Genomic DNA, 264925 nt, shown 5'->3' on the forward strand with positions numbered 1-264925 from the left:
AATGAAAACGTGTCAGTTTGTCACTTTCACGAGGTTGGAATGATAACATGTTCAACTACTTAAGACATTGGCTCGAATATAGGTTGTGCGTTTAGATTTCGAGAAAACTAACAACTAAGGAAGACATTTTCACTTCTCATTGATCCCAGATCGCATGGACCTATTGTTCTTGTTCGAGAGCATCAAATACATGATGCATTGTGGGTAAAATGGTGACTGACTGGCTGATCTACAAATAATAATGAGTAGTTATTTCTAATGCAAAGTGATTTGTAGATCAGTCAGTCGGCAGTCGCCTGCAATGTTGAACAAGCTCATTGACTTCTCCAAACCCAAACCCCGGCCTGAGTATGCTTGGTCTGTTTCGCAAGCGTTCCCGGAAGTCTCGCGATGTTGCGACTCTGGGTTTAGAAACTCTGTCCTACTGTTGTCTGTCAGCTAGACGAGAACTGGCATAGCTAGCTGGCTATCTGAAAGGAAATAAAACAATTCTCAACATTTATGGTTTCTATAGAGGACTATTTTAAATATTGGCAACCCCACTGTTAAAATGAAAAAAGAAGGAACGCGGTGAGTAATTTGTTCATTTTTTCTATCGTCTCGGTCGGCTAGCTAGCTACAGTTCTAGCTACAGTACTAGCTAGCGGGCGAACAAATAGCTAGCTAGCTAAAATAAAGTTAGCTGGCTCACTAGACCGTTTTCCTAGCAGAAGGCATTAGCTTAATAAATGAACGATACTGCTGTGAACACAATTAAACCATAATCAGTTGTCATTGTCATGTAGCAATCAGTATGGTTTCTAGTCTTTCCTGAACTAGCTACGGTAGCTAGAACTAAACACAGTTGGCTGGCCAGCTGACCAAATTATCCAGCTGTGTCCTTCTTCGGTCGGGGTTTTGTGTCTGTATTTGAGTTTGTGTGTGTGTTCTCGTCGTCGGGATTCGACACTACAAGCATGATGTAGCTAGCTAGCGTTCTAACTATGTTTGTTTGTAGTAACCACTGATTAATCACCATCAAATCAATATGTTTTTTTTCCTGATATCTAACGTTACAACACATAATGATTGGTAGACTTGATGATACTCTGTTAGTGTCTACAGTTTATCCTCATTTTGGAGAGACCAGGGAATGTCTAGCCACCCCTGATATCTTGATATGCTGCTATGTGGAAAGATAATGGTGTCTGTATTGTATTTTGAGGGTCAAATAAGAATGAAATGGTCTTCAAGCTGTGGCTTTGATCAAAGATGTGATATCAAAAGTATACATTTAAATGGTTATTTTTCAAAAGCTTTCATTTGGTCATGTCAGTACATTTCCTAGAAGCTATAAGACCCTGACATCCCATACAGACAGACATATGAACTCTGTCTGAGTAGCCAATTATCTGGGTGAGGATATCTAGGAGACAGCTGTTTATCACTCCCTTGTGCCCTGCTGCTCATACAGAGGTTGAACTTTAGAAGTAGCTGTGTTGTGTTTTGGCAAATTGTCTCAACTGCACTCTGGATTTTGGGGCAAATAGGCCTACAGTTCAGACAAGAAGATCATTATTTTCTTTCCTAATATTTAATACAATACACATTTTCAATGTTGTGAAAACATTTTAAGAGCCTATTTCATGTTGTCATAATTTAGGCCTCATACAGCTCAGTTCTAATGTTGGTCAAAGAAAATGATAGAATATTTTAAACCTCACTATTTGTCTCATAATAAGCTCTGTGAAGTAACTAGTAGTGTATTGTACAAAGTGAATGAGGTCCTAACTCCATCTCATCTCTCTCCAGCTGTTGGGCCTAACTGCTCTGAGCTGAGTCTGTTCCCCATCATTCCCTTGACCCCTGACCCTTGACCCCCTGGACGGCATAACCATGACGACGGGGGAGTGTTGCCACCTCCCGGGCTCTCTGTGTGACTGCACTGGCAATGCTGCCCTGTCCAAAAGCGTGGAGGAGTCGGATAACTGCAGAGCGCAGTATGTCACCCAGGTCACAGCCAAAGATGGACGGCTGCTCTCCACCGTCATCAAACCCGTGAGCACACTGAGGTACTGTGGCTGAAAACTCACTTTCAGAGCTAAGCATTTATGAGATGTTTAGGGCTTTCCAACAGGCTGTTATAGTAGTAATCCTAGTCGTATCTGGAACTCGTGAGAGCGTTTGCGAGTATGTGTCCGGAAAGTTAATGTCTCACTCTCACAGTTAGCCTCAGAATTTACGAGAATTAGCTTAGCTGTTTAGACTGAAATGTTAGGTTAGCCCAAGTGATATCCGGCAAGCTGTAGTAAGTAAACCCAGTCTAAGGACCCTGTTCAGGACCTTTCTCTTTCTGTTTCCTCCAGCGATGGGCCAATCTGCCGGATCTGCCACGAGGGGGCCAACGGCGAGGGGCTCCTGTCCCCCTGCGACTGCACAGGGACTCTGGGCACGGTGCACAAGAGCTGCCTGGAGAAGTGGCTCTCCTCCTCCAACACCAGCTACTGTGAGCTATGCCACACAGAGTTCACCATTGAGCGCAAGCCCAGGTCCCTCACAGAGGTAACAAAGGTCAATGCCTTTAGCTTGTCTGCACTCCTATGCCTGCCTCTGTGTGTGTGTGTGTGTGTGTGTGTGTGCGCGGTTATGTGCATGTGTGTGACTGCTGCTGCTTGCTTTTGCCTTTGTCGGCATTCCTCTGCCTGCAGTGTGTGCGTGCATGTGTGTGTGGTTCTGCTTATGCTGTATCAAAACACATGACCATGATTCACTCTTCTTCTTCTCTTTCTGCTTGCATAGATTACTCAATGCAAACATTGTCTTGAAGCTGCAATACTTCTGTGTTGATATAGAATTTCTGGCCTTGCTCATGGGTCAACAACATGAAGCTATGTTGACTTAGTTGTGTATTACTCATGCGTATTAAATCCTGGATATGTTAACAGAAATGTAGTTAGGGAGGGATTAGGGATTTTTTTGTTATTTATTGGAATGTACCATCATGTGTTCATGTAATGAATGATGTATGAACCCAGGAAGTTTATCCCTTCATCTACTAATGCGTATCTCAATAAACCAAACCAAACCCTGAAGAAGAAGAAAAGCAGCACGAGTCCTCCAGTGACCCCTGTTTGGCCTATAGTGCATGCTCAGTGCTCATATAGACTCAGAGGCTCAGTACATTTTCTTTCTTTCTCTTTCTTCTCTCCCCTCTCTTCTGTCTCCACAGTGGATGCGGGACCCGGGCCCTCGGAACGAGAAGCGCACGTTGTTCTGTGACATGCTGTGCTTCCTGTTCATCACGCCCCTGGCAGCCATCTCTGGCTGGCTGTGTCTGAGGGGAGCCCAGGACCACCTGCACTTCAACAGCAGACTGGAGGCCGTGGGCCTCATCGCCCTCACCATCGCCCTCTTCACCATTTACGTCCTCTGGACTCTGGTAAGTAGCCACAGATCTAGGACCGGCTAGAACTGACCTTAGATCAGCGTCTCAGCAACTTCATCCTATTTCATGCTATAACATGGTTGGGGAACTAGTAGCCTGTCTTTGACAAATCACACTTTAAATACTTAGTGAGACAACAAGACAGTCCAAGACAGTCCCACTTAAATTTGATGTGTAATGATTTGTTTTTATGAGTCTTTCGTCATGCCTGTTGGTTCTAAAAAGACTTTGCTTTAAAAGACAGTAATGGACTTTGATCGTGTCTATTTTGTATTAACCAGTTGTAATGTGTTTCAACTCATGAATGTGCTTGGGCAGCAGTTTTCAAACCTTACGTGTGCCAGTTTGTTTGTTTTTAGCTTTGGATGAACATCAATATTCTCTCCTCCCCAACCCCCTTCTCTCTTGCAGGTATCCTTCCGCTACCACTGTCAGCTCTACTCTGAATGGAGACGAACCAATCAGAAAGTACGCCTGCTCCTTCCAGACGCGAAGGGTGGGCATTCTAGCCAGCATTCCTTGCTCTCCACGAAGCTGCTGAAAAAGACAGCTGATGAGACCATAGTATGAGGTTAAAGGTGGGAAGATTGAAGTTGGTGTTCTTCTTCGTGTGCTGGAGGTTTGCGGCAAAAAAACAAGTCTCCAACCAGAGCCCAAGTACTTGTGGATGAATATTATTTTCTTTTTCTGTTTAAATCCTTTTCACCTACGTGTATCATCATCATCAGCACTTCATTTTCCACCTCTCTTTTTTATTAAGTCGTGTTAGCCTCTAATGGTGTTATATTGATCTGGTAAAGAAACCAGTATGTTAGAGGTCATTGAGTACCGTGCGGTATGGTGCTTGTGAAGGTTTGGAAAAGGGCAGTTGATTGGATGGTACTCCACTGGGCCCTGCAAAGAGACGACAAAGGATTGGACAGATCCTCAGTGGAGATGGCTGCTGAAGCTTTAAAAACAAACCCTAGCGTTTAAGTGAACATTTACTCTTTTTTATTTTCAGTTCTCCACAACCGACTATAAAAGTGTAGCATGGATCGTTGATGCTGATCTAAGGCGATTCATCCAGCGGTTGATTCCCTAATCACTGAGCGCAGAAGTGAGAAGCTTTGACTCCTGTTCACCAGCCACAGGCTATTCCACTAGGGGATTATAGATGCTCATGATATTTTATACGCAATTCAGTTGACTCCCTTCAATTTAACTCCATCTGTTTTCACCTTGGTCTGAGCAGGAATGTTGTTCGTGAAGATCGAGATTGTGCAATAAAACACAGTGGATGCGGGTGCTCTCACAGTATGTGACGAGACTGCTCCCAACACGCACAGTTATGCATGCGATGCACTGTTTCTTTTTTCTTTTTGGGGGGAAAAATATTGTTTCGTTTATTACTTTGGGGGATTGTAAGAGAGGTTGGTTGAGCTTCCATTGATCTAGTGTTGCTAGTTTGTATGTTGATCAGGGTTTCCTCCCTAGGAGTATAGAGAGGTCTCCTACTATCAGCACTTAATGAAAACTGTCCAAATAGAGTGAGCTGACCTATGTAGGTCTAGATGCCACTGATGAAAAAAAACTTTATGGAAAAGTATATTCCACAAACATGAAGTTCAAACTTTTTGTGGTTGATGGAAAGTAAGGCTGACTTTTCCAGTATCGGAAGGTCAAGTACAGACTTACAGGAAATCAATAGTACATTACTCTACTATGACGAGAGTCCAATGAAAAGCTTTTAGTTAGTGTGTTTTTTGTATTGGTGTGTTTCTTTTTGTGTAGTCACGTAACAATAGCTAGTAGTCACATGCAGCAAGAGCATAGATTGGTTGGTTGATGTTACTGCAGGTTTTGTAGCAGTTGTATTCCCTCTGATATGCAGTCGACCAGACTCTGACGTCTACACTCAGACGTATCTATAGACTTAGACTGTACCTTGACAGTAGAAGCCAGTGTCTGGTTCTAGACCGTTATGGGTTTTGTTGTTATCCATCTACCACAGCTTTAAAACATATGAGGTGACCTCTGGATGAGAGAGCGATGCAAAAACAACATAGCTCTTTGTGTGGGTTTTGTGCATTTGTTTTCTTCCATGTACACTGTATGGTCCTTTCAGATGTCCCACTGTCTTAGCAAAGCTTCATTTCTACATATTTGTATATGTATTGTTAATCATAGTGTCCTTGGTTGAACGTAAAAGTATTGACCCTGAATCTTAAAAGCTATTAACAGGCCTAAAGAGAAGAGGATTAATGCAAATATCCTCCTCAGTAGGGAAAACTCACGTTATGGTGCACAGAAGCCAAAAACCTAGGCCTAGATTTGTTGCTCATTTGTGTCTATGATAGTAGAATTTGTTTTAATCCCTTCATAGCAATCATGCTCCTGTGTATTGTTCATCTGTAGGTGCAGGTTAAACTCTTCCGGTACCTGAGGGTTGATAACCTGAAGGGCTTTGCAGTGGAACAGCTATGCACTATAAAGGTTTATTTATGCAGCTGTGAGAACCCTGGTTGTGGGAGTGGCATTCTGAAATCAGCTTAAACTTGAAGAAAATGGTGATCTCCAGTAAACAAAATAGGAAGTCATCCTCAGCATAGATGGACAATAGTCAGCCCAGTTCAGTGTAGTGTCCTGTTGGGAGACCCATTCTGAAAATGGATAGACATTTTTTTTATTTGTAAAGTGGCGATTGTCACTCTAAAGGAATCCTCGCCTGGAAAGAATTGTTGATGTTGTTAAAGGGTAGATAATGTTGTGTAATAGTAATACTAGAGCTTAGTATGAGGTTATTTTCCTGTATGTGTGGAGTGGAACAGTGTTGAGGATCTTTCAGCATGGAAAGAGTTCTTATCTGCGTTGTCAGCGATGGGCCACTGCCCGTGTCACATGCGGTCTCTGATTGGTGAGTTCACCTCCAGCTGACGTGTTGGGAGCTATGGAGACTTTGCAATGTAGGGTGTAGTTACAGCACGTGTGCAATTTGATAACTTTACAATGCAATTCTTACCTATAACCTTAACAATACGTAATGAAATCAGAAAGATAATGTAGAAGGAAGTGCATATGAAGGATCATAGCAGTTCGCTCACTTGTGCGGGCTGAGAGGGCTACGATAGGATGTTTGATTTTGCTATGCGAGTCTGTGAGTTGCCTACAATATGCATCACTGCTCCCAGTGAAGGCAGCTCAGAGACTTGCCTTATTATACTCCAGTGTTATAACCGCTAACTCAAACAGTTCCTTCTCTCCAAAGAAGCATTGTTTCTTGTGTTTTATACCGGTATATCAAATGGCACTTTCACAAAACTATAATGGAAATGAATTCAGTGTGGTTGTTTATATGATCTCCTAATACAGACTTTGAAAGGGATTTAAAAGTGTTACTGATATTTTCCCAGTTTCTGGTGTTCGGATATTGCTCCTCTGATTTTGTTTTTGATTTGAAGATGAAACAAAGGGTCCAGGGCATTGTCATGCTCATGTGTAAAAGGAACAACAGACTTGTTTTTGTTTGTTAATGTTTGAATCTCATATTAATTTTACCACCGTTTTTAATATATTCATGTGTATCATTTGTAATTTGTTTCAATTATTGATTAGGCACAGGATTTTTATCAATCTTAAACATGTTTTGAAATACTATAGTGTTTATGTTGTGCAGTGTGAAAAGAAAGATGTCTTCACCAAAATATGTTGGTGCTTGCAATCAGCCAAGAAAAGTGTGCAAAGCAAATAAAAAATGAAGCTACAGAATGGATAAACATCAATGACTCCTTTTGTCTTCTTAATGATGCGGACACTTGCATATACTACACAGGCCTCTTATTTGATGTTATTTCAGACTTTATGGTTATCTGCATCAGTTAACACATTCAGTCCAAAATAAAATTGTTTACAAAATGTTGGTTGAACTGTCATCTTTCTGGATCACATGAACTTTTCTAAAGGTCACATTATTTGGTTTTAGTCCAGAGGTTTCTCCAGGGGTTTTGCACTTTTTGTTTGGTATCCGTGCTCTGGTTTCCAGTCACTCACAGTTCAACAAGAGGGTCAACATATCAACAAAATGTCCCATGTCACGTCTTAAAATATCATGTTCACTTACTGGTCACATTCTCAACTTATACTGAACAAATATATAAATGCAACATGTAAAGTGTTGGTCCCATGTTTCATGAACTGAAATAAAAGATCCCTGACATTATCCATACGCACAAAAGTTTATTTCTCTCAAATGTACACATTTGTTTACATCCCTGTTAGTGAGCATTTCTCCTTTGCCAAGATAATCAATCCATCTGACAGGTGTGGCATAGCAAGAAGCTGATTAAACAGCATGATCATTACACAGGTGCACCTTGTGCTGGGGACAATAAAAGGCCACTCTAAAATGTGCAGTTCTGTCACACAACACAATGCCACAGATGTCTCCTGTTTTGAGGGAGCGTGCAATTGGCATGCTGACTGCAGGAATGTCCACCAGAGCTGTTGCCAGAGAATCTAATGTTAATTTCTCTACCATAAGCCGCCTCCAATGTCGTTTTAGAGAATTTTGCAGTACGTCCAACCGGCCTCACAACCGCAGACCACGTGTAACCACGCCAGCCCAGGACCTCCACATTCGGCTTCTTCACCTGCGGGATCATCTGAGACCAGCCACCCGGACAGCTGATGAAACTGAGGAGTATTTCTGTCTGTAATTGGCTTGGCTTGGCTCCCCAGTGGGTGGGCCTATGCCCTCACGGCCAACCCATGGCTGCGCTTCTGCCCAGTCATGTGAAATCCATAGATTAGGGCCTAATGAATTTATTTCAATTGACTGATTTCCTTATATGAACTGTAACTCAGTAAAATCGTAGAAATTGTTGCATGTTGCATTTATATTTTTGTTCAGTATATAAAACTCATCTCCATTTAAGATAAGGCTCGTTTAAAAAAAAAAAAAATCCATCCTCCAAAAATAGGCCACCAAAGATGAGCGGGTCATGTCATTCGATAATTCAATTCTGTTTTCCACCACTGGCTTACTCAAAGGTCAACAACTGATGGGAAATTCTGAATTGAATCCCTGTGAACAGTTAGTTCCTGGACCTAAAGAATGTCCCAATCCCACCCAATGCCTGGTAAATAGGCCTATAAGAGGCTTAGAATAAATACGGGTCTAATATTTTTCATATGCTGCTGTAGCACCATGTTTGACACCACTCGGCTAGCTCTAATGGGGTGTGGCACTGTCAGAGGAACAGGACTGGGCCTGGAGGAAACGTAAACAACCTCCTGTAGACCCCTGCCTCTACAACAGCAAGCCTCCATAAAGACAGACAGACACACAGGACAAGATAGCTCACATATTCTACCCACATACATCTAAAGTTGAGCATTTTGAATTCCAATACTGTACAGCGCACTGATAAGGGTTGATATGTTAAAGATAAATGAATGACTTACGTATTACTTTGTCAATTAGTTTATTGTAAAGTCTTACAGTGCTTATTGAAAATAAAACAATGAAAAGGTGAGCCAAATACATTTGAACAGGTCATTTCTGGCATGATAACTAACGAAATGCATATACCAATGTATTAATACTGCCTTATTCAAGAGAAACTGTGAGTGGCTATATACACAGCACCGTCTAGTGGTCATTGTTCAAATCTCAGAGTCCAACATAATACAGCACTTCAAGTACAGCTCATCTCATTTCACAGACAACTGCCCTGTTGCTACACTGCAGGAACCTCAACGTTGAATCCATGAATGACTGACAAAGTGACAGAAAGGCTTTTTTATGTTTCACTTCATGGCAGAAGAGCACGTGAGTTCACAAGTAATAAAAAGTAAGTTTTGTATACAGGGAGGGAGGGGAGAGCAGGGCGTCGCCATATATGGTAACAAAGACAGAATGGGCCGTACAGGATAAGACAGTGTGACGGTGGAAGTGGAGGGGGGGTTGGGGAAAGGGGGTCAGAGGAGTGGTGAGGGTCACAGGCTTTGGCAGCACTGCAGTTTGTTTTTCTGCCCATCGGTGGTGGGGGGGACACTGATGTCAACTACATTGTTGCCTGGAGACTCGTCATGTGCTGATCTGTCAGCTATCTGCTTCTGTGATACGATTCGGTGGATTTCTGGAGGAAAAGGACGAGACAGTAACTGAAAATTAAATGTGCCAATAATACATACCTTATAGACTAGTTAGTTTCCAGTAATGTGAGGTGTGTCGTGGCTCCCTCTTCTTACCTGTGAGGATGTTCTTGAACGCCTCTTCTACATTAGTGGAGTCCAAAGCCGATGTCTCAATAAATGATAGCGTATTCTTTTCTGAGGGAGAAAAAGAGAAAAGATTGAGTTGAGACAAACAGGGATGTCTTCTTAACCATCTTTGTCCCCGGAGTGAGCTGTCATCTACTCCTGTGTTTTTGTTGTTTACCTGCGAAGGCGCGAGCCTCGTCTGTGGGCACTGCCCTGAGGTGGCGCAGGTCACTCTTGTTGCCCACCAGCATGATGACGATGTTGTTATCAGCATGATCCCTCAGCTCCTTCAGCCAGCGCTCCACGTTTTCATAGGTCAGATGCTTGGCAATGTCGTACACTAGGAGAGCCCCCACCGCTCCCCGGTAGTACCTGATTGGGACAGAGCAGGGAGGATAGGAGGTCAAAGGTTGTGAGACTAAGATAGAGAAAGATTTCACAGAATGGTTTCAGTACTATAAAAATATGCTAGTTCCATAAAGGGCAGGTTACAGGAAGATGAGTATCCTTAACATTATTGAGCAGTGAGCACCCTCCTCCACTCACGCTGAAGTGATGGCTCTGTAGCGCTCCTGTCCAGCTGTATCCCAGATCTGGGCCTTTATCGTCTTGCCGTCCACCTGGATGCTGCGGGTGGCGAATTCCACACCGATGGTGCTTTTGCTCTCCAGGTTGAACTCATTCCGTGTGAAACGGGACAGCAGGTTACTCTTCCCTACACCAGAGTCTCCGATCAGCACCACTGGCAACAAAACACACAGACAACATTAGCACTGCAATGACAGGCTGCTGCTGTATGTTCAGTTCAGTACAGTGGAAAATGTTAGACCACATAACAGATCATATACAATAAACCAATTACAGGTAGATCAAGTGGATTGCTTATGAAAATGTTCATAATCTAATGGATCTGTGCATGTCTGACTTTGAAGGTCCTCTGTAGCTCAATTGGTAGAGCATTGTTGCTTGTAACGCCAGGGTAGTGGGTTCGATCCCCGGGACCACCCATACGTAAAAATGTATGCACACATGACTGTAAGTCGCTTTGGATAAAAGCGTCTGCTAAATGGCATATTATTTGAATGCTTTGGAAAGACAATATTTTCATTGATTGAATACTGCTGTTTGCATGGCATTGCCAAGATGACTGAAACAACAGAAAAGCATTCTTAACCGAAATAAAGTGGTTATATGAGTACAAAGTGCTGTTCTGCCTCTTCAGCGGAGGAAAATGATCTGAACTTTGTCCTTCTGAAGTCATGCTGCAGGAAGCTGAGAACCTGCTCCTAATGGGAAACCTGAGTTGACACTTTTCAGAGGGCCTCTTTTCCTTTCCTGTCTTCTCCCGTGATTCACCCTCTGAATCACTTGGAAATCCTCTGTTCTCACCCTGTCCCTTTTATCACATTTTCTATCATCATGTTTTAAGTGTCATTTGGAATGTATCATTTGGAAGATTGCTGTATACTACACTAGATTGGTAACGGGTGTGGTGTGGTGTGCTTCTGTGGGATTGATTTTGAAACATCTAACAGAAGCTCATCAGTAGGGTAATAAATGGGTATCTGTAAGATTTTGACAAATGTGCTTTTTTGTGCTATATCACTGGGGACTTCCTTCCTGCTCATTATCCCATTCTTATCTGATACAATTAAATGGGCAGTCTATTATCAGGGATGGTCATGTTAAGCTTAATCTCATACTGTCAGTCACATTATAATGTAAGCAAACTGTTTATGGGATGAATAAACAGAACACATTCGAGTATTTCTACTAGGTATATTCTTTATGGGTATTACCTATAAGTAACATATACAACAAATACAAAATTACTGAATGAATCACCCATTTCAGGTTTGACCTTTGGTACACTTGTGAAAAGAATCCTAGCTATGATTTGTATTTTTTTTAATCTGCATGTTGCTGGCCAGCACCTTTGAGGATGATGGTGTTATAAAGGAATGAGACCTGAGAAAACCTCTGTCGTTAGCCAAGTTAGAGCTGTGCATTTCTCAACACAATGCGACAAACAAATAATAATATTTAGCAAGCCACCAGATCAGATGGAGGCTTGCTAAATCTATCTGGACATTCTAAAACAATCTGTTATAATAAAATACATTGTGTGAGCTTCCTCTAACGGTACCCTCATAATTGACCAAATCAGACAAATCATATATGTTGTAGCTACCACAAGAGGCAGCTAGCTACAGCTAGGTGGGTAAAACAAGATGACAGTTAGTTTACCTTTGAACAAGAAATCGTATTCATCATCTCTGTTACCCATGTCTTTAAAATCGTCTGATTCCAATTTAATTGCGATATATTCCTGGTCTAGCGTTTCAGCTGTTGGTTGTAGTGTTTGCTCCGTCCCGTTTTTTCTGTAACCCAATGCGCGAGACAATGCCTTGGCTGTCACAGTCTCCAACCGACCGCAGGAAGAGGGGATCTTCCTGGCTCTGCAGAAGGGGAGGAGTTCACTGGCGCCAATGTAAACTGTACTACAATATTCCTGGCATGGCATTACAGTAGTAGTAGGCCTACATAGCTAGGCTATATCAGTGATGCATAATATCTACAGCTGGTGGTTAAAGAATGCAGGCTTCTTTTTTCATCTGATGACCACTCCTGTCAAATTATACTTTATCAAGGGTCTACTCAAATCCTCAAGAAGTTCTACAGCTACACCATTGAGAGCATCTTGACTGGCTGCATCACTGCTTGTTATGGCAACTGCACCGGTCTCGATCGCATGGCGCTACAGAGGGTGGTGCGGACAGCCTAGTACGTCACTGGGGCCGAGCTCCCTGCCATCCAGGACCTCTATATCAGGCGGTGTGAAAGAAAGGCCCAGAAAATTGTTAAAGATTTCAGCCACTCAAGCCATAGACTGTTCTCTCTGCTTCCGAACGGCAAGCTGTACCGGAGCATCAAGTCTGACACCAACAGGCTCCTGAACAGCTTCTATCCCCAAGCCATAAGACTGCTAAATAGCTAACAAAACGGCTACAAGGACTATCTGCATTGACCCTTGAATGCACACTCACACACTCACTCTATGCACACTCACTCACACACACTCACACTGACACACCAACACACACACACACACACACACACACACACAAACACTCTTGTATAACTAACCTTGTGGGGACACACAATTCACCCTAACCCTAACCCTAACCCAATTCAAAATCCTATTTTCCCTAACCCCTAACCCTAAACCTAACCCTAACCCAAAACTTAACCCTAGCTCCTAACCCTAACACTAAACTTAATTCTAACCCTAACACTAATTCTAATCTTAACCCTAACCCCACTAGAAATAGCATTTGACCTTGTGGGGACTGACAAAAAGTACCCGTGGTCAAATGTTTGTTTGTTTACTATTCTTCCCTAAAGTATTGGTAAACCTGTCCACTTCATAACACGCACACACATTCATACTGACTCTACACACATGCACACACACTCACATACAATCATCATATATGCTGCTGCTACTCTGTTTATCATATATCCCGATGCCTAATCACCTTACCCCTACACATATCTAACCCTGCCACTCCAGTATCCCTGCACATTGTAAATATGGTAATGAAACTAACCCTGGAACTGACCCTGTATATAGATTACTTACTTTCTCGTGTTCTTTGTATTTCTATTTCTTGTGTGTTTATGTTCTACTTGACTTATTTTATAGTACTACTGATCAAAGGTGTAAAGTACTTAAGTCAAAATACTTTAAAGTACTACTTAAGTAGTTTTTTGGAGTATCTGTACTTTGCTTTACTATTTATATTTTTGACTACTTTTATTTTTACTTCACTACATTCCTAAAGAAAATAATGTACTTTTTACGCCATACATTTTCCCTGACACCCAAAAGTACATTTTGAATACTTAGCAGGACAGGAAAATGGTCAAATTCACGCACTTATCAAGAGACCATCCCTGGTCATCCCTACTGCCTCTGATCTGGCAGACTCACGAAACACAAATGCTTCATTTGTAAATTATATCTGAGTGTTAGAGTGTGCCCCTGGCTATCCGTAAATTTAAAAAAAATTAAAAAAATAATGCCGTCTGGTTTGCTTAATATAAGGGATTTGAAAATATTTATATTTTTACTTTTGATACTTAAGTATATTTTAGCAATTACATTCACTTTTGATACTTAAGTATATTTAAAACCAAATACTTTTAGACTTTTCCTCAAGTAGTATTTTACTGGGTGACTTTTACTTTTACTTGAGTCATTTTCTATTTAGGTATCTTTACTTTTAATCAAGTATGACAATTGGGTACTTTTTCCACCACTGCTACTGATATTGATTACTGCATTGTTGGGAAAGAGCAAGAAAGGCATTTCACTGTACTTGTGCACGTGACAAAAAAAATAATAATATGATGATTCTATTTAGGTGGTGGGCCAAAGCCGAAAAAAGTGAAGTTGATCGATACCTGTCGAGGGACGATATCACAGTAAAACATTCTTATGATGACTATAACATTTGTTGGCAACTTAAATTCTTCACATTTTCTCATAAAAAGTATATTTCAACACTCTGACCATGATCAATTGCATCAAATCCATGATGCATTGTGTGTAAATGGTGACTGACTGACTGATCTACAAATAATAATGAGCAGTTATTTATGATGCAAGGTGATTTGTAGATCAAACAGTCGGCAGTCACCTGCGCTGTCGGCTGCAATGTTGAACAAGCACTCTGTCTGCTCAGGCAAATTTGCCGACCTGCTAAACTTGGAACCAATCAGAACTCCCGTACATACCCCTCGTTATGAAGGCAGCCAATGGCCTGCTTCTATCTAAGACGGGGGTCTCCAACCTTTTCTAGCATGAGTGCTACTTTTAAAAAATGTAACATGTCGCAAGCAACAACAAAAAATTATAGCTTTCAAATTGGCACATTCCAGTGGCGTGTATTCATGGATGCCAAGAGACGCCAGGCTTCCCCAAATATTTGACCAATAAAACAATTAAAATGATAAAATAATGTATCTTTCATCTCTCTGTGTTTTCATAATTTTCTGCCAATTCGCAAGTGGCTGAATCACACCGGAAAAATCCTACGAGTGAGGGAAACAGCGACCTTCTGTCTCAGTATGTGTAGCCCATGTATATGATGCTGTCTGGAACAAAAGAGTATGACATGTTGCCGGAGTAGCATTTGATTGATTGATGCTAGCAAGCATTTGGCCTCCCTTGATAAAAAAATTATAAAATAATTAGCCAGTCAGCATTGAGCTGAGCTCAACTGTGGTTTGTCCTGGCCCAGCAAAACCCCCCCAAGGGAGGCCAGTTTGGATTTGGCTTCACACCAATCAAATCACATCCTAAGCTAAATGTCATCGTGGTCAGACAAACTTGTCTGTTTCTGATCTGCTTGTGTTGATGTCCTGCAGTAGCTAGCTTACTAAATCGTCCCTTTCCTAAGCCATGGATGGAGATGTGGATTTGTGGTTTTGACTGAATTCTCTGTACAGGCCAATGATTATGACAGCGATTCTGATCTAACCATAAATTCCTATATTGTGCCACTGGCCTGAGACGATTGAAGTTCAATATGTAGCCTAGATATAGCCTAGTAGGCTCACGTTAACTAGCTAGCTAACTTAGCTGATTCGTTTTTGCCCATGCGAGGAAGTTAGGCTAGCAAGCATTTTAGCTAGGTAGCCTATGAAAACTAAAACAAAAAACATACTGTATGACAGAGCCATAGACCGTTTTGCCAACATGAAAGAGAGGAGGATGGCATTGGCGTTCAACTAGTCTACAAGTAGGTTGAGTCACCGTATTTGTTTTTACTTGCGCGTGCACGCACGCAAGCACGCACGGACACATACACACACACAGACAGAAATCAGTACCATGGTCAGCCACTTGAGATTTAGCAACATTGATTGGACTAAATTGTTTTTGGTATCTTTAAGTTTGTTTTCAGTGTATTAAACTAAGCATACAGTGCATTCGGAAAGTGTTCAGACCCCTTGACTTCTTCCACATTAAGTTACAGCCTTATTCTAAAACTGATTAAATGTTGTTGTTTTTTAATTAATCTACACACAATACCCCATAATGACAAAGCAAAAACTGTTTTTTTGCAAATGTATTACAAATAAAAACAGAAATATCACATTTACATAAGTATTCAGAACCTTTACTCAGTACTTTGTTGAAGCACCTTTGGCAGCGATTACAGCCTTGAGTCTTCTTGGGTATGACGCTACAAGCTTGGCACACCTGTATTTGGAGAGTTTCTCCCATTCTTCTATGCAGATCCTCTCAAGCTCTGTCAGGCCGAATGGGGTGCGTCGATGCGCAGCTATTTTCAGGTCTCTCCAGAGATGTTGGATCGGGTTCAAGTTCGGGCTCTGGCTGGGCCACTCAAGGACATTCAGAGACTTGTCCCGAAGCCACTCCTGCATTGTCTTGGGTGTGTGCTTAGGTTTGTTGTCCTGTTGGAAGGTGAACCTTCGCCCCAGTCTCAGGTCCTGAGCGCTCCGAAGCAGGTTTTCATCAAGGATCTCTCTGTACTTTGCTCCGTTCATCTTTCCCTCGATCCTAGTGTTCTAGTCCCTGCCGCTGAAAAACATCCCCACAGCATGATGCTGCCACCACCATGCTTCACCGTAGGGATGGTGCCTGGTTTCCTCCAGACGTGATGCTTGGCATTCAGGCCAAAGAGTTCCATTTTGGTTTCATCAGACCAGAGAATCTTGTTTCTCATGGTCTGAGAGTCCTTTAGGTGCCTTTTGGCAAACTCCAAGCGGGCTGTTATGCGCCTTTTACTGAGAAGTTGCTTCTGTCTGGCCACTCTACCATAAAGGCCTGATTGGTGGAGTGCTGCAGAGATGGTTGTCCTTCTGGAAGGTTGTCTCATCGCCACAGAGGAACTCTGAAGCTCTGTCAGAGTGACCATTGGGTTCTTGGTCACCTCCCTGATGAATGCCCTTCTCCCCCGATTGCTCAGTTTGGCCCGGGCGGCCAGCTCTAGGAAGAGTCTTGGTGGTTCCAAACTTCTTCCATTTAAGAATGATGAGGCCACTGTGTTCCTGGGGACCTTCAATGCTGCAGAAATGTTTTGGTACCCTTCCCCAGATCTGTGTCTCGACACAATCCTGTCTCAGAGCTCTACGGACAACTCCTTCGACCTCATGGCTTGGTTTCTGCTCTGACATGCACTGTGGAACCTTATATTGGCAGGTGTGTGCCTTTTCAAATCATGTCCAATCAATTTAATTTACCACAGGTGGACTCCAATCAAGTTGTAGAAATATCTCAAGGATGATCAATGGAAACAGGATGCACCTGAGCTCAATTTCGAGTCTCATCGCAAAGGGTCTGAATACTTATTTAAATAAGGTTTTTCTGTTTTTTCTGTTTTATAAATTTGCAAAAATTTCTAAAAACCTGTTTTCACTTCGTCATTATGGGGTATTGTGTGTAGACTGATGAGGAAAAAAATGTATTTAATACATTTTTGAATAATGCTGTAACGTAACAAAATGTGGAAAAAGTCAAGGGGTCTGAATACTTTCCGAATGCACTGTAATTTAGCTAATGAAGTTAGATAATGTTATTGCTGGTTATGTAGATAGCTATCTTTTGATAAAGAGAGGTAGGCTCTCTAACGTTAGCCTCCTCATTACAACATAGTTAGGTCATAGCTCATACAAGTTTATTGTGTATTGTCTAGATACTGCTGGTTATGTAACGTTATCATTTGATAATGCTAGCGAGGTAGGCTAGCTAGCGCAAAGCACAGCAACACTGCCTGAATGGGGAGCTGTGCGCACTGTGATCACTGAGGTACTCTACATGACTTAAAGTATGTGGACACCTGCTCGTCGAACATCTCATTCCATAATCATGGACATTAATATGGAGTTGGACCCCCCTTATAACAGCCTCTACTCTTCTGGGAAGGCTTTCCATTAGATGTTGGAACATTGCTGCGGGGAGTTACTTCCATTCAGCCACAAGAGCATCAGTGAGGTCGGGCACTGATGTTGGGCAATTAGGCCTGGCTCGCAGTCGGCGTTCCAATTCATCCCAAAGGTGTTCGATGGGGTTGAGGTCAGTGCTCTGTTCCACACCAATCTCGACAAACTATTTCTGTATGGACCTCGCTTTGTGCACGGGAGCATTATCATGCTGAAATAGGAAAGGGCCTTCCCCAAACTGTTGCCACAAAGTTGGAAGCACAGAATCGTCTAGAATGTCATTGTATGCTGTTGTGTTACGATTTCCCTTCACTGGAACTAAGGGGCCTAGCCCGAACCATGAAAAACAGCCCCAGACCATTATTCCTCTTCCACCAAACTTTACAGTTGGCACTATGCATTGGGGCAGGTAGCATTCTCCTGGCATCCGCCAAAACCAGATTTGTCCGATGGACTGCCAGATGGTGAAGCGTGATTCATCACTCCAGAGAACTTGTTTCCACTGCTCCAGAGTCCAATGGCGGCGAGCTGACTTGTTGGAAAGGTGGCATCCTATGACGGTGCCACGTTGAAAGTCACTGAGCTTTTCAGTAAGGACATTCTACTGCCAATGGTTTCCTATGGAGATTGCATGGCTGTGTGCTCGATTTTATACACCTGTCAGCAACGGGTGTGGCTAAAATAGCCGAATCCACTAATTTGTCCACATATAAAGGGATTAATACTTATTGACTCATTTCAGCTTTACATTTTTTATTCATTTGCAAACATTTCTAAAAACAAACTTCCACTTTGACATTGTGAGGTATTGTGTGTAGATCAGTGTCGCAAAATCTCAATTTAATACATTTTAAATTCAGGCTTGTAACACAACAAAATGTGGAAAAGTCAAGGGGGGTGTGAATACTTTTTGAAGGACCTGTAGGCTTTCATTAGTTCAAGAGACAATTCTTCTTATGAATAGCTTTAGAATGCAATTTATTTGCTACATATCCTGAATGTGCAAGTGTGTGTTCTAAAGTTGAACATTTGTTCATTGATGTATGCAGAAAATAAGTAGAACTGTCTCTGTTTATGTTTGCCATGATTTAGAAACATTGTAACAATGTTCTAACTGGTAACTGATTTACATGTTTGCAATATTAGAAACATTGCAACAATGTTTCAAAATGGTACTCTTATCCTGAGTGGTCAATTGCAGCACAGATTATACATTATATTCGATCTTTATACTCTAGTGGCCGCTCTAACAATGAAAATACATTTCTTCAAAAATGGAAGGCAGTCGGGAGGAGGCAAGATCAGGTGGGACCATTCTAGCCAATGAGAGGGCAGATACGCATGTAAAAAGAGGCACAATGTTTTCCACTAGTTACCACAGCCATTTAATAGGATCTCTGTGGGCCTAGTCGTAAAGACTTGTCATAACACACCCAGTCATTATGTTTACATCGGACTGTCAAACAGTCACTTCAAAAGGTTTCCTTTACTAGGCCACCCGTGCACTTTCATCCACTGGCATCCAATTTCCAGCCTCCAAACAGTGGTGAATGGAAAGAGACATCTGCTACACAAAACACCAGAAAGTGTAATGACGTTTGGCGATTGTAAACCGACCAGAATTTATGTGTCCGCCACTCACCACCGAGAGCATTTCAACCCTAGCAACTAGCAAGCAGGCAGCTCAGTGTTGCCAACTCCTCAGTAAGGAAAGTAGCTATTGGCTGTCCTAAAAGTCGCTAAATGACGTCATCGCCTAATTTGCATAATTGCCCATGTGCATGTAATTGTGATGGATGCTGTAGGAGAGAGGAATAATGTCGTGGGAGTGACAAAAAGTGGGTAAAAAACACCCTAAATATGTTTACAACTACAAATGAACTTTCTTCTGTTTTTTTATTTCACAATTCCCACCCTCCTCCTTTATTCGGGCTTGGGACCGGCAAAAATGACCCAAAATAGACACTTTTTGTTTCGTTTTCTTAAGTTTGGTTTGGTTTGGTTTTTAACCTTATGGTCCACTTAGGAGCCTACAACAAGTCACAGTAAAATATGAACATTTTTAACCACAACATCTAAATGGACCAAAAAGAGACAATAGAAAAAACTGTCAATGGCAATGTGAGAAAATGATAGTAACTAGTCTGGCCCTAATTCAGGCTGTGCTGGCTCACAGAAAGAGTGGGTCATCGTCATTTTGGTCAAGGCTCTCTATGGCAGGTTCAGCAACTGAGGGAGCTGACTTAAATGAGTAAACAGCTGATGTGCCAAAAAGCTGCAAAACATTATCAGGCAGCTGGTGCTCATAGCAAGCCTCACCAGACAGCTTCAGTCCATATCGAATGTACAGGATGGAGTTAAGGACAAGGACATCTGATTTCTAAGTTTGCTTTTTACCACACTCATCTGGCTGAATACTCTCTCGACTTCAGCATTCGAGTGAATGCGGGATGTAGCTCAGTTGATAGAGCATGGTGTTTGCAATGCCAGGGTTGTGGGTTCGATTCCCACGGGGGGCCAGTATAAAAAAATATGTATTCACTAACTGTAAGTCGCTCTGGATAAGAGCGTCTGCTAAATGACTAAAATGTAAAAAATGAGTGTCGCAAGGACAACACAGACACAGCAGCCATGGCAAGTTCTTGAAACGGGTTGATATCAGCTGCATCCCTGAACTTCCAAATCTCACTCCAGAAGCCCAGTGTGTTTTTTGTCTCATTCCATTTACTAAGATGGATGGTACGCCATTGCTGGACAGTCTTGTCTATCTCTGCAGGGGAGTAGCCAAGGAGCTTGGCTATTTTTTCTATTTCTCCAGGGCTCTTATTGTGCTTTAGAGTTTCCTCCACATTGAAAACTGACATGTACTGCAATGCTTCGATGTTGTCCGGCAACTCATTAGTGAGGGAGATGGTGAAGGATACACACCGCTTTCGGACATTGTTTTCATCCTCAGGCGCAAGGTGGAGCTCAGCTGCCTTTGAATCAAAAAAGGTAACCAAGGTACGGTTTGGGACTGATGTATCCATCTATTGGCCCTTTGAGTACATCAACATTTGCCAGTGGATTCAGCACCCTGCTGCTCACAGACTTGATCAGGCTAACCAAGCTGTCAAGTAGCTTAAGAGGATCTACTTGCTCTCCCTCAAAAGCCTATGTTTTGAGGATCACTGTACATGGAGTATAAAACCTCAGCCATGTAGCAGTGTTCACTGGACTTGGTGACTGCGAAATGCAGCCTAAGCTCCTCCCACTGGTCCAGAATGCGTGAAACCGCGGGTTCAATGGAGAGCCAACGTGTGGCACACACCTTGGTTATCTGTAAAGGTTTCTCCCCACAGTTGATGGTCTCATATATGGCCTTGTAGGCCTTCCTGCGCTTTGGAGACACTGAAAACCAGTTATAAGTCTCTCGTACCAAGTACTCCACATTACGGGGGATGGTGTCATTGGAAGCATGACTTACAGCAAGCTGCAGAGAGTGGCACACACAGCAAATAAGAACCAGATATTTGAGGCCAAACTCCTCCTTCAGCACGTTATGGACCCCATTGTTAATCCCCGTCATAACAGAGGCATTGTCAGTCCATATCCCCAGGAGTTTCTCTTTTTTAAGACAACACTTCTCGAGGAAACCCACATCAGCACAGGCTATAGATTTGGCATCTCCTCCCTCCAACTCAACAAGCCCCAAAAACGTTGATACAATTGTCTGCTTGGTGTCACTAAAGTACCTTATCACAACCCCCAGGAACTTAGAAACACTTACATCCGTGGACTCATTGAGGAGGAGGCTGAAACGCTGGTCACCCACATCTGCGACCAACTTTTTCAGAATGTATGGTGCTAGAACACCATTAATCATTTCTGTGCACTTTGTCCTGTGCATTTTGAAGTGGGTAGCAGCAGTGGAGTCTGAGAAAGCAGCTCTACATGCTTCTCCAATGTGATCACATGCCAGCATGGAACAGTGTTCAGCGATAGCTAATGCCATGGTGGCCTCTTTTTTGCAGAGTCAATTTTTTTAACCATAAATGGCAGCTTGTTTTGGGTGGAACTGTTATAAGGCTTTGCCTTTTGAGTATGTTTTTGAGTTGTCATGTGTTTTTTTACATCACTAAGTTTGGCGTAGAAATCAGCCTTACAATACAGGCAGTATGCCCGTGTATCATCTCCAATAAACGGCTTCAACCAGTCTTTGAATTCAGGGTTTGATTCCCACTCCTTTCTGTATTTTTGAGTGTACAGTTTAGACGGACATGATGAGCTAGCCAGCTAGATGTTTAGCTTATGTCACAGAGAGGCACACACACAGTGGATGAGGTGAGTAAGTGACTGAGGCTGTGTGAGTCAAATGCAGTGATTTCTTTTTGTGCAGTGATTTATTTTAGACGAAGAACATTTAACATTTACATCCCGCCCTGAATGTAAGCCAAGAGGTTTATTTATTTGATGGAATAGATGTTTTGTAATGCTTAAGTTGTTACGAGTGTACTTTATTTTGGAGTTGTCTGGAGATGGCAATGCATATTCATGGCATGAGGCTAGTAGCATAGCCTCTCTCTCCATTGAATACAGGCGGTTGACATCAACAACCCTCATCAAATATTCAAAAAAGGATTACAATAATGAGATGTATCCATCAATCGAAAGTAAGGATAGGCGGGAGCTAGACAGGCTGCCGTGCCGCTTTGTGGACAACACCTCTCATTGTTAGCACGGAGACACGTCTCTTGTCAGTATATCCATAATCTTTGGCTTTTCTCAACTTTGGTCCCACCCTGTTCACGCTCCCCTCGCACATGCTTATGTCCCTCAACAGTCCCCCCCTTACAAAAAAAAGATTGCAGTTTAGAAACTGCAGTAAAAGTGCAGTAACTGCAGTCGACTGGTATTTTGGACACAGTATTTGCAGCTTACTGCAGTTATGCTGCAGTGTACTGTAGTTATACTGCACTCCACAGGAGGTTGGTGGCACCTTAATTGGGGAGAACGGGCTCGTGGTAATGACTGGACCAGAATCAGTGGAATGGTATCAGCTACATCAAACAGTTGGTTTACATGTGTTTGATGCCATTCCATTTGTGCAGTTCCGGCCTTTAATATGAGCTGTTCTCCCATCAGCAGCCTCCACTGCTGCCCTGTGCAATCTTTTTTTCGTAAGGGCTGCCCACTTCACTTCATTGAAAATGAATGGGGCTCTGTTGTGACGGCATAGAAGTGAATAGGATGTCGGACGGAAAAAAGATGACGGAAGAGGATGATGAAGTGGATTCTGAATCTAATGGCGGTAGAATCAAGGAGAATTGGATATTGTCCAAAAGAAAGGAAAACAGAGCAAAGTAGAGTATAGTGATGAGAATGTCACTTCGTATCTTGTAGGAGTACGGTTTGTACAGTGAGGGAAAAAAGTATTTGATCCCCTGCTGATTTTGTACGTTTGCCCACTGACAAAGACATGATCAGTCTATAATTTTAATGGTAGGTTTATTTTAACAGTGATAGACAGAATAACAACAAAAAAATCCTGAAAAACGCATGTCAAAAATGTTATAAATTGATTTTCATTTTAATGAGGGAAATAAGTATTTGACCCCTCTGCAAAACATGACTTAGTACTTGGTGGCAAAACCCTTGTTGGCAATCACAGAGGTCAGACGTTTCTTGTAGTTGGCCACCAGGTTTGCACACATCTCAGGAGGGATTTTGTCCCACTCCTCTTTGCAGATCTTCTCCAAGTCATTAAGGTTTCGAGGCTGACGTTTGGCAACTCGAACCTTCAGCTCCCTTCACAGATTTTCTATGGGATTAAGGTCTGGAGACTGGCTAGGCCACTCCAGGACCTTAATGTGCTTCTTCCTTTGTTGCCTTGGCCGTGTGTTTTGGGTCATTGTCATGCTGGAATACCCATCCACGACCCATTTTCAATGCCCTGGCTGAGGGAAGGAGGTTCTCACCCAAGATTTGACGGTACATGGCCCCGTCCATCGTCCCTTTGATGCGGTGAAGTTGTCCTGTCCCCTCTGCAGAAAAACACCCCCAAAGCATAATGTTTCCACCTCCATGTTTGACGGTGGGGATGGTGTTCTTGGGGTCATAGGCAGCATTCCTCCACCTCCAAACACGGCGAGTTGAGTTGATGCCAAAGAGCTCGATTTTGGTCTCATCTGACCACAACACTTTCACCCAGTTCTCCTCTGAATCATTCAGATGTTAATTGGCAAACTTCAGACGGGCCTGTACAGTGAGGGAAAAAAGTATTTGATCCCCTGCTGATTTTGTACGTTTGCCCACTGACAAAGAAATGATCCGTTTATAATTTTAATCGTAGGTTTATTTGAACAGTGAGAGACAGAATAACAACAACAAAATCCAGAAAAACGCATGTCAAAAATGTTATAAATCGATTTGCATTTTAATAAGGGAAATAAGTATTTGACCCCCTCTCAATCAGAAAGATTTCTGGCTCCCAGGTGTCTTTTATACAGGTAACGAGCTGAGATTAGGAGCACAAACTTCAGACGGGCCTGTATATGTGCTTTCTTGAGCAGGGGGACCTTGCGGGCGCTGCAGGATTTCAGTCCTTCGCGGTGTAGTGTGTTACCAATTGTTTTCTTGGTGACTATGGTCCCAGCTGCCTTGAGATCATTGACAAGATCCTCCCGTGTAGTTCTGGGCTGATTCCTCACCGTTCTCATGATCATTGCAACTCCACGAGGTGAGATTGACAGTTATTTTGTGTTTCTTCCATTTGCGAATAATCGCACCAACTTGTCACCTTCTCACCAAGCTGCTTGGCGATGGTCTTGTAGCCCATTCCAGCCTTGTGTAGGTCTACAATCTTGTCCCTGACATCCTTGGAGAGCTCTTTGGTCTTGGCCATAGTGGAGAGTTTGGAATCTGATTGATTGATTGCTTCTGTGGACAGGTGTCTTTTATACAGGTAACAAGCTGAGATTAGGAGCACTCCCTTTAAGAGTGTGCTCCTAACTCAGCTCGTTACCTGTATAAAAGACACCTGGGAGCCAGAAATCTTTCTGATTGAGAGGGGGTCAAATACTTATTTCCCTCATTAAATGCAAATCAATTTATAACATTTTTGACATGCGTTTTTCTGGATTTTTTTGTTGTTATTTTGTCTCTCACTGTTCAAATAAACCTACCATTAAAATTATAGACTGATCATTTCTTTGTCAGTGGGCAAACATACAAAATCAGCAGGGGATCAAATACTTTTTTCCCTCACTGTAAATGAGGAGCAGCTGATTGAATTACCTATCTTGAGGAATCCATTTGAGATATCCAAACTGGTGGAGAGAGTGCTGGGTAGAGTGAAGGCTGTGAGGATCACGAGAGGCGGGCTGGTTTAGATTTTTTAGTGCTTCTGAGGATCAGAAGAAATGTGTTCTGATTTGATACGTTTGAAGTGTCGTGTGTGTCTCTTAGGAACAGGGCACCCCTCAAGGGGGTTATATTTGGAGTCTTGTGGGAAGTAGATGTTGAAGAGATGAAAAATATTATTGGAGTGATTGATGCACGTCGGATGAATCTTGTGGTGAATGAAGAAAAAGTGAAGAGTCTATCTGTTCTTTAGTTTTTTGATATGGAGTCTCTCTCTACTCAAGTGCAGTTAGGGTATATTAACTATAGATTCAGAGCATTTGGTCATGTTTCAAGTGTTTGCAGAAGGGAGAAGCCGAGATGTCCAAGTTGTGGAAAATATCATATTATGTGTTATAAAAGTGATGAAAATGTGACATGTTGCAATTGTGGTGGGAACCATGAAGCCACGTCTTTCGAATGCCCCACAAAGGTGAAAGAGAATGAGGTGGCCAAAGTCAGGGCCATCCAGAGCATATCATATGCAGCAGCTGTTAAAAGGGTTGAGGAAAGTGGAAGGGGGAAAAAGTAAAGAACTTGTCTGTCGGCCTTGTATTAAAGAATATAACTGGTTAAAGAAAATTGTGATAAATAAAAAAGTATACCAGTTTCATTTAAGGACCAAAGGATTGACAGCCGTCCCATATAGATTGCAAAATAGTTGGGAAGAGATTTTTGACGTACCGATTCCATGGCATAGTATTTATGAATTGATACGCAAAACGACGCCGGATTCAAAACATAGAATTTTTCAATTTAAATTATTATATAAAATTCTTGCTACCAATAGAATGTTATTTATATGGGGGATACAATCTTCCCAGCTCTGCAGATTTTGCTGTGAAGAGACAGAATCATTAGATAATTTGTTTTGGTACTGCCCATTTGTAGCTTGTTTTTGGACACAGGTCCAGGAATGGCTAAAGGATTGCAATATTTACCTGGAGCTAACCCTGCAGATAGCACTACTGGGTGATCTGAAAAGTCATAGTCAATTGATCAATAATATAATAATACTTTTAGCAAAAATGTTTATTTTCAATTTACGATCTGTAGAAACAATGAGAATAGAAAGGTTCAGAACTTTGGTAAAACATCACAGTACAGTTGAAAAATATATGGCAAATAGAAATCCAATATGGATGGTGTTAAGAGATAGATGGGAGGTGTTGAATGGAGCTGAAGGATGGGAGTAATAACAACAACTGATAACAACAAGATAACTAATGTAAAGCATACTGTGTCCATAATAAATATATAGGTTATAGGTTGAGAGCTTTTGTGAAAGCACAGTTAGAAAAATATGGCATATAGACATCATGAAAATGATTGGAGGAAGTTCAGGAGTAAAAACAAACAAAATATAATTATTGTGGAATTTGACTGTGTCCGTAAGGTGTATGTGGTATGTGTGGGCTGGAAGTGGAGGCCTGGGCGTTGTTGTTCACTGGTTTGCTCCAATTGGGGAAGGGGAATGACAGACCTCTACATGCTTTGTAAGTAGGAAAACCTGCAAAATCGGCAGTGTATCAAATACTTGTTCTCCCCACTGTATGTATATATGTATGTACAGTAGGGAGATCAAGTATTTGATACACTGCCGATTTTGCAGGTTTTCCTACTTAGAAAGCATGTAGAGGTCTGTAATTTTTATCATATGTACACTTCAACTGTGAGAGACGAAATCTAAAACAAAAATCCAGAAAATCACATTGTATGATTTTTAAGTAATTAATTTGCATTTTATTGCATGAAATAAGTATTTGATCACCTACATTTACATTACATTTTAGTCATTTAGCAGACGCTCTTATCCAGAGCGACTTACAGTTAGCGAATACATATTTTTTTTTCATACTGGCCCCCCGTGGGAATCGAACCCACAACAGTGTCTCCAAAGCGCAGGGAGGCCTACAAGGCCATATATGAGACCATCAACTGTGGGGAGAAACCTTTACAGATAACCAAGGTGTGTGCCACACGTTGGCTCTCCATTGAACCCGCGGTTTCACGCATTCTGGACCAGTGGGAGGAGCTTAGGCTGCATTTCGCAGTCACCAAGTCCAGTGAACACTGCTACATGGCTGAGGTTTTATACTCCATGTACAGTGATCCTCAAAACATAGGCTTTTGAGGGAGAGCAAGTAGATCCTCTTAAGCTACTTGACAGCTTGGTTAGCCTGATCAAGTCTGTGAGCAGCAGGGTGCTGAATCCACTGGCAAATGTTGATGTACTCAAAGGGCCAATAGATGGATACATCAGTCCCAAACCGTACCTTGGTTACCTTTTTGATTCAAAGGCAGCTGAGCTCCACCTTGCGCCTGAGGATGAAAACAATGTCCGAAAGCGGTGTGTATCCTTCACCATCTCCCTCACTAATTAGTTGAGGGTGAGACTGCCGGACAACATCGAAGCATTGCAGTACATGTCAGTTTTCAATGTGGAGGAAACTCTAAAGCACAATAAGAGCCCTGGAGAAATAGAAAAAATAGCCAAGCTCCTTGGCTACTCCCCTGCAGAGATAGACAAGACTGTCCAGCAATGGCGTACCATCCATCTTAGTAAATGGAATGAGACAAAAAACACACTGGGCTTCTGGAGTGAGATTTGGAAGTTCAGGGATGCAGCTGATATCAACCCGTTTCAAGAACTTGCCATGGCTGCTGTGTCTGTGTTGTCCTTGCGACACTCATTTTTTACATTTTAGTCATTTAGCAGACGCTCTTATCCAGAGCGACTTACAGTTAGCGAATACATATTTTTTTTTCATACTGGCCCCCCGTGGGAATCGAACCCACAACCCTGGCGTTGCAAACGCCATGCTCTATCAACTGAGCTACATCCCTGCCGGCCATTCCCTCCCCTACCCTGGACGACGCTGGGCCAATTGTGCGCCGCCCATGAGTCTCCCGGTCGCGGCCGGCTGCGACAGAGCCTGGATTCGAACCAGGATCTAGTGGCACAGTTAGCACTGCGATGCAGTGCCTTAGACCACTGCGCCACTCAGGAGTTCATACCAACCAGTAAGAATTCTGGCTCTCACAGACCTGTTCGTTTTTCTTTAAGAAGCCCTCCTGTTCTCCACTCATTACCTGTATTAACTGCACCTGTTTGAACTCGTTACCTGTATAAAAGACACCGGTCCACACACTCAATCAAACAGACTCCAACCTCTCCACAATGGCCAAGACCAGAGAGCTGTGTAAGGACATCAGGGATAAAATTGTAGACCTGCACAAGGCTGGGATGGGCTACAGGACAATAGGCAAGCAGCTTGGTGAGAAGGCAACAACTGTTGGCGCAATTATTAGAAAATGGAAGAAGTTCAAGATGACGGTCAATCACCCTCGGTCTGGGGCTCCATGCAAGATCTCACCTCGTGGGGCATCAATGATCATGAGGAAGGTGAGGGATCAGCCCAGAACTACATGGCAGGACCTGGTCAATGACCTGAAGAGAGCTGGGACCACAGTCTCAAAGAAAACCATTAGTAACACACTACGCCGTCATGGATTAAAATCCTGCAGCGCACGCAAGGTCCCCCTGCTCAAGCCAGCGCATGTCCAGGCCCGTCTGAAGTTTGCCAATGACCATCTGGATGATCCAGAGGAGGAATGGGAGAAGGTCATGTGGTCTGATGAGACAAAAATAGAGCTTTTTGGTCTAAACTCCACTCGCTGTGTTTGGAGGAAGAAGAAGGATGAGTACAACCCCAAGAACACCATGCCAACCGTGAAGCATGGAGGTGGAAACATAATTATTTGGGGATGCTTTTCTGCAAAGGGGACAGGATGACTGCACCGTATTGAGGGGAGGATGGATGGGGCCATGTATCGCGAGATCTTGGCCAACAACCTCCTTCCCTCAGTAAGAGCATTGAAGATGGGTCGTGGCTGGGTCTTCCAGCATGACAACGACCCGATACACACAGCCAGGGCAACTAAGGAGTGACTCCGTAAGAAGCATTCAAGGTCCTGGAGTGGCCTAGCCAGTCTCCAGACCTGAACCCAATAGAAAATCTTTGGAGGGAGCTGAAAGTCTGTATTGCCCAGCGACAGCCCCGAAACCTGAAGGATCTGGAGAAGGTCTGTATGGAGGAGTGGGCCAAAATCCCTACTGCAGTGTGTGCAAACCTGGTCAAGACATACAGGAAACATATGATCTCTGTAATTGCAAACAAAGGTTTCTGTACCAAATATTAAGTTCTGCTTTTCTGATGTATCAAATACTTATGTCATGCAATAAAATGCAAATTCATTACTTAAAAATCATACAATGTGATTTTCTGGATTTTTGTTTTAGATTCCGTCTCTCACAGTTGAAGTGTACGTATGATAAAAATGACAGACCTCTACATGCTTTGTAAGTAGGAAAACCTGCAAAATCGGCAGTGTATCAAATACTTGTTCTCCCCACTGTATATATATGTGTGTGTATGTATGTATGTATGTGTATATGTGTATGTGTATATATGTATGTATATATATATATATATATATATATATATATATGTGTGTATATTTGCGAGAAAAAAAAACACATATGGGGGATTGGAAGTGATGCAGACAATTACATTGATGGAAGTTACAATCTATCTGAAATATTAAAGCTGATCTACCCCCTAAAAAAAAAAAAAAAAAAAAGGGTTGAGGGTTTGAATGGTGCACTTGGAAGAGTCCATGGTGGTGGATAGGCCTTCACTGCAGGCTGCAGGGGTTGCCTTTCACCAGCAGGATCCTGACATTTTAAAGGTTAAGAAGGTGAACTTTGTGGCCTTTATAGCTATGGTGATAAATGGCACTGCCAAGGTGGAGAGAAGGTCCAGGAAGATAGAAATCATTGTGGAAGCGGTGGAGTGGTTTCTGGGGCTGAAAGATTTCTCAGCAAAGGAATTACATGGAATATTGTCACAAGCCGTACCACCCTCTCAGGCCCTAGAGCCCAAGAAGAGAGATATGGAGAACTGAAAGAAGGAAGAAGTGGGAGTTTTGTTTTGTCAATGTACAATTTTATTTGGGTGGATTATGTTAGTTTCCCTATCATGTATAGATTTTATTTTTTACCTTGTTTTGGTTTCAACCCGTCCAGTTGGTAGCGGCAATACACCTTTTTGGGTTGTAGTCCGCCATAAAACCCACAGAAGAAGAAGGGGCTCCGTTATGTCATAGCCCAAAACATGTTAGATGGATTTCCGGTGTCATCTGCCTTAGCAAAATGTCTGTTTTCTCATCGAACCACATCGCATTTTGGCGCAGTAGGCTATACTACATGTTTTCAAATCAAATCGCAAATGTTCCATGCCTCTGACATGCGGTAATGATAAAAAGTGGTGTAATAGCCTACTAAAATGTTGTTTCAATTATTGTGATAGGCTCATAATTTACGCCGTACCCCCACTATGGAATTCTGAAATTCGAGCTGGGTCGACGGAAACCCGGGCCAGCACAGCCCAGTTTCATAACTGGTGCCAGCTCGATTAGAATTCGGGCTGGTGACGCCGTTACTATGCAACCACCAAGCTGATCACTGCTGAATGCTGACACAACGTTTAGCTAGCTCGTCTGGGGTTGTTGCTGTTAGCTAGCACATGGATAAGTAGTACTGCAGTAGTAAGACATTACACGAATTACCACCATAGCATGATCCTTCATTCATTTTTGCACTACACAAACTTTTATGAGAAAGGTCAGCCCTCAAATGCTAGCTACCTATCATTAGCTAGCAAATCAGAGTTGAAACAAGCTAGGTAGCTAACGTGAGCTAGCATAGATTTTAGCTGGCCAGGTCGTATTGAACGCTAGCTAGCTACATCATATCAATGATTGAATTGTGTTATCAGCTAGTAATTTTGCCCTCGTAGAACTTAGAGGACAGCGTCTAGAGGTCCGTTTATGGAGGTTCTGAGTACTGCTGTTTTTCTGTGCTACTTGATAATTATTGCACCCACCTGGTGTCCCAGCTTTACCAGTCCGTGATGAGAAGACTACATAAACTATAGCAATGGAACTGAAGTAATGGAATAGCAAAACTATAACGTTAGCATTGGGAATATGGCATGAGAGATAGAAAAGAAAAGAAAAAGAAAAAACGAAGTCATTGGCTGCTTAGATTTCTTTTTTATAATTTGTTCCTTTAAAAACAACAAAAACAACTAAGTGGAACTCTTAAAGAGTGGAACCCTCGCTCTCCTAATATAAAGTTGAACCCAGTCCACCCCATCCTCTCCTTTTTTTGTCTTCTCTCTCTTTTGTCTCCTCACTGATCCTCTCCTTCCTTTCCCAAAACATTCTCTCCTTTCTCTTTACCTGAAAAGTAAAAAATAGTGTCTGTGGATGGATATGTTAGACCTACCCCTTTGCACTTGTGGAGATGTTTGGATAGGTGTAAGTATTATGATAATGGATGATACAACCCTAACCCTTGTTTAATTGGTTAGTGTGGTGTTTTGTATGTTAGGATATGTTAATGATATTTACGTGTGTGTCTGGGATGTAGCTCAGTTGGTAGAGCATGGCGTTTGCAACGCCAGGGTTGTGGGTTCAATTCCCACGGGGGGCCAGTATGAAAAAAAATTAAAATAAATAAATACACAAAAACCAAAAAATTTAATAATAATAATGTATGCACTCACTATCTGTAAGTCGCTCTGGATAAGAGCGTCTGCTAAATGACTAAAATGTTAACTCCTGATGTTCTTTTTACCTTGTTCCCAGCATCTGGGTTTTTGTACTTTTCTCCTCAGCCTCCTGTTCTGTCAGAGACACACCACAAATACAATAGGATTTGGAAAAAGTTTTATTTGTCAGAGGCCATATTGTAGAATGGAAATGTACCGTAGATAATCATAGAAAACAATCTTTATTTTGACAATATTCTGGAATAAACTCATTGTCCACAGTATGGGCTGGTTTCCCGGACTCAGATTACACCTTGTCCTCCTGGACAAAAAAAGCATGCTCAATATAGATTCAATATAAAATATTGTATTTGTCCAGGACTAGGCTTAAGACAGGAGAGGAGAAGAAGAGGGTGAGCTGGAATATACTTAGCTTAGGTACAAGCATGCTAGGGGGTGCGGGGAGTGGCTAGGGGTAGGCATGCCCAGGGGTCCTCAACCGCAGTCCAGGATCAGCAGCACGTCGAGGTAGGCTTGGGCCAGGCACGCCCGGGAGTTATCAGATGTAGAAAAGGACAAAAGAAGGGGGTTAGTGGGAGCATGCTTAGGTACATCAGATAAGACACAGTACAGTACACCAGATGAGACAAACTGACCATGGGCCCTAGGCAAAAAAAAACTTGCAGCATAAACACTGGAGACTGGGACAGGGGGATCGAGAGACAATGTGGCCCCGTCCAACACCACCCGAGTGCAACAAGCCAGGGACTCAGACCCCGTAATAGAGTCAATGGTATGGAATCCTAGTTGAGAGTGGGGAGCCGACCAAGCAGAGACAGGAAGGATGGTTCATCAGTCCATACCTTGGAACCTGATGTCTCTCAGCATTAAGGAATTAGGAAACTAGCGCCCTGTCCAGGGGGTATAGGCTACTTGTACATCAAGCTGCCTTACGTGACAGAAACAGGAGTTAGGCTTCTGCCCATGTAGGCCGTTCATGCTCAGACAAGGATTATTTGTCCAAGGTTTAGCTACGTAACGTTACTTACTTGAATTTACAAGACTGAAACCAAGTCTGATTCTCTTACATAAAAGAGGAGCTCTGTAGGAGAAAGACCTGTATCCATCTGTTTTCTTAGATATTGGGGGAACAAGGAGTCCTGCATCTTGTGGTTCAATTCTGTTGTCCCTTTCTAACACATACCCTTCTCAACTTCTCACCTTCTCTCATCTCTCCCTTCCTGACACACACCCCCTCCTCCCAATAGCAGTCAATCATAATGACCTTTATTGTGCATCGTACCATTAGCTAATTTACCATTTGTGTTTCCCCTCTTATCACTCATATGTTTATCCTTGCCTTGGTGGCAGGCGTAGGTTCTCCTACCGACCACCAGGAAGGGGGTTCCATCATAGGGAACATATTTGAGTTCCCAATGCAAGTTTTTTCACGATGCGAAATCTGAGAAGTTAAACAACTGACACAAGTTAGAATAGCAATCTAAAATTGAAGTTAGAATGGACAATCTAAAATCGATTAATAACACACACGTCTGTCTACTTAACGACCTAGATTAATATCACTCCTTGATTAAATTCGAACTCACCCTTCTGTCCAGACGCTTTATAATTTTTGTTTACAACAAAGTTGGTCCTTGTCTCCTGTTTATAATGGTTCAGATGGTCTTCAAAAGCTTGCAGGCTAGTAAAATACTATTACTGAGACAACTCTAGCTACGTCGGCGCGAGTGGTGCAGACCGGACTATGACGTCACTTTTACAAATTCGGTATCCCGTCTAGCCATGACCGTGCACCCGATTAGACAACGATGGGGTGATTGTTGTCTAATCCGGTGCATCATCGCAGAGCGCCGAAGAGAGAAATCCCAGCATGCAGCACTCTCCACCCAGCGAATAACGTTACATGGAAACAGATTGTATTCATCCGACATTTCACTAACTTGCAACCGTTCCGTCTCTCCTAAATCATAAATTAAAAACGGTGTTATTTATTCAATATTGATAAATTGAAGGACTACTACCAAGCTTGGCCAATATATTAGTAGGTTTTTTAAGGTACTCTTTTGACCGCAAATTCATTAAACCACAAAACAGGATAAACTGTGTTATAAATTGCGTAATTCAAATCTGGTATTGGAATAAGAATCAAGAGATCTTCAATCCAAGCTTAATTTATTATATGCAAAATGTATGTATGATAAGTATGAAGGTTCGTATACGGGCTCACTGACAAACCACGCAGGGCCGACAGAGAACTAGAATTATTGTTTACAGAAATTTCTCAAGTACTCTGACAGAAAGCCTCCACCTCTTCTGTTGGCCAACCAGAGCAAAGGACTGAGTGTGGTTCAGCCAATCCGTTGGCGCAGGGGTGGGCCCAACTCCTCGGCACTCCATTTGTTACTAGACATGGTTGCTATGATAACCTGCGAAAGTCAGCACCCAGAAATACATCATCCCACTGTACTCAATGTTCAAGGACAGTTTCACAGAATACAAAGAGAGAGTGTTCGCAACACAAGTCTTATCTGTCCTACCCCCAATGTTCCCCACCCTGTTATGTGAAACAATCCATATCAGTATATTGCTCCTCATTAGTGCATTCCTTCCAAGCTATCCATCACATACAGATCCAATTATGAGAAAAATAAAACCCAACAATTCCCTCTTTTGACGCCCTCTAGGGTGTCACTCATTAAAATACAATACAAACAAAAATAAACACTTTTATTAATAGACAATTTGATAATAAAAATCCTTCAATCTACACCCAACTTGCAAACTGTTACCAGTCATCAAAGAAGTTCAAACCTTCACATAAGGAAAGACACACATTCACATGGTTAACTTGATTAATAAAGCATAAAACACAGGATTTTCCCTAGAGTGAACACAAAACACTAGATTATTAAAACTCTAGGGTGTGATTAAAGATTTTTAAAGGGAAATTTTAGAATTCCCTCTTTTGACACCATTTATGGTGTCACTCTAAACAGAGTATAATCACCCTTAAGAATAACAGGATATGGAATTTAAATCACAACATTTAATGTTAATAAAAAATAAAAAAGAATAATTGTAACCCTCTATTCCTCCACTACACCTAACATGTACTGAGTTGGCTACCAGCCACCCAGGAATCCTTTACCTTCACATTAGGAAGAATAAACAATCACAGTGGTTAGTAAAAACATAAGGTAATAAATGAGCAAGAACTGAAAATAAATGCGTGTATGTATTTTACTAGGCAAACCATGGATCATCCAGCTTGGTCTCAGAGTCAGTAGCAGAGTCACCCGCATCATCCTGGGCCGGTAACAACAGCATCATACCTGACGCCTGCACCGCTCCTACCACTGACCTCCTGAGACAGGGGACGATGCAAGCAGCACAACACATTAACAGCAAAAACACAATTACTAGGGTCAGAAATCCAGTAACCACCATAGAAGAGTACTCACCAAACCAATCACTCAGCCAGGAAATAAGACAACATCCACAAAGAACAAGTATACCCATAGAAGCTATAACTTCACCCAGAATAGTCACAGCAATAGTTTTCCATTTACCAAATATGTTATCAAACCAACCGTTTATGGAGCTATCAATACCAGAGTTCTCAACCAGTTCGTTCCGCCAGCGTGGTGATGGTCACTCAAAGCGCTTTGGTCACGGGCCCGTCCGGTGCTATATTGTTGGAGATGAAAGTACAACACATATATCCAAACAGAACACAAACCCCGTCCTGCTCAGCCAAAAGCATATCTAAAGCTATTCTATTCTGCCATGTCATTAAGCTAGTTGCCGCTGTCTGCTCAGCTAATCCCTTTATTGCATCACGAGTGTGGTTTATAAATCTTTGCTGGTTATATTAAATATAATTTATCCAATCTACATTTTTATTAATTGTTGACCACCAGAAAATACTTGATTCAAACCCAGCTGCGATCTGATTGTGGATCCCATCAATATATATATATCCTTTCATCAAAGGCTCCCGGGAGGAGGTCCTACTTTCTATGTGACAACTCACCAGTCTCTGACACGTTTGATTGTTTGCGTATGTAGGTGAGTTCACAATCAGTTATCACCACACATCCATCAGATGTCAGCACGGGCCTGGTTTTGGCTCCTATAATCCTCTTGCTGCAACAAAGAGGAGAGATTAGACTCGAAAAACAATTTAGAATCCCCTGTGACTTCAAATTGAGGCAACCCAGGTCGGGACGACCCCGTTATCGGGCTTGCATGGAGGATAAACCTGACAGAGAGTCAAAGCCTGTCAAGGGGAACGGAGTAGTTGTCAACCCTGGTTTGGCTGTCCCACAGGCAAAACAGTCCTCTTTAGACATAGTTTTTTGCCGTATACTGAATCCATTCCAACCACAGGTTAAGATTTCTATACCCCGTTCCCACCTGTACTACTTCCTCCAGGTCTATAGTTTTGCACTATCTTTACCACAGCCCCGGTCTCACTACCTCCCTCAGAGAGGTTTACTCTAGAATTTCCCCTTTCCCTACGTCTAGCTGTCTCCTATGCCTTTTCAACTTGTGTTAGGTTAACTACTACTTCTGGCTGAAACAGGAGGGTCCGTGTGTGTTAGGAATATGGCCCCCACAATCAGACAGCTACCTACCGTCGGGAGACCTGTGAATCCCCACCCTTGCCCTGAGAACATGTCAGATGCCAGAGGCCAACCCATTGCTTCACCTTCTACCGAACTCACACAGGGATGATCAGACAGGGTAAGGGAATCTTCGTTAAGGAGCCAACCCCCGGACCCTTGTGGTTATCGGATCTTTCTCCTAACTCTGTGTTTGTTCGTCAGGTGTAGCTGGTTTTGCCTTTTTACAGTGTGTGACATGCACCCAGATGGATCTCTCAGCTGTTCTGCTGGCAAAGGCAGTACTTGGTAGGGCCCTTCCCGCCAGGCCTGCTTCAGTCTCCTGGTTAGATAGAGTGGGTCACCTTCTCCTTTAGTTCACCTGTGGGGCACAAAACCTCTGACATACAGGTGTGGTTAATAAACTATCATACATGTTTTTTTTTTAAGTATTTTGTCCTCTCCTTTGTATATATTTAATATTTAATCCAACCATCCCCCTTTTGACACATGATTTGGCCATGTGTCAATATTACCACCTATCTAAACAATCACTTTAGTTAATATTGTTAATTCATTATCCAATTGCCATTCCTCCACTCTCTCTTCTGTTATTTTATGGTTCAAATCAAATATATTATTACCAAATTATAATCTTCTTCACAATTTTCACTGTACTATAAATTACCCTCAACTTAGTAAAATAAACTATCTTAAAGTCCTCCTCTCATGCCTTCAGAATTTACTAGTGTGGATGATTAAAATAACACCAGAATGTTAAAACAGAGTTCAGAGGCCATTGAAGTCATTTAACGAACTGTTTAATCCCATAGTATACTAAACATTACCATTATTCTAAATATTTCATAAATGTTAGCTATCCCAAGTGTTCATTAAATCCTCATGACATTCATTCTCATAAGAAATCATATATACCCCAAACTCAGCCAAAAAGCTAAAAAACTCCATAAAATTCACTGTGTGCTCCTCTAAGACCTATCACCCTTGACCTGCTGAAACCCCCCAAAATTGAAACAACAAGGCTTTATAAACATCATACTAGGTGTGTTGTTTTTTATTTGAAAACCCAATTTGAAAAACAACCACAAATAGCCAGGCCTTAATTTGGTAGTTCACTTTTATGACCTAAATACGGCCTAACTTCACTACTGCTCCCCTAGCCCTTGGCAACATTCCAACGAGATGAGCTAATCTCTTTCTCCTGGTTATCCCCAGTCTTAACCCATCAATAATTGTTTGTATCAATCTAATTCCTCATTACTAATCTATAAAACCACTAAAAATTCCTCGAGTATACAATGATTATTTAATTGATTACCCTAACTCTGCTACATGTGATCTCGTCTCAAATGATCCATTATCAATTATCTGTTCAACCCCCTAGGAAAATCTTTCTCCCCTTCTATTGTTCCTGTCCCCCCTGTAAATGTCATATTTGAGTTTTTAGCCAATACAATCACGGTTACATCAAATGTTCCCTCAGCTAATGGCGCTATTCCCCCATCACAACAGCCAATGTCACTTGCATCCACTTAACCAAAATACATTATCGTTCTAAAATGTACCAAAAAAAATATTTCCCAGCTAAACCATTTCAGTTCGCTATTCAATTTATTTAACTGTTCTCTCTGATTATGCCCTAATTAATAAAACAAATACTTGCTATCGTTGATTAGCATACATTTAATTATGTTCCTACCATCTGAACTGTACTGTCTCTCACCCTCCCCTTGCTCCTTCGGGGAGAGCGCATGGTAACCTTATAACATATTTACATAGACTTTTCTAGAATACTTCTATTTAAGCTATCTAATTCAACCTTTCAGGTATATAGCCCCATTGCGAAAGCTTTGTCTACTGTCCCTACCTGTGTTCGAACCAGGGACATCGCCAGTCACTCCACACCTTCTACGATTCTCTCAAAGTAAATATTTTCACGTCGCACATCCAGCCACGTCATCACCCCCGTCTAGCCAGCCCTTCCGTCTCAAACACACTAGTAGCAAAAATAAAACACTCTCTAACAGCGTTCTGCATTTACCTCTATCATCAGGTTTAAGAACTAACGTAACATTAACTATTCTCTATTGCTGTAGTAACGTCTTGTTTGGTTCAGTTTATTTATTACGGAGTGTCTATAATACTATAATAATACATAATCGAAATCCCCTCATGCATACAGATTTCACCTTATGCCATTGAAATGCCAAATAAACCATAATAGTTCAATGGAGCCCCCTATTGGCTCTCCCCTACCTATACATTACTTCTACAACCACTTTAGTTATGGTCCGATTACAAATGAAACCTTATCACATGATCAAACAACGCCACAACCTTAAACTCATATGGGGCGGCAGGCAGCTTAGTGATCAGTAGCGCCGCGCCAACAACCGAGAGGTCGCCGGTTCCAATCCCCGAGCCGACCAGGCGAAAAATCTGCCGATGTGCCCTCGAGCAAGGCACTCAACCCCAATCGCTCCTGTAAGTCGCTCTGGATAAGAGCGTCTGCTAAATGACTCAAATGTAATGTAAAAGAACAACACCTCATAAGGAGTGCCCAGCAGGAGTCCAATTCCTATCAGAAAACATACATACAAACATTCAGACACTCCCAATCTCTCCCAGGGGGAAAAAGTTCTTCTTCACCCTGAGTGAGATTGTTGTTCCCATAAGGGTTTCTTCATTGTGTTGTCAGGATTGGTTCTCGCTGCTCAAATCAGCCCTGACTTCTGTCAGTGATCTAGAAGGAGTGGGGGCTGGTGTGCAATGAGTTAGATGGTGTCAGTGTGCGCCTAATTTACCTCTGACCTGGACTGAGTGTGAAGTAACCTCCTTCACTTCGTACGATCCAGTCCACCTGGGTTCCAGCCACTTTCTCTTGTGGACTTTAACCCTCACCCAGCCTCCACGTTTACCTTCAGTGTCAGCGTACTTCCCGACAGCTCCCCCTCTTGGGCCTTCTGCGCCTGAGAAGAGAGTGCTGCAGAAAATTCCGTCAATTTCTTCACATAATCAGTCATTTCTATCTGTTGTACATCAAGGGCGGGCATATGACCTCCCTCCCATGGTGGACCTGGCATTACTCTCCCTGTCATTCGTTGTTCTATGTATTCATTGAATTTGGGTATGTTTATGTTTGGTCCTGCCATCTTGCTTTCTCTATCTTGGATGTATTATCGGTATCAAATACAGACTTATCTCATGTATGACACCCTCGCATATAAAAGAGGCTAATTTATATAATTTGTAATGCAATTATTATCATAAGAATCAGAATTCCAGTCACATATACCAATGCAGTAATCTCTACACACAGCACACACCACGCTTTAGTTATCTCACGCTTGTTCTAGAATCATGCACAACTTCAATATCAGTCTCCCCAGTCCCCGGTTCCTGAAACCCTAGGTCAAATTCACTCAATTCCACAGATTGGTGTTCGGTCTCATAAGTCTCACTATAACTTCCCATCATCCATTACACGTTATAATACATAAAAACACAGACACGTTAAAATATAAACACAGCAAAACAAAACTGCCAATTAGAATACAATACCTTAAAAAATTTAGGTTACCAGAGCGTCCTAAAACATAGTCTCAGTTCAACTGCCACCCTTCACACAACCTTATACTTATGTGAAGTCACAGAAGCAACTGGATCCCTATCAAAGGATTTTCTTTAGACAACTCAATCACTAGGAAAGACTTAATCTCAGCTTAATTGTACCTTTCACACAACCATTTATATGGAACGTTTTAAGTGTGAAATCACAGAGATAACTGGCATCCCCGGGAATTTAATACCTCTGGTCAATTTTCGGTGATTCTCCCCCACCTAATTAGTTAAAGTTGGTGCATGTTTATATTTAAACGATAAACCGAATTATTTCAGTCTAATTGTTTAACCAGTATTTTGCAGGGTCAAACATCAAACGTTAAATCAAATAATAAACCGAATTTCTTCAACACAACTATTCAAAACCAGTATTATGCTATGTCAAACATAAATAACAGGTTGTACGGTTTTAAGCAACCACAAACCCAACAGTTATCCCCAAATTTATACAGTTTGGACAGGCACAGACGTCTTTGATTCCCAATTAGTTTTCTATCAAGGTATACAGGTTTATTATTCACACTCTCATGCATACGACAACACCCGCACTGTCTAACTTTTAAAGTACCAACAATAGGTACGTTGCCACGCCCTTACCCCTTTCGTTTAACCTACTCTATTTCTTATGTTCCCATTTACACCCTATTGGTGCAAAGACAATAAGTTTATACTCTCTCCTAATTTGCAGTATCTCACTTATGTTCCCATTTGCACCCTATTGGTGCAAAGACAATAAGTTAATACTCTCTCCTAATTTGCAGTATCTCACTTATGTTCCCATTTGCACCCTATTGGTGCAAAGACAATAAGTTAATACTCTCTACTAATTTGCAGTATCTCACTTATGTTCCCATTTGCACCCTATTGGTGCAAAGACAATAAGTTAATACTCTCTCCTAATTTGCAGTATCTCACTTATGTTCCCATTTGCACCCTATTGGTGCAAAGACAATAAGTTAATACTCTCTACTAATTTGCAGTATCTACCCATGTTCCCAGTTGTCCCGGACAACGACAAATGGCGATTTATACTGTCTTCTAAGTTTTTAGGAGTGCTGTCCTATGATCCCAACTATATTCAAACTATGTTCCCAATTATATCCATCCCAGACCGATACAATGACAATAGATTTTTATAGAATATAGTGACAAATAGCGTACACACTCGAGTGCTGTCCTATGATCCTAACTATATCCAGACTATGTTCCCAATTATATCCAGCCCAGACTGATACAATGACAATAGATTCATTAGTCTATGTTCCCAATTATATTCAGCCTAGACTGATACAATGACAATAGCTTTTTATGGAATATAGTGACAAATAGCGTACACACTTTTATCCAATAATTCCCTATATCCCCAGCCCACCCCTGGTGGTACCTAGTCTGGGGATTTCAGTATTTTCCCAGAACCGCTCTTCTGTGGAACAATACTCAATATACCATGGCTTTTAACCCTCACATTTATCAAACATTTGCATAGTATATTATGAAATCGAAATAGTATACTGTAATCTTTATTTATAGTACAATAGGGTTCACTTACATCAAACAGGTGCTTCACAAAATTAATTTGGATAAAGCCAATGTGCAAAACTTCAGTTATATTACAATAGGTGTTTTGCTTACCTTTTTAAAAGCCCGGGCAATTTGTGAAACACAGTTCGATGACAGTGATGTCCAATAGGCTGGGTGAATTCCAGCGAAGTTCCGCCACCAGATCACAGTCGGAGGTCACCAATTGTTATAAATTGCGTAATTCAAATCTGGTATTGGAATAAGAATCAAGAGATCTTCAATCCAAGCTTAATTTATTATATGCAAAATGTATGTATGATAAGTATGAAGGTTCGTATACGGGCTCACTGACAAACCACGCAGGGCCGACAGAGAACTAGAATTATTGTTTACAGAAATTTCTCAAGTACTCTGACAGAAAGCCTCCACCTCTTCTGTTGGCCAACCAGAGCAAAGGACTGAGTGTGGTTCAGCCAATCCGTTGGCGCAGGGGGTGGGCCCAACTCCTCGGCACTCCATTTGTTACTAGACATGGTTGCTATGATAACCTGCGAAAGTCAGCACCCAGAAATACATCATCCCACTGTACTCAATGTTCAAGGACAGTTTCACAGAATACAAAGAGAGAGTGTTCGCAACACAAGTCTTATCTGTCCTACCCCCAATGTTCCCCACCCTGTTATGTGAAACAATCCATATCAGTATATTGCTCCTCATTAGTGCATTCCTTCCAAGCTATCCATCACATACAGATCCAATTATGAGAAAAATAAAACCCAACAACTGCGCAAAAAGATGTCGACCGAGGCAGCTACTCCTGAGAAACCAGGCCAGGGGTAACGTTTCGTTTCATTCATTTATTATTATGTTAACTGGCCGGCTAACTGGCTAGCTGGTAACATTTATTTTCATTATCCTGCTCGCTAAGGTTTTGTTAATTTGAATCCGTATTGTTTTGAGAAATGACCAACTAAATGGTTATCTAGCGAACTACCTGACTAGCTGGGACTACCTAGTTAATCACTAACTTTACCAACGCGTTAACTAGGTACAGTAGCTAGCTACTGTAGCTAGTTACAGTGGAACTGACAGCATTTTAGCAACATTAAACATTCTATAAATGTGTTCATATACACCCCCATGAAGATTTTTTTGTTGTACATTTTCTGACAAGCGAGCACTTAGATATGGTAATCAATTCTTAGAATGTTTGGGAATTACGTATACTAAGGCATTTGTGAAAATGTATATAGTAATATAGAGTTGGAAATCAGCTGTGTGTTTGGACAATAAATAGACACTGCAGTAAATAAATCCTCATAAAAACATCTCTCTGGTCCAGGAGTCTATGCAGACCCGTGCGCCACAGCCAATCAGAGCTACAGTAGGCCTTTATGCAAACAAGCCATTTGCCCCACAGGCCTGCCATCATTCACTTTGATCTGGACTGTGTGTTTACAGGCAGTTGCAACGGTGTGACTTTAGATCATTAGAACGCATTAGCCAAAAGCCACAAAATACCACAGGAGACCTCTTACATTTTGGAACTTTACAGTCCTATCGATCAAACCATGAAAAGGTAGGCTCTCTCTCCCTCAGTTATGCACATCAACAACAAGATCAACAACTAATGCTAGCCAGAGGAAGATGTGCTAAAACGAAGGAACATTAGATAAACACTCTTAAACTTTTTCAGCTAGTTGGCCATCAAAATTGCACTGATAAACAATGGGGAATTGTAACCTACTCGTCCTTCTGCAGCTTGCATGCCCTTGTCCCAACCAAGCACCCAAGCTAGCTGGCTAAAGTTGGCTGGCTTGCTAGCTAGCTACTTCCAGACACAAATGAGAGAACACCTCACTCTGACTATTTTACTCGCCCTAGCAGAGTTGGTTATCTAGAAAGTTTGTGACTAACTATTACTTTTTTTGCCTACATTTACTGACACTGGTCACATTCAGCGGGTGTTGCGCGTTCGTAAATTCATCCGTTATTCTGCGCTCTGGCACACTCAGACGAGTGCTCTGAAATCAGAGTAGCTAGCTAGATAGGCAGGGGAAATTTGCGAATGCAAGAGATATGCTAGCTAACTGGAAAACAGTCGTTGAAGTTCTTGCTAGCTACCCAAATGACACCTGCATCTCTAGCTGTGTATATCCACCAAAAAACGATGAGGGGAAAAAGTCAGTCACTCACCCACTACTCCCAATGACATCCTCCTAGCAGCTAGCTAGCTATCTAGCTAACGTAAGGCTCCATGTTTTTAGTTTGCTACATAAATAGATACGCTAGCCTATTAGCCACTTTATGACTGACTTGTGATCATTGCCCTTGCTAGTCTGATTGTATTGACATTCCCAGCCTTAGTTACATTTGTCAGTTTTTGTCCAAAATATTGAGTCATTGAAACTAAAACCGTGCATCCCGAATGGAGGCAGCAAACAATGTACCAGGCCCGCTGTGATTACAACCTCAGAAAAAACAGTAATGTAGGTAACTTTATTTAGGCCTTGGAGAGCTGTGGTGTCATTTAAAAACAAGGAACTGATTTAATAAATATCAGTCGCGGGGAGAGGACCGAGAGGCTAGAGCGGATGTAGCGAGGCGAGGAAGGGGGGAGCAGAGAGATGCGGGGAACGGGCGTAAGTGACGTACACACACTCAGCAGCAGCCGGCGGAGGGGGAGCCGTGGAGAGGGAGAAGACTGCACAGCTGAGCTCAGGCGAGCTGGCACACACACAAACAGGGATGTTGCTAAATCAACCAAAAGTCGCTGGGGCAGCCTTAAAAAGTAGCTACATTTGTCGCTATACAATTTTACCAATAGAAGGCGCTGGAGGGGTCTGAAATCTCACTAAATCTAGTGACAAAGTTACTAAGCTGGCAATACTGGACGTATGTTGAGTGGGAACAAACCAAACAGATTCGGTTCAGTCAGTCGTCCATAGCGCGGTGTTAAAACATGTAAAATAAAGTTTTAATTTCGATGGGCAAGGGAGAAATAACTTGTAGTATTGGTCACCATCTCGATGTCACCATGACATGCTATTTAGCTAACGTAACGACAATCCGGTATGAATGACCAGTGCAACCAAAGATGGACCACAGCCTGTTGTTTCCAATGGGCAGTGGCGGCTGGCCGATAGAGGGCGCTAGGGCGCCGCCCCCTTAAATAAAATTATTTAAAAAAATAAAATAAAAAATAAATAAAAATAATAATAATAATAATAAAAACATCAGTATGTCAATATTTGTGTGTTTGAAATATGGAATGCACACAGTAATATGTGTAAGATATGATAGAAAATCATATTCGCAACCTTTCCTCTGCCTGTCAAACGCCTCGTCAGCTCTGGGCGATACAGAAAGTGCCCCGAGGAGGCGGGTCTACGTAGCAGTTAAGCCAATTGCTAATTTAAGATATGAATGTATGACATAAAATGTAGCTAATCAGCGATTTTAATTCGAATCCAAGGAGGGCGATTATTTTATCGCCCCAAGCTCGCCCCTGATAAAATAAGGACCGGGCTCCAGTGGCGCCATTTTTACTAGACGACAATGGCGAGCGCAAAGCGTTACTCCTCCAAGACCCAACCCTAACTCGGTGAAATCTCTCCTCCAAGATCCGTTTGAGAGGAGAACTTTGTCAGAGAAAGTTCGGGTGAAAGAGCTGGGCCCAGATCAACCTGACCTCTCAATCAGACAGCAGGCTAGCGAGAAAGGGAAGCAGTATATGCGCGGCTTCTCCCGTAGCTGGTACACCAGGAAGGCTTGGCTAGCTGGGTGCACTGATGCTAATGCTTTATTTTGCTTTCCGTGCTTGCTTTTTAAAAGCACGAGGGTCAGATTCAGCATGGACAGGTACCGGAGTGAGGGATATGAAGCACCTGTCAGAGAAGGTAAAGAAACATGAGAACACCAGGGCACACATGGACAACTCTGTAAAGCTAGCTGTATTAGGAAGGGTGAACATTGCTACGCAGCTGGATGACGGCCACAGGATTGCGGTGAGGAAACACAATGAGGAGGTGGATAAAAACAGGCACATTCTATCCAAAATTATCGATTGTGAAGTTCTGTGGGGCTTTTGAGTTGGCCTTGCGTGGGCACGAGGAGACTGACTCTCGGACAACCCCCGGCATTTTCCGGGGCTTAGTGGATTTTGTTGCCTCCCTCGACAGTGTGCTGGAGGAGCACCTGAAGACAGCTACCGTTTTTAAGGGCACGTCAAAGACGATACAGAACGAGCTGTTGGACTGTATGCTGTTAGTGCTTAAGGATTACATCCTGGAGGAAGTAAAGAGTGCTGATTTTATCGCCATTCAAGCTGACGAGACGACTGACGTTTCCACCCACTGCCAGTTGGTGCTTGTGATACGCTACATCGATGCTAAAAGTAACGTCCAAGAGCGTTTTTCGAGTTCATTTTGATCGAGAACGCAACCGCCGACACCATCGCTACAGCGCTGCTGGAGAGGCTCAGCACCATACTCTCACATGGACAAAAGGCCAAACTTATTGCCCAGGCTTACGACGGAGCAAGTGTGATGAGGGGAGCCACCGGCGGAGTGCAGCGTAAAATAGTGGATGTGTACGAAAATGCGCACTACGTCCACTGCTATGCACATCAGCTGAACCTCATCATGCAGCAGGCTACTTCACGCATCCCCAGGATCGGCACTTTCTTTTCCGACCTTGCAGGATTTTCTGCTTTCTTCTCCAGGTCTCCCAAGCGAACCACCGTGCTTGACGAAGTGGTTGCGCATAGACTCCCCAGAGCCTCTGCAACACGGTGGAACTTCCACAGTCGCGCTGTAAACACTGTGTACGAGTACAGGGATGACCTCCTAACGTGTTTCCAGACCATCAGAGACTCTGGGAACTTTGATGCCCCGACTGTCAGAGAGGCGGGGGGCTTTGTGAGGATGCTCGAAGACGAGGCTTTCTGTTTTTTCCTGGCACTGTTCCACAAGATCATGCCAAATGTGGACATGCTTTTCAGCCAGCTGCAGAAGAGGAACATCGACCCTGTCTTCATTAAAGCACTTGTCCAGAGGTTCACAGACAGCATGCTAACAATCAGGTAAATAACTATATTTACTATTGGCTGATAAAGATGTTGTTAGAAAGATGAATAGTTCACTTACAACAGTTTAAAAGCCTAAATGTGTCTGGTCATCAAAGTGAGTGATTATCATAGAGCCGTCACAATTATATTTGTTTTAGTATTTTAAAAGGAAAGAGAAGACACAATCAGACGTTGATAATAATGCAGGAAAGTACTACACAGTTTGTAATAATTATTCAGGTGTCCACCAGGTCAATTTCTAGAAGAGGCCTAGTTGTTATTAAAGATTAACTTTATTGCTAAGTGCACAGCAGAACAAAATGATGTTGCATCCCTCTCACGAATGTAATAGAAAAAGGCTTTAAAACGTAATAACATCAGTTAATTATGTACATCACAGGTTAAAAGCAGTTACTAGACATAGTTTGTGTGTATATACACACTATCTGTCTGTCTGTCTGTCTGTCTGTCTATTATATATATATATATATATATATATAAAAGTCACTGGTTGTGTGTTGAGGGGGAATTACAGTGAGTTAAGAAGTCTGATTGCAAGTTATCAAATTAAACTTTATTTTTTTGGACCCAGGGCCTCAATTCCCTCTTTGTGTGGGGACAGCGCATCTGACGAGCAGCAACAGCCCATCAAGCGACGGAGGATGCTGGGACCAGGAGAACAACAGAGGTTGGCTATAGAGGTAAGTTGTGATGTAATTGTCAGTGTTTCCCCCCTAGAACTTTTTTCAGGCCTGGTAGTATGTAGCCAAAACCCTGAACAATCAGCACCTTGGTAATCATATACTTGAGTTGGACATAGGCATGTGTCAGTCAGGATCACTTGCATCAAAATAGCTTAATTGCAAATTAAAGCTGATGATGTATCTTTTACAGGTATGTGATACCATCCTGAGTCATGCCAAAGAGAGGTTCTCCTTCACCCAGCACCTCATCAGCGCAACACTATTGCACGGAGAGTTGTTCCCACAACACAGTGTGAAGTTCCCGATACAGCGCTTGAAACAACCGTGGAGGCGTACCCCATGTTGAACAAGGCCAAGCTCAAAACCGAACTGTCCCTCATCTATGAGAACAGTGAGTTCAAGGCTTGTAGTGGTGCAGTGCCCCTGTACCAGTTCTTCATGGAGAACAACCTTCAGAGCACTTTCACAGAGACTGCCAGCCTCCTCAAGATCCTCATCACCACACCCATGACAACTGCTGAGTCAGAAAGGTGCTTCTCTACACTGAAAAGGATCAAGACCTTCCTGAGAAACAGCATGACACAGGATCGCCTGAACGCTCTGGCCATGCTCTCCATGGAGAAGAAACTTGTCAGGGACATTCCTGACTTTAATCAAAGGGTCATTGAGAGGTTTGCCACTCAGAAGGACAGACGGGCAAAATTCCTGTACAAATAAGATGACAGACACACACACACAGAGCAGCTCTGGCCGCATGTTTCTTTGTATATAGTTGACCTTAGCATAAAAAATCCAGTTATATATGGTACTCTAGAAAGTCTTAATAGTGTCTTTGCTAATATTACTGTATATATGTTGTTTTGTATCAATTAATTGTTGCAGTTCTGGAGCACATTAACAATTAGTCACATTTAGTATGATCATAAAATACTGTATGCTATTCTTCCAGTCAAAGGTTTGAGTTCATCCACTTGATATCCATTTCTATATTATACATCCTTTTATACAGTGTAAGATTTCCTATAAACTTTATAATAATTTCATGTTATTGTCCACTTTCCACTCTGTTCTGACAGCATGCCTGTTGCGTTGCCTGTTTACTACCAATGGTGAAAAGTTCACTTTAAATGCAAATGAAAGGCTTGGGTTTGTGTAATATGTTTTTGTGTAAGAATGCCTCAACTTTTTAATATTGGCATTAAATAATTACTGAATGTTTCACTGAGCACTGCTGTCCTGCAGTTTGTGTTAAAATATATCGCGATGGTTACAGGGGAAAAAAAGTATGGCACAGCCCCACCGAGAATATTTTTCACCAGCCGCCACTGCCAATGGGAGCAAATTAATCATAGTGGGTAGAACAAGCAAGGAGGTGGGCAGAGCCACAATCATGAGCTTGCGAGATCCTATTAGCGCGTTCTAGCATGTATTTACATATTTCCGGTAGGGAATGCCTACTCTGAAGTGTGCGTGGGCAATAAACCAATTCACCCTTGCACTCCTAAACAACGCAATTTTTTGAAACTTTGGCAAAGGGTAAAGTCTACACAATTTATTCCACTCTGTTCGTAACAGATTATAGTTTTGGGAACAGAACTCTATTGAAATCAAATCATCGATGAGAAAATTTGCGGAATGTAGGCCAAAATCCAACTCGCTCCATCTTCTCCCAATACCGGCCACTTGGCTTCCTCTCATCACAATATTTGGTGGTGAGTGGAAATGCCAACTGGACGCTTCAGATTTATACATCTGGTGAAACATCTGGCTGATTGTTCTATCTGTGGTACAACGGTGTTGTATCGTGGTGCTTCCCAGTTCCCACTGTTGCTTTCCACTGGGCAGAAGTTGCTTCACCTGGCAGGTGTTTCACATGTTGCTGGCGGTAGCTATGTGGCCAATCTCACTTAACTAGAAATAACTTGTAATATTGGTAGTATAGTAACTATCTGGATGTCACTGTGATACAGTCTAATGCTCAATGGGGAGAGTCTTGTGTCATGTGTGGCTCAGTTGGTAGAGCATGGCACTTGCAACGCCAGGGATGTGGGGACCAGTACAAAAAAACAAAAAAAGGTAATAAAATGTATGCTCTCACTACTGTAAGTCGCTCTGCATAAGCGCGTCTGCTAAATTACTTAAATGTAAATGCGAGAGTTTGTGCTGCAAGCCGGCAACACAACACGGGGCACAGTGTGTCCTTCGCTTCTGCTTGCTGAGCATTTCTGTCCTGCAGTAAGGAGAGGGAAGTAGCTAGATATACTGAACAAGTGTTGGTCCCATGTTTCATGAGCTGAAATAAAAGATCCCAGGAATTTTCCATATGCACAAAAAGCATATTTCTCTCATTTTGTTCACATCCCTGTTAAGGAGCATTTCTCTTTTGCCAAGATAATCCATCCACCTGACAGGTGTGGCATATCAAGAAGCTGATTAAACAGCATGATCATTACACAGGTGCACCTTGTGCTGGGGACAATAAAAGGCCACTAAAATGTGCTGTTTTGTCACACAACGCCACATTTATATTTTTGTTCAGGTGTAGTTTAGCCAATATCAGGCCAGGTTGACATCTAAAGCACATTTATTGTAGTGATTTTCAACTGCATTGTCAACAAACAAAAAAACTATTATTCAGAAAATTATTATTCAGATAAAGCACAATTATTCCGATGTTATTCTGAACACTGTCCAAAGTCCCAAATTTGGCATACAAGTTTCCAATTCTCGCTGAAGTTTCTAGCCACAAGCATAAACTAGCTAGCTGGTGAAGGCTCATTAGGACAACTGACTGAACTGAATCTGTTCGTCCCCCACTCAGCTCTCGCTGCGCAACATGCGTCATACATTTTCGGCACCAGGCAAGTTTTTAAACCCAGAGACGCAACATTGTGAGACTTCCGGAAACACTTGCGAAACAGACCAAGCAGGCCGGGGTTTGGGGTAAAGGTCTTCACTGGTCCAAAAAAGTTGGACCCGTTCCAAAATGGATCCGTGGCTTTCCCACCCTACCCGATATATGCATACATTTATTTTATTTTTAACGGAGACCCGTTCCGAATGGACCCGAGGACAGTCAGACCCGTTCCGACAAGGCCTGTGGAAAAACACATCTGTGCTGTTCGAATCCGAGAGACTCGTTCAGATCCGAGAGAGAGAAAGAAACCTGTGACTGGGCGCTGCCAGCGGCATCAATAATAGAGCGAAATTGGCCAAATGCTTGTTACAAATTCTAGCTAGGGGTTACGTTTAGGAGTTAGGTTAAAGTGTTAGGGGAAGGGTTAGCTAACATGCTAAGTAGTTGCAAAGTAGCTGAAAAGTAGTAAGTAGCTAAAGTTGCTAAAATGCTAACGTTGTCCATGATGAGATTCGAACTCGCAACCTTTGGGTTGCTAGACATTCACGTTATATGCAGTAACCATCTGTCTTGTGTAACCATACCAAATGTAACATATCATACTAATTTGAGTGTCCCGGATTTACATTTACAATGTTACGTCTAGTCTGAGACCAGGCTGAGTATTGAAACATGCTCCAACATGCACTTAGTGAATGTTCTTTCTGTGTGGTGTTTTGGGAAACAAATGTTACATCTTCGGCCATTCTAGGAAAGATGCATCGTTAAAACACTTGTAAGCCTAAATTCCAGGTAGCTAGCAAAGCGGTCTGATTTGTTGCAGCTACTCTTAATGAGTATATAATCTATTGTCATATGTTTTGGTAACTATAGATAGCTAATGTGTTCTTTCTTTCCAAAGGGAAATGATTGGCAAGGCCAAGCATGAACCTAATAATACCAGGAAGGAGAGGCCCCAGAAGCGTGGAGGTGGTCGCTTTGAGCCCTATGGAAACCCATCAAAGAGATACCGTGTGTTTGTCAGCAACATCCCATACGATGTGAAATGGCAGGCACTCAAAGATCTAATGAAAGAAAAAGGTAAGGTGTTAAGAGTAGTGTTGGATCCGCTATAGATATGAAGTCCAGCAAGGCTAATAAAGCCTCCCATAACGGGTCATTTGGGTTGAACCACTTCACCACGTTGACTGGAAGGCCTCTGGCCTGTAAAGGACCCAAGTTGCAATTAGTAGCTATGAGGTTCTTGGTATGCGGACTAGGCGGCAAAACTTGAAATGGCAGTGGCATTTCCATGGATTGGCCTGTTCTGCTTACTCCCTGGGATGATTCAGATTTCAGAACAGTTCTCTGTGATTTCTGCCTTCAGCTAGTAATTTTTATAGTGCTACGAATAGCATTATACATTTGTACTTTGGAGTGATGGATTTCTTCAGCTACACTTGATTAGACAATGGGAATCTACAAAATAAAGGGAGCTCTTCAAATGAAATACAGTGCTTATAGTATATGGGCCATCAATTGCACTGTTGTGTTGGGTTTTGCGTGGTATATAGCAAATTGCATTTCTCACAGAAAAACATCCTAATTGCCTTGAGACAATGAATTGCTCTCAAGTGCTTACACTACGATTGTTAAAGCAGGTCTTGCTTATGTTTTCTGTGTGATCATTTTCTTAGAGATATGTTAGAACTAATATAATAAATAAATCATGATAAAGCATAGGTGTTCTGAGAGGTTACCAATGCTTTTCAGAAACATAATTTAGTGTTTGGATATGATTGAATGTGGTGTTAAATTGCATTCTCTTTTTTAGGTTTGTTGTTTCCGCAGATGTTGTACCAATCACGGATGTGTGTTTTGGGATTTCTTGGGGTACAGGTCTACAAAATGAAGCAGCTTCTTACGCCTGTTCTTGTTTCAGCTGAGGATTGGTTCATGTCCATTTATGGTGTCGACTCATTTGCTGGAATTAGCTATGGTGGTCCCTCTGTTAGTTAAAAATGTGGACACTTGTGCCTCTCCGGGTCCAATGGATGTACATCTTTCCAAAAATGTTTTTCAGACATTGGAGTTAGCGGAGTTGGTACAATTTTAGTTTGTGTGTGTATTCATTCAAAGGTGCGGCAGAACAGTTGTATCAGTCAGTGGTTCTAAATACATTTAACAAGGAACGTGGATTTTGGAAGGGTAGACTCGTGGTTTCAAAAGCCTTTGCAAACTTTCATTCTGTAAAGTAAGTTTATCTTTACTTAGAAAAGGGTTCCTTCATGATGGCAATTCATCCGATTACAGGGCTGGTAGCTGTTTGACAATTGTTCTCTTCAATATATTGGTCTTGGTGTTTTTAGGGCCTTGGCAAGGACAGAACCAGAAGTCATTTTAAGATCCAATAACAGCTTGCCTTTTGTAGACCTGTACCAGAATTGGCTACTGAGGTGCTTGGGGGGAGGCTCTGGAGTAGCAGGCCGAGCTCACAGTCACCAACCGCTTGTGTGTCTGCTCTAAACCCCCATTGTTCTCTCGGCTTCTCTCCCTTGGTGTGTGTCGTCTGGAATCTGATTTGTAGTGGGTGAGGTAACGTACGTGGAACACTTAATGGATGGAGAAGGCAAATCAAGGGTAAGTGCAATAGTCAGCTTGAGTTTCCTTTTCTTTCATTGTGGGGATTTTCAAACATGGAGTTTTGATGAAAGTGTGTCAAGTGGGTGACACTGAACAGAAAACATGGTGCAGTCTGTGGCACTGATGCTGCTTTTCGACTGTAACATCAGTGTTACACTAGTGTATACACCCTGATGTCATACTAGGGAAATTGTTTCCATGACTAGGGCTGACGGTGAGGAATTGTGAAGAGCAGAATCAACAACCTCTACATAATCAAAACAGTTGCTTTGTGAGAAGGTGTTAACCGTCGAAGGTGTAAACCCATGTTCACACTTAGCCATTATGAAAAGCTCCAGCAGCCTTGCCTTGGCCCCAAGTCAGAGCAGGTCCAATGAGGCCATGGCCCAGTGAGTCCCAGGAGCCGGGCTGTGGAGGTGGAAACACAAAAGTCTGAGACTTTTTGGTGAAATACCCGGGGTAAATCCTCAGTGGAAATGCACCATGAATGAAGTCATCTCCTGGGTTGGTGTCTTATTGGGAATTCAGGTTTCAGTAGCTGAGAAAGTACAGTTTGCTGCGGATTTGTTCATCTGGGACTTAATCTAAAATGGGGCCCAGCCCCCAACAGGTTGTTACATTGTTGTTACATGTAATAGATTTGAGTCTATTTAATTGTTTTTGTGGAACATATATTTCCAATTTCCATCAAGGGAGTCCATTTTGTCAATGGGACTTCTGCTTTTGATGTGGACAATGTTTTAAGGGTTTAGATTCACCAGACCTCTGCATTTGTTGACCAGCTTTTAAACAGTCTAATCATTTTTAAAGAGTAAATGACTGTTCAAGGCTAAGGCCATACAAGTGAGTAGAATGTGTGTTTAACCTTGTTATTGAATATGGAATAAGGTCATTAGATGGCTTTCATAACATGAGCTATTCTGCCCCCTGAATAGCATTGTTCTCTACATTGCGAAGACTGATTACTAACTTGAACATTGTTTTTCTACTTCAATGATGCTGTTGTGCGGTCTTCAATCAACAAAGGGTTGCGCGTAAGTATTTTCTTCATTCAATCTTTATTCTAATAGATGTCTCAAAGTTCTTCTAAGTTCCATATATTCATCATGATGTTTGTCTCAACAGGGTTGTTGAGTTCAGGACTGAGGAGCTGATGAAGAAGGCTGTGGAGAAGGTCAACAAGTACAACCTGAATGGTCGGCCCCTGATGGTTAAAGAGGTAAGTAGTATTTTTTAAATCTAACAATAGGCTTTTATTTCCTGTTTAGTAATGTTGGCAATGTCTCTCTCTTCCTCTTTCCCCAGGACCCAGATGGTGTGATTGCCCAGAGGGATTCCCACAGGGCCCAGGGTGGTGGAGGTGGTGGCGGCCCCCCCGGCGGCCATGGTGGAATGAACATGGGGATGGATCGCATGAATATGGAGAGGATGAACATGGGCCCAGGACCGGGAGCCCCACCCATGGTCAACATCCCCCCCAGTCTCATGAACAACTCTAACATCCCCAATGAGATCATCCACGGGCTGCAGGCCGGCAAGATCGGAAGCACTGTCTTCGTAGCTAGCGTAAGTCGGAGATTGTAGTCCAGAATGCCAATATGCATAGTTTTATTTTGTATAATTTGAAATAATATATTGCAGTACACGTTATTGCAATAATTTTAACCATGTCAATGCCATGTTTTGTGTTTCCAGCTGGACTACAAGGTTGGCTGGCAGAAGCTGAAGGAGGTGTTTGGCATGGCAGGAGTGGTGGTGCGTACTGACATCCTGGAGGACAAGGATGGGAATAGCAGGGGCATGGGCACTGTCACCTTTGACATGCCTATTGAAGCTGTCCAAGCCGTCAGTATGTTCAACGGTCAACTGCTGTACAACCGGGTCATGCATGTCAAGCTGGTAAGCAATATACTCTAGAGATTGTACACTCACTAAAATGAACAAATGTTACAATCTGTGTAAACATTTTGAATGTATTTTAAGCTGTGCTCTTGTTGGGTATTTCAGGATGAGAAGTCCTTGCCAAAAAGAGACTTTGCACCACCTGAGAGACCCCCAGCACTACCCCGTAAGTACACGAGAGCCCCCCCCCCTGTAAACAGAAGCCAATGAAAAGCTGAAAGAAAACTGCCATCTCTGTCCAACACAAAAATATTGAGTATGTTCAAGCCTCGCTTCCACAGGCTCTTCAATAGAAGGGCCGGTAGTATTTCTTCTTTCTTTCAATCATCCATTGCTTTTCCCTCAGGTGGACTGAGTGGCATTGGGCTGGGACTGGGGCCTGGTGGCCAACCCATCGACGCCACCGCACTGAACAGAGGAGTTGGAGGAAGAATGGGCAGCATTGGACCTGGAGGTAAGGGGCTGTCTTTGTGATCCTCCTTCACATCAAACTTTAATTTGGCTTGGTTCAGTCACTCACTAATGTTTGTTTTGGTTTGTAGGCATGGATGGCATGGGCTTCGGTGATGGCATGGGTAGAATGGGAGGTATGTACGTTTTTGTACTGCATCCATTGATTGGGTAGAGTTAATCAAAAAACATTTGCATGGTGTTTTTTCTTATACATTAAAATTTTAATTTCCTCATCATAATTTCCCCCCCAGGTGCGGATGACTTCGGTGGAGGAATGAACAACATGGAGTGCTTCGGACCATCTGGAATGGGCAGGATGAATGGTAAGGAAATTAATTTCACACATTACAAATTCACGCTGATGTGAAACATTCACGTTTGGCTGGTCTTCTAATAGTTTCATCTCGTGTTGTCAGAGATGGACCGTGGGATTGGTGGTGCTTTTGACCGGGAGTTTGGTCGAAATGAAATGGGCATGTCTCGCAATAATTTTGGAGAGTCCTTTGATAGAGGAATGGGTTAGTACTTTAAGGATTTGCCAAATGTCTTGCTAACACGTTGAACATGACTGATGCTGATTTCTCACAGGACCTAAACTCTCTCACTAGTCGTGTTGTGTTTTCCCTCGACTTACAGGTAGCTCACTGGGCATGGACCGCATGAGCTCTGGCATGGATCGCCTGGGTGGTGGAATGGACCGTCTGGGGGGGATGGAGCGCATGGGAATGGAGAGGATGGACCGCGTGTCTGATCTGGACAGGCTGGGGGGGTCTGGCTTTGACAGGATGGGCTCTGGGCTGGACCGGCTGGGGCCCAGTATGGATAGGCTTGGTTCTGGCCTGGATCGTATGAGCTCCAGCGTGGACCGCCAGGGCCCAGCTGGGTTTGACCGCCTAGGCCCTTCCAGTTTAGACCGCATGTCTGCCGGCCTGGACTTCGTCTCCCCCATGGGCATGGCGGACCGCATGAACACCGGCATGGAAAGGATGGGAACCAACTTTGACCGAATGGGGTCTGCCGGCATCGACCGCTTTTCCACCACTGGACTTGACCGCATGGGCTCCACGATGGTCCGCATGGGCGCTGCCGGTGTTGGAGGCCAGTTTGACCGGCAAGCTGAGATGGAGCGTGGAGGCTTCGGAGGAAACAGCTTTGGAGGAGCCGGGGCTGGAGCCAACGCCAGGAAGGGTGGTCAGATCTTCGTCAGAAATGTAAGTGTCTCTTTAGAAATAATTATCTTACGTGTCCCCATTGGTGTGGTTGGAGCATATTGATTTTAAAGGAACGTTCCACAGCTTGTCTCCACGACTCCACAGCAAGTTGTTAGTGGCCCTAGTTATCTAAATTGCCCGGAAATGTAAAAATAAATGCGCAAATAAGCGGTAAAATAGGCATTTGTCGAACCAGGAAGTAATATGTTAGAATGAGAATACTACAGCTTCCATGGTGCTTTGCGTCTGGAAGGCAAGTACGGAGAGGTGCGTCTAACCTCGATATATTAACTAACGATACACAACTGCAATGCACACATCAGCACTGTGAAATTATGCCGATATAAAAACATTAGCTAGCAGGCGCAAAACACTTACTCCATTGTCATCTGTCCTCTTGGCCCCCGGGTTTAGGCTGTTTATCTTCTGGATACTGAAGGATGTCTCCAACACAGGGTTGAAACTCGGATGATTAATCAGTCTGTCACCTTCTTGGCTGGAAGTGGCAATGGTAGACAACAAAAACTGCGCCCGGTCCCACTCATTACAACAAACACAATCTGTCTCTGTAGCCATTAATGGGCTTTTTCCACATGGACACACTACCAGTCAGTGTTCGCGCTAGCCTCCCCGGCTTCACCAGCGGATTCATCTTCGGCAGCAGACGCCGCTGCATGATTAGCCAGATATTCCTCTCCTCGTCTTATTTACTCCTCGCTGTATTCTGGCTCAAAAGTTGTAATCGTCCAACTCTGTGGGGGGTCATCGCTTGCAGCACCCATTCTACACACGATCTGTGCTATAGGTTCTCTAACTGTAGTAATGAGAGCTCTGACTGACACAGAACTACAGTCTCAGGGCTGTTTAACTAGGAACGGCCACTTTTTCAAATTCCCTGTGTTCGGGGTGGGACACGTGGAGATCAGGAAATCAACCTCACTCCTCCCTTAAGCTTGTTGTAGTTTTCATAAAACACGTGATTACCCCCAAATACATAATTGAGGGTAAAATATGGGAAATAACCATAGCTAGCTATTGATCTACAGAATGCATTTAGAAGCTGTTTTCACAGACCTACATGTTCGTAACGTGATCTGGACAACGATTTTGAGGTCAATGGCCGGAACGTTCCTTTAAGACTAATCTTGAAGCTAGTATTCGACAGGCACCATTGTAAACTTCAACTGTTCAATTTGACTCTTCTCTTGTAGCTGCCCTTTGACTTTACCTGGAAGATGCTGAAGGATACCTTCAATACATGCGGTAAGAACATAATCTACTCATCTCTCTCTCTCTGTGTATGTGTGGAGGCTGCTGACGGGGAGGACGGCTAATAATTATTGCCGGAGCGAATGGAATGGCATCAAACATGGAAACCATGTATTTGATACCATTCCACTCCAGCCATTATCATGAGCCCGTCTTCTCAAATTAAGGTGCCACAAACCTCATGTGATATATATATATATATATATATATATATATATATACTACCAGTCAAAAGTTTGGACACACCTACTCATTCAAGGGTTTTTCTTTATTTGTACTATTTTTTACATTGTAGAATAATAGTGAAGACATAAACTATGAAATAACACATTTGGAATCATGTAGTAACCAAAAAAGTGTTAAACAAATCAAAATATATTTTGTATTTGAGATTCTTCAAATAGCCACCCTTTTCCTTGATGACAGCTTTGCACACTCTTGGCATTCTCTCAACCAGTTTCATGAGGTAGTCACATGGAATACATTTCAATTAACAGGTGTGCCTTCTTAAAAGTTAATTTGTGGAATTTCTTTCCTTAATGCGTTTGAGCCAATCAGTTGTGTTGTGACAAGGTAGGGGGGGTATACGGTAGGGGGGGTATACAGAAGAAAGACCTATTTGGTAAAAGACCAAGTCCATATTATGGCAAGAACAGCTCAAATATGCAAAGAGAAACGACAGTCCGTCATTACTTTAAGACATGAAGGTCAGTCAATACGGAACATTTCAAGTTTCTTCAAGTGCAGTCGCAAAAACCATCAAGCGCTATGATGAAACTGCCTCTCATGAGGACCGCCACAGGAATGGAAGACCCAGAGTTACCTCTGCTGCAGAGGATAAGTTCATTAGTTACCAGCCTCAGAAATTGCAGCCCAAATAAATGCTTCAGAGTTCAAGTCACAGACACATCTCAACGTCAACTGTTCAGAGGGGACTGTGTGAATCAGGCCTTCATGGTCGAATTGCTGCAAAGAATCACTACTAAAGGACACCAATAATAAGAAGAGATCTGCTTGGGCCAAGAAACACGAGCCATGGACATTAGACCGGTGGAAATGTGTCCTTTGGTCTGGAGTCCAAATTTGAGATTTTTGGTTCCAACCGCCGTGTCTTCGTGAGACGCGGTGTGGGTGAACGGATGATCTCAGCATGTGTAGTTCCCACTGTAAAGCATGGAGGAGAAGGTGTTATGGTGTGGGGGTGCTTTGCTGGTGACACTGTCTGTGATTCGTTTAGAATTCAAGGCACACTTAACCAGCATGGCTACGACAGCATTCTGCAGCGATACGCCATCCCATCTGGTTTGGGCTTAGTGGGACTGTCATTTGTTTTTCAACAGGACAATGACCCAACATACCTACAGGCTGTGTAAGGGCTATTTGACCAAGAAGGAGAGTGATGGAGTGCTGCATCAGATGACCTGGCCTCCACAGTCCCCCGACCTCAACCCAATTGGGATGGTTTGGGATGAGTCGGACCGCAGAGTGAAGGAAAAGCAGCCAACAAGTGCTCAGCATATGTGGGAACTCCTTCAAGACTGTTAGACAAGCATTCCAGGTGAAGCTGGTTGAGAGAATCTCAAATATAAAATGTTTTGATTTGTTTAACACTTTTTAACCTCGAGGTAGAGTCCCTAGTGTCCGAGTTCTTTATACTGAAGTCACGATTCGCGTCTCAATTCCCTAAAAGCTGTGGTCCAACCATTTTTAAAATCTGAGTTATGTTACATTGTTGCACATTGTAAGGATAACACGATAATACAGCTCTCTTAACATTTGCTGTTGTAGCTAGTATGTTAAATATGCAACCAAGAGATTTGACAGTCACTACTGGTTGACTTGGAGTCATGAAATTAATCTTAGACTCGAATACTACAACAATGCAAGAGACTATTATGTGAAATGTAATTCAACAGAATTGAGAAGCATGCTAATTGGATTGTTTTGAAGTTAGACCACAACATTTTCCCATTTGGCAATGACACCATGGTGAAGTCTTTTTGACCCAAGATTCAATTGGAACTTTAATCAAAATATTTCTAACCCCACCAATGTGCTTTCTTTTGCAGGTCTCGTCCAGTATGCTGACATCAAGACGGAGAATGGCAAGTCCAAGGGCTGTGGCGTGGTTCGCTTCGACAACCCGGAGACTGCAGAGAAAGCCTGTCGCATCATGAATGGCTACAGGCTGAATGGAAGAGAGATCGACGTCAGAATTGACAGAAACGCATAATCGTCAACAGATCCACTGTCATTTTGACCCTGATATTTACATATTTATTGGTTTGTTGGGGAGTTGTAACAGTGCAAATGTGTACTTTTAGTTACGCTCGTCCCTGCATTTTTTTGTGACAATTTTTTTATTTTTTATTTTACTTATACTGAACAAAAATATTAACACAAAACGTAGTGTTGGTCCCATGTTTAATTTGCTGAAATAAAATATCCCAGAAATATTCCATACGCACAAAAAGCATATTTCTCTCAATTGATGCACAAATGTATTTCAATTGACTGATTTCCTTAAATGAACTTTAACTCAGTAAAACCTTTGAAATTGTTGCATTCATATTTTTGTTCGGTGTATAATGCTTCACTTTTTGCCTTGGTTCTAAGGTTTTTTTATATCAAAATTGGAATTTTGTCCACCCTTCCTTTTCATTGTGCCGACAACATCATAGGGGCATCCCCAGATACTGAACCTAGCAATATAAAATGATTGTCTGTTCACACTGGAAAGTCTGGCAATTTCTCCAAGCTTCTCTTCTGGACGAACTGCGGCAGGTGCAGATGGCTGTTGTGCCGTGATGTTGAAAGTGTTGCTAATCTCACATTTGAAAGACCGTAGCCTCACAGATATATCGGTCGCATTGTTCTTTCACCGGATTTTGAAATGTGAAGCATCCGGTTTGCGTTTCCACTCACTACCAAATATGGTGGTGAAAGAAAGCACAGTGTCCGGCAGTGGGAGATGGATTTCGGCCAACGTTCTACTAATATTCTTATCGATGAAACGTTTGAGCTCAATACAGTTTTCTGTTTCCAGAACTATCATCTGTTACGAACAGAGTTGACTAAGTTTTGTAGACTTAACCTTTTCCCAAAGTTGTATAAAATTGCGTTTAGAAGAAGTGCAAGGGCGAATTGAGTTATTGTACAAATATGCGCAAGTTTTTATGTAGTAGCACAAACTCATGGGCAGGGTTGCCAGGTGTAAGCTAAAATGTATATCCCAATGACACTCAAAACCCGGCCAAAAGGCCTGTAAACTAGCCCTGAAAACTAGGCCAAACATATTTTTGCACGGCAGGAGAGGAGTCTTTACCGTTCGGCCATCAGATTTGCCACCAATGCTCCATATAGGACACATCACTGCACTCTATGCTCCTCTGTATACCTGTCGCAAGACCCTCTGGTTGATGCTTATTTATAAAACCCTCTTAGGCCTCACTCCCCCCTATCTGAGATACCTACTGCAGCCCTCATCCTCCACATACAACACCCGTTCTGCCAGTCACATTCTGTTAAAGGTCCCCAAGGCACACATCCCTGGGTCACTCCTCTTTTCAGTTCGCTGCAGCTAGCGACTGGAACGAGCTGCAAAAAACACTAAAACTGGACAGTTATCTCCATCTCTTCATTCAAAGATTCAATCATGGACAGTCTTACTGACAGTTGTGGCTGCTTCGCATGATGTGTGGTCTACCTTCTTGCCTTTGTGCTGTTGTCTGCCCAATAATGTTTGTACCATGTTTTGTGCTGCCACCATGTTGTTGTCATGTGGTGTTGCTTCCATGGTGTGTTGTCTTAGGTCTCTCTTTTTGTAGTGTTGTGGTGTCTCTTGTCGTGATGTGTGTTTTGTCTTATATTTTTTATTCCAGCCCCCGTCCCTGCAGGAGGCCTTTTGGTAAGCCATCATTGTAAATAAGAATTTGCTCTTAACTGACTTGCCTAGTTAAATAAAGGTGCCAGATTTATACAATAAACAATTTTTTCCAGAACGTTATCGAGCCAATTAAGAAAGACGTAATTTGTAACTATGTTAGAAGCAAAATACGATTTTCATCAAAACAATAATTGCGACTTGGTCTATTTTCTGGCAATTGTGCCTTTATTATGTGCCAGATGTTAAGACTACAAACAGTTATAAATGGCCCATTTGCGAGATTACCATAGGCTACAGGTTCCCTTGGAGAGTGCATCAATGAGCTTGACGCCTTGATAAGTTCCTTTCCTGAGGATGGCTCACCCCTCACAGTTCCGGGGGACTTCAACCTCCCTACGTCTACCTTTGACTCATTTCTCTCTGCCTCCTTCTTTCCACTCCTCTCTTTTGACCTCACCCTCTCACCGTCCCCCCCTACTCACAAGGCAGGCAATACGCTCGACCTCATCTTTACTAGATGCTGTTCTTCTACTAATCTCACTGCAACTCCCCTCACTGCAACTCCGACCACTACTTTGTATCCTTTTCTCTCTCGCTCTCCTCCAACACTACTCACTCTGCCCCTACTCAGATGGTAATGCGCCGTCGCAACCTTCGCTCTCTCTCTCCCGCTACTCTCTCCTCTTCCATCCTATCATTTCTTCCCTCTGCTCAATCCTTCTCCCTCCAATCTCCTGATTCTGCCTCCTCAACCCTCCTCTCCTCCCTTTCTGCATCCTTTGACTCTCTATGTCCCCTATCCTCCCGGCCGGTTCGGTCCTCCCCTCCAGCTCCTTGGCTTGATGACTCATTGCGAGCTCACAGAACAGGGCTCCGGGCAGCCGAGCGGAAATGGAGGAAAACTAGACTCCCTGCGGACCTGGCATCTTTTCACTCCCTCCTCTCTACATTTTCTTCATCTGTTTCTGCTGCTAAGGCCACTTTCTACCACTCTAAATTCCAAGCATCTGCCTCTAACCCTAGGAAGCTCTTTGCCACCTTCTCCTCCCTGCTGAATCCAAACCAGTCAGGTTTCAAGACTGGTCATTCAACTGAGACTGCTCTTCTCTGTGTCACGGAGGCTCTCCGCACTGCTAAAGCTAACTCTCTCTCCTCTGCTCTTGTCCTTCTAGACCTGTCTGCTGCCTTTGATACTGTGAACCATCAGATCCTCCTCTCCACCCTCTCCGAGCTGGGCATCTCCGGCGCGGCTCACTCTTGGATTGCGTCCTACCTGACCGGTCGCTCCTACCAAGTGGCGTGGCGAGAAGCTGTCTCCGCACCACGTGCTCTCACCACTGGTGTCCCCCAGGGCTCAGTTCTAGGCCCTCTCCTATTCTCGCTATACACCAAGTCACTTGGCTCTGTCATATCCTCACATGGCCTCTCCTATCATTGCTACGCAGACGACACACAACTAATCTTCTCCTTTCCCCCTTCTGATAACCAGGTGGCGAATCGCATCTCTGCATGTCTGGCAGACATATCAGTAGGGATGACGGATCACCACCTCAAGCTGAACCTTGGCAAGACGGAGCTGCTCTTCCTCCCGGGGAAGGACTGCCCGTTCCATGATCTCGCCATCACGGTTGACAACTCCGTTGTGTCCTCCTCCCAGAGTGCGAAGAGCCTTGGCGTGACCCTGGACAACACCCTGTCGTTCTCCGCTAACATCAAGGCGGTGACCCGATCCTGTAGGTTCATGCTCTACAACATTCGGAGAGTACGACCCTGCCTTACACAGGAAGCGGCACAGGTCCTAATCCAGGCACTTGTCATCTCCCGTCTGGATTACTGCAACTAGCTGTTGGCTGGGCTCCCTGCCTGTGCCATTAAACCCCTACAACTCATCCAGAATGCCGCAGCCGGTCTGGTGTTCAACCTTCCCAAGTTCTCTCACGTCACCCCGCTCCTCCGCACACTCCACTGGCTTCCAGTTGAAGCTTGCATCTGCTACAAGGAGCTGTGAGGGGAACGGCACCTCCGTACCTTCAAGCTCTGATCAGTCCCTACACCCAAACGAGGGCATTGCGTTCATCCACCTCTGGCCTGCTGGCTCCCCTACCTCTGCGGAAGCACAGTTCCCGCTCAGCCCAGTCAAAACTGTTCGCTGCTCTGGCACCCCAATGGTGGAACAAGCTCCCTCATGACGCCAGGACAGCGGAGTCACTCACCACCTTCTGGAGACATTTGAAACCCCACCTCTTTAAGGAATATCTGGGATAGGATAAAGTAATCCTTCTACCCCACACCCAAAAAAAAACATTGTAAGGGTCAATATCACCATAAGGTGCCTTTGAGACTTCCCCATTTCCCCCCAAAAAAGCTGAGATTTTCCATTGAACTTCATATTCATTGTATTAAGTATATGTTATGCTGTTAGAAATGCATATTGGTCAAGCTCCCACACTTTTTATAAATTAACTGCAAGCAGACAATTTACATGCCAACAGCAAAATATGTCCACCCTGTCACGGACAATTTCAAAGCAGAATAAATACATTGTAATTACATAGTGATTATAAAACGTACATTTTCAGAAAACTATTTAGTCACTTTCTCAACAATATATTTTAGTTTATGGGAAAAGTATTTGGATAATAATGAAATTATGGCAAACTATTTGTTTCTCTATAAAATCTGCGAGAGTTGCACTTTCTTTTCTAAATAAAATCTAACAAAAAGATATCTGGTCAAACTTTCAAACAATACTATTTGGCCCTCATTTGTTTATAAAGGAATCACACAAAAGATTTTGCTAACTTGTGAAAATAATTTGTTTATTTTCATAGAACATGAAAATAACAGGGTGGACAGTGACATGACAGGGTGGACCCTGGGCATGACAGAGTGGACACGTTGTGAAATGTCATTGAATGGCCTCATAAATGCAAGGAACAATGCAAGAAAATGATGTAAAAATGCCTTTTCCCATGTAGGGGGAAATTACAAGTTGAACAGACTGTTTTTGATCCACTCTACCTGCATGCAGCCACTGAATAAAGATGCCCAAAATGAGACATTTAATGTGGCCTTCTAGCGTTAAACTCTGTACATCATTCTGCACAGTGAAAGTCAAACATTCAACTGTAGAACAAGAAGAAAAATGTTTTTTTAAGTGGAGAACAGTTGATTTGAAAAAACAGAATATTACAGAAAGATCACTTGGACGCATCTCCAAACAGTCTCTCCCTTTCTGCAGAGACATGGCTCAGTTCTGCAGTTGCTGTTCCACATACTTCCATGCAGACACTTCAATCTGTACAGAGCGCTTGTTCAGAGCCTGTGGTTCTGGTATTAGGCAAAGTACCTGCCAGTCATGGTACCAACAGATGTCGTCCCGAAGACTTGGCCATTTGAACTTGTTTATGCCATGGCGTTGCATACACTTAACTTTCACACTGTGCCCTTCTGCATCCATGATGATACCTGGGTATGCTTCATTGTCATAATTAACGACGCACCACTCTCCAATGTGCTTTACCTCAATCATTTCTGGTCTCCTAGGATTATCTGGGGTCTTTCCACATGCTGGGGACTTGTCAGATGAAACAGGAACATTAGCTAGAGTGACCTCTTGAAGGTTAAAGCAGGGGCAGTCCAAAACACCTTCCTCCCTTTTACACAGACATGAAATGTCTCTGTATTTCATTTGGCCGGGTGTCAGACTGATAGCTTGGTGGATTCTCATAGTGCCTTTTATGGCACTGGCCCTGTTTCTGGCTCTGGCTTGACTTTTTGCCTCTCTCCATTTCTTTCTTTTTGCCCTCTTCTCTCTCTCACTGAGCTCATTCTTCTTTCCAGTCTCTCTGTCTTTTTTCCATTTGACCCTTTCTTTCTCAAGGTACTTTCTTCTTCTGTCTGGGTCAGCATCACGACGTTCCCGATATCTCCTTGCTATCTCAGCTCCTTTTGATCTCATTCCTTGAAAAAGACGATTCAAAATGTTCCCTTACACACTTTAATTGGCAGTCCCGGTAAACTAGGCTTGCATTATCAAACTAGGTTTGCTGATACCGATATCGCCAAAAAAATTGTCCATATTGTCCATTCTTACTATGTATAGCATGTACTGTTATAAAATGTGTGTAATAGCTGTTGTAATATGTGTAACATTATCAGTATGTGGCCTAAACTATGCACATGTCCTTCCTGTCATGAACCATGTCCACCCTGTCATGGAAGGCTTGCTGACAGGGTGGACAATGACAGGGTGGACATTTTTGGCTAATGTTAGCATTTAATGAGCACATGGTGGACCTTCACTTAGCAACATACTACAGTTAGCAAGCTGACTGTGTACTGTTTTACAAATATATTTCAAAGTTCTGATAGGTTTTTCTATCAATTGATATTTCACTATGACAGAGTGGACATGTTAAGCTTGACAACATCCAACTACACATAATATGATGAAAATGATGAAACATAAGTGTAAATACTTACTCTGCAACTAGACACTGCTTCAGCCTTCATTGAAGAAAGACAAAATGCTCAGAGTGATATCACTGAAAACATCAGTGGGTTTCTTAAAGGGGCAGTTACCCCATAATGACAGGGTGGACAGCAATTTCAGGGACACATGCAAAATGTTCAATATGATTATGAAAATACAATATACATGATCAAAATTACTTGTTTTATCAAATAACTTATTGTGGACAGTAAAACCATGTAAAAAAATATTGGATTTAGTATCATTTAACCACTTATTACACACACTGTAGTTAGCAGAGCAGTGTGTGGGACATGCCAAAATCACGTACATCCAATGAAAAAAAATTAATAAAATGAAGGAAACACTTTTTTAGAGACTTATCATTCTACTGATATGTGTGCAAATGTTTGGCCACTTATAATAAGACCTCAGACTTTCATTATTCTGCTACATTTTCATGATGACTGAGTGAGTCTGATGAGGACACCAAAGGCACCTCATAGTGATATTGACTCGTAAAGTGGTTATCCCACTGGCTATAAGGTGAATGCACCAATTTGTAAGTCGCTCTGGATAAGAGCGTCTGCTAAATGACGTAAATGTAAATGTACAGACTAAAATCTGGATTTATGATTGTAATTAAATTTTGCCATGGTTTGCTTAGATAGCCTATAGCCCCTATAGCAGGTAGCTTAGTGGTTAAGAGCGTAGTGCCAGTAACTGAAAGGTTGCTGGTTCTAATCCCCGAGCCGACTAGGTGAAAAATCTGTCGATGTGCCCTTGAGCAAGGCACTTAACCCTAATTGCTCCTGTAAGTCACTCTGGATAAGAGCATCTGCTAAATTACTAAAATGTAATAGGCCTACATCTTATTCGATTCCCACGGGGGCCAAAAATGTGTGCACGCACTAACTGTAAGTTGCTCTGGATAAGAGCGTCTGCTAAATGACTAATACAAAAATACAAAAAATATATAATACAAACAAAATAAATTATTCAACATGAATAGTTTATTATTATTATTATTATTAGTTTGGCGATTTCGAGTTAAGTGCTTGTGTTTCCTAATAGCCTGCTGGAATAGGCTACTGAGGATGGGATCGTAATTTCAATCACTGAATTAAATATTAATAATATGTATATGAACTGAATATGCTTGTCAACAACTGCCAGTCTTCTAATTTTTTTTACCTGTAGCCTATTTTGACTGATTGTTGACGTCAATCTAATGCGTTCTAACAATTGATCGGCAATTTCAATGAGGACTTTACCCCAAAAACAGAAACACGTGAGGGAGTTCCATAACTTATATTTAAAACATTCCACTCGCGCATAATGACAAGTTAAATAGCCTACCTACAACTGGTAAAAAAAGGTTGTCACGACTTCTCCTCACTCACGTGACTCAACCAATAGTGGACTAAGAGACAATTTATGCTTGATTTGGAAGCCAAATTGAGGTCTGTACCGCATCGCCATGCGCCTCCAAAATTATATATTTTTAACAATGTGGAGGCCTTCATATAGCTCCGCATTGACATGATTGGTATAAACACAAGCTCACTTCCTTGCAGGGGTGAAAGCAGATTTAATTTCTTACCGATATGGGACACCCAAGTGCGCACATGCATTTTTTAAAATACTACAAACATTTCAGGGTAGCCTACTCTGCTGACACTGACAAACAGATCAATAAACACGATGTTGTCTGATCCATATAATTGGCCTACGAAAAGGGGGGACACAAATTCAATATGATGTCCATCTAACCTGGAGGAGGAAATTATTGTCCAAAAACAAACAAAAGTGGCATTGACCCAATGACAAAGACCGTGAATATGCACACTCACTGGGGATATGGCCGAGGTTCTCCGCTAGTGCCAATATAATAGGCTACTGTTCGCTCAATTAAGTTAAGAATTTTGATAACTAAAAGACAGATTGTTAACTTTTCATTGTCATCTCTTTAGAACAATAGCCATTTGCTTCCCAAACAGTTTTTCCGCTATTGTATTTTTAAATATTGCGATATGCCAGCGCACACTGCCTAAATTGCGGGCCCTTCTGATAGACTATGCGATTTAAAACAATCCACTTATTGTTTGGAAGCTAATGATCCTCTGTTGCCAAATCATGCTTTCTGGTGTAGTAGACTATTTTGAATGATTTTATGTACTTCTGGCTAGACAGTAGTTAGCTAATTAGGCTATATAATTTTGGCAAATCAATTTGCTCTAGGGAAAGTTTAGCTTCCCTTAACATTATGGACACGCAGCCTATGCCTTTTAATGTGGCATAAAAACTTCACGCTGACCCTGAGTACTTCACCACACCTTCCACCTCCGACACTTCACCCTCATTCACTTCCATTTCTCCTCCTGTCTTCCCCCCCCCCAAAAAAAAATAAATTGTAAAGTGATTATCACACTGGCTATAGGGTGAACGCACCAATTGGTGAGTCGCTCTGGATAAGAGCGTCTGCTAAATGACGTAAATGTGCCCTTGAGCAAGGCACTTAACCCTAATTGCTCCTGTAAGTCGCTCTGGATAAGAGCGTCTGCTAAATGACTAAAATGTAAATGTATGTAAAAATGTTTACATTTCCTACCTTTAACAAACCTTCTCCCTTTTCCCCGCCATTTTTAAACAGACTCAAGCTCACAGTCTTCCTCCCTCTCAGACCGCCTCTGCCTCTCTTTTTCCCCTCCATTCATCCAGGTATACGTTTCCTTATCATTTTACATTTTAGTCATTTAGCAGACGCTCTTATCCAGAGCTACTTACAGTTAGTGAGTGCATACATTTTTCATACTGCCCCCCCCGTGGGAAACGAACCCACAACCCTGGCGTTGCAAACGCCATGCTCTACCAACTGAGCTACATCTCTGCCGGCCATTCCCTCCCCTACCCTGGACGACGCTGGGCCAATTGTGCGCCGCCCCATGGGTTTCCCGGTCGCGGCCAGCTACGACAGTGGCACAGCTAGTACTGCCTTAGACCACTGCGCCACTCGGGAGATATGATATGCTAATACTGCACTTCTCCTGACATACATCTGTTTCTTGCTTTCTCAAGGGACTCCATTTACCTTCCTACTCTCCCTTTCTACACTTATTCATAGCGCTTAAATTTGAGCAATAAACTTCGGTCCTTCTTCGCTACCTGGGCGTCCTTTCCTCGAGCTCTCCGCACCAAACTCCCACCTCCCACACGTCACCTGCCATGGGGTAATAATAATACTAATAATATGCCATTTAGCAGACGCTTTTATCCAAAGCGACTTACAGTCATGCGTGCATACATTTTTGTGTATGGGTGGTCCCGAGGATCGAACCCACTACCTTGGCGTTACAAGCGCCGTGCTGTACCAGCTGAGCTACAGAGGACCACGTTTGTGCTCAGCTGCTCCTTATAAACAAACCGTACTCCTACTAGATACGAAGGGTCATTCTCATCACTGTACCCTACTTTGCTCAGTTTTCCATTCTTTTGAACAATACTCAAATTCTCCTTAATTCTACCGCCATTGTATTCAGATTCCACTTCATCATCCGCTTCCGCCATCTTCCCCACATCGAACTCTATCAATGCCACGCCTTCTTAAACCCTTAACTCCATGCTCTCGGAGTTTGTGCTATTAGTACAAATAAACATAACTGCTTATTTGGACGTAGCTAGCTATTTTACAGTGAAAAAGCGAGGTAAGTTTATCGGATAAATTATCAATAATCTAGTATTTTCTGTATTTCGGCCCGCATAATTCTAAACAATTGTATTGTAATCAGTTACGTGTATTGCTTTATCATCTTGTAGACGGGAAGTGATCTTTATTCGCTCTGGCCAACAGTGTTGTTGTATGCTAAAGTTAACGTTAGCTGGCCTTTTAGCTAGATGTTTAAAAATCTACTAACTTATAATTTATGTAAAAATACAATTATATAAATCGTGTAAGCACATGGAAATACTTTTTAGCGAATTATTTATTTATTTCAGACTCATATGACTTAAAAGTGGCGGGCTGTGGGTGACGGACTGTGAAACTCAATCTCCCATTATTCTGTAGTCCCGAAACTGACCCTGTTGTTATAATTTGCTAACATTTTATTTATTTATTTTGTTTGTATTTTTAGTAATTTATTTTTTACAACATTTTGTGTTTTTCTCCGTGTTGTCATTTGTGCATCGTTTTCGTGACGTTCTCAGCTTACTCATCTATGGCCTCTCCAAACGGATGCATTTCTCCGGCCAGCTGGTGGCGACAACATTATACCATTTGAGGGTAGTTCGCCATAAAACCCAAAGAAGAAGAATTCATCCGCCATTTCACTAGCTAGCAGCCGGGCAGTCTCTCCGAAGTCATAAATTAAAACCGATATTTATTCAATACTGGTTAAGTGAAGGCCCACTGTCAAACTTCGGCAATATTTTAATAACGTTGTTGAGGTACTCTACTGACCGCAAATTCATTCAGCAACAAAACAGCGGAAATCGGATAAGCTGCGAAGATGTCGACCGAGGCCGCTGCTCCGGAGAAACCAGGCCAGGGGTAACGTTTCGTTTTATTAATTTATTCTTTTGTTAGCTAGTTGGCTAACTTAACTAGCTAACTCACGTTCCTGCTCGCTAAGGTTGTGCAACCTGTACGTTATGTCCCCAATTAGCTAGTAGCAACTAGCTAAATTGTTATCTAACTGGCTAATCACCACTAACTAGCTAAACAGTTGATTCTACTAGCCACAAATGGGCGCTGCGTGCGTGCACCGGCATGAGGTTAGCTACAGTAACTAGTTAGCCCCCCCAAAAAATTATTAACTAGATAACTTACCAACCTGTCCTCTCCCTCCATTTTTTTGTGTGAAGTACGTCATCACGTGCAACACTGAACAAAAATATAAACGCAACATGTAGTGTTGGTTTCATGAGTTGAACTAAAAGATCCCAAAAATTGTCCATGTGCACAAAAAGCTTTTCTCTCAAATTTTGTACACAAATTTGTTTACAACCCTGTTAGTGAGCATTTCACCTTTGCCAAGATAATCCATCCACCTGACTGGTGTGGCATATCAAGAAGCTGATTAAACAGCATGTTCATTACATAGGTGCACCTTGTGCTGGGGACAATAAAAGGCCATTATAAAATGTGCAGTTTTGTCACACAACATAATGCCACAGATGTCTCAAGTTTTGAGGGAGCGTGCAATTGGCAAGTTTACTGCAGGAATGTCCACCAGAGCTGTTGGCAGATAATTTAATGTTAATTTAGCTACCATAAGCCTCCAATGTCGTTTTAGAGAATTTGGCAGTACGTCCAACCGGCCCAGGACTTCCACATCCGGCGGCTTCACCTGTGGGATCGTCTGAGACCAGCCACCCAGACAGCTGATGAAACAGTGGGTTTGCTCAACCGAATAATTTCTGTACAAACTGTCGGAAACCTTCTCAGGGAAGCTCATCTGCGTGCTTGTCGTCCTCACCAGGGTCTTGACCTGACTGCAGTTCGGCCACGCTGGAGAAGTGTGCTCTTCACGGGTGAATCCCGGTTTCAACTGTACTGGGCAGATTGCAGACAGCGCGTATTGTGTTGTGTGGGACAGCAGTTTGCTGATGTCAAAGTTGTGAACAGTGCCCCATGGTGGCGTTATGGTATGGGCAGGCATAAGCTACAGACAACGAACACAATTGCATTTTATCGATGGCAATTTGAATGCACAGAGATACCGTGACGAGATCCTGAGGCCCATTGTCGTGCTGTTCATCTACCGCCATCACCTCATGTTTCAGCATAATAATGCATGGTCCTATGTCGCAAGGATCTGTACACAATTCCTGGAAGCTGAAAATGTCCCAGTTCTTCCATGGCCTGCATACTCACCAGACATGTCACCCATTGAGCATGTTTGGGATGCTCTGGATCAACGTGTACGGCAGCATGTTCCGATTACCACAACCATTTAAAGAAGAGGGGGACAACATTCCACAGGCCACAATCAACAGCCTGATCAATTCTGTGAAGATGTCGCACTGCATGAGGCAAATGGTGGTCACACCAGATACTGACTGGTTTTCTGATCCACGCCCCTACATTTTTTTAAAGGTATCTGTGATCACCGTATGCATATCTGTATCTACAGTTATGTGAAATCCATAGATTAGGGCCTAATGAACTTATTTCAATTGACCGATTTCCTTATATAATGTGTAACTTTGTAAAATCTTTGAAATTGTTGCATGTTGCATTTTATATTTTTGTTCAGTGTATTTGGACTCGCATAATAGCCAACTAGCTAGTTATTCAAACACACTAGATGGGTTGGTTGTTTAGCAACAAAACTGAGGCATGCGCAACCACGGGGCAAAACAGACTGGGTTGGCTTAGGTTGTTGACATGTAAGCGATATTTCGTCTTCAATATTTATTGAAAAAATAAATACATTTGCACAATGAGCACTAGTCTCTCAAATACATTGTTACAGGTGGTTAGCTAGCAGATTTTTGCCATATTGACATGAAATCAGTCAACACCTCAAAACAAGACATGGTATCAATAAGATGAAACGAGACAGTTTCATGGCAGTTTCTTGTCATTCTTGCTAGTGATCTGGCCATTCAGAATCACAAACAACACGCTGACTTCTGCTCCATGGAAGTGCGCACATCGTTTTTGTGACGTTGTCCGCTAACCCATCTTTGGAATATATCGCATATCAGGAAAAGGGGCGACAGTAGCAGACTAAACTCCTCCACAATTTACGATTGAGTTGAGCGGGGACTAGTGTGGGCGGACTGGAGCGCAGACATCACAAAATTGCAGTTTTTATCAATCTTCTGATTAGCACCCAAAGACTAGCCCACAATTACAGAGAACAATGTGTGTAATTTTAGGGCTATTATTTGGGTGCTGAAATCAGTTTTGTGACATCGGAGCTCCAGTACGCCCACACTAGTCCCCGCTCAACTCCATCGTAAATCTTGGAGTTGAGTTTAATCAGCTAGGGCGAAAGGGAAGTTGAGCTCTTTTCAGACTGCCAGTGGAATATTGCAGAGTTCCCCGCCGAGTACGCGACTTGTCCCTCTAGTCAAAGCGGCTAGTGCCTTCAAACACGAGGGCGATGGGCGCCAGTGACCATAGCAACGAAATAAACATTATTGATGCGCAAAAAAATTAGCACTTTAACACCATAAACATGCATTAAATGCATTTACATGCAACATAAATTATTAATAAAAATAATTGCTAGCTAGTGTGGGCAAGTTAGCTGGTACTGCTGTTGGACATATAGGCTGACGTTTTTACTGTGATTGGTCAACGACTGCACCGCTTGAAAAATAGAGCAGAATCCTATTTCTCCGCCTCTGCTGAGCGGCTTCCACGGGCACGAGCACCGCCGACCACTCCACCTGGATAGAATTACCAGGCCAGAAATACTCGGACATGCTCTTGATGAAGTTGCCCTAAGAATAACCAGTACAACACTAATGAGGAGTTTGCATTTAGCTAGCTAATAAATTACAGCTACATTTCTAGACAGCAATACCAAGGGTGGCTAGCTATTTTTTTGTTAAGTGGACGTTTCAACTCTTGTTCACCATCAGACTGACTCCATCAATCACTAGCTACAGATTGTAACACCAGATAATGTGATTTAAACCAAACATATTTGGACCATTATACTAGTAGTTACAGGTGTGGCTATACAAAACGTCACCAGAGATTTTTCAACTAACCTGGTATTGGCGATACCATCTTCATCCTTGATTCGTGGAGACGGGTGTCATAAAATGTCTGTGTCCCGTTGCAGGGGGTATGTTAAGAAAATGCTGCGTTATTAAAATAAAATGTTTGGTCAATTTAAGTAATCCAACAATGTGTACTCCGCCATCTTGTCTTTGAAGTATTCTCTCATTGATCAAGAGAAGATTTGAAAATACTGGAGATATTTTTACATCACTGGTTAGAGAACAGTCAGCTACATTTTGGAATTTTGCATTTTGATTCGGGATCACCAAAAGAGAAACGCAACACTTGTCAGCAATGTTCCCTCAGATTTTTTGGGCCATTGAGCAAATTGTAGGTTTTGTGAGCGGAAACTATAGAACGTTGTGAGAATATTGTGCTACTTCCGGCGCACGTTTACATTGAACACTGAGGCTGTACCCTTACAGTTGTAGGCTACCCCTCTGCCTGTTGGCTTATTTGCATATTCAAGCCTGTCTCAAAATACAACACTGCCCCTTTAATTAAGACAAGCTTTTTACTTGACTGACTTTTCAAAGAAAATAGCCTACATGTTTTGTGCTCTTGTAGGAAGCAGTAACTCCCCATTGCTAACCTAGACTTATCTATAACTCGCAAAGAATATCAACAAATGTGCACACTCAAGGCTCTGTGCTCTGATCTAAAAAGCGCATTCACGTGGGGTAATTGCAAGATATCCCCACCAATAGAATTCTACTCCGTTGCGCTCTGGCTCTGCCTACAACAAAATCAGACTCAATCTTGCAAAGTTTGGTTTGGTTTGTTGCATTGGAAAGGGGCTAATATAATGTTGATTCGATCACAGAGAATTTTGATCTACAGTGCCTTGCGAAAGTATTCATCCCCCTAGGCGTTTTTCCTATTTTGTTGCATCCCCCTTGGCGTTTACCTATTTTGTTGCATCCCCCTTGGCGTTTTCCTATTTTGTTGCATTACAACCTGTCATTTAAATTGACTTTTATTTGTATTTCATGTAATGGACATACACAAAATAGTCCAAATTGGTGAAGTGAAATTAAAAAAATAACTTGTAATTAAAAAAAATAAAAATAACGGAAAAGTGGTGCGTGCATATGTATTTTGCTATGAAGCCCCTAAATAAGATCTGGTGCAACCAATTACCTTCAGAAGTCACACAATTAGTTAAATAAAGTCCACCTGTGTGCAATCTAAGTGTCACATGATCTGTCACATGATCTCAGTATATATACACCTGTTCTGAAAGGCCCCAGAGTCTGCAGCACCACTAAGCAAGGGGCACCATCAAGCAAGTGGCACCATGAAGACCAAGGAGCTCTCCAAACAGGTCAGGGACAAAGTTGTGGAGAAGTACAGATCAGGGTTGGGTTATAAAAACATACCAAACTTTTAACATCCCACGGAGCACCATTTTAAATCCATTATTAAAAAATTTAACGAATATGGCACCACAACAAACCTGACGAGAGGGCCGCCCACCAAAACTCACGGACCAGGCAAGAAGGGCATTAATCAGAGAGGCAACAAAGATAACCCTGAAGGAGCTGCAAAGCTCCACAGCGGAGATTGGAGTATCTGTCCATAGGACCACTAAGCCGTACACGCCACAGAGCTGGGTTTTACGGAAGAGTGGCCAGAAAAAAGCCATTGCTTAAAGAAAAAAATAAGCAAACACGTTTTTTTTGGCCATCAAGGAAAACACTATGTATGGCGCAACCCAACACCTCTCATCACCCCGAGAACACCATCCCCAAAGTGAAGCATGGTGGTGGCAGAATCATGCTGTGGGGATGTTTTTAAACGGCACGGACTGGGAAACTGGTCAGAATTGAAGGAATGATGGATGGCGCTAAATACAGGGAAATTCTTGAGGGAAACCTGTTTCAGTCTTCCAGAGATTTGAGACTGGGATGGAGGTTCACCTTCCAGCAGGACAATGACCCTAAGCATACTGCTAAAGCAACACTCGAGTGGTTTAAGGGGAAACATTTAAATGTCTTGGAATGGCCTAGTCAAAGCCCAGACCTCAATCCAATTGAGAATCTGTGGTATGACTTTAAAGATTGCTGTACACCAGCGGAACCCATCCAACTTGAAGGCGCTGGAGCAGTTTTGCCTTGAAGAATGGGCAAAAATCCCAGTGGCTAGATGTGCCAAGCTTATAATTGCTGCAAAGTGTGGCTCTACAAAGTATTGACTTTGGGGGGGGTGAATAGTTATGCATGCTGAAGTTCTGTTTTTTTTTGTCTTATTTCTTGTTTTGCAATAAATATTTTGCATCTTCAAAGTGGTAGGCATGTTGTGTAAATCAGATAATACAACCCCCCCCCAAAATCTATTTTAATTCCAGGTTGTAAGGCAACAAAATAGGAAAAATGCCAAGTGGGTGAATACTTTCTCAAGCCACTGTATATAGTGCGAACTCAGTGAAGTTCAATCTCTGCGCATCCTGGCATTTGTTTTGCGCAGCAGTCCTGCAGGAGGTGCGCGGCCACGCACAGCTTAGAGGGAACATTGCTTGTCAGTTACTCATTTGATTTCAGCGTGATAATCATTGCACAAGAGGGGGGAGATGAGGTTGCGTGTCCTGTTAACTAACACAGCTCAAAAACCACACGGAATATGGGAATAATGTGTACATCACTGGTTAGAGGACAATTTGTAGAAGACATCTAGCTACATTTTCAAGTGTTGCATATTGAGTCAAATGGGTCGCCAACGCAGTAAGTGTAACTTTTTTTTTGTTAATCACTTCCATCGATATCACGCTAAAATCAATAGAATGCGGGGCAAACATTTGGAGTGTAGCGCTATTTAAAACAAACTATTCAAAGTAGGGCTGGGCGATATCGAATTAATGTTTTAGTGCGATATTCCAAATGCCTATATCGCAAGAATCAAGTTCTTGTTTTATTTGTTTATGAGCTTTTATGTCCCCTTGTTCTCATGTTGTCTTTTTGGTCTTGTCTCCTGTGCCATGTGTACCTTCCCATTTACTCACACACACACCAAGCCCCTCCCCCCTGCCACTCGCAACAACAAAGATGAGAGATCACTTCATCTCTGACAAGAGGTTTTAACTTGCTATTTGAGGTTTGGTCCAACAGAATCGGTAATTTGTATTTATTTTAAGGCAGCAGCTTCTCTTCCTGGGGTCCATTAAAATTGAGGCAGTTATATACCATTTAAAAAACATTACAATACATTTCACAACACATTAAGCGTGTCCCTCAGGCCACTACTCAACTACCACATATCTACAACACAAAATCATATGGACACCGAAATACATTTAGACTTTATTTTACTGTAATAGCGGAGTAGTTAACCTTTCTAGCGATACCTTTTTTTTTTTCATGTCTCAACTTCTACATGGTTAGTTAGATGAGAACTTGTAGAAGGCTTATCTATATTCAGGAATGTTGGTTTTGGGAGGCAGCCATCATGGAAAAGGGAACAAACACCTTTTCTGTTAACTTCAACGAATCACGACCCGCCATAGGATATCAACAGTGACAATGGTTGGCTGCTATTTAAGTGATAGTTTGGCTGTCAAATCCGTGTATTGGTGTGTGGCCAGCTACTTTTATAGAGAGGCTTGGGCGGTATACCGTATACCGGGGTATTTGGAAATGGCCACAGGATGGTTTTTCAATACTGTTAACTTTCTTTGAAGTTGAATACATTTGAATCTTTGTAGCTACATTTTAAGTAAATATCTGCAGTCAACTTGTGCAATATTAGAAGATAAAGAAGATTACGTTCTTAATTTCATCGGTCACAATCTTTCATTATGAAGCTTACCGGTCACGTGGTGTTTGTTTTACAAGCGCAAAACGATGAGAGCGTAGCCTTGTGAGTCACTCACTGTTGTGCAGCATGCACTTGGTGATCTAGTTACGGTATGGAATTCACAATTTAAATGTTTGCCAGCTAGATATCTTATAACTTAACTGTCTAAAATGTGTTAAGTGCACTGCAGTTGTTCATTTGGTTTGCTAATTTAGTAGCTACGTAGATATCTAGATAAATGGTTTCTTCCAAAATCATGCTTGGCTTCGTAACAGCAAAACATCCTCTCCTGGTTCAAGAGCCTTGCCGTCTAATACTTGTTTTGTGCGTGCAGCAAACTGTAAGTAGCATTTTTGAGTTAATTTGTTAAATGGGATGTCTTTCCTGCAAATAGTTTAGGTTAGAGACTATAAAATGTTTTCAATGCACTCGTTAGCATTCTCTATGGGATTTCACATATACTTGTTAGCATTGCTAATCTTCGAATTAGAGGCTCAGTGGGGTTTGAAAATAGCTCCCCTTGTGTTAAGTGCCGGTAATATTACCAAATATCCCGTGATGGCACATGGTCGGTATGACGATCTGGATACCGCCCCAAGCCTAAGAGAGACCTCCCCGAAAAATCTGTGCCATTTGAGTGGGGAAAAAATGGTAGTGTTCTAAGTCTTGCGACCCCCAGTGCATATGTACAAAACCAAAGACATTGATCTGTTTTAAGCAATTGATCTTGTCATTGTGTTTACTATAAAGGATGTGTAATTCCCCCCAATTCATTGTGGTCAAAACGTCAGCTTGTGTAATGTCGTAACGCATACTGTCCGCATCATGGAAAGTAGCGTAATATACATTAATTAGATATGGTAAAATTATATCTTAATTTGGTCTGATAGTAAATGAAGCAAACTCTCAGATTTTATAAATACTTACATTTCCCATTAGTTTAGCCATTTTAGAGATTTAAAAAATGCTCTTACGCACAATTTAACCGGGCGCTCTACAAAGAGCGCCCCATAATGACTGTGCAGCAGCCCATTCATTCGACTTCCCTACCATTATTGTGGGTGCGATATCAGGCTCCACTCCAGGTAGCTAGGTTTATCGGTTGGGTAGCTAGCAAAGCGATCTGATTTTGTTGCAGCTAATGAGTTCATCTATTCTTATGTATTAGGTAACTGTCTAACTAATGTGGGGGTTTTTTCTTTACAAAGGGAAATGAACGGCAAGGCCAAGCATGAACCCAATACCAGGAAGGAGAGGCCCCAGAAGCGTGGAGGTGGTCGCTTTGAGCCCTATGGAAACCCATCAAAGAGATATCGTGTGTTTGTCAGCAACATCCCATACGATGTGAAATGGCAGGCACTCAAAGATCTAATGAAAGAAAAAGGTAAGGTGTTAAGAGTAGTGTTGGATCCGCTATAGATATGAAGTCCAGCAAGGCTAATAAAGCCTCCCATAACAGGTCATTTGGGTTGAACCACTTCACCACGTTGACTGGAAGGCCTCTGGCCTGTAAAGGACCCAAGTTGCAATTAGTAGCTATGAGGTTCTTGGTATGCGGACTAGGCGGCAAAACTTGAAATGGGAGTCGCCTTTCCATGGATTGGCCTGTTCTGCTAACTCTCCGGGATGTTTCAGATTTCAGAACAGTTCTCTGTGATTTCTGCCTTCGGCTAGTCATTTTTATAGTGCTGCGAATAGCATTATACATTTGTACTTAACTTTGGAGTGCTTTAGCTCTTCAGCTACACTTGATTGAACAAAGGGAATCTACCAAGTAAAGGGGGCTCTTCAAATGAAGTACAGAGCTTATAGTATATGGGCAATCAATTGCACTGTTGTGTTGGGTCTTGAATGGTGTGTGTATATAGCAAATTGCGTCTCACAAATGCAGAAAAATAGAAAAACGTACTTATTACCTTGAGACCTAATGAATTTCTCTCAGGCGCTTACACTACAATTGTTAAAGCGGTTCTTGCTGCTTATGTTTTTCTGCGTGATCCCTTTCTTGGAGATAGTCAAATTAAGAATTGTATAATGTTTAACGGGTTCTCTGTAATTGTATCTTAATTTGCAGCATGGACCAGTTGTCCTCAACTTCTTATCTTCAATTTGAATCCTGCAACAAAAGGAACGGTGTACTGTTCATCTAACAGTTTCAACAGTTGTTTACATGGCTTTGGCAAAGCTATGGCTATGTTAGAACTAATGTAGTAAATAGCACCTGCTTTTAATCATGATAAAGCATAGGTGTTCTGAGAGGTTACCAATGCTTTTCAGAAACATAATTTAGTGTTTGGATATGATTGAATGTGGCCTTAAATTGCATTCTCTTTTTTTAGGTTTGTTGTTTCCGCAGATCTCCATGTTGTACCGATCACGGATGTGTGTTTGGGATTTCTTGGGGTACAGGTCTACAAAATGAAGCATCTTCTTACGCCTGTTCTTGTTTCAGCTGAGGATTGGTTCATGTCCATTTATGGTGCTGACTCATTTGCTGGAATTGGCAATGGTTGTCCCTCTGTTAGTTACAAACAAATTTGGACACTGTTGTGCCTCCAGGTCCAATGTATGTACAGCTTTCCAAAAATGTCATTCCATGTTCTTCAGACATTGGAGATAGCTGAGTTGGTACAATTTTAGTTTTTGTGTGTATTCATTCAAAGGTGCGGCAGAACCGTTGTATCAGTCAGTGGTTCTAAATACATTTAACAAGGAACATGGATTTTGGAAGGGTAGACTCGTGGTTTCAAAAGGCTTCGCAAACTTTCATACTGTCATTCTGTCAAGTTTGTCTTTAGAAAAGGGTTCCTCCATGATGACAACTCATCCGGTCGCTATTTGACTATTGTTCTCGTCAATATATTGGTCTTGGTGTTTCGGGACTCGGCAAGGACAGGCTAAGAAGTCATTTTAAGATCCAGAAAGAGCTTTTTGTAGACCTGTACCAGAATTGGCTACTGAGGTGCTTGGGGGGAGGCTCTGGAGTAGCAGGCCGAGCTCACGGTCACCAACCGCTTGTGTGTCTGCTCTAAACCCCCATTGTTCTCTCGGCTTCTCTCCCTTGGTGTGTGTCGTCTGGAATCTGATTTGTAGTGGGTGAGGTAACGTACGTGGAACACTTAATGGACGGAGAAGGCAAATCAAGGGTAAGTGCAATAGTCAGCTTGAGTTTCCTTTTCTTTCATTGTGGGGATTTTCAAACATGGAGTTTTGATGAAAGCGTGTCAAGTGGGTGACGCTGAACAGAACATGTTGCAGTATGTGGCACTGAATGAGGTCATCATGGGTTGGTGTCTTATTGGGAATTCAGGTTTTAGTAGTTTGGAAAGTCCCTTTTGCTGCAGATTTGTTCATCTGGGACTAAAATGGGGCCCAGCCACCAAGAGGTTGTAACATGCAATAGATTTGAGTCCATTGAATTGTTTTTGTGGAACAAATATTTCCAATTTCCTTCAAGAGTCCATTTTGTCTGTGGGACTTCTGCTTTTGATGTGGACAATGTTATTAAGGGTTTAGATTCACCAGACCTCTGCATTTGTTATATTGTCTGGTGACCAGCTTTTAACGTGTCTACTCATTTTGAAAGAGTAGCTGACTGTTCTAGGCTAAGGCCATACAAGTGAGTAGAATGTATGTTTAACCTTGTTATTGAATATGCATGAAGTCATTGTTCTCTACATTGCGAAGACTGATTACTAACTTGAATGTTTTTCTACTTCAATGATGCTGTTGTGCGGTCTTCAATCAACAAAGGGTTGTGCGTAAGTGTTTTCTTAATTCAGGCTTTATTCTAATAGATGTCTCAAAGTTCTAAGTTCCTGATATTCATCATGGTTTTTGTCTCAACAGGGTTGTTGAGTTCAGGACTGAGGAGCTGATGAAGAAGGCTGTGGAGAAGGTCAACAAGCACAACCTGAATGGTCGGCCCCTGAAGGTTAAAGAGGTAAGCAGTCATTTTTTTTATGCTACTGACTTAACACCAGAAGGAGAAAAAAACAAATCAATAGGCTTGTATTTCCTGTTTGGTAATGTTGCCAATGTCTGTCTTTCCCCAGGACCCAGATGGTGTGATTGCCCAGAGGGATTCCCACAGGGCCCAGGGTGGTGGAGGTGGTGGCGGTGGCCATGGTGGTATGAACATGGGGATGGGGATGGGGATGGGGATGGATCGCATGAATATGGAGCGGATGAACATGGACTGCATGGGCCCAGGACCGGGCGACCCACCCATGGTCAACATCCCCCCCAGCCTCATGAACAACTCCAACATCCCCAATGAGATCATCCACGGGCTGCAAGCCGGCAAGATCGGAAGCACCGTCTTCGTAGCTAACGTAAGTCGTGGATTGTAGTCAGTGTGCCAATATACATCATTTTAACCATGTCAATGCCATGTTGTGTTTCCAGCTGGACTACAAGGTTGGCTGGAAGAAGCTGAAGGAGGTGTTTGGCATGGCAGGAGTGGTGGTGCGTACTGACATCCTGGAGGACAAGGATGGGAATAGCAGGGGCATGGGCACTGTAACCTTTGACATGCCTATTGAAGCTGTCCAAGCCGTCAGCATGTTCAACGGTCAACTGCTGTTCAACCGAGTCATGCATGTCAAGCTGGTAAGCAACATATTCATTTTAGAGAGTGTACAAACTACACATTTTGAATGTATTTTAAGCAATGCTTGTTGGATATTTCAGGATGAGAAGTCCTTGCCAAAAGGAGACTTTGCATCACCTGAGAGACCCCCAGCACTACCCCGTAAGTACAATGTCGTCGTCGTCCCCAAAGTAAACCGAAATCAATGAAAAACAGGCCGGTAGTATTTGTTCTTTCTCTCATTCATCCATTGCTTTTCCCTCAGGTGGCCTGAGTGGCATTGGGCAGGGACTGGGGCCTGGTGGCCAACCCATCGACGCCACTGCACTGAACAGAGGAGGAGGTGGTGGAGGAATGGGCAACATGGGACCTGGAGGTAAGAGGCTGTCTTTGTGATCCTCTTTCACATCAAACTTTTTAATTTGACTTGGTTCAGTCAATCACTAATGTTTGTTTGGTTTGTAGGCATGGATGGCATGGGCTTTGGTGGTGGCATGGGTAGAATGGGAGGTATATACTTTTTGTACTGCGTCAATTGAATGGGTAGAGTTCATCAAATCGTTGGCATTATTTTTATTTATTTTTATACATTTGAGTATTGAAGATTACATTTTATGATTTTTTCCCCCCTAGGCATGGATAACTTTGGTGGAGGAATGAACAACATGGAGCGCTTTGGACCATCAGGAATGGGACGTATGAATGGTAAGGAAATTAATTTCACGCTTGATGTGAAACATTCACGTTTGGCTGGTCTACTAATAGTTTCATCTCTTGTGTTGTCAGAGATGGACCGTGGGATTGGTGGTGCTTTTGACCGGGAGTGTGGTCGAAATGAAATGGGCATGTCTCGCAATACTTTTGTAGAGTCCTTCGATAGAGGAATGGGTTAGTACTTTAAGTACTTGCACAATTTTTATCAATCAAATGTATTTTTACATCAGTAATTTCTTGCTAACGTGCTGAACACGCCTGATACTAATTTCTCACAGGTCTACTACTTTCTCTCACTAGTTGATGTCTTTTCTGTGTTTTCCCTCGACTTACAGGTAGCTCACTGGGCATGGACCGCATGAGCTCTGGCATGGATCGCCTGGGTGGTGGAATGGACCGTCTGGGCGGGATGGAGCGCATGGGAATGGAGAGGATGGACCGCGTGTCTGATCTGGACAGGCTGGGGGGGTCTGGCTTTGACAGGATGGGCTCTGGGCTGGACCGGCTGGGGCCCAGTATGGACAGACTTGGTTCTGGCATGGATCGTATGAGCTCCAGCGTGGACCGCCTGGGCCCAGCTGGGTTTGACTGCCTAGGCCCGTCCAGTTTAGACCGCATGTCTGCCGGCCTGGACTTCGTCTCCCCCATGGGCATGGCGGACCGCATGAACACCGGCATGGAGAGGATGGGAACCAACTTTGACCGCATGGGGTCTGCCGGCATCGACCGCTTCCCAAACAGCGGGCTTGACCGCATGGGCTCCACCATGGACCACATGGGCGCTGCCGGTGTTGGAGGCCAGTTTGACCGGTCAACTGAGATGGAGCGTGGGGGCTTTGGAGGAAATGGCTTTGGAGGTCCTGGGGCTGGAGCCAACGCTAGGAAGGGCTGTCAAATCTTCGTCAGAAATGTAAGTGTCTAGAGAAATTACGATCTTAAAGTTCCCCATTGTTGTCGATAGAGCAGATTCAGCATATTGAACTAGTATTCGACAGTCACCATTGTAAACTTCAACTGATCGATTTGACTCTTGTCTTGTAGCTGCCCTATGACTTCACTTGGAAGGTGCTGAAGGATACCTTCAGTACATGCGGTAAGAACATAATCCACTAATTTGTATATATGTAGGACTTTTTAAGGATAAGTAGAATTGTTGTTGTAGCTAGTAAATTCAAATATGCAACAGATTTTCAGACGAAGTCCCCACTGGTCGAGTTCTAGTGACTCGAGTTGGTTAAGTCTGATTCCTGGACTCAAGTCCCTTGCAATGTTGAAGTACTCATCTTAAATGTAATTGAACAGAATTGGAAAACATGAAATGGGATGTTTTGAAGTTACGCCACATTTTCCCATTTCGCAATGACACCATGGTAAAGTCTTTCTGCCCCAAGATTCAATTGGAACTTTAGCCAAATTAATTAACCCCAATGTGCTTTCTTCTGCAGGTCTCGTCCAGTATGCTGACATCAAGACGGAGAATGGCAAGTCCAAGGGCTGTGGTGTGGTTCGCTTCGACAACCCGGAGACTGCAGAGAGAGCCTGTCGCACCATGAATGGCTACAGGCTGAATGGAAGAGAGATCGATGTTAGAATTGACAGAAACGCATAATTGTCCACAGATCCAGTGTAATTGTGGCCCTGATATTTGCATATTTCTTGGATTGTTGGGCTTTTGTAACAGTGCAAATGTGTACTTTTAGTTATTGCTCGTCCCTGCATTTTTTTTAGTGACCAAATTTGAATTTCTTTAATTTTACTTAATTCTTCACTTCATTGCCTTTGTACTGAGGTGTTTTGATAATAAATAACATTGGAATTTTGTTTTCTGTCCATTTTCCTTGCCACTCAAATGTACTACCGTAGCTTGTATGAAATGAAACACTGGTATCTAAACCTATTTCATAAGTACTATGCCCCCTTTGGGGGCTGTGTTTGAGTAAGAGATGGGAGAACCAACCAGTATAAAGGCACGGCACAGCCCCCCCCCTTGTGTCAACATATGGGCCTCACAAGTCAGGAGTTCACGACCCTTCCCTTCCACAAGCTTCTCTGCCACCCACTACCAACACAAGTGCTAGCAGAGCAGCAAAGAGGCCCTGCAGTTACTTCAGCATCAGTCTTGTGACCATGTTATACTTCTAGCGTCTAAATCTCAGAAGTTCCCTTAACGGGTAATACTCTACAGTCGTGTTCATAAGTTTTGAGAATGACACAAATACTAATTTTCACAGTCTGCCTCAGTTTGGATGATGGCAATTTGCATATACTCCAGAATGTCATGAAGAGTGATCAGATGAAAATGAACTTAATCCCCCAAAAAACATTTCCACTGCATTTCAGCCCTGCCACAAAAGGACCAGCTGCCATCATGTCAGTGATTCTCTCGTTAACACAGGTTAGAGTGTTAACAAGGACAAGGCTGGAGATCACTCTGTCATGCTGATTGAGTTACAATAACAGACTGGAAGCTTTAAAAGGAGGGTGGTGCTTCATTGTTAACTATGGTTACCTGCAGGGAAACACGTGCCGTCATCATAGCTTTGCACAAAAAGGGCTTCACAGGCAAGGATATTGCTGCACCTAAATCAACCATTTATCGGATCATCAAGAACTTCAAGGAGAGAGGTTCAATTGTTGTGAAGAAGGCGTCAGGGCGCCCAAGAAAGTCCAGCAAGCGCCAGGACGGTCTCCTAAAGTTGATTCAGCTGCGGGATCGGGGCACCACCAGTGCAGAGCTTGCTCAGGAATGGCAGCAGGCAGGTGTGAGTGCATCTGCACATACAGTGAGGCGAAGACTTTTGGAGGATGGCCTGGTGTCAATAAGGGCAGCAAAGAAGCCACTTCTCTCCAGGAAAAACATCAGGGACTGACTGATATTCTGCAAAAGGTACAGGGATTGGAGTGCTGAGGACTGGGGTAAAGTCATTTTCTCTGATGAATCCCCTTTCCGATTGTTTGGGGCATCCGGAAAACACGTTGTCCGGAGAAGACAAGGTGAGGGCTACCATCAGTCCTGTGTCATGCCAACAGTAAAGCATCCTGAGACCATTCATGTGTGGGGTTGCTTCTCAGCCAAGGGAGTGGGCTCACTCACAATTTTGCCTAAGAACACACCATGAATAAAGAATGGTACCAACACATCCTCCGAGAGCAACTTCTCCCAACCATCCAAGAACAGTTTGGTGACGAACAATGCCTTTTCCAGCATGATGGAGCACCTTGCCATAAGGCAAAAGTGATAACTAAGTGGCTCGGGGAACAAAACATCGACATTTTGGGTCCATGGCCAGGAAACTCCCCAGACCTTAATCCCATTGAGAACTTGTGGTCGATCCTCAAGAGGCGGGTGGACAAACAAAACCCCACAAATTCGGACAAACTCCAAGCATTGATTATGCAAGAATGGGCTGCCATCAGTCAGGATGTGGCCCAGAAGTTAATTGACAGCATGCCAGGGCGGATTGAAGGGTTCTTGAAAAAGAAGGGTCAACACTTCAAATATTGACTCTTTGCATAAACTAAATGTAATTGTCAATAAAAGCCTTTGACACTTATGGAATGCTTGTAATTATACTTCAGTATACCATAGTAACATCTGACAGAAATATCTAATAACACTGAAGCAGCGAACTTTGAAGACCAATACTTGTGTCATGCTCAACTTTTGACCACGACTGTACGACAACCGGGCTCTTTGGCACTTCACTACAAATGAGTGCCACTGGGTGATAATCAAGCATGTCACCATATAGGTCTTTGGCAGTGGCATTAGTAAGGTAGTTGAAACATTTGGGGACATCTGACGGGTAACTGAAATAAAATAAAAACGGGTTGCCAGCTGATCAGCGCAGGCACCTTCCGTTTATTTGTGCAAAACAAATATGCAAACGCAACTTGTCACTCCGTGCAAAAATAAAAAAACCAAGTACTATAGAATATATAAATTAGAAGCCCAGTAATTTAAAACAATTGTCTGTTCACAGTGGAAGGTCTGGCTATTTCTCCAAGATTCTCTTCTGGGCGAAATAAAGCCAGGAACTGCGGAAAGTGTTTCTAATCTCACTTTTGCTCCTGCACATCAGGCTCATTACTGTTGTCCTCGCTGTTACTCACACGGGGGCTGAGGTGGGTCTCTTCAATATGTGAGGTGATGTCATCTGATGCATCCAGCATAATCAGAAGCAACAGTATCCTTCAACACAGAAACAACAATTAATAACTGGCTAGCTACGATCTGAAGAACGTTAATCTGGCTAAGCAATAAATTACTGAGCTTGTGTGAGTAAATCATTATGGAATAGAGTGGAGAAGCCATTTGGTTATAATAGCAACATGTGATAGCAGCTAAATCTACTTTGCTCAATGAAATTCAGTTCAAATACCTTGGGGGTCAGGAGGTTAGAAATGGTCTCCCTCGTGTGAGGCTCTAAAGTGTAGTCTGACAGTTATTTTTGTACCACAGCTTCCCGAAGAGGGAAGTTTGTGAGTTCAGAGAGTCCCGTCTTTTCTTTCTGAGTTATTTATCTTAAAGTAATGTTTGTAAACTTATGGTATTGGGGAAACGTTTGCTAACTAGTTAGCTTGCTAATGTTGGATAAATATACAGCAAACTTGACCTCGAGCCTGTCGCTGCAGTGTCCAAATTTTCACCCATCTTGTACGGTTTCGAGTTTCTTTTTTAAACAACCGCTTCTTCTTTTCTTTGTCATTCAGCATATTGACCAGAGCCGAAAGCGCCAGTGATACAGTACTTGTGCATAACTTATTTTTGTGTCGGGGTCTGTTTGTTTACTTTTATACAAAGCCAAATATTCTTATAACTAACCCTGTGTCCGAGCCATAGTTGGCGCTACTGCTAGCTCCTGGTCTGGATTTTTGTTGTTAAAAAGATCAATATATTTTTAATCATGATGCATGAATCTACCTATTTGACAAAGTTGTTGCATTCTAACCGAAATATTTATTTTTCGCTTAAGGCAAAAATGTCGAATCTTCCACATGTACGTCAGAAGGTCATCAGCGGAAAAGGTCACAGGCAATGCAACCAAGATGGCGGCCTCCTTGTGTCAGTGTTACCAGGTTAGTTATCATTAAAACATATTTTTCCACGTTGTCTTTTAACCAGAAATAATTCAGGTTACTTATTATTGAAAATAGCGATGGAATGCCTATATACTCAAACCGTCTTCTCCACTGCAATACGTTTTAACGCCGAATCAGACTAACTTAGCAGCAAGACTTAACTGAATGGAATCTCGTGTCATGTCAGTGTTTGGCCCTTGATTCATAACCGTATAAAATGTGTACCAAGCAATAGTTTGTTGCTATCTGTATGCACATTTCGAATATGCGTCATTTACACTTTTGCACACGTATTACATTTTTGCAATCGTAATCTCTGAGGTGGCAATATCAATTGTCTTGGGCACTTAAATTGTAGGTCTAACAAAACTTATCAGCCAATCATAATGTGGCCAGAACAAAATTTGAGTATTTCTAATTGTGCATTTCTTTCTCCAGCTGTGTGTCAGAAGAAGTTTGCTTGTGTCCAGTCCTTCCTATTTTTTCCTACACAACAGACCTCATGTATACAGGATATGTGCGCCCCTCACAAGTTCTTCACAGGTAACCGTGAATGTTCTGCTTGTGATAATCATGCTAATCATTAATTGCATACTAGTAGACAATTTGAATTGTACCCTGCTTCCCTTCAGTTTAACAGTTGAGTTCTTATTTTTAACATTCAAAGTGCTTAGATCGCAGCCTGTCTGTAAATCCCATTTCTGTTTTAGCCAACTTGTCCTTGTCCAACGGTTTCGCGTTGTTGAATGCAGAAGTAGTCAGATAACCACAATTCTTTGATTCCTATGCAGAAATACATTACATGACCATAAGTATGTGGACACCTGCTTGTCATACATCACATTCCAAAATCATGGGCATTAATATGGAGTTGGTCCCCCCCCATTGCTGCTATAACAGCCTCCACTCTTCTGGGAAGGCTTTCCACTAGATGTTGGAAAATTGCTGCGAGGACTTGCTTACATTCAGCCACAAGAGCATTAGTGAGGTCGGGCACTGATGTTGGGCGATTAGGCCTGGCTTGCAGTCGGCGTTCCAATTCATCCCAAAGGTGTTCGATGGGGTTGAGGTCAGGGCTCTGTGCAGGCCAGTCAAGTTCTGTTGCCACAAAGATTGAAGCACAGAATAGTCTAGAATGTCATTGTATTCTGTACCGTTAAGATTTCCCTTCACTGGAACTAAGGGACCTAGCCCGAACCATGAAAAACAGCCCCAGACAATTATTCCTCCTCCACTAAACTTTACAGTTGGCACTATGCATTGGGGCAGGTAGCATTCTCCTGGCATCCGCCAAACCCAGATTTGTCCGTTGGACTGCCAGATGGTGATGCGTGATTCATCACTCCAGAGAACGTGTTTCCACTGCTCCAGAGTCCAATGTCGGCGGGCATTACACCACTCCAGCCGAAGCTTGGCATTGTGCATGGTGGTCTTAGGCTTGTGTGCGGCTGCTCGGCCATGGAAACCCATTTCATGAAGCTCCCGACGAACAGTTATTGTGCTAACGTTGCTTCCAGAGGCCGTTTGGAACTCAGTGAGTGTTGCAACCGAGGACAGATTATTTATATGCGCTTCAGCAGTCCTGTTCTGTGCGCTTGTGTGGCCTACCACTTCGCGGCTGAGCCGTTGTTGCTCCTAGACGTTTCCGCTTCACAATAACAGCACTTATAGTTGACCAGGGAAGGAATTTGACGAACTGACTTGTTGGAAAGATGGCATCCTATGACGGTGCCACGTTGAAAGTCACTGAGCTCTTCAGTAAGGCTTTTCTACTGCCAATGCTTGTCTATGGGGATTGCATGGCTGTGTGCTTAATTGTATACACCTGTCAGCAACGGGTGTGGCTGAAATAGCTGAATCCACTATTTAGAAGTCGTGTCCACATATTTTTGTGTATGTTCCGCTTTCTTCAACTCATACAATGCCCATATCTTGCTCTAGGTACGGTATGCATCAGACAGGGGAGGCGGCCGAAAAGGCTTCTTTGGGGGGTTCTTGGACAACCTCAAGCAGGAGCTCAGCAAGAACAAGGAAATGAAGGAGAACATCAAGAAGTTTCGCGAGGAGGCCAAAAGGTTGGAGGAATCAGAAGCTCTGAAGCAAGCTCGGAGGAAATATGTGAGTGCTCCAATCCATTGAACAGCTCTATTCATTCATCTTTGGGTGGGCATTTGTGGCCCAGCAAATTAATATTGATGCGCATGTCAAATGTTGTTTCATTGTCACATTGAACAAAGGATGTTGTTAGGCAGGTTGGATTCAATAATTACTTGATTTCTTTCCTTCACTATTTTACTTTCTTCCTTAGCAAACCATAGAGTCTGAAACTGTGAAGACGTCTGAAGTTCTGAAGAAGAAGTTAGGGACCTTCTCAGAGACTGTGAAAGAGGTACATGGATTGCTGTAGTCACACGAGTTCCGTCATCAAGGCTGATGAGTATGGTAAATGTAGAGCTGCATGTTGTCAATTAAATGGCAACATTGACATGAATTACATGCAGTGCCTTCGGAAAGTATTCAGACCCCTTTACTTTTCCCACATTTTATTACGTTACAGCCTTATTCTAAAATCGATTAAATACATTTTGTTACTCATCAATCTACACCAATAGCTCATAATGACAAAGTGAAAACAGGTTTTTACAAATGTTTGCTAATTTATAATTTAAAAAACTAAACCGTGATTCCTTATTTACATAAGTATTCAGACCCTTTGCTATGAGACTCGAAATTGAGCTCAGTTGCATCCTGTTTCCATTGATCATACTTGAGATGTTTCTGCAACTTGACCGGAGTCCACCTGTGGTAAATTCAATTGATTGGACATGATTTGGAAAGGCACACACCTGTCTATATAAGGTCCCACAGCTAACAGTGCATGTCAGAGCAAAATCCAAGCCATGAGGTTGAAGGGATTGTCCATAGATCTCCGAGACAGGATTGTGTGGAGGCACAGATCTGGGGAAGGGTAAAACATTTATAATAATCTGCAGCATTGAAGGTCCCCACGAACAAAGTGGCCTCCATCATTCTTAAATGGATTAAGTTTGGAAATCTTCCTAGAGCTGGCCGCCCGGCCAAACTGAGCAATCAGGGGAGAAGGGCCTTGGTCAGGGAGGTGACCAAGAATCCGATGGTCACTCTGACAGAGCTCCAGAGTTCCTCTGTGGAGGTGGGAGAACCTTCCAGAAGGACAACCATCTCTGCAGCAGCAGGGACTGAGAGACTAGTCAGGATCGAGGTAAAGATTAACGGAGCAAAGTACAGAGAGATCGTTGATGAAAACCTGCTCCAGAGCGCTCAGGACTTCAGACTTGGGTGACGGTTCACCTTCCAACAGGACAACGACCCTAAGCACACAGCCAAGTCAACGCAGGAGTGGCCTGCGGAACAAGTCTCTGAATGTCCTTGAGTGGCCCAGCCAGAGCTAGGACTTGAACCTGATCCAACATCTCTGGAGAGACCTGAAAATAGCTGTGCATCAACACTCCCCATCCAACCTGACAGAGCTTGAGAGGATCTGCAGAGAAGAATGGGAGAAACTCCCCAAATACAGGTGTGCCAAGCTTGTAGCGTCATACCCAAGAAGACTCTAGGCTGTAATCGCTGCCAAAGGTGCTTCAACAAAGTACTGAGTAAAGGGTCTGAATACTTATGTAAATGTGATATTTCAGTTTTTGCTAAAATGTCTAAAAACCTGTTTTTGCTTTGTCATTATGGGGTATTGTGTATAAATGAGGGGGGAAAAAACGATTTAATCAATTTTAGAATAAGGCTGGAAAAAGTCAAGGGGTCTGAATACTTCCCGAATGCACTGTATGTATGCCTTCATCATGTCAGCAGAAAGTGTGTGAGTGTCTCAGACAAAGTTCATGTGTCTGTTTTTATTTGTTTTTAGGGTCTGGAAGAGGTCAGTCGTACAGATATAGGGAGGAAGATCAAGGAGGGAGTGGAGGAAGCAGCAAAGACAGCCAAGACGTCTGCAGAGTCTGTGTCCAAGAGTGGCGAGAAACTGGGAAAGACTGGTGCCTTCAGGGCAATATCTCAGGTGAGAATGGATGGGTTCTCCCAAGGTCCAAAAAGGACCAATTCAGCACTTCAAAGTCAAATACCGGGTTCGGTCATGTTCACTGCATTATAGCAATCACTGGCTCCATTTGTTGTCACTGCATAGACCAAGCAAGTCAAATGATCAGGAGGGAATGTACAGAACCAACCCATTGCTTAGGGAGCTCATCACAACAGCCCATACATTTCCCCTAAAGCCTGCTGTATGTGCACACACAGGGTATAGAGAGTGTGAAGAAGGAGATTGATGACCTTAATCAGAGTGGGCCCTACCGGGCCCCCAAGAGACTACGGAAGAGGAGTGACTTTTCGTCTAAGGCTGCAGAAAATGAGAACAAGGTCTTCGAGGCCAATGAGTACGTGCTGGCAGTCTCCCACTCTCATTCTGTTTCGGTAGAGCTCTAGATTTGTATTTGAGTCAATATCACACCCTATTTTTCAGTGCCCAAATTGCACATGCGGGTATAATTTGGATGCACAGCCAGGGTGAAAGTCAGTTCTAGTCTAGATAAGTGTGTGTAGTGGCATGGCCGTGAGCACTGAGCAGTGATCTGTTTTCTAGGGAGGCCATGGGGGTGGTGCTGCACAAGGACTCCAAATGGTACGCACAGTGGAAGGACTTCAAGGACAACAATATGGTTTTTAACAGTAAGGACAGCCTGTCTCTATCAGTTTGTTGATCTTTCTGATGTCTGCGGTAGTCATTGCAGTCTAAGTATCACCCTTCCGAATCATAATGTAGGAGGATGATATGTTATTTATATGATGAAGACAGAGCGATTCCTCTAAAATATTACATTATTGCTACATCAAAGAATGGTAAGAATGTCTGCTGCTGTAAAACGTTTGTCCAGTAGATGGGGCTAAGTGCAAGTGTATAACAATCAGTGGCTTAGTGCTGTGAATCAGGCTCTGTGGAAACCATGCCCATATACAGTGGCTTGTTGCTCTGCGGGGCGTGGTGCGTTTGTTATCTTTACCAAGTGTCCTTTACGTTTGACTTTACCTTGAACATGAACTTTTGTCCATTTCCAAATTCAAACTGTCGTCATGGTTGGCAGTCAAATGTTCCGGTCTCCAAAATCATAAAGTCTTGAGGGTGCACATTGTAAGGGATCCAAACCTAGTGTAGATGGGGCTCCCTCTGCTAGCTGATTGACTGATGTATCAGCCTGGTGAACAGTGTCCTGCTCCTATTAAAACCTTTGTGCTAATGGTCCCCCACTAACGAGCAGCAGGTAATGGGAGCCCAGGCACTTCCTAGGCGTCGGGTAGGAGAGGCTGGGGAGCAGTGTCTTTTTACTAGGTGCCTTGAAAACAACTTTTCCTGTTGTTGGTTTTCACCGTAGCCTTATACAGGGAGCAAGCAATTAAGCATTACCTAAGGAAACTGCACCGACTATAAATCATGTTTCTGAATTGTGAAAAGGAACTATGATATACAGGAAGGACATTGTGCAAAGTCAATAGAAATAAATTGTATCAAGTTTCTTTCTTATTGTCACATCACAATTTACATTTTAGTCATTTAGCAGATGCTCTTATCCAGAGCGACTTACATTTAGTGAGTGCATACATTTTTCATACTGGCCCCCCCGTTGGAATCTAACTCACAACCCTGGCGTTGCAAACGCCATGCTCTACCAACTGAGCTACACAGGGCCTACTTGCCTGACACTGTAAATACATAATGGAATCCAATCTGGGTATGTTTGTACTGCATGTGTTATCAGAGAATGTGCCAGCAAAGTACAGTAAGTAATCAATCACACAGCAGAGCGATACTGTACAACGACCCACAGCTCAGTCCCAGTGTTTGATCCATATGATACAACTCAATGCCCTGACCTTGGGGAAACACTACTTATGCTGAGTCCAAAAAAACTCTTCCCCCAGCCTGTTACTCTTTGTTTGACGTTGATACACTGCAATTAAATGAGATCACTCACACTGCACTCCCCATTTGCACTCTCTTCCAAGGGTTCTTCGAAATGAAGATGAAGTATGATGAAAGCGAGAATGCCCTCGTCAGAGCGTCTCGTGCCGTCACTGATAAAATGACCGACCTCCTAGGTAACCTACTAACTTCTCCATGCCACCAACCCTAACCCCAATCACATGTTTTTGGTAGGTGGGCTCTGTCTTTGTTCTTGTCTAAAGTTGTGTGTGCATGTCTGGTCAGGTGGGCTCTTCTCCAAGACAGAGATGTCTGAGGTGCTGACAGAGATTCTGAAGGTGGACCCGTCGTTCGACAAAGATGTCTTCCTCAAGCAGTGTGAATTTGACATCATACCCAACGTCCTGGAGGTGAAGAAATATCTTTCCTCCCCTAACATTTGTGTGGTACAGATTGTGTTGAAGGCATACAGTAGGAAAACTGGTTTTCTTTTTGAGCTGAAGACACTTGGAAATAAAACCTTCCATGTAACACTGAGTTGTATGTTACTGCAGTTAATAGACACTAGACAAATTATTCGGTCTGCGATCTTCAACATTAGTTGAAACAGTCTGTCTCACTTAAATCTGATGAATATCCAGACAAATTGTAAAATCAATGGAGCACTTCTTTCTCCACTGTCCAGATACATTTTATTGCTCTTTTTGTCTACATCTGCAGTGCCTCATGAGGTGTGGATATCACCCTAGTCTGACCTCTCTGGTTGCTTTACCTCTCTCTGTCTCTTTCTGTCTGCAGGCCATGATCCGAGGGGAGCTGGAGGTTCTGAAGGACTGGTGTTATGAAGCGGTAAGCACTCTTTTATTGACCAGTTTATTATCGACTATTCATTTGTACACCGACTGAAGATAAATTGATTATTTGTGAAGCACTGTAAATGTAGACCTGCAATAGTGGTGCTGAGATGTTCTGTATTTTTTTTCCTGCCCTTGCTGTTCTTAGCCCACACCTCTCTGTCTTATGTGTAGACTTACAGCCAGCTGGCCCACCCTATTCAACAGGCCAAGGCTATGGGCCTGCACTTCCACTCTAAGATCCTGGACATAGACAACATTGATGTGAGTTACCCTTTACAACAGTCTCTTCCTAATATTTGTTTGTGGGATTTTCTTTTCTAATAGTCTTTAATGTGTGTGTGTGTGTGTGTGTGTGTGTTCAGCTGGCCATGGGGAAGATGATGGAGCAGGGCCCGGTGCTGATCATCACCTTCCAGGCCCAGCTGGTCATGGTGATCCGCAACACTAAAGGAGACGTCATAGAGGGAGACCCTGTGAGTAGAATACACTCTCCATCTCTACTCTGGAAATGAGGATCAATTGTAAAAGTATTAAAACAGGGCTCTGTTTGTCTCTGAGCTTGGCTAGTCAGATATGGCAATGTTTCAGACCTGGGGTGCATCTCTTATAGTCTAAAGTGGCTTCCTTCCCTTGTCTTTCAAAGGAGCGAAAGAGAGGAAGCCAGACTAGACTACTGAGACCCTGCTGACTGTCAGCCAGGCTCCACATGAAAGCCTCCTGAGCTGTAAATCTGTCTGATAGGCCAGTGAGGGCACCTCAGGGAGGCTTTGGATTGGGGGAGGGGGAGGGCTGGGCATAATGGGAGCCGCAGGAAACTGGCATGCACCCCCTCAGTCTACCGCAAGGCACTGCCAGGGGATTTATGGAGGCTGGGCTTTTATTTGTTCTATTGTTGATGATGCAACTTTTGTTCCCCCTTGTCTCTCACTGAGAGAATAGGCTGGAAAGGCTAGCAGGGAGGGTTGTACAATTTGGACACCTGTTCAAAAGCATTGAAAGTGACTTAATTTTTGCAACTTGCCATTACCTTTGTCTGTTTGGCCCACAGGACAAGGTGCTGAGGATGATGTACGTGTGGGCCCTGTGTCGAGACCAAGAGGAGCTGAACCCCTACGCAGCCTGGAGACTCCTGGACATCTCTGCCTCCAGCACTGAACAGATCCTCTGAGGCCAACACACACCCAGGGCTGGAAGACCAAGGTGAAGAGGGGAGGCAGGCTGGACGGGGCATGGAATTACCACAGGGACATGAACAAGCAGTGCTGACACTTTCGGCAACCCAGCTAACCCCTTCAGCAACCCAGCTAACCCCTCCACCACCATGGCTTTGGGTGGCCCACTGTGGACTGCCTCTTCTGGTTGCCCCTCATGGACCGGACTGGTAGTGTTCACAGACCAGGATAGAGGAAACCCAGACTGGATAGACATGTGTTCCCACTGGGTGACTCTAGGGGCAGTAGTCCACTCAAAGCAGTCACCCTGTCCTCCTGTCTGTCACACCATGGTCAGATAAGTTGATACTTGTCCTCCTCCTCTCCCAGAAATAATGTTCACTGGAGGATGTGAAGGGTGTCTTTTAATGCTTCTCTGTTGATCCCTTCCCAGTTTGGGGAGGACATCTTGGATGCCATGTGGTCCACCAGTGCCCTAGACACACATTTGTATGATAGCCCAGTCTAATTATTGAATTGAGAAAGTCTATATTTATTATGAAAAAATCTAATAAAAATGACACCAGGTTCACCTCTTCAGACATTTTGTTTGAGGAGTTTTGTTGTACCCATTTGCTGTAAAATGTTTAGGCTTGCCTTAAATAAACTTGGAGATATCTGCCAATATTTTTGACGGCAAACTGTTTATTATTAAAACCTCAACGAAGTGGGTCTTCAATGTATGGCCATGAGATTTTCTTTATTTTAGAGGACATAAATCCTAAAAGATTTTCTGTTGCTGCAAATGTTAACAGTATTGTTTTAGTATCACTAATTAGCATTGAGCGTCTGCGAACTTGAAGTGATATGGCACACAGATTTGGAATTCTATTGTTTTTTAGAAGGCCTCCAGACAACGCCATGCTGCTAATCAGTCCTAACACAATGGTGCCACACAGGGGGCAAGTCAGACCTCATTATTACCAGAGACAGAGGTTTATGTACACGTGGATCCTCCACTGTTCTGACAACTCATTGGATTGTGATTTGCTGCTATTTAGCTTTTATCCCCCCAGAGATCAGTGAATGTCATGCTTGAGTTTCTGTTTTTATATCAAGCACGCTTGGCAGAGAGAGAAGGCGCCACTTACTGGTGATGTTTTATGGTTGTAGTTTCTCACTACGTCATGGCCAATATGAGTCAACTTAATAAACATTTCTGAATTCCAACCATGTTATATTTGTTTTTAATGCCAGACTTGTTGTTTTGGTTTATGTAACTTATTGAACTTCAGCCCATGAGTGTCATAACATGTAGATGGCTGCCATTTTGAAATGCGTGTAAAGCTTCCCAACTGAGGATGTGCACACTTTTGATTCTCTGACCGAAGAACAGAATATATTTCAAAACAGTTCAGAGAGATAATATTCTCTATAGACTCCCTGTAAGCCAGTGTCCTTACTTGTCCTTTCCTGCAGGTGAAAGTCTCACTGACTGTAGAGCACGCTGCAATACATGGAAAGGGGGACTTATCATGACTGATGTCACCCATTACCCCTGTGAGGGTGGCCAGCACAGCTAGTGGAATGCAGAGCAGCGGGGCCTGCTGAGGACAGTGGGTGGATGTGGATGCTACCAGCTCTGATGCACACGGATTGATTACCCAGGCCTTAGGAAACCTGATGAACAAGCCCACCTCCTGCCTATTGATTCATACATGGCAGTAAGTAGCCAACCTATTCCAGGGCTGTCTGCGATGATGGATCCCCCTAGCTGGTGAGCTACACAATATTTGCATGACCCAACGCGGAATGCCTGGATACAGCCCTTAGCCGTGGTATATTGGTCATATACCATAACCCCCTGAGTTGCCTTATTGCTATTATAAACTGGTTACCAAAGTTATTAGACCAGTAAAAAATACATGTTTTGTCATACCCGTGGTATACGGGCTGTCAGCCAATCAGCATTCAGGGCTTGAACCACCCAGTTTATAAATATACACAGGGCATTCGGAAAGTATTCAGACCCCTTGACTTTTTCCACATTTTGTTGCGTTACAGCCTTATTCTAAAATTGATTAAATAATTGTTTTTCCTAGTCAATCTACACACAATATCCCATAATGACAAAGCGAAAACAGGTTTTTAAACATTTGTGCAACTGGATTAAAAACAGAAATACCTTATTTACATAAGTATTCAGACCCTTTGCGATGAGACTCGAAGTTGAGCTCAGGTGCATCCTGTTTCCATTGATCATCCTTGAGATGTTTCTACAACTAGATTGGAGTCCACCTGTGGTAAATTCAATTGATTGGACATGATTAGGAAAGGTACCACAGTTGACAGTGCATGTCAGAGCAAAAACCAAGCCACACGGTCGAAGGAATTGTAAGTAGAGCTCCTAGACAGGATTGTGTTGAGGCACAGATCTGGGGAAGGGTACCAAAACAGCCATGCAATCTCCATAGACAAACTTTGGCAGTAGAATGGCCTTACTGAAGACCTCAGTGACTTTCAACGTGGCACCGTCAAAGGTTGCCACCTTTCCAACAAGTCAGTTTGTAAAATCTCTGCCCTGCTAGAGCTGCCCCGGTCAACTGTAAGTGCTGTTATTGTGAAGTGGAAACATCTAGGAGCAACAACAGCTCAGCAGCAAAGTGGTAGGCCACACAAGCTCACAGAACAGGACTGCCGAGTGCTGAAGCGCGTAATGCGTAAAAATCGTCTGTCCTCGGTTGCAACACTCACTATCGAGTTCCAAACTGCCTCTGGAAGCAACGTCAGCACAATAACTGTTCGTCGGGAGCTTCATGAAACGGGTTTCCATGGCCAAGTAGCCGCACACAAGCCTAAGATCACCATGCGCAATGGCAAGTATCGGCTGGAGGGATGTAAAGCTCACCGCCATTGGACTTTGGAGCAGTGGAAACACGTTCTCTGGAGTGATGAATCACGCTTCACCATCTGGCAGTCTGACGGACTAATCTGGGTTTGGCGGATGCCAGGAGAACACTACCTGCCCCAATGCATAGTGCCAACTGTTAAGTTTGGTGGAGGAGGAATAATGGTATGGTGCTGTTTTTCATGGTTCAGGCTAGGCCCCTTAGTTCCAGTGAAGGGGAATCTTAACGCTACAGCATACAATGACATTCTAGACGATTCTGTGCTTCCAACTTTGTGGCAACTGTTTGAGGAAGGCCCTTTTCTGTTTCAGCATGACAATGCCCCTGTGCACAAAGCGAGGTCCATACAGAAATGATTTGTTGAGATCAGTGTGGAAGAACCTGACTGGCCTGCAAGTTGGCTGGATGTCCTATGGGTGGTGGACCATTGTTGATACACACGGGAAACTGTTGAGTGTGAAACCCAGCAGCGTTGCAGTTCTTGACACAAACCGGTGCGCCTGGCACCTACTACCATACCCAGTTCAAAGGCACTTAAATATTTTGTCTTCTTCTGAATGGCACACACACAATCCACGTCTCAATTGACTCAACGCTTAAAAATTATGATTTAACCTGACTCCTTGCCTTCATTTTCACTGATTTGAAGTGGATTTAACAAGTGATATCAATAAGAGATCATAGCTTTCACCTGGATTCTCCTGGTCAGTCTATGTCATGGAAAGAGCAGGTGTTCCTAATGTTTTGTACACTCTGTGTACTTTCGATATCTGCTTTTCATCAGTTATCTTCCCTAGTTGAGTGACACCAAACCAATTGGAATGCATTTAATGGAAGATGACTGGAAAGTAATTCCTCAAGTCAATTGACTATAGTATTCAATTCACTACCCCTTGTCAGCGAAGCTATATTATTTCACGTGATATATTCAGTATTCCAAATAAAATAAAATTGTATTTGTCACATGCGCCGAATACAACAGGTGTAGACCTTACAGTGAAATGCTTTCTTACAAGCCCTTAACCAACAATGCAGTTTTAAGAAAGAATACCAAAAAAAATCACAAAAAAATGCAAAATAAAAGGAACAAATAATTAAAGAGCAGCAGTAAAAATAACAATAGCGAGGCTATATACAGGGGGTACCGGTACTGAGTCAATGTGCGGGGGCACCGGTATTCATGGTTATAGTCCGGCAAATGGCCATCTCTGACACTTGACCACCTGTGAAGTTTAAGTTTTTCATGCCTGTCATCCTTCTATTCATTTAGTCACCCTCTCTTCCTCTTTTTCTGATGCTCCATTAAGTTGGCTGTAGTTGAGTTCCCCCAGCCCCCATCTCCCTATCCAGCAACACCCCCTCCTCTATTCCTCTGTTCTAATAGAGGAAGTGCCAGAGGTCAGCAAGCCAGTGAGGAGAAACCTCAACCCCTCATGTAAACTCTCCTTCCAGACTCACATTAAGCATCTCCAATCAAAAGTTAGATCTAGAATCGGCTTCCTATTTCGCAACAAAGCCTCCTTCACTCATGCTGCCAAACATGCTCTCGTAAAACTGACTATCCTACCGATCCTTGACTTCGGCGATGTCATTTACAAAATAGCCTCCAACACTCTACTCAGCAAATTGGATGTAGTCTATCACAGTGCCATCCGTTTTGTCACCAAAGCCCCATATACTACCCACCATTGTGACCTGTACGCTCTTGTTGGCTGGCCCTCACTACATATTCGTCGCCAAACCCACTGGCTCCAGGTCATCTATAAATCACTGCTAGGCAAATCCCCGTCTTAATTTAGCTCACTGGTCACCCGTAGTCTGCGCTCCAGCAGGTACATCTCACTGGTCATCCCCAAAGCCAACACCTCCTTTGGCCGCCATTCCTTCCAGTTCTCTGCTGCCAATGACTGGAACGAACTGCAAAAATCTCTGAAGCTGGAGACTCTTATCTCCATCACTAACTTTAAGCGTCAGTTGTCAGAGCAGCTTACCGATCACTGCACCTGTACACAGCCTTTCTGAAATTAGCCCACCCAACTACCTCATCCCCATATTGTTATTTATTTTGCTAATTTGCACCCCAGTATCTCTATTTGCACATCATCTTTTGCACATCTATCATTCCAGTATTATATGAAATTGTAACTATTTTGCACTATGGCCTATTTATTGCCTTACCTCCATAACTTACTACATTTGAACACACTGAATATATATTTTCTGTTGTATTTTTGACTTTATGTTTTGTTTTACCCCATATGTAACTCTGTGTTTGTTGTTTTTATCGCACTGCTTTGCTTTATCTTGGCCAGGTCGCAGTTGTAAATGAGAACTTGTTCTCAACTGGCTTACCTGGTTAAATAAAGGTGAAATAAAAAAATATATAAAAAAAATCATGGAAAAACCAGGAGTATGTTTCTCAGTTGTCATCATGTTGTTAAATGTTCGCTCTGGAAAAGAGCCTCTGAATCGGGCAGATGCTCATTAAGCTTTTGGAGACCACACAACTGAAGGTCACGTCTGTGTGTGTGTGTGTGTTGCAGTGGGGCACTGTGCCATTGTGAGTATGACAGTCATGTTAAATGTCAGGAGGTGTCAAGGGGAGAGAGGATTAGAGAGAGGAATGTTGATTTGTCTCGCATGGACCACACTTCTCTGAATGGCCCAGGGGCTAACTGAAGTGCCAAAGAGAGAGAGAAAGAGAGAGAGAGCTTTTGTGTTTACGTGTGTGTGTGGGAGCTGCCGTGTGCGGTGGTAGCTGTGTCCGTGACTGTGTGCCGTAGGAGTACAGTAACAAGGCAATGTGCTGTACACCAGAGAGTAGCCACAGTGGGACTGGTAGTTGATTTGTCTGTCTGGGCTTATGACACTAACACAGTCATTCTTCATCCCTCTCACTGGGTTTCTCATTATCCCAAGTCTCCAGATACAGTCTCATTAAGCACATGGGACTTACTGGTGTTCTGTTTAACCTTCAAGGTTAAATCACATTCATATTTTAATACTTTAACATGCAGGACTGTAGTGGCATTATCTTGGTCTAAACATTTTGATAATGGATGTTCCTCTGCAACTTTCTCAGTTTTGTTTGGGGATATTGCTTCTTATTACAATGACTGTTTGTAAAGTTATCTGAATCTCCTCATTCTCATCTTTTCATAAAGCTTCTCTTGTGAGTGATGCACTCTGGGACTTTTTAGCTTAGCTACGTTTTGTCGTTATTAAATCCCCTGTCATTTTCATACCTCTCCTCTCCCGTAAAATAAGCTGGCTATATCAGATGGGTGGGAAAACCACGTGTCATGAATATATCTATCACTAATCGAATAGAGAGGCCATTTTAGATTCAGATTCTTTGTTTAGCATTGGAGATGAGGGGCTGGGATGGTGTGTGTCATCGACACGCCTGCTCAGCACTAATGTGTTAGGACTGTGCACTGACCAGTCTCCTATCTGTCCCTGCCATCTCGGCAGAGAGACGAGGGGGACCGGGTGGGAGGGCGGACGTGCCAAAACTCACAGCCCGCACATTAGCATCAGGCGCAGAGGAGAACAGCCAAGCTTGGGCGCAATCTCTCTCTCTCGCACACACACAGTCCTCTAATTGTGAGGGTGGGTTCTTTACGAGAATCCATGATTCTGCTGTGAAAAAGGAGAAAATAATAATGTTTTCATCCATCTGAGTGTCTCCTTCCTCTCAAGCCTCTGTTGGTGCTGTATAGGGCGGACATTTGTCAGAAGATTTAGTGGCCAGTCATATCTTCCTTTGTCAGGAGGGAAACAGGGATGATTTCTGTAAGAGTACAAAAGGAGCCAGGCTGTAAATACAACTTCCTGTCTTAACCAGACACAAATGGCTTCAGAAGTTGTATGGGAGAGTCAGCCACGGCCATTATCTTTTGGCAGAGGCCCCAGACAGTGTACCTGAGATGCAGTCAGTATTGCACACCGCATACAGTCTGTACAAGTTGGTGCATGAATATCAAAGTGATGGGTTCGTGATTGAAATCACTTACCCAGGTGAGAGGATGTAGTGCCAACATGTCAGACTGTATTTCTCTTTCAGTATGAAAATTGCATTCCATTGAAAAGCCAGTGACCAGGCATCATTCCATCATGATTATCAACATAATCAATACATCCTACACAAAATAATGGAATAGATGGCTTTGAGGTTGAGTGAAAGAAGAGTGAAGAGAAGCCTTGTCTGTGTTGGGGGTTGCCATACACCAGCCATTTGTATCTTAGTGAGTAATATGTGTGTATTGTATATGTGTCTATTGTATATGTGTGTATTGTATATGTGTGTGTGTATACACAAACACCTACCAACACCTAGGCTACTGCTCTGAAAGATAACCTCACCTCAGGCTCGGGGTGGGGGCTCTCTTTCCCTTCCCTCAAGCTATTGTTTGCTCTAGTTTGACGACAGTTAATCCAGAAGAGTAAATCAGTGTGTGGAGCAGAGGGGTGGGCCACAGGGTAGCCCCGTCCCTGCTCTCAATGCCCTATAAATAACCCTAATAGTGCTGGAGGCCCTATTGGATTAAGTTTCCACTCTGCTCAGCCCCAGACACTATTTCAGTTATTACAGAGACCCACTAAATCACAACAGGCATTAATTAACGTGTAGAAGCAGCTGAGAGGTAACTCAGGTCAGGAGGATCCCCTCCATAGAGAAACCATGGGGAGATCCAGATGGAGAGACAGCCCAAAGAGCAATTACTTAAAGCAGTGGCCACCAACCCTGGACATATAGATTTAATCATGGTCTTGGATAGCGTTGAACAAGTTCAATCAGGTCCTATTGAGCTGGGCTGGAACAAAACCTGCAGCTCTCCAGGGCAAGGGTTGGTGACCACTGTCGTAAAGACACAAGTAACTAGAAACTTTGCAATCCATTTTTCAACTCAGAGATGGGAGGAAAGGAGGAATGATAGGATGAAAGATAGACCAGGAGTTCAAATGAGCTTGCCTGAGAAGGTAGAGGAGCCCATGTTAAGAGGCTGTATGCTAGCCAGGTGTTCTGACAGGAGAAATGGACTAGGTTAAGTACAGCTATACATTAAAAAAGTACAGTGGTTCAGGCGATTTCCCCTTAGTCTGGTTGGTTTGCTGTACTTTACTATTAGCATGACTGTGAAATGACAGGAGGGATAAAACATGGCGGCCCCATTATCAATAGTAATGGAGGTCAGGGTTTTATAGTGAGCAGCGAGTGAGATTATTTTGACAGCTGAAGGATGTACGTGAGAATGAGTATGAGGAGGGGGAAAGGGAAAGGGTTGAAAAAAAAAAAACTGCTGACGGTCAGGTCTTTAGTCAGACTTAAAGACCAGTTGAGTGACTTTACAAGAACTAGCAAGGCAACCATGTCACCACAATTAGCTACAGTTGGCTTTGCTCACCACGACTTACTGTATTTCACTAAGGATTAGTTGAGAGAGTGTTGGGGTTATAGCGAACTACACACAATGAATTATGGGGAAGTACAGTTGCTTGCGAAAGTATTCAACCCCATTGGCATTTTTCCTATTTTGTTGCCTTACAACCTGGAATTCAAATGGATGTTTGGGGATTTTGTATCATTTGATTTACACAACATGCCTACCACTTTGAAGATGCAAAATATTTTTTTTTGTGAAACAAACAAGAAATAAGACAAAAAACTGAACTTGAGCGTGCACAACTATTCACCCCCCCAAAGTCAATACTATGTAGAGCCACCTTTTGCAGCAATTACAGCTGCAAGTCTCTTGCGGTATGTCTCTATAAGCTTGGCACATCTAGCCACTGGGATTTGTGCCCATTCTTCAAGGCAAAACTGCTCCAGCTCCTTCAAGTTGGATGGGTTCCACTGGTGTATAGCAATCTTTAAGTCATACCACAGATTCTCAATTGGATTGAGGTCTGGGCTTTGACTAGGCCATTCCAAGACATTTAAATGTTTCCCCTTAAACCACTCAAGTGTTGCTTTAGCAGTATGCTTAGGGTCATTGTCCTGCTGGAAGGTGAACCTCCGTCCCAGTCTCAAATCTCTGGAAGACTAAAACAGGTTTCCCTCAAGAATTTCCCAGTATTTAGCGCCATCCATCATTCCTTCAATTCTGACCAGTTTCCCAGACCTTGCCGATGGAAAAACATCCCCACAGCATGATGCTGCCACCACCATGCTTCACTGTGGGGATGGTGTTCTCGGGGTGATGAGAGGTGTTGGGTTTGCGCCAGACATAGCGTTTTTCTTGATGCCCAAAAACCTCAATTTTTGTCTCATCTGACCAGAGTACCTTCTTCCATATGTTTGGGGAGTCTCCCACATGGCTTTTGTCAAACACATTATTTTTGTCTTTAAGCAATGGCTTTTTTCTGTCCACTCTTCCGTAAAGCCCAGCTCTGTGGAGTGTACAGCTTAAAGTAGTCCTATGGACAGATACTCCAATCTCCGCTATGGAGCTTTGCAGCTCCTTCAGGGTTATCTTCGGTCTCTTTGTTGCCTCTCTGATTAATGCCCTCCTTGCCTGGTCCGTGAGTTTTGGTGGGTGGCCCTCTCTTAGCAGGTTTGTTGTGGTGCCATATTCTTTCCATTTTTTAATAATGAATTTAATGGTGCTCCATGGGATGTTCCAAGTTTCGGATATTTTTTTATAACCCAACCCTGATCTGTACTTCTCCACAACTTTGTCCCTGACCTGTTTGGAGAGGTCCTTGGTCTTCATGGTGCCGCTTGCTTGGTGGTGCCCCTTGCTTAGTGGTGTTGCAGACTCTGGGGCCTTTCAGAACAGGTGTATATATACTGAGATCATGTGACAGATCATGTGACACTTAGATTTTACACAGGTGGACTTTATTTAACTAAATATGTGACTTCTGAAGATGACTTCTGAAGGTAATTGGTTGCACCAGCTCTTATTTAGGGGCTTCATAGCAAAGGGGGTGAATACATATGCATGCACCACTTTTCCGTTATTCATTTTTTAGAATTTTGTCCAAATAAATATCAATTTAAATTACAGGTTGTAATGCAACAAAATAGGGGGGGTGAATACCGTAAAAGCCTTGGTTTTCTGCACGTTAACATCAGAAGCCTCCTTCCTAAGTTTAAGTTATTCACTGTGTTAGCACACGTTAGCCAACCCTGATGTTCTAGTAGTGTCTGAATCCTGGCTTAGGAAGGCCACCAAAAATTCTGAAATGTCCACCCCCAACTACAACATTTTCCATCTAGATAGAACTGCCAAAGGGGGTGGAGTTGCAATGTACTGTAGAGATAGCCTGCAGAGCTCTATCATACTATCCAGGTCTGTGCCCAAACAGTTTGAGCTTCTACTTCTAAAAATCCACCTTTCCAGAAATAAGTCTCTCACTGTTGCCGCTTGCTACAGACCCCCCTCAGCCCCCAGCTGTGCCCTGGACACCATATGTGAATTGATTGCCCCCCATTTATCCTCAGAGTTCGTACTGCTTAGTGACCTAAATTGGGATATGCTTAACACCCCGGCCATCCTACAATCCAAACTAGATGCCTTCAATCTCACACAAATTATCAACGAACCTACCAGGTACAACCCTAAATCCGTAAACATGAGAACCCTCATAGATATCATCCTGACTAACTTACCCTCTAAATACACCTCTGCTGTCTTCAACCAGGATCTCAGCGATCACTGCCTTATTGCCTGCGTCCGTAACGGGTCCGCGGTCAAACGACCACCCCTCATCACTGTCAAACGCTCCCTAAAACACTTTAGCGAGCAGGCCTTCCTAATTGACCTGGCCCAGGTATCCTGGATGGATATCGATCTCATTCCGTCTGTAGAGGATGCCTGGTTGTTCTTTAAAAGTAATTTCCTCTCAATCTTAAATAAACATGCCCCATTCAAAAAATACAGAACTAAGAACAGATATAGCCCCTGGTTCTCCTCAGACTTGACTGCCCTTGACCAGCACAAAAACATCATATGATAGAAGGCACCTCCATACCTTCAGGCTCTGATCAGTCCCTACACCCAAACGAGGGCATTGCGTTCATCCACCTCTGGCCTGCTGGCTCCCCTACCTCTGCTGAAGCACAGTTCCCGCTCAGCCCAGTCAAAACTGTTCGCTGCTCTGGCACCCCAATGGTGGAACAAGCTCCCTCACGACGCCAGGACAGCGGAGTCACTCACCACCTTCCGGAGACATTTGAAACCCCACCTCTTTAAGGAACACCTGGGATAGGATAAAGTAATCCTTCTAACCCCCCCCTTTCCCCACCCCCCAAAACATCACTGCTCTAGAGGAGATCTGCATGGAGGAATGGGCCAAAATACCAGCAACAGTGTGTGAAAACCCTGTGAAGACTTACAGAAAACGTTTGACCTGTGTCATTGCCAACAAAGGGTATATAACAAAGTATTGAGAAACTTTTGTTATTGACCAAATACTTATTTTCCACCATAATTTGCAAATAAATTCATTACAAATCCTACAATGTGATTTTCTGGAGAAAAAAATCTCATTTTGTCTGTCATAGTTGACGTGTACATATGATGAAAATTGCAGGCCTCTCTCATCTTTTTAAGTGGGAGAACTTGCACAATTGGTGGCTGACTAAATACTTTTTTCCCCCACTGTAAATGTAAATGTAAATGTACTGCATTAGCATCAAATAGCCCCCGCGATATGCAACTTTTCAGGGAAGTTAGGAACCAATATACACAAGCAGTTAGGAAAGCAAAGGCTAGCTTTTTCAAACAGAAATTTGCATCCTGTAGCACTAACTCCAAAAAGTTTTAGGACACTGTAAAGTCCATGGAGAATAAGAGCACCTCCTCCCAGCTGCCCACTGCACTGAGGCTAGGAAACACTATCACCACCGATAAATCTACAATAATCGAGAATTTCAACAAGCATTTTGCTACGGCTGGCCATGCTTTCCACCTGGCTACCACTACCCCGGCCACCAGCTCTGCACCCTTGGCTGCAACTTGCCCATGCCCCCCTGCTTCTACTTCACACAAATTCAGACAGCTGATGTTCTGAAAGAGCTGCAAAATCTGGACCCCTACAAATCATCTGGGCTAGACAATCTGGACCCTTTCTTTCTAAAACTAGTCGCCGAAATTGTCGCAACCCCTATTACTAGCCTGTTCAACCTCTCTTTCGTAACGTCTGAGATCCCCAGAGATTGGAAAGCTGCCGCGGTCATCCCCCTCTTCAAAGGGGGTGACACTCTAGATCCAAACTGTTACAAACCTATATCCATCCTACCCTGCCTTTCAAAAGTTTTTGAAAGCCAAGTTAACAAACATATCACCGACCATTTCGAATCCCACCGTACCTTCTCCGCTATGCAATCCGGTTTCCGAGCTGGTCATGGGTGCACCTCAGCCACGCTCAAGGTCCTAAACGACATTATAACCGCGATCGATAATAGACTGTACTGTGCAGCCGTCTTCATCGACCTGGCCAAGGCTTTCGACTCGGTCAACCACCGCATTCTTATTGGCAGACTATATAGCCTTGGTTTCTCAAATGACTGCCTCGCCTGGTTCACCAACTACTTCTCAGATAGAGTTCAATGTGTCAAATCGGAGGGCCTGTTGTCTGGACCTATGGCAGTCTCTATGGGGGTGCCACAGAGTTCAATTCTTGGGCCGACTCTTTTCTCCGTGTATATCAATGATGTCGCTCTTGCTGCTGGTGACTCTCAGATCCACCTCTACGCAGACGACACCATTTTGTATACATCTGGCCCTTCATTGGACACTGTGTTAACAAACCTCCCAACGAGCTTCAATGCCATACAATACTCCTTCAGTAGCCTCCAACTGCTCTTAAACACTAGTAAAACTAAATGCAAGCTCTTCAATCGAACGCTGCTGGCACCCGCCCACCTGACTAGAATCACTACTCTCGACGGGTCTGACCTAGAGTATGTGGACAACTACAAATACCTAGGTGTCTGGTTAGACTGTAAACTCTCCTTCCAGACTCACATTAAGAATCTCCAATCCAAAGTTAAATCTAGAATCGGCTTCCTATTTCGCAACAAAGCCTCCTTCACTCATGCTGCCAAACATGCCCTCGTAAAACTGACTATCCTACCGATCCTTGACTTCGGCGATGTCATTTACAAAATAGCCTCCAACACTCTACTCAGCAAATTGGATGTAGTCTATCACAGTGCCATCCGTTTTGTCACCAAAGCCCCATATACTACCAACCACTGTGACCTGTGCGCTCTTGTTGGCTGGTCCTCACTACATATTCGTCGCCAAACCCACTGGCTCCAGGCCATCTATAAATCACTGCTAGGCAAATCCCCGCCTTATCTTAGCTCATTGGTCACCATAGCAACACCCACCCGTAGTATGCGCTCCAGCAGGTACATCTCACTGGTCATCCCCAAAGCCAACACCTCCTTTGGCCGCCATTCCTTCCAGTTCTCTGCTGCCAATGACTGGAACAAATTGCAAAAATCTCTGAAGCTGGAGACTCTTATCTCCGTCACTAACTTTAAGCATCAGTTGTCAGAGCACCTTACCGATCACTGCACCTGTACACAGCCCATCTGAAATTAGCCCAACCAACTACCTCATCCCCATATTGTTATTTATTTTGCTCATTTGCACCACAGTATCTCTATTTGCACATCATCTCTTGCACATCTATCATTCCAGTGTTAATACTAATTGTAATTATTTTGCACTATAGCCTATTTATTGCCTTACCTCCATAACTTGCTACATTTGCACACACTGTATATATATTTTCTGTTGTATTTTTGACTTTATGTTTTGTTTTACCCCATATGTAACTCTGTTATTGTTGTTTTTATCGCACTGCTTTGCTTTATCTTGGCCAGGTCGCAGTTGTAAATGAGAACTTGTTCTCAACTGGCTTACCTGGTTAAATAAAGGTGAAAAAAAAAAAAAAACTTTTGCAAGCCACTGTATATGGATTGAGTTTAAAGAACTGAACCCATAGTTGTATTTATTGTATTAATTGTACTGAAATTATATGGTACAGTAATTAATAGTCATAATAGTGTCTTTCATTTATTAAAGATGGCTAATTAGCACTTTGACTTACATAACTATGCATGCTAATTCCAGATATTAAAATCGATTTAGGTATTAATGACTTATTATTCCTGGAATATTGAGGACACATAGTGTCATACTGCTAGAGACCCTCTAGGTGAGTCCAGCCCTGATTTCCCTCAAGGAGTAAAGATGGTAAAACCTTGAGGGTTTTCATTCCAAATCTGCAGTACTTCCTGTACTTTGTATATAACTACTATATCTCTGTATCTATTCACAAAGTGCACCTTGACTTACAAACATGCAGTCTGTCTGTCTGTCTGTCTGTCTGTCTGTCTGTCTGTCTGTCTGTCTGTCTGTCTGTCTGTCTGTCTGTCTGTCTCTCTCTCTCTCTCTCTCTCTCTCTCTCTCTCTCTCTCTCTCTCTCTCTCTCTCTCTCACTCTCTCTCTCTCTCTCCACCTCTCCTCTTCCCTTCCCTTTCTCCCATTTCAAAAGGCCAATCAAGAGACAAAATCATGGTTCCATAAAAGGCGTGGCCGGGGGTGTCTTGTGAGACAGCTGGGAGTGACGGATGTATCCGGCTCTGCCCATCGGAATAAATAGCAGTATTAGTGGCGCTACAGCTGGCCTCCGCCGCCTCTTACTGGCCTATGAAATGTGCCGCATGGCAGTGCCTGGGCCTCGCCAGCGTGATGAATGGCTTATATTCCTTGCTAAAGCATATTAAAGTCAGATTGCATGATGGATAGCAGGGGAGGAGGCAGGGAGGAGATTTAGGAAGCAGGGGTAGCTTTTGATAAAATATGAAAAGGGAGGAAATTAAATCCCAGACAAAAATATCAAAATCAACCCAGTGTGTGTGTCTCTCTCTCTCTCTCTCTCTCTCTCTCTCTCTCTCTCTCTCTCTCTCTCTCTCTCTCTCTCTCTCTCTCCACCCCACTCTAGTCTAGTGAATGCCTTCATGGCTCCATTGAAGCTTCTTGTGCAGTTGCTTCAGTTAACACCACATAGGTTAGGTCGGTTCCCAGAGGTAACAAGCGATTTTCCTCTTAACCTGCCAACCTCAGCGCGACTAAACTTAATTCATCGTGTTCAGTCAGGTCAACTGTGATCAAATGGTCATTCAAAGTCGGAACTTTCCCCTTGTTCTGTTTGGAGAACTATTATGGGCTTTCCTCAGACTTTATCCTAAAAACTGTTAATTTCGAGAAACAAATCACTAGAGGTCTATGGACTCTGCTCGACTCAGTGATTTCCCCCATGCAATCAGGAGAGTCCCTATCAATAAAAAGCACACTTTACTTTGCTGCAGAAATCCATTTGGCCCAACATAATTACCTCTAGAACTCCTTCACTCATAAGTAACACTTTCCATTATTGATGACCTCATGGCAGGTAATGCTTAATTTTAAAGTGGCAGTAAATACACCAAAATTGTCACTTAATTAGTCAACTGTCATCTTAAGCTCTGTCAAATAACTGCTTTTTGATTGGCTTTAATTTTGGATGAGAATTTGTTTAATCAGTGGTTGGATGGAGCTGGTGGCAGTTGGTTCAGGGGCCTGAACATGTAATTTCCTGCCTGGTTGGTCACTCCTCGGCTGGGGAAGCCTGACCTCCTTCCTCCTCCCTGGACCACTGGAGATCAAGACTGTGATTGGACTGAAGACCTCAATCACTCCGCTGATATCTTCATCTGAGGGAGAATCCCTGTCAATGCTTTCTGATGACTCCAGACAAGCCTGTGATTGAACAAAATTGAACCCAGTCTGCGTTTAATCACATTACATAGACAACAACACTGAGTGTAGAAAACATATTTCCAAGACATAGACTGACCAGGTGAAAGCTATGATCCCTTATTGATGTCACTTGTTAAATCCACTTCAATCAGTGTAGATTAAGGGGAAGAGACAGGTTAAAGAATGATTTTTAAACCTTGAGGCAATTGAGACATGGATTGTGTATGTGTGCCATTCAGAGGGTGAATTGGCAAGACAAAAGATTTAAGTGCCTTTGAACAGGGTATGGTAGTAGGTGCCGGGTGCACAAGTTTGAGTGTGTCAAGAACTGCAATGCTGCTGGGTTTTTCACGCTCAACAGTTTTCTGTGTGTATCAAGAATGGTCCGTCACCCAAATGACATCCAGCCAACTTGACACAACTGTGGGAAGCATTGGAGTCAACATGGGCCAGCATCCCTGTGGAACGCTTTCGACACCTTGTGGAGTCTATGCCCCGACAAATCTTTAAGGGTTAAATGCAGAGGACATCCAGTTAAACCACTGGAGACATACCCTGGTTAGAGGTGCTTTCTCTTAACCCTTTTTTTAACCTGGAAAGATCCTTGAGGTTAAAAACATATTTTTCGAGGACGACCTAGCCAGGCCCTGTGTGTGTGTGTGTGCTTACATGTGCATGTGCACGAGGGACTGGGTGAGTTTCTCTCCACTGGCAAGAGAGGAAAAAAACAAATGTGAAAGTGATACATGGCATCTGCGTGGCTGGCTGCTTCTCTGGCTGCTTCTCTGGCACGACTCAGCCCTCATTCCTTATTAAGCTATTTATTTTAATTAATTTATGAAAATTATCAATCATTTTAAATGCAGCCAGCATTAATTCTCTGGTGATGCGAATCCTTGTTCGGGCAGGTTTTGGCGTTCGTCGTCACCGGTTTACTAGCTACTGCCGCTCCCATTCTTATCACTCCACTTATCTTGTCTTGTCAATCACACACACCTGGTGCTCATCCCCTAATTAGTCTGTGTATAAGTGTTCCCTCTGCCCCCTTGTCTTTGTGAGTGATTGTTCTATGTGGGAGGAGAGTAGCTCGGTTGAGTTACTCTCTCATTTATTTTGCCAGGGTTGATTTTCCCCTGTGTCATTACAATTATTGTATTTTCTGAGACTGTGTTTGGTCAGGGAGGATTGTTTCCCCTGTATCTGTCTCAATTGCCGTTGTAGGCGCATTGTATGTCTGGAAGGAATAAATCTGCATCCGGTTATTTTACTCCTGCGCCTGACTCCGTCCATCATTCACCACATCGGGGAGGGTTTTAAAGTTTGCCGTCTTAATTTGAGCCAGTTTGCTACAGCGGGAAAATAGTCCTGCAGCAACAGGAAGTGTGAATTATTATGTGGATTATAATTAATGGACATTTTTGGTAGGGGTTGATACGTTTTTTGTTAGGGCAAATCAAATCTGACCTTTTTTAAGTGGAAATTACATATGTTAAAAGCCTTGTTAAACCTCGAATACACTATAAGTTTGCATTTCCTGCTGTGCAGGAAAATTCCTGTAACAACAGGATGATCTAGTTAAGATACAGCATCTGTATCTCTCCAGCCCTCCTCCATGACTAAGGGATAGCCAAAGCAGTATGCACACATTGCACAGAAAGATACATTATGTTATGTAATACAAATGACTTCACCATGCTGCATGTTATGGCCCTACCCTATCATGTTATGGACCTATCCTATCATGTTATGGACCTACCCTATCATGTTATGGACCTACCCTATCATGTTATGGACCTACCCTATCATGTTATGGCCCTACCCTATCATGTTATGGACCTATCCTATCATGTTATGGACCTACCCTATTATGTTATGGACCTACCCTATCATGTTATGGACCTACCCTATCATTGTCCATCATTGAAATACGGAAAGACTTTACATTTTGTAGCTAATTTGCTAAATGAGTGATAGCTCATTTTATTCTGCAATTTCAAGTGAGAAAAGAGGAAGACTGTGCTGGCTTGTATCCATGCCGCTTGGGACTTTACCCTCAGGCTGGACTTGTTTGCTCTGCTATAGGCTATTGAGGGAGGTTATTGAGAGAAACAGAACATTGATGGTAGAAGCAGCTGAGAGAGTTTTACAGTGTGTCAGGGTTACTGAAGTCACGATTTCCTCACGATCAAGTCTCACTACACAACTGTCCAAGGAATAGGCCTGCATCAATCCGACATCCTCAGACTTCTCCGACCAGCCAACCAACACAACCTCTGTAAACACAGATATAGACTGTTTACTACCATTACATAGTCATGCATAATTAACATCTTATGAATATTAAAGTATTCTCACTGTGGCCTACAATCCATTTCTGCCTTAATTATATCTATTACAGTACCTATTATGTACCTATTACAGACCACACTCTCATTCTGGCATCATAAGAGCAGTCCCATTGGAATATCAGGACTGATTAATGTCTTCACTGTATTGATCTGTACCTGTTGGCTCTTTAGAAGTGGATAGTGAATGGGAGTCATCATTCTCCTACATGCTGTGCGGTACAAACTGCCCTGGCTTTGTATATGTACTACTTCAAGGTTGCGCAGGTGCTTGGTAATGTCCAGAGAGGCAGAGTATACCCATAAGGATGAAGCCTGAGCGCTGGCCAGACAGTTTGGGATAATTACATAAAAATTGAATAGTTAATGGTCCATGATGTGTGGGTCAGCCAGGAGAGTGTCTGGGACAGGGGCTTGGACTGGTCAGTGGCTGTAGTGCTGTGATGTATGCTTCCTGCTTCTCTACAACATGTAGATCAGCAGAGGAACAATTAAAGCTTTATCAAATCAAATCAAATTTTATTTGTCACATGCGCCGAATACAACAGGTGTAAACCTTACAGTGAAATGCTTACTTACAAGCCCTTAACCAACAGTGCAGTTTTAAGAAAAATAAGTGTTAAGTAAAATTTAGATGAGTACAAATAAAAAAAGAAGAAAAATAACAATGTGCGGGGGCACAGGTTAGTCAAGGTAATTGAGGTAATATGTACATGTGGGTAGAGGTAAAGTGACTATGCATAGATAATAAACAGAGAGTAGCAGCAGTGTAAAAAGAGGGGTGGGGGGGGGGTGGGGGGGTGACGACAATGCAAATAGTCCGGGTAGCCATTTGATTAGCTGTTCAGGAGTTTTATGGCTTGGGGCTAGAAGCTGTTAAGAAGCCTTTTGGACCTAGACTTGGCGCTCCAGTACCGCTTGCCGTGCAGTCTATGACTAGGGTGGCTGGAGTCTTTGGCAATTTTTAGGGCCTTCCTCTGACACCGCCTGGTATAGAGGTCTTGAATGGGAGGAAGCTTGGCCCCAGTGATGTACTGGGCCGTACGCACTACCCTCTGTAGTGCCTTGCGATCGGAGGCCAAGCAGTTGCCATACCAGGCGGTGATGCAACCAGTCAGGATGCTCTCGATGGTGCAGCTGTAGAATTTTTTGAGTATCTGAGGACCCATGCCGAATCTTTTCAGTCTCCTGAGGGGGAATAGGCTTTGTCGTGCCCTCTTCACGACTGTCTTGGTGTGTTTGGACCATGATAGTTTGTTGGTGATGTGGACAAGCTCTCAACCTGCTCCACTACAGCCCCGTCGATCAGAATGGGGGCGTGCTCGGTCCTCCTTTTCCTGTAGTCCACAATCATCTCCTTTGTCTTGATCACGTTGAGGGAGAGGTTGTTGTCCTGGCACCACACGGCCAGGTCTCTGACCTCCTCCCTATAGGCTGTCTCATCGTTGTCGGTGATCAGGCCCACCACTGTTGTGTCGTCGGCAAACTTAATGATGGTGTTGGAGTTGTGCTTGGCCATGCAGTTATGGGTGAACAAGGAGTACAGGAGGGGACTGAGCATGCACCCCTGAGGGGCCCACGTGTTGAGGATCAGCGTGGCAGATGTGTTGTTACCTACCCTTACCACCTGGGGGCGGCCCGTCAGGAAGTCCAGGATCCAGTTGCAGAGGGAGGTGTTTCGTCCCAGGGTCCTTAGCTTAGTGATGAGCTTTGAGGGCACAATGGTGTTGAACGCTGAGCTGTAGTCAATGAATAGCATTCTCACGTATGTGTTCCTTTTGTCCAGGTGGAAAGGGCAGTGTGGTGTGCAATAGAGATTGCATAATCTGTGGATCTGTTGGGGCGGTATGGAAATTGGAGTGGGTCTAGGGTTTATGGTATAATGGTGTTGATGTGAGCCATGACCAGCCTTTCAAAGCACTTCATGGCTACAGACGTGAGTGCTATGGGTCGGTAGTCATTTAGGCAGGTTACCTTAGTGTTCTTGGGCACAGGGACTATGGTGGTCTGCTTAAAACATGTTGGCATTACAGACTCAGTCAGGGACAGGTTGAAAATGTCAGTGAAGACACTTGCCAATTGGTTAGCGCATGCTCGGAGTACAAGCCGTGGTAATCCGTCTGGCCCTGCGGCCTTTTGAATGTTGACCTGTTTAAAGGTCTTATTCACATCAGCTACGGAGAGCGTGATCACACAGTCGTCCGGAACAGCTGATGCTCTCATGCATGCTTCAGTGTTGCTTGCCTCGAAGCGAGCATAGAAGTAATTTAGCTCGTCTGGTAGGTATGTGTCACTGGGCAGCTTGCGGCTGTGCTTCCCTTTGTAGTCTGTAATAGTTTGCAAGCCCTGCCAAATCCAATGAGGGTCGGAGCCGGTGTAGTACAATTCAATCTTAGTCCTGTATTGATGCTTTGCCTGTTTGATGGTTCGTCGGAGGGTATAGCAGGATTTCTTATAATCATCCGGGTTAGAGTCCCGCTCCTTGAAAGCATCAGCTCAGTGTGGATGTTGCCTGTAATCCATGGCTTCTGGTTGGGGTATGTACGTACGGTCACTGTGGGGACGACGTCATCGATGCACTTATTGATGAAGCCAGTGACTGATGTGGTGTACTCCTCAATGCCATCAGAAGAATCCCGGAACATATTACAGTCTGTGCTAGCAAAACAGTCCTATAGCTTAGCATCTGCGTCATCTGACCACTTCTGTATTGAGCGATTCACTGGTACTTCTTGCTTTAGTTTTTGCTTTTGCTTGTAAGCAACACCATCCCAACCGTGAAGCATGGAGGTGGAAACATCAGTCTTTGGGGATGCTTTTCTGCATAGGGGACAGGACGACTGCACCGTATTGAGGGGAGGATGGATGGGGCCATGTATCGCGAGATATTGGCCAACAACCTCCTTCCCTCAGTAAGAGCATTGAAGATGGGTCGTGGCTGGGTCTTCCAGCATGACGACCCGAAACACACAGCCAGGACAACTAAGGAGTGGCATCTCAAGGTCCTGGAGTGGCCTAGCCAGTCTCCAGACCTGAACCCAATAGAACATCTTTGGAGGGAGCTGAAGGTCTGTATTGCCCAGCGACAGCCCCGAAACCTGAAGGATCTGGAGAAGGTCTGTATGGAGGAGTGGGCCAAAATCCCTGCTGCAGTGTGTGCAAACCTGGTCAAGACCTACAGGAAACGTATGATCTCTGTAAAAGGTTTCTGTACCAAATATTAAGTTCTGCTTTTCTGATGTATCAAATACTTATGTCATGCAATAAAATGCAAATTAATTACTTAAAAATCATACAATGTGATTTTCTGGATTTTTGTTTTAGATTCCGTCTCTCACAGTTGAAGTGTACCTATGATAAAAATGACAGACCTCTACATGCTTTGTAAGTAGGAAAACCTGCAAAATTGGCAGTGTATCAAATACTTGTTCTCCCCACTGTATGAACAGGGGTCAATTGTATGAGCTCCAGTTTTGAGCTGTCAGGGCAAACCACCTTGCTTTTACAGGATACTTAGAAAAGTAATTTCTACTCCTGTCTGTTAGTTGAAATACCTGGACTCTGTATGTCCCCATTATATAGCTTATGTGTGGCTTATAAGTGAAAACTTGCCCTAAACCACAGCATATGTGAACACCCACTAATATTAATAAGCACTGGGCTTTATTTGATCTTGTTTGTGGTTATTCAATGTTTCATTCTACATTAAAACAAGGAAAAACGCCATGTTGCTTGTGAGGAAAAACAACAAAGCACTGCATCTTCAGCAAATGTTGTAAAGTCTTTGGCCAGCTCTAAAGTTTAATGAGGTGTGTTTGCGCTCTGAGGAGAAGACAGAGCTCCTTACGGACGAGGAGGCGTTCTCCGCCTGAGGGGTGACCATAATGACACCCTTCAGTTCTCATTATCCAGGTTATTGATTGGCTTGGGCCACCTGTCTCTCCCCTGTCTTCGCCTGCCTCTCTGGCCTCAGCTACTTCACTCACCCTGGTTAACAGGCTACAACTGCAAGCCAGCCAGCTGGGGTGCTCTGGGACTGCCACTCCAGCCTCCTCAACTTCAACCTCTCCTCCTCCTCCTCCTCCTCCTCCATAGACCTCCCATCAGACACATGAGTGACAGTGACACTCACTCACTCACTCACTGTTAGTCTCTCTCTCTCTCTCTCTCTCTCGCTCTCTCGCTCTCTCGCTCTAATGGTCAGGGACATTTTTAGCACAGTAGGGAAGCCAATTGGTTTAATCAGAATTAACAACCTGGTCATTTGTGTGTATCCAGCTGGGTTGTCAAAGGTTTGAACAGAATAGCGTGTTGGCTAACATAGCTCTCCTCAGAAATGAACCAATAGGGAATAATTGACATTGTTCTCAAATTATTGTCATCCATTTAAGTTAAACTGACTGTGTTTAGAATTCAGGGAACAAAGTTGATCATGGAAACAAAAAACAAGACAACATAAAACACATTCAGATTGGGTCCCTTTGCCAGCCAAATGGTGGAAGGTTGCGAGCAGGAGCAGTGCTGTAGTAAATGTAATTATGGGCGTGCGGAATGCAGGACCCATCTGTAACGACTCTGTGGCTCTTCCCTCACCCCCGCTCGTCTGACCCATCAGAGGGGGCATTGGCTAAGCGCCTTGACTTGCACCGCTAAAGCCTGGCAGTGACCAGAGGATGGCAGCAGGTGGCACAGTTGAGCCAGCTGCCACCTTCACATGGACCGAAGCCTGGGAGAGAGGTCCTGGGACTGGGGCTGGAGGGAGGATGGATGGAGGGGCAGAGAGGTGAAAGGATGGATGGTCAGGCTGGAGGAGGCATGTTTGGAGGTGAAAGAGGGACAGTGATGGTGGTGAGGTGAGATCTGGCAGAGACACAGCAGAGACTGTAGATGAGTATTGGCTTCACTGTAACTGATACTCTCGCTCATTTTATGGTCCAGTCAGAGCCCAACAAACATAGTAGAAACTCAACTCAGCACACTAGCAGGCTACTCATTCAATATTATCAGATTTAGAGATGTATAAGGAAAATGTATGGCAGGGATGGAGTCCAATCAGTTTTAAGAGGCAGTGGAATGATGCACGCAGTGTTGAAATTACACAATGACTGATGGGGGAGCTCTAAAAATAGAGGGCTGGATTAACATTCATATTTTTTTATGCTAAAGAGGGTTAGGGTTAAGTGCCTGAATTTCACCACAATATTTTGAAGCCTTATGAGGTGTCAAAGGAACACAGATGCTGCCATTTGTGTGTCTCATGGATTGAAAAACATGCATTTGTCCTCACACTTGTATAAATTAATAATCAGATTTAAATGATCCAATGAAAGCGCAACATTATAATTAGCCTATTTACAGTATAGGCCTATTGTATCAAAATTGTAACAGTACATGCACATACAGTAGGCTACATGTCAGTACAAACGGTATGACACAAATACTGTCGATATTACAGTAGGCTACTATCATAGGCATTTGTGTTACTGTGTTATGTGATGTTGTATTTTTTCCTGATTGGATGACTGTCTCCAGAAAGGGAAGTGGGTGGGGTGCTTTAAGAGGCTCGCGCAACAACATCCCTAATATCAAATAGTCGCCCCCAGGCAGGAAAGCGCACGCTTCTGGGACGAGCGCACATCACAGAGCACGAAGTTTGACCAAACCCGACTCTTGTAACGGATACAGACTTGTCATCTCTCAAGAACTCAGGTTTGTGAACACTATTAGCCTACAGTTTTGAGAAACGTTCATCGTGACATTGTTTCTAATAGGCTATCTGTCATAGGTTTTGAGGCGATGTAAAAGTAGTTATGTCAATCTGCGTTTTCGAAGTGACTGTAGTAATGTGGAAAATGTATGTAAATCACAGGTTTTTAAATACATTGCATGTCAATAAGCAGGGGCGTCATTTCAGCTAAACCAACGGTATGGCAAAGAGACGGGTCGAGGGGGATTTCCCCCCTCCAAGGGTTTTGTGTCAAATTGAAACTAATTTACTGCATTTCTACACAATTTAAAAATTAAAATGCAATTTGGAGAACAGCAAAAACAAGCTAAATTGACTCCAGCCATTATCACCTTGTTGCTGTAGCTTCGTTCACCTCAGCCAAATAGGGGATTTACCATTCTACAAACATGTCATACAAGAATTAGCTGCTATGCACTAGCACAGCACCAGGATTAAAACTCTAGTTTAGTTTTATGTCATTGTTAAATCAAACAGCAGTTACCTAGCCAAAGCCGTCTACAGACGGTGGAACTTAATTTGATCGCTTTTGTTGCGAATAATATTCATGCAAAGCAGGAAATGCAACCTTGTAGTGTATTTCAGTTTTTAAAAGGCGTGTAAAGTAATTTCCCTTTTTAAATTTCAGACTTGATTTGCCCTAACGAAAAATGTTAATTAATTATAATCCACATAATTCACATTTCCTGTTTCTGCAGGATTATTTTCCTGCTGTAGCAAACTGTCTCAAATTAAGATCCTACATCTGTACTACAGCCATCTTTACCTCTGCACTGTTTTGAGAAAAAGTTGTGCTGGTCCCTGCAGCTGCATCGTTACAAAGAGCCTAACCTCCCGCTCCCAGGAGGCCGCATGGTCCTAAAGTCAGCCTTTAATACGGATAAACTGCATTTGCCTTTTAATCGTGATTGGAATGATTTTAGTAGCCTATTTTAAATTGTTGGTGTTGAGCTAGGCTATGGCGACTGCTATACCTTGCCATACCCAATTGACGCCCCTGTCAATAAGTGTCCCTGTTTTGTAAAATAATAAACATTTTACAGATAAAATATTTGATCAGTATTTTTTATGACTTTTAAAAAGGGTTTGAAACTTTTGTACAATAGTGTAGACTTCGCAGCCATATAGTCAGCTGTTTAGCTCTACCAAACTAATGCAAACATTAAAAAGTATGTTCTGCTGCGTTGCCTCAATGCCTTTCTCAATAGTATATAGTCGACTACAGAATATAAATTCAACAAATGCCAAGACACAACACAGCTAGCACATTTGGTTCCTTGGAAGTTGAGGGAATGTATGTTTTTGGTTTCACATTGGTTGTGCGAACGATGCCATACGTTTCCTGATTGGTAAAAACTTCTGAGAACAGATTTTAAAATGTTGCCTTTTCTGGGAACATTTATTTTTAGGTTGCAGGGAGGTACTGAGAACGTTTTACTATGGTTCCTTGAAAGTTTTCCTGTGAGGTTTTATTAACGCTCTGAAAAGGGAATTTACTGAATGTTTCAATAAGACTTTTAATAACACTGCTAGCTTATTTTGGATGAACTTTTTTTGGAACTCCAAGCACAGACATTTCCTTAGGCATTAATCATGCAAACACATGGCATCAGTGAGATTCGAACCTATAATATTCTGTTCTCTGTCCACTGTGCTACCAGGATGGAGCTAGTGTGATGCACACAAATACAGTTGAAGTCGGAAGTTTACATACACCTTAGCCAAATACATTTAAACTCAGTTTTTCACAATTCCTGACATTTAATCCTAGTAAAAATTCCCTGTCTTAGGTCAGTTAGGATCACCACTTTATTTTAAGAATGTGAAATGTCAGAATAATAGTAGAGAGAATGCTTTATTTCAGCTTTTATTTCTTTCATCACATTCCCAGTGGGTCAGAAGTTTACATACACTCAATTAGTATTTGGTAGCATTGCCTTTAAATTGTTTAACTTAGGTCAAACGTTTCGGGTAGCCTTCCACAAGCTTCCTACAATAAGTTGAGTGAATTTTGGCCCATTCCTCCTGACAGAGCTGGTATAACTGAGTCAGGTTTGTAGGCCTCCTTGCTCGCACACGCTTTTTCAGTTTTGCCCACACATTTTCTATAGGATTGAGGTCAGGGCTTTGTGATGGCCACTCCAATACCTTGACTTTGTTGTCCTTAAGCCATTTTGCCACAACTTTGGAAGTATGCTTGGGGTCATTGTCCATTTGGAAGACCCATTTACGACCAAGCTTTAACTTCCTGACTGATGTCTTGAGATGTTGCTTCAATATATCCACATAATTTTCCTTCCTCATGATGCCATCTATTTTGTGAAGTGCACCAGTCCCTCCTGCAGCAAAGCACCCCCACAGCATGATGCTGCCACCCCCGTGCTTCACGGTTGGGATGGTGTTCTTCGGCTTGCAAGCCACCCCCTTTTTCCTCCAAACATAACTATGGCCATTATGGCCAAACAGTTCTATTTTTGTTTCATCAGACCAGAGGACATTTCTCCAAAAAGTAAGATCTTTGTCCCCATGTGCAGTTGCAAACCGTAGTCTGGCTTTTTTATGGCGGTTTTGGAGCAGTGGCTTCTTTCTTGCTGCGCAGCCTTTCAGGTTATATCAATATAGGACTCGTTTTACTGTGGATATAGATGCTTTTGTACCTGTTTCCTCCAGCATCTTCACAAGGTCCTTTGCTGTTGTTCTGGGATAGATTTGCACTTTTTGCTCCAAAGTACGCTAATCTCTAGGAGACAGAACGTGTCTCCTCCCTGAGCAGTATGACGGCTGCGTGGTCCCATGGTGTTTATACTTGCGTACTATTGTTTGTACAGATGAACATGGTACCTTAAGGCGTTTGGAAATTGCTCCCAAGGATGAACCAGACTTTTTTTCTGAGGTCTTGGCTGATTTCTTTTGATTTTCCCATGATGTCAAGCAAAGAGGTACTGAGTTTGAAGGTAGGCCTTGAAATACATCCACAGGTACACCTCCAATTGACTCAAATTATGTCAATTAGCCTATCAGAAGCTTCTAAAGCCATGACATCATTTCCTGGAATTTTCCAAGCTGTTTAAAGGCACAGTCAACTTAGTGTATGTAAACTTCTGACCCACTGGAATTGTGATACAGTGAATTATAAGTGAAATAATCTATCTGTAAACAATTGTTGGAAAAATGACTTGTGTCATGCACAAAGTAGATGTCCTAACCGACTTGCCAAAACTATAGTTTGTTAACAAGAAATTTGTGAAGTGGTTGAAAAACTAGTTTTTTAATTACTCCAACCTAAGTGTATGTAAACTTCCGACTTCAACTGTATGTATGGTCATATTTTTTATGTTTTATTTAGTTCGTTATTTTATGGAGCCATCCCTTGTTTCATTTTCTAGGCCTCCCAGGTAATTGCGTTGAAAGTAATGTATATGCCGCCGCTAGGGGGAGCTGTGATGTCAATGGGGAGCGTTAGTGGGATCGTGAGGTCTTGGATGTTTCTTCTTCTAACTTGGAGAATGCCTGATACTGAACACTGCTAACTCTTCTCAGTCTCCTCATTCCACCATGTTCATTCAAGTATGTAATGTGCAAAGTACAATATGACTCACAAAATATTAAGAAGGCATGGTTAACTACATAGTCCATGAGTTTGGTGATGTTTGAAGGTAATTGAAAGGAGTTTTAAGTAATGGAGGTACGCTAGGTTGCTAATGGTTTACATGTAAGCAAAGGGAACAAGATGGCATCCAAACTTTTTGTACTTTATCAACAATCTTTCTATTAGATTTATTTTCTATGAACAAAGGCTTAGTTTACTTCAGGTAATATATGTACATATGCAATGTGACGATAGAATGTGTTGAAAGTGTTTATATTTATAAGAAAATAGCATTTAACAGTTTGCTAACCGAATGTAGCTTTGCTAAGCACTAGCAAGTGTAACCGGTGTGAAATGGCTAGCTAGTTAGCGGTGCGCGCTAGTAGCGTTTCAATCGGTGACGTCACTCGCTATTAGACCTTGAAGTAGTTTTTTCCCTTGCTCTGCAAGGGCCATGGCTTTTGTGGAACGATGGGTAACGGTACTTCGAGGGTGACTGTTGTCGACGTGTGCAGAGGGTCCCTGGTTCAAGCCCAGGTAGGGGCGAGGAGAGGTACAGAAGCAACACTGTTACACTAGCTCTAGGCTATTGGGTTTCAGCTATTGTTATCTCACGTGTTGATGGTTTAGAATGTAATGTTTGTAGCATTGTTTAGCACAGGCCTCCAGTCATTTGTAGCTTTATGGGAATTGACGCTGCTATATAATGTAATGTAGCATTTTATGGTACAATTTGATTGTTTTCCATGAAATAGCTAAATACTATACTGATTTATTAGCCTCAGGTTATACTGTATGCACTATTCATTTGACTATTAGTGAAAGGTCAAATGTGAATGTGTAGATGTATGGAGATAGCTTTTTGAATTTGAGACCTTTATTTTGATACCCAATATGGAATGTGAAAAGACTTAATACTACAATGCAGTTGTAATGTGTACTTGGCAATTCATTTAGACAACAAACCGAAAAGAAAGATGAAAAAGAAAAAACTACATTTTAATAAAGATTGGAGAATGCCTGATGCTGAAAACTACTAACCTTTCTCATCTTTCCACCCTGTTGATTGAAGTCTATCTACTGACCACGTCTCAATCAGAGGCATGTAACAGATTTTTTGAGGCTCGTCCGGGATTCGCGCCACCTGCTGGAGGTAGCTGATCTTAAGATCAATGAACCAGGGACAGCGTGACGCTTGACCAGAGCGAGATGGCTACAAGTGGGCGACTAAGCAGAGGCGGGTGACCAGCATGACAGGGGATCCTGGCTGAGAGGAGTGCAGCACTATGTACCTGAAGTGTTTGGAGGTGTGCATCATGTCCGACGACGAAAGAAAGGGACCATCTGGGCCAATAAGAAGAGGTTGCCTACACTGACATCTGATGAAGTTTTCCAGTTCGAAAGACTTGATGTGGTACCAGAGCTAGACCCAGCTAAGTTAAACAAGTCTAATGAGGAAGGTTGTTTTGACGGTGTGAATTCATGTGTTGCAAGACCCTGCTTGAGCTAGAGGATAGGGGTATGGCTCAGTTACTGTTTATAAAGGATGCTATTGACAAGGTTATCCAAGGATATGAAGGTAGTCCAGTGACCAGATTTACCCGCTAATGTAGCTACTGTTGAAACTGAAATACAAGAGTCTGAATATCAGTGGATTTTGACCAGTTATAAGGAACTAGGCAGAAAACTCTTTCAGTGTAAAGTAACACCTGCCACACCCACACCAGACAAACCACCGACTGTAAAGGAACTTAGCAGCTTGTCTAAAAACCTGAGCACTGACCATGTAGCACACCTCACAGCTGATGGCATGGTCGCCATCAGAGACCTACCATATCTGCAGCGCAAGATATGGGGGGGTCAAATAGGTGACAACACATCAGACATTAGTTACAACAGCATATGTAAACAAATAGAAGAGGGGTTGAAATAAAAACACAGTGAAGCTGAAATCATCAGAGGCGTCTTCCGCGTCATCAAACCAGAAAACTTTAAAGACATGCTAATAAATAAGAATGAAAGGATTGTCGCAGAGCTGAAAAGTTTATTCCAGTCTCACTTAGGAGAAAAGAGCAGCACGAACACAAGACACCTCAGCAGTTCCTGTACAGAATGGTAGGACTGAAGCAAAAGGTTCTGTTTACGTCTAAGCAGGCTAACTCAGATGTCAAGTATGACAATCATATGGTCCAAAATGTGTACCTACACACAGTGTATAAGGGCTTAGGCACAAAACATAGCGACATCAGGCGAGAGTTAAGACCCCTCCTCTCTGATAACACTGTATCAGATAAAGCACTGCTGAGGCATGTCATCAAAATAACAAGGTATGAAAGTGAGACAGCGTAGGTTGGGCCAAACCTCCTGTCACAAGACGACACGCCCACAGTGCCCAGCTGTGGGCAAAGTTGAGCAAAACACTGAGCTAAAGAGCAAAAACAAAACTATCCAGCAACTGCGTGTGCAGGTCGAGGCCCTAACAAATGTTATCAAATCCCTGAAGCAGGCCAAAATGCCAGAACACTCATGTCAATGCACTTCCTGTAAGCCAGTGTTCCAAAGAAGAGAGAGACAATACAGCTGTCCAAAATGTGTAGAGAGAGGCGCTACTGACTGCCACCATTGCTTTGCGTGTGGAGAAGAGGGACACTGAGCCGTGGGTTGTCTGAAAAAACTGAAGCGTTGGGGAAACGGGTACTGGTCATTGCAGGGGGACAACCAGTGACCAGCCTAAACCAATAGTCCCAGCCTGATGCAGTTCACGCCCTCAATCAAGATCAAGTCAACTGCGCAGTTTCATCACATACCAGTCAGCCAACACAAGACAAAGTAGCCCAGCTAGTTGGGGAAAAAATGCATACTCAAGTGTAACATGAATGGCTATTCTGTTAACGTTCTACTAGACACGGGTGTGCAAGTGAGTATTCTGGACCACAAATACTTACCTGATCAAAAAGTCAGACCTCTGACTGAACTCATGGGAACAAAGCCCCTTGATGTCATGGCGGTCATCGGAGATGCTATCCCTTTCGATGGTTGGGTCGAGTTAAGGATGGACCGCCTGGGCAACGGTGATCCAGATCTGTCAATACAAGTGCCGTTCCTAGTTAGTCACATGACACTAGAGCAGCTGTTCCCAAACTAGGGGACATGTCCCCATTTGAGGTCGCCTGATATGAAAATGGGGTTGCGGCAGAATTTCCCAAATCCTTAAAAAAATGTCTTTGTATCTCAAAATTCATTATATTCTGGTTAACCTGGTTAACCTTTAAACATCTCAATTAAAATGATTCTGCACCCTTAAATCATGGGAAAAGGCCACACTTGACCGTTGCACTGCTTCCCACGGTGAATGGCTAGACCCGCTACGCTATGAAATCACACACTATTGCAGAGACTTTGATATTACCGGCCGCAATTGATATGGTGAAAACAATGTGTGGGGAGGCAGAGGCACAGAAACTCACATCAATACCTTTGTCAGATAAGACTGTAAAAATTAAGAATTTATGCTATTGCTAGCAATGAAGAGGAAACTCTGACTGAACTACTCAAACTCCCCAGCTTATGCTCTCCAGATGAACGTTAGCTGTGAGGGCCGAGATGCCCATGCATTGACTTTTGTTCGCTATACATGTCGGGGAATGCTATTCACAAGGACATATTGTTCTGTCTCACGATTCCCGAACATGAAATGTCACAGGGGATGTTCAGTGTGCCGCGTGGCTATATTGACATAAAACAGATTCCATATGGTATTGAATGGTGGGATTTTGCACAGATGGGGCTCCATCTATGGCGGGACAGCGGGCAGGCCTCTGCACTCTAGTTATGAATGTGTCTCCCTCTGCCATATGGACGCATTGTATGATACACCGAGATTAACTGGCTGCAAAGGAGCTGAGCACAGAACTTAAGAGATATATTGCAGCAGGTAACTTAGATTGTAAATTACATCAAACCACATCCACTGCGCGCATGCCTGTTCACAAAACTATGTGGAGATATGGGATCATAGCATGACAATGTTCTATTTCACGCTGACCAGGCTGCACACTGAGGCTTGATGGTTATCGAGGGGGAGTGTTGGAAAGAAAATGTATCTCCTTGCCTATGTAACAGACATGTTTGGGAAACTGAACGAACTGAATGCCACCATGCAGGGGTAATACAAAAACATTCTACAGATTAGTGACTGAATCAGTGGATTCAGAGGAAATAATTCCCCTTCCCTCGGCAGTGCATGTTTCTAACAGAAAACCGCATCAGTAAGTGTCCCACACAAGTGATGACTGCTCACCTCCAATGCTTGGAAGAACACTTCCCAATCCATTTGACTGTGATCCTGGCTCAGTTGACATGCCGGTAAGTGAAATCTAACAGCTGATCGAGCTGTAATGTGACCGAATGCTGCAGACAACGCATTCACGGATCACTAGGGAGGAATTTTGGTTCCTGATTCAAAGGGAATACCCTGCAGTCTCCCTCTGAGCATTAAATCTCATGGTACCCTTTGCCAGCTCATCTGTGTTAAGCTGGATTCAGTGCTCTCGTCTGCTTTAAAACCAAATATCGATCCAGATTGGTTGTGACAGAAGAGATGAGGTGCGTACTGTCGACCATGCCCCCTGACGTTGAGAAGCTCCGATGTGACATGCATCAAGCACACCCATCTCATTAGTGGTGGTGAGATAAGAGACATCATGCCAGACTAATTTTCAATTGACTGAGGAAAGAGTGGAGCACAGGTGCTTCTTACAATAGCCAACCTGTTCGGTGCACCCCTGAAGATCCAAGAAGAGCAAGCTAATGCAATAGTAAGCTTCATACAGACCCAGAACACTGAGGGATCCAGGATGTTGTCATTCGCCCAGGCCAAGTCACTCTTGTCAAATGTAAGGTGCCAGTCAGCTTTGATCTATCCAACCAAGTGGTGCTGTTTGAACCAAATGAAGTGAGCGCACAGCTGGAGCAGCTGGATGTTGGTGAAGGACTGATTTGAGATCTACAAATCCGAGAACCCTTACTTTAAAGTTTATATCGGAAACCACACAAAGCATAATGTTACCCTGCCTTGAAAACAGTGATCGGCAGCATCCATCCCATAGCAAAAATAGTCAAAACAGACCAACCAGACCACCTGAAGAAACCAGGCATGGGAGTCAACAGTGTGGACTCTTCAGAAAACCCAAGAAGTGATGTAGGTGCCCCCCCAGTTGATGTCAGCTACCCCGAGGAACAATAACAGAAGATCGTAAGACAGATGCTCTATGAGGAATGCGCTGTATTCGCCCATGATGATGACATTGGATGTATCCCGAGTCTACAGATGACCATCAACCTTAAGGATTACATCCCTGTCCAGAGAACATACACATCTGTTCCAGACCGCTCTACAAGGAGGTGAAAGAATACGTCCAAGACCTGCTGGCTAAAGTCCAAGTCACCTTACTCTGCACCTTTTCATATGCATCCGCAAGAAAAATGGGACACTCATACTATGCATCGATTACAGGTTGCTGAACCAGAAAACTGTACCAGATAGGCACCCACTGCCTCGGATTCAGGACCTAAGGGACACTAGGCGGATATAGCTGGTTCTCAATCCTGGACCAAGGGAAGGCTTACCACCAAGGGTTAATGGCTGAAGGATCACTACACTTGACCGCGTTCATCACCCCTTGGTTTGTATGAATGGCTGACAATCCCGTTTACTTTATCCAATGCCCCTGTAGCGTTCCAGAGGAGCATGGAGGAGATGCTAGATACCCTTGCGAGACAAATGTTGCATTCCTTACCTGGATGATGTCCTCTACCACGCCAAGTCGTTCGAAGAAAACGTGGAAGGACTCAGAGTCCTGAAAGTCCTTAAACCCACAGAGTAAAGCTGAGGCCAACTAAGTTTGAACTATTCAGAAGTGAAGTAAGGTATGTGGGACGTCTGGTCTCTGCAGATGGAGTTCGATCGACCCTAAGGACCTTGAAGCAGTCTTTTGTCTTGAGAGATAAAAAGCCTGGTACTGTTGGGGATGTTCGCAAACTGCTCGGATTCTTAAGTTACTACCGCATTTACATGCAGGACTCCTCAAGAATCGCAAAGCCAATCTACTAACTACTCCAAGTGAAAAACAGTGCAGCCTAAATGCCATCAGGAAAACCACGGAAAGAGAAAGGAATAGGTGCTCAGTTGTCATCCAGGTCTCCAGTGGAATGGACTAAAGCACCCTTGGGAGACTGATCGACAAGTTAGCCTGTCCGCCTGTCTTAGCCTACCTCGACTTTGACTTGCCCTTCACGCTCCACACTGATGCCTCTGAAAAGGGGCTTGGAACCGAGTGCCGCTACCAAGAAACTGGGGGAAACTACGCATTGAAAATGGACTCCTGTACCGGAAAACCAGTCAAAGACACCAGCTAGTCTTACCAGTCCAGGACAAGCAAATGGTCTTGAAACATGTTAATGATGACATGGTTCATGTTGGAATAGAGGGAGTCCTCAGTCTGGCATGAGAAAGGTTCTACTGGCCATTTAGGAAGAGAGACATTGAGGAATATGTAACCAGACGCTGCCGCTGTATCAGGCAAAAGAAGCCAGTCACACATGTAAGAGCACCAATGGGCAGCATGTCCACAAGTTCACCCCTAGAGCTAGTCTCTATCGACTACATACATCTGGAGGCCAGCAGAGGTGGCTTTGAGTACATCCTGGTAGTCATCGACCATTTCACAAGATTCGCACAAGCGTATCCGACCAAGAACAAATCCGGAAGAACAGTAGCTGAAAATATATTCAATGACTTCATCCCAAGGTTCGGATACCATTCCAAGATTCACCACGATCAAGGTCGAGAGTTTGAAAACAAACTCTTCAAAACACTGCAGCAAATGACTGGAGTGGGTCACTCAAGGACATCTCCCTATCATCCTCAGGTCAACCCGGCCTAAATATTCAATAGGATCCTACTTCAGATGCTGAGAACGCAAGCCGGCGACAGAGTCCTTGTACGAAACCTGAGCGAGAGAGGTGGTCCTAGAAAGTTAAGGTCATACTGGGAAAATACAATATGCGTAGTGAAAGAGCAAGTGAGTGACAATCCAGTGTACAAAGTCTGTCCAAAGACGGGTGGGAACAAGACCTGTACCTTCCACCACAATCTCCTGCACCTAGTCAACGACTTACCTGCAGAATTACCGCTGCAGCCTGCACAGACAAACCCACCTAAAGAGAAAAGGGAGAAAAAGCAAAAACAAAAGAGCTGAACAAAAGAGAGCTGACACAAAACAGTGATACAACAGACTCAGACGACGAAAGCACAGGAATACATTACTGGCTGAGAATACCTGTAAGAAAAGAGTAAAGAACAGACAATGTGAGACTTATCTGTGATCCACAGAGAAATCCAGCACGTGTAGGACCCACACGAGATGCTCTACCTACCCGAGTTGTTGCACCTGAAAGAGAAATCCAAAGACCAGAAGAGTCAGAAGGAGGAGTATAAGAAGAGGAATACTTACCCGCTAAACCAGCACGGTCAGACACAGAGATGGAAATGGACGAAGAATACCTGTACAAGAGGAAAGACGCTTCGTGAAGCCCCCACTAGTTGACACAGGTTGAACAGGCTAGGAGGTACACGCGTGATAGAAGGCCTGCACAGATGCTTACTTAGCAGACGCTAGGTCAGCCATCCTTCCAGCAACACACCGCAATCAACACTGTAGAGGTTTATGGGTTACCACCTATGAAAGGACGCTGCAGCCCGTCTGGTATTCAACCTTCCCAAGTTCACTCATGTCACCCCGCTCCTCCACACACTCCACTGGCTTCCATTTGAGGCTCGCATCTACTACAAGACCATGGTGCTTGCCTACGGAGCTGTGAGGGGAACGGCACCTCCTTACCTTCAGGCTCTGATCAGACCCTACACCCAAACGAGGGCACTACGTTCATCCACCTCTGGCCTGCTAGCCCCCCTACCTCTACGGAAGCACAGTTCCCCCATTAAGCGTTCGCTAGGTTGCTAATTGTTTACATGCAAGCAAAGGGAACAAGATGGTGTCCAAACTTTTTGTACTTTTTTCAACAATGTTTTTAGCTCCTGTTTTATTTATTTTCTATGAACAAAGGCTCAGTTTACTTCAGGTAATATATGTACATATGCAATGTGACAATAGAATGTGTTGAAAGTGTTTGTATTAGCATTCAAAATAGCATTTAACAGTTCGCTAACTTTATGCTAACCAAATGTAGCTCTACTAAGCACTAGCTAGCTCTACGCTATTGGTTTTCAGCTATTGTTAGCTCGAATGTTGATGGTTTAGAATGTAATGTTTCTAGCATTGTTTAGCACATGCCTCCAGTCATTTGTAGCTTTATGGGAATTGACACTGCTAGTACAGTGAGTTCTATATAATGTAATGTAGCCTTTTCTGGTACAATTTGATGGTTTTACATGCCAAATAGCTTTTGTTGGTATATGCTAAATACTATACTGATTGAATAGCCTCAGGTTATATGCACTATTCATTTGACTATTAGTGAAAGGTAAAATGTGAATGTGTAGATGTATGGAGATAGCTTTTTGAACTTGAGACCTTTATTTTGATACCTAATATGGAATGTGAAAATACTTAATACTACAATGCAATTGTAATGTATAATTGATTTAGACAACTAACAGAAAAAAAATTAACAAAAGATGAACAAAAGAAAACTGATACTGAACACTACTAACTTTTCTTAACGTTTCTGGACCAATTTGAGAACATTACTTTTTAAAGCTGCAATATGTAACTTTTTGGGCGACACGACTAAATTCACATAGAAATGTGAGTTATAGCTCTGTCATTCTCATTGAAAGCAAGTCTAAGAAGCTGTAGATCTGTTCTATGGGTCCCGTTCTTAAGATTCGTTTTTGCCTCTTTTACTTTAGGTTTTGTACACCAGCTTCAAATAGCTGAAAATACAATATTTTTGGTTATGGAAAAGATACACTACCGTTCAAAAGTTTGGGGTCTCTTAGAAATGTCCTTGTTTTCGAAAGAAAAGCAATGTACAAATACATTAGTGTCTAGTTTGAGAAACAGACGCCTCACAGGTCCTCAACTGGCAGCTTCTCAAACTAGACACTCTGTGTTTGTCCTCTTGCTCAGTTGTGCACCAGGGCCTCTCACTCCTGTTTCTATTCTGGTTAGAGCCAGTTTGCGCTGTTCTGTTAAGGGAGTAGTACACAGCGTTGTACGAGATCTTCAGTTACTTGGCAATTTCTCGCATGGAATAGCCTTAATTTCTCAGAACAAGAATAGACTGACGAGTTTCAGAAGAAAGTTATTTGTTTCTGGCCATTTTGAGCCTGTAATCGAACCCACAATTTCTGATGCTCCAGATACTCAACTAGTCTCAAGAAGGCCAGTTTTATTGCTGCTTTAATCAGCACAACAGTTTTCAGCAGTGCTAACATAATTGCAAAAGGGTTTTCTAATGATCAATTAACCTTTTAAAATGATAAACTTGGATTAGCAAACACAATGTGCCATTGGAACACAGGACTGATGGTTGCTGATAATGGGCCTCTGTACGCCTATGTAGATATTCCATTAAAAATCAGCCGTTTCCAGCTGCAATAGCCATTTACAACATTAACAATGTCTACACTGTATTTCTGATCAATTTGATGTTATTTGAATGGACAAAAAAAAGATATTTCTTTCGAAAACAAGGACATTTCTAAGTGACCCCAAACTTTTGAACGGTAGTGTATGTCACAGCAGTTTAGATGATACAATGATTCTCTACATTAAACTTGCTTGTTTTGTCATATAAACTGAAATTAGGCGAACTATTAGAACTGTAGCAACCAGGAAATGGCAGAGTGAACCATGAGGAAACCTGTAGGAAACCTTGTGCTGAATTACTGAAATTCCCACAGAAAAACTTTTCTTAACGTTCTCTGAACTATTTGAGAACGTACCTAGAACATTACCAAAATTGAAATTATATGTAACCATGTTTGAACTTTTAGGAAACGTTCTGTTAAAGTAATGAAATACCAAGAACATGTTTTATTTTTGTTAAGCTCCTTAAATGTGCTGAGAATGTTCCAAAGCCAAGCAATTTATCCTGCATCATTCCCAGAAAGCTGTGGGAAGGTTGTATGCAAAATAACCATAGGACAACCACATTCTCACCAATCTCTAAGAAACATATGGTTCTCAGAACAATATGTGCTAGCTGGGAATTAGCTAATCATAGTACCTTTGCCAAAGTGCAACAATAAAATGTTTCTGTGAATGCTCTGACTGAAGCAGAATATTGGGAATACTGTGTTGGCACAATATTATTCAGCAAAAACTAAATGTTACTGTCAGTTATGATTTATTATGATACTAATGTGCAATTGCTTTTTGGATTATTTAGTTATTTAATTATGTGAAAAATATATGCTTTCTTGGACCATAACAAAACTATATATCATTGTTTTGTGTCAAGGTGATCAAACATGATTTAATATCACTCATGTCATGAGTCATGAGCATGGATAGTTTAAGAGCTTGATGAGATAATTGTAGTTAGAGGGATCTATTTTGAATTTTAAACATGGGATTATATCCTATCAGCAGCTACAGTGAACACACTTCATCTGAATTACAACATCCAGCTGCTCTCAGAGAGGCCATGTAACAAGAATATAATGAAACTTGACTGATAGGGAGCAGTGAGTGCACTAACAGAAACAAAAGTTTGCCAACACTGTTCGCCTTGATTTATTTGAAACCATGGAATAACCTGCAGCTTTCCCATATGAGGTGGACCAAATACCAACGTGCCATGAAATTGTATGACAGTGTGTGTTAGTGTAACACACTGTAGGAACTACTTTTAAGGTACTATGTTCGATGTGCATACAGTCTATTTAGGTTCGAAAGCTAGCTGTGGATGGGTTTACGGACTCAGGGATATACGTTTGAATTTGAAGTTTATCCATTGTTGAAATCATTTGTTTTTTTCCCCTTGTTTTATGTTCAAAGATCAATGCACAACAGAGTATTACAACCGCAATTACCATTAATTCACAACAATACAGCTTTGTCCAATACAGTAATGAAATAATTATAATTGGCTCCAATGAGAGTAATTTGTGTAATCATTAGAAATAAAATATTGCACTCTTTCTACTTTAGGTATGTAATTAAAAAGTATTTTCGGTTGTTGCTAGCGATATTTATAAAAATATATTTATCCAATTTAAAAATAAAAACATATACAGTGCCTTCAGAAAGTATTCAGACCCCTTGACTTTTTCCACATTTTGTTACTTTACAGCCTCATTCTAAAATTGATTAAATTCCCCCCTCATCAATTAACACACAATACCCCATAATGACGAAGCAAAAACAGGTTTTTAGAAATGTTTGCTAATTTATAAAAAATAAAAAACAGAAATTAAATGTACAAACACTACCAGTCAAATGTTTGGACACACCTACTCATTCAATTTTTTTTCTTTATATTTACTATTTTTTACATTGTAGAATAATAGTGATGACATCAAAACTATGAAATAACACATATGGAATCATGTAGTAACCAAAAAAGTGTAAAAACTAATCAAAACATATTTTATATTTGAGATTCTTCAAATAGCCACCCTTTGCCTTGATGACAGCTTTCAGTTGTGTTGTGACAAAGTAAGGGGGGGGGGGGTATACAGAAGATAGCCCTATTTCGTAAAAGACCAAGTCCATATCATGGCAAAAACAGCTCAAATAAGCAAAGAGAAACGACAGTCCATCATTACTTTATGACAATCCGGGACATTTCAAGAACTTTGAACGTTTCTTCAAGTGCAGTCGCAAAAACCCTCAAGCGCTATGATGAAACTGGCTCTCATGAGGACCGCCACAGGAATGGAAGACCCAGAGTTACCTCTGCTGCAGAGGATAAGTTTATTAGTTACCAGCCTCAGAAATTGCAGCCCAAATAAATCCTTCACAGAGTTCAAGTAACAGACACATCTCAACATCAACTGTTCAGAGGGGACTGTGTGAATCAGGCCTTCATGGTCAAATTGCTGCAAAGAAACCACTACTAAAGGACACCAATAAGAAGAAGAGACCTACTTGGGCCAAGAAACACGAGCAATGGACATTAGACCGGTGGAAATGTGTCCTTTGGTCTAGAGTCCAAATTTGAGATTTTTGGTTCAAACCGCCGTGTCTTTGTGAGACGCGGTGTGGGTGAACGGATCTCCACATGTGTAGTTCCCACCGTAAAGCATGGAGGAGGAGGTGTTCTGGTGTGGGGGTGCTTTGCTTGTGACACTGTCTGTGATTTATTTAGAATTCAAGACACACTTAACCAGCATGGCTACCACAGCATTCTGCAGCGATACGCCATTCCATCTGGTTTGGACTTAGTGGGACTATCATTTGTTTTTCAACAGGACTGACCCAACACACCTCCAGGCTGTGTAAGGTCTATTTGACCAAGAAGGAGAGTGAAGGAGTGCTGCATCAGATGACTTGGCCTCCACAATCCCCCGACCTCAATCCAATTGAGATGGTTTGGGATGAGTCGGACGGCAGAGTGAAGGAAAAGCAGCCAACAAGTGCTCAGCATATGTGGGAACTCCTTCAAGACTGTTGGAAAAGCATTCCAGGTGAAGCTGGTTGAGAGAATGCTACAAGTGTGCAAAGCTGTCATCAAGGCAAAGGGTGGCTATTTGAAGAATCTGAAATATAAAATATATTTTGATTTGTTTAACACTTTTTTGGTTACTACATGATTCCATATGTGTTATTTCATAGTTTTGATGTCTTCACTATTATTCTACAATGTAAAAATAGTAAAAATTAAGAAAAACCCTTGAATGAGTACGTGTGTCCAAACTTTTGACTGGTACTTTAAGTATTCAGTCCCTTTACTCAGTACTTTGTTGAAGCATCTTTGGCAGTGATTACAGCATCAAATCTTCTTGGGTATGAAGCTACAAGCTTGGCACACCTGTATTTGGAGAGTTTCTCCCATTCTTCTCTGCAGATCCTCTTAAGCTCTGTCAGGTTGGATGGGGAGCGTCACTGCACAGCTATTTTCAGGTCTTTCCAGAGATGTTCGATCGGGTTCAAGTCCGGGCTCTGGCTGGGCCACTCAAGGAAGTTCAGAGACTTGTCCCGAAGCCTCTCCTGCGTTGTCTTGGCTGTGTGCTTATGGTCATTGTCCTGTTGGAAGGTGAACCTTCACCCCAGTCATAGGTCCTGAGCGCTCTGGAGCAGATTTTCATCAAGGATCTCTCTGTACTTTGCTCTTTTCATCTTTGCCTCGATCCTGACTAGTCTCCAAGTCCCTGCCGCTGAAAAACACCCCCACAGCATGATGCTGCCACCACCATGCTTCACCGTAGGGCTGGTGCCTGGTTTCCTCCAGACGTGACGCTTGGCATTCAGGCCAAAGAGTTCAATCTTGGTTTCATCAGACCAGAGAATCTTGTTTCTCATGGTCTGAGAGTCTTTAGGTGCCTTTTGGCAAACTCCAAGCGGGCTTCTGTCTGGCCACTCTACCATAAAGGCCTGATTGGTGGAGTGCTGCAGAGATGGTTGTCCTTCTGGAAGGTTCTCCCATCTCCACAGAGGAACTCTGGAGCTCTGTCAGAGTGACCATTGGGTTCTTGGTCACCTCCCAGACCAAGGCCCTTCTCCCCCGATTGCTCAGCTCTAGGAAGAGTGTTGGTGGTTCCAAACTTCTTCCATTTAAGAATGATGGAGGCCACTTTGTTCTTGGGGACCTTCAATGCTGCAGACATCTCAGAGCTCTGCAGACAATTCCTTCAACCTCCATGGCTTGGTTTTTGCTCTGACATGCACTGTCAACTGTGGGACCTTTATATAGACAGGTGTGTGCCTTTCCAAATCATATCCAATTTACCACAGGTGGACTTCAATGAAGTTGTAGAAACATCTCAAGGATGATCAATGGAAACAGGATGCACCTGAACTCAATTTCGAGTTTCATAGCAAATGGTCTTAATACTTATGTAAATAAGGTATTTGTTTTTTACTTTTAATACATCTGCAAATATTTCTAAAAACCTGTTTTTGCTTTTTAATTGTGTGTAGATTGATGAGGATAAAAAGTAATTAAATCCATTTTAGAATAAGGCTGTAACGTAACAAAATATAGAAAAAGTCAAGATATCTGAATACTTTCCGAATGCGCTGTATATGTGTGTTATTGGAAACAGCAGGGCTAGCGGCCACACACAGACACAGGGAAGTGCTATGGGCTATCCCCGCTGTGCATACAGAACGGCCATCTATTGCCTCAGTCTATTCCCTCCTCAACACTGGAGTCTGAGAGAGCAATTTGAGTTGAGGAAGTCTGTGCTGAGTGTGAGAGACCTAAAGGCCTAATCTGAATTGTGTTACATTGTGTTACCATCCTCCTGGGTTATTCATGAAACCTGTTGACTGTTATTAGTAATTGGAGGGTTATTTTCTTCAATCTGTTGTTGGTAGGGTAATGCTGATCTGATGCAGGTGTCCCTACACCCGTAATCAGAGGAGAGACAAGGAGGAAACAGAACCTGTGCGATTAACACTAAACACTCAAGCCCTAATCAAGATCTACAGGGTGACTAAACTCTAGTATCCATTTCATAGCACTTATCATCTCTCAATATGTTCTCACTGCTTATATGTATATAGGAACTGTTTTTTGCCTTACTGTACTATAGCTCCTAACATGATGAAAATATCACGCTGTGGTGGGATTCAATTTTGAGCAGCGGTTCAGATGTGGCCACACACTGCGTTTTTGAATGTCTACCATCTTTTATTGCCGCGAACAGAAGCTGGCATCTTCCGAAAGGCCGTAGTTGCCAGCAGGTGCAGCTACTGTTTCCATCAGCCATATATGGAAATACATCTACAGTTGTTTGAATGGAGGAGACCAGAGCCTCCATGGCACTCGAACGCCGATTGGGAAACACAGGGTTTTGATTTCCTGCCGAAGATCTCTTCAAATATTTATCGTCCCTATATTCTGGAGCCATTTGATAATTGACTCTGGGCCAGGTTTTATTATCCCCTCTCTTCATCTGAGCGTGAGGAGCCCTATTAAAGATAGCCCTTTAGCCTCCCACACCGAGCCAGACCTACAGTATTAAACCTGTCTTTGTGTAGTGGCCAACTGCCTCCTTGGACTAGAATCTGCTGACTGTGAAGGGTTCTTCTGTTAAGCTCTCCCTTTCTTCTCTAAATTTGTTTGGGCTGCTTTTCTTTGAAATATATTATTCTGAGGCTTGAGGATTTACCCTAGCCCAGAGATCAGTTTTACTGACTCTGACTCTACCAACGTCCTGCATCCATGTCTTTGTGGGGACTTCTTTTTCTTGCTTAATCCATTCTAAAGGGCTCAATTTATGCCTTCTATTGTGAATGGGATCTGGACAGTCAGCATGTCCTGTATATGTGGAGCCCAGCTATCAGCTTGACCGGAGAATCCGTGTTTTTAGTCCTCAACATAACTTTCATTTAATTTAAAAGCCAGACTTAACATTGTGGCCAGAGATAAGAAAAGACGGTGTGGACTATCCTGTCCCAATCTGTCAGCATGTCTTCTTATAACAGACTGAAATGTATTGTATTATATCCTTTCTCAAAGTTGCTCTAACCTTTCTGACCTTTCCTTTGGACATTTTTAGTAAAGTTTTGACTTTGCTGACTCTTTGCTTTGGTGCTCTGCGGAGCGTGTAATATAATGCGTTGCCGTTCCGTGATCTGGCACAGGCCCCGATCTGTCCCCACAGCGGAACAGTCAGAATACTCCGAACTGAGGAAAGTGCTGTCCTCTGACTTTGGGAGTGCTGACATCTCCATATTCCTGCCCACCCTGCCACCCGCTCCCTCCCAGATCCCTCTGATTGATGTCTGTCTGCCTGGCTGACTATCGTCCGCGTTTCTCCATGAATACAGACATGAATCACAGGGATTAGCATTCCGCTCTTCCTCTCTCTCCCTGCCTCCGTCCGCCTCTTCCTCAGTGGCGTCTCAGTTCCTTACACGCGTCTGGCAGTTCCGCTGACGGTAGGGGGTCTGTGATGAGTGGCTGGGGGCCCCGACAGAGCGAGCCCTGTCGGACGCTACCTCACTCACTGCCACTTCGGACGGCCCTCGTCTCGCTGAATATTTCATGGTGTGATTTGGGATGTAAATTAAAGATGTGTTTCAGGTGAGTTTCACCGGACTGAGTGTTATTCTCTGTGACTGGTAGGGGGAGTGGCCGTTCTAAGGCTGCACTTCACCTTGGCAGTCTCGTAGGGACGCAGGGTTGGAGTGATGGGTCTTTTCTTGGTGTTGTCGTTCTTCGAGACAGTCCTGTTCTGCTTTTTCACAGGGAAATGTAGATACATATAAACTGAGAATGGGTGAAGTGAGGGAAAGGACCCCCTAAAGTATGTTTGTGTGTGTGTGTGTGTGTTTAAATGTTTGTCTGTGTGTGTGTTTATGTAATGTAGGCTATGTGTTTGTGCCAATGAGAGATTTCTAAATGGGTAATGCCTACATCCGACCCTCAAGACTGTAATATTACTCAGCAGCAGCATGGGCTCTATATAGAATGCCACAGGCTCCCTGCGGTGCGACACACACTGACGGCTCAGACAATCAGGAACATTACACAAACATCCTGGAGTGGAAGCAGCTGTTCTAAACTAGAGGAGGATCCTCTCCCCAGCTGGGTTATAGTGTGCTGTTGCCCTCTCTCACCATTTGACCCTGTGTCTAGCACAACACCAGCCCAGCAGGGGATATGTTAATGTTGTAAAACATTTGTCTCATTACTGATTCAAACACTAATAGGAATTTGAATTGACTGATCACGTCAATGCTTCAAATACTCTGCATGATGTGCCTGTGGGATAACAGAGTGGGCTTTGTAAAAGGAAAACGCTGAGCCATTGTGCTCCTGTCTAGAACCGATTTGTCCTCCCTCTGCCTGTCATCCATCACAGTGATGAATGTGTTTCAGGGAACCCATGGACAATTTGTAATCTCCAAAAGACACTGTTTCCTCAGGCCTGAATGGCCTATACTTCAAACTTACGAGTGGTGAATGGGAGAAAAGTACATTTATATATGTAAGCTGACATGCCTGGAGAATGTATGAATATACAATTCATCTCGTTTTTGTTTTTAGTCACTACAATGTTTTTTTAAAGGTCAACTGTCTCCACGTTTTTGCCCCCTCGCTCCGGCACCACCACCTCCTTAACATACACACTGCAAAAAAAGAGTGCGCTACTCTTCTCATTAAAGTGGCAGGCCGTCTAGAAGGCGATGGCAGGGCTAAGCAAGCACTTCAAGATGGAACAGCTGTATGTTTAATTGCTCAACTTGATCTGAATTACAGTAGTGTTTGAATGGCGGCCCGCATCATTAAGTACAGGGACAGTAAGAGACCAGGGCCTGAGACTGAGAGGAATGCTAAGTGTAAAGGGAAATGCCACTTTGCCCATTTGTCTTTTGTTGTCTCTAAAAGTCCCCCTGAACAGAGGTGGGTGAGGGTATAGTGTTTATATATAGACTGGTGGTTACTGACGCTAAAAGGCTTGGATGCGGTTGGAATTGGTTGGTTTGTTGTTGGGAGCCCAAGGTGACCTGGTGCTATAACGATTTTTAGACACTGCCACGGTGTTGGAGTCCCTTCATGCTGTGATGAATGGAAAAGGACAAGCACTAGTATATCTATACATGGTTCAAATCAAAGAAGCACATCAATAAGGGCCATGATGGATGGCATCAATAGGATCTCCCATGGACCATACAGTCTTGCCTCTTCTGTATACCATCAGCATGTTTTTCATGCAAACACCCTGAGCTTTGTTGACTGGCTTCTCTTTCCACTTTAGCTTTATAACCACCGAATTAGAAAGGGTTAATTTAATTCCCTGTAGTCCTGTGAGACTGGAGGACGTTAGGATCTTTACAGGAGGGGGCTGCTTCTCTCTCACTCTCTTTCTCTGTACCCTGTTTCTTTCTCTTTCCCATTTGGTTTCTATTTGGATCTTTCTCTTTACTTTGCTCTCTCTCTATCTCTCGCTCTCTATACCCCCCCCCTCTCCCCCTCTCTCTCTTGTCAACTTTAATGACTATTTCAGAAAGGATTCAGACAAGCCATAAATAATAACAAATAAAGCCTTGTTTCCCTCTTCCTGCTGAGCCAAGTGAAGAATGTAGTTAGAGGTTGCAGTTAGACGGGGTTTGATAATACAGTAATGGTGTTGGACTTAATGAAAAGATATTGCTCTGCCACGTTGCTGCAGGTTGTGTGTGTGTGTGTGTGTGTGTGTGTTTGTGTGTGTGTGCGCACACTTGGAGAGCATGGAAAGGGCAGAGCGGGGCCTGGTAAGGTAACTTCATGTCATTTATCTATTTCTTCATTTACTCTGATGAGCTCTGTCACCATTGGTGTGACCAATTGCCGTGTGCAGGCGGACCCGGGGTGTGTGTGTGTGTGTCTTAAGATGCGGGTGTTCTATGAAGAGTGATGAGGCCTGTGTCCCCTCTGCACCTCTCTAAGGACTTATTCCAGCAGCAGGGCTGAGAGGAAGTGTCCTCATGGAGTAATGGAGTGGACGACTGAGCCTAATGGAGGACTAACGAGGAGGAAAATAAGCAGAGCAATCTTCATCCGCCCATCCCCTCCCCTCTGACTGACTGACTGACTGTACACACTCAGCCCACTGGACACAGACGTCAGTTCAACGTCTATTTTTGATTTACAAAGTGGTTGAGTTGTCAACTAACGGGAATTCAACGTTTAATCAACAAAAAAATTCACCATGTCATTGGATTTAAGTTAGAAGTTGGTTGAAAGTGGCCTCCCGAGTGGCGCAGCGGTCCAAGGCACTGCATCGCACTGCGTCACTACAGCCCAGAGTTCGATCCCAGGCTGTGTCACAGCCGGCCGTGACCGGGGGGCCACAAGAGGCGGCGCACAATTGGCCCATCATCGTCCGGGTTAGGGGAGGGTTTGGCCGGCCGGGATTTCCTTGTCCCATCGCGCTCTAGCGACTTCTTGTGGCGTGCCGGGCGCCTGCAAGCTGACTTCGTACGCCAGTTGTACAGTGTTTCCTCCGACACATTGGTGTGGCTGGCTAAGCGAGCAGAGTGTCAAGTAGCAGTGCGACTTGGCAGGGTCGTGTTTCGGAGGACGCATGGCTCTCGACCTTCGCCTCTCCCAAGTCTGTACGGGAGTTGCAGTGATGGGACAAGACTGTAACTACCAATTTTTGTACACACAAAAAAATAATTTTTTAACAAGTTGGTAGAAAAAAATACTGAATTCGCTTACGTTGATGACTTTTCAAATCCAATCTGTTTTTCACTGATCCAAACATCCAAACATGTATGCATGGCACTAAAGGGTACAGAAAGCACCTCCTTCTCCAAACAGCTAGGCTGCCCACCACAGCTGAAACAGAGCAGTACCTAGCCAATTGCTTTGCCCTAGTTTTTGTCAGGCCCGCAATCTGGAGGCCACACACTGCAAGCCTATGTATGTGGCCGAGACTGCCAAATATCAGCTTGCACCTACTCCCGAGGCTGTCCAAGTGTGCCACGAGGAGTTGGTATTTAAGCAGCTTCTCTGCAAAGGCCTGCTCCATGTAGCTGTCAAATGAGCAGCCCACTTCCAAAATGAGCACCTCACCCTGGCCTCAACAACAATATATGGCATATTTGGCACACAGGAAAACACATCACCATCATCATCAAACCAGCTTCCCCTTACACAAGAATGTTTATGCATGTGTGCTGTTGGTGAGACTACCTGTCTCGCTGGCTATCAGGTCGACAAGGCGGTCATGTCTAGCAATGCACAAATCCTTGTATGAACAGCAGCCATTCACAACATAGGCAATGGACTCCCTTACATTTGACTCATGTAGAATACAAAATGGGGGGCTAGATTATATTTTGTTTGTAAAACTTGCAGCCTCGACTTAACATCCTCTCCAACGGCAGCATTCTGGTACATGGACAGAGGTCAGCACAGTCCAGAGCAGTGAGTTTCTCCTGCAGCCTCAGGCCAGTCCAGTGTTGCAGTAACTGCATCCGTCTGATACCAAGGAGTGTTTTCCTGGATGCAGGATGAGACGTTCCATCATGGGTGACAGAAACCTACACACACACACACACACACACACACACACACACACACACACACACACACACACACACACACACACACACACACACACACACTCTCTGACTGACAGCCACATAACAATTATTTCCCTTGACTCCTCAGTGACAGAGAGAGTGGTTAGAGCCTAGCTTTGTGATATCCTCTTTCTAGCACGCTATCAAGGTCAGTTCTAACGAGTTTGGGATTTTACAAAGCTACTAGATAGTTATCAGAAACCTACATTTGGATAGTGCTAGGTCTCTCTGTACTTGCCGAATTTAAAATGTAACCTTGCAAACTTTCAATTCCAAGTAAAATCAATAGTTTGTCTTCAGATTGTAGTGTAAAAGGAAAGAGGGTTAGGGAATGACCTTAGAGAACACTGCAACTCCAGTTAAAGTTTCCTATGATTGGATGATTGAATCCATAGCCATTGTTTGTGTGGTGGTGAGTCTGCTCACTGGAACATGTGACAGGTGATTAGTTAAATGTTTGTCTCAGGGTGATTTCGAGCCTATTGAACAGCAGCCAGTTTCATAAGTACTCTGTCTCTGTCACACACACAGAAACACAGGCACGAAGCAAGGAGCTACAGGCACTGCAGGGAGATGTACTTCCTGTCCTGTTGTCATTCCCCAAGGGGGGACATTTTCAGCCAGCAGTCTTTTATGACTTTTACTTCATTCCCTTTCTACTTCTCTACTTCCTTTTTCTATTTCTGGAAATAATTGAGATGCCTCTACACACTGTGTGTGTGCGTGCGCGTGCTGAGAGACATGTGTGGCTCTGAAGCAGCAGACAGACAGTCTCACAGCTAGTCAGGCTGATCTGCATGCCTGTACTGTGTTATGATATCATAGTTGTGTGTGTCATGTGGTGCGCTGCCATCTGTCTCTGGTCTCTGTGGCATGCTGGGCAGGCACTGGTCAGTGGAGTGGGCACCACTACTGCTGGGCAGCACTGCAGCCTTTCCACTCTCTCCCACAGTCAGAGGGAGACGTCACCTTTCAAAGTTTCCAGCTCACACATACACGGGTCCCGCCGGGTCCGAGACCCGGCACCTATTATCCAAATGAGAGCCTGGCGGACCTGAGACCCGGTACCTTTCGTTATTTTAATTATCTACAAAAAATTGGTGTCCACATTTAATTTTCCACGGCCAACAACACGAGTAAGCAACAGCAAAATTCATACAACCCCATAGTAGAATAGTTTACATATTAAATTGTTCAGCCTGCTGCAGTCTGTGCGAGAAAATAATATTCCTCTCGAGGCGCATTCAAATTGCGAGTGCTGCACAGGGAGAGAAATATGTGTGCCCAGTCATTGTAGCCTAACATTCTTAATGCAGTCGCGGTAAAACATACCTTTTGAAAGCAGTTTTGATGGCCACTGAATCCAAGAAATGTGTAAAATGCAAAATTTTAGAACCAGAGTTTTTAGCAGTGGGTCATGGTTTAATTGCGCTTTAAATCAAATTGTATTTGTCACATACGCCGAATACAACAGGTGTAGACCTTACAGTAAAATGCTTACTTACAAGCCCTTAACCAACAATGCAGTTTTAAGACAAAATAAGTGTTAAAGTATTTACTAAATAAACTGAAGTAAACAATAAATAAATACAAATGAAAATGAAAAAAATAAATAATAGAAAGATAACAAATAATTAAAGAGCAACAATAAAATAATTATAATGAGGCTATATACAGTGGGTACAGAGTCAATGTGCGGGGGCACAGGTTAGTCGAGGTAATTTTGCCTTGCAAAAGTATTATTCCACCTTGGCATTTTTCCTATTTTGTTGCATTACAACCTGCAATTTAAATTGATTTTTATTTGGATTTCATGTAATGGACATACACAAATAGTCCAAATTGGTGAAGTGAAATGAAAAAAATAACTTGTTTAAAAAAAAATCTAAAATATTAATAACAGAAAGTGGTGCGTGCATATGTATTCACCCCCTATGCTATGAAGCCCCAAAATAAGATCTGGTGCAACCAATTACCTTCAGAAGTCACATAATTAGTTAAATGAAGTCCACCTGTGTGCAATCTAAGTGTCACATGATCTGTCACATGATCTCAGTATATACACACCTGTTCTGAAAGGCCCCAGAGTCTGCAACACCACTAAGCAAAGGGCACCACCAAGCAAGCGGCACCATGAAGACCAAGGAGCTCTCCAAACAGGTCAGGGACAAAGTTGTGGAGAAGTACAGATCAGGGTTGGGTTATAAAAAAAAATCAGAAACTTTGAACATCCCACCATTAAATCCATAATTTAAAAAATTAAAGAATATGGCACCACAACAAACCTGCCAAGAGAGGGCCGCCCACCAAAACTCACGGACCAGGCAAGGAGGGCATTAATCAGAGAGGCAACAAAGAGACCAAAGATAACCCTGAAGGAGCTGCAAAGCTCCACAGCGGAGATTGGAGTATCTGTCCATAGGACCACTTTAAGCCGTACACTCCACAGAGCTGGGCTTTACGGAAGAGTGGCCAGAAAAAAGTAAGCAAACACATTTGGTGTTCGCCAAAAGGCATGTGGGAGACTCCCCAAAAATATGGAAGAAGGTACTCTGGTCAGATGAGACTAAAATTGAGCTTTTTGGCCATCAAGGAAAACGCTATGTCTGGCGAAAACCCAACACCTCTCATCACCCCAAGAACACCATCCCCACAGTGAAGCATGGTGGTGGCAGCATCATACTGTGGGCATGTCTTTCATCGGCAGGGACTGGGAAACTGGTCAGAATTGAAGGAATGATGGATGGTGCTAAATACAGTGAAATTCTTGAGGGAAACCTGTTTCAGTCTTCCAGAGATTTGAGACTGGGACGGAGGTACACCTTCCAGCAGGACAATGACCCTAAGCATACTGCTAAAGCAACACTCAAGTGGTTTAAGGGGAAACATTTAAATGTCTTGGAATGGCCTAGTCAAAGCCCAGACCTCAATCCAATTGAAAATCTGTGGTATGACTTAAAGATTGCTGTACACCTGCAGAACCCATCCAACTTGAAGGAGCTGGAGCAGTTTTCCCTTGAAGAATGGGCAAAAATCCCAGTGGCTAGATGTGCCAAGCTTATAGAGACATACCGCAAGAGACTTGCAGCAGTAATTGCTGCAAAAGGTGGCTCTACAAAGTATTGAATTTGGGGGGGGGGGGTGAATAGTTATGCACTCTCAAGTTTTCTGTTTTTTTGTCTTATTATTTGTTTGTTTCACCCCCAAAAATATTTTGCATCTTCAAAGTGGTAGGCATGTTGTGTAAATTAAATGATACAAACCCCCCAAAAATCGATTTTAATTCCAGGTTGTAAGGCAACAAAATAGGAAAAATGCCAAGGAGGGTGAATACTTTCGCAAGCCACTGTACATGTAGGTAGAGGTAAAGTGACTATGCATAGATAATAAACAGAGTAGCAGCAGCGTTTGGACCTAGACTTGGCGCTCCGGTACCGCTTGCGGTGCGGTAGCAGAGAGAACAGTCTATGACTAGGGTGGCTGGAGTCTTTGGCAATTTTTAGGGCCTTCCTCTGACACCGCCTGGTATAGAGGTCCTGGATGGCAGGAAGCTTGGCCCCAGTGATGGACTGGGCCGTACACACTACCCTCTGTAGTGCCTTGCGGTCGGAGGCAGAGCATTTGCCATACCAGGCAGTGATGCAACCAGTCAGGATGCTCTCGATGGTGCAGCTGTAGAATCTTTGAGGATCTGAGGACCCATGCCAAAGCTTTTCAGTCTCCTGAAGGGAATAGGCGTTGTCGTGCCCTCTTCACGACTGTCTTGGTGTGTTTGGACCATGACAGTTTGTTGGTGATGTGGACACCATGGAACTTGAAGCTCTCAACCTGCTCCACTACAGCCCCGTCGATGAGAATGGGGGCGTGCTCGGCCCTCCTTTTCCTGTAGTCCACGATCATCTCCTTTGTCTTGATCACGTTGAGGGAGAGGTTGTTATCCTGGCACCACACTGCCAGATCTCTGAACTCCTCCCTATAGGCGGTCTCATCGTTGTCTGTGATCAGGCCTACCACTGTTGTGTCGTCGGCAAAGTTAATGATGGTGTTGGAGTCGTGCTTGGCCATGCAGTCATGGGTGAACAGGGAGTACAGGAGGGGACTGAGCATGCACCCCTGAGGGTTCCCCATGTTGAGGATCAGCGTGGCAGATGTGTTGTTACCTACCCATACCACCTGGGGGCAGCCCGTCAGGAAGTCCAGGATCCATTTGCAGAGGGAGGTGTTTAGTCCCAGGGTCCTTAGCTTAGTGATGTGCTTTGAGGGCACTATGGTGTTGAACACTGAGCTGTAGTCAATGAATAGCATTCTCACGTAGGTGTTCCTTTTGTCCAGATGGGAAAGGGCAGTGTGGAGTGCAATAGAGATTGCGTCATCTGTGGAGCTTTTGGGGCGGTATGCAAATTGGAGTGGGTCTAGGGTTTCTGGGATAATGGTATTGATGTGAGCCATGACCAGGGCGCCAATGGCGTTGAATGCATAGGGAAGACCAGGGCTAAATGTAACACGGGTCAGATGTAACAGGTAGGCCTACATTATATCAAAGATTATCTATTATATTGACAAGATAGTTGAGTGACCGCTCTAACAATGGGTCAGGAGGTGAGATCAAGTGGGACCATTCTAGCCAATGATGGTGCATTTCCACATAACACGTTGGGGGCGATGAAACAACGGAGCCCCATTCATTTTCAATGGAGGGAAGGGAAGTGAAGTGGGCGGGGGGACCGTTGGGCGATTCGAGCATGGGCGAGGATGCGTGAACAGGGCGGGACCAAAGTTGGGGAAAGCCATAGAGAATGATAGATAAAGCATCCGTATATAGTTCCCATTATGGCATCTGTGAGCACACGGGCAGCGCCATTGAGGCAATCTCCATTTTGAAGTAGTCCATTTTCTTTTTCAGGATTGGCTGATCCCTCCTGATGACCCGGTTGGACATGACTCAAACAGGGTCACCAGGAGGGATCAGCCAATGAAGTTGGAAATCTCACCCAGTTGACTACATTAAAATGGTGGAGGCCCATGCTAAAGCAGCCTTTTGGCCGCAAGAGGCCTCTATTATTCTCTATGGGGAAAGATTAACTTTTTGCAAATACTCCGGGACATTGCGGCGCTATTGACCAATCTAAGCTCATTATATCTTCCAGCCCCTACTGGATTGTCTGTTAAATCCTAGCACTACCTAGCCTGCTTTCTAGCTTGCTAGCACCCACATGAGGGCGAACCCAGAGAGGAAGAAGCGAAGTGAGAGGTTTGACTCTAGCCAAAATCTGTCCAAAATAAGCCCAATGTGTTTCTATGGGCTTATTTTCGACCTAAGCTTGTCACCTGCCGTCCCGACTTTGGGACAACAACTCCCATTGTGAGGGCGGAGACATGAGCATATTGTCATTATATACAGATCTCTGGCGAAGCTACCGTGGCTATCCAAATTATCGTGTTATGTGGAAATTGGGCATGATTAGAGGGCAGATATGCGTGTGAACAACAGGCCGAAATGCCACGTACGTCAACTTTTATCAGTGCATTCTAACAACCAAACCATTATGAAACTTTTATTTGAACATATAAGTCTCACGAAGCAAATTAGCAATTCATTTTTTTGTTGATCAAAAATCGACACTCTCATTGACCTCCATACAAAAATGTCTCACTTTGTGGTATTATTTTTCGTGGACAGATTTTGGGCGGAGTAAACCCTCTTTCTTAGCCTCTTCCTCTCTAATTATATTCACAGTACATGATCCTTAGTTGGCTGAGTGCCAGTGGAACGTTTTATTTGGGACATTCAAGTCCTCAATGTTGGTATAATGAGCAACAAGATAGCCTAATGTTTAGACTTTAGAGTTAAGTGATCTCGCTAATGATGAGCCCAATGGGGTAAATGCAGATGGGCAACCCTCAGCCTATTTATTTATAGCCACTATGCTGAATCAGGTGGGCTACATCCGGTGATAATGCTTATTGTTAAATAGCACACCTGCCTGATAATATGGACCAATATGTTATATTGAGCTCATTTCTGGAAGGGGAAATTATATTGTAGATGTATGTGCGCGCCCCCGAACTAGGGACCCCCCACCTCCCAATCGAACACACACACACACACACACACACACACACACACACACACACACACACACACACACACGATCTAATTTAGCCACCGTGCTCAGTGTGTAACCATACATGTAGGCAGCCACCCAGAGTCAGTAGGGAGCTGTGTGTCAGGAGTGGAGACCACTTGGGAGCTGGTGATTGAATAGCACACCATCACTGGCTCAGAGGTCGAGGGGAGAGAGGGAGGAAGTGAGAGAGAGAGTCTCTACGATGTAGACTATAGTATTAGCAGAGGTGACGATGTCACACACTTTTTTTGTAGATACAGTAGTGTGTCAGCGTTATGTGTGAAGCACCTTGTCAAGGTCGGCTTGCTAGGGGAGAGGTAGAGGATGCCAAAAACTGTACTCCAACCTGGCTCTGTCCAACCCTCTACCCTTCTCTCCGTACCTAAGCCTATCCACTACAGGTGTTTTTGCTCTGTTCATCAATCTCTCACTATCTACTTCTCTGTCCTCTGACTGTGCTCCAAATTACCTCCCTTCCCACTGAATGGGCCTGTCATTAGGGCCATTGTGCAGGGGTTTGTGGGAATGGTCTGGTAATGGCCTGGTGTCATGTTGTACTGTACCTCTGATTTGAAACCCGATCCAGCTGTCCGGGAGATGTGATTTATATCATTCATGAGAGGCCATTTGATTCCACGTGACGTTTTCTTTCATTGAGCAAACGAACTGCTGAAACAGTGCACTGATATATGAATGTGACATTTGCAATATCAATGTTTACAAGAGTGTATTCATTACGGTTAATGCTCTTCTAATACCACTGTAATCATCCACTAAATGAGTGTAATCAAGCAGTGTAACACTCACTACAGCAGCTGGGAAATGTCAGAATGTAATTGTTACTTATTGACCCTAGTCTAACAATGGGAGTTTGCAGGGTTTTAAAGTTATCTGTCGTGGATATGGTCTATTAAAGTTCTTGGTCAAGCATTAACCATATCATTTTAAGCCCCATAACAATCATAAATAATGGATACAACATTATGTTAATGTTGGTCAGTGGTAATAATGGTAATGTTGACTATTGTGTTTTCTTGTGCTTTCAGCTTGTGTGAAGGGAGGAAGTTGTGAAGTCAGCGAAGGACAAGCAGTTACTGTTCGGTTACAGACCCGGAGTAAGGCTTGGCTCAGTACCCCAGAGCGAACCAAGCCTTCTTTCAGAGGATCCTCTTCTTCAACACAGTAATACCCTACCAGTGACTGGTCAAATCCATTCACACACAGACAGACACAGAACTTTTCGCACTTATGTCCTCGCTTTTGAAAGAAAGGAGTTTTCAAACCTATAACTACACACTCTATAGGAAGACTGCAGTGTGAAAGTGTTTTCTTGTTAGACCCCCACACGGCTATAGACAGAGGCCCACTCATTGTCCCTTCCCTGGAGAAAAAGGCTTATTTAGCATCTAACGCTAGCACGACGTGCTGCGCGTTGCTTTCACATTCAGCACCATTGATCCACTGACCACACTGTGATCTCATTAGCATTCTAGCCTCTTATTTTTTAACACACACACACAGGCAACCCTCCGAATGACACATTGTTTTCACAAAGATTATTGGTCCTGTTGACCATGAGGCACATGCTGCTGTCAGCTCGTTCAATCACCATCCACTACAGACAACACCTGGGTATGAGGGTCCCATCTACACACCATTAGCCCCCACTGAGAGAACTGGAGAGTACTACTGCACTACCCTGTTGCCCTGTGTTGTACTGCAATGTTTATTCACTCTGGCAGGTGTTAGTGTCATGTCCTATCTGTCCAGGAGGCTGTCCGTGTGAGTGGATACGACAGGGCTATGATAAACACTTGCTGTTGTCGTCTTCTACTGCCTACGGGTCGGTCACTGTGAGGGGAAGAGGTCCTGGGTCTGATCATACTGTTTTGTCTATCACCCTGTCAGAAGGGATCAAGACCAAATCTCTTTTGAAGTAGACACTTCATCTCAAAGAGACTAACCTGGATAAACAAAGGCTGAATAGAATACATCAGTCTGTCCATCCACTGTGGCCCACCTCTTGCCCACTCCCCCCACCATCCAGTCTGTGTGTAAGTTCTGCCGCCAGGCTGCTTGGAGAATGAACGATGTCACCACCCTGGACTATGAGCTGCTGCTATCCCCCGGGCCCTCCCTCCCTGGGGCCCCCAGCAGCCCTCCTCTGGTGGGGGGCGACGCGGAGCAGAGGACGGCCTTTGCCTTTGTGGGGCTCCTCATGCTCTTCCTGGTCTTCCTGCTGGTGCGCTGCTTCCGCATCCTGCTGGACCCCTACAGCCGCATGCCATCCTCCTCCTGGACCGAACACAAGGAGGGCGTAGAGAGGGGGCAGTTTGACTACGCCCTGGTCTAGACCTGGGTCGTGTTCATTAGGCACCAAACGGAAGAAAGGGGACTGAAACAGGGAGGGACTACCCAAACTTGTCCAATAAGAAAATGTTGTTTTCGTTTTCCGTTGCACAACGTTTCGCTACGGTGTGCCCTAATGAAAACGACCCTGGTAGGGTCTAAAGGGGGCAGTTTGACTGGCCCTGCTGTAGAAACAGAGACCACAGTTGTGAAGACCGGCTCCCTCAACACCCAGACCAAGACCTTTGATTACCTGCTGGTGCAGAGATGGAGGAAAAGGGGCCTCAAGACCCACACCAAAACCAGACCACCAGACTGCTTGAGACCCAGACTGTAACCAAGACAAGACCATTTGAGACCCAGACTTCTTGCAACTCTGAGCCAGAGGTAGAAAGGGGTTGTACTGCAATGCTAGCTTTAACCCTATGCTGCATTGCCCTCAGAAGACTTCCTCCTCCTGTTCTAGTCCCTGTAGATTTGCTAAAATGCAGGGGAGCGCTGACAAAGCCATCACAAACATAATGGGATTACAAACAAGATCTCTCTAGATCTGGGTTTCCCAAACTCAGTCCTGGGGACCCCAAGGGGTGCACGTTTTGGTTTTTGCCCTAGCACTACACAGCTGATTCAAATAATCAACTAATCATCAAGCTTTGATTATTTGAATCCATTATGTAGTGCTAAGGCAAATAACTAAACGTGCACCCCTTGGGGTCCCCAGGACCGAGTTTGGGAAACACTGCTCTAGATGAACCGTATAGTCTATATCATAGTAGCTGGCAATATTTACATCACACCTGTTTCTGCACCTCCAGTTTATGATTTGTTAAAGTATATTTGACAGTCATGACCTTTTTAATATTGATTGTCCTCTGACAAATGATCAATTTTAGCTATATATTACAACTGTTTACAGATGCAGCCGCCCCTTTAAGAAACCAGACTGGTGATTTGTCTACAAATAAACATTATTAGTGTGTTTTGTGTTGGTATAACTGAAACAAAGCCATATCTATAGTATCTACATTTATATCTACATGTTGTTTGGTTGCCCTGTTAGCTTTAACCACCCTGCCAAGCTTGGTGAAAACATGTACTCTACAACTGCGACTTTTAGAAAGACCAGAAATTCTGACTCAAGTTTCCTTTTGCTAATGTTTTCTCAGATTTGTAGCGCTCTCAATCTTGTCTTTTGACTGTGATTCTTGAGCTAGCCTAGCTACACATTGTAACGTGAAATGTGAATGCTTCCATATATGAAGCACCGCAATTTTTCAACTAACCTCTACACCGCATGAGGAGGTTCCTCGCTATCTTATCTGCCGCACATCTCACATTTCCCAACATCTTTGCCGGAACTAGTCTATGCGCGTCACACAGTGCGACCAACACAAAGATCTACACACATGCAAGAGGCATTTAAAAAATATATATTTTGGGGGAACTCAGTAGTGGTCTCAACTTACTTTTGAGTTAGAATAGTAGAAAACACAAGGTCCAATTTCTAAACCTGGTTGTGCATCAGTAATGTTACTCTTGTTATATGTCACTCACTGACAGTCACTCAATTAGCCCATGTCAGTTAAAAATTTTTTAGATTGATAAATTAGTCTAGTTAGTCTAGCTAGCTATCTTATCATGGCTGAATTACCGTGCCTAGGGACACTGACCTCCAGGGGGGCCCCATTGATTGTGTTAGTCACTCAGATATCATATTAACATGGCAAAATGTGTAGAATTGCAGGGAATTAGCTTTAAAACTGCAAACATTTCTCCCCACCCGATGGCAAAATGTGTAGAATTGCAGGAAATTAGCTATAAAACTAAAAACAAAAATCTGTAAAGCAATCTTATGTTTACCTATTGTTAATAAAATAATTTTTCTGCTAACAGGATCTGTACATAATAAATTATAGTTTTTAATCCCAGTGCTGAGTTAATGTGTAGCGGCTAATTGTATAGGTGAATGAAGCTACAGCAACCAATGTGATAATGTCTGGGGTCATTTTTGCTGTTCTCCAAATAGCATTTTAGAGTTTTTAAATTCTATAGAAATGCAGTAAATGAGCTTCAACTTTCTTAAACCCAGAGCAGGCAGCTTTGCTTGCGTTTAAGATTTGTAAGTAGATATCTTTCATAACTGCTTTGTATTTGCGACGCAGGGTTTAATTTTGTGAAATAAAATTGAGTTTTCTTCTATTTGTGTTTCCAGTGTGGGAGTAAATGTTTGGAGTGGGTAGATTACTCTTCCTGTAAAATCAATAAAGCATTTCACCACATTACTCCACTTTAATCACTTTAACGAAGCACTAATGGGACATTCACAGGGCTGGAAAATGAAACTCCAAGACAATCCTTTAAAAATATAACCCACAATACTTTTATTGCCATTTATGTCACTGACAAAAGTTTACAAAATGATGAGAATCCCTCATTTGATAGATGTACCCAATTGATGATACATCTTGGATGGATGGATTTGTCCCAGCATATAAGAGTTTAGAAAATTGTAAAAGACAGGTTTGTGAGGGATGTTCAGTTTTGCCCCAGATAGAGGTATGGTATAGCTTAATGGTTTTCATTGAAACCATCAGCTGGTTTCTACACCCCCCTGAACACCTCTGAAGAACTAACGTTTGAGTTCTTTACTCCCTCAAATTCGAATCAGAATTGACCGATCGGGCGTTGATAACAGTGAAGTTCAAGGTTGCCACTGAAGCTGAGATACAGTATGCACACGCACATTCTTTCCTTAACATAGTGGCAAATAAAATAACAAACAGATTAAAAAATATTAAAAGTATACAAAGTTCCCATGTTAAATGTTTATGCATAAATATAGCCCAGGCTGTGGGAACAATGCAGTAACCTTGCATGTTCAGAGAGCAAAATCATAGTTGAGCACCAGAGATAGGTTGCCAGTGTGATAGAGTGAGATAAATGGCCACCTTGAGTTTGCATTGATCCTATAGCTTGTTACAGTGTCAACTTCACAATACTGAGACATACTGTAGAGTGAGAATGTTACTATGGCTGTGTGTTTTGGTCTCTGACACTCAATTTAGCCTGGTCCCAGATCTGTTTGTGCCGTCTTGCCAACACCTATGGTAGTTGCAACAAACTCATCTAGGACTAGGCTGCTGGAAATCCGCACCCACTAACCGACAGCATTATGAGCTCAGAGACTACAGTATGAGCTGAGTAGGACAATGATAGGTAAACAGTGGTACTTAATAAAGGCCATGTTCTAATCTACTGCATGATCACAAAATGGATGCCACTTTAGGATTCGATCTTTTCTTTTTTTCTGAGCAAAACAAAGTCACCAGCACTTTAAGGACTTCAATCTTGGGTTTACAATAAGAATTTGGTTAGGACAGCCTTGACGCTTTTAAAAAACAACATCAAAAACATCTACATTTCACTTAAAAATATACAATTTAATTTTCAAGAAGCAAGTTCGATAATATTGGTTCTCAGCATTAAGACATTACAAAAGACAGACAAACACAAAACAAAAATAAACCTAGTAAAAATGTCACTTTTCGCAATCAAGATTCAAGACCGCAATCTTTTTTTGTACAGAGTAAGAGATGTAATTATTTAGCACCTTTTTCTCATTGAGAAAAAAAACGAAGTATGACCTGATGGATGCTTGTTTTCAGTAAGGTTCGGTGTTCACCTATGTGTGTATTGTATATGTGAGTGTGTGCATTTATGTGTTCTGTAAAAATCCCAAACGTTAACTGTCTGTTTGTAGTAGTGTTGTCATGTACCAGAGGTTGTTACAGTATGTTTCGTCTCCAGCTATGTTTCTCTATGGGCTGCAGATGGTTCAGCCGTCCAAGAGTTCTCACTGCCAGTCAGAATGTAAACTCTCAGAAAAGCTGAATCCCTCAGGACCTGTTTGCTGCGTTTCAAAGCAAATCTCCCTGATTAAATTCAATAAGCAGTTTCAGTGCATGATAATAAAACTGCAGCACCACTAGTACAATGTCCTGGCAGCCTATTGGAGAGAGGACCTAAGGCTTCGATGTAGACATTGCCCCTAACCACAGAGCTAGGATCAGATTACCCTACCACAATCCTAACTTTAACTGTTAAGGATAATAAAACAAGATCTGAACCTGGAACAGTGATTAGGGGTGACTTTTACCTCCTCTGTCTGAGACACTGGACATGGTTCATGCTGAGGGACAGTGTGGCCCTCTCCTGGCCAGAGGAGGCATTACAACAGCGCTAATGTATGGTGAGTGGAGGAGATGAGTGAGAAGAATTGAGGTAACAGAACACGGGCCGGCAGCACACTGCATCACACCAGAGGGTCCCTGCTTACCACTGCTTTACATGAAAACATGATTATAAACAGTATAAAGCTGGTGTTTTACTCCTAGAGTTGATACTATGCATGATGACCAACTCTCCATTACATTAGTGTTAAACCTGACGTTGCGTAAATGTTGCAGTCCTTCTTGTGAACATTTTTTGAACACTACAATACATTAACAGACACATTAGAATACTGAGTAGGGTGAAGCATGACCTCTAACCCCAATGTTGTGATTTCACAGAGATTACAGACAGGTGAGGGACTGCTTGGACCACCATTCACCAACACATACCCCTATTTCTCTCCAAGCAAATCAGTGGTTCTTACATTTCCACTTCACCATAAGAAGATTGTCCTACACAAACTCAACTCAACAGTAAAATACTTATTCCTTTCTACTTTATAACACTTTCTTTACCATTTCAAACATTTTCAGCTTTTTGTGCATCTCCTTCCATTTCCACTTCTCCCAGTGCTTCATGGATTCGAAGGCATGAATCAATTCTCGTCAGCCATTTTGTGTGTAAAATCTAAAATGGCAGGGGTTTGTGGTCCAAACACTGCATACCTTTCTGTAATCTCCTCCACTCGTTCTCCAAGTGGAATAGGAGGGGTGGGTCAGGGAAAAAATAAAATAAAGAACCTTGACAATTAAAAAGTGGTGGTTGGGCTGGTTGACTCAGTCTTTCAAAGCCCCCTACCCCGATTGGTTGGGGATGGTCCTGGGGTTAAGGTCAAGGGTCAGAGGGGTCATTATAAAGTCAGTCCAGGGGCTGAAAGGGAAGAATGGAGGGAGCCTAGGGAGGATTGGAGTGCTTGCAGCTCAGTGCAGGTGGATGTGCAGCTTGATGCGTAGGGCGTCTCCTATCTCTCCCAGCAGATAGTCGCTGTCGTGTTCATCCTCCAGCTGTCGGAGGCGCCACGGCCCGAACAAGGGCAGGCTGGCGATCTCCAGGCGGTAGGAGCCGGGGGGAGGCGGCTTCCTGCCCAACCTCAGCACGCTCTTCCCGTCGCGGCGCTCCAGCAGGCGGAAGTGCTCGCCCTGGTTGCCGTGGGTGATGACATAGCGCACGTGGTGCTCCAGGGGTTCCAGGGCAGGCAGCAGCTCCAGCAGGGGCTCCTTGTTGTGCAGTGAGGCCAGGCTCAGGTTCATGGGGATGGACTCCTGGATGTCCACACTGGCCATGCTCACCTCCTAGAGAGATGGAGAGGAGAGGGTCAGCACATAGCAACATAAAAAAAAACATACAAATACACACAACTAGTACACGTTTATAACCTGTAGATTTAAGAATGAGTGAGAGACCACAAAAGTGCAGAGAAAGAAAGAGGAGAGAGAGTAGCAACAGTACCTTAAGGTCGTTGTCCCCAGCAGCGTGACGTCTGTGTCGGCCCTTCTTGCCGACGTCTCCGTTGATCTTACATTCGTAGCAGGCCTCTGGAGACAGACTGTCCTCATCGTCTCCCTCTGAGCTATACTGGTCCTGGAAGCCCTGACCCGTTATACAATGACTGGGGAGTCAACAGAGAGATACAGATGTCAGGACATTGTACTCGCATTTAGAACTCACAGTACAACTCACATTTATAAACCGGGTGGTTCGAGCCCTGAATGCTGATTGGTATACCACGGGTATGACAAAAAAGTCATTTTTACACTGTTCTAATTACATTGGTAACCAGTTTATAATAGCAATAAGGCACCTCAGGGGTTTGTGGTATATGGCCAATATACCACGGCTAAGGGCTGTATCCAGACACTGTGTTGCGTCGTACTTAAGAACAGCCCTTAGCCGTGGTATATTGGCCATATACCACACCCCCTCGGGCTTTATTGCTTAACTATAACACAGCGAGATACTCTTTCTTGTGGAGAAAATAAGTGTGACCGTTGGTACAGTGCTGTGTTGTATGAGGGTGTGGTTCCCAGTGGTTTCAAATACATTTTTGTGCTGTGACCAACCTAAAGCTTTTGAAGTCTTTCTGAAAAAAAAAAAAATACTAATCTTGACCCAATAAGTGAATAAAACCAATGCTTGTAACCAAGAGCCATTAACCCATAAGAAATCAGCAACAACCCATCAGTGGGTACATTTTTACATTTTAGTCATTTAGCAGACACGCTTACCCCTGACACCATTTGGGAAACCCTGGGTTAAGTCAGTCAGTGTAAGGCTAAGTCTCCCATCCACTCACCCCTGTCCAGCCCTGTAGTATCCTCCAGGACAGCCACACAGGTATCCTCCGTCTGTGTTGGAGCAGCCGAAGCTGCAGGGGTTACTGCCCATGGAACACTCATTAACATCCTGGCAGCCGCTCCCTCCCTGCTCAAAGTCAAAGCCGGACGGACACACACACTTAAAGCTACCCAGGGTGTTGTAGCAGGAGGCCGAGCCACACACAGACGCACCCGAACACTCGTTCTCATCTACAGGGAGGAGAGAGAGACACACAGAGGGGTCAAAAATGAGTAAAAGACCAACCAAAACACATTGTGCACATGGTATCAGATTTTGTTACATCTTTCATATTTCATTCTCATTGATGCGGATACTTGGTAAGTTAGGTCCTGAATCTTCATTGAGGATATGACACAAATAGAGCACAGCTCCTATGTCTCAATACTGGGCAGTGACGTATCTTGTGGCTGTATGCAACCACTTGAAGGAAAACGGGTTTAAGTAAGTGACTGGTCTTGTGACTGGTGTGTGTCTGTCCCACTCACCTACACACTGGTTCCACTGGTAGTGTTGTACATAGCCCTGAGGACAGCCACAGCGGAACCCTCCCATCATGTTCTGACAGCCGTGCTGACAGCGATGGTTACTACCACACTCATCCACATCTGACGGAGAAGTCACAGACATGGGAGGTTAGTTTTCCAAAATGCATTTTTGGGCAAAAACTAGCAAGTGTAGGTGTGTGTGCTTATGACGGGGGAGTGGTGTGTGTCTGTATGCGTGCGTGTGTTGGGTCCTTGCCTTCACACTCCAGGCCAGTTGTGTCCAGAGAGAAGCCTTTCCCACAGTCACAGTTGAAGCTGCCGGGGGTGTTGACACAGGAGGCTCTGGAGCCACATACACTGCTCTGCCCATTACACTCATTGTTGTCTAAGAGAGATGAAGATATACATTCATGAGATTTCATTCAAAACCATTCAACTACCAGTTTTCTACCAGAGTTCTTTAACTTTTCAAGGTGGTAGAATTGTCCTAAACAAAGTGTATCTTGTTCATGGCCACTCACCGATACAGGCGGTCTGGTGCTGGGTGAAGCCTGCAGGACACTTGCAGGTGAACCCTCCGATGGTGTTGACACACAGGAACTGACAGTTATGCTGCTTAGTGGAACACTCATCCAGATCTGTAGTAGAGGGGTAGAAATATGGATTTGTTAATAAAGTGTGAAAAAAGCATGTATACTGTATGTAGTTGTGTGAAAGTACCAGTTAGCATATTAGACAATTAAGATCGAATGATCATGAGAAAATGGGAACTCATATGTTTCAGTATTTATTGGACTGGTATTGAAGGCATCTGACCAGGAGCAGGGTCCACCCACCTTTGCAGGTCTTTCCGTCAGGCTGCATGGTGTATCCTCTGGGGCAGGAGCACAGGTAGCTGCCCTCTGTGTTCTTACACAGGAAGTTACAGGGCTTGGGAGACGCGGAACACTCATCCATATCTAAAACACAACAGACAGTGGTGAGTAATAAGGTCAGAAAGAGGGCAATTTCTACCCCGGGCCAGGATGGTTTGGTCCAAGGCCCAGTAAGAGAAGAGAGAGACGGGTCATACCAACGCAGGAGGTGCCGGTGAAGTCGGTGGTATAACCCACGTTGCAGTGGCAGCGGAACGATCCGATGGTGTTGATGCACTGGCCGTTCTTACACAGGTCTGGCATCACCGTGCACTCATTGATGTCTGCAACAACAGCAGGCAGGGATGTTAGATATACACACACACACACACACACACACACCTCAACCCTCTCTCATCCCCATCTCCTTCCACATTCCTTTACCATTTACTCTCACCCTCCCTCAACCCCTTTCTCACACCCTCTCCTCTATCTAACCTCTGCCGTCGGTGGTGTACCCGGGTCCCAGTGGGCACATCCTCTTGTACTGCACGGTGCCAGGCAGCGGGCAGAGCTCACACTGGGGTCCCCAGCCGCGCCCGAGGTTGCAGCAGCACTCAGATTTGGTGACACTGTTCCTGTTGGTGGAGCCCTGCTGGCACATAGTTTGGAGCACCTCGGTGAAACAGAAGCCCTGTCGGTTATCTGTAGGGGTGGAGGGAGTGAGAGAAAGACAGGGGTAGAGAGGGAGAGATGAGTCGGCAATATACAGGAGCTGCATATCAAGTATGTGTGTCAAAGGAGTGATAGAGTCTTTTATGCTTTTGTTTTGGTGGTTGCATTGAAATTGCATGGATGGATTGTGCACCCTTCTGCAGAATCCTTTGTCGTGACATGCTCACCGATACACTCTGTTCCAGTGGAGCTGGACTGGAAGCCCTCGTTGCACACACAGCGGTAGCTTCCCACTGTGTTCTCACAGCGCCCGTTCTTACAGATGCCAGGCTTCGCGCGACACTCATTCAGGTCTGCCAGGGGGAGAAGGATGAAAGAAAGAGGAGAGGAGTAGGGGGCGAAGGAGAAGATGAGAGTTTAGAACAGTGTGACATAAAATGGAATCACTTTCAAGAAGTGATTTCTCTCCTGTAGTGTGTGTATATTTGTGTGTGTGTCTGTGTGTGTGTGTGTGTATTAGTGATTGAGAGAGTGTGTGTGTGTGACTCACCCATGCAGCCATCTCCGTCAGGTCTGCGCTGCATGCCAAGGGGGCAGATACACATGAAGGTGCCAATCAGGTTCTTACAGGACATGCCTTTGGACTCACAGTCATCCAAACCCTCAGAACACTCATCCTGGTCTGGTGAGAGAGAGAGAACGAGCGAGAAAGAGAGCGAGAGAGAGAGTGCGAGAGGGAGGGAGGGAGAGAGAGAAAGAGATGGAGAGAGAGAGCGAGCGAGAGTGGGGAGGAGAGGAGAGGAAATGTTTAAAGAAAAATAGACAATGATGTCTAGGCTACTGATCCATTTTAACAATAAGAAGCGGGAAAAAACACATTACAAAAAAAGATTATACCGTAACGTACAGTATGTTCATGAAACAAGTTCACTGTAAAACTGCCATCTCTAAAGCATGACCATATAAAACCAGCCGGGTGAATTTACGATGATAGAGTAACTTGACTTTAACACAGCTGTATAATAGCTACCCCACAGGGGTTTACATATGACTGCTGATAAAGGGAGAGACAGAAAGTCCTGAGCAAGAAAGAGAGAGATGGAGAAAGAGGGGAGAGAAAGAGATAGAGAGAATAGGCTCCTGTGGAGGGAGAGAGACAGAGAGAGAGACAGAGAGAGAGACAGACTCCTGTGTGGAGGTAGATTATGGTGTGTCCCTTCACCTCTGCACATGCGGTGGTCGTCTCGCAGCACGTAACCCGAGGGACACATGCACTCGTAGGAACCAAAGGTGTTGACACAACGGAAGGCACACAGCAGGGGGTTTAGAGAACACTCGTTGATATCTGAAGAGAGAGAGAGACAGAGGGAGTGAGCAAGAATAGAGAGAGAGAGAGAGAGAGAGAGAGAGAGAGAGAGAGAGAGATGAGTACATGAGCATTCTATCATACAAGAATAATTGTACAATCTGATGGTATATCATCATAAGCATTTGTAATTTTCCAGGTGTAGGTGAAAGGTCAAAGGTGAGTGTTTGTATGATGTTACATACCTTCACAGGTCATCATGGAGCCAGGTTCGAAGCCTTCATGACAGGAGCACTCAAAGCCTCCCACCACATTAGTACAGGTCCCGTTACCACAGGGGTTTCCTATAGAGCACTCATCAGTGTCTGGGGAGGGAGAGGAGGGATGAGGGGAGATGGGGAGATGGGGGAAGGGTGGTCATGTAAATTGAATTTGTTCTCAGGTATGTTGACTTCTGACAAGAATGTAATCTTAAAGGAAAGTAAATGTCATCATCATCATTATCAACACCAATAGGGGTCAGGGGTCAGCTCACCAACACAGTTGACCCCGGTGTAGTCCAGGTTGTAGCCGAAGGGACACTCGCAGCGGAACGATCCGTCCGTGTTGATACAGATACCGTTCACACAGACGCCTGGGTTGTCCAGACACTCGTTCATATCTACAGAAAGACAGATAAGGACAGTTTATTGACATTTTTGACATCGGGTCATAAAAGAGCTGATTCAGTTGAGGGGGTTGGTATGTCTGGGGGTGGCCCAGCCGTGTCACTTATCACTCACCCTCACGGGCGTCCCCAAGTCCAGGCGTGGATCCATGGCCGTAGGGACACAGGCTTTTAAAGGACGCTGGAGACACAAGGAGATGTTAGAAGTTAAATCTACACACACTGACAGGACAGGATCCACTAGGCTTAGCTCTCATCAACTGGCTTGTGTTAAGGAATACATTATTATAACTACAATGAATGGAAAAGTACTGACAGTGAGGTGTGTGTGGAACGTGCGTGTCATACGTGTGACTCACCCTCGCTCTCGCGTGGGCACAGCTCGCAGGGGTCTCCCCAGCCCTCGCCTGGCATCTTGCTGCAGCAGCACTTGGCCTTGGTGGTGTTGAAGGCTTTGGGCACAGAACACTTGCCTGACTCAAAGCGGGTGAAACAGAAGCTCTCTCTTGTGTCTGTCATACAGAGGGGGTTGGAAAAAACACAGTCAGGTGGATAGTAGACAAAAGGTTCTCACTATTTGGCCATACTAGAAAGGACAGAAGTGCTGTGATTTCTAACACATCTGATACTTGGCCATTTAGTGACTACTGTAACGTACAGTTCTCTCTCTCTCACCCAAACAGCGGCGCCCATTGTCAGACAGGACGAAGCCATTCTGGCAGATACACTGGAAGCTTCCTGGGGTGTTGGTACATGTGCCAAACTGGCAGATATTGGGCTCCACCTCACACTCGTTGATATCTGGAAGAGAAAGAGAGAGAGGGAGAGAAGGAAAGAGGGATGAGAGGGGATTACATCATTGCAAACTCCAAGGCCAGATGGTGTATGGATGTCACCCCATCAGCGTACAAGGCTATAAGGCTGTTACACAGTGTGTGTGTGTGTGTGTGTGTGTGTGTGTGTATTGGGCCAGATAAAAGGGTCACTGCAGGTCATTGACACTCTGATGTGTAGGTGTGGGCGTGTGTTGGCTCTATCTGTGTGAGCAAGTGGGATTCTGAATGTACAGAAGTAATGAAGTAATGTTCTCTGTGGTAGTTATCCAGTGTGTGTGTGTACGAACTTGCGTCAAAGTTAATGGTCTCTTTCACCTCCAACAGTTAATCGAGTATTGGAGTGTGTGTGTGCCTGGTGTGTTAGACTCCTACCTATACACTGGTCGTTCTGCACCTCGTATCCAGGTGGGCAGATACAGCGGAAGGATCCATCCAGGTTCTGACAGGTTCCAGGAGAGCATGTCCCAGGAAGACTCACACACTCATTGATATCTGAGGAAGAACAGTGTGTGATTATACAGTACGCCTCAATGAAAACACACTATACACCCCAAGACATACATCAAATACTTTCAAATACTTGGTTTAGCTTGGAGTTTGCACTTTTGGGACCATTCCATTGGTTCCATTGTACCAGGCAAACTAAATCAAGCATTAATAAAATATTTAAAAGTATTTGACAAATGTATTTGACCCAGGTCTAGAGTTGCTAGGGTGTTGACGTTACTTACCGACACAGTTTTTTCCGTCGGGGGTGAGTTCGTAGCCATCCTGACAGAGACACTGGAAGGATCCCAAGCTGTTGATACACTGGCCATTCCTACACACCTGACCCACCAACGCACTGCACTCATCAATGTCTGGAGGGGGACAGGGAAGTGGAGAGAGTTAATAAGATTATCTAATTATTCAAAATATGCTACTCGAAAGTATCCCTTTTAACATTTAGACAGAATTACTCCTTAAATGTCTTCATAGTATTCTTTTCCATGTTGATATACTTTGGGATGTCATACGTACCCATGCAGTCATTGTTGTGCGTGAGCTCGAAGCCAGGGAAGCAGAGACAGTTGTAGGAGCCCACTGTGTTCTTACAGGTTCCGTTCCCACATGGTTGTCTGTCACACTCATCAATATCTGAGACGGAGCGAGACCAGGGGGTGAGACTGAGGTGAGATGATTGAAACCAAACTATAGAATGTCTACCGTGTCTGCTATGGTAAGTCTATTGAGTTTACTGGGACTCTTTACTTACCCATGCACATGGTCTGGTCGGCTGTGGCCTTGAAGCCGTTGTGGCAGAGACAGCGGTAGCTGCCCTGGGTGTCGATACACTCTCCGTGGCTACACACGTTAGGGATCTCCTGGCACTCGTTGCGGTCTACACACACAGGGAGAGAAGATGCAGAGTTTTTAGTTTATTTGTAACAAATGATCTAACTAGGAAGTTCCATCAAGATCAATAATATACACTGAGTATACAAAACATTAAGGACACCTGCTCTTCCATGACATAGACTGACCAGGTGAAAGCTATGATCCCTTATTGATGTCACTTGTTAAATCCACTTAAAAAATTTATATAGATGAAAGGGAGGAGACGGGTTACAGAATAATTTTAAAGCCTTGAGACAATTGAGACATGGATTGTGTATGTGTGCCATACAGGGGGTGAATGGGCAAGACAAAAGATTGAAGTGCCTTTGAACTGTGTATGGTAGTAGGTGCCAGTCGCACCGGTTTGTGTCAAGAACTCAACAGTTTCCCGTGTGTATCAAGAATTGTTCACCACCCAAAGGACATCCAGCCAAGTTGACACAACTGTGGGAAGCATTGGAGTCAACATGGGCCAGCATCCCTATGGAATGCTTTTGACACCTTGTAGAGTCCGATGAATTGAAGTTGTTCTGAGGGCAAAAGGGGTGCAACTCAATATTAGGAAGGTGTTCCTAATGCTTGGTATACTCAGTGTATTTTCCAATAGAGATCTGGCCAAGAAGGCAGCTCCAGCATTAACTAATAGACTAGGAGATAGGGGAGATGAAATACATTACTATTGATCATCTCAGTGTGTTTTCCCATTGACTAATAAACCATTTAACTCTCAAAACAATTATCTCTCAACAGGGAATCTCACTGTAGTACATCCCCATTGTTCTGAGATGGTAAATCCCTGCTGCCCCTGGGCATAGAGTTGGGACTCACCCACGCAGGCTCCGCTGGGGGACAGCTTGAAGCCTGGTGAGCACTCGCAGCGGTAGCTCCCTGGGATGTTGATACAGTTGGCGTTGCGTTGGCACAGGTTGTCTCCGCTGTTACACTCGTCAATATCTGGAGGGAAGAAAAACAAGAGCGGGCAGCGATCATTAGTCACAGTGGTCATAACTGTCTAGTAAAAGCCCAGTGTGAGGTAATGCAGAGGCTGAGGAGGGCCAAACAGAACAGTGCCAGGCTGGCTAGGGTGATTTAAGTCCCCTGGACTGGCAGAACTTGGCACTAGGCTCCTACAGGGCCAGTATACTCTGCTGTCTGTCTTTACAAGCAAGGATAATTCATGTGGGAGAGAGAGGGCAGCATTAACTTTACTGATTGTTAAGTGGTGAGTGTGTGGATGTGTGTGTGTGTGTGTGTTTTGTGTGCGGGTACATTTGGTTTGAGGGCCACAGAGTGTGTACGTATGTGTATATCTATTTTTTTTATGAGAAGGTAAATGGTGATGATGTGTGTGTGTGTGTGTGTGTGTGTGAGAATGTGTGTGTGTCTGAGCCTTACCTTCACAGATGAGCAGTATATTGTTGTAGCTGAAGCCCATGGGACATTCACAGCGGAAGCTTCCTATCTGGTTGATACACACTCCGTTGGCACATATACCCGGGATCTCTCGACACTCATCAATATCTACAGAACAACACAGCAACATCATGCTCTGTTAGAAGTCATTCACTCACAAAGCTACTCCATTTTTCTTATTTATTATTCTATAATAGCACCATATACCATATAATAATATAATGATTATAGTATCTATCTGTTTTGGCAGTTCAGCAGTCTCTGTTCTGAACAAGCAGAAGGCCAAAATGACCTATTTGACCTTTGACCTAATGATGACCTTACCGATGGGCTTGCCCGTGTGGATGTCTATGATGAACCCAGGAGCCTGGTTCCCACACAGTAACTGGTACTCCGCTGTGGAGAGGATAAAACAACTGAGTGAACTTATGCACCAAGAACATACAGTATTCAGAGGCTGTCATGAAAGTGTCGGAGGTAGTGTGTGTCTATGAGTGTCTCTATGGAGTGTGTGTATGTGTGTGTATGCTAGTGTGTGTGAGTGTCTTATGTTCCAACTCACAGGTGGCAGGGGTAGGGCAGGCTTCACAGGGCTTGTTCCAGGCCTTGCCCACGTTGTAGGCACAGCAGCACATCTTCTTGGTCATGTTGAAAGACAGCTCGTTCTCACACGTGTCGTTGAAGTTGCGGTAACACACGCTCTTCCTCATGTCTGTAATGTCAGCAGAGACGGGGTTGAGAATGACTCCCCATAAATACACAACTCTTTATAATCCATTATCATTTGTAAACCATTACTACACTGTTTGTATGTTTATTCACAAACACAAGCTGGTTGAGAGAATGCCAAGAGTGTGCAAAGCTGTCATCAAGGCAAAGGGTGACTACTTTGAAGAATCTCAAATCTAAAATGCATTTTGATTTGTTTAACACTTTTTTGGTTACTACATGATTCCATATGTGTTATTTCATAGTTTTGATGTCTTCACTATTATTCTATAAAAACCCTTTTGACTGATACTGTATATATATGTATGTATGTATGCATGTGTGTGTACCACCCGGTGTGGTCTGACTCACCCATGCAGTTGTTTCCTCCGTTGACCTGCATGTACTCAGGAGGACACACGCAGGTGTAGTTCCCCAAGGTGTTGTAGCAGGTACCAGGACCACAGATTCCAATGTGGGCTGTGCACTCATCAATATCTACACACACGGACAGAGAATACACATGGTTACACACAGTACTGCCTTTCATTATCTTATTACATTTTGGGCTTTAGGCGGTCATCAATGATCAAGTGAATCAGATGGATACTGGGAAAGTCTGGAGAATGACCTCATTTGACCCCTCTGTGACCTTTTCCCTCTTACCCTCGCAGATGCGTGTCTCCTCGTTGAGGTAGTAGCCTGCGGGGCACTCGCACTGGAAGCTGCCGAAGGTGTTGACACAGTTACCACCCTGGCACAGGCCTGGCAGCTCCTGGCACTCATCAATGTCTGGTGGGGTAGTGGGAGAGAGAGTCCGGTTTAGTTTGTTGGGACACTCTAAATCATACAACGGAAAAATAAGATAAGGACGAATAGTGTTACCTTCCAGGATGACAGTGATGGGGTTAGGTCTGAAGCCCTCTCCTCCGGGACACAGTGTCTTGTACTCCGCTACAGACCAAAAAAAGACCCCAAAAGATCAAACTAGTACCACATTTTCCTCAAAAACATATGTGAAATTGGGCAAGATTAGCTCATCTAAATGTTTTGTTCTTCTTCAAAAAGAACAGGTCTGTCATGATTTGGTTCGACCAAGCTTTATTGTACATACTGGAGTTGATGGGTGGGCAGAGTTCACAGGGGTTTCCCCAGGCTCCTCCCAGGGAGCAGCAGCAGGAGGCGCGGGTGACGCCCACGCCAATCTCAGCGCTGCAGGAGATGCCACCGTCGCCACGCGCCAACGTGTCCAGGAAACAGTTGCCCACTCGTGTGTCTGAGATGAGGGAAAGGCATTATTGTTACACACCCATCAACACTTGCTGCCACTCATTCATTGGCTGAGGTGTCTTCATCTCCATGGCTACCAGACATTAGCATTGCGCTGATGCCAGGTGTCCAGTACTCACCCACACAGCCCACTCCAGTAGGATTGAGCTCGAAGTCCGGAGGGCAGTTACACAGGTAGCTTCCTGGTGTGTTCACACACAAGCCGTTGATGCAGTTCACAGGGTCCGCACACTCGTTAATGTCTGGAACACATACAAACACACACTTTATGACCAACATTAAATAACACACATAGAGCCACACACAAATGCTTTAACAACACACATCCACTCTATGAAAGCTATGCTCTTCGACTGTGAGAGGACTGGTGAAAGCAGAAACAGCCTTGCTAAAGTCACAGACTTGCTGCGGCTGCACATGACAGATTGAGTGGTACAACGAGGGAATAGAAAGTCAAAATTGATGGCGAAATATGAGGGTTGCCAGATTGGATTGGTAGTGATGTGTGGTAGAGGGTGTGTGTTGCTCACCAGTGCAGTTTCCTCCGCTGCGGTCCAGCTCGTAGCCGTCGTCACACACACACCGGAACATCCCCGGTAGGTTCTGACACGTTCCAAACACACAGATGTTCTGGAAGTTACATTCGTCGATATCTACAGAGAGGGAGAGAAGGATATGGTCAGTATCTATGGGCAGAACGATGGTGTATGTGTGTGTGTGTGTGTGTGTGTGTGTGTATGTGTTATTCTTACCCTGGCAGGCCTTGCTGTCCTCAGTAGGGGTGAAGCCCATCTCACACTCGCAGCGGTAGCCCCCCGGAGCGTTCAGACACTGGCCGTTCTCACACAAGTTGACGTTGTCAGCACACTCATCCATATCTGAACAGGAGAAGCCGTCCCCGTTGAAGCCCTCCTTGCAGGCACAGCGGTAGGAGCCGGGGGTGTTGACACAGTCTGCGTTGAGGTTGCAGTTGTGCTCCTCGGTGGAACACTCGTCCAGGTCTACAGGGAGAGAGGAGGGTCAAACATAATCAGTTCACTTAGTGTCCATAGATGAGGGAGCCATGTAATAACAATTCAATAACCTATTCTGAGAAGTACTGTAGAGATCAACTACTGTAGTTGTCACAACTCCTGTTCATAGAGAGCTAAATAATGTATGGCTCAGTTGGTAGAGCATGGTGCTTGCAACGCCAAGATTGTGGGTTCAATACCCAGGACCATCCATACGTAAAAATATATGCACGCATGACTGTAAGTCGCTTTGGATAAAAGCGTCTGCTAAAGTACATCTTTTTAATTTAACAGGCTTTTGTTCCAGCCCAGCACTAGTATACTCACCCACACACTTGATGCCGTCTCCCACCCAGCCGTCACGACAGCGACACTTGAAGCTTCCGGGGACGTTGACGCAGGCAGCATGCATGTCACAGTTATGGGCTCCAATCTCACACTCATCAATATCTAGAAAGAAAGAAAACAGCAGAGAGATGAATTTAGGACAAGACATAAAATGTGAGTGCCTCTCTCATTCTGTCTGTACTCTGGTTTATACCTTGCATTATCCATGGAAGTTAAAAATGACCAAAGCTTTATGACATCATCATAACTAAGATAGCGTTTTACAGTAAATGGCCTTACTGTTACTACCAGTGTGTGTGTAGCCCATGGTGCTGTGTGTCTGTATGGTGTCTCTGTGTGTGTGTGTGTGTGTGTGTGTGTACACTGTACCTGTGCAGCCGGTGGAGCCCTTCTTGACAAAGTACCCCAGCTGACAGTGACAGATGAAGGATCCCTTGGTGTTCTCACAGTCCCCGTGCAGACAGATGTTAGGGTTCAGCTCACACTCATTCACATCTGGACACACAGGAACAAACACAGAGGAACATGAGTTAACTGGTCTTGGAGAGGGGACAGAGGAGTAAAATGTATGTCTAACAGGTAAGGGTAAAATTAGAGGGATGGGGGAGCGAGAGAGAGAGAGAGCGAGAGAGAGAGAGAGAGAGAGAGAGAGAGAGAGAGAGAAAGTGAGCAAAAGAAGGGAACAGGGTGTATGTCTCACCAATACAGGTCCTCATATCCATGGAGGCCATGAATCCGTCATAGCAGAGACAGCGGTACTCTCCAGGGATGTTGGTGCACTGGCCTCCGTCACAGATGTCAGGGGTGTCCTCACACTCATCAATGTCTGGACAGGGGAGAGAACAAGTGTCAATGTGTGTCTATACACTATACTATGTGTACATGTCCAGTACGTGTGTGTACTGCGTTACTGTGTGACGCACCAGCGCAGGTCCTGAGGTCGGGCATGAGCGCGTAGCCCTCACTACAGCTGCACTCGTAGCTGCCCTCGGAGTTGGTACAGTGTGTGTCACAGCCTCCGTTCATGATGGTACACTCATCAATATCTGCAATCAGACGGGTTACAGGTGAGTATAGACACTGAAAAGTTTCTGATGTGACAAAATGCTTAGAAATGGTCAACAACCATAGTCTGTTGTATGTAGACGTTCCACACGTATGGCAGGTATTTCCGTACACTGAAGTATGGTACTAACATCCACAAGACAAATGATGACAATGATCACTCACCCACACAGCCCTGTCTGTCTGGTGTAACCTGGTAGCCCGTGTCACAGGAGCACTGGTAGTTCCCCACCATGTTGACACAGTGGCCGTTCTTACACAGGTTGTCACTCAGCTGGCACTCGTTCACATCTGGAAACACAGAGAAGACGTCAGTTAGAGTCAGCTTAAATCAAAGGAATTAGCTACCACAGTAGACAACATAATGTAGGAGAGAATACCTTTAGTGACTTTTATGGCGGTTACGGTTTGGTTAACTGGAAAATGTATTCCAGATCAAATCACATTTTATTTGCCACATGCGCCGAATACAATCGGTGTAGACCTTACAGTGAAATGCTTACTTACAAGCTCTTAACCAACAATGCAGTTTTAAGAAAAATAAGTGTTAGGTAAAAAATAGATAAGTAAAAAATAAAAATACAAACATAATTAAAGAGCAGCAGTAAAATAAAATAACAGTAGGGAGGCTATATACAGGGGGCGCCGGTACAGAGTCAATGTGCGGGGGCACTGGTTAGTCGAGGTAATTGAGGTAATATGTACATGTGGGTAGAGTTAAAGTGACTATGCATAGATGACTTGAGGATGATGTAAAAACGCCAAAACAGTGATCTAAAGTGTCTCATATTCCAGGTGATGTATAGGGTGTGTGTGTGTGTGTGTGTGTGTGTGTGTGTGCATACTATGCACTGTGCAGTGATATACTGTATGACTACCTTCGCAGGAGGAACCGTCGGGGCTCAGCTGGTGTCCGGGAGGACATTCACACTCGTAACTCCCCTCTGTGTTCAGACAGGCGCCTCCTCGACACAGCAGTGGGTTCCTCTCACACTCATCAATATCTGCAGGGGAGAGAGGGAGAGATGGAGGGAGAGAGAGGAAGAAAGAGGGAGAGAGAGAGGGAGAAAGATATAGGAGAGAGAGGGAGAGAGAGAGAGAGAGAGAGAGGAAGGAATATATACGAGAGAGGGAGAGGGTGCAACAAGGTCAGCCGTCAATAATGACTTTGAGAGAAACACACAGAGGATCTCAGAGGAAGTTGTCCCACTCTCCAGTCAGCTGGGGAGCAGTGTGTGTGTGTGTGTGTGTGTGTGTGTGTGTGTGTGTCCCCCACTCACCCATGCAGTTCTTCATCATCATGAAGCCACTCTCGTAGCCCTCGAAGCATTCACACTCGAAGCTGCCAGGGGTGTTCACGCAGGTGCCGTGGCCACACAGGTCCGGAGAGATATGACATTCGTCAATATCTGTGGGAGTGGGAGGAGAGACAGAGGGAAGAATGCACATGACAGAAATATCATATTCAGCATTCTTTTACTGATCTCATGAGGAAATTCAGCTGTGTCAACAAACAGTGTTGTCTAGTGAGTTTGTAGCACACGTTTTTTTTTTTACCCTGAAACTTTCTAAAATACTACAGAAATCTTATACGAAGATATATATTTCTCCTTAAATTTGTTTCCGATTTTAAGATTATTTTGTAAAAAAACATGAATATGCTTTCTCTCTCTCGTACCGGTGCAATTCCTCTCCTCCATGGTGAGGGCGAAGCCACTGCTGCAGCGGCACTTGAAGCTGCCGATGGTGTTGCGACACGTTCCGTGAGAACACAGGCTGTTGAACACCTTACACTCATTCACATCTGCAGGAGAAGAACAGAATAATGCCAAGGCTCAGGGGTGAATTGTGTATGGAATTCACATGAAGTTTACCTGCGCTATTTTTCCAAATCCAATCCAGTAATGTTTTTCTCAAAATGTGAATCTGAAGACATTTCTAGTTGTTTAGATATGTAATGCTGTGGATGGCTGGCACCTATACATTTGATAATTTGGCTTGTTCTTTGTAGCTCCTCAGTGTAGTAGGGATATACTCAAAATATATTAGTGGCAGCAAAATGCCTAATGACATTCAGACAAGCAAAACTGGACAATGAGTGATTGTCCCTACCTTTGTAGAAGGGTCTGCCAGTCAGGATGTCTCCTCGGTTGGCGAAGCCTGGTCCTCGGGGGCAGATGGCCTTGTACTCCGGGGTGTCCGCCTTGGGACACTCCTCACAGTCGATGCCCCAGGCTGCGCCCACCGAGCAGCAGCACATATCCACTCGGTAGCGCCCGGGCAGCGGCTCACCACACTCATCCTCGTGCCACTTCATGTAGCACTGCTCGCTACGCACGTCTGAGGGACAGACAGACAGTGGTCAGACATACAGTACTGCTGACGACACAGTAGGCTCAAGGTGCTAATATTTTTGGTGACCACATTTTTGGGACGCATTTGCTGTATTTGTGTTTGTTTGTTTATCAGGGTTTACGTTGGTTACTGTCTTGTCTTACCCACGCAGGTGCGTCCGCTCCCGTCCAGGGTGAGACCCTCAGCACACTCACAGAGGAAGGAGCCCTGGGTGTTGACACAGCGCCCGTTGGTACACACCCCCGGGAACACCTCACACTCATTGATGTCTGGGGGAATCGGGGGTTATTAAAGGACTGATTGACTGTACTCTATGACTCATCAGTTTCTGTGGGAGGGAGGGAGGGAGTGGAATACCACAGGAGGGAGGCAGAGGGTCACTATGGCTGTAAGAATGTCTGCTACCAACAGAATGGATAATAGACAGTAGCAGCAGTATGTGTGTCGGGGTCAATATGTGTTTTACCTTCACAGTTGACTCCCTTCATACGCGCGAACCCCCTGGAACAGGCAGTGTCTGTGGAGAGAGACAACAGTTACAGTACACACCTCACACTTCATTATCTTCATTAGGAGTGTGTATGTCTAGAAGTGTGTGTGTGTGTTTGTGTTTGTACTGACCGATCTCGCAGCGTTCACAGGGACTGCCCCAGGCTGCTCCCAGCGTAGAGCAGCACTCAGACTTTAGCGTGGCGCCGTTGATGTTGACCTCACAGCGGCCATCTTGGACGTTCAGCCAGCATGTTCCCTTCATGCTGTCTGTAGAGGGAGGGGGTGAGAAGAGAGAGAGAGAGAGAGAGGGGGTAGGAAAGAGACAGAGAGAGAAAGAAGGAAGAAAGGAAGAGGAAGAGAGGGAGGAGAGAGAGAGGGAAGAAAGAGAGAGAGAATGTGAGTAAGTGAAGGCACTAAAGAGAACCCTGCCAAGAAAAGGCCCATCAATTCAAATGTACTGTGAAGCATCAACACACATATCTCTCATTTATATACTCCATTCATTCCAAGCACAACGGAACAGGCAGTGGATAGTAACTAACTACAGGTGTCCCTTTCAACAGCTGGCATCTTACCTCAGCCTGTACCAAGACACATGCATCAATTACTTTAATAATTTGCTATGGCACTCCTAATGGACTGAGAGCCTAGTCATAACAAATGGGATGTGCATTTTCTCTCCCGAGACCATGAGCCCACCCAAAAACTAGACCACAATTTACATTCTCGCCGCCGAGCGATGACTTTGAACCAAATATATGACTCTGCTTTGAACATAAAACAGCTCTATATTTTAAAGTACAGGAATCTATCAGACTGACAAGGCCGGCTCATATTGGTATTTATTCTAATGACTCATCCCAGATTACATCTGTAGATGGATGTTCAGATGCGTCTGGACATGTTCCCAAAGCTGCCATCGACTTGTTTATTTAGTGGTATAAAGATTCTAAAAGGCCTATGAGGCTAGAAACATTACTCTGACTGTCTATATGGATGATTCTCTGACAGAAGTTTGTCTCACGACCCCGTCGTTTTTAATTTGGGTCCGATTTTAAGTCGGGCAGTTATGACAGACGCCTTGGCCTCTTACCCACGCAGATGGTGTTGGTGGAGTCTAGCTTGCTGCCATGGGAACACTCGCAGTTGAAGGACCCGGCGATGTTGCGGCAGATTCCGTTGACACACGGGCTGGAGTCACACTCGTTGATATCTGAAACACATGGACCAGAGCAGGGTTAGGTAAGGCAGTGCAGAGCCAGTTAAATGGGTCATCCTTTACATCTAGACAGGCATGTGTTTACTTCAACAAAGACACAAAACTTTATGGAAATTGGTTCAAGGACAGAGGATGTAAGCAAACATGTGGTCATATATTTTGATGATCTATTTGATTCCCTTCTCTCCATGTGTGTTTAAGTGTTAAACAGTTGCAGGTGTATGCACATCTAGAAGATTAGACAGCTGCAAGGTATGAAATAGCACTGAAGAGTGTTTTAATGCATTGACTCTTCTCAACATGGTCGAACAAACTATTGCTCTTTTGGCGTGTGTATGAGGTGTTTACCTTCGCAGGTCTCAGAGTCTGGTTTGAAGACAAAGCCTTTGGGACAGGAGCAGGTGTAGCTGCCGGGGGTGTTTCTACACAGGCCGTTGTCACACAGCAGACGGTTCACGAGACACTCGTTGATGTCTGGGAGACAAGAAAGAGTTGAGGAGAAGAGAACAACATGGTTGACTTATCAAGTGTAGGGGAGAGTGGGGTAAGTTGAGCAATTTTTTACATTCAGCATCATTCCGTCAAGGGAAATAGTATTATCTCTAACAAAGATATCTACCTATATTTCAGGATGTTGTGTATCCCAGGAAATAATCAGAATTCATTTAAACAATACAGTTTTGAAAACATAGCTTGTCCAAAAAAAGTGGTCTCTTGGCACAACTTACCCCGGGTATGGGGTAAATTGAGCTGTGGGACATGGTAAGTTAAGCCGCCTACAAATGTCTGTACTGAATGAAATATTACACCTACCTTTTTAAAACCACGTATATCATGTCTATCCCAAACACAATTCAACACAATCACCTTTTTGTCTTCTAATCATTTTAAGCATATTTTAACACTTGCTTAACACCTAACAAACACTTTTTTTTTACACTTTTAACATAGGCCAGGCCCTGTTCTTACCTCATATCCCAGCAATAATGCCTTTCATTACGCTTGGGAAGAAAACACTTCAATTTGCTCAACTTGCCATTGGCTCAACCATTGGTTAAATTGACCTCATTGCCATTGGCTCAACTTACCCCAAGGCAAACATTTAGACTATAGCCCACACAGCTAGGATACACTTTCATGCTAGGTTTAGGACCTCATATTGAAGCTTATAGAGACCCCAAATGATGTATAGAACAATCTTTAAACTATCTACTTTGGTTTAGATCAGGGGTCTCCAACCTTTTTCTAGCATGAGCTACTTTAAAAAATGTTTACATGTCATAACAACTATAAGGGGGCCCCATAAAATATTATTTTGTATTTTTTCGAATTCTGTTTTCTGTTATTTTCCTGGTTTTCATTTTTTCTCTCGTTTTTTTACTCTCAATATTACAATTATTCAGATGGAAACAATGAAAATGGATGTTCTGAGTCCATGTCAATGCTTAAATCACATCAGAAGACAAAATTTTAGGTCTGGAAAAAATACTAACAAATATAGATTTTTTTTGGTGTAATTCTAGCAAGAGAGGAATGTGTCTGTCTAGCGATGTTTCTGCTGTTAGGTCTACTGCTGCAGAACATGTCATGGCAGAGTTTGCAAAACAATGGCCACCCAATTGACACAAATAGTCATGATATAGATCTGTCAGGTAACCCTACTTTGCAGTTAACATTTAATTGAGAAGGTTTTGGGGGAAAGTCTACCACCCACAAGACGGTTAACATTAGCATCGCTAACTGGCTACATACGGAGTGATAGACAAACGCGCACACCAAACAGACATAAAAAGTCAATATTGCTGGAAATTAATGGGCAAATATTGGGTTACGTTTGTCTTTTTAAGCCAATAGTGGCTAACCAGGGGTGGGATAATGTCAATGTGGCTTTGATTGGATAGAACCCAGGCAATTTATGTTTAAGACAGTTTGCATTGAACACATTAAAAAATGCATGTACTTTCAGAATTGATTGGTGAGTAACTCATTGGTGGGCTGGGAGATACTGGTAGCTCGCTATCTACCTGTTGGAGACCCCTGGTTTAGATACATGTTTCGTTTTTTTGGAACTAACTTGCTTACCACGTTTTCCATGTGGTTTCTTCCTTTACTGACGCCATGAAATGATGACTTCTTCCTAAATATTTGATCAAAGGATTTAATTTTTTTTTTAATGGTTTCCTAGAAACAAGGGTGGCTCAACATACCCATTTGGCTGAACTTACCACACTCTCCCCTAACACAAACCAACCAAAAGAATCAACCCCAGTGTTTGAAATTATAGGCGATTGTTCATCCAACTTTGATCATACGTCAAAGTTAAGACCACGAAAGTACAGCAGATAAACTTTATTCAGGTCGCTGCTTTTCCCACCAGACATTGGAGATTGGATACAGGAAGACTGGACTCACCCACGCAGTTCTTTCCGCTGGAGTCGGACTCATAACCGATGTTACAGATGCAGCGGTAGCTCCCTCTCAGGTTCTCACACATGCCGTTCTGACAGATGTCTGGGTCCAGGGCACACTCATTGATGTCTGAGGAGACACACAGGAACAAACCCACATGAGCCCACCACAAACCACAGCCTCATCTTTACGCTCTCTCCAACATACATATTTTATTTTTTCTCTCTTTGATTTGAAATTCGGAGGGAAATTCACACATTTTGGAGGGGCGCATGGAATGTTTGAGGGAAGGCCTGTTAAATGTCAGAATAACTAGCAGTGATAGTAGGGCAGGCTCCAAACCACAGACTTAAGATCAAACCGTACAAGTAACATTACTCACCTCTGCCGTCAGCGGTGATCCCAATCCCACTGCTGCACACAGCCTGGAACTCAGCTGAAAGGCAATAAAAACACCTGTAAGTCACCTGCTAATATATCCAGTGTAACAAAAAACACAATTTACATTCTAATTCTAACAATCACTTCTGCAGTATTTGGTAGAGTTCTACAGGATCTTAGCCTGGAATCAGAATTGTATTGTGAAGTGAAACAATGCTGAAACAGAGCATATCAGTTTGGATTCCATGCTAACAGGATCTTAATAACAGCACATGTAAACCACTGATGCTTGCTGGTGGGGTTAGGGTTAGGTTTGGTCACCTGAGTTGCGGGCAGGGCAGGGCTGGCAGGGCTCTCCGAAGCCGTGTTCAGGACTGGCACAGCAGCACTCAGACTTGGTGACGGCGCCAGGGAAGGGCCTCGAGCACGTGCCCATCTTGATGGCGCCGTAGCAGGTGGTGCGCATGTGTGTGTCCACACACACTCTCCCGTCCACGTCGATGGCCAGGCCCGGTGGGCACTCACAGCGGAAGGAGCCCTCGGAGTTGATACAGCGTCCGTTCATACAGATGCCTGGGGTCTGGCACTCATCAATGTCTGAAGGAGGGAAGAAAGAAGGGAAGCGATACAGTAAATAATGGTATAGCCTTATTTTATTTAGATAATCACTTCAATACCACTTCATTAATCCCTCCAGGAGCAATCTACTCCCCTGAAGATGATCTGTAGACCATAGGAGGCTGGTGGGAGGAGCTATAGGAGGACGAGCTCATTGTAATGGCTGGAATGGAATCAATGGAACAGTATCAAACATATGGAATCCACGTTTGACAACGTTCCATTTATTCCATTCCAGCCATTCCAATGAGCCTGTCCTCCTATAGCTCCTCCCACCAGCCTCCACTGCTATACAGTGAGGGAAAAAAGTATTTGATCCCCTGCTGATTTTGTACGTTTGCCCACTGACAAAGACATGATCAGTCTACAATTTTGAGTGAGAGACAGAATAACAACAAAGAAATCCAGAAAAACGCATGTCAAAAATGTTATAAATTGATTTGCATTTTAAATGAGGGAAATAAGTATTTGACCCCTCTGCAAAACATGACTTAGTACTTGGTGGCAAAACCCTTGTTGGCAATCACAGAGGTCAGACGTTTCTTGTAGTTGGCCACCAGGTTTGCACACATCTCAGGAGGGATTTTGTCCCACTCCTCTTTGCAGATCTTCTCCAAGTCATTAAGGTTTCGAACCTGACGTTTGGCAACTCGAACCTTCAGCTCCCTCCACAGATTTTCAATGGGATTAAGGTCTGGAGACTGGCTAGGCCACTCCAGGACCTTAATGTGCTTCTTCTTGAGCCACTCCTTTGTTGCCATGGCCGTGTCATTGTCATGCTGGAATACCCATCCACGACCCATTTTCAATGCCCTGGCTGAGGGAAGGAGGTTCTCACCCAAGATTTGACGGTACATGGCCCCGTCCATCATCCCTTTGATGCGGTGAAGTTGTCCTGTCCCCTTAGCAGAAAAACACCCCCAAAGCATAATGTTTCCACCTCCATGTTTGACAGTGGGGATGGTGTTCTTGGGGTCATAGGCAGCATTCCTCCTCTTCCAAACACGGCGAGTTGAGTTGATGCCAAAGAGCTCGATTTTGGTCTCATCTGACCACAACACTTTCACCCAGTTCTCCTCTGAATCATTCAGATGTTCATTGGCAAACTTCAGACAGGCCTGTATATGTGCTTTCTTGAGCAGGGGGACCTTGCGGGCGCTGCAGGATTTCAGTCCTTTTCTTGGTGACTATGGTCCCAGCTGCCTTGAGGTCATTGACAAGATCCTCCCGTGTAGTTCTGGGCTGATTCCTCACCGTTCTCATGATCATTGCAACTCCACAAGGTGAGATCTTGCATGGAGCCCCAGGCAGAGGAAGATTGACAGTTATTTTGTGTTTCTTCCATTTGCGAATAATCGCACCAACGGTTGTCACCTTCTCACCAAGCTGCTTGGCGATGGTCTTGTAGCCCATTCCAGCCTTGTGTAGGTCTACAATCTTGTCCCTGACATCCTTGGAGAGCTCTTTGGTCTTGGCCACGGTGGAGAGTTTGGAATCTGATTGATCGATTGCTTCTGTGGACAGGTGTCTTTTATACAGGTAACAAGCTGAGATTAGGAGCACTCCCTTTAAGAGTGTGCTCCTAATCTCAGTTTGTTACCTGTATAAAAGACACCTGGGAGCCAGAAATCTTTCTGATTGAGAGGGGTCAAATACTTATTTCCCTCATTAAAATGTAAATCAATTTATAACATTTTTGACATGCGTTTTTCTGTATTTTTTTGCTGTTATTCTGTCTCTCACTGTTCAAATAAACATACCATTCAAATTATTGAATGATCATTTCTTTGTCAGTGGGCAAAGTACAAAATCAGCAGGGGATCAAATACTTTTTTCCCTCACTATAGATGTTGATCAGACTATCAACAAGTGATCCAGTGGATCAGCTATCAACTGCAACTCTGTTGACTTCAGATAACTGTAACTTGTGTATGGTAGATGATGTACCTGTGCAGTAGCGTCCGTTAGGTGCCAGGGCAAAGCCAGGTTTACAGATACACTTGAAGCTACCATCCTCATTGATACACATTCCATTGAGACACATGTTGGTGGTGGCACACTCATCATGATCTGGAAGAGAACAAGGAGACAAGTTTTAATTTATAGTGGTATAGACGTGCAATAATCTACCACATCCGTTGATTGAATATATAAATGAACGTCCATTGTTACCTATGCAGTTCTTTCCATCAGGAGTGAGTTCAAAGCCAGCGTTGCAGATGCACTGGAAGCTTCCGCCAGTGTTGACACAACGTCCGTTACGACACATCACTCCGTTCACGATGCACTCGTCAATATCTGTGGAGGGGAGGGAAGGGGAGGGGAGTTTAGGCTTAGTTTGACTGTTAGCCAGGTTAGGTACCAGTCTGTTACAAGCACAGACCGTCAGTAGCCCAACGTACACAGTCCATCCATACCATTCAACTGTTGTAATATAGAATTATCATGGTCTGTAGTTGTTCTGGTGAGTAATTGGAACATACCAATGCAGGCCTGTTTGGTGGGGGTGCCCTGGTAGCCTTCGTGACACTTGCAGTGGTACGATCCAGGTGTGTTGACACAGTCTCCATTGACACAGGGGTTGCTGACGCACTCATCCACATCTGAAGGAGGGAGGAGAAGAGAGAAGGGAGATGAAGAGAGATGAGTTTATCAGTAAAACCCAGGGTGCTCCAATTACAGTTTATCAGTAAAACCCAGGGTGCTCCAATTACAAATCTGAACACTCCCATACTTGTTAAAAAAGGTTTAAGAATCAATGCTACTGTGTAAAGATACCCTGAGTTAAACATCTACCAGAGAAGTTCCATGCGTGGTCAGAAGATGGCAGTAGAGTATATGTAATTTTCCTAACTGTAATTACTTTCTAGTGGGCTTACCAATACACTCCCCGCGTACATCCTGTCTGTAGCCCATGTTACATTCACAGCGGTAGCTGGTCGGGGTGGGGATACAGCGGCCGTTCAAACACAGGTTGGTGAAATGTTTACACACATCAACGGTCTCATTGAGTGACACTGAGGATACACAACACAACACACAATTACATTACCTTACCAAACAATGTTTATTATTTTCTAAAACACAGTGAAGAACATGAAAAGAGATGAAAAGTTGCTCCCATCACTATTTTGACATTCAGGTTTGTCTCATTGAGATACAATCTCTTCTCCAAAAGACCTAGTCCATGAACTGATCAACAGGTTATACATTGTGGTGGCAGCATCATGCTGTGGGGATGTTTTTCAGCGGCAGGGACTGGGAGACTAGTCAGGATCATGGGAAAGATGAACCGAGCAAAGTACAGAGAGATCCTTGATGAAAACCTGCTCCAGAGCGCTCAGGACCTCAGACTGGGTTGAAGGTTCACCTTCCAACAGGACAACGACCCTAAGTACACAGCCAAGACAACACAGGAGTGGCTTGGGGACAAGTCTCTGAATGTCCTTGAGTGGCCCAGCCAGAGCCCGGACTTGAACCCGATCGAACATCTCTGGAAAGACCTGAAAATAGCTGTGCAACGACGCTCCCCATCCAAGCTGATAGAGCTTGAGAGGATCTGCAGAGAAGAATAGGAGAAACTCCCCAAATACAATACGTGGTCCTCTGTAGCTCAGCTGGTAGAGCACGGCGCTTGTAACGCCAAGGTAGTGGGTTCGATCCCCGGGACCACCCATACACAAAAATGTATGCACGCATGACTGTAAGTCGCTTTGGATAAAAGCGTCTGCTAAATGGCGTATTATTTTATTTATTATTACAAGTGTGCCAAGCTTGTAGCGTCATACCCAAGAAGACTCAAGGCTGTAATCACTTCCAAAGGTGCTTCAACAAAGTACTAAGTAAAGGGTCTGAATACTTATGTAAATGTCATTATTTATTTTATTTTATATGTGCAAACATTTCCAAAAAACAGTTTTTGCTTTGTCATTATGGGGTATTGTGTATAGATTGATGAGGGAAAAAAACAATTTAATCAATTTTAGAATAAGGCTGTAATGTAACAAAATATAGAAAAAGTCAAGGGGTCTGAATACTTTCCGAATGCACTTTATACTCAGTTTAAACCATAGAATTAGGAATTAGAATACTAGTAATTTTATAATTTCTATGGTTTAAACACCATCTAATATCTCTGATACAAAACATAAAACCACAGGCTAACAATAGAACACTACTCTATGGACACTTTTTGCGGCCTAACCAACTCACCGATATTACGCCCCCCACCGTTTCCTCCGAAACCATTTCCTCCTCCTCCCTGTCCCCCTCCTCCAATGCCATGGTGACCATTGCCGTTAGGTCCGTTGGGGTTGAGTTTGTAGCCGTAGCTGTAACCGTTACCGTTGCTGCCACCACCATTGGGGAAGCCTCCGTGGGGGAAACCTCCATTACCTGTGCCATGGGGAACCCCCTCGATGCACAGCCTTCTGTACTCATCTACAGGAGAGAGCATGGAAAGGGTTAATGTTGGTTATCTTCAAATGACTCCCATACACACATGTATCTCAGTATGTTGTTTTGTTATGGTTTGGGTCAGTTTTACCTATTTTGATATTATATACTGTATATGGGTAAGTGGTTGCATAAACTCACACATTGGAACAATGCCTGGGCATGATTATGTCTGGAAAATGGGGATGTATATGTAAAACCCTGATCGGATCTATGTTTATGTCTATGGTTAAATCTATGTTTATATTTATTTATGTATGTCAGTGTGAAATCTCTTGAATGTGAGTGTATGTTTTTTTCATGGTAGGTCCAAAGGGAGTTGATGTCAGTATCCTAGCCAAGACTACAGACAATGCACATACACACACACACGCGCACGCACGCACACACACACACACACACACAGTCTTGCGCAGCTAACCTTGTGGGGACATACAATTCAGTCCCATTCAAAATCCTATTTTCCTTAACCCCTAACCCGTACCCTAACCTTAACCCTAACCCTAAACCTAACCATAGCTCCTAACCCTAACCGTAACACTAACCCTAGCTCCTAACCCTAACACTAATTCTAACCCTAACCCTAAACCCCCTAGAAATAGCATTTGACCTTGGGAGTGAAGGCTGGCTGTATTTGTGTGTGTATGCGTGAGTGCATGTGTGCGTGTGAGAGTACAGCTCAGCACTCATTTATACACACACATGACATGCATGAAAGCAAAAATGAACACACACACACTCTCATAGGGGAACAGACATATGTGAGCTAGATAGACAAGACCACGGTCATGGTCTTCACCCAGATCTTTTCCATCTTTGTCCTTTTGCTATTAGTCATGAGGTCATGCTCTTCAGTAGTGAGGGGGATCATGGATCACTTACATTGTCAGTTACATGACAGGCAATCCAAGCTATTCAAGCTATTCATTCATAACACATGCACAAAATAACTCAGCAATTGATGTGCAAAAGGGAGTTTGGACTGTGGGTTAGTAGTCTTAAATTGTGTGTGTGTCTGAGACAGACGAGGAGGAGAGAGTGTGTGTGTGTGTGCTCACCGGACCCCCTGACAGGGCACATCTCAGGGATCTGTCCAGAAGCCCAGCAGCGGCCTGTGTCACAGCAGCACTGCATCTTGGTATACTGGCCCTGCAGGTCGCCTGCACAGCGCCCACTCGCCAACGCCGAGAAACACGTGCCCACACGTTGGTCTGAGGGAGGAGTGGATGGAGGGAGAGGATGGAGGGAGAGGATGGAGGGAGAGGATGGAGGGAGAGGATGGAGGGAGAGGATGGAGGGAGAGGATGGAGGGAGAGGATGGAGAGAGAAAGAGAGTTGGGAAGAGAGGTCAGTATGCTTCAGGGTGAGTCACTCAAATCGCTCATGATGTTGTAAACACGTTTGACTTCCAGGTCATGTAGAACATCTAATGTTACTATTTCACCTTTAGGCAGACCATGTTATAATGCACATGCTTTACCATACTGGAAATACTCTGGTGACAAGGTATAACCACAGTTTCTACTGAGTCACAGTGTACGATTCTGACGGGAAACAAGGGTTTCTACATCCTTCAGGATCACAAGAAAATTCAAAAGCTTTCAGCACAAAAAAGCTTGACAATCACCTCCCTACCACAAAGATGGTACGCAATTGGGAGTAGGGAGTGGGGATGGAGGTGTGGTTCCTCCAGCCCTGAGGAGATGTTACAGCTAACAGCTGTCCCCAAATGCCAGGGCTGCCTTTCCCCTCCCTACCCTCTACATGGTAGCATGGGAGGAAGCTAATTTATGGTCTGGGAGCTGTAAAGGTCTCAGGGGTCCTAATAACTGCAGGCATCACAAGGGCCTCCTAATATGGCCCTGTTGTTTGCTACAGTCCCACAGGTCAGGGTAAATAGGCTGGGGGAGGAAGGGGGAGGGAAAGGGTGTGTTCGGGGTAAGTGGAGAAGAAGTGAGGGTCCCTTGGTGCATGCGTGTGTTTGTGTGTGTAATGCAGATGAAAGTGTAGGGGGAAAGACAGAGGGGGGAGGCAGGCGTGCAAGTCGATTAACTTTGCTAATGAGCTAGCAGTCCGGAATTAATTAGTTCCATGTGGAGCAATCCTGGACAATTATATTGGACATGAGAAGCTCTGTGTCTGGGGCATATAGCCATGCACTTTAAACAGGCCAACTTCCCCTCCCTCCCTCCTTCCCAAGGGACCAACCCAGCTGGGGGCAGGATTGGAGGGAGAGTGGGTGAGGGAACGGAATGGAAGGGAGAAGGGAGGGCGGTGATGGGGATGATGATGACTTAAATTGGAACCAGACCCTTAGCTAGCTAGCTAGCTAGCCTATAGCGAACAGCACAACTGCATGCTTTCTTTTTTACAGACTGGGTTTTCACGGTGCGATGGACGGGGCATTAGGGCTGATTAGTGTGGGGCTCAACAGGTCCCTCCGGTCTGCTTCTCCACGCTATGCTGTCCCAGAATAACGCCAGCCCAGGGCCAAGGGCAGGCAGGCAAGAAATCAGCTCGGCTAGAGCCGACATTCCTGGACCTAGAGCCCCCTGCTCACCTCGTGTAGTTTCTTAGTCTACCTCCACTCGCAAAACGCACCCAAGCAAACATGGCCGAGTCGGCGGACACACACAGGGGAGCCAGCCACAGCATGGGTCTGGCTGGAGCTGAGGAAATACGGTGGGATGTGTCAATGTGTCAGACAGGGCCTGATATCACAGCTCTCTTTTATTTGTTCCTGGGGACTCTACAGTTCACCGGGTTACACTAGACAGATGGATGGGCGCTCTGGGTGAGAAACGATGGAAAGAGAAAACAGGGGGTAAGCAAAAAAGGGGCATGGAGGAGAGAAGGAGAAAGCAAGAGAACGGGGGGCAGAGAAAGAAAGAGAGGGGGTAAGCAAAAAAGGGGCATGGAGGAGAGAAGGAGAAAGCAAGAGAACGGGGGGCAGAGAAAGAAAGAGAGGGGGTAAGCAAAAAAGGGGCATGGAGGAGAGAAGGAGAAAGCAAGAGAACGGGGGGCAGAGAAAGAAAGAGAGGGGGTGGGAGGAATGTTAGCGGAAAGAAATATCTCCAGTGTGACTCTCTCTCTCCTCAATCTCCCCCTGACCAGAGTGAGAGAGAGAAAGAGAGAGAGGGGACAAAAACGAAGGAGTCTAATGGGTCAAAGAAGAGAGAATTGGGGGAAGACAGAGAGATAGAAGTGAGGACAGAGAGAGAGCGAGAGCGACAGAGTCTTCTTGGTCAAAGTGAAGACAGAGCATGAGACCCAGTTTAACCTGTTGGACCATCCCATATGTCTCTCTCTCCTCCCCCCACCACCCCCCTGTTCCTACCTCAGTGGACCGTCATTTTCCACACGCATGTTCCCAATCAGGCTACGCTTCCCTCTCCTTTCCCCTCGTCCCTCTCTCCCACTGCTCTACCCATTTGTTCTGGCACAGAACAACAGAGAAAGGGGATAGTTTGGATAGTTTTCTCCTCTCTCCACCCCCTCTCTTTCTCCCCTCTTCTCTGGCTCGTCTTGCTTGTTGTCGTGGTGGTGTCAGCTTTGTTCTCCTGCAGGCCTCTAAGTGAGTCCAGATGCTTTCTACCTTGAAGCTAAACAATCTGCCACACGACCAGGCCAGGCAGAACAGAAGAGAACAGAGGGCTCCTTGTGAGATCATTGTTGACACTGTTCATTGTTCGCTTGGCATTTTCACCCGGTTTCCCTTTATTAGCCAAAAGACAACAAACAAGTACAGCAGAGATATTCAATAGATGATGGAAAATGGATTGCGTGCCAAAGAGAGAGGGGGGCCAACAAAACTTTGACCCGTGAGTGAATTTGAATACCTCGTTCTCCTGCCTAGGAGACATTGGGGCGTACGACTTTTCAATTAAAGTAATCAAGTGGTTCTGCTTGGCTAGGAGAGGGACCTTGAGTGAAAGAGATTTGTTGGACTCCCATTCGAACGCTGTTCGAAAGCAACAGGGCCAGCTCTCTGGCGGCCATTTTGAGGTGAGCTGCTGAAGATTGCATGCGCTCTACATTAACAGCTGGTAGTGTTTCAGGGTGTGAGTCAGAGAGGTGCTAATGCTAACTGGCATTACAGCAGTCAAGGCCGAGTGTGCGTCCCTGGGCCTGCACATGATGAATGCAGACCGGCTTGACTCATCAGAACGCTAGTCACAGGAAGGGATGGAGGGGGAAAGAGAGGAGGGAGGGATAAGTTCAGATGTGAACAGTCAGTGGCTAACAAGAGGGTGAAGGAGGGAGGGATAAGTCCAGATGTGAACAGTCAGTGGCTAACAAGAGGGTGAAGGAGGGAGGGATAAGTCCAGATGTGAACAGTCAGTGGCTAACAAGAGGGTGAAGGAGGGAGGGAGGGGTGTGTGTCCGGGGGGGAAGGGGGGGGGGCAGCGCTAACTCACCTACACATCTGGCACCGTCAGTGCTGGTGATGTAACCACGGGGACAGGTGCAGACGTAGCTGCCGGCTGTGTTGGTGCATTCACCTCCATCACAAACACCTGGGTTAGTGCTGCACTCGTCAATATCTGAAACACACACACACAAACAATTAGATCATTGGAGTTAGAGCATACACTGAGCTTCATGAGAGTCATACACTCATCATACACACGCAGTAACTCAAAACCCTGTCACAGGCATTATTTGGAAGAATTCATTTTCCTCGATAACAGCTGCTCAAAGTATTTGGATCCATCTCAAATATTTGAAGAAGTGGACTATATCTCATCTGTCAAATACACTTGAGGGCCTCAAATAATAACTGCTCATAACTCTAAATACAAGAGCAGGAACAACTGCTACACTGTTCGAAAAAAGGGTTCTAAACGGGTTCTTCGGCTGTCCCAATAGGAGAACCCTTTTTGGTTCCAGGTAGAACCCTTCTGGGTTCCATGTAGAACCCTCTGTGGAAAAAGTTTTACATGGAACACAAAAGGGTTCTACCTGGAACCAAAAAGGGTTCTTCAAAGGGTTCTCCTATAGGGACAGCCGAAGAACCCTTTTAGGTTCTAGATAGCACTTTTTTTGTGTACTAGACACAGTCAAGCCAACCTGAGTGGAGATCTGAAGTCTACAAAAGGAGGAGGCAGGCATATGGAAAATCTCTGGGATTGTGTTCTGCCAAAGACTTCATAACTGTGGTGGATTTTAAGAGGTCTAAATGGTGAGAGTTTCCCACACGCACACGCCATGGGAATACTTCAGCTGTCCCGGAGAGACTACGGTCAGGGTCAGTTTGTCCTATCTGGTGTAATTCTCCTGCCTTATCTGGTGTCCTGTGTGGTCTTAAGTATGCTCCCTTTAATTCTACCATCTCTTTCTGGCTCTCTCTCTCTCCCCTCCCGGAGGACCTGAGCCCTAGGACCATGCCTCAGGACTACCTGGCCTAACGACTCCTGGCTGTCCCCATCCCCAGTCCACCTGGTCGTGCTGCTGATCCAGGTTCTGCTGTTCTGGAACCCTGACCTGTTCACCGGACCTGCTACCTTGTCCCGGACCTGCTCTTTCGACCCTCTCTCTCCCTTTCTCTCTAAAAAGGGCTTTATAAATAAATGTGATTGAAATTTGATTGACTACAGATGTAGGATCTTCATTTGAGCCAGTTTCCTACAGCAGGAAAATAATCCTGCAGCAACAGGAGATGGGAATTATTATGTGCATTATAATTAATGGACATTTTTGTAGGGGTTGATAAATTTTTTGTTAGGGCAAATCAAGTGTGAATTTTCAAAGTGTAAATTACAAACTTTAAAATACTTTTAAAAACCCAAATACACTACAAGTTTTCATTTCATGCAGTACAGGAAAATTCTCAACAACAAAAGAGTGATCAAATTAAGATCCTACATCTGTACACTAGACCTGGGAGTCAGCAGTATAGAGCTAGTGCGTGTGTGTGTGTGTGTGTGAGAGAGAAAGAGCCAGTACTTGGCAGGGTCCAGTCTGCCGTGTGGTGTATTACAGTATATAACACTACACATGAAAAGGCCTCTCACTGCTATGATGGTGAGAGTGAAGTGAGGCTCCAGAAGGCATTGGGTTTATATGCTGTGTTTCGCTTATTTATGCACATATATAATTACCTTTTTGGTCAAATTACAGTATGCGTATTTGTATAGTGTGGCGTGTGAGAGGCGGGCCCGTAAATGTGAGTGTGCAGTCGGTGGGTATGCATTAGTAGTGTGTGCGTGTGTGTTGGCAGTGGGTAAGCATCAACGCTGTCTATGGGGCAGTGTGTGCGTGTATGTAATGGGAAGTTAAGAGACACTGGGTCCCCTGCTGACTATTGTCAGACTGCGGTGGTGAAAGGTTCTCCTCAAGTCATAAAAGAGCAGAAAAATAAACGTGGTGTCAGCATTCCTCCCCCTGAATAGGACCAGACTTTACACAGCTCAGACATGCAGCGCTGTGTGTGTGGAGGGAAATGTCTGCCACCTGGATAAATGACCACTGTTCAATCATCAAAGTGTGTGTTGTGAGACTGTGTTTGTGTGTGAGAGAAAGTATGTATGCGTTGTGTATATGTATGAGTGAGTGTGTATGTGTGTGTGTGTGTGTGTGTATGTCTGTATAGGTTGAGTGTGTCAGTGAGTGTGTATCTCTGTATAGTACAGGTGTCTGTGTGTGTGTAAGAGTGTGTCTGTATGTATAGTATGTATAGTATGTATAGTGTGTGTGGGTCCACAAGTGTCAGACGATAAAGTCATCTCTGCTCTGTAAATGTTTCTTTGTGCTAGCGCTAACAGCTGGCCCTGTGCCAGTAGACTGTATTTATTGAAGGAAAATGGGGGGCAAAAAAGAAGGAGAGAAAAAAGAACAAGTGTGAAACACTACTGGAGTGAAAAGAGGTATGAAATCAGCTGGGTTGCTTTGGCCAAGAAGAACTACCTCCCAGACATGTTAACAGCGCCAAGGCTGGCTCCACTAGAACATGAGGACATGTTTGTGCATAAACTTGGAGGGCATTTTGAAACCCATTTTCCTTTGGAATACTGATGGTGGTCTGTGATGTCATAACTGAACAAAATGGGTCTTGAATCTCTCAATCTCAGAGCTGTGCTATTTGAGGTATCTGGGCATTTATAGTTATGGACGGTAGGTTGGCAGGTAGCCTGGCGGGTAGGAGTGTTGGGCCAATAACCAAAAGGTTGCTGGTTCGAATCCCTGAGCTGAGAAGGTAAAAATCTGTAGTTCTGCCCTTGAGCAAGGCAGTTAACCCACTGTTCCCCGGGCACCAATGACGTGGATGTTGATTAAGGCAGCCCCCCCCCCCAAACGCCCTGATTCAGAGGTGTTGGGTTAAATGTGAAAGACACATTTCAGTTGAATGCATTCAGTTGTACAACTGACTAGATATCTTCCATTTAAACTCTGTATTCTCTACCCTTTAGTGGACTATGAAATGCTTGACGTTTTGAGACTAAAAACTGACTGCCCCAATTAAGCTCTAAAACAATGTTCCCTAAAAGCAGCCCCCACCTTGGCCCAAACGAAGCCCAGCGATAGAGCCTCAGGCCTGGGGCTGATCCACTACTGTCTTCCATTGTCCTATAATTAGTTAACCTCCAAGGACCTCCACTCCGATACGCTGCCTCTCATCCCACCAGGCTTCAAAGACTACAGGGCACAGGGCACCTCTCCTGCTAGTCCAGCCAACAGGCCTCCGGCACCATAAGGCTGCTGCAGCACAATCCAATTTCAGTGGGACTGTGATAGGACAGCAGTGTCTGTGTTTGTGTGAGTACATGAAAGCATGCATGTCTGTGGAGAGAGAGAGAGAGAGAGAGAGAGAGAGAGAGAGAGAGAGAGAGAGAGAGAGAGAGAGTGTGTGTGTGTGAATCTTTCCCTCATCACATGACCAGCTAATTAGAGGCTCCTCCAGGTATATAAGGGTTTCTAACCCTTCATTAACCCCCAGGGCCTACTGATGTCTAACAGCTGAGCTCTCTCTTGCTCTATAGCTGTCACTGGACACCCAGTCTCTGTTCAAATGCACCCTTTCTTCCTTGTGTGTGTACATTTCCATACCAGAGACTTGATAACCACAGAAGCCAATAGCCACAGTACTCAAAACTGCTAACAAAACCCTGCCAAAAAACCAAAACAATGCAATTCAAAATCAAATTATTAACTGAGGCACTGAGTTCAGTTAGCTAAGCCTACTTTAATTTACGACCAATATGTTTTCCATTACACAAATTCATTGTTATACATTCCTATTTGTTATATAAGGTGTATAATATAATATCACCACAGAGGGTCTGTGTGTGGGACTCACCTTCGCACTTGTGGCTGGTGTCACTCTGGCGGTGGCCCGCTGGACATTTACACTCATAGGAGCCCACTGTGTTGATACAATTACCTCCTGCACACAGCCCCGGGATGGCCTGACATTCATCCACATCTACAGGGGAAAGGAGGGAGAGAGAGAGAGAGAGAGAGAAAGGGGGGAGGGGCAAGAGTAGGAGAGCGAGGAAGGGGATGGGGTAAAGAGAGAGAAAAAGGGAGAGAGAGGGGGAAATGGGGAAGAGAGGTATGGAGAAAGGGAGAAAGAGGGGAAAGGAGAGAGAGGGAAATGAGGGAGAGAGAATGGAGACCATCAGCACAAATAAGCAGCACTTAACAGGAGTTGCTTTAAGAGATGCACTTTAAAGTACTCTGAGTCTACTCTTAATGAGCTAAGAATCTTCCAAAGCTTTACTGCCCACTAGTCTATAAATGTGTGTGAAAGAATTTGGATTTTACGCTCTGTGATTTATAGCACCTTTAAAGTGAAGTAGGCTGGGCGCACACATTACATTATAGTACAATAATCAATCATGAGAAGACATATGGCAAAAATATTTATTTTTCTGAACTTTCAGTCCCGTATTAAAACCTGTTGAAAGGGGCGCAGCAGGAAAGAACAGGGGATATCTTGGCACCTCCACCTAGGAACCAAGATGACTCCAGACTGCAGCCCTTGTTTGAGTAGGGAGTGGGTTCATGTATGCGCATATTTCCCCATCATGCCGTGAGTAACGAGGATGGAGCTGTGGGCATGGGGCTCTGATCTGACAGTAAACACGGTAACCAGGAAGCACGACATGTCTTCTTTAGAGTTGTTTAACGAGAGGGAGGAGTCGTTTATCAGAGAAGAAGAGATAAAGAGAGCGGCCCAACTCGGCGGAAAATCTGTCTCCCTCCAGCAGGTGGCGATCATTGTTTTTTTTCGCCCACCAAGCAAGGAGTTGTTGTGTGGAGGTCAATGAGAGTGTTGAATTTGGTCAACAAAAAAATATATACGGCTTATTTTCTATGTGAGGTTTATTTATTTGTTTGAATAGAAGTTTCGTAATGCTTAGGTTGTTACAAGTTTACTGATATACAGTACCAGTCAAAAGTTTGGACACACCTACTCATTCAAGGGTTTTTCTTTATTTTTACTATTTTCTACATTGTAGAATAATAGTGAAGACATCAAAACTATGAAATAACACATATGGAACCAAGAAAGTGTTAAACAAATCAAAATATATTTGATATTTGAGATTCTTCAAAGTAGCCACCCTTTGCCTTGATGACAGCTTTGCACACTCTTGGCATTCTCTCAACCAGCTTCATGAGGTAGTCACCTGGAATGCATTTAAATTAACAGGTGTGCCTTGTTAAAAGTTAATTTATGGAATTTCTTTCCTTCTTAATGTGTTTCAGCCAATCAGTTGTGTTGTGACAAGGTAGGGGTGGTATACAGAAGATAGCCCTATTTGGTAAAAGACCAAGTCCATTTTATGGCAAGAACAGCTCAAATAAGCAAAGAGAAACGACAGTCCATCATTACTTTAAGACATGAAGGTCAGTAAATCTGGAAAATTTCAAGAACTTTGAAAGTTTCTTCAAGTACAGTTGCAAAAACCATCAAGCGCTATGATGAAATTGGCTCACATGAGGACCGCCACAGGAAAGGAACACCCAGAGTTACCTCTGCTGCAGTTGATAAGTTCATTAGAGTTAACTGCACCTCAGATTGCAGCCCAAATAAATGCTTCACAGAGTTCAAGTAACAGACACATCTCAACATCAACTGTTCAGAGGAGATTGCGTGAATCAGGCCTTCATGGTCGAATTGCTGCAAAGAAACCACTACTAAAGGACACCAATAAGAAGAAGAGACTTGCTTGGGCCAAGAAACACGAGCAATGGACATTAGACCGGTGGAAATCTGTCCTTTGGTATGATGAGTCCAAATTTGAGATTTTTGGTTCCAACTGCCGTGTCTTTGTGAGACGCAGAGTAGGTGAACGGATGATCTCTGCATGTGTGGTTCCCACCGTGAAGCATGGAGGAGGAGATGTGATGGTGTGGGGGTGCTTTGCTAGTGACACTGTCAGTGATTTATTTAGAATTCAAGGCACACTTAAACAGCATGGCTACCACAGCATTCTGCAGCGATACGCCATCCCATGTGGTTTGTGCTTAGTGGGACTAGCATTTGTTTTTCAACAGGACAATGACCCAACACACCTCCAGGCTGTGTAAGGGCTATTTGACCAAGAAGGAGAGTGATGGAGTGCTGCATCAGATGACCTGGCCTCCACAATCACCCGACCTCAACCCAATTGAGATGATTTGGGATGAGTTGGACCGCAGAGTGAAGGAAAAGCAGCCAACAAGTGCTCAGCATATGTTGGAACTCCTTCAAGACTGTTGGAAAAGCATTCCAGGTGAAAATGGTTGAGAGAATGCCAAGTGTGTGCAAAACTGTCAAGGCAAAGGGTGGCTACTTTGAAGAATCCAAAATATAAAATATATTTTTTATATGTTTAACACTTTTTTGGTTACTACATGATTCCATATGTGTTATTTCATAGTTTTGATGTCTTCACTATTATTCTACAATGTAGAAAATTGTAAAAATAAAGAAAAACCCTTGAACTTGAATGAGTAGGTGTGTCCAAACTTTTGACTGGTACGGTAAGTAGGACTTATGACATCCCCGCAACTTTGAGAAAAAACACTTCATATCAGAGTTGTCTCGAGATGGCTATGCATATTCATTGCATGAGGCTAGTAGCATAGCATCTCTCGATTGAATACAGGCGGTTGATGTCAACAACCCCCATCGAATATTCAAGAAAGTATTAAAATACACTGCTCAAAAAAATAAAGGGAACACTTAAACAACACAATGTAACTCCAAGTCAATCACACTTCTGTGAAATCAAACTGTCCACTTAGGAAGCAACACTGATTGACAATACATTTCACATGCTGTTGTGCAAATGGAATAGACAACAGGTGGAAATTATAGGCAATTAGCAAGACACTCCCAATAAAGAAGTGGTTCTGCATGTGGTGACCACAGACCACTTCTCAGTTCCTATGCTTCCTGGCTGATGTTTTGGTCACTTTTGAATGCTGGCGGTGCTTTCACTCTAGTGGTAGCATGAGACGGAGTCTACAACCCACACAAGTGGCTCAGGTAGTGCAGCTCATCCAGGATGGCACATCAATGCGAGCTGTGGCAAGAAGGTTTGCTGTGTCTGTCAGCGTAGTGTCCAGAGCATGGAGGCGCTACCAGGAGACAGGCCAGTACATCAGGAGACGTGGAGGAGGCCGTAGGAGGGCAACAACCCAGCAGCAGGACCGCTACCTCCGCCTTTGTGCAAGGAGGAGCAGGAGGAGCACTGCCAGAGCCCTACAAAATGACCTCCAGCAGGCCACAAATGTGCATGTGTCTGCTCAAACGGTCAGAAACAGACTCCATGAGGGTGGTATGAGGGCCCGACGTCCACAGGTGGGGGTTGTGCTTACAGCCCAACACCGTGCAGGACGTTTGGCATTTGCCAGAGAACACCAAGATTGGCAAATTCGCCACTGGCGCCCTGTGCTCTTCACAGATGAAAGCAGGTTCACACTGAGCACATGTGACAGACGTGACAGAGTCTGGAGACGCCGTGGAGAACGTTCTGCTGCCTGCAACATCCACCAGCATGACCGGTTTGGCGATGGGTCAGTCATGGTGTGGGGTGGCATTTCTTTGGGGGGCCGCACAGCCCTCCATGTGCTCGCCAGAGGTAGCCTGACTGCCATTAGGTTCCGAGATGAGATCCTCAGACCCCTTGTGAGACCATATGCTGGTGCGGTTGGCCCTGGGTTCCTCCTAATGCAAGACAATGCTAGACCTCATGTGGCTGGAGTGTGTCAGCAGTTCCTGCAAGAGGAAGGCATTGATGCTATGGACTGGCCCGCCCGTTCCCCAGACCTGAATCCAATTGAGCACATCTGGGACATCATGTCTCGCTCCATCCACCAACGCCACGTTGCACCACAGACTGTCCAGGAGTTGGCGGATGCTTTAGTCCAGGTCTGGGAGGAGATCCCTCAGGAGACCATCCGCCACCTCATCAGGAGCATGCCCAGGCGTTGTAGGGAGGTCATACAGGCACGTGGAGGCAACACACACTACTGAGCCTCATTTTGACTTGTTTTAAGGACATTACATCAAAGTTGGATCAGCCTGTAGTGTGGTTTTTCACTTTAATTTTGAGGGTGACTCCAAATCCAGACCTCCGTGGGTTGATAAATTTGATTTCCATTGATAATTTTTGTGTGATTTTGTTGTCAGCACATTCAACTATGTAAAAAAAAAAGTATTTAATAAGATTATTTCATTCATTCAGATCTAGGATGTGTTGTTTAAGTGTTCCCTTAATTTTTTTGAGCAGTGTAATTAGATGTATTTACCAACCAAAGAAAGGATAGGCGGGAGCTCGACAGCCCACCGTGCCGCTTTGTGGACAAAGACTCCCATTGTTAGGGCGGAGAGACAAGTATCTTGTCAGTATATCCATAATCTTTGTCGCTTCCCCTCTTCACACATTTACACTTCATTAGCTCACAGTCTGGCCATGCTGGCCAGTGAGAGGTGTTGGTGTTTCATCATCTTCAGTGGAAACACATTGACTCAGACCCCTTAGATCGTTAGTGTCTAGAGGGGGTTCGTCTGGTCAGGGTGTGTGAATGTGTGCTGAGACTGGTATTTGTCTGGATGGTATGAATTCATAGACAAGTGTAGAATCTCAATTGTATATTCCTCGCATCCTCTCTCCTCATCTCCTTCTCAAAACCCATTGGATGAGAAAGCCAGAGGTCCCTCCCCTCTGACCTTTTCCTCCAATGGGTTTAGAGAAAGAGACGAGGAGAGAGGATGGGAGGAGTATGACATTGAGATCTTCTCATAGAAACACACAGACGTGCAGACACACACACCTGGTCATCCAACTCTGTGAGAGGGAAGTTGGCATGCCTTGCCAGTACCCAGCTAAGCAGCCAAGATTAATACCGCCCTCTCTCTCTCTCAAACACACACATGCACGCACGCACACACACACAGCCTGTTTCTAATCATGTGAATATATTTGACCTCTGTTCCCTTTTAACAAAGCCTGAAAATGTGCTCACGTGTTGAGGAGCGTCCAAATCCATGATGCTTGGAACGCTATCCTTACATTGGGATTCATGTGCATGTGTGCTTTGAACTGGCTCCAACAGGATTTTGCTCAGGGGCTTTTTGGCGATTAGGTGTCTTCTTTGGTGTGTATGTATATTTAGAGGCAGATAGAGGTTCTGTGAAAGAACCTGACTTTTCATATAAAAACGCTTGAACAGAAAAGCTATCAGGAACTGATACTCTACCCACAAACTCACACATTTACACTCACCACTTACGCTGCTGCTACTGTCTATTATCTATCCTGTTGCCTAGTCACTTGAACCCCTTTAACCCTACCTATATGTACATAGCTACCTCAATTACCTCGTACCCCTGCACATCGACTCAACGTGTATTTATTCCTTGTGTCACTATTTATATTTTTTATCTTTAACTCTGTATTGTTGGAAAAGGACCGGTAAGTAAGCATTTCACTGTGTGTCTACACCTGTTGTTTACAAAGCAAGTGACAAATACCATTTTATTTTGATTTGATTTGACGAATGGGTTGACTTAGAGTTGAATGTAAGATGGTGGATTAGATCGATGCAGCTTTAGATAATAAAGGACTTCTTTGGTTTTTCAATGTGAGTCTCAAAGTCACAATCTGTAGTTGATTTTGTTTGAGCATCAATTTGCTTGCTTTTTGTCGTGTGGCCACAGCAGACAAAGAAGTCACAGATTGCCCCTTTAAGGCACTCAGTCAGTCACATTGGTAATTCCAAAGGAGTGCAGAGTGAGGCGTGAAGGTTTACTGCTGTCTCAGAGTCGTATTTCTTCAGTTGTTTAGTTCTATTTTTCATTAGACTGAGAGTATTTCTATTCAATTTGGCTTTCACCACACCTTACTGAGAATGTGTCAACACTCAACAGGAACTTTAGAGGCCATGTCCACCTGCTTTCTGCCAATACAAGGGGAGTGTCCTGTTTGACCCAGGTGGCTGCTAGTGCTGCACATTGATGTGAATGAGGCAAGTGCCCCCCTTTGAGACTAAGTGAAAAACATGAAATAAAGGCAATCCATTATCTCAACACAAGGGTGTTGGCTAGACATCTCCCATTAAAATCTCCACAGAGAGGAAGAGGCTCCAGTCCATGGAGGGCAATTTACCTAAGAGGGGACACAACCTCTACGTGTGTCATCTAGTGATACAGCCTCACTGCTTAGTCTGGTTGGTCAATAGGGAGCCTCGTGTGGAGGCAGGGAGGGGCCAGACAATGAGGAGAGCGAGAGAGAGACCAACCAAGAATTCACAAAATGGGACAAACACCAAATTGAGACAGAATTCAGGCAGAATTCTGCAAAAATATCCTCAGTGTACAACGAAAAACACCAAATAATGCATGCAGAGCAGAATTAGGCCGATACCCGCTAATGATCAAAATCCAGAAAAGAGCCGTTAAATTCTATAACCACTTAAAAGGAAGCAATTCCCAAACCTTCCATAACATAGCCATCACCTACAAAGAGATTAACTTGGAGAAGCGTCCCCTAAGTAAGCTGGTCCTGGGGCTCAGTTCACAAACACAAACAGACCCCACAGAGCCCCAGGACAACAACAACAACACAATTAGACCCAACCAAATCATGAGAAAACAAAAAGAGAATTACTTGACACATTGGAAAGAATTAACAAAAAAACAGAGCAAACTAGAATGCTATTTGGCTCTAAACAGAGAGTACACAGTGGCAGAATACCTGACCACTGTGACTGACCCAAACTTAAGGAAAGCTTTGACTATGTACAGACTCAGTGAGCATAGCCTTGCTATTGAGAAAGGCCGCCGTAGGCAGGCCTGGCTCTCAAGAGAAGACAGGCCATGTGCACACTGCCCACAAAATGAGGTGGAAACTGAGCTGCCCTTCCTAACCTCCTGCCAAATGTATGACCATATTAGAGACACATATTTCCCTCAGATTACAGAGATCCACAAAGAATTCGAAAACAAACCCAATTTTGATAAACTCCCTTATCTACTGGGTGAAAAAGCACAGTGTGCCATCACAGCAGCAAGATTTATGACCTGTTGCCACAAGAAAAGGGCAACCAGTGAAGAACAAACACCATTGTAAATACAACCCATATTTATGTTTATTTATTTTCCCATTTGTACTTATATATATATATAATATGACATTTGAAATGTCTTTATTCTTTTGGAACTTCTGAGTGTAATGTTTACTGTTAATATTTATTGTTTATTTCACTTTTGTTTACTATCTACTTCACTTGCTTTGGCAATGTTAACATACGTTTCCCATGCCAATAAAGCCCTTAAATTGAATTGAAATTGAATTGAGAGAGAGAGAGAGAGAGAGAGAGAGAGAGGGAGAGAGAGAGAGAGAGAGAGAGAGACAGAGAGAGACAGAGAGAGAGAGAGAGAGAGAGAGAGAGAGAGAGAGATAGAGAGAGAGAGAGAGAGAGAGAGAGAGAGAGAGAGAGAGAGAGAGAGAGAGAGAGAGAGAGAGAGAGAGAGAGAGAGAGAGAGAGAGAGAGAGAGGACAGCCTGTATTTACACAGACACTGGTCTGGGGCTGCTGCTGGAATGTTGATGAAGCAAGGTGAAACTCAGTTCATGAGGCGATGAAATTAGAACTCTTTCTCTCTTGCTCTCCCTCTCGTTCTCTCTGGCTTTGATGTGTATCTCTGCTCTGTGTGTGTGTGTTTTGATTTCTCTGTGTGGGTGGTGGTTGCAGGCTGCAGGAGTTTGGTAACAGTAGCTCAGCTGGTAGAGCACGGCGCTTGTAACGCCAAGGTAGTGGGTTCGATCCCCGGGACCACCCATACACAAAAAAATGTATGCACGCATGACTGTAAGTCGCTTTGGATAAAAGCGTCTGCTAAATGGCATATTATTATTATTATTATTATTATTATAGGATAGGATAAGGAAGGTGACTGTTACATTGACGTTTACACTAAACATGATGTTATTGAAGATGTTGCTGATGGTGACAGATTAAGTAATGGTTACAGTGTTCGTGATGAGGATGGTGTGTGTTTGTGTGTGACTCACTTGTAGAGTGTGTTTATATGTGGGTGTAAAAATGCATGCATGTGTGTGTCTTACCCTGGCATGCGCCGCTGCGGATGTTTGGGATGAAGCCTCGGCGACAGGGGTGAGGCTGGGCGGGGCACATCTCACAGGGGTGTCCCCATGCCCGTCCGATGGTGGCACAGCACAATGTCTTGGTGCACACGATGCCACTCAACTGGCCCTGGCACATCTGGTTGTTGACCTGCGTGAAGCAGGGCCCGGTCCGGTAGTCTGGAGCGAGAGAAGGAGAGAGAACAAGAATCAGCCATTTTGGCAGCCATTTTCTCATCCGACCTCTTTAAAATCCCCCTCTGAATGTTCTGTATAACTGAAAGGTAGTGAGGGAAAACACATCTAAAGCCAAGTCTATTTCACACTTCTGCTAGCTACACTTCATTGAATTTGAAGTGTTATTGAAATAAATATAAATATACCCCAGAAGAACACCATTTAATAGGCTTTAAATGTTGCAATCTGTCTGCGTCACTGTGTGTGAATGAATTTACCTCCCCAGACTAAATGCTGCTGCACATTCCTGGTTAGAGACTTTGGTCTGGAAATGTGCTGAACAGTGGGTTCCCCTATTCACTGGTGTAATGGGATAACTATATAATGGGGGAACCCATTTAGTACTGGTTCCCATAAATAACAATCTTCCCATGACAAACATTCTTGGTCCAGACCAGGGGAGAACAACTGCCCCCTCTCATTGAAGCCATGGCAGTTCAAGGCCGACCGCGGTACTGCAGGCATTGTTAGCAGAAAACACAATACCATCATTATAGTGAATGGAAACATTTTCAAGGTCAATCTTTGTGTAAATAAATACATTTTCAAAGACAATCATGGTACCAATAATTGCTTCTAATACACCAGATGTATGTCCTGTATACACCACTTATTTTTAAATCGCACACAGAAGAAGTTAAAAGGATAATTTAGTTGCTAATGGCAGCCTGCAGTACCCTGGTCGGCCTTCAATTTGAGTTACTCAATGAGAAGGGTGCAGCACTGAGCTAGCCTGCAACGTCACTTCCTGGATTAGCTCAAACTGAGCATGTTACGTCTCCATGAGACGCCATCTTAATCGACTCCATTTGGCTTCAATGCACTATTGAGTCTTCACATAAGAATGAATGGTGTCACGTGATCAATGGCTTTGTCCATTCATATATACAGTCATTGGTCCAGACCCAGGTCTGAAGCTGGTCTGAAAGTCTGCTGGACCATGGTGAGGCTATCATCACTGTACCGAAGAGGGTTGAAACCGCTTTGAGCGTACTAACAAAGACACAGTGTGTATAAGCTGGAAGTGGAAGCTTAAGTATTGTTATCCATTAGTTTACTGTAGCTCAGCTGGTAGAGCACGGCGCTTGTAATGCCAAGGTAGTGGGTTCGATCCCCGGGACCACCCATACACAAAAATGTATGCACGCACGACTGTAAGTCGCTTTGGATAAAAGCGTCTGCTAAATGGCATATTATATTATTATTATTATAATACAATTAGGGGAGGGGTGGTAGGGCTAGGGGAAAATAATAAAGATGGAAAATATATTTAAAAATATATATTTAAAATAATTAATATATATTTATATATTTAAAAAAAATATATATATATATTTAAAAAATAAATAAATAAATATATATATATATATATATATATATATATACAGTGAGGGAAAAAAGTATTTGATCTTCCTTTAAGAGTGTGCTCTTAATCTCAGCTCGTTACCTGTATAAAAGACACCTGGGAGCCAGACATCTTTCTGATTGAGAGGGGGTCAAATACTTATTTCCCTCATTCAAATGCAAATCAATTTATAACATTTTTGACATGCGTTTTTCTGGATGTTTTTGTTGTTATTCTGTCTCTCACTGTTCAAATAAACCTACCATTAAAATTATAGACTGATCATTTCTTTGTCAGTGGGCAAACTTACAAAATCAGCAGGGGATCAAATACTTTTTTCCCTCACTGTATATGGGGGATTGGAAATGATGCAGACAATTACATTGATAGAAGCCACAATCTATCTGCAATATTAAAGCTGATCTACCCCCTAAAAATATATATATATATAAATAAAGATAGTGTGTCACTTTGTGTGGAAACAAAGTAATGAGAAGAACACAATGTCCTCGGACGTCAATGGCCACCTTGCTGCGCTGCTCACCAGGAACAACCAGGCGACATAATCTTGTTAACCGCACTTCACGAGTCAAACACAATGACCTCATGCTGAAACCATTTGAGCAATATGATGCCCATTCAATCGCACGTAATAAAACTCAAACAGGCCTAATAATGGAAAGGCCTTATTAACTCCAGTAGTGGTGCCAAAATTAATACAGCATTCATTAGAGGTACTGTAGATGGGTCGGAATTAAAATAAAATACATGGTCTGAGCTGTCAGGAGGAATGTAACATAAACCCTGGAGAAGTGGTTTTAGTTGACCCTCTTCAGTTCTAAAGGAGATGTACCGAGAGATAGGGCAGCTTTGTTGTAGTAGCGCTGCTCTTATTACTTCCTGGTGCAGCTAAATGAAAGGTAGATCACAGCCAGCCCAGACAGAGAACGAGTGAATGCGAGAGAGACAGAGTTAAAGTAGGTCAAACCCAGCAGAGAGAGTAAGAGAGAGAGAGAAAGAGAAAGAGAGAGAGAGAAGAGAGAGAGAGAGAGAGAGAGAGAGGGATTGAGACAGATCTCAGCAGCCTCTTACTGTCCCCTCTCCTGTCCTCTCTCACTCACACCCATGACCTGAAAATCTCGCCTGGACAATTTGAGGCCGGGAATGCGAGTCCCCATCCGAGCGGCACAGACCCACTGTGGCGATAACAGCCACGCACATCTGGGCTTGATTAATCTGGCCTGGTCGCGACCAGGGAGGAACAACCTCTGGGCTTGATTAATCTGGCCTGGTTGGGACCAGGAAGGAACAACCTCTGGTCCAGATGTGTCCATCCGGAACTCTGAACTCTGAACCACTCTGGGCCACATCTACAACCCCCCACTATCTAACAAACTAAGCCCTCCATCTCTTCTGCTCTTCTACCAGTCAACTCTGCATTCAAAACTCATGTAAATCATAATACTCACACTAATGTTGGACTCATATGGTCCAATCCTTTATGTCCATCATGCTTTGATCTGGTTTTGATTTAATCATACATTGGAACAATTTCAGTAAAACTAAGTCGTGGAAGTGAGCGAGGAGCATAAACATGACCTTTATGGAGAGCTATAGGGAAGTTGTTCATGCAAAAGGTATGAGATGACATGGAAGGGAGCCATTTAAAGAAAGAAAGAGAAAGAAAAAGAGAGAGAGAGCTGCAATTCCTTTGATCAGCAGTGAGACCCTCAAAGTGAGGAGGCGTCTGGGCACTCCCATGGCCAAACCTTCAGAAGCAGCACTAGACGACTGCTTGAGGCTCTAGCCAAGTTCAGCAGAGCCCTGTCTATGTGTGCATACGCCTGAAGGAAAACACACCGTAGGTCGGCCGCCAAGCTAGGCCAAACAAAAGACTGGAGTGATCTGAGCGCTCGCTCTTTTAATGGACTGAATAACAATCGCCTTGCCAGGGTGTCTATGTCTCAACGCCACAAGACCCAACTGACTCAGAACCAGACAGACAGGCCAAGCAGTGAGTGGGTTGACCATGAGCAGGGAACATGCACATTCCAGGGCCAGAAGAGTTAGAAATGGGAATGGGGTATAAGGAACTGAGGTACTGGCTGGGCCGAAGTTGACAACATTCGGAAGCAATTTGGTTTAATTACAGTTAAAATTGCTCTATAGATCGAAACTATTCGCCGGACCCCTCCCTCATCTCCTGTATCCTGTCTTTCACCACCATCTGTCTCCTTTCCAGGTATTTTCAGTTTCCTCCACATGCTCCCGACGAAGCACAGACCACAATAAATCAAATTCTTGGCCTTTTAATTGTGAAAACTCATCAATCAAAGGCCACCTAATAAGTTAAGACAGCCTCCTCATAGGAATGTATTGCATATCTGTTACATTAGAAGCAAGGCCAAAGTATTAAACATCTGCCAAGATGTGCTGGCCAAGTGTAACCCATCCCAGAGTTGGGTTAATGAGGTTATATTATTGACTCTCACCTATATAAGATCTGTCCAGCCAATCAGATCAACATCTGTAACTGGGTTAAATGTGATCTTTCCCTATTCCCCTTTTCCTGCCTGAGAGAAAGCCTTTGATGAGAGGAGATGGGAATGGGATAATCTGGGAGCTGAGAAAAGGGATGTTAATCCAGTCTGGAATGCCGGCCAAGTCGATTGGGAAACGCTCCCGACGTCAAGCTGCACGATCACAGGGATGAGGGAGGGAATGCCGACAAGCCTTCTTATGTCAACGGTCGGTGGAAACCAAGGGAAAGCGAGAGAAAATCTGCCAATTCCAAAGCCATCCGTAGATGATGAATGGAGACAAATGGAGGAGGGTTGAGATAAGATATTATTATACTCAATGAAACATGTGATTACATGGGAAGGCAGTCATTAATGTTGGTCTGGAGAGAGGTCAGACTCCTCAGCGAGTGAAGGAGGAAACATAAGAAACTCACGGGTCTTCCTGTGGCTGCTTCACCGTTTCCTGACCTGGAGGCCCTTAGACCCATACAGCTGAGAGATTTACAACTCGCCTAAACAGAACGGACCGTGTCTACACCTCGCCATCTCTTTATCTCACAGCCAAGACGGGAGCTTTTCCACTTATCCCAAGCATGTGTGTGTGTGTGTGCACATCTTAACTTTATGTGCTTGTGTGTGTGTGTGTATGTTTGTGCATACATCTGACTGCATGTGTGTCTGCGTGCGTGCGTGCGTGTTCACGTAAGCTTGTGTGCATCTGTGTGTGTATGTGTTTATCTATCTACACTCCTCAAATGTGTGTACAGTAGGTGTGTGTTATTCTCATTTTGGCACAAACTGTGCTGTTTCTGTTACTGTTATCAACAGCATTATTAACAGCCCTTAAATCTACTTTCCCTTCAGCTTAATGGCTCTAAGAGGTTGAACCCTTCCTCAGGACACTTGCCCAAATGTGATGATCCACTAGAATGCTTCCCTCTGTAACCCCTGCTTTGAGACTGTGGGAGATTGTGGAAGACTCAGGGAAAAGTGAGGGAGATACGCTCAAACGCAGGATAACAATCTTGGCACCAGAAAGCTTTGTTGCCTGACTGCTAAGTTAATAGATAGCATTCTTTGAGGCAGAAACCACCACTGTGGATAATTATGCAGAACACACACACGACTGTGGAAACTCAAGTGAACACACATGGCTACAGTGCAGACACAACACAGTTCTTGCTCACCCATTAAAAGTGTGTTTTACGGTCTGTTCTCACTAATTTCAATCGTTTTCTTTGTACAGATACATTTTATTCCCCTCTCAAGTCCATTCTAACAACAGTCTCTACACTACAAATTGATTTAGCCTGGATTCCAGTGTATTTCTGCTGTAGTCATCTTGTCACAGTCTGGTTTGTTGCATGTGGCATTACTGATTGCAGAAACAGTCAGGCACCCAGGCTAAAAGTAGACCTACTACTAAAGAAGCTTCCTTATCTACTACTGTACTAAATTGCATAACATTAATAAGAAATCTCTGGACTCCATTGGTACATTGAGGGGACTCTTGCTTCTAGGACCTCAACTGATTTCCCATCAGGCAAGATCAAAGGCTACCCTTCACTGTGCCTCTTAGGACAACTCACAAATGTATTTATAAAGGTCCTTTTCTGAGGGCACTCAAATTATTTAATCAATTTTGTTTATGGGAGAAATAACTAAATGTAGTGCCACTATGAAAAGCAGACGCAAAAAGCCAGCGTGTTTTTCTAACATTTCCAATGACACACAAAACATAACATGGCGATGTCATTAAAACGACATAAAAGGCATAACATGACGCTGAGATAGAGTTACTGTCCTCTACTCATTACAGAGTCACGGATCTCTCTTTCTGGCAGCATGTCCCACTCTATGAGGTCTCTATGGAGCTAAAGAATTACACACTTCTCTCCCTTGGACCCACCCTTCCTTTCCACTGGAGGAGCCTTTGTCAGACTACATGAGGAGGACAGAAATAGCAACACTTCCCCCTTTCCATCCCCTCATCATCGCCCTGACGTCATCATGGGCCAGCTCACCCGCCATTTTTTCGTTTTGTTTGGGCTGGGCTGGGTTGGATTGGGCTGACTGTGTGGGCCCATAAGAGTAATACTGTTCACTATTGGACCTGAGCCTGGTTAATGGGCCGAGACACACTGGACACATGAGCAGAACAACTCCCCATTGCCGCATTCATACAGCTGCTTCGTAATGAGAGGGCTTGGTGCTGCAGGCTGCAGAATGGACGGCTGCAGGCTGGAGGAGGCTTGGGATGGTGGGAAACTCAGCTGATTAGAGAGGGACCGAGTGGCTGTCAGTCTCCACTGCAACTCATGCTTAACCAGCATGTCTGCGACACACACACACACACACACACACACACACACACACATCTTTTCACCAACTTTGCTCCTCACCCTGCCAGAGAAACCTACTAGACCAGCAGCTTTCCCTGTGACTCTAGGTAGACAGAGGAAAGCACCCACACCTACTGTAACTGTAATGTACTGTCAAAGCACCTCTGGGCTTGGTTTTACCGTGACACCCCACTTCAAAAACCTCTAAGTGCAACCTTGGAGCAGCAACCTTGGAAAGTCAAAGATTTATCTAGCCGGATGTCTTCACAGGACAGGGTAGTAAAATCTCTGGTAATAATACCATGTAAATTCTCACTGAGTTAAGGAAGCCCTGGGATTATGTGAGAATTAAAGCACATCTCCTCTCTTTAGGTAGATGTGGATGATTGAGGAGGTGATAGAGGGACAGTTTTACAGCCTCTCCCAGACTTCGGCAGGGGCCGACGGAGAGACAGACGAGGGTCATATTTTTACAGGACACAGTGATGAGCCAATTGCAGGGCTGGGCGGGTTAGCACCACACACACAAGTGCATGTGCACACACACACACACACACTTTGGGGCAGTGGGGGGTTTGCTGGAGGGCTGTTGGTGTCCGGTGGTCTCCCTTCTCTCAAGACTGTTTTTGTTTGGCCGCGCCTGGCTCTGTGTACACAGCTGGGGAGTCCATTTTTACTTTTACCCCCTGCCTCTGCCTCCATCCCTCCCTCCTTCCCTCGCTCCACTCCTTGTCAGGAAATGTCCATGGCACTCCACAAATAAACTTATTTCTGTCATTCCAAAGGAGCTTTTTTATTGCCAGATATGAAGTTCATACTGTATATGCAGTAGATCAAAGCCTCTAAAGTTCCTGGCACACAATATTCCACAGCACTGGTTGGTGTATGGTGATAAAGGGGGGGGTGTAGTGACATAGTCTGTGTCGCCACTTGATTGTGTGGCGTCTCTCAGTCAGAGCCCCAGGCACTGTTGTGATAATGTAAGAGGTTTTCATCAACTCTTGAAGAACCAATGGAGGTTGAGAGAAGGCGGCTTCTTTAGTGTTAAAAAAACGATGTGCTTCAGCTATAGGCCTACAGCAGTGTTTGTCAACTCCAGTCCTCCAGTATCCCCAACAGTACATATTTTTGTTGTTGCCCCTGACAAGCACACCTGATTCTATTTGTCAACTAATCATAAGCCTTTTTCAAGTTGAATCAGGTGTTTTTGACGGGGCTACAACAAAAACATGTGCTGGTGGAGGTACCGGAGGACCGGAGTTGGGAAACACTGATCTACACTGGAGTTGCCCATCCCTATATACACATCAAACACTTTGGTTTTGAACAATAAATATCAAGAAACATTCCTCTGTTTACAGTAGGAGTGAAATGGGAAGACTGGGAAGGCTCTTACCTCTCTCGCACTGCGGGCCAGTGAAGCCGTAGACACAGGCACATCTGTTGGGCCCAATACAGCGCCCTCCGTTTTGGCAACCATTCTCACACACAGCTACAGAGAGGAGAGGGGAAGAGGTGTGTTAGGGTTCTGATACAGGTGGACAGAAACACACATACATACACACACAATAGCCGGGGGAGTGCTAAGTGTGCCGAGTGAGGTACTCACGCTGTCCACAGTGGTTGCCGGTGTAGCCCTTCTGACAGGAGCAGGAGTCCTCTTGGCAGCTGCCTCCGTTCATACACCTGACGTTACAGCTCTGCACTGTGGGACACACACAGGGGTCAACAGATGCAGCTGGAACAACTTGCCTGTGCTAGCCAAGAACCTCAACTCAACCAGCTGGTCACACACACAAGCAATGACCTCCAAAGGGAACTTCAATACCCAGGTGCTCGGTTTAACTTGGAACACCATTACAGTTCAACTCCATATTTGTGTAACAATGTTGTACAGATAGGTCTAGTATCAGACATGTGCCAAGACTAACAGTTAGTCCAATGCCTGGAAGTGACACTTGGGTACTGACTGTCTTTTACATACTGGTATTTGGGCTCTGACAGCATTTCAGTTTAACTCAACAATATCAACACTCACTTTTTACTATTACATTTTTGTAGAGCGCTCGACTGCAACAGAAAAGTATGGGCTGTATTTGTGTAGACCTAATTGTATTAGTCTATTGTTGAGCACTGTACTGCCACACAAGGCCCAGGCCCCACTCCAGCTACAGTTTAATCAAACTGACTGTGGAGGCTATAAGTTGAGCCAGCTGTGTCCTATAGATAGGAATGTGCTGAGATCTGAAAGCTTCAATCCTGGAGGAGCAGCATTCTTAGAACTCAAAGCAGCAAGCTTTCGACAGACAGACAGACAGAACAGAGTCTGCCCGAGACAGACAGACAGAGCCTTTCCGAGACAGATAGACAGACAGACAGACAGACAGAGACACTCAGTATGTTCGGGGGGAAGTGAGGAGATGTAAAACAGGCCCCCCACTGCTCTGCTCTATCCAACCAGATCTGTCAGAAACCAGCCAGCCTACAGCAGAGACCAGCCCATAGCAGAGTGGTATAATGAGAGGGCTTAGTCAGTCTCCCTAAAAACGCAGCACATTTCATGAGACTACTTCTACAGTAATTGATTCTGGCAGATGCCTATGTTTTTACTCAGCCTGGGTAGAACGGTACATGATGCCCATGCAAGCCATTGATTGGAAGTTGGAACACCCTTCTCACTCCCTCGCTCTTTCTCTAGCTTGCTGCCATCTTTAATTACTGTAATTCATCTCTCTTTCTCTTTCTTTACAGGCTGTGATTCATGAGGTGGTAAGGGTATACAGCATGACTGGATTTTCTGGACCCCTTCTTCGCCTCTACAGTTATTCTAGAACTTCCAGTTACTGTAAATGACCCAGTAGTACCATTCTGACTGACTGTACACAGCAAACCTAGCTAACGCCCAGTCTGACTCCAGGCCTGGCTAGCGTCTCGTGCAGACACTTGGTGATGGATTAGCGTGAATGCCTTTGGACTAGAGGTTTATGGGTTTGTGTACGGGTCTGCACGGCATGGGGAAGATCTATTCTCCCCAGACTCAACCTCAGCTCAACTCAGAGCTCCAGGGCAGTGGGCCATATCGTTTAACTCCCACAGCATTCAGGCTAATCTCTCAGGCCAACAGGGAAATGAAACATGAAAAATGACTCTATTGACTGATTGCAGCTCTGAACCACGATGCATTGCTAGGGGGAAAACAACTAGCGAGGACACATTTTTAGCATGACGTAATCATGCAAATGTTTTATCTAAACAGAGTGCAGCTCAGGCGAATTCGTCAATTTTTCAAATGTCTCTCATCCGTTCCAGAAAAAATATTCTAAATATGTCACAAAGGGAGGGGCGGGGGGGGATTGAAGAACATCAGACATGGCTGTAGACTCAGTTTACCAAAACTTTATGTTACAGCACATTTAGGGTTGAAGGGGTTCATGCATGTGTTTTCTCTGTAACGGGGGGTTGGTGGAAATGGAGGGGGTGGAAGGGGGGATGATCTCACTGGCTAGACCCGCTGACACCCCCCCGTTAAAGAGGGGAGAGATGGTCCATTCCTGTGACCCGTGCCTAGAGCGCCACACGTGCAGGAGGTTGGGGTCCCACAGACCATGAACCACAATGCACCTCTGTGTGGCTGCCCTGGGGGTCGGCCTGCATCCTCCACATCTGTGTGTTTTCTTTACGGGAGGTTGGGAGAGCATAGGAAACTAGTGGTGGTGGGGCTGGAACACTGAGGCACTTTATGGCTGTGTTCTGTTCTGTACTGGCTTATACACAGCTCCTGGGACCAGTGACATGTCAACGTCAAGTTCACTATGGAAATGTCATGTTGTGAAATACACGGGCTCGTGCAGAGACTTTGACGAACCGTGTCTGAAACGATTCACAGCATCACGTTTTTCATCGCCATGCAAATCAATCTGGTTGATGTAATAGTGTAGTCTGGTGAGTTTGGCTGAATCGCATTTCCATCTTTCAGTTTAGGACTTCAGTAAATACAATTTCATCTGATTAGTAAAGTTAATCAAATAGGGCTGGTTTTCCAGATACAGATTAAGCCTAGTCCTGGAATAAAAAGCATGCTCAATAGAGAATCTCCATTGAAATAACATTTATGCCAGAACTTAATCTGTGTCTAGGAATCCAGAATAAATTAACTATGGCAGTGATTACGATTTCTAAGAATGGAAGTCAAAGATTTAAGAAGGGAAGTCAAAGCTTTTTTTCTGGGGCTCTTCTGTCTGTGTCATAGATCTACAGGTATATGATACCACTTTCCCAGAGTTGTGCTGAGCCTGTATGGACCCCGTTGTCATGTCTCCACCCGTTGCTCCCCTCCGGCGCTCTGATTCGCCGGTCTACTGAGCCACCGGTCTGAGCGCACCACCTCGGCAACACCGGAATGGAAACCCAACGCACCCTAATCACCTCCAGCGCACCTGCACCTCATCATCTCATCACCACCCCTATTTAGCCCTGGACTGTTCTGGATGATGTTGTGTGTGATTGTTAAGCGTCGTGTCGGTTACGCTATCGTTGTGATTTCGCTTGATCATTGTTAAGTAAACCTTGACCTTGTTAATTCTTGCGTCTGCGTCCTGCCTCTTCGTATCCTCAGTACTCGTCACACCCGTTAGTTGACAGCTGTTTCTGAGGGACTCTGGTGTAGCGTTCATGGTCATTAGAGGGTAATTATAGTTATGGGAAGAGGTCTGAGATGACTGGACTGATCCTGGGCACAGCTGCTTCGCTGTGCCCAGGATCTATTGGTCAATAGTCCTTTATATTTATTTGTCAGGAACCATGTTGTAACAAAGTTAACGATAAGCAACAGGTCGCCCTTATGACAGGTCTCCCTTGAATACGAGATGGGTCATCTCAATGGTCAGCTTCCAGTTGAAGCTCGCATCTGCTACAAGACCATGGTGCTTGCCTACGGAGCTGTGAGGAGAGCGGCACCTCCGTACCTTCAGGCTCTGATCAGTCCCTACACCCAAACGAGGGCATTGCGTTCATCCACCTCTGGCCTGCTGGCCCCCCTACCTCTGCGGAAGCGCAGTTCCCGCTCAGCCCAGTCAAAACTGTTCGCTGCTCTGGCACCCCAATGGTGGAACAAGCTCCCTCACGACGCCAGGACAGCGGAGTCACTCACCACCTTCCGGAGACACTTGAAACCCCGCCTCTTTAAGGAATACCTGGGATAGGATAAAGTAATCCTTCTACCCCCCCTTACCCCACCCCACAAAAAATTGTAAAGTGGTTATCCCACTGGCTATAAGGTGAATGCACCAATTTGTAAGTCGCTCTGGATAAGAGCGTCTGCTAAATGACGTAAATGTAAATGTAATGGGATTACCTTTATCAATAAAGGATAAAAAAATGCCTGGAAATGTACACACAGCCTTATAACTATAGTACGTGGATTAAGATACATATAAATAGCTTGACCGAAAACATGTTGCTGATTTCTTCCAAGTTGTTCCGACCTCTACATTCCCGATGTGGCCTCTGAGACATAAAAGTGCTATCAATAACCTGACCAATGACTACATTGCCAGAGACCGGGTGTAATTAAGGGAAGGGAAATTTACAGTATTTAAAAACAGGTCTCCATTTAGCTTTAAGCTTGTCAACTGCAGTGCATTAGTCTGTAGAGTTACCCAAAGCAGTATTGCATCTCACTTAAAGGGGCAATGCATTCAAAAATGTGATTTTCCTGTGTTTTATATATATTTCCACACTTTGAGGTTGGAATAATACTATGAAATTGTGAAAATGATGATAATGCCCTTTCAGTGTAAGAGCTGTTTGAAAAGTTTGCCTGAAATTTCTGCTTGTTTTGCATTGGTGCGGTTTTGGACCGCCTGGCGGTATAAGTTCATAGACCACTAACAAAGAGTTTGCCCTCCTCTATGTCAATAACAGCTAGTTTTCTGGTTACAAATCCCTCCCATTAGGCCCCCCACTCAGACCATTTTTGTTTATTTTTGACCATTTTAATAAAAAAAACTATGACAGTAAGGTACTTCCCAGAGCTGGCAGGTGAGTGTATTTATGCCATGTTTAATCTCAGCAGTCGTTAACCTGTGTGACCCTTGATCCCATTAAATCTTCCAGAAGGCCAGAAAGAGAGAATGCTTTTTAATGATACACACAACTCACAGTGTTGAACTACAACATTTCTGGCCCGTTTGCCAAAAATATGAAACGGACCAATAAAATGATTCGTTTGGAAGAGAAAAAACAGGACAAAACAAACTCCAGACCTGGAAAATCCCAATACTGTAAGGCAGGTCTGTAAAAATCCCCTGTATGAGAGCAGAAGTGGTGAGTGTGACAATTAGTTCGCTACAGCTCTATGGGAAGCTCCTGCGTCCAGCTCCTCTCTCTCTCGCTGAGGGAAATTACTTCATACTGTTTTCAACCGTTTCCCATCACTTGGCTTTGGCTCTGCTGGAGGCCTGTCTCCAACATCCAGCCTATGGGGGGACGTTAGCCGCTCATACCCCGGTTTCGGGAACTGTTTTCCCAGCACATAAAGCTGGCGTCTGGCCTCTCTGGGGTGTCCGACCAATGTGTGTGGACTGTGGAGTAGATCCTGTTTCACACCTCAGGGCCAGATGGGCCGGCCCACACTCAGGGCTCAGAGCTCAATGTGTGTGTACGGGGGCCTGAAGGGGCTAGGCGTGACTGATGAGACTGCTCCCGCCCAGCCAAGCAGGTGAGCATGCTACACACACTCAGTAAGTGCTGTAAAACTGTTCCTCAGTGGGCTAGGCTAGGAGCCCCAGCCGTGTGCATTAATCCTCCCAAACCCTTTGACCTGGAGGCTGAGTCTGGAGCGGCTGGAGGCTGTCAACCAGGCCAGGCTGTCTCTGAAGCAGCATTACCCTGACATGTTATAGCCCTCTGTGGGGGCAGGGAGGCCTGGCCATGTGGGTGCTGCTGGGCAGACAGTCAAAACCATGGATACACAGAGCTAGCTAGGCAAACTCAGTTTGAAATTTAGCAAATGGCAAATTGGAACGATCCCACTGGGCACACACTGGTTGACTCAACGTTGTTTCCACGTCATTTCAATGAAATTACGTTGAATTGACGTCTGTGCCCAGTGGGATATTGTCATGGAACATTTAGTGGTGCCAACATGGATTGCGGAACTTTACACTATCTATAGCTGTGGTGGTCTATTGTGTGTGTTAGGTTGTATTGGGTGGTGTTGGGTTGTATTGGGTGGTTGCTGGAGAGTTGCTGGGAGTGGGGTTGGGGGATGTAGGGTGTTGGATATTAGGACTCACCTCCGGCCCCGGCTCCGGCCCCACAGCTGGGGGAGAGCTGGCCGCTGCCGCAGGTGCACATGTTGGGTCTGGAGCAGAAGCCATCACCGCACGAGTTACGGCAGATCGCTGGGAGGAGAGAGATAGAAGAGAAGTCAAATATACAGTATGTCTAGATGAACTTCGGCCCAGCCAGCCAAAAGAGGATGGCCTGAGAACTCCTCTTGGCCTACTCTTTGTACGTAGATTTCTGTTAAGCACTTTCTGATAAGTTCATTTGTGGAAAGCTCTATATAAATCAAATGTGATTCATACAGGGGTTTTATAGACTACCAATGCAGAGGCAACCTGACTTTCAGTTTATTTGTATTGTGACCGTAGTGTCTCGGTACTTACGGACAATACACTGGTTCCCTCCAGGCAGAGTCTTCCAGCCAGGGCAACAGTAGGAGTGGAAGCGAGAGCCACACACATTGGGCCTGCAAGACAGGGAAAACAAACTCAGTACTCAACAGAGCCCCAATATATTTAAGCAAATCACAGACCCTGGCGACCTTTGCTTTCACTCTAAACAGCTCCAATGTTGACGGTAGGCATTTCTTGCATGGCTTACACGGAAATACCAGTTTGTTTTTAGTCATACTCTATGTAAAGTTCCCAAGAAACAGGAGATATATATCAACCCCTTTCTCTAAGCCTCCCTGGTCTCTGCTCTTCTGGCTAACGTCCTGCCCGGTAACACGCCTCCTGGAGTCCAGGTTGTGCCTGCTGATTGATCGGGAGGCAAAATAAAAAAATAAAAAAGATTGGACAGGAGGCTGCCCTGATCACTGACACATGTAAGAGTCATCAAACAGCTCAGAGAACGGTTGACTGGTCTTCCAGATTAGCTACAACATCCCCCTGAGGGAACATTCCAATCACATCCACACATAACAGACCTGGTCTCAAGTACTCTAACTACCTTACAGAGGTAGTGACTCAGACTCAGTCAGAGAGTCTAATGAAAGGGCAACACTGTAGTATATACGATCTACTGTATTGGTGGTGAAGCAAGCTCTTTGTAATGCATTTTACTTCGGAATTCATCAACTCTGTAGGACAATATAATAACCAGGGGGTGGAATTCACAGAAGAGCTATATTAAATGGAATCTCAGCAAACAGTGGATTAGGGCTGTTCTAGATGGATTAGATGCATCCATAACTAAGGGAACATCTACTTTTCCTTCATGCAACACAAGATTATTGTCCGCCTCCTCTTCCTTTAAAGACATTCACTGGTGTCTGTCAGTCACCTGGGAACAGACTAGAGCAGCTGTAGTTTGGATCTTTAGAGCAACTGAAAGGAGAGCAGAGAAGAGCACACCTCCAACAGCATTACCAGATGGCACAAACACAGAAAATGAGGGAGGGTGGGAGAAAGAGAGAGAGAGAGGGAGGGAGAGAGAGAGAGAAAGAGAGGGAAAGGGTAAGGAAGAAAGAGAGTGTGAGGCAGAGACAAAAGAGATAGCGAGAGATAGAAAGAGACAGAGGGATTGAAGAGGGAAAGGAGAGATGTAATGAAATGAAGGTTACGAGGAGAGAAAATACAGAATTTTGGGAAGGAGACGAGGGATCAGTAGGAGGTAAATGAAAACAGGTTTATGTTAAGGAGATGAAGGAGGAGGAGGAGGAGGAGGAGGAGGAGGAGGGGAGGGAGCGGAAAACAGAGCAGCAGATATGGAAACAGAGAAAGGGGCAAAACAAGCAACCAGAGGCGAACCCCTGAGTGGCTGCAATTTTTGGGTCATAGGCCTACACAAATCTTGAGGGGGCTTGAAAAATGCTGTTTTAACATACACGAACAGCGCGAGAGCACAACATTCCAACAATTAATGACGCAAAACTGCTTGCATGCTACAGCCAATCATCTCTCTACACAGGTTAGCAGTTCTTCCACTCATTGAAACCTGGATATGCCAATTGACAACAAACCCCAGCCAAACCAGGGTCAACCCAGTAATCCCACACATATCGGTTTGGCTGGGTTTGTTGTTCCTGCTCTCTCCTTCAGGCTAACCTCAGCCTCCTTACAGGAGGGAAGCACAGACAAGTTCAGCCCCGGGGATTTGCCTCAATATTGAAATGTCATGCTGTTTTCAGCACTCAATTTAAAGAAGATTAGCTCTTCTATCACTGGCTGAAGTCTTTGATGTAGCCTTCTGGCCCATGGCACTCTCATTGTCACTCATTAATAGTAATAAAACAAAGATGAATGCACACAGCACAGTAGCCAGGAGAAATATTAAAACCCCAAAACAAAAAAGGCCATTCTATTGGGACCTAAACCCCCCTTGGTGTAGTTTGAGAGATTGTTCTAGATTTTAGATACAGCAGCTATGGTATGGAACTGGAAGTGTTGCTGTCAATGAGGTCAAATGGGACTTTGTATAAGCCTAGTGACATACTTTCAGAGTCCCACTGTAAGGAAAATACTTTTAACCTGGTGTTTTTCAAAGGTTTAGAGCTCAAAGGCTTTCAGAAAAAACACTTAATTGCGTCTATATTCTCTAGGATTTTCCCTCTTGTTTAATAGTGTAAGATGGTGAAAGACACGACAGGACCTCAAACGGACCAGATCTTCTTACTTTTTCTCCGTCCTTTGATCTTACAGACCAACATATAGGCTAGAGGCCTTCTGGATGCCTTCTGGGGGCCACAGGCTCCTGGCTGGAAAGTGCAAACTCAACAGTTATGAGACAGAGTGCCAGGGGCTCTTCATATGGAGGATTCCAGGGGGACAGAAGGTCAGAGCCAGACAGTTCAGAGGCACAGAAGGGGCCACGCTGGGACTAGTGGGAAATTAGCTGGGCGGATGGGAGGCTGTAAAGACCACAGACTGGCTTTCAGACAAACAACTCCCAGCCAGGACAACTGTAGGTCAGTTGGAGGAGGTAATCCAACTGGAAAAAGGGGGATGGGGGCTACAAACCCTTCTAAAGGTCAGAGGTCAGCTCACTGGCATTTGACCCCCAGTCGGTAGATTGTTACCCTTTTCTGCCCTAAGATATTGGGACCTGCTGCTTTGTCAGATCTGGAGCTGATAGGATACGCTGAGTTCATCTTTATCTTCATAACTCTGGGAAGTTTTTTTGTTGGCCTGCTTTAGTGTTCATTCTAAAAACTCCTGAGAAAGTTTTTTTCTTAGCTAAAGTTGGCCTGATTATCTCCCTAGACTAATTTGAACCCTGAGCTCATACTGTACTGGTCTAGACGGGGGCTGAGATACATACCTCTCACTCTCTGGGTTAGTGGGTTTAGAGGGAGCAGGACGAGGGAGGGGGGTCTACATGGGCCAAACAAAGTCCAAATGGGCATAATTGTTCTCCTTAAGAATAACCATCAAGTGTCTTGTCCAAGTTTTTTCTTAGTTTTTTTATGAGGCCCATGTGAATTATGGCCAAACTTACAATGTTTGTGATAAACTATAATGATAGGCAGAGTTTTTGTGAAACATGAATCCATCCCATCAACTCCATAAACAAAGTGTCCATACATACATTGTCTCCTAGGGCAGATGGAGCAGATAGATTTCTTGTTGTGCCTCTTTTTGTGAGGGTGACAGAAAATCTAAACCACATTAGCTCAACCACATGCCACATGAACCCCCGGAAAGAGAGGTTCTGTCTTTTAGGTCTAGCCTGAATGTATGCATAAAATGCAGACACATAAAAAAATGAAAGGAACTCTAATGCATATAAAACACAAGAAAACAGGTCGTCCTTCATACATCCCAAATGTTCCTCTCAGACTTTGCGAGCTTGACCTTCCCTCCTCTTCCCCTCTTCCAAATACCAGCTGATGTATCTATAGCTTTATTGGAGAGAACGACCGGGACATTCTAGAATATGGGAATTATTTTCTTAAGGGTCAGGCATGTGCCAGGCAGCCTCTGGGGAGAGCAAGGACCCCATCCAGGCGAATGGAGTGGAATTGACATTACCTTGGAAGGAACCTGAATGCACTTCTAAAGCATTTCCCCTGAGCTGAGTGTTGGCTGCCTAGAAGCCCCAGTATGGACTGCTTCCCTCCCTCTTCACATGCAGGAGACCTTATTAGCCTGCCTGAAAGGCTGTTTCGTTCTGTCTGGCATGGCTGGTTATGAGGCACAAACTCTCTCTCCCTCTCTCTCTCCCTCTCTCCCATCCCTCTCAACCCAGAGCCCACCACTTTTACAGAGCCTCCCAGGTTGTACATTATAGTATCAAGGTAATTGAGGAGGTCCCAGAACACAGGCCAATGGTCTAATCAGATTCCACCCATGTGTAGACGCCAAATTGCACTCTGTCTAGGAAGTCAATAAATCAGACTCAACATCAGCCAGTCCAGCAACAGACCGGCAACAGTAGAGTCTGAAACCCTGGCATGTGGAGCATTCAGGCAGCAGATAAACACTGTTCACACAACAAAGCGTTATGACCGCCATTAACATAATCCCTCTTCCACAGAGGAAATCTGATGCTGTACAGAATGTGCAATGGAAGACTTTCCAATGTCATGTCAATGTCATTATGTTGTGAGGGGAGCTATCAACTTGGATAATCTTTATATGTTGGGTGCAAATACTTTTCTATAAAAATAGTCGAGTTTAACAACATTATGGAAAAAGTCCACCGGGTATGTTACTCGCCATGAAAACGAAGGCAATTGTTTAATAGGAACAGCACGAGTTTGTACAATTGTTGCATTTGCTAAATTATTATTCTATATCACTGAGTAGATCAGAGGATAAGATGGCCAGGCAAGAGCAGCCCACTACGTGTGTCTAAGTCAACCACAGAGTGACTGTGACACAGGTCAGGCCTGAAGTGGCCTTGTGCCTGGCTGGCTCACAGACAAAATGGTTCCATTGAGACTTGTTTGGCTCTCCGATATACAGGGGATCCATTTATGTCCGGCAGAGAGGTCCAATGGCTGCCAAATTAATCACACTGACTGACAACGCAGACACGTCTGTTTGTTCTGTGCAGCGTGAATCATTACTGAACATTTAGGAAAACAGCAAGTCAGTCCTATGTGTGCTTTACCCTACCCAGGTCCTGCACTGTAATTTAATACTATTTAATTCCATGCAGGCTTAGCTCTCTCGCTCTCTCTCGCTCTCTCTCTCTCGCTCTCTCTCTCTCTCTCTCTCTCTCTCTCTCTCTCTCTCTCTCTCTCACTCTCTCTCTCCCTCCTTTTCTCTCTGCCATGAGTTCTGTTGTTTTGTCACCTGTGGCAGTGAAACAAATGTCCCTTGTCGTGCCCCCAGAGTGATTGGAATACCCCCTTCCCTGCGTTGGGGCGCGGGGGAGCCATAAGCAGGGACAGATGAGAGACTGATTGGAATAACTGATACAAACATTTGAGAATCGTCCCAACAAAACATCCTTTGTTTTTCCAAAAGGAGGAAACATACAGTAAAAGCTTGCCATGCTCCATTGACACACATCCCACCCAGTCCCTTGGGAGATTGGGGGGGGTTTGAGGGGAGACGGTAGGGATGGCGATGATGATGGAGAAGGGGGAGGAGGGGGGTGTTCTGTGTTTTCTATAATCCACCCCAGTTTGTGAATTTCCAATTGACTGCCCTTTTACCCCCACTTTGAGTGATCACCTCAGCTCAAAACATTCTTGCTAATAAACTTTCCCCTGCAGTCTTCAGCTATGTGTTCTCCAGCTAATACGCCTAACAGAATGCCTACTTGCCTAGATTTGGGTCATTGCGTTCACTCGACAAACTTTAATAGACTCTCTGATGAAAATGCAATTTTGCTGTAAATACTCAAGGATCTCTCAATGTTGCAAGCAACCTTTTAGCTTCGAACATGTGCTGTCTTTGGGAGAACAATGATGTATTCAGCATTATTTGGCTGTAGTAAGGATATGTTGGCCTTAGCCCAGGAAGCACAGCAGTGGAAAAAAGAGTTGCCAAGACAGCTCAATGGGGAAAGCTAGCCATAAACCAATTGTCCAACTGTCCATATTCTAAACCTAATCATATTACCATGTTTCAGTGGAGCAGTATGGTTGAACTCAAAGATAGACAACCACACAAATGTTGTTTGTTTCTTCCTTATCAATCAACATAAATCATTTGCAGTTCTGGCCTAAACAAAACTCAGCAAACAGAACTCCAGAAAACAAACTCCTTACCCTCTTAGTGTCTCCTGTCCTCTCCGGCGAACCCTTTGCACCTCCCTCTCATCCACCTTCCCCGTGAAGCGGCTGGCTTGGTACCCTCCATCTCCCGCTCCTGCCTGGCCATACGCCGTGTGGACTGCGGCCCAGCAAACGGCCGCCCATCCCAGCAGCAACCGGGCCAGCTTTCCTGCTCCCATTAGCTGCTCTGTGTGGCTCTGCGTAGCCCTGCTGCTGAAGACTTCTGGATGATGTCACTTCCTCTTCGTTGACGAGTTACACGCACACGTTTGTGTGGACCTGTCCCAGTCCTAGTGTGCACTCCAGGGTGGGGGGCTGGAGGGGGCAGACACAGGAATGTACATCAGGGCTTTTGGCCTCCAGCAGACATGCCAACCATCTCAACAGAAGAGTATGGCTACAAGAAAGGTACTTAGAGTGGAATGTGTGCCGTTTCAAGTGTGCAGAAAAAGTAACAGGTTGCTGTGCCAAATGACAGTGAAATGTATTTTTAATTGCTAATGTCATTGCTGAAAAGTCAACAGTTTTATTTAGAGTGCCCCCCTCACCCCAAACTCCCCCAACCCTCTTTCTCTCTCCTTCTCTCGCTCTTAATTTGGAAAGCCTTCAGTTGTTCCTCATCAAAATCAAATTAATTTCTAATAACTTACCTGGAAGTTTACTTTTACAAGTCTGTTCTGACTGCATTAGAACATATTAAGTTGAAAAACGTTCAAGTCTAACTGGACAGCCATTGGTTTTTTTCTTTCTTCCTCTCATTAAAAGTCAGCTTTAAGACTGAATGGTGGACCCCCAATGATATATAACCACAGTTTAACCCACATCAGGGGGTTACAGAGCAGGAAGGAGATTTTCCCTTCAATAATGGGAGACGGTTATTGGAAGAAAAGGGGAAGAAAAATAGCCTCCATCCCTGATTCCAATCAAATTTTATGGAAGATGAGTGATAGATTACTGGTAACAATACTCTCCCTTCCCTCACTCCACCCCCTTTCTTTATTTCACTCTCTCTCTCGCTGACTCACACACACACACACACAAACAAACTTGAATTTGCTTTACATAAAATATAATGTTGAAATGTTGAAGCAAGAAGTCATTATGAAAATTTCAATAGCCATTTCAATAAGCAATTATTATCATAATTTGTCATCCAATTTGCAATTTACAGAAAGTAATCTACTAGAAAGTCTACATAGTAATTATTCGGATTTTAAAAAAAATCTTTCACAAATTTGATAGGCTACAACAAAACCCTTAGTAGAAAAAAAGTTAGTGACTTCATTTACAGTAGGCTATGAGAGGGAATCAATGTGGGCGGGATCAATCCACCAGACCGAACAAAGAAAAATGCCTGATCAATTACCAATGGATAGGTCACCACAGCCATAAAGTCATACATCCCGCCTATTTCTACAATTTATCTTCTTAAAATCTGGTTTTAAAACTAACCCTAACCTTGAACATAACCTTAACCACACTGCGAACCTTATGATTAACCCTAGCCTTAAATTAAGACCAAAAAGCAAACTTTAGTTTTCATGAAATTTTACGGCCAATTCTGACTTTCTGCCTGTAGTAACTAGTGACGATCCAGTGCAGCCTTTTCTCGACTCAAATGTCAAATGACCCGTAAGTTGTTTCCGTCGCAAAAAATACACATATAAAACGTAATTCAGCTAAAACGCATATAAAACTTTATTCACCTTTGTCTTAACTCTGAAAAAAACGTTTAAGAAAACGACAGAAAAAAACTACATAGAACAGTGAAATTAACAATATCCGACAGGCTAAACACTTTGGACTATAATGAAGGCATTTTCTCCGCAACTTTTTGAATGGGACAGAAACTGCAACATGACCTCGAAGTGGACGACAAAAGGTATAATCTCTTGAAACAAAGTTGCAAAGTAACAATGCTTGATAGTAGGCTATAACCACACCTATCTTGTGTGAAATATCATAAAACAGCATTAATATTCCTAAAGAATGTACAACAAACCTGGGCTCATGGTCGGCTAATGAAAACTTAGCAGCAACAAAAAAAATGCCGGTAAAACAGATGTAGCAGACTTGCCTAAAACAATCCTCACTGAAACAGTTTTGACAATTCCTTTCAACCATTCGTCTTTTGAATAAGCAAGTAAATGCACATTACTTTTGCTTTATAACACATGCAAAACATTCTCAACTCGGGTAAAACACCCATATGCCTATGCAACGTAATTGTGAATCATTGATAACCAGTGTCATAAATCAATAGTAGCACAATACCTTACAATTGTTGCAGTGCCTTGAAGTCGAGGAGCCCCGAGTCGAAATTTGAAATGGGATATGTGCTCCAGAATGGAATATTGAACTATAGCCTTGTGAGAAAAATAGAAAAGTTAGGGAATTGCCCTGATTGGAAGAGGGGAGGTGCTTTTTTAAGACACAGAGAGGGGGGTTACTAACGGACCACAGGAAAAACCCACATTCCGTAAGACTCCACTGTTATAAAGTGGGGCAAGTATTCAGACAAACCTCTGACATTACCTCTTTTCCAACTACTTTCCTTCATACCTGTGTAATGAAGTCACATCTAATAAAGCAAATTATCAATTAGATGAAAGCAATTAGTCTACTAATAATCCTCAACCTATGAAAAATGTTAAAGATAAACTAAACTTGCCAATAGGTTAGGTATGTATAGAATTCCATCCCCAAAAGGTTGGTATAGTTCTATGGTTTTTGATTATATTGTCAAATGGAAGTGATTTGTGAACCTTTCCAATCAAATGGAATAAGATCTTTTGTCTTTAAAATCGGTGGACACACCCTGTCATTTATCACAGGCAGTTTCGTACATTTACACTGAAACCAAATTGAAATGACATGTTATTGCTATATTGTATGTATATTGTGTGACAAGTATATGCATACTATTTAGATAGCTCTGCTATTTATTGCAGTAGCCCACAGGGCAGCGATTGACATATCCTTATGCATTGCTGTGACTGTTGATAGGAAGTGGACCAAATTAACTGGGGGCCTTGCCATCTGGGTGGTATATTGGAGGAGCAGCTGAGCACATCCCAAATATTGGGGCCTACAGAGTTTACTGATACCCCCTGTTTGTCTAAGGAAACAGGTTGGGAAAACACAGCAAGCAGTGTTTGTCAGGACTGCCCTAAAATAGTGTCCTCACCACTCATGTTTCCTAAGGTGGTCGTAAATACTGTCTTTACACAATGCACGAAAATGCTGAAATTCACATCATACTGTAATTAGGGAGTACAACTTCAATGGAGTTATGACTTTTGAGAATAAAGGACTTGGTAATAAAACGTGTGGAAAGGTCAAATGCCAGTACTCCTGATATACAAATCATGTAGATTTCCTTTTGTTCTGTTGGGATCGTTTACATTTAGATTGTGGGTGTTTCCCTACACTAGATTAATGGACACTCCCAAGCCTTCATAGAGAAATGTGTTTAGGCCAGCTGGCATGGCCACGCTCTAAAGATAATACAACTAATTGGGGAAATTTGTATGAAATCAGGTTTTAGCACCCCTTCTCTCTCTCTCTCTCGCTCTCTCTCTCTCTCTCTCTCTCTCTCTCTCTCTCTCTCTCTCTCTCTCTCTCTCTCTCTCTCTCTCTCTCTCTCACTCTCTCTCTCTCACACACTCTCTCTCACACACACACACACACACTTTTGCAGACGCACGCCTATACCACTTGTCATGGCACTCCATTCTCACATGGAATAACACACCAGACCAGGCTTAGCCTTGAACATGTAGCAGTGGAGTGACTGGGATGATTTGTGATGTGTTTTGGAGTCCTCTTGGGTCTTCCAATGACTCTCTTACAAGTGTGGGATGGGAACCCCACTGACTGTCTTCCAGCCCCCTCCACCACCTCAATCTGCTAAACAGAACCACATTTCCCCATGTGATCTGGGGCTGGGTGAATGCACCACTGTCTGTATGGATTGTACAGCAGGAACCCAGGGAAATAGTTTAACTACCCCCGATAGAAATAACATTCTCCATGCACTGTAATTTACAAATAGATAAGAGCTATTGATAAGAGCTAGGTAAATTAGTAAGCTGTTTGGATAAGGGGATTGTAAATATACTTTACAATAGTTTTAGATCTATTTTACCTTATGATCGCTGGAGACAAATGTGAAACCAGTCATATGGCAGCAAACTGAAGCATATCAACATATCACCTTTTCCACAGTGAAGTTTATGAAACGCTGGCCTTATAACTTGGGATGAAATTTGGAGACCCAAGCTATAGGCTTCTGTAGCCATGCACAAATGACAGTGTAGCGCCAAACCGACCGAGTTGATTTATGATTTATAGAATGTTTTAATTATATGCTCAGACTTTTCACTGTATTTAAAAAAATGGTATTGTGTTAAATATTAGCCACTATCGGTGGCCACCGTCAGTTATACCCACAAACATTTATAACTGTCACTGACTGTAGTGTTAGTCTCCTTACATTTTGCATCATTAGTTTACCTTTCTTTCCTCTGTCACGTTCGTGTGGTTGTTCCTGTGGATCGCTAGCCATAGTGGATCATATTAAGCTAACATATTACAAGTTGTGCAATAATTTGGGACATGTAACCTATTTGAATCATTATGGAACACAGACCAAATGTAGCAGTTTAAACCTGGAACCTGGCCATTGTCATCACAGTTCCATGATTAGTGAGGATTATTAGGGTAGATTTATAGGACTACTGTTCAACACTTTTCTCACCTTCCAATATGTCATGGATAGGAAACTTTCAGGATGAATCAAACCACTGTATTTTTGATTGTGCTTAAAGGCTCTCCAAACCTGTTTTTTTCCCCATTACATTTACATTTTAGTCATTTAGCAGACACTCTTATCCAGAGCGACTTACAGTTAGTGCATACATTATAATTTTTTTTTTTTTTCATACTGGCCCCCCGTGGGAATCAAACCCACAACCCTGGCGTTGCAAACTGAGCTACATCCCTGCCGGCCATTCCCTCCCATACCCTGGGCCAATTGTGCGCCGCCCCATGGGTCTCCTGGTCGCGGCCGGCTACGACAGAGCCTGGATTCGAACCAGGATCTCTAGTGGCACAGCTAGCACTGCGATGCAGTGCCTTAGACCACTGCGCCACTCGGGAGACCACATTCATAAATACTTACCTAACCCTAAATAATATACAAGATCAGAGTATTTTTTTATCGACCAATTGGTCGGCTTTGGCTTTCTTTCATTGATCCCTAATATTCTGAAACATATTTTCTAGTGAGTCTGTCAAGAACATTTTAATTAAAGATACACCAAATTTAAATGGATGGCTTTAGATAAATGTACTGAAAACCCTATTGAATGAAAACTCCATGAAAAATCTGTTGGCCAGTAAGTGGGACGGTTTTCATCGGTTGAATTACATTTATTCATGGCACGCAAGGGAACCACGCCTCTAAAGTGTGTAAGAAAGGCGTGCGTTGGAAAGGCGTACATTTTCTAAGTCTGAATCGGTCCCCATGGAGAATACATAACGCTCACAGAACATGCTACCGCCCAACCGCCCTACCACAAACTACCCAGCACAGTATGGTGATGACGTCACTGCTATGATCCAGATAGACCAGGTTATTAAACTAATGAAACAGTGGATATTTTGTATGGTCATACAGTGAGGGAAAAAAGTATTTGATCCCCTGCTGATTTTGTACGTTTGCCCACTGACAAAGACATGATCAGTCTATAATTTTAATGGTAGGTTTATTTGACCGGTGAGAGACAGTATAACAACAAAAAGATCCAGAAAAACGCATGTCAAAAATGTTATAAATTGATTTGCATTTTATTGAGGTAAATAAGTATTTGACCCCTCTGCAAAACATGACTTAGTACTTGGTGGCAAAACCCTTGTTGGCAGTCACAGAGGTCAGACGTTTCTTGTAGTTGGCCACCAGGTTTGCACACATCTCAGGAGGGATTTTGTCCCACTCCTCTTTGCAGATCTTCTCCAAGTCATTAAGGTTTCGAGCCTGACATTTGGCAACTTGAACCTTCAGCTCCCTCCACAGATTTTCTATGGGATTAAGGTCTGGAGACTGGCTAGGCCACTCCAGGACCTTAATGTGCTTCTTCTTGAGCCACTCCTTTGTTGCCTTGGCCGTGTGTTTTGGGTCATTGTCATGCTGGAATACCCATTCACAACCCATTTTCAATGCCCTGGCCGAGGGAAGGAGGTTCTCACCCAAGATTTGACGGTACATGACCCCGTCCATCGTCCCTTTGATGCGGTGAAGTTGTCCTGTCCCCTTAGCAGAAAAACACCCCCAAAGCATAATGTTTCCACCTCCTTGTTTGACGGTGGTGATGGTGTTCTTGGGGTCATAGGCAGCATTCCTCCTCCTCCAAACACGGCGAGTTGAGGCCAAAGAGCTCGATTTTGGTCTCATCTGATCACAACACTTTCACCCAGTTTTCCTCTGAATCATTCAGATGTTCATTGGCAAACTTCAGACGGGCCTGTATATGTGCTTTCTTGAGCAGGGTACCTTGCGGGCGCGGCAGGATTTCAGTCCTTCACGGCGTAGTGTGTTACCAATTGTTTTCTTGGTGACTATGGTCCCAGCTGCCTTGAGCTCATTGACAAGATCCTCCCGTGTAGTTCTGGGCTGATTCTTCACCGTTCTCATGATCATTGCAACTCCACGAGGTGAGATATTGCATGGAGCCCCAGGCCGAGGAAGATTGACAGTTCTTTTGTGTTTCTTCCATTTGCGAATAATCGCACCAACTGTTGTCACCTTCTCACCAAGCTGCTTGGCGATGGTCTTGTAGCTCATTCCAGCCATGTATAGGTCTACAATCTTGTCCCTGACATCCTTGGAGAGCTCTTTGGTCTTGGCCATGGTGGAGAGTTTGGAATCTGATTGATTGATTGCTTCTGTGGACAGGTGTCTTTTATACAGGTAACAAGCTGAGATTAGGAGCACTCCCTTTAAGAGTGTGCTCCTAATCTCAGCTCGTTACCTGTATAAAAGACACCTGGGAGCCAGAAAAACCTTTCTGATTGAGAGGGGGTCAAATACTTATTTCCCTCATTAAAATGCTAATCAATTTATAAAATTTTTGACATGCGTTTTTCTGGATTTTTTTGTTGTTATTCTGTCTCTCACTGTTCAAATAAACCTACCATTCAAATTATAGACTGATCATTTCTTTGTCAGTGGGCAAACGTACAAAATCAGCAGGGGATCAAATACTTTTTTCCCTCACTGTATGGTGTGTGTACTGAGTTGTGATAGATGCATTATGATCCATCCAGAGATTAAATTTTTACAGGGTGTGCATGGTCAGCATTCAAGATTGTTATTGCATGTTAAGGTATGCTTTTAGAAGCCCTGCACATCACTGTTAAAAGGGCTCTCGTGAGATGCCTTGCCCCATGTTGAAAAAGCTATTCGTGTAACATCGTCCAGACTAAAAGATTACACATGCATCGTCTTGCAAAAAGCAGGAGCAGGAATCCAACCGGTGGTGTAGCAGAGTGAGCGTTGAGGCTGGGGTCCTTCCCAGAGATCTCTGTATATGAGGGATAATATATGGGCCGAGCCAGACCCCTGGAAAGAAGTAGAATGGTACTCTCATCACTCCCATCCAGCCCCTCATGAGAATTGTTCTGGAGACCCAAGCACTTTTAATTCCCTGTGTTGTGTGTCAGAGCGGGTAAAGGGGTTGGAAGAATGGAGACGGGGCAGATTCTTGGTACCATGCCCAGTTTGTTCCCTCCCGGTGCTGCCTGAACCTTGTGAGACCCCCAGAGGCCTGGAGCTTAGAGGACAGGCCCTGGAACGAGGAAATACGCTTTTGGATGGAAATGTCTGGAAAAATCCATAGTTTTGTTTGCAAAAAAGAGGAACAGTAAAAGCCCTGTGCACAGCGTTGTGTCTTTGTCAAGGTGCTGGTCACCGCAGAAACAATGGAAAATATGCCGTAGCATAGGGCTTTGATATAATGCTCTCAAAGTTCTAATGGTCACTACATAAACGTCAGAAAGGTTCGGTGAAGTTTTCCTTTGAAATGTGATAGCTGCATAAGCCCTGATGTTTCAACAGAGCAAGTGTTGGATGCATGTTAGATAAACTTTAATGGGGGAGCTCAGTCATCAGTGGGTCTTTCAGTATAACAGACCCTAAGGCTACTACTCTCTCATTTATTATTCTACACATTCTGTGCCTTTTGCGTTTTGTGCCCTTTTATATTTTAAGTAGAAATTGTGCATTTTAAATGCCTGTTATATTAAATGAAGTGCCCTTTAATATAGACCACATGGACCATTTTATAAATCCGATTTTTTATATGAAAAAAGACTTGCTCAATTCAGCATTTGACATGTCCCTCTGTGCATCCTCTTGCACAGAGGGATCCACTTAATCCCACCATGTATCCATGTTTTCACCATCATTGCAAAGCCCTAGTTATTTTGTTGCTTTGACAAAGTCAATTCTGAATATTGTTATTCTTTAATGTGATTAGTGATTCATTTTAAGGTAAAAAACAACAACCTGTCCCTCATTTTAAGGTTAAGCCTGTTATGTGAACTGAGCATAACATGTCAACCCTCTTACCATACAGATGTAGGATCTTCTGTTGCAGGAGAACATCCCTGCAATGCAGGACATTTCAGACTTGATTTTCTCTTACAAAAAATGTATCAACCCCTACAAAATGAATTATAATCCACATAATAATTCACATTTCCTGTTGCTGCAGGATTATTTTCCTACTGTAGCAAACTGGCTCAAATTAAGATCCAATATCTGTAGATAGACAGGCTAGAAATGTTTTAACAATGTAAATTTTTTTGTGAAGCTTGCATTCAATTGCCCCTCCCTGTTGCACCCAACAAGCTTTCATTCCCCCTCTCACAAAGGGAATTCTTTGATTTTTAAGATGCATTCGTTACAGTCAACCCTGTTACAGTCAACCCTGTTACTTTATTTGACACTTAATAGACACTTACTATAGTGTTTCTTTTAATTTAGCCTCTTGAAATGGGAAAACATGTTTTTTAAAATTAAGTTGAACATGTGCTCTTTATGACAGAATGTAAAAATTAGGTGAAATAAAAAGTTCCCCCCACAAAGTTACACTACTCAAAAGACACCTAATTGCTGGAACAACCCGTGCAGAGCTCTGGATATTTCTCCCCTTGTGTGTTTGTGCGCGTGTGCAGAGTGGCAATTATGCCGTGACATAATGGGGGGTCTCTATTTTTATTCACGAGACCTCCTATGTGTGTGAGTGAAAAAAATGTATGTGCCTAATAGTAAAGACGTGCCATTTAACGGTAAACATGTATGACCGTTTAATGTGGCATGAACACAACCAGTCATGATGTTTTCATATGATTGTCAAACAAATCACTTCAAAAAGTAAGCTACATGCGCACGTTCGTCCACTCCAAAATAATTCCAACATCCAAACAGCGCACAGTGCACACCCACCAATAAATTGTTTAAATCATGAGAGGTGGGGGTGTTCATTTAATTTATGATAAGATTTTATTTTCATACCACTGCAGTACAAAATTGCATTTTAAACAAAAAGGAGAATTGTTAAATTAACAAAGTTTGACTTTTTTTGCATTTACGGGAGATCATGTCTCATCCTGGCTCCCCCGTAATTCACACACTGTGCGTGTGAGAGCAAGTGACATGGAAATCTTTGAGGTCAACTTATTATTTTCTCCCAAAGTAGGACAAAGTAGACCAAGATATGCCTCATTGAAGATCCTCAAAGCCACAAGATTTGTGCATCTCAAAACAAAAACTAAACTAAAGAGCACAGTTTCCCCATCCTCCATTCAATGACACAGTTCCACAAGTTTCCACTCCACACTCCATCATTATGCCTGTGTATAATCTAAAACTCATGTTTTGGAGAAGGGTGGCGTTAAGGTCAGGCAGGTGGTGAGGTGGGGCTGAATGGAGGTTTGGAAGTGTCATCATCCTGGGGTTTGTGGTTGCGCCTATGGGGTCTGTGTGGAGCGTGGCTGAGTGTGGAGACGCTCCCAGCTGGGAATTCTGTGGTCTGGTGGTTAGGGCCCGGGAAGATTAAAACAGGGTCTTCCCTCCACACAGAAAAAAAAGAGGGAAAACAACCCTGGAAAAACAGTGGTCATCTTTAATTAAGGTCAGAGAGAAGGGACTTGTCGCCATTGGGGTCAGACCAGGAGATTTAGCCAATCATTCAGGGAGATCATTACTGAGGATTGTTGGGTATCCATGTGGTGAGGAAAAGGGGGCCATTTTGTGGCGAGGGGCGGAAGTCAGCTAAACCAGACTTTCCCATAAATCCCTTTGACCAACAACACGCCGTCTTTTTATTGTTGATTTGTTTCAGCGTGTTCTTGAAAACATCTGAGTGGCGGGCATATAAGTGAGCTTCAGGCTGGAGTTATTTTTGGTACCCCTGCCACCTTACATCATCCTAATCACAGCTCTTACCTTACTCTGTCTGATTCAAATTAAAAGTATTCACCAGCTCCTCATGTGTGATGCTGTTCCAACTCCCTCCTCACCTCCCACCAATCCTCCTTCAGAAAGAGGCTAACCTAGCCTCACCTCATCTAGATCTCCTTTCCTCTGCCCCCAGCAGCCAGCTGCACAGCCCCGGTGATGCAGTGTCAGAAGAATGCAGCACTTCAAAGAAGGCGACGAGAGACAAAGGGGAGTAGTGTTCAGGGGATGAGAATGTGTCATCTCATAAAAAGCACACAAAACACACTGATCCACTTATGTTGGGGCTGACTGGCCTCACATGTCTTCAGTAGGGTCTGTGAGAACCCGAGGAGGAAGCGTACACGTGAGTGAGGCTCCCTCACTGATAGGGTGTAGAAGCAGCCCCTTGGCCATGCTTTACTTACTTTTAAAAACATACAGTGGAGGGGAGACGGAGAAAGGGGAATGGAGAGAGAGAAAGTAGGGGAGAGAGAGCAGGGTCTGTTATATAGGTGATGTTTGGAGAGCTTTGGAATCAGTGGGCCATGCCATAAGACTTCCTGGAAAAGGACTCAGAAATTCCATGATCCTTGTAACTGTGAAAAGACAGAAGTGAAAAAAATTAATGAAAAGAAAGAAAGGGATAGAAAGAAATGTAGCAAGATTCCAAGAAAGTGGAAAGAATCCTCCGCTTCCTAACAGTTCCTTGGACTAATGGTTCTCAGATGTGAGAAGAACGTCTTTCATTTTCAAAAGCACGGCATGAAATAACGGCAGGAATTTACTGCATAAAAGTCACAACTGGACTCCAACTAAACATTTATCCTTGACATTATTACCATTATCTTTATTATTCTGAGATACGTCTTGAAATCCTCAGTGATCATGTTCATGATGTTGGTTTCGAAAAGATTGGTCTCATTTTATCGGATTGTTACTTCTCCATGTCATTGAGTTTTTTTTCCTCTCTCCATTTCCTGTTTATACAGTGGGGAACTAGAGCTAGAAGTAGGATGGAGTGAGGTCATCTTGGAGCCCTGATTGTAAAGCTATCTTCAGCAGCTTCCAGAGGCTACAGTCCTCCAGAGAGAGAGAGACTCTGGCTTTATGAGAACAGTAAGGCACAGAGAGGATCCTATGTCCATAATCCCTGCCTCGACTCGCTCGATTAATAACACGAATATGAACCATCTACAACTCTACCTTTTTATTAAGATCCACATGGTTTCGTTCAATGCTGAGAAAACAAATGTAATGAGTAGCTTCATTCCTGAACATGAAATGCCACCTCCCCCAGTCATATGTGGAGTGCCAGGGCCAGGCTTTCACAGAAGTGTTGCTCTGAGGCAGGCAGCATCTGTGCTGAATTTGGCGGCTCTCCAAATCTGCTCGAGGTGACTGATTCCTCATTGAAGAAAAATTAAGAGGGTGAAGAACGAACCCTGACCCTCCTCCTCACACTCAGAGGAAGGGGGGTGGAGGGCAGGGGTGCATTGGGGGAACAAATCTGCCAAGCAGAACTCCTAACAACTTGGATAACTCTCTCTCACATGGCTCTCCCCCCCACCGAAATGTTTGCACTTTACAGATGTAGGATCTTAATTTGATCACTCTTTTGTTGCTGAGAATTTTCCTGCACAGCAGTGTATTGAAGGTTTAAAAAGGCTTCTAAAGTTTGTAATTTACACTTTAAAATGTCAAACTTGATTTGCCCTAACGAAAAATGTATCAACCCCTACTAAAAAATTGCATTAATTATAATACACATAATAATTCACATTTCCTGTTGCTGCAGGATTATTTTCCTGCTGTAGCAAACTGGCTCAAATTAAGATCCTACATCTGTAGCATACCATAAACTTGTTGTTCAGCGAGGCACTAACTCATGGTCTGGCTGGAATACATACCTGTGTATTAAATTCCAGCCTCACGTTTTAACTGGTTGCCGTTCCTAACCATTTAAGAGCCCTGGCCTCATTCATGGAATAGTATCTTATCTTATATGGTCTTGTAGTGGCTAGGCGTTTATAGCTATTCCCCTTCCCTTCCCCATTTGGGGGTGTTTGACACTCAGCGCATGGTAAGGGCTTAAGCAAAGCCAGCTTGGGCTTTGCAAAATCAAAGCTCAAGTTTCACCAATGCTTCGTGGTGTGCTGGGACGAGATCTTTTTCTCTTTTTTGAGGGAGGAAGAGCGTGAGAGAAGGATTCTGCTTTTGTTTTGTCTCGGGCGAATTCTAGGGATCTAGCCCACACAGTGACATTGATCATACAAACACTGTCAAGGCCTTTATCCCCATCCATATCCCCTTTACACACGGTGGACCTCCAGATCAGATCAGATTCACACAGTTCTGCAGTGACCACGCCAGAAACCCAGGCTTCAGAACTAAGTGGAGCATTTCTGTAAACATCAAATATATCCCCTCAAAATGAATAATGGAAATATGTCTGTCTGTCTGTCTATAGCCTACTTTATTACATTTACATTTTAGTCATTTAGCAGACATTCTTATCCAGAGCAACTTACAGTTAGTGAGTGCATACATTTTTCAAACTGGCCCCCAGTGGGAATCGAACCCACAACCCTGGCGTTGCAAGCGCCATGCTCTACCAACTGAGCTACAGGAGGCCTAAATGCACTGATCAATTTGATGTTATTTTAATGGACAAAAAAATTGCTTTTCTTTCGAAAAGAAGGACATTTCTAAGTGACCCCAAACTCTCCATCCAACCTGACATAACTTGAGAGGATCTGCAGAGAAGAATGGGAGAAACTCCCCAAATACAGGTGTGCCAAGCTTGTAGCGTCATACTCAAGAAGACTTGAGGCTGAAATCGCTGCCAAAGGTGCTTCAACAAAGTACTGAGTAAAGGGTAAATGTGATATTTCAGTTTTAAATTTTTTATAAATTTGCAACAATTTCAGAAAATCTGTTTTTGCTTTGTCATTATGGGGTATTGTGTGTAGATTGAATCCATTTTAGAATAAGGCTGTAACGCAACAAAATGTGGAAAAAGTCAAGGGGTCTGAATACTTCCCGAATGCACTCTAAATATGTATCTCTATCTCTGTATCTGCGCCTCTCAGCAGCGTAAAAGAGGGGGTGGGGTGGGGGGACAATGCAAATAGTCCAGGTAGCCATGATTAGCTGTTCAGGAGTCTTATGGCTTGGGGGTAGAAGCTGTTAAGAAGCCTTTTGGACCTAGACTTGGCGCTCCAGTACCGCTTGCCATGCGGTAGCAGAGAGAACAGTCTATAATAATAATAATAATATGCCATTTAGCAGACGCTTTTATCCAAAGCAACTTACAGTCATGCGTGCATACATTTTTGTGTATGGGTGGTGTTACGGATACAGGTATCCTGTGTCTTTTTGTGTTTTTCCTCTCCTTCTGCCCTAATCACAGGTGTCCTTTATGTTCCTGATTGGTGGTTGTTGGGGTGTCTGCTGATTGCTGAGGTGGACCAATCAGTGGACATTCCTCTGCATTGCACCACCTGTTTCTGGTTTTTCAATCACACATCCCATTGTTTAAAAGCCGGTCAGTTGTGTTTGTTGTTAGAGACTATTTCCGTATGTGAGTATGGATACTGTGGTGTCCTGTGTTTTGTTTACTCACTAAGTTGCTGGTTCCTCTGTTTGGTAACTTTGTTAGACTACTTTTCGTATGTGAGTATGGATACTGTGGTGTCCTGTGTTTTGTGTACTCACTCATTTGCTGGTTACTCTGTTTGGTAACTTTGTGTGTTTCTGGGAAAAGGGGAATTTAAGCAAGTTGCCCTTGGGCGTACATTACCCGTAGGAAGAAAACTGTCTAGAAACACTAGTTAGACCTGAGCGGACCACCCACTGTACTTTTGTATGATTAGCAGTAGCTTAGCGGTTCTTGAGGCAGGCAAGATCAGTTTAGTTTTTTTTTACACTATTGTTTCATTTCTTGGGTCCTGCTCAGCCCTTTTTCCCAAACCTTTACCGTGTGTTCAGCAATAAACCTTTTATGTTTGACGGTAGTTTATGGTTGTTGTGTAGTTTTTGTTCTCACTGTTCCATGTCACGCTTATAATTTGCATGAATTATGTTACGGGTCTCATGTCCATCCACCCTAGATGTTTAAAGCCACGGGGTTCGTCACAGGTGGTCCCGGGGATCGAACCCACTACCTTGGCGTTACAAGCGCCGTGCTCTACCAGCTGAGCTACAGAGGACCACGAAGGGTGGCTGGAGTCTTTGACAATTTTTAGGGCCTTCCTCTGACACCGCCTGGTATAGAGGTCCTGGATGGCAGGAAGCTTGGCCACAGTGATGTATAGGGCCGTACGCACTACCCTCTGAAGTGCCTTGCAGTCGGAGGCCGAGCAGTTGCCATACCAGGCAGTGATGGAACCAGTCAGGATGCTCTCGATGGTGCAGCTGTATAACTTTTTGAGGATCTGAAGACCCATGCCAAATCTTTTCAGTCTCTTGAGGGGGAATAGGCTGTGTCGTGCTCTTTTCACGACTGTCTTGGTGTGTTTGGACCATAATAGTTTGTTGGTGATGTGGACACCAAGGAACTTGAAGCTCTCAACCTGTTCCACTACAGCCCCGTCGATGAGAATGGTGTTGATGTGAGCCATGACCAGCCTTTCAAAGCACTTCATAGCTACAGACGTGAGTGCTAAGGGTCGGTAGTCATTTAGGCAGGTTATATTAGTGTTTTTGGGCACAGGGACTATGGTGGTCTGCTTGAAACATGTTTGTATTACAGACTCAGTCAGGGACATGTTGAAAATGTCAGTGAAGACACTTGCCAGTTGGCCTGCGCATGCTCGGAGTACGCGTCCTGGTAATCCGTCTGGCCCTGTGGCCTTGTGAATGTTGACCTGCTTAAAAGTCTTACTCACATCGGCTACAGAGAGCGTGATCACATAGTCATCCGGAACAGCTGATGCTCTCATGCATGCTTCAGTGTTGCTTGCCTTGAAGTGAGCATAGAAGTGATTTAGCTCATCTGGTAGGCTCGTGTCACTGGGAAGATCGCGGCTGTGCTTCCCTTTGTGATCTGTAATAGTTTGCAAGCCCTGCCACATCCAACGAGCGTCGGAGCCGGTGTAGTACGATTCAATCTTAGTCCTGTATTGACTCTTTGCCTGTTTGATGGTTCGTTGGAGGGCATAGCGGGATTTCTTGTAAGCGTCCGGTTTAGAGTCCCTCTCCTTGAAAGCTGCAGCTCTACCCTTTAGCTCAGTGCGGATGTTGCCTGTAATCCATGGCTTCTGTTTGTGGTATGTACGTACGGTCACTGTGGGGACGACATCATCGATGCACTTATTGATGAAGCCAGTGACTGATGTGGTGTACTCCTCAATGCCATTGGAAGAATCCCGGAACATATTCCAGTCTGTGCTAGCAAAACAGTCCTGTAGCTTAGCATCATAGACATGTATCAAGGCCTACACCAGGGGCGGTGTGTTCATTAGGGCGATATGGGCGACGCACTGCCAAACGGGAAAAGGAAGGGATTTTTTTTCTAATCAATTATATCACGGCAACAGTAGTTATCAGTGTTCTAATCTAGACGTCTGATCTGCCACTAAATGTCCAATCAGGCTAAAGTCGTGCTTCAAATGGCCCCGCCCGTTTTGGGGCGATTTCAGTCAGGTTGAAAATCGCCCAGAAGTCTCTCATAGCCTGTCATGTAAAATCTTTTTTTTTCAAATATCAGAGCTTTCAATACAATCTCTATGGGTTCCGGGAGGGCTTGCACTTACGCGCTTTCGTCATACGTAACATAACCATGAACGTAACTAAGAAAAGAGCGGGTAGCAGCGTCAATCAATTCACGTCCTACTGCCACAACGATGAGGTTAGCAAGAACCGCCACATCCTCAGCCGGCTAATCCAGTGTGTGAAGTTTTGCGGAGTGTTTGAGTTAGCTTTGCGAGGCAAAGATGAAACTGAGGGCTCCACCAACCCTGGTATTTTTCTTGGACTTGTCAACTTTGTGGCACAATTAGATGAGGTGTTTGATGACCATCTTAAAAATGCTAAAGTTTTCAAGGGCACATCAAAGACCATTCAAAACGAGCTACTGGAGTGTATGCTAGCGGTCATGAGGGAACATATTGTGGAGGAGGTGAAGTCGGCGAACTTCGTAGCTATCCAAGCTGACGAGACCACGGACGTTTCTACACAGACACAGCTGGTGCTTGTGCTGAGGTACATAGATAGCAAGAAGATTTTATTTTTTTCCTGGGGCTTTTTCACAAAATCATGCCCCACGTCGACATTCTGTACCAGAAGCTACAGAAGAAGGACATCGATGCTGTCTTCATCAAACGTGCCCTCGACAGCTTCACAAGCAGTGTGCAGGCCATAAGGTAAGATTAAACAATATCATTCGATCTTTCTCAAAGCAGAGCTTTATTTGAAAATGTATGCATGAAAGGAGACATCATCATATTTACAAATCTATACAATTGGCCAGAATATGGTTGTTCATTTTTACAAAGCCATACAGATAGCTGTGTTTACCTTTTCTAGAAATTATTTTCAAATTCTGTTTTCAGGCAAAATGTATATCACTGTTCATTTTCACAAATCTATACAAGAGGGCAGAATATGGAAGTCTATAAAAATTTCTTATTACCAATAACTTGCATCAATGTTTTCAGTAGCCTCTATCAAAAGCTCCTGCTTGCTTGTTGTGAATTATGCTCAGGTGCACATATTTCCAATTCAACCATGAGGCCTTTTTGAAGCAAGTAATGTGTATATCAGTATTGACTTATATGCGGCCCCTGTCTTCATGTTGTTGCTGGACGTATCTTTTTTTAAATGTGTGTAGGTCACCTAAATCATCAGAAAAATTGCCCCCCCTGAGAATTTTTTCAGGAGCCGCCACTGGCCTACACTACAAACTACCTATGGTTTCATATAGTGCTAGTGGTCTTGGATGGTGAAGGGTAACATTTGAGCAGTTTTCTAGAGTAGAGTCAAGTAGAATCGCATAAAGTAAGATTTGTTGTTTTGTTTATCTCACATTTCTTCAACTCACAGGGCCAAACATTTCACACGGAAAAAACTGTATCGAATAATATGATGTTTGAGTGGTGAATATATTTATGTAGCATTGAAGTGTGAGTATCATCTCCACAGATTGTTATTATTTCCAATGCTTTCTAATCAGGCCAAATGATCCAGTGCCTTGCAATCCCGCAATCTGCCCAGCCACAACAACACCTCATCAGCCTGACCTGCCTGTGTGAGCAGTGGAAAAGCCACAAAAAGCCTTTTATTAGTGTGAAACTCTAGTAAAGCAGGTGTACCCTGGAGAAAAGGATGGACAGCCGCACGATAATTAGGGGTTTAAACAACAGATGCTAAGATTCTTCGGAGCAGTGTCCTACCTACCTACATCTCACGTCTCACACACTTCCTGCAGCTGTTACCAAGACAGATGAATGTGAAAGAGAGGCTCTGTCGGCATGTATGTATTACAGGAGGTTGGTGGCACCTTAATTGGAGAGAACGGGCTCGTGGTAATAACTGGAGCGGAATCAGTAGAATGGTATCAAATACATGAACCACATGGTTTCCAGGTGTTTGATGCCATTCCATTTGCGCCTTTCCGGCCATTATTATGAGCCGTTCTCCCATCAGCAGCCTCCACTGGTATGTATATATATGTGTGTGTGTGTACCTACATGCATATAGTATATGTTTGTGTATATGTACTGTATGTGTTAGCGGGTGATGATAACTATTTGTTTGGCTGAAAATACAAACAAATGGAAAAGATGACTCTGATTTACTTTATACGAAGATCACTTAATTATCATAAACAGAATACTTGTTTGTTTTTGCAAATCTTGCCACATTCTCTGAGACACATTCCCTGTGACATGTTTGTATAAGGTTGAGTTCTATTTCTGTACTATATGCAGATTCTCTTTGCCTATTAAAATGTATCAATGGACCACCCAGGAGTTTTACACAAATCAAAGGGACAGAGGGGTTAGTCTAGCAACACAGGACTGCACGTAGTGACACTGGGAGGACCTGAAGCTATAATCAGTCAATGTTCACGCTCAGTACCGCTAACATATACAGACGCCCCCACACGCCGCACACACGCACAAACACACCTCATGGCTTTGACAACACGGTCATATGTCATATCTTGTTTTGTGGAGGGTCCAGGGCCGGCTCTAATCTTTTGGGGGCCCTGAGTGAGATTTTTATTTATTTTTATTTTTAGGGGGTAGATCAGCTTTAATATTGCAGATAGATTGTGGTTTCCATCAGTGTAATTGTCTGCATCATTTCCAATCCCCCATATACAGTGCCTTGCAAAAGTATTCATCCCCCTTGAAGTTTTTCCTATTTTGTTGCATTACAACCTGTAATTTAAATTTATTTTTATTTGGATTTCATGTAATGGACATACACAAAATAGTCCAAATTGGTGAAGTGAAATGAAAAAAATAACTTCTTTAAAAAATATATAAAAATAAATAACGGAAAAGTGGTGCGTGCATATGTATTCACCCCCTTTGCTATGAAGCCCCTAAATAAGATTTGGTCCACCAATTACCTTCAGAAGTCACATACTGAGTTAAATAAAGTCCACCTGTGTGCAATCTAAGCGTCACATGATCTCAGTATATATACACCTGTTCTGAAAGGCCCCAGAGTCTGCAACACCACTAACAAGGGGCACCACCAAGCAAGCGGCACCATGAAGACCAAGGAGCTCTCCAAACAGGTCAGGGACAAAGTTGTGGAGAAGTACAGATCAGGCTTGGGTTATAAAAAAAGATCAGAAACTTTGAATATCCCATGGAGCACCATTAAATTCTTTATAAGAAAATGGAAAGAATATGGCACCACAACAAACCTGCCAAGAGAGGGCCGCCCACCAAAACTCACGGATCAGGCAAGGAGGGCATTAATCAGAGGGGCAACAAAGAGACCAAAGATAACCCTGAAGGAGCTGCAAAGCTCCACAGTGGAGATTGGAGTATCAGTCCATAGGACCACTTTAAGCCGTACACTCCACAGAGCTGGGCTTTACAGAAGAGTGGCCAGAGAAAAGCCATTGCTTAAAGAAAAAAATAAGCAAACACGTTTGGTGTTTGCCAAAAAGCATGTGGGAGACTCCCCAAACATATGGAAGAAGGTACTCTGGTCAGATGAGACTAAAATCGAGCTTTTTGGGCATCAAGGAAAATGTCTGGCGCAAACCCAACACCTCTCATCACCCCGAGAACACCATCCCCACAGTGAAGCATGGTGGTGGCAGCATCATGCTGTGGGGATGTTTTTCATCGGCAGGGACTGGGAAACTGGTCAGAATTGAAGGAATGATGGATGGCGCTAAATACAGGGAAATTCTTGAGGGAAACCTGTTTTAGTCTTCAAGAGATTTGAGACTGGGACCGCTTATGTCATTTATGCTTGGAACCAGCCCTGGGAGGGTCAATTTAGGTTGATGGCATCAGGTGGCCAGCTATATTTGCTTGGTCCTGATAGTGGAACTGGGGAGCCAATTAACACACATTCCTTTAACACACTTTCATCCTCTCTACCAGGTCACAGCCATGTTAAATTAGTACACATCCTAAAACAAAGAGGATAAGCACACCAGTATTAAAGTTACAGTATTGTACACATTAAATTAGGTACCATCTGTAGATGCACTACAGACGATCTACAGAATATCAGTAACATTTCAACTATTGACTAACCCTAACCCTAGCCCTAACCTTAACCCTTACCCTAACCCTTATTCTAAGCCTAACCTTAACCCTAACCGTAACCTTAGTAAGCAGTTGCTTATCAACATATAGTTTGTTCATAGTATGACCATCTGTAGATCATCTACAAATGGAAAATCCAGACTATCCAAATAAAGTGTGACAAGTTATTTTGTGCTCCCATGTAGTCTGTGGAGTGGGGTTGGAAAGCCCTCCATGACAGTTGATGAGTGCAATGTGACACTGACAGCCTCTCCAGTGGAGTGGAGGTGTGTTTCAGGGGGTCCAGTAAGAAGCTATTCCTCACACCCCAACTCAAATGTCTGTTTGCTCGGCATTAACAAGTGTGATCCAGTTAGCCTGTGCTGTGGCTGGTTGGCACCCCACTGGAACCCCCAGGCTGAGGCTTTGAAGTGTCTGGCCGTCCCCCAGACAGGACGGGGCTGTGTGGAGGGGAGTAGGGCGTCGGAGTGTGGTAGGGTGGACCTTCATGAAAGGTGGGGCCAGAGTGGCCCAGCAGTTAGCCCAGCAAGCGAAGTAGCGGGGCGGAATCAGGATACCCCAGTGTCAATATTTGTCAATGCTCCAGTGTTCAACTTTAGGTACTGTGGCGGTTAACTTTTTATCAGATATTCAAGGGAGGAAAATGTTGACTTTAAGTGTAAGAGCTGGGATCAGCTATGCAGTCGCAGATCTTTGATTCAAATTGCTCACTTCATCTGGTGGTTTATTCATCTGAAATTAGTTGTGACTTTTTAGGCAGTTGGAGAGTAAAAGAGAAAACAAGTGATTTTTAAGGTGTGTGGTCTCACTAAGGAAATCAAATCAAATTGTATTATTGTATTAAAATATTAATGAATTAAGAAATAGCAGAACGAGCGACGTCAGAGTCCGGAATATAAATATATATATGTATGTATGTGATGGTGTGTATAGACATTATGGACAGTATATGAATAGAAAAGGTGTGTATAGCAGTAGTTATATAGGATGAGCCTTGACTAGAATACAGCATATATACTAAAAAATATATAAACGCAACATGCAACAATTTCTAAGATTTTACTGAGTTAAAGTTCATATGAGGAAATCAGTCAATTGAAATAAATTAATTAGGCCCTAATCTATGGATTTCACATGACTGGGAATACAGATATGCATCTGTTGGTCACAGATACCAACAAAAAAAAGGGCCTCACAATGGGCCTCAGGATCTCGGCACGGTATTTCTGTGCATTCAAATTGCCATCGATAAAATGCAATTGTGTTTGTTGTCCATAGCTTATGTCTTCCCATACCATAACCCCACCGCCACCATGAGGCTCTCTGTTGACAACGTGGACATCAGAAAACCGCTCGCCCACACGACGCCATACACGTGGTCTGCGGTTGTGAGGCCGGTATGGTAGAAAAATGAACATTAAATTCTCTGGCAACAGCTCTGTTGGACATTCCTGCAGTCTGCATGCCAATTGCACGCTCCCTCAAAACTTGAGACATCTGTGGCATTGTGTTGTGTGACAGAACTGCACATTTTAGAGTGGCCTTTTATTGTCCCCAGTACAAGGTCCACCTGTGTAATGATCATGCTGTTTAATCAGCTATGCCACACCTGTCAGGTGGAAGGATTATCTTGGCAAAGGAGAAATGCTCACTAACAGGGATGTAAACAAATTTGTTCCCAAAATTGGAGAGAAATAAGCTTTTTGTGCATAAAGAACATTTCTGGGATATTTTATTTCATGGGACCGACACTTTACATGTTGCATTTGTATTTTTGTTCAGTGTATATATGAAGTGGGTAAAACAGTATGTAAACATTATTAAAGTGACCAGTGTTCAATGACTATGTACATAGGGCAGCAGTATCTACGGTGCAGGGTAGAGTACCGCGTGGTAGCCGGCTAGTGGTGACTATTTAACAGTCTGATGACTTGGAGATAGAAGCTGTTTTTCAGTCTCTCGGTCCCAGCTTTGATGCACCTGTACTGTCTCCGCCTTCTAGATTGTAGCGGGGTGGACAGGCAGTGGCTCGGGTGGCTGAGGTCCTTGATGATCTTCTTTGCCTTCCTGTGACACTGGGTGCTGTGACACAAGCAGTGTTCCCCCAGTGATGAGTTGGGCTGAACCTACCATCCTCTGGAGAGCCCTGCGGTTGCGGACTGTGCAATTGCCATACCAGGAGGTGATACAGCCCGACAGGATGCTCTCAATGGTGCATCTGTAGAAGTTTGTGAGGGTCTTAGGGGCCAAGCCCAATTTCGTCAGCCTCCTAAGGTTGAAGAGGCTTTTTGTTGACGTTGAGGAAGAGGTTATTTTCCTGGCACCACTCCTCCAGGGCCCTCACCTCCTCCCTGTAGGCTGTCTCGTCGTTGTTGGTAATCAAGCTTACCACCGTTATGTCGTCTGCAAACTTGATGATTGAGTTGGAGACTTGGGTGGCCACGGAGTCATTGGTGAACAGGGAGTACAGGAGGGGGCTGAGAACGCACCCTTGTGGGGCCCCCGTGTTGAGGATCAGCGTAGCAGAGTTGTTGTTGCCTATGTTCACCACCTGGGGTCGGCCCGTAAATAAGTCCAGGACCCAGTTGCACAGGGCAGGGTTTAGACCCAGGGCCCCGAGCTTAGTGATGAGCTTGGAGGGCACTATGGTGTTGAAGGCTGAGCTGTAGTCGATGAACAGCATTATTACATAGGTATTCCTCTTGTCCAGATGAATAGGGCAGTGTGCGGTGCAATGGCGATTGCGTTATCCGTAGATCTGTGGCGGCGGTATGCAAATTGTAGTAGGTCTAGGGTGTCGGGTAAGGTTGAGGTGATATGTTCCTTAACTAGCCTCTCAAAGCACTTCATGATGACAGAAGTGAGTGCTCCAGGACAATAATCCAGGCTGGTCACTAGAAACACACATCGATTTTGGACGTTTGAAAAGGTCCTGAGGATGTCGTATATGCCGTCCTCAGCGCCCACCAAAAAAAACAAAGAAAAACAATGGCACAGCACTTGGCTTGAAATACCAACACACAGAGCCAGAGTACACTGCTTAGACCACTGTGCCACAGCAGCTCACAATTGTCTTGCAAGCAGAGAGCGTACTTGATGATACTAAATGGAAACATCACTTTTTTAAAATTATTATTTAGTTCTATGCTTTCCCCAAACCATAACCCTAACCTTAACCACTCTGAATTAATACCTAAACTGAACCCCTTGAGTTGTTTCTGTTTTAACCCTGTAACCACGCGGAATGAACCCTGTAACCACGCAGTATTAATAGTTCAAAAATCGGTGTTCATCCAATTGCGTCAAAATCCTGAATTGGAACTATGAGATCAAATTGGATAGTCATTTAGTTCAGTTACCTTCACTTTCTTGGGTACAGGAACAATGGTGGACGTCTTGAAGCAAGTGGGGACAACAGATGGGATAGGGAGAGACTGAATATATCCGTAAACACTCCAGCCACTTGGTCTGCACATGCTCTGAGGACACGGCTTGGGATGCTGTCTGGGCCGGCAGCCCTGCGAGGGTTAACACGCTTAAACGTCTTACTCAAGTCAGCCACGGAGAATGAGAGCTCACAGTCCTCGAGAGCAGCCCACGTCGGCGGCACTGTGTTTTCCTTGAAGCGGGTGAAGAATGTAGGCTATAAGCCTCTCTGGAACATGGTTTCCTGCATCTGTTACTTGTTGAGGCTTGGCTGTTTAATTTCGCTCTGCATAGTCTGTGAGCCACAGCAATGTCAAGGCAGCATGCGACTTGATTAGCAAGGAAGGCTAGGTATAGCCAAGCTTTCCTCTCCACGTGTGGCCCGTTGTCTCTGAACAGCTACAAAAAGTGGCGACCATTTTTACACGGTTGTAAAGAACATGGTTTGCCCTCTTGTCAGTATATCCAGGTGTGGAGAAGCACAGAGAGCACCTCCACTGACTCTACACATTTCACTCTAAACATGTCATTGACCCATTTAGCGGTAGCCGTGGAAAATTCCGGTTAGCAGCATTGTTTTGTTTGTTTTGTCAAAGCGTTCAAACATATCAGTTATTGATATACATGAAGCCTGATCAACTTACACATATTTTTTTAATATTTTTTTTATATATATATATTTAATTTTTTAGCTGTTTTATTTAATTTTTTAGCTGTTTTTTAATATTTTTTTTTACAACGTATTCATGTTTTAATCATATTCGTTTGATTAACATTACCATTAACTTGCATCTTGTCTTTGTTTTTCTGAGTTTCTCTCTCCAGGACAGAATGGTGGAGTCAAGAGCTGCAGGTGTGTGCGCTCCAATACAAAATGCACACGCTTGATTGAGTCCTTTTTCACTGCGCAGGTGCTACTTTGTCCTTGGAGGTGGTATGTTTTTGGTTTAGAAATAATTTTGCCAGTGATTAAACTATGTATAATTAAAAGATACCGTATTTTCCGCACTATAAGGCGCACCGGAGTATAAGCCGCAGCAGCTAAATTGAATGATATTGAATGATGTGTACATATATAAGCCGCACTGGACTATAAGCCGCAGGTGTTTTAATGTTTAATTACCATATGTAAGGGTTTGTGCACAGAGGGGATTGTCGGGAAAGAGACAAACTGTCTCGCTCTCGTAATGTCTGTCTGTCTTGCTCTCGTTCTGTCTCTCGTTCTGTCTCTCGTACCACTCTCGGTTCCACTTTTACTTTTGCGCGCTACCTGTCTCACTCTTTTCCGGCCTCCAGCTTTTCCTACTGGAGCCCGCTGCTTAAAGGTGGGGGGCGCGGACCGGTCATAGAGCCCATAGAGTTAAAGTTGGTGGACTGTAACCTGTAAAATCCATAGATTTAGGAGGTCTTCTAGTGGCCGTTAGCTGTAAAAATCCATAGATTAGCCGTACCGTTATATAAGCCGCAGGGTCGAAAAATTGGAAAAAAGGCGCGGCTTATAGTCCGAAAATTACGGTAATTTTAAATGCATTCTACACGGTGGAAATATTTAATGTTTAAATGATGTAGCTTAATCATGTGACTACTTACCTGCCTTGGTATCTTCCAGGTATGGGCGAGACTATAAGCGGCTATCTGACAAGTTTATGGAATCTCAGATTCAGAATCAGATTGGGACATTGTGGCTTCATCTAGCGTTTACCATCTGCGTCTCAGTATCTAGTGAGGTAGCTTTTTGGGGCTTTTGTACTGCAGGGTTTTGCAGGGTTAATTGTCATTATTTAAAGCAGCTTTCAATTTAGCTTTTAATGAATCAACTTTCCTTAATTTTTTGTTGTTGTTTGGAACAAAGTTCCTGCAAGATTTTGGTCTTTTGGTCTTTTGGAGCCCTACAAGAAGAAAATAGAAACCGTAAGCTTGGATTCCTGGTGCCAAGACTCCCTCCCTCCTTCCAGTCCACCAACACCTTCTAGCCACCTGTTGTGCCATCATTTCAAGGTCTCTTTCTTACACCACGTGACATTCAACTTAAATTATGCTGCACACACCTACTCCTCTACACACACATGCACATACACACGCACGCACGCACACACACACGCACGCACGCACGCACACACACACACACACACAGTATAAACAGTTTATATACACACAAACAGTTTACATACAATGCTATACACGCACACACACAAACAGTTTTCTACATTGTGTGTGGGTGTGTGCGTGTGTAAGTGAGCTGTAGATAAGTTAGACTAGAGGAATGCAGCCTCCACTGCCACCCTTCTCCTCCTCAGCCTGTCCATCTTCATTACATGTAACAGCCGTTCCCACATACTTGTCATGCGATTTACAGCTCGTGCTCTCCACTGAGATTTAGAGCAAATTCCTCACCGGGATCAGTCAAGTTCCACACACATCGGAAGCAAGGCCCCACTAATGGGCCCACAGCTAATGAAGTCACTGAAACCCTTAACAAAGAGTTGCAGTCAGTTTTGGAATGGGTGGCCAGTAATAAACTGGTCCTGAACATCTCTAATACTAAGAGCATTGTATTTGGTACAAATCATTCCCTAAGTTCTAGACCTCAGCTGAATCTGGTAATGAATGGTGTGGCTGTTGAACAAGTTGAGGTTACTAAATTACTTGGTGTTACCTTAGATTGTAAACTGCCATGGTCAAAACATATTCAATTGTTCTAAAGATGGGGAGAGTTCTGTCCATAATAAAGAGATGCTCTGCTTTTTTGACACCACACTTTGACACCACAAAGCAAGTCCTGCAGGTTCTAGTTTTATCTTATCTTAATTATTGTCCAGTCATATGGTGCTGCAAATAAATACCTAGTTAAGCTGCAGCTGGCCCAGAACAGATTGGCAGGCTTTGCTCTTCATTGTAATCAGAGGGCTAATATTAATACTATGCATGCCAGTCTGTCTTGGCTAAGAGTTGAGGAAAGACTGACTGCATCACTTCTTGTTTTTATAAGAAACATTGTGTTAGAAATTCCAAATTGTTTGCATAGTCAACTTATAGCACTGGCACACACTTACCCCACCAGACATGCCACCAGGGGTCTTTTCACAGTCCACAGGTCCAGAACACATTTAAAGAAACGTACAGTATTATACAGAGCAATGATTGCATGGAACCCCCTTCCATCTCATATAGTGCAAGTGAACAGCAAACCTGGTTTAAAAAAAACGAATAAAGCAACACTTCATGGCACAACGCCTGTCCCCCATGTGACCTACTTGTTGTGTGTATATACTGACTTGTATGTGTAATTCACACACACACACACACACACACACACACACACACACACACACACACACACACACACACACACGTATGTATGTAAATTGTAAAGTATTTTGTCTATAATGTATTTTTCGTTATGTGTCGGTCCCCAGTAAGACTAGTTGTCGCTGTTGGCGTCGGCTAATGTGGATCCTAGTAAATCAAATAAAAATGGGTCAAGCTGGAGAGGATACAGGATGGGCCCCTCATCGATCCCCTAGTCAGTACTGTATGGGTAATCGGGTACATCTCTGATGTGGTCTGAAGACCACAGGCTAGGTGAAAACAACATGGTGGATGCCTACTGGGAAGCTTTATTCACCATTTCATATCAGTTAATTAAACAGAAGAAGATGAGGAGAGGAAGCCTCTTCAGACTATTGAGATGAAAGGTACCCTGTACCTGTGGGACGAGGAATCAGGGAGGTACCAAAAGCCACTTTGTTGTCCTGCTGCAGGGATTGCCCTTTTCAATCCTGGAGGGTCTGGTGTGGCCTGGTGTCACTCTACATGCCTAATGAGGAACTGATTTACACCTCTGGCAACAGGTGGGATGGCTGTTTATTCAAATAATGATGATTAGAGGCCTCACATCAGGGCTCAAGAAAGCGGGAGAACGATAGTCTCAATTTGGTGTTTGTCCCATTTAGTGAATTATTGGTTGGTGAGCGGACCCCAGACCTCACAACCATGAAGGGCAATGGGTTCTATAACTGATTCAAGTATTTTTAGCCAGATCCTAATTGGTATGTCAAATGTTATGTTCTTTTGATGGCATAGAATGCCCTAAAAAAGGAACATACCAGCTACCACACGTTCTTAGCTGTCATTAGTGATGCTAGATAAGAATGGCTTTAGGCTACTTTAACCATTGTGTTTCTCAATGGTGGAGCTTAGCTACCCATTGTAAGTGGGCATTTTTCAATTCAATTCAAGGGGCTTTATTGGCATGGGAAACATTTGTTTACATTGCCAAAGCAAGTGAAATGGATAAACAAAAGTGAAATAAACTATAAAAAGTTAACAGTAAATATTACACTCACACAAGTTTCAAAAGAATAAAGGAATTTCAAATGTCACATTACAGAGCCTTGCAAAAGTATTCATCCCCCTTGGCATTTTTCCTATTTTGTTGCATTACAACCTGTAATTTAAATGGATTTTTATTTGGATTTCATGTAATGCACATGCACAAAATAGTCCAAATTGGTGAAGTGAAATGAAAAAATTAACTTGTTTCAAAAAATTCAAAAAAATAAATAATGGAAAAGTGGTGCATGCATATGTATTCACCCCCTTTGCTATGAAGCCCCTAAATAAGATCTGGTGCAACCAATTACCTTCAGAAGTCACATAATTAGTTAAATAAAGTCCACCTGTGTGCAATCTAAGTGTCACATGATCTGTCACATGATCTCAGTATACAGTGGGGAAAAAAAGTATTTAGTCAGCCACCAATTGTGCAAGTTCTCCCACTTAAAAAGATGAGAGAGGCCTGTAATTTTCATCATAGGTACACGTCAACTATGACAGACAAAATTAGGAAAAAAAATCCAGAAAATCACATTGTAGGATTTTTAATGAATTTATTTGCAAATTATGGTGGAAAATAAGTATTTGGTCAATAACAAAAGTTTCTCAATACTTTGTTATATACCCTTTGTTGGCAATGACACAGGTCAAACGTTTTCTGTAAGTCTTCACAAGGTTTTCACACACTGTTGCTGGTATTTTGGCCCATTCCTCCATGCAGATCTCCTCTAGAGCAGTGATGTTTTGGGGCTGTCGCTGGGCAACACAGACTTTCAACTCCCTCCAAAGATTTTCTATGGGGTTGAGATCTGGAGACTCAGGACCTTGAAATGCTTCTTACGAAGCCACTCCTTCGTTGCCCGGGCGGTGTGTTTGGGATCATTGTCATGCTGAAAGACCCAGCCACGTTTCATCTTCAATGCCCTTGCTGATGGAAGGAGGTTTTCACTCAAAATCTCTCGATACATGGCCCCATTCATTCTTTCCTTTACACGGATCAGTCGTCCTGGTCCCTTTGCAGAAAAACAGCCCCAAAGTATGATGTTTTCACTCCCATGCTTCACAGTAGGTATGGTGTTCTTTGGATGCAACTCAGCATTCTTTGTCCTCCAAACACGACGAGTTGAGTTTTTACCAAAAAGTTATATTTTGGTTTCATCTGACCATATGACATTCTCCCAATCCTCTTCTGGATGCACTCTAGCAAACTTCAGACGGGCCTGGACATGTACTGGCTTAAGCAGGGGGGACACGTCTAGCACTGCAGGATTTGAGTCCCTGGCGGCGTAGTGTGTTACTGATGGTAGGCTTTGTTACTTTGGTCCCAGCTCTCTGCAGGTCATTCACTAGGTCCCCCCGTGTGGTTCTGGGATTTTTGCTCACCGTTCTTGTGATCATTTTGACCCCACGGGGTGAGATCTTGCGTGGAGCCCCAGATCGAGGGAGATTATCAGTGGTCTTGTATGTCTTCCATTTCCTAATAATTGCTCCCACAGTTGATTTCTTCAAACCAAGCTGCTTACCTATTGCAGATTCAGTCTTCCCAGCCTGGTGCAGGTCTACAATTTTGTTTCTGGTGTCCTTTGACAGCTCTTTGGTCTTGGCTATAGTGGAGTTTGGAGTGTGACTGTTTGAGGTTGTGGACAGGTGTCTTTTATACTGATAACAAGTTCAAACAGGTGCCATTAATACAGGTAACGAGTGGAGGACAGAGGAGCCTCTTAAAGAAGAAGTTACAGGTCTGTGAGAGCCAGAAATCTTGCTTGTTTGTAGGTGACCAAATACTTATTTTCCACCATAATTTGCAAATAAATTCATAAAAAATCCTACAATGTGATTTTCTGGATTTTCTTTTCTCAATTTGTCTGTCATAGTTGACGTGTACCTATGATGAAAATTACAGGCCTCTCTCATCTTTTTAGGTGGGAGAACTTGCACAATTGGTGGCTGACTAAATACTTTTTTTCCCCACTGTATATACACCTGTTCTGAAAGGCCCCAGAGTCTGCAACACCACTAAGCAAGGGGCACCACCAAGCAAGCGGCACCATGAAGACCAAGGAGCTCTCCAAACAGGTCAGGGACAAAGTTGATCAGGGTTGGGTTATAAAAAAAGATCAGAAACTTTGAACGTCCCACGGCGCACCATTAAATCCATTCTTAAAAAATGGAAAGAAAATGGCACCACAACAAACCTGCCAAGAGAGGGCCACCCACCAAAACTAATGGACCAGGCAAGGAGGGCATTAATCAGAGAGGCAACAAAGAGACCAATGATAACCCTGAAGGAGCTGCAAAGCTCCACAGCGGATATTGGAGTATCAGTCCATAGGACCACTTTAAGCCGTACACTCCACAGAGCTGGGCTTTACTGAAGAGTGGCCAGAATAAAGCCATTGCTTAAAGAAAAAAATAAGCAAACACATTTGGTGTTCGCCAAAAGGTACAGTGGGGAGAACAAGTATTTGATACACTGCCGATCTTGCAGGTTTTCCTACTTACAAAGCATGTAGAGGTCTGTAATTGTTATCATAGGTACACTTCAACTGTGAGAGACGGAATCTAAAACAAAAATCCAGAAAATCACATTGTATGATTTTAAGTAATTAATTTGCATTTTATTGCATGACATAAGTATTTGATACATCAGAAAAGCAGAACTTTATATTTGGGACAGAAACCTTTGTTTGCAATTACAGAGATCATACGTTTCCTGTAGGTCTTGACCAGGTTTGCACACACTGCAGCAGGGATTTTGGCCCACTCCTCCATACAGACCTTCTCCAGATCCTTCAAGTTTCGGGGCTGTCGCTGGGCAATACGGACTTTCAGCTCCCTCCAAAGATTTTCTATTGGGTTCAGGTCTGGAGACTGGCTAGGCCACTCCAGGACCTTGAGATGCTTCTTATGGAGCCACTCCTTAGTTGCCCTGGCTGTGTGTTTCGGGTCGTTGTCATGCTTGAAGACCCAGTCACGACCCATCTTCAATGCTCTTACTGAGGGAAGGAGGTTGTTGGCCAAGATCTCGCGATACATGGCCCCATCCATCTTCCCCTCAATACGGTGCAGTCGTCTTGTCCCCTTTGCAGAAAAGCATCCCCAAAGAATGATGTTTCCACCTCCATGCTTCACGGTTGGGATGGTGTTCTTGGGGTTGTACTCATCCTTCTTCTTCCTCCAAACACGGCGAGTGGAGTTTAGACCAAAAATCTTTATTTTGGTCTCATCAGACCACATGACCTTCTCTCATTCCTCCTCTGGATCATCCAGATGGTCATTGGCAAACTTCAGACGGGCCTGGACATGCGCTGGCTTGAGCAGGGGGACCTTGCGTGCGCTGCAGGATTTTAATCCATGACGGCGTAGTGTGTTACTAATGGTTTTCTTTGAGACTGTGGTCCCAGCTCTCTCCAGGTCATTGACCAGGTCCTGCCGTGTAGTTCTGGGCTGATCCCTCACCTTCCTCATGATCATTGATGCCCCACGAGGTGAGATCTTGCATGGAGCCCCAGACCGAGGTTGATTGACCGTCATCTTGAACTTCTTCCATTTTCTAATAATTGCGCCAACAGTTGTTGCCTTCTCACCAAGCTGCTTGCCTTTTGTCCTGTAGCCCATCCCAGCCTTGTGCAGGTCTACAATTTTATCCCTGATGTCCTTACACAGCTCTCTGGTCTTGGCCATTGTGGAGAGGTTGGAGTCTGTTTGATTGAGTGTGTGGACAGGTGTCTTTTATACAGGTAACGAGTTCAAACAGGTGCAGTTAATACAGGTAATGAGTGGAGAACAGGAGGGCTTCTTAAAGAAAAACTAACAGGTCTGTGAGAGCCGGAATTCTTACTGGTTGGTAGGTGATCAAATTCTTATGTCATGCAATAAAATGCAAATTAATTACTTAAAAATCATACAATGTGATTTTCTGGATTTTTGTTTTAGATTCCGTCTCTCACAGTTGAAGTGTACCTATGATACAAATTATAGACCTCTACATGCTTTGTAAGTAGGAAAACCTGCAAGATCGGCAGTGTATCAAATACTTGTTCTCCCCACTGTATGTGGGAGACTCCCCAAACATGTGGAAGAAGGTACTCTGGTCAGATGAGACTACAATTGAGCTTTTTGGGCATCAAGGAAAACTCTATGTCTGGTGCAAACCCAACACTTCTCATTACTCCGAGAACACCATCCCCACAGTGAAGCATGGTGGTGGCAGCATCATGCTGCGGGGATGTTTTTCATCGGCAGGGACTGGGAAACTGGTCAGAATTGAAGGTATGATGGATGGCGCTAAATACAGGGAAATTCTTGAGGGAAACCTGTTTCAGTCTTCCAGGAATTTGAGACTGGGACAGAGGTTCACCTTCCAGCAGGACAATGACCCTAAGCATACTGCTAAAGCAACACTCCAGTGGTTTAAGGGGAAACATTTAAATGTCTTGGAATGGCCTAGTCAAAGCCCAGACCTCAATCCAATTGAGAATCTGTGGTATGACTTAAAGATTGCTGTACACCAGTGGAACCCATCCAACTTGAAGGAGCTGGAGCAGTTTTGCCTTGAGAATGGGCAAAAATCCCAGTGGCTAGATGTGCCAAGCTTATAGAGACATAACCCAAGAGACTTGCAGCTGTAATTGCTGTAAAATGTGGCTCTACAAAGTATTGACTTTGGGGGGGTGAATAGTTATGCACGCTCAAGTTTTCTGTTTTTCTGTCTTATTTGTTGTTTGTTTCACGTCTTCAAAGTGGTAGGCATGTTGTGTAAATCAAATGATACAAATCCCCCCCAAAATCCATTTTAATTCCAGGTTGTAAGGCAACAAAATAGGAAAAATGCCAAGGGGGGTGAATACTTTCGCAAGCCACTGTATGTCTATATACTGTGTTGTAACGATGTGCAAATAGTTTAAGTAAAAAAGGGCAAATAAATAAACATAAATATGGGTTGTATTTACAATGGTGTTTGTTCTTCACTGGTTGCCCTTTTCTTGTGGCAACAGGTCACAAATCTTGCTGCTGTGATTGCACACTGTGGTATTTCACCCAATAGATATGGGAGTTTATCAAAATTGGATTTGTTTTCTAATTCTTTGTGGGTCTGTGTAATCTGAGGGAAATATGTGTCTCTAATATGGTCATACTTTTGGCAGGAGGTTAGGAAGTACAGCTCAGTTTCCATCTAATTTTGTGGGCAGTGTGCGCATAGCCTGTCTTCTCTTGAGAGCCAGGTCTGCCTACGGCGACCTTTCTCAATAGCAAGGCTATGCTCACTGAGTCTGTACATAGTCAAAGCTTTCCTTAATTTTGGTTCAGTCACAGTGGTCAGGTATTCTGCCACTGTGTACTCTCTGTTTAGGGCCAAATAGAATCCTAGTTTGCTCAGTTTTTTGTTAATTCTTTCCAATGTGTCAAGTAATTATCTTTTTGTTTTCTCATGATTTGGTTGGGTCTAATTGTGTTGCTGTCCTGGGGCTCTGTGGGGTCTGTTTGTATTTGTGAACAGAGCCCCAGGACCAGCTTGCTTAGGGGACTCTTCTCCAGGTTCATCTGTCTGTAGGTGATGGCTTTGTTATGGAAGGTTTGGGAATCGCTTCCTTTTAGGTGGTTGTAGAATTTAACGGCTCTTTTCTGGATTTTGATCATTAGCGGGTATCAGCCTAACTCTGCTCTGCATGCATTATTTGGTGTTTTACATTGTACACAGATGGTATTTTTGCAGAATTCTGCATGCAGTCTCAATTTGGTGTTTGTCCCATTTTGTGAATTATTGGTTGGTGAGCGGACCCCAGACCTCACAACCATAAAGGGCAATAGGTTCTATAACTGATTCAAGTATTTTTTGCCAGATCCTAATTGGTATGTAAATTTTTTTGCTCCTTTTGACGGCATAGAAGGCCCTCAAAAGGAACATACCAGCTACCACACGTTCTTAGCTGTCATTAGTGATGCTGGATAAGAATGGCTTTAGGCTTTAGTGTTTCTCAATGGTGGAGCTTAGCTACCCATTGTAAGTGGGCAGGGCCATTACCTACTCAAACAACTATGTGTAAAATATGGGAGATAATGTGAAGGACGTGCCATTAAATGTCAACATTGTGAAAATGATTATAACGGGGACAATATCGTACTGATAATGATGGTGATCTCGATAAGAAAACAAATGTCTTAATTATGTGGCAGATAGTACCTCTTGGCAAGCTTATGCACCACTTGGCCAACACACAGCTACATGCTAATCACCCCAATGTGGTTCCACTTACCTCCCTGTTGTTCTTTCAACCTCCGTCGCGCAACCTGTTCTCACAGCCGAAGGGAATTGGTCAAATGTGATGCAGCCAGTGCAGACTTTTAATAGTAGTTGATAATAATAATCATTACAGAAATGATTATGAAAGATGTCCTCGCTGAGAAAATCTATGATGTCATGTGGCGAGAATGAGGCCCAGGCAGGCGAGGCAGCTGTAAGTGTGAACTGACAGAGCTGGGCTAAGTGTGTGTGTGTGTTTGTGTGTGTGTGTGTGTGAGGAGAGTCAGACCTATAGTCCTCATATCCTCCTGACAAAGCAAGGAGTCTCTGTGACAAAATGCCCCATTACGGTGAAGATGACAACTAAGAAGTTCACTAATTGTTTCTGCACATTACTCTCCATGGACAGTTCAGACAATCAGTTAGAACTTTTACTGAAAAGTGTCATCTTCGGGAAATTCATTACATTTAACTTTTTAACATTTTTGTAATTTAGCAGATGATCTTATCCAGAACGACCTACAATTAGTGCATTAGTTTATTGTGCATATAGTCCCAAAATGTTTTGCTTGTCAGCAATCAATGTTTTCAACATATATAACTTTCAAAATACAGAAATACAGCCGGCATGATGCATTTTGCTTCATATGATGCAAAACGCAGCATCATATGATGCACAATGCATGATACCAGCTGTATTTCTGTATTTTGAACGTTAAATATCTTGAAAACTTGATTGCTGATATGCAAAACATTTTGGGACTATATCATAGACTAATGAAACAAATACCAAAAGATAGTTTTTGGGTGGCGTTTTCCTTTAAGATAGCTAGGTAAGACAAATGAAATGAAATCACATTTAATGTGTACATGCTTCGTAAACAAACAGGTGTAGACTAACAGGGAAATGCTTACTTATGGGTCCTTTTCCTTTTCCAACAATGCAGAGTTAAGATAAAGATTAAAAAGAAGAAGAAAAAAAATAGATAATAGACAATAGCAGCAGCGTGTGTGTGTGTGTGTGGCGTCAGTATGCATGTTTGTGCGTGCAATGTGTGTGTTGGCGTATGTAGGGTGTGTGTGTGTGTGTGTGTGTGTATGTGTGTGTTAGGATGTCAATGTAAGTATGTGTAAACCAACACCTCACGGCACAACACCTGTCCCTTATTTGACCTAGATATTTTGTGTGTTTGTATTGATATGTAGCTATGTGTGCCATTTTTACATTTATGTAGTTCTGTCCTTGAGCTGTTCTTGTCTATTTATGTTCTGTATTGTGTCATGCTTCATGTTTTGTGTGGACTCTAGGAAGAGCAGCTGCTGCTTTCGCAACAGTTAATGGGGATCCTTTTTTTTTTTTATATATATATATTTTTTTTATTTTTTTTTTTTAAATCTTTTTTTTTTTTTTTTCGGGGGATGGATCAGCTTAATATTGCAGATAGATTGTATCTTCTATCAATGTAATTGTCTGCATCACTTCCAATCCCCCATGTTTTTTTTATTTTTTTATATATATATTCCCCTTTATTACTTTTCAACCCCACCATCCTTTCCCTACTTGGAGTAAATTAGTGAACAACAACGCCCAGGCCTCTACTTCCGGTCTATACTTACTATCTACACCTTATGGACAGAGTTAATTTTACAATAATTCTATATCTATATCTATATATATATATATATATATATTTATTTATTTTTTTTGCTCCTGAACTTCTTCTACTCTCAACCTCTCCGATCATTTTCATGATGTCCATCCGGTTTGCTTCTAAATGCCATATCTTTCTAACTGTGCTCTTTCCCAAAAGCTCCCAACATACAACCTATATACTTATTATGGACACAGTATGCTTACATTATTAGCTATCTTTGTTATTATTTGTTGTTAATGGGGATCCTAATAAAATACCAAATACCAAAACAGAACGTCTTTGTTTTGGCGACAACACTGCCACTTAAATGCCTAGCAGAGGTGAAAGACACACCTCCCAGCACTGATTGCTGATTTGCCTGGCAACACGCCCACAAATTAGCAAGAGTGTTACACAAATATGCCTGAAACTAATCTACGTCTACAACTACAGTCACAAGTACTGAGCAATCAGACAGTTCAAACAACAGTGATTAAGTAGGCTACTAGGTAAAAGAAAGCACTTAAATTCAATTACCCTTGCAAGAAAATACCAACAGCTACTTATTGAATTTTTTTTTTCTTCCAAACTATAGATGGCACATTACAACTACTATAATTCCTGTAAACCCATCCATATCTGTCCTAAGTGGAAATCCAGACTGACAGGAAACACTGATACCGGCCCTCTAAGTCTGTGTCCTGGCCTGAGTGGCCTGGGTGAGAGATAGAACCAGGCATGTGACACACAGGACCTGGCGTGGACAGAGATCTGGCAGGCAAGCTGAGAGAGTGGGAAGAGAGAGATAGATGGGTGAGAGAGGGCTAGAGAGAGTGTGAGAGAGTCCAGAGAGAGGAAAAGAGCAGAGAGAGGGAAAGTGTGACGAGAGAAGAGAGAGAGGGGATCTAAGAAGCCAGACAGAGGAGAGGAAAAGATTACTAGCTCTCTGGGAAAGCCATCTGAGCAGTGAAAGGAGAGATAGAGAAACAAAACAGAGGGGTCAGAGAATGGGATATCATTCATTTAAATGGCATTGAGGGTTATTACCTAAAGATGTCGTTATACTGTATATAAATGATTTACTTGTGTCATGATGTTACCATCATTTAACCATTTTAATATTACTGCTTTGTGAAAAGGATGTTGTCGTTTTTGGATTCCTTATCAAACCACTTAATTTGATCAATTAGATTACCATTAGACCTTTATTAAAGGTTAAGTTGAATTAAAGGTTTTATGGTGAATACAGTTCAGTTCAGATTTACATAACGTTTTAGAAAAGGAGAGCCACCTATTGGCCAGTCAGTCAACTGAACTACTTTGGGTTACTTGGCTCTGATTTTGCAGAACCTTGAAACAATATGAACAATATGTGTAAACAATTTACATGATCTCTTATCCAGAGCGACTTACAGTTAGTGCATACATCTTAAGATAGCTAGGTGGGACAACCACATATCACAGCCATAGTAAGTAACATTTTCCTCAATAAAGTAGCTATCAGAAAAGTCAGCGCTAGTAAGGAGGGGAAAAAAAGTCAAGTACGAGTGTTAGTTTGTATTATTATTACTTTTGGAAATTAACATTGCCTACCTCATGTTTTCACTTTATAAAGTAACTTTTAGAAAATACATATGATAATACCTAACTTTACCATTCTGGGCGTAGTGTCTTTTTAGTTTCCATTGCATATCACCATTGAAGCATTGAGACAATGTTATGGAAAATGTACAAGAATGCAGAATGAAGTCACATTTACATTTACATTCCAAACAGATGACATACAATGTCTCCATTGTGCTTGCTGCCTCACAGTGAGTGTTTTCTATTACCTCCACTGAATTCCACTATGGAGACGAAGCGAGAGATGATAGGACAGACAGAACTCTTGGGCTCAATTCAATCAAACCCACATTGCAGTGTTTACACAGTAACGAGTAAACATATTTTTCTCCCTTGTCAAATCAAATTGCTAAAATAGCAGGTACACTACACTTCCCTAGCAGGTCGATGCTTCAGTTTTCTGAATAAGATGAGTGTGTGTGTGGGCACTGCAGTATATAAACAAGTTGCCTACCCTGAATTCACCCCTACTGCAATCAAGAAGTCATAAATTGAGAGAAGTTAGTCAGAGCAACACCAGACCCATGCCCTTACAAACCGATAAGATGATCTGACCACCTAAGCTCAGAGTAGCAGCCAGACAGACAGAGGTTGATAAAGAACTGTTGGGAGGCAGGGAACCTCTGCCTCGAACCCACCCACCCCTCCAAAACGGATAACCAGAAGAAAGGTTCTGCGTTGTTTCAGATGGAGGAAACATGAAACCAGGGTGGAAGTTGATGGAAGTAGATTTTTTTTAGAGGACAGATAGGTCATTCATTGCATGATGGGAACTGTTTTGGTGTTGGTCCAAGTAGCGTTCATTACAGTAATACAGCAGTATCAACACCAGCTCAGCTTTTCTACTTATACACTATATATACAAAAGTATGTGGACACCCCTTCAAATTTGTGGATTCAGTTATTTCAGCCACACCCGTTGCTGACAGGAATATAAAACCGAGCACACAGCCATGCAATTTTACATTTACATTTATTTAGCAGACGCTCTTATCCAGAGCGACTTACAGTTAGTGAGTGCATTTTTTTATTTTTATTTTTTTATACTGGCCCCCTGTGGGAATCAAACCCACAACCCTGGCATTGCAAACACCATGCTCTATCAACTGAGCTACATCCCTGCCGGCCATTCCCTCCCCTACCCTGGGCCAATTGTGCACCGCCCATGAGTCTCCCGGTCGCGGCCAGCTGCGACAGAGCCTGGATTCGAACCAGGATCTCTAGTGGCACAGTTAGCACTGCGATGCAGTGCCTTAGACCACTGCGCCACTCAGGAGACTCAGCAATCTCCACAGACAAACATTGGCAGTAGAGTGGCCTTACTGAAGAGCTCAGTGACTTTCAACGTGGCACTGTCATAGGATGCCACCTTTCCAACAAGTCAGTTTGTAAAATTTCTGCCCTGCTAGAGCTGCCCGGGTCAACTGTAAGTGCTGTTATTGTGAAGTAGAAACATCTAGGAGCAACAACAGCTCAGCCGCAAAGTGATAGGCCACACAAGTTCACAGAATGGGACCGCCGAGTGCTGAAGTGCGTAAAGATTATCTGTCCTCAGTTGCAACACTCACTACCGAGTTCCAAACTGCCTCTGGAGCAACGTCAGTACAAGAACTGTTCGTCGGGAGCTTCATGAAATTGATTTCCATGGCCAAGTAACCACACACAAGCCTAAGATCACCATGCGCAATGCCAAGCGTCGGCTGGAGTGGTGTGAAGCTCGCCTCCATTGGACTCTGGAGCAGTGGAAACGCGTTCTCTGGAGCGATGAATCACGCTTCACCATCTGGCAGTACAAAGGATGAATCTGGGTTTGGCGGATGCCAGGAGAACGCTACCTGCCCCAATGCATAGTGCCAACTGTAAAGTTTGGTGGAGGAGGAATAATGGTCTGGGGCTGTTTTTCATGGTTCAGGGTAGGACCCTTAGTTCCAATAAAGGGAAATCTTAACACTAAAGCATACAATGACATTCTAGACGATTCTGTGCTTCCAACTTTGTGGCAATAGTTTGGGGAAGGCCCTTTCCTGTTTCAGCATGACAATGCCCCCGTGCACAAAGCGAGGTCCATACAGAAATGGTTTGTCGAGATCGGTGTGGAAGAACTTGAAAGGCCTGTACAGAGCCCTGACCTCAACCCCATCGAACACCTTCGGGATGAATTGGAACACCGACTGCGAGCCAGGCCTAATCACCCAACATCAGTGCCCAACCTCACTAATGCTCTTGTGGCTGAATGGAAGCAAGTTCCTGCAGCAATGTTCCAACATCTAGTGGGAAGCCTTCACAGAAGAGTGGAGGCTGTTATAGCAGCAAAGGGGGGACCAACTCCATATTAATGCCCATGATTTTGGAATGAGATGTTCGACCAGCAGGGTTCCACATACTTTTGGTCATGTAGTGTACCAGACATTACTTAGAATACTAAACGATGGCATGCAGAGCCAAGTTCATAATAAATGTCTGACAAATACTGTGTGGCAGTACAGGACATATTTGGACACATGAAATAATTTTGATTATACTTATTATATTGTAAAAGCAATCTTAAACGGCTATTGTAACAAATTCCATTCACAAAGTCATAAATAGAAAAGCCAAATGGGTTCATTTCCTATGTAACACAATAAAACAATGATACATTTCAGCCACTAAGGGGTTTTAAATGAAGTGTTCATTTGGTTTTGTCAAAGAACCATTTTCCATGTCATTTATCCCAAAGAGCTGTGGCAGAGCAACAATGCATCAGCCCAAGACTCATACTAATGTGCGCTCTCTGCTGGACGATGAAGGTATAGCAACACCGTAATGTTATTCACAATGGGATGAGGTCAGTGAGTGCGATTTTCAATTAGCTGGCCCCAGAGCAACATTCATGTCTCAAGTTGTTGTGTTATCCTTTGCCTTAGAGTGTGTGTCTTAAGAGAGGGTTAGTGCTGTTTTTTTTTAGCTCAGCATTAGAGTGCTTGCTCTGGGGGTCCGAGAGGGTCCACGCCAAAAACAACAGGATGAAAAACAACACTGGGTGGAAGGGTTGAGCAAGGAAGGAGGGGGGTCAGGGACAGTGGTGGTTAGAACTTATGAGATTTTTCTCTCTGAGTGAGAAAGGTACCCAGCAATGTTTTATATGCAGTTTGAAACAGTGGTCCTGTTGTGTAGGCAACCAGGGAGCAGTCCAGACACCTGGCACACACAGACAGAGACATTGCTCAGCTTGCCTCTGCCTTGTTGGAGGCAGGACTGTGATACTTAGGGTGGAAAGTCATAGGAGCATGGGGACTGGCACTGAGGAAAGATGGAACCAGGCCTGAAGGGCTTGTGTGTGTATGTGTTTGTGTGCGTGTGTGCAAACACGTGTGCTTGCGTGTGAGTGTGTGTTTGCGTGTGTGCTTACATGTATATGTTTGCTTACGTGTGTGTGAACCTGGGTCAGTAGGATCCCGTGGGAAAGCAGAGTGTGTTTCCTGGAGGACCTCTCTCTCTCTCTGGGCAAAAAGTGACTCCATTAGGGCCAGGTCTTCAGCAGCTCAGCTCAGCGGCGATGTGAAATATTGGTTTCCTGTCCACATTCCCTACCTCCCCGGCTGTGTTATTGTTGGCCCTAAGAGAGGTACCAGGGTGGGAGGCTGTTGCCTAGCGGGCCTCCCCATGGCCCCTCAGGACTGCCTGCCTGTGGTATTGCTTAACCCATAGACTCTTGGCAGCCTGTTAGGTCCACTTTATTTTATCTGACTCCTTTTGACTTGTTTCACACCCTCTCTGTCTGTTTAATTGTTGTTTCCTCTCTGAGGCTGAGGCTGGGCTGTCTGAGTCTAAGCTGGATCGATGTGAAGTTCAGCCAGAGCAGAACAGCTTGCATCACCGGCAGACTAGAGATGTCTCCTCCATTAACAAAGGCTATGAGAACTATGGTCAGTTTTACCTTCCACCACACATCACACCATCATTTGTAACAGTCTAAAAACATTATTCAGAAAGCTCTCATCACTGTCTAAAACACAACACACTGAAGATGTTGAAAACAGTGAACTATGTTGAAATGTTCCCAATTGATTCTGTACTGTATTTCAGCTCAGCTTTGTAATGGCTGGTATTGGTGCCTTTGACTTTGAACGTGGAAGCATGAATTATTCATGTAAATGCATTTCTGTGCAGATTGGGTGACTTTGTTTTCTTTTCCCTACTAAAGGTCAGACAGACTGTCTGAAACAGGTTAACTTTGTACACTTATATTAGTCATCGCTGTACATTTTTATTTCTCTTTTGTGATTGGCTGAGTAACAGGACATGAGCTCAGGGCTCATATGCTTGGACAGTGGTCCCTGTCGGTAGTAACAACCATCTAACAGGCACACACACACGCCTGCCCACACACACACACACACACACACACAACCCCTCCGAATGACACACTGTTTTCACAAAGGTTATTGGCCCTGTTGATCATGAGAAATCCACACTATAAAACGCTCTCTGGCCTAATGTCAAGACCAACACCAAGCAGAGTTTTTTCCCCCTTCTCTCCCTACAATGTTTCAAGAAGTTACAACCTCCAGGCTCGACAGGGGGAAATGTCCATCTGTCCTTCTCAGGTTGTTTATTTTCCCCCTCTGCCCCTGTCTGTGTGTGTAATGACTTAGGCCTTCAGAGGGCGCTTTGATTATTTTTTCCCTGATGCTGTCTGCAGGCCGGCTGGCTGGCAAGGGAGGCTGCCTGAACACCCCAGTCCAAGTCAGACTACATTCCAGCGTGGGTCTAATAACACCATTACGTCTCACAGATTCGCTGACTGCTTTGAGGGTATAAATCACATCGCTGCAGCCGGGGCTCCATGGCAAACATGCCCTGTGACAGCTTAACCATCGGACTGATGGCCCAGAGTGATAGCAGTGTGAAAAATGAAAACACAGAGGAGGTGTGTGTGTTTGTGTCTGTGTGTGTGTGTGTGTGTGTGTTTGCATGTGTTTGCCTGTGTTTGCGTGTGTGTGTTCATGTGTGGGCATGAAAAAGCATCATGCGAATGTTGAAAGAAGTGCTGCTTGTATTTCTGGGGACAAACATTCAATGGTAACAGATGACAACAACCTATAGGACTAGGTCAATTCCCTCCCGGTGGAGATGCTATCGAGGTCTCAGCCCTACAGTACATAGGAAACAACACTGCTGATCCTCAACACTGGGGCCCCACAAGGGTGCGTGCTCAGCCCACTCCTGTACTCCCTGTTCACCCATGACTGCGTGGCCACGCACGCCTCCAACTCAATCATCAAGTTTGCAGACGACACAACAGTAGTAGGCTTGATTACCAACAATGACGAGACAGCCTACAGGGAGGAGGTGAGGGCTCTGGGAGTGTGGTGCCAGGAAAATAACCTCTCACTCAACGTCAACAAAGGAGATGATCGTGGACTTCAGGAAACAGCAGAGGGTGTACCCCCCTACCCACATCGACGGGACCGCAGTGGAGAAGGTGGAAAGCTTCAAGTTCCTTGGCGTACACATCACTGACAAACTGAAATGGACCACCCACACAGACAGTGTGGTGAAGAAGGCGCAACAGAGCCTCTTCAACCTTAGGAGGCTAAAGAAATTAGGCTTGGCACCTAAAACCCTCACAGACTTTTACAGATGCACAATTGAAAGCATCCTGTCGGGCTGTATCACTGCCTGGTACGGCAACTGCACTGCCCGCAACCGCAAGGCTCTCCAGAGGGTGGTGCGGGGGCAAACTACCCGCCCTCCAGGACACCTACAGCACCCGATGTCACAGGAAGGCCAAAAAGATAATCAAGGACATCAACCACCCGAGCCACTGCCTGTTCACCCCGCCATCATCCAGAAGGCGAGGTCAGTACAGGTGCATCAAAGCTGGGACCGAGACACTGAAAAACAGTTTCTATCTCAAGGTCATCAGACTGTTAAACAGCCATCACTAGCACATTAGAGGCTGCTGCCTATAGACATGGACTAGAAATCACTGGCCACTTTAAGAAATGGAACACTAGCCATTTTAATAATGTTTACGTATCTTGGATTACTCATCTCACATGTATATACTGTATTCTATAATATTCTACTGTATCTTAGTCCATGCCGCTCTGACATCACTCGTCCATATATGTATATATTCTTAATTCATTCCTTACTTAGATTTGTGTGTATTGGGTATATGTTTTGAAATAGTTAGATATTACTTGTTAGATATTACTGCATGCCGGAGCTAGAAGCACAAGCATTTCGCTACACCCGCAATCACATCTGCTAAACACGTGTATGTGACCAATACAATTTTATTTTATTTTATTTGAACGTAGACCTGTCAACAAGAACAAGCAGCACTATCATGGTTGCTGTGGTCACAGTGCCCCCACGGTGACCTGTGTAGCTGGTGCCTTTGGGGACAGTAGTAAAGGAAACATAAACTGTACTGTTGCAAACACATCACTGTAAATCACATTTAAAGCGGTTGTGATAACAAAGGCGGAAATGTTTTGATTAAATTAGATGTGTGTCATGTTAAATAAACACTAGGATTTGATGTACAACTAGTCGAATAGCTTGGTACATGAGCTTGTGTTTGGTTAGTGGTGTTTCCATTTTAACTGATAGCTTCTCCAAAAATATCTCCCCAAAAATATAGCTATTATACTTAATCACTATGCATCATCAACCTGGACTCACGGGTAAACGTAACATAGTAAACGGGACACACCAATTAGTATGATATGTTACATTTGTATGGTATGTATTCATTTGTGGATGTACATCATCCATTTCGTATGATATGTTACGAATTACAAACTGTAAGATATGTTATGTGACGACCCTCCCACTCTGTCTGCCGAATACTCTCTTTGTTCTTGTTTTCATTAATAGGATGTCAGTGGGCGGAGCCGGGAGGGTCGTCTGAGAAATGGGACACACCTGGGCTCGGGTGTGTCCCAGGGATAAATACAACTTTCCCCCATTCATTGGGGAGACTCTTTCCATGCAGACACACTGTTGGATTTTGGTTGTGGCATTTTTGTGGCTGTATTGGTTGTTTGTTTGCTTTGGCACCTTTCAACACTCCTCATTATCACATCTATGCACATATCCACTCACTTACACTACTGATTACTTACTACACACACCATTGTTAATTGTATATAGTTTGCTTTTGTCTCCCTATTTGTTACGGGTTACGAGCCGGTTCGTGACAGTTACGTATTGCAATTCTTACAATATGTTACGAATTTCAATTCGTACAATATGTTCTGAATTTGCTAAACATATGATAAGTTACGAATTCCAATTTGTTGTTGCTAATGTTAGCTAGGTGGCTAACGCTAACGTTAGCTAGGCTAGTGCTTAGCGGTTAGGGTTAAGGTTAGGGTTAGTTTAAATAGTTAAGGTTAGGGGAAGGGTTAGCTAACATGCTAAGTAGTTGCAAAGTAGCTAAAAAGTAGTAAGTATTTACAAAAATGCTAAAGTTGTCCAATAATGAGATTCGAACATGCAACCTTTTGGTTGCTAGACGTTCGCGTTATATGCCTATCCATCCACCCCGACCAACTACCCTACTTTCATTTTTGCTTCTGTCTTATGTAATCATACCAAACGTAACATATCATACTGATTTGAGTGTTACGGATTTAAGTTTGCTATGTTACGTCTAGTCTATGAGACCAGGCTGGCAGCATTTTAAGAATATACAAATCCACACACTAATAACATCTAATATAGTCTCCAGGTTATTATTTGGAATCTGATAGGAGTATAAATACAGTGAGGGAAAAAAGTATTTGATCCCCTGCTGATTTTGTACGTTTGCCCACTGACAAAGACATGATCAGTCTATAATTTTAATGGTAGGTTTATTTGAACAGTGAGAGACAGAATAACAACAAAAACATCCAGAAAAACGCATGTCAAAAATGTTATAAATGTATTTGCATTTTAATGAGGGAAATAAGTATTTGACCCCTCTGCAAAACATGACTTAGTACTTGGTGGCAAAACCCTTGTTGGCAATCACAGAGGTCAGACGTTTCTTGTAGTTGGCCACCAGGTTTGCACACATCTCAGGAGGGATTTTGTTCCATTCCTCTTTGCAGATCTTCTCCAAGTTATTAAGGTTTCGAGGCTAAGGTTTTTGGCAACTCGAACCTTCAGCTCCCTCCACAGATTTTCTATGGGATTAAGGTCTGGAGACTGGCTTGGCCACTCCAGGACCTTAATGTGCTTCTTCTTGAGTCACTGCTTTGTTGCCTTGGCCGTGTGTTTTGGGTCATTGTCATGCTGGAATACCCATCCACGACCCATTTTCAATGCCCTGGCTGAGGGAAGGAGGTTCTCACCCAAGATTTGACGGTACATGGCCCCGTCCATCGTCCCTTTGATGCGGTGAAGTTGTCCTGTCCCCATAGCGGAAAAACACCCCCAAAGCATAATGTTTCCACCTCCATGTTTGACGGTGGGGATGGTGTTCTTGGGGTCATAGGCAACATTCCTCCTCCTCCAAACACGGCGAGTTGAGTTGATGCCAAAGAGCTCAATTTTGGTCTCATCTGACCACAACACTTTCACCCAGTTCTCCTCTGAATCAT

The 264925-nt window shown here is 43.7% G+C and overlaps 7 protein-coding genes across 17 annotated transcripts; 5 read left to right on the top strand and 2 right to left on the bottom strand.

Moving 5' to 3' along the window:
- The first annotated feature begins 414 nt into the window (after positions 1 to 414).
- LOC121533586 (E3 ubiquitin-protein ligase MARCHF2) lies at positions 415 to 7181 on the top strand. 2 transcript variants are annotated; one of them, XM_041839662.2, is made up of 5 exons: positions 415 to 570; positions 1792 to 2051; positions 2346 to 2550; positions 3209 to 3418; positions 3836 to 7181. In XM_041839662.2, exons 2-5 carry the CDS (start codon positions 1876 to 1878, stop codon positions 3992 to 3994), a joined length of 750 nt encoding a protein of 249 aa, XP_041695596.1. In that variant the 5' UTR covers positions 415 to 570; positions 1792 to 1875; the 3' UTR covers positions 3995 to 7181. The 2 variants fall into 2 exon arrangements, with proteins under 2 accessions (XP_041695596.1, XP_041695597.1); XM_041839663.2 differs by having other exon boundaries at positions 2346 to 2541.
- Positions 7182 to 8869: 1688 nt separating this feature from the next.
- LOC121533585 (ras-related protein Rab-11B-like) lies at positions 8870 to 12131 on the bottom strand. Its single transcript, XM_041839661.2, has 5 exons — positions 11915 to 12131; positions 10214 to 10409; positions 9846 to 10039; positions 9656 to 9736; positions 8870 to 9543 (listed from the first exon to the last, which is right to left on the bottom strand). Exons 1-5 carry the CDS (start codon positions 11952 to 11954, stop codon positions 9401 to 9403), a joined length of 654 nt encoding a protein of 217 aa, XP_041695595.1. The 5' UTR covers positions 11955 to 12131; the 3' UTR covers positions 8870 to 9400.
- A 19638-nt stretch (positions 12132 to 31769) lies between these two features.
- On the top strand, positions 31770 to 59927 carry LOC121533587 (heterogeneous nuclear ribonucleoprotein M-like). Of its 5 annotated transcripts, XM_045205541.1 has the most exons (16): positions 31770 to 33759; positions 42210 to 42262; positions 50957 to 51135; positions 52622 to 52674; positions 53704 to 53711; positions 53803 to 53896; positions 53983 to 54243; positions 54373 to 54576; positions 54685 to 54745; positions 54926 to 55033; positions 55122 to 55166; positions 55284 to 55355; positions 55449 to 55550; positions 55669 to 56243; positions 57455 to 57506; positions 59582 to 59927. In XM_045205541.1, the coding sequence occupies exons 2-16, from the start codon at positions 42222 to 42224 to the stop codon at positions 59743 to 59745; spliced, it is 2019 nt and encodes a 672-aa protein (XP_045061476.1). In that variant the 5' UTR covers positions 31770 to 33759; positions 42210 to 42221; the 3' UTR covers positions 59746 to 59927. The 5 variants fall into 5 exon arrangements, with proteins under 5 accessions (XP_045061476.1, XP_045061475.1, XP_045061478.1 ...); XM_045205540.1 differs by lacking the exon at positions 31770 to 33759 and having other exon boundaries at positions 42204 to 42262; XM_045205543.1 differs by lacking the exons at positions 31770 to 33759; positions 55449 to 55550 and having other exon boundaries at positions 42204 to 42262.
- A 9536-nt stretch (positions 59928 to 69463) lies between these two features.
- On the top strand, positions 69464 to 84528 carry LOC121533588 (heterogeneous nuclear ribonucleoprotein M). Of its 4 annotated transcripts, none has more exons than XM_041839667.2 (15): positions 69464 to 69576; positions 78611 to 78786; positions 80496 to 80548; positions 81156 to 81163; positions 81252 to 81345; positions 81458 to 81736; positions 81810 to 82013; positions 82095 to 82155; positions 82259 to 82369; positions 82459 to 82503; positions 82627 to 82698; positions 82780 to 82881; positions 83043 to 83617; positions 83749 to 83800; positions 84153 to 84528. In XM_041839667.2, exons 2-15 carry the CDS (start codon positions 78615 to 78617, stop codon positions 84314 to 84316), a joined length of 1992 nt encoding a protein of 663 aa, XP_041695601.1. In that variant the 5' UTR covers positions 69464 to 69576; positions 78611 to 78614; the 3' UTR covers positions 84317 to 84528. The 4 variants fall into 4 exon arrangements, with proteins under 4 accessions (XP_041695601.1, XP_041695599.1, XP_041695600.1 ...); XM_041839665.2 differs by lacking the exon at positions 69464 to 69576 and adding an exon at positions 70165 to 70421; XM_041839666.2 differs by lacking the exons at positions 69464 to 69576; positions 82459 to 82503 and adding an exon at positions 70165 to 70421.
- A 2838-nt stretch (positions 84529 to 87366) lies between these two features.
- LOC121533589 (mitochondrial import inner membrane translocase subunit TIM44) lies at positions 87367 to 96992 on the top strand. 2 transcript variants are annotated; one of them, XM_041839669.2, is made up of 14 exons: positions 87367 to 87454; positions 87684 to 87786; positions 88228 to 88332; positions 89731 to 89907; positions 90098 to 90178; positions 91688 to 91837; positions 92077 to 92213; positions 92420 to 92505; positions 93838 to 93930; positions 94040 to 94164; positions 94553 to 94603; positions 94783 to 94872; positions 94974 to 95084; positions 95660 to 96992. In XM_041839669.2, the coding sequence occupies exons 2-14, from the start codon at positions 87706 to 87708 to the stop codon at positions 95777 to 95779; spliced, it is 1407 nt and encodes a 468-aa protein (XP_041695603.1). In that variant the 5' UTR covers positions 87367 to 87454; positions 87684 to 87705; the 3' UTR covers positions 95780 to 96992. The 2 variants fall into 2 exon arrangements, with proteins under 2 accessions (XP_041695603.1, XP_041695604.1); XM_041839670.2 differs by lacking the exons at positions 87367 to 87454; positions 95660 to 96992 and having other exon boundaries at positions 87619 to 87786; positions 94757 to 94872; positions 94974 to 95065.
- Positions 96993 to 119385: 22393 nt separating this feature from the next.
- On the top strand, positions 119386 to 152418 carry LOC121533590 (cortexin-1-like). The gene is given in 3 exon segments (XM_045205802.1): positions 119386 to 119492; positions 150509 to 151621; positions 151624 to 152418. Coding segments are annotated over 2 exon segments (261 nt in total). The 5' UTR covers positions 119386 to 119492; positions 150509 to 151552; the 3' UTR covers positions 151816 to 152418.
- A 1749-nt stretch (positions 152419 to 154167) lies between these two features.
- Positions 154168 to 221195, bottom strand: LOC121533591 (fibrillin-2). Of its 2 annotated transcripts, none has more exons than XM_041839673.2 (64): positions 221111 to 221195; positions 218826 to 219146; positions 213046 to 213128; positions 212671 to 212778; positions 206985 to 207080; positions 206772 to 206867; positions 198912 to 199109; positions 190644 to 190769; positions 186766 to 186891; positions 183406 to 183558; positions 182105 to 182332; positions 180772 to 180909; positions 180376 to 180495; positions 180065 to 180190; positions 179840 to 179962; positions 177596 to 177871; positions 177276 to 177329; positions 176897 to 177022; positions 174833 to 174958; positions 174359 to 174478; positions 173395 to 173532; positions 173240 to 173290; positions 172917 to 173042; positions 172531 to 172758; positions 172097 to 172222; positions 171699 to 171827; positions 171297 to 171422; positions 170584 to 170709; positions 170277 to 170399; positions 170054 to 170179; positions 169723 to 169848; positions 169333 to 169455; positions 168745 to 168993; positions 168523 to 168645; positions 168112 to 168234; positions 167817 to 167978; positions 167588 to 167656; positions 167369 to 167494; positions 167075 to 167200; positions 166557 to 166706; positions 166319 to 166390; positions 165977 to 166102; positions 165410 to 165535; positions 164460 to 164585; positions 164225 to 164341; positions 163936 to 164064; positions 163577 to 163696; positions 163044 to 163169; positions 162728 to 162880; positions 162484 to 162549; positions 162237 to 162362; positions 161947 to 162066; positions 161618 to 161740; positions 160946 to 161077; positions 160623 to 160748; positions 160219 to 160425; positions 159939 to 160064; positions 159703 to 159825; positions 159388 to 159504; positions 159123 to 159251; positions 158867 to 158986; positions 158338 to 158569; positions 157494 to 157653; positions 154168 to 157336 (listed from the first exon to the last, which is right to left on the bottom strand). In XM_041839673.2, the coding sequence occupies exons 2-64, from the start codon at positions 219008 to 219010 to the stop codon at positions 156965 to 156967; spliced, it is 8658 nt and encodes a 2885-aa protein (XP_041695607.2). In that variant the 5' UTR covers positions 219011 to 219146; positions 221111 to 221195; the 3' UTR covers positions 154168 to 156964. The 2 variants fall into 2 exon arrangements, with proteins under 2 accessions (XP_041695607.2, XP_041695606.2); XM_041839672.2 differs by having other exon boundaries at positions 221106 to 221195.
- Positions 221196 to 264925: the final 43730 nt, after the last annotated feature.

This window comes from Coregonus clupeaformis, chromosome 20 (genome assembly GCF_020615455.1).
Source record: "Coregonus clupeaformis isolate EN_2021a chromosome 20, ASM2061545v1, whole genome shotgun sequence".
NCBI lineage: Eukaryota > Metazoa > Chordata > Actinopteri > Salmoniformes > Salmonidae > Coregonus > Coregonus clupeaformis.

What these genes read in the sequence shown, in the direction of transcription:
- LOC121533591 (XM_041839673.2), bottom strand. Translation starts at nt 219,010, where the DNA reads ATGGGAGCAGGAAAGCTGGCCCGGTTGCTGCTGGGATGGGCGGCCGTT. An exon ending in GAGCGGACGCACCTGCGTGG is followed by an intron (nt 172,759 to 172,916) that starts GTAAGACAAGAC and finishes TCTGTCCCTCAG; the next exon opens with ACGTGCGTAGCGAGCAGTGC. An exon ending in GCACAACAATGACTGCATGG is followed by an intron (nt 164,065 to 164,224) that starts GTACGTATGACA and finishes GTCCCCCTCCAG; the next exon opens with ACATTGATGAGTGCAGTGCG.
- LOC121533585 (XM_041839661.2), bottom strand. Translation starts at nt 11,954, where the DNA reads ATGGGTAACAGAGATGATGAATACGATTTCTTGTTCAAAG. An exon ending in TACAGAGCCATCACTTCAGC is followed by an intron (nt 10,040 to 10,213) that starts GTGAGTGGAGGA and finishes TGTCCCAATCAG; the next exon opens with GTACTACCGGGGAGCGGTGG. An exon ending in GTTCAAGAACATCCTCACAG is followed by an intron (nt 9,544 to 9,655) that starts GTAAGAAGAGGG and finishes CTTTTCCTCCAG; the next exon opens with AAATCCACCGAATCGTATCA.
- LOC121533586 (XM_041839662.2), top strand. Translation starts at nt 1,876, where the DNA reads ATGACGACGGGGGAGTGTTGCCACCTCCCGGGCTCTCTGTGTGACTGC. An exon ending in CCCTCACAGAGGTAACAAAG is followed by an intron (nt 2,551 to 3,208) that starts GTCAATGCCTTT and finishes CTGTCTCCACAG; the next exon opens with TGGATGCGGGACCCGGGCCC. An exon ending in TTTACGTCCTCTGGACTCTG is followed by an intron (nt 3,419 to 3,835) that starts GTAAGTAGCCAC and finishes TCTCTCTTGCAG; the next exon opens with GTATCCTTCCGCTACCACTG.
- LOC121533587 (XM_045205541.1), top strand. Translation starts at nt 42,222, where the DNA reads ATGTCGACCGAGGCAGCTACTCCTGAGAAACCAGGCCAGGG. An exon ending in CCTGAGAAACCAGGCCAGGG is followed by an intron (nt 42,263 to 50,956) that starts GTAACGTTTCGT and finishes TTCTTTCCAAAG; the next exon opens with GGAAATGATTGGCAAGGCCA. An exon ending in GGGTCATGCATGTCAAGCTG is followed by an intron (nt 54,577 to 54,684) that starts GTAAGCAATATA and finishes TGGGTATTTCAG; the next exon opens with GATGAGAAGTCCTTGCCAAA.
- LOC121533589 (XM_041839669.2), top strand. Translation starts at nt 87,706, where the DNA reads ATGTACGTCAGAAGGTCATCAGCGGAAAAGGTCACAGGCAATGCAACC. An exon ending in CAACAATATGGTTTTTAACA is followed by an intron (nt 92,506 to 93,837) that starts GTAAGGACAGCC and finishes CTCTCTTCCAAG; the next exon opens with GGTTCTTCGAAATGAAGATG. An exon ending in TCATACCCAACGTCCTGGAG is followed by an intron (nt 94,165 to 94,552) that starts GTGAAGAAATAT and finishes TTCTGTCTGCAG; the next exon opens with GCCATGATCCGAGGGGAGCT.
- LOC121533588 (XM_041839665.2), top strand. Translation starts at nt 70,381, where the DNA reads ATGTCGACCGAGGCCGCTGCTCCGGAGAAACCAGGCCAGGG. An exon ending in GAGACCCCCAGCACTACCCC is followed by an intron (nt 82,156 to 82,258) that starts GTAAGTACAATG and finishes CTTTTCCCTCAG; the next exon opens with GTGGCCTGAGTGGCATTGGG. An exon ending in GGATACCTTCAGTACATGCG is followed by an intron (nt 83,801 to 84,152) that starts GTAAGAACATAA and finishes TTTCTTCTGCAG; the next exon opens with GTCTCGTCCAGTATGCTGAC.